Below are 288358 nucleotides of genomic sequence, written 5' to 3'. Positions count from 1 at the left end.
GTGATAAAACAGCATCGGTAGAAAAAAAAATCCTCATACCAAAGCAAGACTAGCTTAAAGCTTGCAGTCACAATTTGCAGTCGGCAGTACTTGAAACCATGAGAGCGTTCATAAATTTGCAACCGTAATAAATTATTACCAGTGCAAAGGAATGAAAATTGCTTTCCACCTGCTGCGAATAAAGCACAAGAACCGACTGAAGCGCCTCAAACTTGATATTGAAAGATCAGACGATGAGGGATTTGGAGCTGCGCCTACTCGCGAGTTCTTTCATGCTGCTCTTTGGGCTTCGACTTCGTCAGCGAATAACAGAACTGCGGCGCTTCCCAAGAAAGGAAAATTGGTTAAAAATGCTCTCCCTAAACTGGCGTCCATTGTGCGTGCTCTGCTACTAGTTAGTCCTAACGCGGTGAAGTTGCACCAGAACAGCGAGCGTGTGTAAACGTGGCTGACAGGGTGTTATATCGTCAAGTCAAAGTCTGGGAAAGAGAATATAGCGGCACAAATTGCTTCCACTATCGCGTTGCACGTTAAAAAGTTACCGAAAAGTTAACAACCTCTAATAAACATTTGAACATCGTTTACACTTGCTTTAAGATGTCGATTTTGTAATCTCTTGTCAAGTGCCTGTTGACGAGAGTATACATGTCGCGCTTCCATGAGTTCAGTGAACACACTCAACGAGTGAATGTCATTAAGTGTGAATGTCATTTACTATGCCCATGTAGAATTAAGGAAAATGACATTAACGCCTAATGTCATTCATAGCGAATGATAGAGATACCGTGTGATAGGGGTATAATACAAATTTCTTCCTTGCTAAGTCTGAGCCTCCATTTTGGTCAATTCATTGGCAGTCTGCTAAAATCCCTTCAAGGTGGTGATGCAGGCCATCTGGTTTGAGTCGCTTGTAATCATATTTGCAACTCAAAAAACCAGATGCCGACACAAGTAAGAAACATTTGGGACGTTAAACTTAACATATTAAACACAAGTACGTGTTTCTTAACAAGTACACTGGACGGGCGCTAGCATCCTGTGTATGTGTTCATTACTTGGGTTTGCATCTGGTTTTTTTCACTACAAATATAACAAGATAAATTTTTTTATTGGGTTTCTTGTGATGATATAACTGCACAAAATGGTTGAATAACCCACTGGTGTTGTCACACTGGAGGAAAAACTTGTCGCTAATGTGTGATGTGATGGTGTGACAATCGTCGCAGAACTGTGAGTACTTTCACTGAACTGAAAGAAAATTGCCTAACACAATGGACATCGCACCGTGGCTGGCAGTTATGCAGACCTCACGATACAGCAGCTAGAGAAAGCTTCACCATGCAAAACTTGCCTGTCAAAACTCATAACTTGAGTCTTGTAAAATATGCCTCATACCCTATATAGTCTAATAGCATTGTCAGTGCTCGCTGTTCATAAACATGCAGCTTAGTGACCATTCTGTCTGACCTCTGCAGGATCACATGGTGTATTTTCCCAAGTGCTGATGGGAGACAAGAATGTCGTCGAATTCTACTCGAAGCTGGGCTTCCTCGAGATAAATTTACCAGACTTCCTGCACGATGACACTTCCTTCCTTGGCCGTACCTTCTAGCCCGAAAGATGTTCCTACAGTGACACATACTGTATAGACATCGCAACTGGGGCAAGGGCTGTTCCAAGGAGACTCAACCCATTCGGGCTTTTAGATATACACCATGTAAATAAAATTTTTAATTTCTTTCTTTACTTTCTCTTGTTCGGACTACAGGCTTAAAGAATGAAAAAAAAAAAAAAAAACCTGCATCTCTTATCACTTGGTGCTGCTTTCACATGCTGGCAACCTACATGGGAAAAACTACAGTACACTTAAATGTAGGTTTTCAGCCTTGTCACAATTGAGCAGCCATGGCTGGGAATTAAAGGGGTACCGACACCATTTTTTGAAGGCAATTTTATCTAGCCGAACAAATCTCCTGTATAAAGACTTCTGTGAGCAAGTGTAAAGCTCGGCAAAAGTCAAGTTCACCATAACACACCTACAGACATGGACACTAGATTGATGTCTGGCTACATTACTAATTCCGGTGACTTCAAGCAGCAGTCTGGCTAATTGTAATGACAATAGGTACAAAAATGTTCAAAAATATCACCAAAACATTCACAATGGCAGTTTGTATGGCGGAAGATGAGCCATGGTGTGGAGCGGTGGCAGAACCATCTTGGTGAGCATGTGACAAGGCCATACAGTGTTGTTACATCAGTGTACAGTAGTAACTGAAAGTAGCTTTTAAAAACTGCCGCGCCTATGCAAAACATATTAAAAGAGCGGCCTTTCTGAAGCCTTTTATTTTAAATGCTCTTTCGGCAACTACCTTAAGTACACTTGCAGGGTACCCATTACTTTGTAAATCTTAATTTTTATGTAGTAGGGAGGCATCCACTATGTCATCCTGCAAAGAAGCAGCTATACACTTGCAAGGAATGCTGTGCATTTTGTTGATGTAAGGCTGATGATGAAGCATAATGCCAGAGGCTTTTGTAATGGGTTGGGGCATTTTACAACCCACTTGTTATGCAATTTGCATTGTGTGACACCTGGTTGTGTCTTTGCTGTTCTAAAAGGTTTTGTTATCTGACGTAGGGTCAGTTTGCAACGGAAGCACGGGCGTAGCTCAACGGTAGAATACTGGCCTGGCATGCAGGGGAAGCAGGTTCGACTTTATTCTGTCCTTGGCATTTTTTAAAATGTGATGCATTTCTTAGTGAACTTTGGCAACTTTGAGCGTATCTATCATCTAGCCACTTACGTTTGGGTGCTCTCCTGATCACCCCCTTAACTTGGTGTGAACCAAAATCAGCATGGCAGAGTAAGATGGTTTGCCAAATATGACGTGTTGGTCAAGACGTGAATAATGTCACAATCTCATCACTTACGTCGTCAAATGATTTCCACCAGACAGTGGCACATACCCACGGGCAGGTGTGTGCAGCTGGTATGCGGGTATGTGCCACAGGTGATCGACACTTAAGGTCTGTTTGATTCACCTGCACCACATGAACCAGTTTGCGAGATGCTGCACCTTTTCATTCGTTTCAACGGTGCAGCATGGAGGACCTCTGAACCCTGACATTTGTTTTGAGAGGTGCAGCGCTGGTTCACGATTTTCCTGCACCTCCTACGCTACGGTCCTGCATAGTGCTGCTGAGCAAACGAAGCAGCACTTTGGCGTAAGCCGTGCCCACCTCGACTAACGTGATGTGTTTTGCCAAGTTGTTTGCACCTCATAAACTGTACGCATGTGCGGTTCGCCATCAGTCAGTGTTAGCTGAACGGTGTAAATTAAGTGAACAGAAATGAGGCTTGCACCTTGTTAGCACATCGTCATTCGTTCCGGGTGTCGCATTGTGCCTTCACCACCGAACTCGCGCTGCACAATTTCTGAACTTCTCGTGCACAGCCGTGAACCGGTTCAGATTGGTGCAGGTGAATCGAACAGACCTTTAGTATCTACTCGGGAACAACAAGAACACACATGGGCAAATTTAACACGCGAGCATTAACAAATACCCAACATCAGTAGCACCAACCCGACGAATGCAAAGAGTAAATGTCAGGGTCCCAGATGGAATCGAACCCAAGCATTCTGCGTGGCAATGAAGCATTTTACCACAGAGCTGCACCACGTCTTGGAAATACTTTTCAAATAGACGCTAATATTCGTGAAAAATCAATAGTGGTTGCAGTGCTGCCTACCCAATTTTATAAACATTACATATGTACTCCTTTGAAACAGCCGTCATGCGGGGTTAATGTCAATTGTGGTTAGTTGCCATGCGCTGAAGTTTATTTATGTTGCAGTGTCCAGAGCCAGCATCCTCGCGAGCATCAGCGCTTCACGTCTGCTTCTGGTGTTGTTAATACGCATGTTCCAGGGGCATCATTGCACAAATGCAAACAACTGGTTATATAAACATATCCAACTCTTCAACATATGTCTGTGCGTACAACATTTGTACATATATTTAGTGTCATTTCATGAAGTGTCGCTTAATAAAAAAAATTATGCGTGCTTCGCATAACGTCAATTTCCAGGTACGTGGGATCTGCCTAATCTTTCATTCATTTAGTTTTTTTTCTTATTTCGCGCAATAGTGGTTACGGACCCAGGCAGCGGACAACTACGGTGCCAAAAATTATGCTTGTGACTTCTCAACAGCTTTCACTGTAAAACATAGTAATTACTTTTTCAGGGTGCACTCGCTCGTAGCAGCACATTTCCAGGTGGCTGACGGCTTGTCCTCATGTTTGATACAAGAAAATTACAATGAGAATTTTCGTGCAAGTATCCCTTTAAATCCATGCCCTCCTTCTTAGCAAGCGAACCACCACACTAGGGCAAAGACAGAAGTGTAATTGGGTTGCTGACACCATGGTAGTGAACCATGTATCGGTAGGCTATTGTTTGAACTGCAGTCCAAGTAGACATTTTATTTAGTCCACAGCACACATACTTCCATAAAGGTGTTTAAACTTTGCCTTTGCAGCAGTTGAAAGTACGACATCTACAATAGAATAATTGCTGTCGTGGGCATCCACAATTGATGAAATGAAAGTGCCCTCCCTATACAGCCAGCTGTACTCTGAACCTCCTGTAGAAACCCGAAACCTTGCCACTGACCGGCCAGTGTTTTCGATAAGCCTCTGCTCGATGACGACCCGCAGCTCGGCGAGCCCTGTGCCGTCCATGCACGAAACAGGTATGCACTCCCATCCGTTCTCGGGCACTGACGACGGCAATAAGTCGACCTTGTTTCCCACTTGAATCATGCTGTCGAGGAGCTTCTGTGGCACACCTATCTTGTCCAATGTCTCGAGAACGTTACTGCGCTGAGCTTCGCGGTCGGGGTGGCTCAGGTTGAGTACGTGCACGATGACATCTGCGAGAACGACATCATCGAGTGTCGACGCGAAGGATGCCACTAGAGTCGTTGGTATGTCCGAGATAAAGCCGACGGTGTCCATGTAAAGAACACATTTCAGCATGTTAAGTCGACCCGCATGCGCAGTGACGTCAAGCGTGGCAAAGAGCTGGTCACGCGGCTGTAGACGATCGTCGTCCGTTAGTCGTTTAATGAGCGCAGTCTTTCCAGCATTTGTGTATCCAACGACAGCCACAGTTGGGAACTCCAGCTGACGTCGTTTCTTTCGCAAAAGGCTACGTTCGTCCTTTATTTGCGCCAGTTGCCTGCGTAGTGCAGCTTCGCGGGTCTGCAGCTGCTGCTGCTGTCGCTCGTAGTAGGTCTGGCCAGTGCCAAACGTATTGCGGCCGGTACCCTTGTGCAGATGCCAGATACGGGCGCGGTAGTACGGGATCTCGGCAAGAGCTATCTGCAGCTTGGCTTCTTTCGTGCGAGCGTGGTTGCGAAATATATTCAACACCACCGTGTACCGATCGTAAATTGGCAGGCGAAAAAACTCTTGAAGTGCTGCGTGCTGGACGCCCGTAAGAATATCGAAATTGATAAAAATGGCAGTGGCTGACTTTTCCTTGACACTGTCCTGAATTCTTTCCAAGTTTCCCGACTTGAATATTAGCTTTCTCATGTCGTTGTCAGTCTTAAGAGTCAGCCTGCCAGCAGCTTTCCATCCCGGTAACGTTTCCAATAAGGTGACTGCTTCAGCAAGCTGCAAAGCGGTAGTAGTATCTGTCCTCAACCGTTTCCCCTTTTTAATTTGAGGCTGCACTACGAGAAAATCATGACCAACACGTGGCAAATTAAGTAAGGCAAACTTGGGCTGCTGCTCTACATAGGCGTTACTCTGCACATAGTTTTCGAACTCTGTGAAGTCGGTTTCGGTAAAAGTTCGTAATGTAATTAGTGGGTTATTTGTTCGGTGAGCACACAACTTGGATCCAAGCACCGGAGAAAAAAACTGGTGGCGAGAACAGGGATGCAGCATAATGAAACAAGCGCGTCTTGAAATAAACGAGACATTAGGAAATATCACCATTGTGAGATGTTAAAGGCACTAGTCGGACCAGAGTAAAGGTGTTCGCATGGTACACTTACATCAACATGAGCACAATTCACATTCCTCTCGCAACTAGCGCTGCGGTAGTACCAGAAACACGTAGTAGTACCAAGGTAGTACCTCCAATGGTACCTCACCAACACTATTTCACATCACGTGGGAGTGTGCAGAACACAAGGCGTTGGCAGAGCACGACGAAGAACACGACACCATTGGCACATGAGACGAATGGGAGGCGCTGCTGTCTTGCTCAGCCTAAGGTTCCTAGATCAAGCCTTATGTTACTCAATGGATGAGGGACCTTAGCCCAGCCCTAATGGAACAAGCTGAACGGAGGCTCGTGCCAGTGGGGCCAGAGAACACCGTGGGGCCACCCTGCCGGACAGACTACGCTCTTCACCCTGTATATTCCTCACGGCACTGAAGTTCTAGCCTGTCTGGTTTATGTATACAATAAAGTTTTGTGCTACTACTACTACTACTACTACTACCTCTCCACGCCGTAAACACCATGGTACAGTCGTGGTACAGTCACAGAACACCTATACTAAAACCTATACTAAAGTGTACTAAAAGTGTTGAGTGGCGTGACCGCGCCTCGCGAAAAGCCTCGCCGTCTGATCCCTTCCGCGTTGCCCGCAGTAGCGGCGCTGCAATCGAATAGTACTGAAGAGAGCCGCGCGCCGCGTGCAGGAACTGCTATGCGCTTCGGCTCCTCAGTCGCGCTTTCTTGATGCAGATTTCTTCGCACCTGCCCATCATTCATGTCTAGCACACGATGACATAGCCCTTGAAATATTACACGCCAATCTACTGAATTTGAGCTCCATAAAAGCTCTTGTGAGAGATCGAAAATAATTCAGAAAGGGTGTGTCTTATACCGATTTCTTTTCTCTTAACTCTTTCTTCGTTGGTTAGGTGTCTACAATATTCAAAATAACTGGGCCGATTTATTGGAAGTTAGCTGTGTTCAGAAAGCTGCGAGATTAAAAAACAAATACTGTCACACGCACGCAGAACCAGAAATCCATAAGAGGGGAGAGGATGGTAATCTGAACCCCCTACACCACGAAATGTTTTCATAATTTAACTTTTTAGGGTATACTAAAATATTTAAACGCATTCACAGCGACCACTAATTGCCAAAGTTAGGCGTTCTGCTGGACACCTGAACCCCTCAAAAAAAAAAAAAATCCTGGGTCGCCCTGCTCCAATAGTTTACAGTTGGCGAAGATGAATATAGCGTGTATATACAAATGCGCACTGTAGATTTCACATTTTCGACAGTATGAGGTCTCAAAACTAGTTCAAATCTAACGAAGTCGGACGATAAGTGCACCGCCTAAAAATAGTAGCTGTGCTAAGGGGCATATCATATATATATATATATATATATATATAAAATAAGGGAAAGAAGTGTATACCTAAGGGCTCGTTTTTCCGTGTTTTTAACACAATAATAATGAGATATAACAGACAGTAATTCCTTGGCATTACTGTCTGTTATATCTCATATATATATATATATATATATATATATATATATATATATATATATATATATGTATGGGATATGGCACAACGGGAGCGTTGTCAACAAGGATAAATATATTTATTTCCCAACAGTTTCGGGAGGGGTCCTCCCTTCATCAGGGGATGAGTTATCCCCTGATGAGTTCATCAGGAAAGGAGGACCCCTCCCGAAACTGTTGGGAAATAAATATATTTATCCTTGTTGACAACGCTCCCGTTGTGCCATATCCCATACCTTCACAAAGACTAACTGGCCCATTGAATTATTACTCCCACTATATATATATATATATATATATATATATATATATATATATATATATATATATATATATATATATATATATATATATATATATATATATATATATATATATATATATATATATGTGTGTGTGTGTGTGTGTGTGTGTGTGTGTGTGTAGAATAATGTGTGCGTGTGTGTACATATATAAGGAAGGTAAATTTCTCAATACAAGGTGCACCATTGCCTGCCTACACTTTTTACAGTTAATAGAACTAAACTTATAATACGAAACATCATCATGAATTTGCTGGCTTTCAATGGTGTTATGCCCATAGAGTATTTGGAAAACAGCACAATTTAAGCTGTAGATACAAAATGAGAATTGGTTACAATGAATTTACGGAGATGAACAGACGGGCTATATATACAATTGGCACTTTTGTATATGTTTGTATGAGTATATGTTTGTGTGCTGTTTTTAATATGAATATGTTATAAGCCTTTTAGAAAGCAATAATTATTATCTTCTGCAAAACCGGCATGATAAAACTGAGTCGTCACCACTATAAATGTAACAACGTTACCTTAATATATACTTGGGTTTCTCGTGAAACAATCAAGCACAACTAGGCTCATATGAGGAACACTGTACTCTGGATATCGCAGAGACTGCGGACAAAACGAGCGTATGATTTAAACGCGGTTTTGATACTTCTTCTTTTTGTGTAGTTCGCCAGTAGCCACTTATGATGTAACGCAGCTCAAAGCGCTGATTGAGTAAGAAGCTAGCCGGATGCGTGCGAATTCCTATTGGCATTTTTTTTTTTTCTTTGGGTCGGCAGGCTCTTGAAACAGTGATTGTATCGACGCAATTTTGGCGTGCCTACATATTCACTCGTGCACCATGGCGCATAGCAAGGGCGTCCACTGATAAAGGCTCAGAAACGCGCTAAAACGAGCAACTACACGCTTTCGCAGGCTCGGGCACGCGTGCTCACAATGCAGGCGCTTTTGAGATCTTCAGTACCATGAGACTACAGCGTCGCTGCTGCTGTCAACCGCCGGAGAACCAGCCGAGATGCGGTTCGGCCACCTCGTTCACTCCATTGCTAGGGTACCATTTCCCCCACTTTCCTTCCTCTGTGATTTCCCCTAGTCTATAGTTAGCCAGCATACTATAGTAGTGCAGAACCAAAGTCGTGAAACAGAGTATAGTGTAGGTGTTCTGCAATGTATTTACTGCACGATTGCAGCGCCAAAAATCCCTCTAGGTAATTAAAAAAAAACTTTATAGTCGCAGTATTATCTGAAAACTGACCACAACTGACAACACACTTTTTATAAAAAATGTTAAAAAAAGTTTTAAACATTATTTAGACTGACATGTTGTTCAATTTATTGCCATAAAAATTTTGGCATTGAGTGTGAAACTACAGCTAGATTTTTGCTGCTACTTGAGAACACGTCATTGCTTTACACGTTGGGCATTCGGATGAAAACGATGATGAAGTCAGCTGCACGTTCTGTCTCCGCGCCTCCCTGACTGTGGTGCTCATGTGATGCTATGGACCGTATGTTTTTGGACTGTCATGCTTAGACAGTAGGATATGATGCATTTCTATGCGTTTGCTATCATTCTATGCGTCGTCGTTGTTGGAAGCGCGAGCGAATCGCCTACGAACGAACTGCCAGATTGCTCCCAAGCTCCGAAACCAAGCGACGAGAGAAAGACGTTCCGGTGAGAGCATGACTCATACATAGCGCTCAGTGTAGTGCGCGCCTTTTTGTACAAGTTAGCGTGGTTCCGTAATGTACTGTGCATGGGATTGCTTATTTGTTGCCATCAACATTATGTCGTTGTCGATTATCTTGTCGATGTGTCTTGCATCCTACGCACACTTTTCCTGTTCGCTCGCGCGGCTACATTGAGTGCCGGTGAGACACTTGTTAGATCGCGTGATGAAAAAAAAAAAAAAAATGAGTGTGTTGTTTCTCTGCATCATGAAAGGTTGCTTCCAAGGCAATGCTTGTTTTGTCATCGTCAGAATGTCAGTCGAAATTTTCTTCCTGGCGTGTTGGCTTGCAGCTGACATTAGGCATTTTTCTTTTGAAATGGAGTTTGAGAACGAAGCGCCCTTACCGCGGTTGCATTTGTAAAGCAGAGAGAGGGCTAATTTTCTAGTGCAAGAACTAATGGCCCCTATTTTTGCTTGCTTACAGCGAATTATTTATTGTGAGCACACTCGATGGTAAAATATCGGCGCTTGATCCCAAGGCTCACGGAAACCTGGTATGGTCGCATGAAACGGGCCCAGGGGGCCTTCTGTCTTCAAGCCTTAGTAAACTGGAAGTAAGATAACATTATTATTATTATTATTATTATTATTATTATTATTATTATTATTATTATTATTATTATTATTGTTGTTGTTGTTGCTGTTGTTCCATAAAGATCTGAACTATGAATACTATTCAGATACAATTTAATATAGTCAGCTAATGCACATTTTAATACATCTGTTTAAGTAGTTATTTCTACATAGTTGCAAGTATTCGGATGTATTACCTGTCTTCTGCTGAAATGGACGCTTGGGTGTGTTGGTGTGACATTCTTGTCTACAGTTTCCTCTGATTTATTAGTAAATGTGCCTGACTTAGTATGTGAATTGAATATGAAAGCTACCAACATTGTAGTAGTGGTCATTAGTTTCGTACAAAAATTAGCTTGCCTAATGTCCAAAACTGTAGTGTCCTTATAAAAATCACTGTCAAAAGCTTCATTTTTAAATATTCCACCGAAATCGCAAATGAGGACGTCACGGATTTCAAAGTGTTTTTCACATTTTGGCCACATTGTTTCAACTACACTCCCGAAAATTGGTATGTTATATGTCTGCCTCGCTGAAAAACGATGCACTTCATTTTAAATAATTAGGAACTTTGTAGACCCTTGTAAATGACGTCAAAATCTATGACGTCATGACAACTAATGTGAGAACTTCATAGTGCCGTTGCCACGTACACTTTCTTTTTGTGCATTTTCTCGCTTATCAAGCGATATCTAGCAGCAAGTTTTCGTGTCTGGTATCATGAGAGAGCAATTTGAATTTACTAATATGACAATGATTATTTTTTCCTGTAGCGTTCCTTTGAGTGAATGATTATTTAAAGGGGTGGTGCCACCAACTTTGTGGCATGCGTGTTCTTTGCTGTAAGCGTTTCCTTCAGCTCCAGGAAGCATGATACACGCACCAAGGTTCGTGTGTTTTCGCTAAATAATTTGAATATTGCTCTTGTTATATGGACCATTTTCGGTTTTGGTTTCGTGGCCCCGAGTTGGGCAGTGACGTCGATGGATAGGTGGCTTGGTCACGTGATCACACATGGCTGTGACGCACATTGTGCTGAGTTTCGTCTGCTCTCACACACACACGTGCCACAGAAGCGCCAGCAAAACAAGCGCGCTGGAAGTCGCCATGGCCAGCTGCAACAGTGTCCAGGCAGTTGCAAGGCAAAAGGCAGCCAGAAGGAAACAAATCGTTTATATTTACAACATATGTACTCTGGAGGAGGAGGAGGAGGCAGCCCCGCTGTTGGACGCGCGCAGCGTCTCTGACGGACGTCTTTGTTGTCCGTGAAGGACGTGTTGAGTGTCTCTTCGAAAGTACCCAGTGTCCTTGACAGACGCACACAGTGTCTCTGCAAGGGACGCCAGCACAGTTGTAACAGCAGCCTCATTTCGGAGATGGGGGAGGTCACTGATGTCACTAAAAATCTGGTTTGACGTCACGACAATAGCCGTTTCTTCTCCTATTCTGAAACGTCAGTGTTGCTGCGCAAGCGATGGGACTAGATCGTGAGAGTGAGCATTCAGCTACACTTTTAGAAGTAAATAAATTAATTCTACGCATTTGTTGTGCCCGACCCTTTGGGTGGAGAGTCCTTGCATACAGAGGAAACCCTCAACAGGCTTGGGATAGCCTTGAAGTTTGGTGGCACCACCCCTTTAAAAGAAAAATAAAGCAACAATTTCTTTGTCGCAATTGTGTTCCAAAATATTTTTTGCAGGTAACATGCATCATTTATTCTTGAGTCATAAAACTACACTGTATATCTTGTGAATAATATTATGCATAATTGCCTGTTTTTATGTGCATTCGACGAAGGTCTCTTTCAGCGATCTCTCATTACCTAGGTCTTGCCTAACCTGTCCTCATCCTATTTAGAAAAATTTGCTCATTACATCACACCACTTAATTTCTTGTAGTCCACAGACTCTGCTCAATTTTAATTTTTTTTGGTGGCCATTACGCTGCTTGAACGCTTGTCAAAAGATGTTATTCATTGTAGAATACTCTGTGCTGAAGCCAGCGCATTTTTTGGTCCTGGTTTGACCAAAGCGTTGCGCTGATTTCATTGGAAATTGGTTGCAATAATGAATATTTTGGACCATATCAGACGTAATGAAATGGGCTTACAATATCTCGAGCAGTGTCTTCTTCCTTATGTTCTAGTATGACCGAATTTTTCAAACTTTGTAGACCTGAGACACTGTGAAGTTTGAGGATTTCTTGCCTAATATTTGTAGCAAGAACAGATTGTGTGGCATTGTGCATGAAATATGACAGTGCAGGTAAACTGCTTTGAAGGTATTGCAATCCATCTCTGATGTTGTTTTGGTTGCGAAAGTCGGCTTCTGGCAGAGTTGCCATATGCTACCGAGCTAACAAGCAAATAATCATCTCAAAAGAAGTGAAAATAAAATGAAATTATTAACTTTTTATTTTTTAAAATATTTATTATAAAAAGAGATGTCACTCAAATATGAAGGAGCGCTTAAAAACACTTTATTTATTTTGTACATTGAAAATATGCGCTACTATGAATGAAAGCTCATATTTTCTTCTTAAACCTTGTCTCCATTTGGTTGAATGCACATATGCGTGTGCAAGATTAGCGTTACTTGTTGATTGCCACTATGTATGTTTGGCTTCAGTGCTGAACTGCACAACATTATTGACAAATGCGCTATTAGTGAACGACAACAGCGCTATTGGTGCACGTGATGATTTCCAAAACAACTATGTTCGCTGGAAAAAGGCATATAAACTCAAACAGTGGGACAAGCAACTGGAAAGCTTCCTGGAAACTCCGCGAAAAAAGAAGCCCGAATCCGCTTACTATAAGTGGAGCTGGCAACTCTGGTTTCTGGTAATGCTGTTCTTTTATAGTGTGGTGATCTCATTTTAGGCAGTTTTGTAGATCATTCTCAGAATGATTTGGCTCTGGCATTGCTGGCCTGTAGCTGCTGTCATGGTAATATGTGTCTTGGCTTTCTTCAGATGCGGAACCGAGGTCAGCGAGTGCGTCTTGTTCCATCATTGGATGGCTCCCTGTACAAATTCGATGGCGATACAGTGGAACCACTGCCTATGTCCGCAGACTTTTTGCTGAAGAGCTCGTATCGTTTAGGTGATGATCTTGTGATCACAGGTGGCAAGGAGGCTCGCACTTATGGAATCAATGTTCACACTGGCCAGGTATGGTGGCTTGCTTATTTATTCAATTATTTTGCTTGTATACCATTGCTAACTTTGCAAAATTTTTCTTGCTCAGATACAGGATACTTCATAAGTGATGACTTTGTGATAAAAAAGAGGCACTCATCACGTGCATTTTTGCGTCTCTTTCACAGAGTTTGGTCTTACTTTCTTTTGCCTTGGAAAGCTCAAATTTTATTATATTGCATGCAGCTACAGTGCTTCATGGAAGCATGCAGTTTTAGCATATTTTCGGGTTATTTATAGGATGCCTGAAATGGTATACTGAATTTGCGGTCGCGTTTATGTTATAGCATTATGAAATCATTCACACGATAAAATTGAGCAGCATACCTTGTATGAGGGCGGCTGCAGGCATATGGTCTTTACCCTCCTCCTCAGATCTGCTTTTTATTTTTTTTATAGTCCTTCCAGCGCCTCCTCTATTTTATCAATGCCAATCAGATGTGCCCGATCGAGCTGTTCACCCTCTCCTCTAGCCATTTCCTGCTCTCGCCCAACGCCTAGACTTCACGGGTGCATTGCAGTCGTGGGGGAGAGAGATCATCATGTAGTGCCTCACGACGTAAATCATATAAAGTAATTTTTTATTCAGTTGCATACAGATTCGCAGGGTGGCGCCTTGCATTCCTCGTGTTCATTATATTGGCTGTCACGCTGGCTCTGTAAAAGATAGGTGTTTTGAGATAGTGTGCCGTCGTTCTAGGCGCTATGTGGGCAACCGATGGAGAAGCATTACTGGAACACAACTGGATGCGCCGAATCGGAGAGCGCTGTGATGCAACGGCGGCGTCGCTTCGAGCCACAAAGAAGGAGCTCGAAAGTACAAATCTGACAGACGTGTGATATTGGAGTGAGAAACAGGTCTGTCACATCTCCGGGGAAAAGCGTTTGGAAACATGTGTGATGCTAGCAGCGCGACCCTTCAAACAGTGCCCCTCAAATAGCGATCCCTCAAATAGCACCCGTTGAGAAGCTTGCATTTGCACTAGCATTGAAAGAAATAGAGGAGGTATTGGTCCTACTTTTGGTGCACATTTCTGGTGAACAATAAAGGGCATAATAGTCATCCCTGTGTTTGTCGTATAAAGCCACAAGAAGGTCCCCATGGATTCCCTTGTAGCTTTTTGACAACATGGTCACCACTGCATGATCTACTCATGTTTGTTTGCCATGCCCAAATTTGGTGAGTGCCCCTTTGAGGTGTAACATTCTTGATAGCTTACCACTCATTGTGTTCACAGTTGTATTTAGTGCGATTGGAAGTGGTCACATTCAAACAGACTATCTGATATGTGTGCCTCAGCTAGTGCCCAGATCTATTGTTTCTTAGTTGGGGCATGAGAATTACTATTGTGGTTTCTGTGAATCTACAGCTATCATGCAATTTTAATAATTTTTTGTTTGTGTTCTGCTAATTATCATTATTAGTCACAACTAACAGACAATAATACTAAGGAATGTATAGGGGATGTTTTAATAGTAATAAATATAATGCCAAGGAAAGTATAAGGGGTGCTTTATTAGTAGTAAATGTAATGTAATATTGAAGAAAAAAAGTTGGCGAAAAGATAACTGGGCTAGGACCAAACCTGCGACCTTTGAATAATGTGTCGGATGCTCTAGCAACTGAGCCACCGTGGCAGCCATCCCTCTTTTTACTTTATGGGGTACGTATGAACATTTAAACGTGCCAGTGGCAGTCAGCGCTGCAAGTAGCAATGACAGTGATTGTGGAACACTCTCTTTCAGCCTGTTGTTGTCACATAGCACGTGATCTCAAACCCTTGTCACATGGCAAATCTAATGTCATTTACAGCGAATGTCATCTGTTTGCTGCCACATGGGGAAAGTAATGTCATTAGATGAAAATGACATTTCCTGTTGAGTGAGTTCACAGAGCACATTCGTAAGCAATTTCGAACTAAATGCGTAGTCTCGATGCCAGGCACCTTTCAGGGAGATGGCTGTTAACCTACGTATTTGTAAGTTTTGTAATTCATAAATATTATATTTATTACTGTGTTAACTTAGTAGTGATATGATGACGTAACAGCACGTGCGATAGTGTCTAAAAGAAAAGCTACTCTCAACCACAGCGGCTGTAGCTGGCCATGTTTCATTTGTGCTCTGTAGTCGTTTTGTCATCGTGTCCTGTATTACGGATATTGATCATCTGATTGCTCCTGTTGGGGTGATCGAGGCGGTGACTACATAAAATTGCTGTTGCTCTTTCATATCTAAAGCCGGGGAGGAGTCGGTTGGGCTCCCATGCTTCAGTTCCGGTCATATCGTCGGCCATGTTGGTTTTTGACTGGCTCTTGGTCTGACTTCGTTTTTGTCAAGCAGCTAGGGCAAGTTGTGTTGAATGGCTGCATTTATGTTCTAGCACCTTTTTAGCAAGAAAAAATATTTTTGAGGCTACGCACCTGCACTAGCAAGTTTTTTATAATAGGTCTTGATTTCTTTTAATGTCACGACTCAAGAGTGCTAAGGTCAGGGTCAATAATTTAAAGTTACATTTGTTTTCGTCGTGTGACAGGTAAAATGATATTATGTTCACCTAATGTAATTTGTTGCAAATGACTATAAATATGCCATGTAACATGGGTATTATTATGACCTAACAGTTGACCAATAATCCCTCTCATACTATCTGAAAGCATCAAGTCTGTCAGAACGAGACTCTCACTATGAGTGAAGGAAAAAAGAGGAAATGTTAAGGGCTTGTTTGCTTCATTATACACAATATTAATGACAACTAACAGACAGTAATGCCAAGGAAAATATACGGAATGTTATTAGTAGTCAATGTAATGTTAATCTGAAAGAAAGAAAATTGGACAAAAAGATAATTGCCGTGGGTTCATTTTGCTCATGTGGCACTGTATTCGTGTGCAAGTTTAGTTGGCAATGAAGGGAAAGGTGCGGTGGCGAAGCCGCACATGTACTCGTCTACAAAGTAGTCCGGTACGGCTCGCGTTTTGAACGACGGCTATGTTCGAATAATAACATTCTATACTATTTGCTTTGTTTCCTTAGACAGTCATTTGTGAGTGAAAAAATATATCGCAAGCTCCTTCGGCGAGTCGACAAAATAGCTGGAGGGCGAAGAGTGCTCACAAAAAGGTTTAGACACCATTTCGATCGTGACGTACGTACATGTGAAATGTGTTACGTTTTCATACGTGCAAAAAATGTGAAATGGCACTGCATAAATCGAAACCAATATGAATATCTCCTTGGTGCATACTGCGTCTGTTTATAAACAGCGTTCCGTAGAAAATAATGTTTTTTATTGTTTTCACGGGAAAATCACGGATGCTAATTGGGACTACACTCAAACCTTGTTATAATGAAGTTAAAGGGGAGCCACAAATATTTAATTATTTCATTATATCCTTTATTTCGTTAATTGATTATAACAGTTTGTGGCAATGTGTGCTCAGATGGGCGCACACCTATAAGCATGCAAAGAAGGAAACCGCCTCGCGGCCCGGTGTACCGCTACGCGACCACGCGTGTGACGGAAAATAAACACAGTTGAATCTCATCAATTCAAACACGCTTAATTCGAACTTCCAGTTAATTCAAACTCGCGCTGTGGTCCCGTCAAAGCTATGTGTATTTTACTGGGCGAGAGTGCCCTATAATTCAAATGCGCAAGCACTTGGGACTGTTAATTCGATTATACCGCGCTTCGAAAATGCTGTCAGCACCATGCCCAATCTCGCGGTGGCACCTCTCAACGCTGCGCGCGAAGAAGGAAAAAAAGAAAAGGAAAGAAAAGACTGTGGTGGATTGTTTGCTCTCTCAAATGCCGATCTGCAAGGCGTCTGTGCCACACTTCTCCCTTTTCTGTCCCTGCACGTAAGAGACCCTTCTTCTTTCAAGGCCGTGTGCGAACAGAGAGGAAGAAAAAAAAAGAAAGAAAGCTGTAGCAAAGAGCTGGCTCTCTCTCTCTAATGTCGTTCTGTTTCTCTCCGCGTGGAGATGCTCCTCCTTTCTCGGTGCAGAGGATAGCAGCATAGACGCAGTCATTGTCGTCGTCTTTAGTGAGTGTTGGCGCTGGACTTGGCCACGTGCTACTATGCTTTGCAAACTGCGTATGAAATTTATTGACTCGCTGCAAGGCAAATGTGTGCAGACGCACATCACCGGTTACTTCAAATAATGACGGATATCCTCTGATTTGTGAACAAATGTAAGTCCTCTGAAGCTTCCCCATCGTGTGTTTTCAAGTGAAAGGAAAATTGCTTTGCGCCGCGGCGCCGCTTCTCGGTCATATGACCCACTGAGCACTTCCTCAATCCTCTGTGCTGGCTGTGTGAGGAGGACGGCTCTGTCGGCCCCGCGTGGCGTGGCTATAAGGTCCGCGCGTGAGTTCTGCTAGAGCTGCGCCGAGTGAGCATTAAACTTCGCAGAAAACGTTATACTTTACACACTACAGTCGTTTTTTTTTTCTGATAGACTATTTGATAGACTAATTTAATTCGTTATACCCGTTTACCAGTTAATTTTACTTTTTTACAATGAGGTTTAAAATGCATGGTTCTCAATGGAGCTTTTAAGGGGAATTTTATTTATTTCGTTATATGTTACGTTATAACGAGGTTTGAGTGTCTGTTCTTCAGTGGCGGTACAAGTGCAGTTTGGCTCCATAACATTCCCTTTATTGCAATAAAAGTTGTCCACGACCATAATGGCATGCACTCCTTGTCACATCATGCAAGGCATCTCTAATATCTTTACCGTAACAGCACTACATCAATATGCATTCTTATACATTGCTGTGGTATTTGCGTACAGGTGCGGTACATCTGCACCATGAGCGGCTGTGACAACACCAAGGAAGACTTCAGCACAGAGGATGTCCTAGTAGTGAAGCGCAACACTCAAACAGTCAGGGCTGTTGAGCCGCGCTCTGGGCGAGAAAAGTGGGTTGGATTTGTTGCTTTTCTCATTTCTTTTCTTTCTTTCGTTTCTTTTCCACTTCTCTATATGGCATGGAATGTGCAGCTGATCACTGTGATTATGTGTAACCCTCTGTGCCCGGTACATTGAACGTTTTCTCGCAGTAATACATAGGACCTGTTGTCATAGGCTGCAATGGTAGAACTCCTTTCCACTGAAGAAGTGAAGGAAAGCAAATGGAAAGATATTTGCATGTAGAATTCCTAAGCATATTTTTATGATATAGCAACATGAAAGTGTTTCTTTTGGCTAGGTGGATCAAGTACTGGTGAGTGGTGTTTCATAGCTGTCTTAACGAAAACGAGGCAATTCAACCAAAGTGTTGCCAACAACACTTTACATGTGAGAGGCAAAGATGCTATTTTTTCACCTTCTTCTCGTCTTCCAACTTCTGTGGAAGCTCAACGGATGTGGTGGAGAAGGATGTGCTTTCTCTCAAGTCTGCAGTTTCAAATCTGCTTCGTATACATTAACATATAAGAACATCTGAAATTTTGGATGTTAAAAATCTGGTGTAGATTTTTTTAACTTCCTATCCATATTTCAAGTCCAAAATGCCATTAATTGAGCCACCACTTCTGCCACATCTATCATCATGTTGGAACTAGTGTTTTCATGAGTGAATACATTTGCAACCGTAAAGGTATGAACAACCTGGCAGCGCGGCATTGACCTACACTCAACTCACCGCTCGCGAGATGCCACTTTCCTCTGTTTCTCCCGCGTAGTGTCGGTGAATTTCGGCTGCTGGCCATATGGCTCTTCACACTATTTTTGCCGCTGGAGATGGCTGCCGCTCAAGCAAACCACCAATCAACGCCTGATTTTCCCCTCTTCCTATTCGCATATGGGTGTCACCTCCTCATCTGCGCCACGTATTTCTATCTGTCGGAGAGAAGCAGTGAGTCGGTAGGTGCGCCCCTTGACATGTTCACTCTTGCGCTGCCGACAATGTGGACAGCGTGCTTCTGGTTATCGTGCTGAGGCGCCGATGGGCCTGAAAGTAGCTTTATCGCAATACGAGACTGTAGTGGGGGGAAGAATATTGAAAATTCGAAGGGACCATTGCTACTCAGATGTCGATTATATTTGTCTTCGGGAAGTTTCAATAATAAAAATTTAAGTGATTTATATTCGACTGTTCGAATATCTGCGCAGCCCTACCTTTTTTTAGTATTTAGCAGATCTTGAAGCTGGAAACATTTGTGATTATAAATATTTTGCTTTCTTATTGCACAAAATCCCATTTATAGAACCTTTAAATGCTTCTCAAAGATGGACTATTGGGCAAGTTCATTAGTCATTTTAAATGATGGTGCATGAAACAGACAGTAGCGTACACACACATACAAAAAAGAGGCATGAATGCAATATAAACAGTTTGTGTTGTGTTCATGTTTCGTCTTTCTTTTGCTACTAACCCTTTCTTGCATTCCTGCTTGACATTTCAGATGCATCTTATTTTCACTGCTTAGCAAGCGAAAGGCTGCTTTCAGTCGCCTTTGAGATTGTAACAGCCATTTGCGCTATCAGATACTTTGACTCAAATCACTGGGTAACTGTGTGGCCAGTGCTGATCCCTTTTAAACTTTATTATAATTATGTGAATGTTTATAGCCATTGTATGTGTTCAAGAAATGTCTGTCAGTGAAAACCTAATACAGTAGGTTCTCTGTAGATGGAATTTTTGCCTGAATGGAACAACTGCCTCTAATACTATTGGTTGATACTCAAATTCTACACCACTGTTCATCTTTTGCCTAATGGAACTCCTGCTATACAGAGTATATTTTACTGGCCCCTCCAGTTTCTATTTAATGAGAGTCTACTCTATGGCATCTTGTACAGCTTCTTTAAAGTACCTTTCATGTTTCCGTTCTTGTCACTCAGCAGTGTAACACTATGCTGCTGACATTCGCGGTGTGATGTTTGTGAAATCTTACTTATTTTTATTGCGATAGCAATTAGATGGACACTCTCGGCTGGATTTTGCCGTCGGTGTCGCCGTCACTCAACGTATGTGTATACGTATCTATATATTTGAAAATGCAAGAAAGAATACAAAACCCAGAAAAAGACTCAGGCGTGCGGAATCGAACTTTGGTGCACTGAATCGTGAGTGCGAAGCGTTATCCACTGCGCCTCCGAGGAGCACGTCCTCTAATGTTCAAACGGCAAGCTATTTATATCTGCCACTTGCTGCTGGTGATGGGCATGTCGGGGGGGGGGGGAGGACGACACTATTGTGTTTTCAGCCTTATCAGCAAGATGGCGCAATGAGCGCGCGGCTGCGCGCGTCTCGGGGGGTGGGGGGAACTATTGCGTTTTCAGCATTACCAGCAAGATGGCACAATGAGCGTGCAGTGGCGCGCGGCCTCAACTTCTACGCGTAATTTGCTGCTCAGAGTGGAGAAGGTGGGCGCTCGCGCACCCTTATCTCGTGGTGGGGACGATCACACGTCTTGGCTGGCGTTGGGCTTTCACTAGAACATTTATGTTGTAGTTACTGGGTGCACAAAGGTTGCTGCAATCATTGTAGTCTCCATTTATAAAAAGCGTCTGCTTTTCAGACACAGTGAAGTAACAACTGAGACGCTTATTTGCGTGCATGTATACCTGTCGGTACGTTTCGTGCGTCATTGTGCGTGATAAACGCGGGGCACGTTTCGATCTGCTTTCCACTCTAAGCATGACCTTCCGATTTGTTGCTATCGCATTCATTGCTTCGCCTTTGCGGCAAAGCTGTGACTTTTAAAAAAAATTTTTTGTCAGGTGGAACTTCAGTGTTGGTGAGAACCAGCTTACCGTGTTAAAGGGCTTAATGGCCAGTTGCAGTGGAAGCAGCAGCAGTGACAGTAGCGACACAGACTCCTATGTGGTGGAAGAGCCATCAAATTGCTCCAGTGGGGAAAGCTGCTCTAAAGAAAGCCTTATTCAAGTGGTGGTGCCAGAGGGCCTAGTTGCTTCCACTAGTAAAAGCAAGGGATCACTGGAATGGTCAGTCAAGGTGGGCAAGCTTCTTTAATCCACAGACTTGAAAAGGTGGCAATTCTCTGCTATTTTTTTGTTTTTTAAAATATTAAGATGTTGATTTGATTTCTTTTTCTTCTAGCTTCCTAGCCCAGTTGTTGGAGCATGGCATCTACGAAACGGAGAGTTGGAAGTAGTTGACCTTTTTGAGCATAGTCGCATCCTTGGCTTGGACGGCCCTAACCAAAGCAAACAAAACAACCCTGTACTTTATCTTGGTAAGTAACGTGGGACACTGATTTGCAATATTGAACCACCTGCTATGGTGGCTTGGTAAATATTACATTACAATATTACACTGTTAAACACAAGGTTGCAAGTAATAATTCCTAATCACGGGGGCAGAATTTTGATTAGAGCAAAGTGCAAAAACACTTGTGTGCTTAGATGCATTAAATGCATGAGTGAAGTTTTATTTAGGTGTGCATTAAAGACTCGACTGGTCAAAATTAATGTAGAGTCCCTAACTATTGGCATACCTTATAATCATATTGTGGTGTTAGTGTCACAATGCAGAAACAGCAGCAGTCGAATACAGGAAACTCACTTTAATTGTACCAGAACACTGGCAAACTGATCAGAAGAGAACCGCATCTTCTCCTCTCACTGCGCGTGTTCTTCGTTGTTCTCTTGGTGCTGCATATTCAATGTGGCATTTGCCCCCCTCCAGAGAGCAGCGTCCCGATGCTCTTCTACAAAACACGTAGTAGATGTATGGTGTAAATCGGTCCGAAAAGTAGGGCTTCATTCGCACAACTTGCACGATTTCTGGTTTTTGCTGGCGAGTTGTCGAGGGGCTGTCAGGAACGACCATGTAATTAACGTCGCTCAGGCGTTGTAAGACTGTGTAGGGGCCAAAATACTTCTTCAGCAATTTTTCAGACAGTCCCCGGCGGTGGATAGGACTCCATACCCAGACTTTGTCGCCAGCCCGATAGACGACATGTCGGTGTCGAATATTATAACGTTGGGCGTCGTAATTTTGCTGCTGGGTGATTCGGACGCGCGCAAGCTGCCTCGCTTCTTTTGCTCGTTGGGTAAAAGATACAGCGTCCAAATCGATGTCATTGCAGTCGTGCAGTAACATGGCGTCAAGCATCGTCGTCACTTCACGGCCATGAAGAAGACTGAACGGCGTTCTTCATGTAGTTTCTTGCTGCACTGTATTATAGGCGAACGTGATGTACGGTAGAATGTCGTCCCAGTCCTTGTGATCCACGTCAACGTACATACTCAACATGTCGGCAATAGTCTTGTTGAGGCGTTCTGTCAAGCCGTTGGTTTGTGGATGATAGGAAGTGGTTTTCCGATGGGCTGTTCCACTGAGCTCAAGCACTGTCTTCAGGAGCGCGGCCGTGAAAGTGGCACCTCGATCCGTTATTACGATTGTTGGAGCACCGTGCCTCAGGACGATATTTTCTACGAAGAATCGTGCGGTTTCAACGGCGGTGCCACTTGACAAAGCCTTTGTTTCCGCGTAGCGCGTAAGATAATCAGTGGCGACTATTACCCACTTGTTGCCAGCATGGGAAGTCGGATGTGGTCCAAGGAGATCCATTCCAATTTGGGCAAAAGGTACCATGGGCACTTGAATTGGTTGTATTAGTGCAGCTGGTTTTAACGGTGGCGATTTTCATTGTTGGCAATCGAGGCACGTGCGCACGTAATGCTTCACAATAGCTGGAAGTCTTGGCCAGTAGTATTTCTGTTGGATTCTGGCCAATGTGCTTGTGTATCCGAGATGACCAGACGTTGGCTCATCGTGGCAAGCACAACGTATGTCCTCACGGAGTGACGTCAGAACGACAAGTAGGTGGGTGCTTCTTCTTGGAGAAAAGTTCTTCTTGTAGAGAACACCACTACGTAAGCAGTATGACGGCAGGCTCCTTGCAAATCTTTTAGGGACGGTTGTTGTCCGGCCATTCAAAAATTCAATAAGGGGAAGCAACTCACTGTCTTCTTTATGCTTGCACGAATTCGTAGTGGTGTCAACGACTCCTACAAACGCCATGCTGTCATCTTCTGTGTCATCGTCGTGCTTTATCGGTGACCTTGATAGGCAAGTTCACACTTCTGAAAATATGTTATAAAGGTTTATTCCGAACACTGTATCTATTGCAAGACTGTTTTTCATTTACTTCATTATGGCTGGTATTTCGTTATATCCAGGTTTGTTATATCGAAGTTTGAGTGTATATTACAATTACTTCTATTAAGATCCCCTATAATTTCTTTGGCATCGTTTTCTGTTCTCAATAATATTGTGTATAACACAGAAAACGAGCCTTTTTAAGTTAACACTTTTTTTCCTCCAGTCAGAGTCCATAGTTATTCATTTTGCAAGGTGCCGGTGTTGCATGTGATGGTAGATATTGGTATGGGATAACACTTTCCATGATTTTAGTAAGCCGTTTGGCAGCAGCTACACTTGGCAGCAATTCGTAACACTCTTGTGTCCCAAATTGCTGCTGCCATGCGCAATTGTCTGCAAGCAGCGGCACACAATATATATTCACACTGCTGGTGTTCTCCAGATTTTTCCTAGTAGCATACTGTTGCACAGGTATGCATGAGAGGCAGCTGTACGTGCAACATAGTGGCAACATACGCTCTGAAGTTTCCGGAGGATACTCGCAGCTGATTGATCCTCACCGGAGCAACTTGCCTCAAGTTGAATGGAAGCCCTATCTCGCCTCAGGTATGAAACATATAAAAATATACTGCAGGGCCTAGACCCTGCGGGAGGCCTTTCGAATTGTTTCTTCGTAAAACTTAAATGACACTACATTTGTACTTCAGAGCTAATTCAAGAAAATGCGGGAACTGTTCCTGTTCCTTTAGTAATTTTACTATTGAACTGCTTGCGAATTTGTGAGTGGTGCAAAATTAACTGCTTTTGTGATGTGTCTTGGGAGGAAAACTTGCCAGTTCGCATAGTAAATACAACTTTCTAGAGGAACAATGTACATGCAAGGGCTTGATTTTGGAAGCAGGGGCAGAAATACATGATACTTCCACAGATACTAATAAAGCAAATAATTAAACTGAGATATTGCTATTGTGTATATATCTATATATCTGTTATTGTTTATTTATGAAACTGTGCTAACATGATGCTCAAGGTCCAGATGCTTTCCATGCATTTGCATGATTTTCATATCTTTTAGGCGAATTCAAAATGCTGCATGCTCAGTACCTCCTGGTAGTATGGGCATTATGAGCACGATGTGCCATTCTTGACAAGAATGCACCAATGCAGTGTTTTCAAGGGAGGAATTGCAGACAAGACAGATGAATACTGTATTGTTGTTGTCGGGCAAGATTGCTTCAAAGTGGGCGACATTTACTGTAGCGTGATGATCAACACATCATTGCAAGGCTATAAAAAAAGTGAAATAATTCAGAAGTACGCTGTAGTGGTCTTAAAGAGGCTCTGAGATAAAATTTCATGGCCGAGATAGCCTGTGGGGTCAATTCCCAGGAACGTTCATATATGATCTGCAAAATATCAACAGCAGACATAGCTTGGAAGTTATTTTGAATATAGTTCTGAAGTTAGCCTGAGCCCTCGAATCCGTTGTGTCATTGACATTCTAGAAGGGGACCCTTAGGAGACCCCCTACTTCCCTCCCGTCACCATATTGCAGTCAATAAAACAAGTTAGGATGACGTCATAGCGGCCATTTTTATTTTGCTGCATTTGTTTCCGCAGTCTATATTTTTTGGCGGCTGGTTGTGAGTGCGTGGCCATGGTGCTCGCTTAAAAGTTTACTATTCGAAGGTAATTTTTGGTGCAGGCTGTGCGGAAGTGTTATAGTTTTGTGTGCTGACGTGGTCAAGAGCTGCGCACGCTAGCTGACCGTAGTTTCACCCAGTTTTTGGAGCTCTCTCAAACCGAAACTGAAACTGATCGATAAAGAGGGGCCTGTAATTAATTATCTTGTGCGTGTTGCAGCAAATTATGTGTCGTGTCATGATTAACAAGCCCCCAGCAACGCATTATAGCAGAAAAACCTGAGGCCAAAGTTTTTGTGTCAGTACCCCCTTTAAATTTGTGTTTTTTCCTAGGTTTCCGTTAACACAGCTACTAATCTGAAAGAGTGTGAGGGAACTCTCATTGACATCACAAGAACTTTATTTAGGTCTTAAGGAACAGATATTTAGGGGAGCCATAGGCCTCCCGCCATATCAAGTTGGTGGCTCCGCCCCGCCCACGATGGGACCGGAAGTCGAAGTTCTGTCGCGATGTCGCGGGCCCTCTGGACGGCCTGGAGTTGTGTATGAAGGCTGCTACTCTTTAGAGATGCATCCTATTGCTCCGTGATGGGAGCCTATTGCTCGCCTGAGGCTTAGTCAAATAGGGGTTGGGGGCTGGAAATTTTTTTTTGGCCAGACGGTAGTGGGAAACAATGAGTTAGTGGGAAACAATTTCATGAAAAGTACACAACAGAGATTTATAAATGCCAACCCCATTTCGAGCATGGCTATTCGCGACAGCGTGGCATGGGAAATTGTGCGCTATCTGGTGAGCCTGCTCGTTATGGTTACATCCGAGTGGGTTAGCTGAGCCGTCTAGATGGGCTGGAAACCACGCGATGTGGTGCCCTCCTTCGCTGCGCTCCTGGGTTCTTTGAAGTGCTTTCACCACAATACTGTTGGCCTGTTCAGACACAAGGGCGTTTGAGAAAGATCTGACTGCCGTACACGAGTCCAAGAAGACAACAGTGGTGGCTTTTGCTCTGTGAAAAGCCAGAGTGATCGCTGCTTCGTCTGCCACATGGGCAATCTTTGTATAAACAGAGGCTGCATTGACCAGCAGGTTGCCTTGCGTGTCCACGGCCAAAATAGCGAACTTATCCCCACAGTGATATCTGGCAGCATCGACAAAGAGAGCCTTTAGTTTGTGCTGATTTATCTTTTTAAGTATGGCCTTGGCTCTCGTGACTCTTCTATTCTCGTTATGCACTGGGTGGATATTATGGGGGATGGGGTCAACCATGATTCCAGTGCGGATTTCCCTGGACAAGCGAACTTTCGTCACCTGTTGATGGCGAGGCTGAATACCCGCATCTTTAAAATCTTTATCCCTGGCTTAGTGGATGAAAGTCTGGTTATTTAAGCAGCTGTGTGAGCTTCTATTAGCTCGTCGATAGTGTTGTGGAGTCCTACCTGCAATAGCTTCTCGGTGCTGGTGGACTGCGGAAGGCCGAGCATGCGCTTGAGGCCTGTTCTGATTAGAGAATCGAGTTTGGCCTTCTCCGCTTTAGCCTAATTGAGGTAGGGTGCGATGTAAGTAACATGGCTTAGAAAGAATGACTGGTAAGCTCTGATCAAATTGTCCTCTTTTGAGGCCACCTCTGCGATTTGAGATGCGGGCTACAAGTCTTAGTACATTACTAGCCTGCCCCTTGAGCCTGTTGAGCGGCTTTGAGTTACAGCCCCTGGCATCATTGAGAAGACCTAGAATCTTTACGGAATCCCTCCTTGCTATGGGCTGCCCATATTTAGCTCGAATTTCTATCGGCAAAGTTTACAGAGGCGTAAGGTTATAAACCCCTTATCTAGACAGTCGGTATAACAGAAGGTCTGATTTATCAGCGGCGAGTTCAAGGCCTGTGTTTGAAAAAAAGTCTTCCATAGCCTCCAACGCGCTTTCTAAGGAGTGTTCGAGCTCAGCCAGAGAGCCACCCAGTGCTCAGATCTTGATGTCGCTCGTATAAATGGGGTGACTTACGTTCGGGATTGCAGCGAGGTGTGTGGAGAGCCTGTGCATGGCGATATCAAATAAGAGAGGGGAGAGCACAGAACTCTACGGGTTGCGGCAGTTGCCGAGCTCGAAGGGCCCTCCTGAGACCGTGCCTAGCCGAAGATATGTCTTGCGATCTGCGAGAAATTACTTCGTGTAGTCATGAAAACACTGGTCCCGGTTAAGAGAGGAAATCTCGGTGAGGATGTATTTATGCGCCACCCTGTGGAAGGCCTTGTAGAGGTCTAGTGCTTGGATTCCCCTCATGTCGCGAGTCGTGTTATCAAGGATAGCTCTCTTAAGCAGAAGCATAGCGTCCTGTGTGGATAATGCCTCTTGAAAGCCAATTAGGTCGTGTCTAAAGAGCTCCTTGTTTCCTATATGTTCTGTAAGCCTGTTATGTACCGCTTGACCTGCAACTTTGCCAATGCATGATGTAGGGCATATGGGCCTTAGGTTCAACAAATTTTTCTTTGCAGCACCAAGCAGAACACCAATCATCAACACTGGTAATAAAGCAGCACCTCCAATGCTGGAACAATCCAGTTCTTCTAGGAAGGCACTCATGATTAAAGATGACATTTTAGACTACCCTTTTGGTAAGATAATGCTTATCTACTGTTCATTAAATCTACAGTATTTTTGTAGTTTTACTGCTTCCTTGCAATGTATATGCTGGGAATCATTGTCAACAAAGTAGACAAGAACTGTCATTACGCTTTCTGATATGTACTACAGTAAAAGCTTGCTAATTTGAACTTTGTTAATTTGAACTGGTAACCTGGTCCCAGCACAGCCCTCAGTATTTCCATCGGAGAAAAATCCTGATAATTATAATGAATCGGTATCTACAATACTTAATTCAAACTGGGAGCCTTTTGTTTTGATCGTTCCTCACACGAGTCTGCTGAGAGTGATCACAATTAGTTGCAAAACCAAACCAAACCAAACCAAATTTACTAGAGAGGCTAAACAATGAATGAGCAGCATTTCTCAGTAGATGAGAATTTGGATGCTGCCTCAGAGCTATTGAGCAAGTTTCAAACGATGGTCATGGAGCAGCGATAAAAGAAACAAGTAAATAAAAGTTATTGATTACTTATAATTTGATTGCATTAACTCTGCCATTTAAATTGATGTGTTTTGGAGCATAAATGAGGTGATATGTTTCGAATTTAATGTTCGCTGTGCGCATGAATGCATGCTGGTGCTTTCAACTCCACAAACTTAATTTATAAAATCACCTGCCACGAATGTGTAGATGTGCCTAATTCACGATAATGAGTCCTGAGGTGGTTTGTTTGGGTTCTTTCCGCGCAGTGTGACGTGATTTATCCATTCATTCTGGTGCCCACCTGATAATTCAAACTTGGCTTAATTTGAACAATTTGATAGTCCTCGAGGAGTTTAAACTAATAAACTTATACTGTACTATGTGAAAAGTAGGGGAAAAACTTATAAAGTTGCCGTGGCAGATTTTTATATCTTTTTTTATCTTTAGTATGGCATGCCAAATTTTTTGTTTTCTTTGCTGGTCGCTGTCGGTCTTAGAATGAATCGATTTGCTTTTCATAAATGTAACAACTTTTTGACTCGATGGCTTCAACTGTTGTGGCTTGTTTTTTCATCCAGATACTGGCTACTACCTCTACAGGGGTGTGGATTTAGACAACGATTCAGTGCTGTTGTGTGAGAAAGAGGAAGTGGCTGAAACATTGAATGAACACATTGTCAAGTCTTTACGCTTTTGGTGGTAAGTTCATATCATCTTGATTTTGAGGTGAAAGTGTTACTCTTTGCTATTATGCATGTGTCGTCTGTTTCATCTTTCTGTCCCATTTATTGGGCTTACCAAGTACAGCACATCTGTTGTCTGATGAAATATCTGCTGTATGACATCCCCTGAAAAGTGTGAATATGGGCATCTGTGTCAAAAGAGGGTGCTTGAGAAAGTGTGGCAACTTCAAGTTCTGCTTGTGTACTCTCCTTGCCGTGCATGACTGCAAGATTTGGCTGAGTTGCTCACAGCAGTGTTTTTTCATCATGTGCAAAGGGTGGTTCAGGGCCCCTTTAAATGCATTTCCTATTTTTGTGCAAATTCCACATCCCCACTTTCAGCTCGCTGATAAAGAAAAAGAAAATCCTCGCGTATTGCTCGCACATTTGATATACAGGAAAGGCTGTATAAAAGCTACTGCTCAAGCAACATAGCACATATGTAGCCAGAAAAAGCTTTATTTAGCAAGAAGAATATGCTGTCGGCAAGGCCAGTCACAATTCACCCATTGTCACTGCTCTCGCTAGAGCTATCACCTGAGCCGCAGTCCTCACTGTCTTGCACAATGTCATCTTTGGTGCCATCCATGTTGTTTGTGATGCAGCACTTTTTGAAACTTTTCCGTATCATCTCACCAGGAATAGCCTTCCATGCCTCGAGAATTCGCTTGCAGAATATGGTCATAGTATCAGGCTGTCGGACGTGTCCTGTCAACATCAAGCCATAGAGGCCTTCGTCCATCCACTTGGTGTAATTGCGCTTGACATGCGCTTTGAAGGGCTTGTTAAGCGACACATCTAGAGGCTGTAACATTTACATTATTTTACCCGGTATAAAAACTAAGTCAGTGCCATTGCGTGAAAAGCGGTCTTCACTTCCTCGATTGTGTGGCCGCGGAATGAGTCAGGAACGAGCATAGACCTCTTTGTGAGCATCGCACTGGGCCTCTTCTCCCATACTGTCTTGACCCAATCCACGTACAAGTCACTGTTCATCCACGCATTCTTGTGTGCGTGAACCAACACACCGGCAGGCAAAGGAACTTTCAGACGAGTTTTTCTTTTCAGGGTGACGTATGGTCTCAGTTTCGTGCTTGGCGAGGGCATAAAGCAAGACTGTGCAGCGCAGTTTCATGTTCCCGGCAGTCAGCACGCTCACTAAACTGCTGCCCGTCTTCTCAATCTTCGTGTCCCACGGCATTTCAAAATAAACAGAAGTTTAATCTGCATTGCCAATTTATGAGAAAATGTAATTGTGCTGCTTTCTCAGGCCAATTACATATCTGTGGTACTTGAGAAGCTTCGCCTTGTAAGAAGCCGGCAAGGGACGACATATTGTAGTCCACTGTCTGATAGACTCTGGAGTTTTGCAGACATGTAGCGCCGCCTGTCAATGCAGTTTTAAGTCATTCAAAGTCCGACTACCCAGCACTGTTGCTGCGCAACCATGTGCAACTAGTGCATGTGAAACAACAATTGAGTGTAATATTAGGTGTGTTTGCCCACAGGATGCTCGTAAAAAAAGCTACGAATTTCTCTCCACTAGTCGGATGTGTCACTGAAGTGCTTGCTGGCTCTCTTGCCAGAACGACGGCGAAAACAAAAGCAGACGCAACAGCTCCGCGCTCTACCAAGAAAGATCTCAGTCGTTTGCTACTGTAGCGCTGTGAATTGCCACGAATGTAAAGGACTTCAGTTTTACCCATTTCCGTAACTTTCCCGAAACTGACCGGCGAGAGTGCTGGATACGTGGGCCGTTGCGAATGTGTTGGGTAAGCGAATTACTCGCGTTTTTCATAGGCGTTCGCATGAGAAAGTGTGATAATGCAGGTCTCCAATTATTGTTTGGAGTAGCCTTAACGGAGAACCACAGCAACATTGATTATGAAGCTCAACAGCGCCTCTGACAGCGGTGAGCACCGTGCAATAGTAAACTGCAGTGACGAGAGCGATAAACATCGCACACACTGCGACCACCGATTATTAGAAGTGATCACCACCACACAGCATTGTGCACGTAGGAGGCTCTAAGTACTGGTTTTAATTGGCAAATGCGAACACATACGTCATACAGGTGAATTGCAAAATGTTGGTCGTGACCACCATCAGGTTTTTGTTGTCTCCGCGACTGCTGTAGCTCTCTCAGACCTCGGTTATGCCTTTCATTGTGCGCTGTGAAAATTGCATGCATGTATCCTCATTTTCAGTGTATACAATAGAAAGACAACCGTCAGCAGAACCGTGTAGGTTGCGTAATAAAACAGTTTAATGCACTGCAAGCGATAGGTGGATTGGGAGTGCGATTGTAGAGGCGAAAATTGCTGTGAACTTATCCGTTCCAGAGAAAGTGAGCTTCGTACCACTGATCGCAAGATACTTCATCGCTTTGTCATCATGTGTAGGCCCAAATTTAACGCATTTAGGCATTTCAGAACGCATTCTGTAGTGCTTGCCTCGAACTCGATGTTATGCAATGCTCGCTTGCCCTTAAATTGCGAGTTGCAGCACACCAAAATAACTTAAACATCTCTTGCATTGTACCCCCAGTTCGCTTTGATGAGCTTACTATTTTTCTGAAGCGAGGTTAGATTGACGGAAGAAGCTTGCCAGGTCTATGACTTTCAGGAGACCGCGCCTCAACATCAATGGAAGAGAAGCGCCTATGCACCCTCGCTTGCAGACGGCTCTCTTCGCACTTCCCATTTATGGCCAGTGTGGTGATGAGAGTGCTGGTGGCGGCGTTTTTCACAGCGCCGCCTGGGCAGAGTCTGACGTCTACTGAGAGCCCTTGTCGCTTCACAAAGCAGTGCAGCCATCCGCGGCTCGCATGGAATCTGTGAGGTAGGCGGGCCATCTCGGTCGATATAGCATGACCCCTGGTTCTCACATCTTCGATGAACTTTACTAGGTGCACTTCCAGCTCAGGGTTGGCACCGGTAGTGAGGCCACGAAAGGACGTACGGTCGCGGTTCACAGCTTATAGGCTCTTTGTTCTCCACAGTCGCACGCAGGACTCTTCCACATCGTGCTGTTTTTCCGCTTCGCGATAGACAAATTCCTCGGTGACAGTGATGATCTTGAGCTCTTGCTGTGCTGTGAAGGACTGCCACCGGATGCTGCTTATGGTGACAAAACAGATCAAGTTAGGCCTGGCGAATGGGTCGAGATGTGGAGAACTAGTGGTAGCAGTGAGGTAAACAGAGCTCACACTCAGTGACAACTTTTCTTGACAGCACCGTGGAAGCAACAGAATTGAAATGTAATCCTGCTACTGCGGCCAAAAGTATTACCTAAATTTAGTGATAATATCTCATATATATACCTTGCTGAAATAAATACTGCTTTATTTATCATTATTTGCGGGAAAAGTTGCAAATACTGGTATCGTTCACATTGCAAAAATGCCTTTCTTTTACAGTAAAAGCTCGTTAATTCGGATTTCACGGGACCGGAAAAACTGTCCGAATTAACCGAATGCCGAATTAATGAATGAACAGGGAAAACAACATTTAAAATGTAGCTGCAGAAGCATACCTTTATTTGTTGAAGTATTTTGTAATTGTCGTCTGTGTTTTCGCGCAGATGCCGGCTGACATCACAATTTTTCTTAACTGTTCTAAATGGCCAACAGCACGCAAGCTGTCGGGAGTGTCTAGGCAAGCGTCCTCTAATATTAACAGCGCCTCCGAGACTTCCCGTGAGGCGCGATGAGGTCGCGGCTGTATCTCCTCGCATGATTCTTCGTCGGAATCGTGGTCTTCATGGGCGCCCGTGACATCATTAATAATCTCTTGATCGGTCAGGAGACCACTCGTGGCGACACCATGATCAATCGCGATGTAGTCCTTCGCGTCGTAGTTCTTCACGTCGTAGTTCTGCCGCTTTTTCGGCGTTGCCATCACTGTAGCGTACGATGGTGGTGGCATGCAAATACAGTATCAATGGAAGAAAAAGAGAACTACGCAAGAAGAGATGGTTCCGACACGACAACACAAAAGAAAATGGCGTCGGAGGCGCTGAGTGGAGAAGAAAGAAGACGCCGACGTTCGGTGACGCTGCGATCGCCCCCACTAGTTGATGATGACGGCGATGCCACTCAGGTTTCGGTTTCACTCTAGTGGTGCCAGCGCTGCTTTATCACACTATTGTGTAGCAGCAGCCGTCAGCATTTGTCCGAATTAAGCGGTGCGGAGCCGAATTCCGACGAAATAACGAAGGTTTGGTCCCATAGATTAACATGCACTTTGGCCGGGACCAATAGAGCCGTCCGAATTATCCGAATTTCCGAATTAACGGGTGTCGAATTAAGGAGCTTTTGCTGTATTTCTATTTCTTAGACAGCACCACTTTTTCGGCAAGCCCTTTTCCAAAGTAAACATGGGGTCTGTGTCGTAGGGGCATGTGGAGGGTGGTGGAGGATCTTTGTGCGGCCGCAAACGTCCAAAAAAACATACTTGTAATGCAACAGTGAGGTTCACACTCAACAATCAAATTGTCTCTCGCCAAATGTTTCTCTAATTGCTTCAATGATGCAAGCAAGCAAAACTGAAATTGGCCGTAAGATGCCGTACTACTTGTGGAGCAAGACGACTTTGATGCGGAAACAGTCTCCGTAGCGTTTGCTACACTGTTGAGAGGCTTCACGGCACAACACATATTGCGGTGAAGCAGCACTATAGAAAAACCTCTGCGTATTATCTGCACCCCCACTTGGCCGCTGAAATTTAAGTTTTTAGTGCGGGTTATATGCGTGAAAATATGCTACGTTCACATTATTCCCTTACATTGAACCTGCATTATTCTTTCTAACTTGTGGTCATAAAGCTCCGCAAATTATGATGATTTGAATCCGCATCACATTTCTTCAACACAACTATTGATCTGTATCAGGTCAACCAGAAATGTAAAGAATAGAAGCATGAAGAAAAAAAGAATGTTCTCTTAACTTTTGGTATATTTATAAAAGAATGTGAAGTACGCAGTGGCCTGCATGATGTGTGAGATATCTGTTAGCGCATTAAAGCATGTAGTATTCAGAAGCTAAGAGCATGCAAACACTTCTGTAACATTCAAGATATACAATATATGTATGCTTAATTTATGGAATAAAGTACCTGGTGTAGTGGAGCATACGCACTAACGTGTATGCGCCTTCCAAAGAGAAGGAAAAACCCCGTGCTCTGATTGCACGAGAACCTGGGCCGCCTTTGCCAGACTTGTCGTACGGCCATTTTTCGTTGCGACATCGCTGCGACTTCTCCGGTTAAATACACGTCATCACACTGGTTAACATTACATGTCTTCTGTAGAGGCAGCATCTAATAAACAAGGGTAACCTCTGCATTTTTGTTATTTTCTTGAAGAGAATTCAATTCAGTTTGTCAGAGATGCTTAAAAGAGCAGTTGATCTACTGACATTCATGTATTCATGTATAATATGTGGTGTATTCAATACTGGACCAGTATGTTTTTTTTTTTTTTTTGGGTGCAGGAAGGAAATATCGTTGATTGTTCTAGCTACTTTCATGATCAACATTTTCATAACGAAGCATGTGCTGCGACGTTTCAAGCTAAAGCATCTACAAGAACTGTCTTCCAAGGTATAATGACTTCTTTTTTAACTTTACTATTCACTTTTATGAATAATGGTGAAAAAAATTGAATTTATTGTTGAATTATATTGTATTTTGCTTGTATGCCAAATGCATTGCCATTTGTTTGAACACTAAATTTATGTCCCACCCTGCTAAAATAATCTAATTGCGATTGAGGGAAGTGTAAATAAATAAATAAATAAATAAATAAATAAATAAATTAAATAAATAAATAAAAAGTAAACAAAAACATTGTGTTGTGCACATAGGCGAAGACTGCTTTTCATTTGTTGTCTGTTTGTTTAGGAAACAAAAAGTAATTCAGGATCAGAGTCTGCAGTTATACCTGTATCTGAGCAACCAGTTGGGCAACCTTCTGTGGATGTTGGCTCTACTCTGGGAGACTTGCCCAAATACACTTCCAGGTGACTACTGCGATTTTGTTTGGATTGCTTGTGGCACAAAGCTTAGCAGTAGCCTTTACAGTCTGAGCATCTGCTAGCTAAAATTTGTATGCAAAAACACATTTTCATGTGTTGTTTTGTTCATTTCTTTTCTATTTTTCTCAATTTTATAGTTTTAGAGAGACAGCGGCTTATTAAATAAATTAACATTTATCTGCTGTAAGTTTTGTAGATGTTGTGGTTCTTCCTTTGTGTGATGAATTCCTAGCATTTCTGTGATCCCTGTTAGGAAAGGATGCGATTATTTTTCATGCAACAATGGGGAAAGGGCACTACTGCTGGGTTTGTTGACTTTAGGACAGTGTACAGAGAAGTGACCACCAGGAGTTTCTCAAACACTGGTTTAATCAATGAGGAAACAGTACAGTTAAAATGAAGACGAAGCAAGAAATAAGCAACACACCACACAAAGCGCTGACTATCAACTGAAATTGATTCTGGTGAAAAAACATGAACAAGTACATGCATAGAAACACCTCATCACAACATAAAAAAGTAAAGATTAAAATATGGCACACTGCGATAAATGTTGTGGGGTCTCGATATGGCGAGCGAGCACCACGCCACGCTCTTGGAATGAACGGACGCAGAAGACGCGGTCGGTTCAAACCAAATAACATACGTACATTTATTTAACTAATTTATAACGACGATATCGTCCGCCGAATCGATACATAACTCATTATGCAATACGCTAGGACGTCGTTACACAATAACACGACAAACACACTAACACACCCAATGCGGCGTCGCCAACGTTTGACTTACCACGCGGGCCCCCGGCGTCGCAACCCGCGGTGCCACGCACCGAGGACCTACGCCAGAGACAACCGTTCGCGGTAACCGCCACGCGCAGAAGAGGCTCGCTCAACTCTCGCTCGCCACCAAGACCTGCCTTCCGCCAGGGGTCACCACCGGCACTACCACTCTACCAACAGTGGTACTCAAAGCGAACACAACCTGAAGGGACCAGGAAAATGTATTCCATTTAACAGAAGTTTTGTTAACTGAGAGATAAACAGGGGCACAGAATACAAGTACTAAACCTATTATATCAGAAACAGATGTTCCATTTGAGCAGCAATTTCGTTTAACAGATTTCCGTTTGCTGAGAGTCTACTGTGTTTTCTATTCTACTCAAACACTTTTTTTGGTGCTATGTTCAGTGGATCACCGTAAATGCATTTTGAAGGATCTTGAACAAGTCGGAAGTTTTCATCAGAAGTGGTGTGGGTTCATTTACCAAGGGAGCAGCATGCATTACTGTTTACTACACTGGCTGCTGTGGATGAGGGTGCACAGTAATAAAAGTAATTCATTACAGCACCTGCCTCATCCTGCCAGCTGTTTTGAAAGCAATTCTGATAAGATGAGATTATAAGTTATGTAAGGAACTTTTGCTAAACACGTTCTATGAAACATTTAATTTTATTTGATTTCAGTCAGCAGTAGCTGTGCTGAAAGCAATTCGGATAAGATGAGATTATAAGTTATGTAAGGAACTTTTGCTAAACACATTCTATGAAACATTTAATTTTATTTGATTTATGTCAGCAGTAGTAGTATTAGTAGTCCTGTTAATTTTTCTGTAACACTCCTATTCAAAGTGGAACTAAAATAATGCTCTTCATCCAAATAACTTACTGACATGCTTTGGCCGCAAAATAACACACACAAAGTAAAAAAAACACTAAACGACAAGCACAAGCGGCTTGTGCTTGTCGTTTAGTGTTTCTTTACTTTGTGTGTGTTATTTTGCAGCCAAAGCATGTCAGTAAGCAAGTACCAACTAGGCCAACAATCAGTATTGTCATCTAAATAAATTGGCACTGTTTCACCTGTTTGCAGTATGATTAGCTGCAGAAATAAATGTGGGAATGGAAGAGCTCAGGGGCGTATTCACTGAAAGGCAGCACATGCTTGCTGTGTACCACAGTGCTGACAAGATGGCTGTGTTTTTTGAGTATGCCTGCTGTACTATTTTCACTAAATGCCACTGATATTTATGTAAAACATTGATCACTGTTTCCAATTTGCCAATGGGGAGATTTCTTCCTGCTGCTAGCGAACCTTCTGAATATGCCCCGCATTCATTGTGACAGAATTGAAATGAAAAAGAAATTAACTGAGATATTAAAGAAAAAGGCTTGGTTAGCTTGCTAGTGCATTCACTTGAACGCTGCTGCTTAGAGTGTTTCAGCTTTGTATATTCAACTTTACTGTGCAACGAGTCGAGGATAAAGTTTACTGTGCGTCTGAACCAGTTTGCAAACTGGTTCAGCCAAGTAAATATTAGTACAAGTTTTTCAAGTTATCCAGATGTAAAATTGTAAGTACAGCTGCTGTTAATGTGGCATTGCCGTGAGTTAATATTTCACGAAATTGGGTAAATAAAAACATTTAGCAATGTTCATGAATGGTGTCCTTCAAGGGCCCCTCATTAGGTCTTACCTGTTTGAGCTGACAAGTGCAGTGCTTACATTACATCCTCACAATCATGTCTGTCAAAGAGTTGCATTGCTACGTGCTACACAAAGAGCTAAAATTTCATACTGAGCATCATTTGCCTTTCTTTCGGATGTCGTTTTCAGGAATTTGGGGACAATGTATGATACCGAGTGTGTCTATGTAGGTGTTGGTGCTGCGAGATGTTCAATTGAGAGCCTCCATGTCTTCCCCACCTGTTGCATGGAGTAGTACACACACACATCATGATGTACTAATGTGTGTGTGTCTTATGATCCTCCCAACTCCAGCAGGAGAGAAATTAAGGAAGGTGTTAAGCTCGTGAAGGCTAGACAGGGCAAGTGGCAAGTGTGTGAAGCTTGCCTCCTAATGTCAGGTTTTCACACCACTTCAAAATATTTTTATGCCTGCTTGTAATGAACCATTTTGTAAGGAAAAATTTTTGTAGTACGGCCTGCTGCCAGAATATGAAAGATTGAGTGCCGCTGGGGTAATGGTGCCCACTGTTACACATCTAGACAGGTGCGTAATGGTCACAGTTTATTCTACTTGGGTTTTGTGACATGCAGGTATCTTGCAGACTTTGAGCCTGTTCGGTGCCTTGGCAAAGGTGGTTTCGGACTTGTTCTTGAGTCGCGCAACAAACTGGATGACTGCACGTATGCTGTGAAACGTATCTGCCTCCCAAACAAGTATGTAGTTCTGTATGCTAGCCTCCTTTCTCTTTCTCTGTTTTCGTGCCAGTACCACATCAGCGTACAAAATTCTGTTAAGTGTTTGCCTATCGCTGGTAAGTGACTATGACAATGTTTTGTTGAGCTTAGGTTTCGGCTTCAGTCCTTATTGTGGCAGATGCATTTTGGCGAGGTAAAATGTGAAACTGCTGGTGTTTTGAGATTTAGGTGCACATTGTAAAGGGACATGGATTTTAACTCGTTCACTGCCCCGTGGGTCATGGGCTGGGCTTCTCTTAGGTGGCCGCAATGTTACGATTATGCATCTGCTTGCTGATGCGATAACTTTGTGAAAACTAACACAGAGGTACAGTTCTTGTTGCATTCCGATGGAGGCGGAAATGTTGTAGGCCCGTGTGCTCAGATTTGGGTGCACGTTAAAGAACCCCAGGTGGTCGAAATTTCTGGAGCCCTCCACTACGGCTTTTCTATTAATCATATGGTGGTTTTGGGACCTTAAACCCCACATATCAATCATCAGTTCTTGTTGCAAGAGGCTATAAATAATCAGAAGAAAATTTTTTCTGGTGTTAGATGCCATGACCCACCGGTGACCCTCTGGTGAGTCAGGGCACACTTGGAAGACATGCCGAGTGACCCACTAGTCACTCCACACATAAAACGAGACCTCAAGAAAGCTTGCCACAGTGGACGTTCTAAATTAAAGAGGCCCTGCAATAATTATTTAGCGCAGTTAGAAAATGCTGCCTTTTGGTAGTAGAGGCTCCCGAGAACACATAAGTAAAATAAAAAAATATAGCGCAGCACTCGACCTGGAATTCGCAATCACTTCTCAAAGTCAGCTGAAAATCGCTTTCTCTTTTATCGACAAAAAACAGAATCTCTAAAATCAGTCATCACAGCCGTTCTATCAGCTATTAGCTGTTCTGAACATGGCGCGCTCGTTCGTTACAAGGATCGCCGCAAAAGGCCACGACATCTCCGCACGTGCACGCACGATCGTACTAAAAAGCTGCATATTCGAAAAAAAATATTGAAAAAAGTGCTCCAGGTCATGAGTGACATATTTTCTTTGCCTGTGCCATCCCTCCCTGCTTAGCTTCCAGTGCTTTTGTCGAGACAAAAGAAAGGAGAATGCGATTGCAGTGTTCGACAAATCTTTGTAACTCTGCTCATACTGGACGGATTCTCAAAATTTTCGCGGCAGTGAATTCGTGAATAAGCTCATTTAGTGAATCTATTCCATGACTACTTGAAAAAGTGTTGCAGGGCCCCCTAAAGGACTGAGAAAGTCCGAAAATAAATTAATATATTGAAAATGGTATATTCAGAATTTTTAAACATTATTCTGCCACTCCACCACACTTCGTGCAGGTCATGATTGATTTGTGGGGTTTAACGTCCCAAAACCACCATATGATTATGAGAGACGCCGTAGTGGAGGGCTCCGGAGATTTTGACCACCTGGGGTTCTTTAACGTGCACCCAAATCTGAGTACACGGGCCTACAACATTTCCGCCTCCATCGGAAATGCAGCCGCCACAGCCGGGATTCGAACCCGCGACCTGCGGGTCAGCAGCCGAGTACCTTAGCCACTAGACCACCATGGCGGGGCTTCGTGCAGGTCAAATGAATATTTTAGCTGTAATGCAGTTTCCAGTACTAGTGTTGGTAAATATGAAGCAAAGTCAGTAAATGAAGCGTCTTTTTTATTGCTTCACGGCTGTAACCGGAGTGGTTCTAGTTCATGGTGTAAGATATATACACTTCATGTGGGGACACTTCTCAAGTTGCTTGCGAGGCACATTTGACCAGATGAAGTAACAACAGTGTGCGTCCATTGGTATGTTCACTGCAGCGGATATCTCTTGGCAGGACGATGCAACTTCAAGAGATGAGATAAGCGCACAGCATTGTTACTTTATCTGGTCAGTTGTGGGCTGTGAGTGTCCTCACCTAAAGAGTATAGATCTTGCACCATGCGCTTGCCCAAATATGTTCCTAGAGGCTACTGCTAATTCAATTGCATTTGTGAATACAGTAGACTCCTAAGACGAAATCCAAGAGACCACGATCATTTGTTCGTCCAGCTGGGGAACTGAGGAACGTGAGGAGAATACAAGAAGACGAATGCTTTTTGCTGTTTTCTTTGCTGATAAAGCCGGCCCTTTCTCCACCTACAGGCTAGGAGTCTTATCAGACGTGCCCCCAAAAACCAAATGCTAACATGCCAAGCATGCTCAAATATGTTGCTTGAAAACACTGAGTGAGCTATTTATGATGGGTAGGAAAGGAACAAGAAAAAGCATTTATTTGGCTCAGCTTGATAAAAACGATGCTCTCAAGTAGAGTATTTAGGCTAATCTAACGAGTACAGTAAAACCTCATTAAGGGGGCAGACTGGTCTTAGACATTTCTTGTTTATTTCTTCAGTGACCTTGATCAAACTGCACAGGATTATGCAGTTTTTTCTGCTGATTTCAAATATTTAATTAATTTTCCTGTAACTGATCTTGTTCCTGAGATAACTGAAGTTCACTTCCTATTGTTTAAGGCCGCCATAGAAAAAAAAGTGCTGAATTAAAAGTGATATTTAGGGTATGCCAACGTAGTCTAATGACTATAGAATGAAAGTAGTAAGAGATTTTTGTTTTTAGGCCTTTCTTGGTTATTTTACAGCAAAATAAACTATCAATTTGCAAAAGCAGTTGGAATTGTATTACAATTTTGATGAGTAATAATTAAACTTGTGCTCTAAATTTTGTTCCCATACTTGCATTCTACACACATATAGGTTTTCATTGCAAAAAAGAATTTTTGTTGTACCTGCCTGAGCTGCAGAGATATTGAGGCCTCAAAATTGAACAGTTGTAAATTTACTTTTTTGAGAAAAATGGAAAAAACTGAAAACACACAGCTTCTTCAAAAAGCAACAATCATGGTGCGCATGTTTTGCAATCCTCATAAAGGTGCTCATAAGTTCATAGCACAGCTTCTAACACAGGTGCCAGCCAATTATAAAGAAGCCTCGAAGTTAGTTCCCCCACTTTTTTGCAGGTTCTGCATGTTAACAGCACGGAGAATCTGGACAGTTAGAATGACATTACAAAAAAAATTAACATTTCCTGGTGTAGGAAAGTTTGCACAGAGATAGAAAAATACTTGCAGATACTTGCAGAAACCAAATATGTCAATTTTAAGAAATGAATTTTTGTCACTTTTTGGTCCCAAAGACCGGTCTGCCTCCTTAATTTGAACTCTGTTATTTTGAAATCATGCTTAACCCTTTAATGCCTGAATTATAAAACTGCTGAAGAAAATAAAAATTGTTTTCATTTTCTGGCATTAAATAGCAACCTTTAATGCATTCTTTTGTGTATGTTACAAATTCTCCACATGTCACAGAAGCGAGGACCTTGTAATGAAAAACGTGCTTCAGACGTGCTACACAACATGTCATGTGCCACGTCTTGAGCGTGTACACACAAAATAAACAAAATTACCAAAGATGGAACTTGCGTCAGCCAGGCGAGAAAGAATGAAGAAGTGAACGCTCTTGGATGCGCTTCACGCTCTCCGCCATCAGCTCCAAAACAATTGGTTCTAGTAAAAACATATTTTACACATGATAGCGCTAGATTTTTCATACTGAAAGCTACGTTCCCCGTCAGTACTTGACAGCCGGCATTAAAGGCGGCATGCATTCTGTAATTTGCTTGCTCGAAGTTTTTCGGTATGTCGCGAATTTGTGACATTAGGCAGTAATGGGTGAATTCTAAGTATTTCCGTGGTCCCGCATTTTGCCATGAAAGTCTGAGCAGATAATTTGAAGCGGCGGTCAGCACCAGTCCGGTTACTTCAATAACTTTGGGTGCCGTGTGCCTATTCCCATTCCCGATTTCGCCGCACATCTGCGGAAACGAGGGCCTTTAAGTGCCAAAATGTTACGCAAACAAAGCGATACTAATGAGTGGCACCTTACGCACCCCAGTTTAGTGGCTTCTAGAGCAAAAAAGGAAAAAAAAAAAAAACTGGTTTCGTGGTCAATCAAACGTGTGCCTGCAGAAAACAAGACATGCTTGACTGCAATACAGTGGTGATGCGCGGGCAGCATATTACATGTTTCTCACTTCGTCAGTGCGTCATGATTTACCCATTCTTTCTGGGATCGTGAAGAATTTTATGGCATCTTCGACTGGCGGCACCAATGGCGTTTTTTTGTGCACTCGGTGTGCGTTGCAGCATGTTCGGCTGGGCTGGCCACAACACGAGTGCACGCCACCACGGCACCGTGGTGGTCGACGGTGGAGCATGGTGCAATCTTGGAGCCAACGCGCGCTGGCAGACGAAGCGCTGCACTCTAAAAAATAGCGAGTAAAAAGTGTGTCTTTTTGTCCCACAACAATAATCGTCATCTATATTGCGTTCCATCCTTGCGCTGTCGCCCCGCGCCCGGTACATTCCGGTCACGATCGACATGCCCATTATCAGGGTTACATTGCATTCTCGAGTTTTCCGAAAGGAAAACTCGAGAATGCAATGTAACCCTGATAATGGGCATGTTCTTGAAAACTCGCGCAGAGTTTTCAAGAAAGGAAGCGCACGCAAGCCTGATGACGATTATTGTTGTGGGACAAAACGACACCCTTTTTACTCGATATTTTTTTAGAGTGTGGTCTTCCATCATAGAAGGTGTAATTTACAGCTGGCACTGGCACAGAACACATCCGGGCGGGACAGAAAACATGCGTGAGGTTACATCGTTCGATCGTACTCGCACAAGGCTACCTCTGTTGCCAGGATTGCACTGGACACCGAAGGGGATGTGAAAAGTACCGAAACCCTCGTTGAGTTGGTACAGAACTGATGCAGCACAACTGCCTGGAGAATGGACGCGCACCCATTGGACAAGTAGCGTCTCGCAAGTGTCTCTCATTGTTTGGTTTTCTGTTGTTTTTGTGCTCTTATTCAAAGTACGAACAAGACGCTGGAACTTGTCGTCTGCTGAATGGCGTCTGTTGCGGACGGCGCTGCTGTTGTGAATTCGAGTTTTGTGGTTCACGCGTTCACCTGGCCCATAGTTGGGTGTGAAACTCAGACTGTGTTTGACGTAACTTCTTTTCCACCGTCACGGTGCCAGTGCACCTCAGCCGGAGATGCTATTAATCGCGAATTTCGCTATGTATGCGAACCTCCGATTGCCGGTGGCTCCAGTAATTTGCACACTTGCACTGCTGGCGAAGTTCTTGCCTGCAATGTCTACTTCGAAAACTAAGTTTGAAAGCTTCAATGAACATGTTTTCCAGCCAAAACATATTGCAAATTTTGTCACACTGGCCATTATGAAAATTTTTATTTTACCAAAAACAATCGCCGAATGGTCACATCATGACGTGCTGATGCAGCGAGGAGCAGGCGACATGCTGCCCGCGTGTAATTACTGTGCTCCAGTGAAGCGCATCTCGTTTTCCACAGGCACACATTTCAGTTGATCACGTCAGCGCTATCTCTTTCTTTTTTCTTTTTCTGGTGGCAGCAGTGAGGCCCGCCATTCCTCCATGTTTGTGGCAAAAATTGAGACCAGGTATTGTGGGAAAACGAAACCGTTGGAGCCGCAAGCTAGCTGGCACAGCAAATGATCAGACCTGATTACTTAGAATAATTGCAAGTTCCTTGAATCCCATTTTTGTATGCTCTGTTAATCAAAAGCCTCCTTAATTTGAAGATTTCTCACGGCCCCAGTGACTTCGAATTAGTGAGGTTTTACTGTACTTGATTTTGCTAGTTCATAATAAGTATGATCATGAATAAATTCCTACCACATTTTAACAATAGAACTAGCACGACCCTATTTTGACGATTAGAAATAGATAAATAGAGAGAGACAAGCACAGTTTGCCTTCAAAAGAATGAAAAATTTATTCTTCTGGCTCTTGACCTTCTAAGAGGCTGTTTTACTGGCTTTGCTATCACTTTTGGACACGCCTTCATTGCATACCACTACCTTGACAAAGCCAATATACGCCAAGTTGCTTATGAAAGTGTGCAAGCTTTTCTTTGAGGTTGGGATATTTTCTTATTTTCAGCCATCAGTAAATTTTTCTGAAAGACATGCAGCTGAAGATCTTCGTTTACGCTACGCACGGTCACAAGCCTCAGGCACGCAAAAAAGACACACCGCAGCTATATTTAGTGTGCAAAATGACCTTCCTTTGTCGTGCACTTTCATAATGAAAGTGGCGCATCACAATTTGCTGCATTTCACTGGGAACAGACACAACACACACAGGCCCTATGCAAAGTAACGCAAACTGACCACAAGATGTGCTCAGGTGCCATTGTGTGATGGCAACGACAATGCATCTGACTTTTCTGATGGGAGTGCTAGTGCCACATATGTGGTTTTGGTTTCATGTGGTTATAAAGCACAGGCAATCTTTGCTCCCGTTTTCACTTTGATTTAGCTTTTTTTCACTCACTTTCCTGCATTTTCCCCTCTAGCTAAGCGCTTGTGTTCTTCTGTTCTTCACTGTACTCCAGCTGAGGAACGTGAGGAGAATGCAAGAAGACAAAAGCTTTTTGCTGTTTTCTTTGCTGATAAATCCAGCCTTTTCTCCACCTACAGGCTAGGAGTCAGGGAGATACTAGCTTTATGTGCTGACCTTTCTTTTCCACTTACTGGCTTTCTCCCTCCATGTCACAATTCACTTTCGATTTGCTTTGTGTCTTTGCGCTAGGAAGGTGTTTGTGTTCTTTCCTTCTTTCCCATTTTGCTTTCTCCTGTTCACCTGAATGCCCCCATAAAGACTATAACGTTACTATTACGAAAATGAATTCGACAAGAATAGAACTAACCCCAAAAGGCAGTGGCAGCTGCTCAACTCCTTCCTTAACAAGTCATCTGCTAATGTCCCTCTAACCAAAATCGACTACATTGGATCCACCTTCTCTGAGCCCAAAGAAATTGCCACTGTTTTTCGGAATACTTTTCTTCCGTCTATACTAACCACCGCCCCCATGCGCATTCGTATACTTCTCTGGGACGTACCACGCAGTCATTCTTTATTTTCCCAACAACACCACACGAAGTCTTTTCCACTATTGCTAATCTAAAAAATACAGGGCCTGGGTTAGATGACATTTGTGTAAGGCATTTAAAACTGGTTGTACATTTAGTTTCTGATAATTAGTGTCATATTATCAACCTTATGTTTAAACAGGTTTATTTCCTTCATTCTTAAAAAATGCTAAAGTAATTCCAGTTTTTAAAAAAGGCAATAAACAAACAGCTTCCAACTACCGTCCAATTTCAATTCTTTCCTGCCTCAGCAAACTAGTAAAAAAATTGTTTGTTAAACGTCTGACTATTATTATAAAGACAGCCAATTTGGTTTCCGTCCAGGTAGGTCAACAAATCTAGCTGTGCTGTCTCTAACTGATTACATAAAGAAAAGTATCGATTTGGGAAATTTAGTGGGTTCGATTTTTTTAGATGTCATTAAAGCCTTTGACACTGTAAATCATCAAGTCTTATTGCATAAACTTCAGTCCTATGGAATAACTGGCCCTGCGCTTACATTTTTAAAAAATTACCTACTTGACCGACAGTACACAGTACACGCCGCATATACCTTCTCTACAATGAAATATGTTAACCAAGGAGTATCGCAGGGCTCACTATCGGGTCCTTTGCTATTTATTTTGAATGATCTTCCTGATGTTCTTAGCTCTTTTGACAGTGGTCACTGTGTTCCATATGCTGATGACACAACAATATCTTCATCTGATAAAAACATTGATGCTCTTGTTTCAAAGTTAAATCTTTCATTAAGTGCCCTCATGAATTGGTGCAGCAGTAATCACTTAGTTATCAACCCCACAAAAACTAAATTTATGGTGTTTAAAAGTGCTCAGAGGTCATTATCTACTATTCCCTTAATACAACTTGGTATTCATTCCATTTCTGCTTGTTCTGATGTCGTCTTTCTTGGCATACATCTTGACCCATGCCTTTCGCAGTCACTTTAACCATCCTAAGCAGAAGACGGCGTTTGGTATCCGCGCATTAATCAAAGCTCGTCCTTTCTTTTCCCGTGAAGCCCTGCTGGCGCTGTATTTTGCGTTAATTCATAGTCATATTACTTACGGTGTAGTCTCATGGGGCAACACTTATGCTTGTCATTTATCATCAATACAGCACATTCAAAATCAGTCAATCCGCATTGTCACTTCTAGTTCTGCGCAATCGAACGCCTACACATTACTACGCTCTTACAATATCTTGCCAGTAAATCTTTTGTTCCGGTTGAATCTTGTGACCTTATTCCACAAATTGCTGTATAATCAACTGGCATTCCTATTTATTGCATCTGATCTTTTGCAGAATAATAATGTGACCAGGTTTGTGGCTGATAAAAATTTCCTGTTACCCCCCCCGCTCATACTAATTATGGGCAAAAAACTTCCGCTTTCAGTGCGATATCCTTTTGGAATGCGTTACCTTCTAGCATTAGGTGTTGCACTTCATTTCCTTTATTCAAAAAGTCCCTCAAAAATCATTTCCTCGAATAACCATACTTGTGATCGTTTACCTGTTTGACTCGTTTGTTCTTCAGTTCTTTTTATGCCATGTTGCGTGTTTTGGCTTGATTTGTGATGTAAAAGTGTATTTTGATGTCCGTATATTGTAAGAATTTTCTGTTGCTCCGTATAAATTTTACCGTCATTTTGTATCGACAAACTGAGGGTCCCACTAAAGTCTCTGGCTCGGGGACCCTCATCTGTATATCCTAGATTTTGTAACTTGTTTTTGGAAATAATAAAACTTGAAGCTTGAAACTTAAACTTGAAACGTTCGTTGCGCAGAATCTCGTGGCATCTTCGGCTGAGGTGCACTGGTAACATGACGGTGAAAAGGAAGTTACATCAAACACTGCCCAAGTTTCACGCCTCGCTATGGGCCAGCCGAACGTGTGAACCACAAAACTCGAATCTGTTACAGCAGTGCTGTATGCGAGAGACGTCATTTAGCAGACGACAATTTCCAGCATCGTGTTTGTGCTGGTTATAAGAGGGCAAACAACAGAAAATCAAACAATGAGAGACACTTGCGAGACGCTACATGTCCTGTGGGTAAGCATCTGTTCTCTAGGCGGTTGTGCTGCATCGATTCTGTACCAACTTGACGAGGGTTACGATAATTTTCGCATCCCTTTCAATGTCCAATGAAATCCTGGCAGCAAAAGTAGCCTTGTGTGAGTACGGTCGCACGATGTAAGCTCACGCACGTTTCCCATGCCGTCCAGCCGTGTTGTGCGGCAGCGCCAGCTCTAAATTACGCCTGCAATGATGGAACGTCACCGCGTCGTCTGCCAGCGCGCGCGGGCTGATGGGATCGCACCACGCTTTACCGTCGACCTCTGCGGTGCTGCCGTGGCGTGCACTCATGTTGTGGCCGGCCCAGTCGAACATGCGGCATTGCACGCGTGGTGCCCAGATGAACAAACGACACGGCACGAGTGCACAGAAAACGCCACCAGTGCCGCCAGGCGAAGATATCATCAGTCATTGTCGGTCACTGCGATAGTTCGTCTTAACAGAAGAAGCCTGTTATGCAGTTCTCCTTAATTAAGCAGATTTTTTTTTGCATTGGATCTATGGGAAATCAAACAAACCCTATTATTCGTCTTAAGAGAGTTCGTCTTAAAGGTAGTTTACTGTATTCTGATACTTTGTGGGGCTCTATGTGGTGCTCTGTTGTTGTTGCAGCCCTGAAGCTCGCGACAAGGTGATGAGGGAGGCAAAAGCACTGGCTAAGTTGGATCATTCCGGCATTGTGCGATACTATAACGCCTGGCTGGAAAGCCCACCTCCTGGGTGGCAAGAACACCAGGATGATGTGTGGCAAGGAAGGTGGGTATGAGTTGCACTGTCTATGCCATCTTACCCAACTGCCCACGTATGTGGAGCAGTTTCGTGTTAGTTTCTTGCCTACAGACAGGTTGGGGGAGCCCCCCTCCTCCCCCACTACTCCCAATCATCTAAGGGGGCCCCATATCTTTACTTAGCAGGGCCTGACCTATAATTGTTTAATGTGCAGGTTATGGTCATGTAAGTTCTTGCTGATAGGGGCAGCTAAGGATATGCTGAATTTCCCCTGAAAAGCTAGGTACCAAAGGCATCATCTTCATTTGTGCATCCATTGTGAAGCAGCTCTTCTTTTGCATTTGACCAATTGGAGGTAAGGGAGGGGGGGGGGGGGGGGCTGTGATGAAACTTGGCCTTCCATTAGTGGAGGACCCTGTATGATTCTATGTCACCTGGTCACACAGTGCTTTTTTAAAATTTAGCCCACTTTTATTGCTGACTGAGAAAATTAAAGCCACAGTAGGTACTATTAGGGAAAGAAAACAGTCATACACTTAAAATAGGCTGTTAAATGTCATCATTTTATATTTTGTCGTGAAAAGAAAAGCAGTTATTAGTTGCGTATTGTTAAGGAATTTTCTAAGCCCTTGGTAAAAAGTACTCAGAGTTGCTCAAGAGGATAGTGAACATCAAGTTGGTCGCAGTTTTGTAAAAGGCATGTCAAGTTGTTTAAGCTTAGCACAAGTTTGCAAAAACACTCTGTACAGGCCTTTTCGTCAGGGCTCAAGATGCTACCTGTTTGGGCTGTCGCACGTAAATAAAAGGCATGTGTACAGTAAAAGCTCGCTGATTCGGAAAATCGGATAATTCTGACATGTCATCTAGTCCCTGTAAATATACTGTCGTGTACTAGTGACAGCATGGAAGACGGGAGACTGGGAGGCTCGTAAGAATGGGAGAGAGCACGTTGATTGAGCAGACTTGCGCCATCAAGGAAAAAGCAGCACACTTCGGTTTCGGTGGCAGGGAACTATGTGTTAGGCGGCCGACGGGGGATAGATAGCACGCGAAATTTTTAGGCAGCGTCTACCACTCGAGACACGCCCCTCGAAACAGCTTCGTGCGCGTGACCGCGATCATGTCAGATAAATTAGCGACATGTGTCATATCACCAAAAGATTTAAAGCTGCTGGCCGGCATGCACAAAGCAAGCAAAAAAATGCTTCGTGGCATTACTCTCCCCTAAAGAAGAGCATCGCCCCTATGCTAAAAGGATTGCATGCACAAAGGTAAACACGGACGTAAACACGAATCGCACACCACACACAAAAAAGGTAACTAGAAGTGCAAATACAAAGTCTCTTTTAGCGCTCTTGGTACGGCTTTAGACGGACGATGTGCACAACTTCTGGTCGTGCACGACGTCCCTGAGATGCGCTAACATCATCAGTAACCACTTTGTAGTCCAGTTGACCGACTCGATGGACTACTTTGTATGGGTCGAAATAATAGTGCAAGAGTTTTTTGTTTAATCTACGGCGGCAAATAGGTGCCTAAATTCATACTCTGTCACCTGACTTGTATGTCACTTCGCATCTTTGGAGGGTGTAGCGTCGGGGGTCGGTGCGCTGCTGGTCTTATATGCATAGCCACGCAAGCTGCCGGGCTTCTTCTGTACGTTGGAGGTAGGCGGCGACACCTAGGTCGTCCTGATCAGTTGCTTTAGGGAGTGGCGTCCCTTCTGTGGACAAGTTTGAAGGACGTCATTTTGGTGGTCTCCTGCACTGCGATATTGTAGGCAAAGACCACATCAGGTAGAATCAAATCCCAGGTTTTGTGCTGTGGGTTCATAGATGGCGAGCATAGCGGCAATGATCTTGTTCAGGCATTCCGTGAGACCATTTGTTTGCGGATGATGCGCAGTTGTTTGGTGATTTGTGCGAGTGTAATGTAGGATGGCCTGAGTTAGCTTTGCTGTAAACGCTGTTCCCCTGTTTGTGATGAGCACCTCAGGGGCTCCGTGTCACAGAAGAACTGATTCCATGAAAAATTTGGCAACTTCCACCGCTGTTCCGTTTGGTAAGGGCTTCGATATGGCGTAATGTGTGAAGTAATCTGTCGCTGCTATAATCCACTTGTTACCTGATGTTGACTGGGAAAAGGGGCCCAGCAGGTTGTGGGGGTCTCGGAAATGGAGAGAGCGCCACGCTCTTGGAGTGAACGGACACAGTTAACATGGTCGGGTCAAACCAAATCAACACATTTATTTAACTACTTTTAGCTCGACGATATCGCCAGCCAAATTAATGTACATCAATTGTGATCAACACGCTCAGAAAACCTTACACAATATTACACAACACTTAACAACATGACAAACACATTGCCAATGCTTGACTCACCACGAGGGCCCTGGCAGACGACCCACGATGTAGTCCTCCGTGGACCGCCACAAGAGCCAACTGCTCGCTCTAACCGCCACACGCAAAACAGGCCTGCTTCTTTCTCATGTGCCACCACGCAGGCTTGCTGCCAGGCGTCACTGCCGCCAGGCGTCACTGCCGGTGCTACCTTTCTAATCATGATGATGATAATGGTGGTGATACAAACGCTCGCGAGCACCTCGCCACCTTCCGCTTGGTAGTTGTAAGCTTTTAATGTGGCCTATACACGAGACACATGCGCCACGAGGCGCAAACAACTTTACAGGGGGTTTTAACACACCCACAAGGTTCATAACGATCTGTTGAAATGGTTGAATTGGCTGTAGGAATCCAGCTGGTCTTGTTGGTGGTGGTGTTTTGTGGCACTGACATTCCCGGCAACTCTTTACATAACGCGCAACATCTGCAGTGAGACGAAGTCAGTAGTACCTCTGTTGGATTCTGTGGAGGGTACAAGCAAAACTAAGATGGCCAGCGGTGGGTTCATCGTGTATGGCTTGTAGAATTTCCGCTCGGAGGCTGCTTAGGACGACTAGAAGGTAGGTGGTCTTATTGGGTTCAAACGTCCTTTTCACGACCACTTCGTTTCGCACTCTGAAGGACGGTAAGCCACGCCTGAATGTTGCAGAAGGATTGGAGGATTCACCGTCCAGGTACTTGATGAGTTCTTACAGGTTGGGGTCTGAGCGCTGCTGTTGTGTGAAAGTGCTGGTGCTGATAGGCCCAACAAAAGCATCTTCATCGTCGTGCTTTGGAGGTTTGCCGACAGGAGCTTGTAACAGGCAGTCTGCAGAGTCAGAGTGCTTACGGCCAGACGTATAGACCATCCTCACGTCGAACTCGTGAAGCTGTAGGCTCTATCAAACTAGGCGGCTGGATGGGTGTTTCAGATTAGCAAGCGAGCACAACGCGTGATAATTAGTCACAACCTTGAAGGGCCTGCCTTACAAGTACGGTTGGAATTTTGACGTGGCCCAAACTATCGCCAGACACTCCTTCTCTGTCGTAGAATAGTTAGCCTCTGAATTCAACTGAAAACAGCTAGTGTATGCTATGACAGTCTTGTAGCCTTCTTTATTCTGGACAAGAACAGCGCTGAAGTCGATGCCGCTCGTGTCCGTATGAATTTCAGTTTCGGCGTTTTCGTCGAAGTGTCCAAGCATAGGCAAGGACTGTAAAGTGCGCTTAAGTTCTTTGTTCGAATATGTCCCGTTGTGCATCTGCCCATATGAAAGACACGTCTAACTTGGTCAGCTCAGTCAGAGGCGCAGCAATGTGCGAAAACTTCCTGATGAACCGTCGGTAATATGTGCATAGCCCTAAAAACCTGTGCACCGCTCTCTTGTCTGCTGGCTGAGGAAACTGTGCGATAGCATCTGTTTTTCTGCGAATCTGGGTGTACCCCGTCTTTGCTTATGTGACCAAGAAACTAACTCCTCGTAGGCGAAGTGGAATTTTTCTGACTTCAGACTTAGCCCTAATGTTGTGATTGCATCCAATACTGTTCGAAGTCTTTTCAAGTGATCACTAAAGTTGGATGAGAACATGGTAACATCATCCAAGTATACCAGACAGATTTGCCACTTCAGACCTGAGAGTACCGTGTCCATTACCCGCTGGAAGGTTGCTGGGGCAAAACAAAGTCCGAATGGCATCGCCTTGAACTCGTACAGCCCATCCGGTGTGATGAAGGCGGTCTCTTTCCAATCTCTTTCGTTGATTCTGATTTGCCAATACCCGGTCTTCAGATCCATGGACAAAAAGTACTTTGCATTGCTGAGGCAATCCAATGTATCATCTATCTGGAATAAGGGGTATACGTTCTTCTTGGTCACGCTATTAAACCGGCGATAATTGACGCAATATCGAAGACTTCCATCCTTCTTTTCGACAAGGACGACCAGCACTTCCCAAGGGCTCTTAGATGGTTGAATCACATCGTCATGCGATATTTAGTCTATTTGCTCTCGGATGGCTTGGCATTCACACGCTGACATACAATAAGGGCTTTGGCGGAGGGGGTGGATATATTCTTGTGTTATAATTTGGTGTTTTGCAATCAACGTTAGTTGGACCTTTGAAGAAGTAGGGAAGCAGTTGCCGTAACTTCGAATAAGGTTCTGGAGCAGTTCTTGCCTGTGCTGGGGCAGTGAAGGGTTAATGTTGAATGTCGGCTCCGAGCTTTGGGGCTGTGTGGTCACTGCTGTCAGGTCTGATGGGGCGAGGGCGGTGCTCACTTTGGCAATTTCTTTCACTCCTCGCATTTCGATTCTTTCACTCCTCGCATTAGGTACCCAACCTTTTTGTCTTCTGTCATGTTTTGGTCTGCTCACAGAAAAATACGTTTCAGTTCTTTGACATACAGGTTTACAGTCTTATTGGGTTGTTTGGTCCTTGATTCAAGGAGCAGCTGAGTCCTTTCTTTTCGCATGATGCTGGTGAAAGTCCTGAGCACCTCATTAATTAAAATATTCCATGGGGTCAGTTAAGTCTTGTGGTTTTTGTACAATGTTTTGGAAGGCCCGTCTAGCGAAAAGTACACGTATTGCAGCTTTATTTCTTCATCCATCCCACCTGTTGATTGTAGCCACCTGTTCAAATAGGTCCAGCCATTCTTCTGGGTCTTCAGCGGGCATAACCATGGAAAGTTGGGGGCATGCGGGACTGTTGCAAAATAATGGGGGTGGATGTCGGCGGTCACTCATGGTGTATGCGGAAGCTCTTTTTCGTGGTCGCGTGGGATCTGGTAGCAGTCCCAGCTCAGGTGGTAAGTTTCGGAGACGCCAACTGCTTCGAGTAGGTACCTTCAGCGTCCTTGTTCTCTGTGGTGGCCATTGCAGGATTACTCTTGTGCATACCACGCACCTCAACTAGATGTCACGTACTAGTGATGGCACAGAAGACAGGGAGGCTTGTAACAATGGAAGAGAAAACGTTTATTAGGCGGGCTTGCGCCACTAAGAAAAAAACTGCACAGCTCGGTTTTGGTGGTGGGGAACGATGTGTTCAGCAGCCGTCGGGCGATAGCACGCTGAATTTCCAGGCAGCGTCAATCACTTGAGACACGCCCCCTGGAACAGCGTCAAGCACCTGACCGCGATCATGCCAGATAAATTGCGACATGTGTTGGTATTATCAAAAGAGATAAAGCTGCTGGCTGGCATGCACAAAACAAGCAACAAAATGCTTCGCGGCACTTTGATACCGGGTGCTTGTTATTTTGGACAGATTTGACCGCGAATTGGAAAATTTTGCAACTTTCGGGCCCCTGGTGAGGCTCGAGAACAAAACGAAACAGAGAGACCCATTCGGAACAAAAGTGAACCTCAAATGCAGCACTGCCATGAACATCAATTATTGACTTGGCTTGACTCGAGACTGGTCAAACATCTTTTCTTTGCGTATGGGTTTGGCGGTGTTATTTTGTTGCTTTGTTCTCGTTGGTGTGCGACATCGTTGAGCAGTTGATTATCATTTTGTTGAGGAACGATTCAGTCTGGTTCTTTAGCTTGATGTTACAGGTGCTTTCTGTGCCGAGTTCCTGTGTGACCGCACTCTCCGCTGATGGCAATGCTGGCGAAGCAGCCCAAGTACGAGGCCAAGGACTTATTTTGCGTGTCCTGAAAAATGGGCTCTCCAACAAGAGGTGAAGAAGTTCAATGTTAAAAGAAGTACTCCTAATCGTCGACCTCGGCAGGCAAGAGAATCCTTGACAAGGTCGGCATGTCTTCTAGGCTTACAGAGGAATGGCGAACAACACTGAGTCGGGAAACAAGGGCGACCTACATGGTGGGGCCCTTCCCGCTAAACGTACGTCCACAACCTAACGAGGGTAGGAGCAAAGCCCGTGCACGAGCCATCCTGAATAGAGTTTCGGATGATATTGACTCTGCCGTGTTTGTCGACGCAGCGCAGTACGGTAACAGTAGAATGTTCGTGCTGTCGGTTATAGACAGGAGGGGAGTGCTTCGCTCCTCCGCCTCGGTAAAGGCGGCCACCCCGGTTATAGCATAGCAAATCGCGGTTGCGCGGGCCTTGTCCGACCCAGAGCGTTCCTATATTTACACTGCCTCAAGAGACGCAATTAGAGCTTACCAATCGGGCAACCTCGCTCGAGAGGCGGCCTCCATTCTAGAATAGAGGGCTTGTCCAGGTTATCATGTTATCACTTGGTTTCCTGCACACATGGGGAAGAACGTTCTCGAAGATTTCCCAAACCTCAACAAGCTGGCCCATGATCGTGCGCGAGTACATGATGAACTGTGTGCACTCCTCCTACATACAGACAGAGAGAGATGAACTCTTGAATTCATTGGTTTCGGAAGCCGCCTGAAGCAGGAAAGCCCACCTAACCACGGCCATGGCGGGGTCTCCCCGATTCTCGAAGAAAACTCGCGCATCAAACTAAACCCACGTTCGTTCTGTTCTAGGGGGGCGGGGGAAAGGCCTGGGTGGCGGCGTCGCCGCCGCCACTCGTGTTGGGGGCTAGGGAAGCACTGCCATAATGCACTACCACACAGGCTCCTGTGTCCAGCGGTTCAAGCTTGAGCAGTTCATGTTTGTGAAGCGCAACACATAGTTAGGTAGACGGTGATAGCCTTACCTCTCTCTTTTTTTTTTTTTAAAGCCACCCGTTCAAGGAGCGGTTCAGTCATAATTCAAGTTTGAAATATAAATGACAAATCGATCATTTAACTCGTGAAATTTTGTTGTAAAATTTCGATGAATGAAACCAAAATAAAGTTTTTAGCTCCTTGCAGTGCTTGCAAGCTTTATTGAAGCACTTAAAAACCTCGAGAACGCTCAGGCACTTTTTATGAAGTAAACCTAGTGACAAAAGAACTAGCGACCGATTGCCAAACGTGTTAGGAAAATCAGGCAATCGGGAGATCAAGCCCAGGAAATCAGACATTCCTGAATCTCGTGTTGAGAACTGGCCATCTCGCACTCCCAGTGCTCCGGGGTGGGATTATTTCATTATTATCGTTATCTTTTTTTTTGTAACTTCGCTTCGTTCCTACGACTCGGCACGTATCTGTGTTCGCAGCGCCAAGCAATGAGGACATTGAGAGTATTTTTCTACACCTTTAATAGCTACTACTGTAATATAATGCTGAAGTTAGTCATGTAGGCCTGAGTACATGCTCTATCGAAGTTGAAGGCCAGAACGCTTTCTGTAGAGGCACCTTTAGTTAGCCAAAGCCAAGGGTAGGCATGATGTGGAAGTGTGAACAATCTTCCAATTTCAGAAGAGAAACTGCGGCATAAGTTGGCATACAAACAAAGGCATTATCTCAGCAGATACTGAAGGGAGAAACAAATTATCCTCGCACGTTGGTTCTGATTGATACCCCATAAGATAGGGGCGAACACTTTATGCACGGTCTGATCTTTATCTCACGAGCAGTTTAGTACCTGACAAACCTGAATAGCCTTTGCGACAAGAAAGACATGGCATATCTGCGTACAGGTGAACACAAACTTCTCCTCACCCCATCCGTGCTTGCAAGGCGTGCTTAACAAGCGTGAGTGCTAATGAGCAGTGTGGCCCTGCAGGTATTCCATATTGGATGCAAAGGCACTAGGTGCCCGAGCGGTGGTGGACTGTTTCATGTAATACCAGCAGATCTAGAGCATTTTGTTCCTCATCAAACAAATTTTATTTTTCTTCATATTCACGACCGCTCGAGACGAGGGGCAAAACTGCAGAGTCTTCTTGAATACTACTTTTGTCAACATGAAAATACACTATGTCATCAGTTTATCATTAACAAATTTAAGCTTAAACAATTAAAATATCACCATTCCTTCAAACATGCTGACCATGCAAATACTATACGTAGCGGGAGAACTGCTCCTATAGGAATTTATTTAGAGTGGTTTTACTGCACGAGATATGCCACCAAAATACTGACCCTCAACATGTTTTACATACTTTTGCAGTTCTTAATGCATCTCATGACACTGTATTTATGATTTCGTTCATTCTTGACCGAATAAAGCCATCATTATGGATTTCATACATTGAGGAATTGAAGGAATGGAATTGGACGGTCACGTCATTCCTGGAGTGGGAAAGGGTCAATTTTTTCATTTCGAAGAATGAAAAGGAATGGAATTGCAGCAAGTCTTAATTCCTCTGAATGAGATCGGAATGGAATGGAGGCACTCATTCCGCAACACTGCATTGCACTGCTAAGCAACCTTGGGAAAAAGATTTGTTTATATGAACCAATGTTTTAAGGGAATTTTTTACTCTTTAATTTTTTTTTGCTCTAGAAGGCCCAATTTCTGAACAGATGAAATTACAGTTACTGAATATTTTTGAATATCACTGCTCAACCTTTTTAGCATCAGTCTCGGAATCCTGCCTGCTTAACATCCTCAGGTGCTTGTCCATTCAGTCAGTATGGTGTACAAATAGTGCTAAATTAATGATAGTGTGATGCCATTTCATCTTGAGCGTGAAGTTCGAATTGCTTGTTGCATTTGCAAGAGGAACCAGCGCGCTGCTAGATAGAACCTGGGAAGTGGCAAAAGAGAATATTACTGCATTGACCATCAGGTTTCTTATGTCATGCGTCATGATACTATATCTGTTAATGATATGGCCTTCCAGCCTTCTGCTTTATATAAAAAAAAACGCTAACATATCAGGAATGTGTCACCGTTTTGTAAACTTTTTATTTATTTTGCAGCTTTGACACATGCACAACCTCCTCGTCCTTTGATAAGACCACCACATCGGCTGCAAAGGACTCTTCTTGGGGGAATGCCACACGTCCTTTCAATCCGTTGCGGCCTTTTGAGGACCAATTTTCATTTGGAGACATTGGGCACGGCAGTGCAGTGCTGTCTTCCATGAACTCTTCATCAAGTGGCATCACCACTGATCGCCACACATCGGATGATCGTTCCTTGTGCGTGCCTTTTTCTGCATATGCAGCTACTGACGAAGATGACTCAATGATTCAGTTTGAGCACTCTGGCAAGGATGTCAAGGAGCAGTCCATTTCAAAATCTTCAGCGAAACCCAAGGAAAATGGGGAGCGGCCAAAGAGTTTGTCGCTGCCTGAGCAAACACCCATGAAAGTGTACTTATACATTCAGGTATGTATAAGTGAATGATGGGGGGTGTTCTCTGTTTAAAATTTTATGTGAGTGTAATATATATAAGGGACCTAAATGTAAGAGTAATTGCTCAGTAGTATAAAACAATTTGTCTGAACCTTTCATGTACTTCAAAAGTCAGTCAATCACATACAGGGTATTTTTTTATCGCTTCAAATTTGCAAATATTGGTGAAATATAGTCTGACTATTTCTGACTATTTCTGACTATTTATATGTCTGACTATTTCAATCTAGGATAAATGGAATTTTCTTTTATATCGAGCTATCTTTAAACAGAAGATGCTTTAATGTCAATTGATAGGAAGATCTATGGACGCATTGATCAAAAATAGCCGGAGCACTTCAGACAGTGGCTGACTGTAAAGTAATAAGACTGGGTCTGGTAATAAGCATTTGTCAATCCGATGAGTACATACAGTATACTCATAGTAAATGTAAATCTTCGTAAATGGAAGAAGTGCACCTTGCAAGATTGGTTTTGTTCTTGCATTCTGCACCCCTGGTCATCTTTCAGTAAATAGAACTCCTGGTAAATAGAACATATTTTTCTGGTTCTTTCATGTTCTGTTTAAAGAGAGTCTGCTGTATTCCATTTCTTCAAAATAATTTATTTGGAAATTGGGACACCAATTTTAATGCAATTCCCACGCTTTAAAGGCACCCTTAAAATCAGCTGCCATAAGTTCTGTCAAGAGGCTCATTGACAGCCCGTTGAGTGGTGGTAACATCGCCGAAACAGTGACCATTCTGGCTTGTCTTGCACTTAAATATTAGGAAGAAGTCTCTGCCGGACTGGCATCAGAGCTGATGCAGCCTTGATACAGCCGCTTCGTTGGCACTCTTGGTTTTGTGTACTATGAGCAAAGCACCGAAAAAATTGTTATAGAGACTTAGCATGCTCGAAAAGACTTACTGGGATGTTCTGAGAAGCAGTAACAGCTTTCCCATTGCAAGGCTCTCCTTTAACTCAAAATTGAACTTGTTTAATTCATATTCTCTGATATTCCTCTTGAAGCAAATTTTCCCATTTGCGAAAAGGCTTCAACAACCGAAAATTGTGGTACTTCTAAGCATACAATGTCCCACTGCAGTCTTCTTTTCGCAGCTTAGCTAACATTAAACTGGACATGTAGTCTTTTATTACTCCTGGCTGATTTTTCATATAATGAACCATTTGAAGTGGTTAGCTATCCAATAAAGGTTAGATTGAAGTTTGCTATCAGCAGCAGAAACATTCTTTGAGCATGTACCTGAAATTTCAACTTTTATGGCAACCTCTCCGAGAAAGATATGGGGAATTAAGGAAAAGCAGGCAGGTTAACCCTTTGTAGGTTTGCCTACATTTTTGACATGATGGTATTTAAACTGGTTGTCGTGTGTAGTGAATGTAAGCGACAAAGAAATAGTATAAAACTAATTGCATCAGAAGCAAGCCAGTACTTACTGTAAAAATTTGGACACATGTTCCTCTGACTAAAATTATATATTGTCCCACTGACTCATGAAAGCAACATCTTGTGATCACATTTCCTGGTATTTGGCATGAAGTGGCCAGAATAAATATGCAGAAGGGCACTTTTCCAAGTTGTTTTAAGTAACATTGTGCATACATCATTTACAGCAGCAGAACACCACCTGCTGTGTTGCCTCTTATAAGCCTTCGTAGAGGGCTGTGGTCTCTTCTTGTGAAGCTCACTTCCCTGCATACTCAAACCATTTTTTTGCCAATTCTGTTGTCATTTTTTTCACTTTCAAAATGTTAGTGTTGATATCTAATAGTGCTTAACAAAGAATGTGCCAATTTTGCTGAGGATTATGTTTCGATGCAATTGTCGATCGACTTGCGACACAATTTTACAGAAATGCATGGTTAGTAGGAGCTAAAATTGCTTCTCTAGAAATTCAGAATATTATATGGTAAGTTCTATAGCTAAGTTCAGAAGTTTTTGTAAAAAGTGGAACAAATTTCAGCAACATTGTAGTACTACCACATATTTTTAAAGTGCGCTAAAGCAATTTTTCTTTAGCACACAAAGACTCCAGTAACAGCCACTTAGCACAGCGCTAATTACAACAGATGACGTGGGAGAAAAACTTATCTGCAAATGGAAAAGTGGGGTGCGTGTGTCTCGATGGCACATGAAGGGTTAACTAGAGTTTGCCTAGTTTGCTATTTTACATTTGGCAATAAGAGTAATAATATGAGAGAGAAGGTATTAGTCTTTTTCTTTCAGCTCATCAGCCCAGAAAGCTGCATGTGCACCTCTGTAATACTTGCACGCTACTCAAGTGCCTGTCTATAGATAAGCTGCACTGCTTGTGAATTGTCTAGACCAGTGTTTCTCAGCCATGAATTTTCGGCGACCCTTGTGGACCATTAGAATAGATGAGAGACTCCTTGTAAGAGAAAGAAGGGGGCCGGGTAGTCGCAAGACAGCAGTGCAGCATGAAGTACGTTGCTTTAATTTCAATGGGTCATTGTTAACCCCTCTGGGTTCCACGGAACTCCATTAGAGGATCACTGGACTATACACATACAACTTCTCACTTTACTGAGAAAGTGCCCGTCATAAGCTAGCCAGCTTATCGTCAGCTTTTGCAATTGCAAACAGAAGAATGAAAAGCAATGGAAGATGGCAACTAGCATCCAGTGGCATTTAGCAGCCATTGTTGACTACTTGCTATCATGTCAACACAATATATGCACAAGATAAAACTACAAAAGTAAGGATGTTTCTTCAGCCGATGCATATGTCACAGTTGTTCTTCAAAGTAAATATTGCGGGTGTGCCAGTAACGTTTTTGACTTCTCAAAACATAAGCTACTCACACTGAAACAGTATTCTTCTGACTATTCTACAAAGATAAACTTGATTGCATTTCAACGTCTGATCTTCTGTGCAGCATCCCTTGTGAACAGAGTCTATGAATCATGCAGTGCTCTCTGAATTTTTTTCCATGTGCCTTACAGATGCAGCTATGCAAGAAAGAAAGCTTGAAAGAATGGCTGCACGCTCATTCTACTGATCGTGACTATGAGTCTGTTCTTGACATATTCTACCAGATTGTCAGTGCAGTTGAATATGTCCATGACAATGGCTTGATTCACCGAGATCTTAAGGTGTGTTGGCATTTCTATAATTTTACTTATTTGTTTATGAGTAATCTTTATTATATAAATAATAAAATGCTTAAATTGTTCATTCCAAATTGAAAAAGTAAACATTATTTTTCAATTTAACAACTTTTTAAAAGTTTCAGTCTTCTCAATATAAAACTTGCTAAAAAGGTTAAGGCGTAGGCAAGTTAGTTCATTAGGCAATGAAGGGAAAACTGCGCTGAAATTTAGATGAACACAAAGAAGACGGAAGACGACAGACGCTGTCTTTACTATAAAGCTCGAAGTTGCTTGGTTATGAGCTAAAAATGTGTGATGAAGTGTCACTGTTGTTTCTGCTTACGTACTCTATATTTTCATGTCTGACTTTTGTGAGTGATGTTTTATTTAGTGACATGAGCTCTTCTTTTTCTTCTCATCGTCCTTTGCTTTGATTTACTGAGATTGGTAAGCAGTTTTTTTTATCTTTTTGTTGCTACATACTTTTGCTTACTCTGTACTAAATTATTGTTCAGTGCATGAAAAATTGTGGGCCTTAGAAATAGCTAAACACTGATGACTTGCCTTAACGAAAATTCTAGCCCAGGTTTTCTGCAACGTTTTTTTTTTGCTGGCATTCATAACACTGGAGTGTGTGCGGTATTGGATACCGAGAACACAGAAAGCATTGTAAAAATCGGTGCGCTTCACTTTGCCATCAATGTCACTGGTTGCTTCTTATCACCATGCACTTTTTATAGAGATTATACCGGACTTCTCATCTTGCATTGACATTTGCAAGCCTATGCATAGTGTACCTAGCACCATTTTGCAATTGCTTTCAAAAGTTGATATTAAAGAACAGGAATCCTTTTGTACCTGCTAATGTAGAGATCGTTTTCATAATTTTTAGCACACAATTGTGCGGCCTAGCTGTGACCATAAGAATCTGAGATGCGACTTGGCTTGTCAAGCCAATCAGAATGCACAGCCACTGGTGTGTGACGTTGGGTGTACCAGCCACTGGTTTGTGGTGGATTGTTGCGTCATACGACCAAATTTCACTTTCCATGCCAAAAATTTCCATTGTATGTATAGGCGTATCAGGCGGGGGTCAAGGGGGCACGAGTCCCCCCACTGCGAGAAGTAGGGGGGGGGGGGGGGGGCTCAGCCCCACCCTCCCACTTTCCACAGTGGTCACTCTTGGCTGCACGCTGGGGAAACCAATAAGTAGGGGGTAGTTTTCCATCAAAACAGTAATCACTCAATTATGTTTTTACGGGATAATGAAATTGTCACGAGGCTATGTTGCAACATAGTGAAATTTTGCCAGCATTGCCGCTTTGATGACTTTCCTTGTAGCTTGTTTATATATATATATATATATATATATATATATATATATATATAACTGCTTTGTTTTCGATCTTCCTACTTGCATTACCACACCCCTGCTTGGGACGTTAAACCCCACATATCATTACCACACCCCTGCATCCTAAAGTACCAAAAAAGTGGTGAAAATGACATGCCTAATTTGTGTAACAGGGCCCCTTTATGGTTGCAAAATTCTCTGTTGTGTCAATGGCATTTGTCAGGATTTGTACCATTTTCACCTGTAGTATTTTTGCTATTGAAATAAATGAATAAAGAGCGATCTTGTGCACATAGGCAAGTGAGAGAAGTGGGTCCTATTCTGTATACTTTTCAACTTGAAGGGCCCCTGCAACACTTTTGTAACTGCCTTATTTAGCATTAGAACGCATATACTAATCAATGATGAGACGAATACAACAAGAATGTTGTGAATTGGTGCATGAAAAGTGAAGTCATGAGACCTCAGACTTCTAAACTCGAGCAGATGAGGAGAAATGTTTCCTTTTGCATTTTACTCATCCACTGACATAAAAGCCCTTTCCTATCACCTTATGCATCTCATAAAGACATACAGGAAGGGTTGCTTCATAATGGCCTTCCCTAAGTACCACAGTACTGTTCTTTTTGACGGCATCATTATTGTGGTTACCTACGTCGAATCACGGGCATTGGATAGCAGACGCTCCCATCATCTCACTGTGTTATATACATACTGTATAAGACACATGCTTGTTAGGCGGGGACACCTCTCTGCTTGCATGCAAGACGCATTCTACGGCAATGCCAATGTCTGCCACGTGTCGCATTTTGGCTCGCTGAAAACTATGCATGCATTTTCACCTTTAGTTGCTTGCATGCCATAGCCGTGTTTGCCGACTTAGTGTCTTGTTCGTTCTGAAAATTGTTCGCTTTGAAACAAAGTAGCCAAACCTGGCAAGCCTGCTGCTAATCCAAAAGATGTGGGATCAGCTTTGGCTGCAGTAGTTGCATTTTGGTGGAAGTGAAATGCTACAGATGCTCGCGTATTGTACAATTTCAGTGCATATTGTAGAACATCACGTGGTCAAAATTATCCATAGTATTCCAGTAAGGTGTCTCTCATAGCCTTTGTCACTTCGAAGTGTTGAACCATATAAACAAATCAAATCATCATGTTGTAAAGCAGTTCGCTTGCATGGTGGGAAAGGTGAGAGGGCGCATCACGAAGCCTTTTAATTTGCGGAAAAGCGTGACGCGCGATGTTGCACTCTATGGCGTCGCAACTATTTTCTGACGTGGATGCCGACGGTCAACACCCGGCAAGCATCCAGAGCATAGACTTTTTTGACGCCTAGACAACTGTCTTCACGCTGCGTGTTCTTGACGCATTCTATTTAACAGAGAAGCTAGGCAAAATGTGTGTCCGGCCAAAATAAAAAGAAACTTTTGCACTGGTGCTCATGACTGCCATGGCGGCTAAAGGGGGCCATATCATGGCTGCGCTGGCTGCTCACCACCTGGGTTTACTTCCACACAGCCATGAATATGACGAGGAGCAGCTGCCGCCGCCAATCTATGCCGACCAACGGAGATAGTTCACGCAGTCACCGCGCCAAGTTTACCTGCTGTGGCGCGAACAGAGTACTGGCGATGATAGGCCTACGCCAGATTTGCACAGTAGTTCTGGTACTTGAGTTTGGACATTCTCGCGTGGTCTGTGACGGGCTGTCGTTCGACTCTGTTGTCTATGCCAAAGAAAGACCTAGCATAAACCAAGAGGCCACGTAAGCACCTAAAGTAGACCATCTTCACTGTTACTTAAACTTTTCATAGCTAACCTCCTTCCTTTTAATTTTTTTCTCTTTTTCGCACTCCACTCCTTGTTAGTTTTGCATCCCCTCCTTCTTCGTAGCGCCTTCATCGCTGTCCCTCCCCTGCCGGCGTACCTCTGTTGAGAAGCGCGGTCATTACCTCACTTATCTGAGCCGCATTACAACCGGTCTTTTATCTTGGTGGCTGCGCAATAAGTGATAGTACGTGTGTACATGCAGTTTATGGGATTATAAAGGGTAGTGAGAAACGTCTGCTTTATAGCCGGTCCTGCACTATTCGGGGTTTCGCGCTGAGTAGTCCGAGCTGTACGTGCATGGAATGTTGTGGAATGCCTCTTAGTTGCACTTTATTCAGCTGTTTTAGTTGTCACATATCCGGCTTTTCCAGTCGGTGGTGACCCTTTAGCATCTCCTACAGCCTTATTCTCTGCTTTAATTTACGGTCTTGGTTGGTCGTAAACATTTTTTTTTTCCTGCTCCGAAATGCACTTTTCGTGGCTGCAAAAACCTTTTTCTCCTATCTAAAATACACTTTTGGCTGGTCCAAAATCCCTTTTTTCCCGCTCCAAAAGGTACCTTTTTTTCATTGCTACAGAAACCTGCTCCAAAATGACCTCAGCCAATCATCATTGAACATGACAAAGGGAAAACCTTAAGCCTTTTGCCCCCCCCCCCCCTCCTCTTTTTCCGTCACTAAACTTCCGTAATTTTTTTATCATTGATAGTTTATAATGAATCAAATAAAGTGTAGAATGCAAGAAACCAATTAGAAAGTGTATACGAAATATGTAATAGACGTGAAAAATTCTAATACGGGAAGTCTACATTTCTCCTACCCTAGTAAAGGTTTACAGATAATTTTTTTGTTAAATAAGAAATATTGAAATTCAAAAAAGATAGTTGCATTTCTCATGCTCTGTAAAAAATTTGGGCGAAATTTCATGGTCATCAGAGCACCAGAAATACCCGAAAAATGAGGGAAACATTGAAAAAAAAAAAGCCAAAATTTGTGTTTTGAGAAAAATGAGTTTTAAAGTGAAAATTGAATGTTATTTATGAAAGATGTCAGTAAATGCAATGAAATTTACACACAAAAAAGAACAATTTTTCGTTTTGTGGCCAGTGCCACTAAAATGCACTAACACCAAAAATTTGTTTCGTTGTGATTGCTCAAACCAGTAATTGTATATAAATTATTTAGCTTGACACGGTTCCCCTTTTGGACCGAAGTATGAAGTGCTCTCTAGGCAACGCAAATTTTTTTCCAGAAAATTGACACCTCAATAACTACTTTCGGAAATTTACCTGGTACACTTAATATAGAATGACACACACACACACATGCACACACATACACACACATATAATTTAGCTGTATATTTGTATCTGACAAAAAGATTATTTTCATATCATACTTATTACTAACCGTTGCTGTGAATTTTGATGTGTAACCGATTACGTTTACCAGTTTATCAGCTTGGACTTCATCTTTCGCACAAGAACTGGCATTTTAGCTGTGTAGCCAATGCCTTCTTTATTTTTGTCGATGCCAGTGCAAACATGCACTTTTCAATGAGAGCTGCTAGTCCGTCTTAGTTTAGGGAGTGGTCATGATAAAATGCCCCATGTAGAGTAGGGCTGCTTGTGTGACACTCACAGGTCGACAAAACTTGTGGAGCTCACTCAAACTTGCTCGTGAAATATATTTGGAGCTTTGGGCTCGCTCAGACTTCTCAGACTTGCGAAAATTTTCCTGAGCCGGACTTTCTTCCACCGGACTCACTCGGTTTCAAAGTCACCAAAACATTACTCACCCGGACTCACTCAGACTCACGACTCGATCCGAGTCTGAGTGAGCCCGAGTGAGTTGACTCATAAGTTTGTCAGCCTAGAATTAGATTCTTCAACTGTGCCGTCAGTGCTGTTTAATATCTCATGTAATCGGTGCTCTTCTTGGTGCCATTTGACATACTGTCTTTGAAAACTAGTTCTGACTGCTTCCAAACCAGTAAAGTCGTTTTTCTTGGAAGAGTTGGTAGAGGGAGGTAAAGGCACCCCCCCACATACCTTACACCTCTAATTAATAAATATTAAAATGGTGTATGAACGACACTGCTTTGGAATACCTGTGAGTAGATGTCAGTATAAACATCAATCCAAGTAAGGCTGTTAGCAAGCTGAAGATGGCAAGATATGACCTATAGTCGGCAAAAATGATTGGGACTCAGACTCACTAAAGAAATATATTTTGCACTTTGGACCGCACTTGGACTCGGACTCACCAAAATTTTCCTGAGCCAAACTCACTCGAACTTCTGCTCACAAAATTTTTCTTCAACCGGACTCACTCAGGCTCGGAGAGAATATTACTCACCTGAACTCACTCCGACTCAAGGCTCGATCTGATTCTAAGCGAGTCCGAGTGAGTCGACCCATGAGTGAGTTCGCCAACCTACGTGTGTCCGAGCACTTTCCCACAGAGTTGTGATAGATGTGTTTCGCTCTTCATTGTCACACTTCTATCAAATTTGTTCCTTCTTGCTCCGTGTTCGTGGCTTGAAGCACTGTCAATACTGCCTCACAGCGTTCGTGAATTCAGCGCATGCAGCAGCGTCGCAGTGACTGTTGCCTATTAGTTGCTCGCATAGCACCACGAACAGCAACAGACTATCTCAAAACGTTGTATCTCTTGAAGAGCCAACGTGACCGCCAACATTGTGAGCACGAGGAATGCAAACACCGCCCCCTGTATCTGTTCACAACTGAACAAAAAATTACTTCATATGATTTCCGTCATGAGGCATGCATGAAGGCTAGGCGATATGCGAGAGCAGGAAAGGGCTATAGCAGAGGTTCGTGATTGGCTCAATTGGGTGCATCTGGCTGGCATTAAGAAGAATAGAGGCGGCACTGGTATAGCTTATCTAGCTTAGTTTAGTTTTGAAATCCTCAATGCTGGCTATTTTGGTGACATATGAAAATAGCATATTGGACTCATGCTGATTGTAAACTGCTACTTTGTTAATGGTTGCATGTAATTTGGGCTACTTTAATTAATAATTTGGTCTCGGCTTTATCGTTTTTATATCATTTCTTCCACAAGCACTGGCCTTTTAAATATATGTTGTGCATCTTACTTTGTGTTCAATGACCAACCATCTGCTTAATTAATTGTTTCTTGAACTGTGAGGTATAATACTTATGAGATGTTTAAATGCTGGTGTAAACCCCATTATTGATCCTGAATATTCGGCCATCTGCTCCCAAAATGCTTTTGGCCAGTCCAAAGCACCATTTTGCTGCTACGGACTATGCTCCTAAAATCAAGATGTCGCTTCCATAACTACTGTTGACCTGTTTAATAATCAAAGGAAGCATTGTGTCAGTTATTTAGAAAAAAACGGAGACCTTCAGAACGTTTTAGTGTATAAGAATGAACTGGGCTTCGACCTTTAGAGCCCTTCATGCAGCACATTGCATTGAACTTGAGGTTGTTTTATTGTATAAAATTTGACTTGAATACCCATTAAAGAATCCCAGCTGTTCCACTATGACATCATGTCTTGTAGTCATATCCTGGTTTTGGCATGCAAAACTGCATAACTTAATTAAAATTGCATAAGATCATGTGCTTGGAGACTGAATACTACCGTAAGCTCTGTTCAGTGTCACGCTAATGTCATGTCATATTCCATTACTTTTATTATGCAAGAACTACATTTTGTGATCAGTGCTCTGCCTTCCTCTTCTGTTACAGCCGTCCAACATCTTTTTTGCCATGGATGATGCCATCAAGGTGGGAGACTTCGGCCTGGTGACAGCTCTGACAGGTGGCTCAGTAGTTGCAACCCCTTTGGAAGCACCCTCTGGAGATATTTTCTCCAGCAAGTCAGGACGCCTGACTGATCAAGTGGGCACCCAGTTGTACATGAGTCCGGAGCAGGTAAGGCTATTGGGCTTAATATTTTTCTGCCAGCATAAGGTCAATAATAGAAGGCCATCTTTTCATTGGAGTATTCAGTGTATGTTTGTGGCACATCATTCTAGTACCTATAGTTATGAACATATTGCAGTTCATTACACTTTTCTGTTACTAGTGGGGCTGTGAAAATGTTTGAACTTTCAAATATTTTTTTAATGGTGCTTGCTATTTGATTTGATTTGCACTGGAATTTCACAATTAGAAGTGTTGGAACTTCATGAAGATTAAGCACAGTCAATGTACGAGTGGCAGTGATACCTTCAAAGTTCTGATGTGCTTCACTCCTATTGCAGTGAAGCTGCCTTTCAGACTCTGCTACGGCCACAAATTTTTTACTCAGGGAAACGCTGGTTCCAACATAGAGATGATAGATGAAACAGATCAGGGGGTTCAATTAATGACATTTTAATGTAACAGTGTTAAGGAGCTCATTTTGTAGAAATTTCGATGCCGGTGCCGGCGTCATTAGTTTTGAGTGAAAAATCATCATATTGTCTGTGACAAAATCAAGAAAGATGCAAATACAATAGGTAATAAAAATTTCCTGGCCTGAGTGAGGATCGAACCCATGCCGTTTGCTTGGAAAGCAGATGCTCTGCTACAAATCCACGCGTATGCTTGGAGATACAGTGAAAATAACTTTCTGTGCTTGTAAATGCTGTGAAAATAACTTTCATGCTTTACAAACGCATGCAACTTGTATACAGGCGTGAAAATACGTGTGATACCGCAGGACTATTACGTGGTACAAGTGTATATTGCCATCGGGCATTGGAACGTGTGATTACCATAAAGACTTCGTTGTTTAAAGCTGGCCACCCATTACAAAAAGACTTTACCTTACTACGGGTATTCCATTCAAGGCCCCTAAACCACCCAAAATATTTTTTAAAACATTTCAAGTATCGTGTTCACAATGTTGTCTCAATCAGCGATTCCACGTGTGGCAGCGCTATGAGCTGCCGGAACGCCACAAATTCTAAGAAACCATCCCTCCTCCTCTCCAGGCCCTTTGTGCGAGGGCGAGGAGTTGAATCTCTGACGCGTAGCAGATATATGGTGCGATTGGTCGAGCAAGAATCTACGATTTCTGGTTAGCCTGTGAGCAGCTGTCTGTTCTCTCTCCCCTCTTTATTTTGAAATGATAAAATAGGAGAGATTGGTGCCATGGTGACACCGGCTACTCCTTCTCACTTAGGAGACAAAGTATGTTGTAAGAAAATGATAAGTGCACAAAGCGCAATGCAGTAGATGTGAAAGTACTACGCAGCCGAACATCACATGGCAGTTCAAATACGCTAATAGGTTAATATGTACACAAGTGTTGTATCACGACTTCCACACACAAAGTCATTTCGCTCTGAGAGTACTCCTTTATGTTCGTCGTGTTGCCCGCATGCGCGCGCCTACGAATCGGCTACTACGGCTTGTCAGGTCTATACGCGCGAACGGTCTATACGAGCACGATTCCTATGAGCACGGGCTGGCACGGCAGCAGTGGTTTGCCAACAAGCACACAGTTGACGAAGTCAAAGGAGAGACAGAGTCACGGCAACCGGAAGTGGGCGGTGTTTTCAGCAGCGCGTCTGCGATGAGGTATGCCAGTGGTTTGGGGACCCCTTGTGGACTGGTGGAAGTGATGGGGGACCTTTGCAGCGGAGGGGAGGGAGGTACGTAGATAAATTAACACAACTGGAGCGTGAAACAAGTGCCTTTTATTGCTACCAAAAATACCAAACAAACGTGCCTCATTACTTCATTTTGGACAGTTCATTAATACGTGGCACAATCACACTTAAAGAAAAATGCGGGTGAGAGTGTCATGGATCATAGAAATGGCTTCACTGAGCCCCTAGAATCCGCGGACACCCATTTGAGAACCACTGACGTATGCCATGCGAGATTGGGAGGAGCACTCAGGGAGAGGGCAAATCGTCTTTGAGAGAGGCAAAGCATCTTTGGGAGCCAAAAGGAACATCTAAGAATGTGTTCAGAGATTCTCTGCAACCTTTTTTCTGTAATTTCACTTCAAAGTATTTTAAAAATATGAAATAAAGATTCGACAACTATCGGAAAAATATTGGACTCCCACTCAAACATTAATATTCAAACTCGTTTTGCCCCCCAAATTTTGCTATTCACACAGCTCTGTTTACTATTACAGCCAAAGCTCGGTACGTGTAACAACCTAATATAATAGATTCCTTGATATGATGTATTCTTGCTTTTTATATTGTGACCTTGAAGTAAGTATCCTTATTAAGCCACAATCTCACTGAAGTGCTGTGGGCTTGCATGCTTGCATCATTTGAACGCAGCACGGGAACTGATCGCAACTGCTCAAAAGGTGTGGCTCACCTCGGTCCGTAACTGACAGTATCCTAAATGAGTGGGGGAAAAAAAAAAAAAAAAAAACCCCGCAGGGGCGCCTGCACAAGTAGGCGTTTGGTGTGTAGCGACACCACGGACCCGAGCTAACGGGGGAGTTTCTACTCCCTCCCACGCCTAGCCGTGCGTGGCTTTGCCGTGTCCGGGGAAAAGGGGATCCTGGGGGTTGAGCCGACGCTGGGTGATTGGACCTTTAAGGCCCCCCGACAGAGGCAACACACCCCTTTGGCCCCGGCTTCACGTAGACGGCACCCCTGGGCTGACCCACCCAGGGGAAATCGGCAGTCGCCTTTTCCTATCCCTCTCTCCGCATCTCCGTCTTTATCTCTTACTATTTATATGTCCTGTCTTCTACTCTCTTCCGTTTACTTCCAAACTTCCTGGCGGCTAGGGTTAACCCTGTGCAAATAGCCTACCTTGGTCTAGGCGCATTGGGTTATAGTGGCGTTGTACGGCTGGCGTCTGCAGTTTTCAGCATCTGTAAACTTGTAGCGTCCCCTCGTTGGGCTCCGTGGTGGGTGGCCGCCAACGCTGCTGAACAAAAATAAGAAAGGCATGCATGGAGCATTCCCCTTACTGTCTGATCGTACCGGCTTAAAGCGGGTACGCACCAATGATATAAACTTTTTTAACCAGCCCAAAGAAACATATCCTCACTATCATGTTATCCACTGTGAAAAAACTGAAAAGCAAGCCAGAACCGTCTTTCCTTTCCTGGTTTCTAGATGTCTTACTGAAACTCTTGGCACAGGATACAAGGTAACCAAAATGGCTAGTGGAGACCTTCTCCTCGAAATCCGTGACAAAGAACAATTTGAAAAGCTAGACCGTCTGTCAGATTTCGGTGGCATACCAATAACCATAACACCACATAGATCAATGAACACAACTCGCGGAGTGGTATCTGACATGGACTTACTTGACTTGACTGAGACTGAACTTTTGGAGGGGTGGAAGAGCCAAAATGTCACTAATGTACAGAGAATCATCATTAGAAGAGATAACAAGGAAACACCGACGAAACACTTGATACTCACATTTGCATCCAGTAAACTACCGGAATCTATTCAAACAGGGTACACAAAGACATCTATCAGGACGTACATACCAAACCCTCGTCGTTGCTTCCAATGCCAGAGGTATGGCCATGGCTCTAAAACCTGTCGTGGTCGCCAGACTTGTGCACAATGTGGAGTTCTAGGCCACGTGTCTGAGAACTGCAAACAACCGCCACACTGTGTAAACTGCGAAGGAAACCATGCCGCATATTCACGCTCCTGCACATACTGGAAAAAAGAAAAAGAAATAATTACGTTGAAGGTGAAGGAGAACATTACATTTAAGGAAGCACGGCGAAGAGTCGCTTCATTCTATGGACCTACATACGCTGATGCGGCGCGTCAGGGGGCACCGCCGCACAAGCCCTCGCCACTCCTTCGACCCGCGCATACCGAGCCGGTGGTTGTGGCACCTGCCCCCAAGGCGGCTGTAGCCCAAGCTACACCGCCTACTCCCAAACAGAGACCGGAGACTCCAGAGTCCTCCGGTCTCAAGGCCTCACCTCACCAGGCGAGGCCCGAAATTCGAATTAACAGCCCGCACGTGCGGGCATCCAGTGCCTCCGAGGAGGCAATGGATACGTCGGCACCCTTGGTGCCGAAAGAGCGGCGTGGCTCCCTGGAGCGCGTCAAGAAAACAAAAAAGCAGATAACAGTGCCTGGTGATGGCCCTGTTAAGTGAACTCAAACTCCCTGTCTAAACAGCCACTCGCTTTTCGTACACACAGCACTATTTCACATTCACCATGAACACTCAAATTATACAATGGAACGTCAGGGGCCTTCTCAGAAACCTTGACGACATCCAAGAACTCTTACATGAACACTCGCCAAAAGTGCTGTGTGTACAAGAAACACACCTTAATTTAAAACACACAAATTTTCTTCGTAAATACGTTATTTTCAGAAAAGACCGTGTTGATGCTATGACATCATCAGGAGGTGTTGCCATCATAGTGAATCAAGGAATTGCATGCACACACTTACAACTCCAAACATCCCTTGAGGCAGTGGCTGTTCGAGCGGTTCTTTTTGATAAACTGATCACAATCTGCACTATTTACATTCCTCCTAGCTATAAGCTGCAAAAACGCGATTTACACTCTCTAATTGATGAACTTCCGGAGCCTTATGTTCTCCTTGGAGACTTTAATGCGCATAGCAGGCTATGGGGTGACTCTCGGTATGACGCGCGAGGTCGACTGATCGAACAATTCCTTATCTCGTCGAGCGCGTGTCTCCTAAATCGAAAAGAACCAACCTATTATAACCTCGCTAATAACACCTACTCCTCCATAGACCTGAGCATAGTATCTCCATCTCTTGTGCCTCTACTCCAGTGGAAAGTCGTCAGTAATCTGTACGGAAGTGACCACTTCCCCGTAGTTCTGAGCACAACGACAGTAACTGAGTGTCCACCACGTGTTCCCAAGTGGCTCATAAACAGAGCCGACTGGGAACAGTTTTATGCTATCGCTTGTCTAGGTTGGAATGACATCTGTACTTTGAACATTGATGTTGCTGTGAACTACTTCACAGCGTTTTTGATTGATGCTGCAACAAAATGCATCCCACAAACAAATGGACACCCTGGAAAACGATGTGTGCCATGGTGGAACTCTGAATGCCGAAACGCGCGCAAACAGCAAAACAGAGCTTGGAGGCTGCTTCGGAACTCACCGACAGCCGAAAATCTTGAAACCTTCAAGAAAATAAAGTCTCAAGGCAGAAGAACGCGTCGGCAGGCCAGAAGAGAAAGCTGGCAGAAGTTTTTATCGGAGGTTAATTCATACACACAGGAGGCTAAAGTCTGGAACATGGTCGGTAGGATAGCAGGAAAACAAGTACACACACTTCCACTCGTAAACACTCAGGGTGATACCTTGGAAGATCAGGCAAACTTCCTCGGTGCACACTTCGAACAGGTATCCAGCTCGTCCCACTATACTGACACTTTCCAAGAATACAGAACAAGAATAGAAAAACAGAAACTCGAACACAAATCCACTAGATACGAGGCATATAACCAAGCTTTCAGTCTAGCTGAGCTCCGAACATCTCTAAACTCCTGCAGTACTTCTGCCCCAGGTTCTGACCGTGTGATGTATGAAATGTTAAAAAACCTACCAAACGAAACCCGAAAAACCTTACTTTGTTTGTACAATGCTATTTGGTCTTCTGGCACTATTCCTACCTCCTGGAAAGAGGCTATTGTTATTCCCATTTTGAAAGAGGGCAAGGACCCTTCTTTACCCTCGAGTTATAGGCCTATAGCACTTACAAGCTGCCTGTGCAATGTCTTCGAAAAAATGATAAACTGCCGACTTGTACATTTTCTTGAAACAAATAATTTGCTCGACCCATTTCAGTGCGGGTTTCGAGAAAGTAGATCCACCACAGACCACCTTGTTCGTATCGAGGCACAGATCAGAGACGCCTTCGTCCATAAACAATATTTTCTCTCTGTGTTCCTCGATATAGAAAAGGCTTATGATACAACATGGCGTTTCGGAATTCTAAGAGACCTGTCCCACCTTGGTGTGCGCGGAAGAATGTTTCATATAATCGAAAGTTACCTGTCAAACCGGACATTCCGTGTCCGTCTGGGCAGTGTGCTCTCCCAAACATTTGTCCAGGAAACAGGCGTGCCACAAGGTGGTGTGCTTAGTTGCACACTTTTTATTATTAAAATGAATTCTTTGCACTTGTCCATCCCCCACAGTATGTTCTATTGTACATATGTCGACGACGTTCAGCTTGGCTTCAAGTCATGCAACTTGGCCATGTGTGAGCGGCAGGTTCAGCTGGGTTTAAATAAGGTCTCCAAATGGGCAGATGAAAACGGATTTCAACTTAACCCACAAAAAAGCACGTGTGTCTTGTTCTCTCGAAAGAGAGGCATGCACTCGGAACCTGACATTCGACTGAACGGGCAACGTCTGTCCGTCAAAGCCGAGCATAAATTCTTAGGCTTAATCTTGGACAACAAGTTGACCTTCGTACCCCACATAAAGTGTTTAAAAACAAAATGTTTAAAAGCCATGAATGTTATAAAAGTGTTGTCACGTACTACGTGGGGTAGTGACAGGAAATGCCTCATAAATCTGTATCGAAGCCTCATTCGCACCCGCTTAGATTACGGGGCCGTTGTTTATCAGTCTGCAAATCAAAGTGCTTTGAAGATGCTGGACCCCGTGCACCATTTGGGCATCCGCCTTTCTACGGGTGCTTTTCACACCAGCCCCGTAGAAAGCCTTTATGTTGAATCAAATGAGTGGTCGCTTCATCTGCAGAGAACTTATATGTCCTTTGTTTATTTCCTTAAGGTGAAAGCAGATAAGAAGCACCCCTCATACTCTACTATAAATGATTTGTCGAGCTCATTTCTGTTTCAAAACAGGCCTTCGATGAGGCAGCCCTTCTCAGTTCGCCTGAAAAGTCTAGCTGAGGAAACTGGAGTCTCACTAGAACACAGTTTAATGGCTCCTGTAGCATATTCGCCACCGTGGCAATGGCAGACTATAGACTGCGATGTGTCCTTTCTAGAAGTTACAAAACATGCGCCCATTACCCATATCCGATCATACTTCCTGGAACTTCAACACAAATACACACGTCCTGAGTTCTTTACAGATGCTTCCAAGTCCAACTCCTCTGTGTCCTACGCTGCTGTCGGCCCATCCTTTTCGGATGCTGGCCCTCTACATCCAGGCACAAGTATCTGCACAGCAGAAGCTTACGCGATACTTGTGGCAGCTAAACACATCAAACAATTACAAATACAAAAAGCAGTAATTTATACAGACTCCCTCAGTGTGGTAACGGCTCTGCACAGTCTTAAAAAACAAAAAAAACCCGGTCCTTGTCTCACTTTACTCCATTTTGTGCACACTCTACACACTGAAACAACATGTTGTAGTGTGCTGGGTGCCAGGGCACCGTGAGATCCAAGGCAATGTGAGGGCGGATCAGCTCGCTGCATCTGTCCACAAAAGCACTGGTCCTATACCCATATTAATCCCGGCCCTTGATCTTAAGCCGTCTCTCAAACGAAACCTCAGGGACTACTGGCAGAGCAAGTGGGATACACACACACAAAACAAACTACACATTATTAAGCCACACCTTGGTCATTGGCTGCCAGTATCAAAATCGCGTCATACAGAGGTAATACTAACGAGGCTCAGGATAGGACACACATACACGACACACACTCATCTTTTGTCCGGTGGTGATCCACCATTGTGTGAAAAATGTGGTGAAACATTAACAGTCCTTCACGTTTTAATCCAATGTAAACAATTAGAAACTATAAGAAAACAGCATTTTCCATTACCCTACCGACAACATATACCTTTACACCCTGCAATGTTCGTTGGTAGGGAACCGCTTTTTAGTCATAAATCATTGTTAGCGTTTTTAAAAGACATTCATAATTTTCATATCATATACCGGGTCATCCCGTAGCACCACCTCTCCAGGGAGGTTTTTGCTGCGATGGCTACACAACAAAGCAATTGCCTCACGGCCCTTGGACGCAAGGGTACGAACGAGTGAGGCACTTGTGCTAATGCCATTCATGTCCGCCATCGTTTTTATTATCACCAACTTTCGTAATCCATTCGCACCACACACACCTTTCACGGCATGGTCATGATTTTATTACTTGTATGTTTTTACCCGCCTTACCGCGAGGAATTTTATGGCCCTTATACAGCCGCTAATCACAATCATTGACCACATTCCTTATCCCATGAACTGGCGCTCTTTGGCCATCAAATGGCCCTTGCGCCAAAAAACACCATATATCATGGGGAAAAAAAAATAGACAGTATTCAAAGCTCGTCGCTGCTGCATGAGGCTGCACTGAGTTGATGTGCATGTTTGATATGTGCAGATAATTGATGGGTATAGTTCAACAGTTCCTTACTTAAATTTAAGTGAGAAAAGACAGAAGCGGACACCCAATCACATTGTGTGCTTGGCCAACAATGAAATGGAATGGCAACTACATTAACTAATTGTAGACAGTAGAAGTTGCGCCTGTCCTAAAAGTGTAGTAGCTGGTTGTTTTTTTTTATGTTCTAGGTGTTCATATAATATTAAGCTGATAAAAACAGTGACCTTCAGTAAAAGCTGTAATTATACCTTTGTTAATGCAAAAAATGGGATAATTAATTCAGACTTGTTCCCTCTTCCCAGCCATCATGTGCATTTTTTAATGGCATCGAACTTTCATTATTCCAATCAAATTTGGCCACAATTCCATAAATTTGGATGATTCCCGAAGTACGTAGAGCGTAAAACTACACAAATGAGTGAAAATGGCGTTCGCAGACAACCAGAACGATGCAGCGCTGTCTGTCTTGCTATCCTTATCAGTTAGTGACAGTGGTTTTGTCCTGGTGGATCCAGCTCTGTACATTTTCATTTCGACTTGATGCAACAAATGAGTGAAAATGGCGTTCACAGACAACCAGAACGTTGCAGCGCTCTCTGTATTGCTATCCTTATCAGTTAGTGACAGTGGTTTTGCCCTCGTGGATCCAGCACTGTGCATCTTCATTCGACTTGATGCAACAAATGAGTGAAAATGCCGTTCACAGACAACCAGAACGATGCAGCGCTGTCTGTCTTGCTATCCTTATCAGTTAGTGACAGTGGTTTTGCCCTCGTGGATCCAGCACTGTGCATCTTCATTTCGATTTGATGCAACAAATGAGTGAAAATGGCGTTCACAGACAACCAGAACGATGCAGCGCTGTCTGTCTTGCTATCCTTATCAGTTAGTGACAGTGGTTTTGCCCTCGTGGATCCAGCACTGTACATTTTCATTTCAACTTGATGCAACAAATGAGTGAAAATGGCATTCACAGACAACCAGAACAATGCAGCGCTGTCTGTATTGCTATCCTTATCAGTAAGTGACAGTGGTTTTGCCATCGTGGATCCAGCACTGTGCATTTTCATTTCAACTTGATGCAATGAGCACGCAATATCACAAAACTCAAACATCACGGAAGCTGTTGAAGATCAAGAGTGTTGAGTTCCAGTTGCTATGCTGGCATAAAACTCATTTGCTACATTGTGATGAAGGAACAATCAGTTGCTGGGCCCTTTACCTGTAAATGAACTATTGTCATGTGCAAAAGAGACGAGAGCAGAGCATGTTCAGTCTAATTAGGCAAGCCAGTTTGTCACTATGGTCGCATTGAAAACGAAGTTGCAGGATGATGAAAATTGCCGTTTTTACACTGCACTTATGCAAAAAAGTACAGGATTTATGTGTTCATCAAGAAAATGAAAGTGTATTGATTTAACAGATATTTGTTCATAGTTTTTCTGATACTTTTGATAATTTGGACATTTCTTTTATCGCATAAGACCGGCCCCACGTTGGGCGCCAGTGTGGTGTACACGTATCCCGAAGGAGTACGGCCACCAGCGTGGGTCCGGTCTTAGCGAGCCGCAGGGCACGCGTTAACCGTCGCCGTGGCGAGAACACGATACTGCTCAAAGTCGCAACACTTTACTGTGGCAACACCAAACGCAGTACAGCCCGTTGCAAAGGCGCGGCGGGAAAGCAAATGGGCTTATCCACGCCACGGGCACAAAAGTACTACACAGGGTGCCACGAGCACGCCTCCGCGGTAAAGGTGATCCACGGAGACACCGGGACCAAGGCCCGGTTGCTCGAGCGAGGGCAAAGGCGCTTGCGTTGGCTTCGGAGGGAAACGGGTCAGCGTAGCCAGGCCACGCACTAGCAGCGTACCGCCCTTCGGCCGTGCATACGCAGCGGGGCAACAAAAGGTGATCGTTCGCCTCGGGCGCGAGGCGCCGTCAGCGAAGTTCGACGAGCCCCGAGCGCCGGGAGTTGACGAACGGAAAAGATTGCGTGGCTCACCGTTTGCAGTCCCGGAGAGTATCTGTCTGCCCGCTCCCGACGCAGCGCGCGAAAACCTCTCGGGAGGCTCCGCGCGCAGCGCCACAGTCAACATCCGCTACCGGGTGAGGGAGTTAAACGTCACTCCTCTCCCCCAGCGCGGCAGGCAGCAAAGGAGGGGAGACGACATGTCGGGACATGAGAACGGCAGAAAAGGCGGCAAAGCCCGCGCAAAGGCAGCGGGCTAGCCTCAATTCCCACATCCTTCAACACAAATACACACGTCCTGAGTTCTTTACAGAAGCCTCCAAGTCTAACTCCTCTGTGTCCTACGCTGCTGTTGGCCCATCCTTTTCAAATGCTGGCCCTCTACATCCAGGCACAAGTATCTTCACAGCGGAAGCTTATGCGATACTTGTGGGGCCTAAACACATCAAGCAATTACAAATACAAAAAGCAGTAATTTATACGGACTCCCTCAGTGTGGTAACGGCTCTGCACACTCTTAAAAAACAAAAAAACCCAGTCCTTGTCTCACTTTACTCCATTTTATGCACACACTACACACTCAAACAACATGTTGTAGTGTGCTGGGTGCCAGGGCACCGTGAGATCCCAGGCAACATGAAGGCGGATCAGCTCGCTGCATCCGTCCACAAAAGCACTGCCCCTACACCCATATCAATCCCGGCCCTTGAGCTTAAGCCGTCCCTCAAACGAAACCTCAGGGACTACTGGCAGAGCAAGTGGGATAGACACACACAAAACAAACTACACATTATTAAGCCACACCTTGGTCATTGGCTGCCAGTATCAAAACAGCGTCATACAGAGGTAATACTAACGAGGCTCAGGATAGGACACACATACACGACACACACATATCTTTTGTCCGGTGGCAATCCATCATTGTGTGACAGATGTGGTGAAGCATTAACGGTCCTTCACATGTTAATCCAGTGCAAACAGTTCGAAACTCTAAGAAAACAACATTTTTCATTACCCTACCGACAACATATACCTTTACACCGTGCAATGTTCGTTGGTAGGGAACTGCTTTTTAGTCATAAATCATTGTTAGCATTTTTAAAAGAAACTCATAGTTTTCATATCATATACCCGGGCATTCCGTAGCACGACCCCTGCAGAGAGGTTTTTGCTGCGGTGGCTACACAATAAAGCACTTGCCTCACGGCCCTTGGACGCAAGGGTATGAACGAGTGAGGCACTTGTGCTAATGCCATACATGTCCACCATCGTTTTTTATTATCACCAACTTTTGTCATCTATTCACACCACACACACCTTTCATGGCATGGTCATGATTTTATTACTTGTATGTTTTTACCCGCCTTACCGCGAGGAATTTTATAGCCCTTATACAGCCGCTTATCACAATCATTGTCCATATTTTTAGTAAGATTAACTGGCGCTCTTTGGCCGTGAAATGGCCCTTGCGCCACAAAACATCAAACATCATCATCATGTCAGACTCTACGTCGATACCTGCCGCACAACACAACTTGACAGAGTCTACCGCCTCCCTGCCAGAGATGTTGATGACGCAAGCTGGAAGCCCATCACCACCTTGGAACGTGGAGACACCTACTCCTCTAATTGTGAACACGCTACACGCTCAGAAGCTTGGGGAGCCCGTGCCAACGATCAACATTATTATGCCCGGAGACGTGCGGGAGCTGCATATGCGAAGTTCAGTGCAGTCATTGGCCGAATGTGCCAGTGGTCACCTTGCGCTCAGCGAAGATCAAACTTTTGATACAGGGGGCCTGGCATTCGTGTCTGTGCGGGCCGATTTCATTTCATTTTTATTTCCTTAAAGACCTTCGAGAGGGTATTACTTAAGGGGTGGGTAACATACAATCGATAGTTTTGTATGTGTTTGTAAGTGTTTACTGATTCGACTGGGACGTTAGCTATGTTATAAGGAAAGCGAAGAGGGTTTAGACAGTGAGTGAATGAGATTAGTTTGCATTTAGTAGGGTTTAAGGTCATAAGCCAGTCATCACACCATTGTAGGATATGGTTGAGGTCTTTTTGTAATAACATTTGGTCAGAAGGGTCAGTGACAGTACGATAAATGACACAGTCGTCAGCAAACATGCAGCAATTTGAAGATGTGTGCATCGGAAGGTCGTTAATGTAAATTATAAATAAAAGAGGACCAAGGACAGAGCCCTGCGGTACACCCGATGTTACCAGATGGCCAGACTGTGGGCTCCCAAAACAAAGTTGCCACATCTATGACTCCGATTTTGACGGATTCGGTGTATCCCAGACACACACCAGCGAGCACTTGTACTCGCAGAGGCATTTTCATCCGATTCAGCGATGCCTCTCCAATCAAGGCGTGAGAGACCGACACGGCTGCAGACATCGAAAACATGCCGCTATGGTTAAAGCATTGCTCTCTTACGACCAAAGCATGACCAAAGTCGTCACAGCGCTACCAAGGCCATCAGCGACCAATCCGACACAGCCAGTGTCGGCCCCCAGAATGTCTGTCAGCTGGGTCAGACAACCTACTCTCACCGCAACCCCACTTCGTACTAGAACGACCACCGCGGAAGAGCCAGTGCAGACCACCAGAGATGATTTTTACAGGTGACGGTGAAGTAAGTGAGACAAGATATTGCGGGCAGAATGCCATATACTTGCTGCGTGGCCGAATGTAATGATTACAAAAGCAGTGCTCAGGCACAGGCGCATACATGGCTAGAAGAGAATAGAACAGCCGGCCCGTAACAAGGGTGCCGTCTCTGTGTCGCTTTCTTTACAATAGTTAATTGCTGTTTGTCAGTTGCCCCTAGTTTGACTTTTTAGTTGCTTACAATTGACTGCTGTATAGCCACATTGTAGTTTCATTAGCATGTTACATCAATAGTATTGGCATTTGTCTTTTCTATAGATTGATGGCCTCAAGTACAACCAGTCAGTGGATATCTTTTCTCTGGGGCTTATTTTTTTCGAGCTTCTATGGCCTTTTTCAACTCAAATGGAGAGAATACAGGTAAGTTCGCATGCTGTTGCTATTAGCATAAGACTTCCTTTATGTGGTCGTGAAGCGTGCAATTACGAGTATAGTCGGGGGCAAGCAGAAATGTATGTACTATTATATTCCTGTCACCTATCAAAGGTGAGTAAAGGTATACCAGCCAGCTAACCTTAATTTTGTGCTTGAGCTAGAATCCTTTGAAGTTTCTGAACTTTTGCTTTTTCAGAAATGCAGCTTCACATAGTGTATCTTGAAGATGCTGTAAACATTCTGGTAGAAAGAAAAAAAATAGTGAATTGATAATGCATGAAAGCATAGGCTGGCGAAAATTGTGGAGCTCACTCAGGTTCACTCATGAAATATATTTTGTGTTTAGGACTCGTTCGGACTCAGACTCTCCAAAATCTTCCTGAGCCGCACTCTTTCGAACTCACTCTATGGAAATTTTCTTCAACCGGACTGACTTGGACTCAAGCTCGCCAAAATACGAACTCACTCAGACTCAAGGCTTGATCTGAGTCCGAGTGAGTTGACTCATGAGTCCGTTAGCCTAGAATTAGCTTCTTCGACCATGGTGATAACGTTGTTTAATCCAAGTATCTCACGTAATCGGGGGTTCTTTTAAGCGCCTTCTGATATAGTAGCTCTGAGTAAGAGTTCCAACTGGTTTTAAACCAGTGGAGACATTTTTTTTAAATAGATAACAAAATATATTCATCAAGAACTTTCCTGAAAAAGTGGGCAGCAGGAAGATAAATGCACCTTTTATGTAGAATAACATAAGAGCTGAGCTAGTTGGTACGTATTCATACTAAAAAAGACAGGGCGTGCAAACACACACATAAGAAGGAAGTCAAGACACCACGAATGCTTACTAAAAACTGAAAGTGCACACAGCAACTCACCTTCGTAATTGACACCTCTGATCAATAAATATTAAAATGGTGTATGAACGATACCACTACTTTGAAATACGTGTCAGTAGACATGAGTGTAAATGTGAATACAGGTAAAGCTGATAGTAATGCTGAAGATGAGCAGACAGGGACAATAGGTTGGAAAAAAAAAAAAAGAACTCGCTCAGACTTGCTTAAGAAATGTATCGTATGCTTTGGACTCACTTTGACTCATCAAAATTTTCCTGAGCCGGACTCATTTGGACTCAGACTCACCCTGGGCTCTCTGAGACTCTTAACTCATGGCTCGATCCAAGTCTGAGCGATTCAGTGTAAGTCGACTCACGAGTGAGTTTGCCGATCTATGCATACAAGAAGTAGGCCAGAATTAGGCTTATGCGAATAATAAATTTGACGTTCGAAGTGAATATAGAGTTTTCGTGAAATAATTTTTAATAGTATACGTACATCATCACATATTACATTCAAACCTCATTATAGCAAAGTGGCATCTTATACAATAGTAAGTGTGTTGTATGCAAAAATTCGTAATAAAGGTGTATTCCTAACACTATATATATTACATTTACAAGACTGGTCTACATTTACTTCGTTATAACTGATATTTTGTTATACCTGGGTTTATTATGTTGAGGTTCGAGTGTATAAAGAAAAATGAGCATATTTGTCATGACCCAACTAACCTGCACAATTTTTTTTTATGGGATTAAGGCATGCGCAGATGTCATTCTGTTTGGTTCAAAAAAAGTGGAAGCAACTTTGAATGGTAGCAGGATTTTACTGTCAGTAGAATGCAAGTCATAACCTGTAATTATAAATTACTATACGTAGATCATATAAGCCGGTGTAACAATAAAAAAACTCTTAAAGTCATAGTTTCGCTGCATGGGTGAAGCAATCAATGCAATATCAACAAATTGAAATGTCACGCAAAGAACGACAAGCAGATTGTTGAAAAAAGAAGCACGCTTCTCAGGCACAAAGAATGCACGAAAAGAAGACACACAGGACGAGTGCAAACTAATACCTGTGTTACGCGGGCCCTTTTGAAAGGCCACCCGGTCAATGGTCGTCAAAACGCCACAACTATGGCGACATGATGCAGTTTTTGCGCAGCTACACAGCAGCTGTAAATGATCGCTGAGTGGTTCAGGTGTTTCTCGCAAAAGTTGTGTGGCACTACGGATCGTTATTTTTGCATTCATGTTACCTCAATTAAAATATACAAGTTCGCTTAAAAACTCAAACATGTTTGTGGATAATGTTTAAATATTTCAATTAATTATTAATTCATAGTTGTGAATGCAGTGTTGGACGCGCTAGCGATGGGTCTTCATTGGAAGAATAAGCATTTAGGTACACTTTGGCAATGAATAAAAATATATTCCAAACGTTTGCTGTGTCTGACACTTCATGTGGAGTTGCATACTGAAGAAAACCACAAACAGGTTTGTTATAGCCTCGAAATTTGATAGAACTACCCTGTTATCCTTGAAGTGGGGCTTCAAGACAGTGTGGATTTCTCATAGATAAAAGTTTTCACGGTACAGCACCCTTCTACCGCAGTGAAACCACATGTACAGGGGAGTTACAGCTGGACTATTATGCACCTATTTGTTTCTGTTGAATACTGTAATAGTTTATATTTGAAGTGCTCGGATATTTGCACAAGCCTAGCTAGAATACATTCAGAGTATTATTTTCATAAGTCTTATAAAGATATTGCCCAGTCACTTGACAGTGAGGAAAACACTGCATGCAAGCCTTGATGGGGCCTTTCGACACTTTTATTAACATAATTAGGAAACGCTGCAGATAAGTAGTCAAATGCTCCTGTGAACTTGTAAGTCGAATGTTTTCTCTTACCTGCAAGAGGAAATTCGCAGTTTCATATTAAAAAAAAACACAAAGATCACTCGTCCTTCTTGCCAAGCTACATTGTCGAACGGAATTATACCGATGATTAAGGAAGAAACATTGTCATCATAGTTGTTTCCAATACCAGTCATAAACTTGCCATTGCATGCTTTTTCTCTTTTACAAGCTTACAAATGGCAGAGAGAGTGTGTTGTTTAGCTTATTCAATAGGCTTCGAGATGCACTATCTTGATTTAGCTACTATTTATCAGCCAAGCTGACATAGGACAAAGCTGGTGCACACCAGGTACTTGGTCAGACTTTTGCTCTAAAAATAACATTTTATACACCATTTATGCATATTTTTTTTCACTAGTTTCAGGCTTCGTAAGTTAATGCATTAAGGTACATAATTTTGAACTGTTTAATACATCTTTTTTTCCATGAAGCATGATATACTTTTTTTCATGAAGTGTTTTCATGATATCTTTTCATTTTACATAAAGTGTTTTTATTGTATCAATTTATGAAGTGTTTGTATACCTTTTTGTTGTCTGGAGGTACTTGTATAATGTGAAACTGTATTTGCTCTATTTGCATTTAGTTATGTACACTGTCGTCCTTTATGAAAGGGAACCCACGAATGCATGGCCTGCGTTCTGCGAATGTTGCCTACAGCACCATCAACCGACAGCAAAAGAAAACACGTTCGCTTCCAGCGTCATCTGTTGCAAAAAAATCATAACGAGTTATGGCCGGTAGACAAGCGCTGCTAGATAGCACTCCATCTCTGCTCACGTCTGCTGTGCGTAGTCCGCTGCCAACACATCAAACACTGTGCGCGACCACGGCGCAAGCTGCAGTAATTGCTCGAGATAACTCGCCGAGCGAGCAGTGAGGAAACTCAATCTAGCAGCGCTTGTCTACAGGCCATGACTCGTTATCTTGCTTGGCCATAGATGGCGCCAAAAGCAAGCGCTTTTTCTTTACTTGTCGGTTGATGGGGCTGTAAGCTGCTGCCGCAGAGCGCAGGCCATGCGTTCGCGTTTTCCCTTTCATAAAGAACGACAGTGTGCATGCTGATGCTTTATTGTTGTACATGCATCAAAACCATCTGTATGCATGCCGAATGTGCAAACAAGTAAGAGCCTCTGTCAGGCATCATGGCCTTTAGCTCTTGCTCCTCTTCCTGTAATATTAAGGAAATAATAAATTAAAAAAAAAAAACAATTGCACTTGTTGTGTTGCTTAGTTACTTTAGCCAGCATGCGGTGCAGCCACACACCAGCAATGTGCTCATCATCTAACTGAAAGTGAGTGGAGATGTATAAAGGGGAAAAAAGGAGGGGAGGGGGAGAAAGAAGATGCTCAAAGTTGTGATGTGCAGTGACATAGCTTCTTACTGCTTTGTCATTCCCCTGGTGTAGCTTTCAGTGCACTCGTCAAGACGAAAGTGAAAAAGCTTTTTTTTCCAAGTGATTCGTGAGACAATAAACTTCGATAGCGAAGTTATTCAATCATAGCTTGGAAGAGTGCTGCGAGCCCCGTCAAGTAAACTATCTTGGAATGGCAAAGAAATATGGAGAAGTTTACTGGAGCGTGTTCTTGGGCTAGTTGGCTCATTCTGAAGAAATATTAAGGACACAACTCACATAGACAAAAAAAAAAAAAAAAAAAGAGGACAGGATAGGAAATCAACTTGCAACTGACTTTATTAAAAAAAGCTTCTTTTTGTTTGCATGCAGGCATGTACAGAGTTATAGTTGCAGGACATGCGCGAATGATTCCACGCTTAGGACATCATGTAGCAAAACATCAAAAAATTGCGCTTCAGATTCACATAGGGTGACAGACCCGTGACTGTGGTTTGTTTTTATTTGTTCGTTTTGAATACTTGAAAATTACCTATTAAGTTTGAATTGAGGCAAGTTCAAGCCCCGCCGCGGTGGTCTAGTGGCTAAGGTACTCGGCTGCCGACCCGCAGGTCGCGGGTTCAAATCCCGGCTGCGGCGGCTGCATTTCCGATGGAGGCGAAAATGTCGTAGGCCCGTGTGCTCAGATTTGGGTGCACGTTAAAGAACCCCAGGTGGTCAAAATTTCAGGAGTCCTCCACTACGGCGTCTCTCATAATCATATGGTGGTTTTGGGACGTTAAACCACACAAATCAATCAATCAATGAGGCAAGTTCAAGTACTGTAACAGTCGTTTGAATATTCGAAATGTTCGAATATTGGCTCAAGCCTACTCGTTTGCCCTCTGAACTTCGCAAGTGGAGTTTACACTTAAATGACAAGCATTCATGTTATGTGAGCGCCCTCCTCCATGAGCAGCCTCCACCAGGGATCGTCTGCTCAAGATTGCCAAGCCATGAATCACAAGACAAAGATTGCTGAACCATGCAGTCCAGCAATGTAGTTGTTTGTTTTTAACAACTTCATATTGATTATGTCAAGTACAGAAATCTGCATTCAACTTGCAGGTAGAATTAGAGGATGGCCACTAGGCTGAGTCAGTCACATTTGAAGCATTGTGATTTCTTAGGAACTCAAATAATGCAATGTTCTTGCCCCCTCCTTTTTTTTTGAATGGTGGATAACATTTTTTACTTTAACCAGACTATAAAAAAAAAACTAAAGATGTTTGTTTTTAGAATTATTTGAAAACTTTGGAATTTTGGTAAACCACACACATAACGGCAGAAGTTTAAAGCATAGCGCTGAATAGCAAAGCTAAAGAAGTTATCTCAAAATAAAGCACAGATATCATCGCCATTATCCACAGAGTAAAAAAATGATCTCAAAATAAAGCACAGATACCGTTGTCATTATCTGCTGAGTTTTATTGTCATTTCTACTTGTCTACAGCAATAAATTCCTAAATTACAGGTATTTTTGGCTGCTAATTATTTTCATGACTTTTCGCCCAAAAACTTTTTCTTCAGCAAAGTGAAATAAAATACTCAAATAGTTGTATTTCACTTTTTTTGGGAAAAAAAATGTGATCAAGAAGTCAATTATTTTTTTTTTCACTTATTGCACTCAAAGTTCGGAAATGGCAAAATCAGTGAAGTGTTTTCAGGAATCGGCATAGCTTTTTTTTTTGGTGAACAATATTTTTTTGTAAACAATTTCGATTTTCAACAATACTTTTTTCAGAATCATTGTTGTGGGTACAAAACTTGCCACTAAGATGAATATGATCAAAATTAGAAATGGTGACTAGGACCACCTGTTCATTTTTATCTGGATTCATTTCATGCTACCACTTGTGATACGAGCTTCACTGAAACGTTATGAAAAACTTTCACATTGGTTTTAATAACTTCTGTACTGGTGTAGTATGTGAATTCACGGGCAGTAGCTGTTTGAGCAAGCTTTGTATATGTTTTGCATAGCGGCACTCTTAAGGCAAACTGCTTGGCAAACAGACCTATTTAAATATTTAACAGGGTTGGCTCTAGTATGACGGGTTTTTGTTTTGTGTTTTAATTAGGACAGAAGAGGGAGTTGTGTCCCAATTGTCTTTTTTGTCTTGTGACTCGGCCCATGTGGGCACTTTCATTGCTTACAGCTGTATTCTGTTTTATTTATTTAGGTCCTTATGAATGTCAAGAGGCTTATTTTTCCACCGAAGTTTGTGAAGACATATGCTAATGAGGTAATTACCATTTTTTGGGTGTTACATAAGGTTGTTACCTGACAGAAAAGGTGTCTCTTTCCCTCACACATGCGCGCTTGCATGGTGTGCGTCAATTTTCACTGCTGTATTTCATTTAAGAAAAGGTATGTTGTCATTAGCAAGCACAGTAATATTGATAAAGCTAAGAATATGGTTAATTTGTTTTTAATTTTGCTGCATTGTACTGAATCATGTGTACAGTTATGGGCATAGTGTTGAAGCATATTTATGCTTTCTTAAGCGCCAATAGAGAAACACTAAATTTTTTTCAAGTAGTTATACACATGTTCAGCATAAAAGAGAACTTGTTGTTGGGCTAGTTGGTAGAGCATTTCGAAAAGTTAATTAGAGCGCGAAAACTTGACACGATCACTCACACACGCACACACCCATGCATCAAACACACAGCATAAAAGTGTTGTAATGTGACAAACTTTTAATAAAAAAGCTTTACATGTTCAATGTCAGATTCAAATGATACATCGCAGGTGATCATTGCACTCTCTGCTGTTGCTCGCGACTTTTCTATCGCATTATAATTTATTAACAAAACTGATGAACTACCTATAGGGCAATATTTCATTCCATGTTTGCTATTGGAGTGGTTCATTCCCAGAGGCTTCGTGTTTAATGCCAGAAGTGTGTGTAGCGTTGACTTCAGAGCACTTGTAGGGGGCTAGGCAGTGCAGTGAGCACACACCTGTACTTTTAAAGGGCCCCTAAACCGCCCAGAGGTCGAAATTTAGTTGTGGTGTTGCAGTTGCGAATGATTTTACGACGAACGCATAGCCTTGAAAATTTTTTGGAACAATGCTGTGGTAGCGGAGTTAGATGCATTTGATGATACAAGAGAGGCCCTCATTGGCTTCGCTCTTTCCTTCTCTATGCTTCTGGCCGAGTGCTCTTCCTCACCATGTGAGGAGGAAGAGCGGCGAGCACACATACATTTGTGCTCACAGACAGGTTGCATGTATGATGAGCAAATGAAAATGTTGACGCCACAACAAACACTGAGGGGCTGAACACCGCTGAAAAGCTCCGACAGAAAAATGGATTGTTTCTCGGAACTTGCGTCATACCCACAGATCGCAGCGCTGCCGTATGGGATTGTGGATTGTGACAGCATGCGTTTACTTGAAATGTTAAAAAAATTATATGAGGGGGTTAGTAATCCGGCATATGCTTTTTCTTTTTTCAAAAATTTTAGTACATATAGACAATTACTTGTCCTCCGCAGCCCAAGAATATCGGTTACAGGTCCTTAGCTGTGAAACGGAATGCGTGTATATGTAGCTGCACAGTAATACAGGGCCTAACCTGGCACAATGCATTATGACACCCTCGCAGTACGACAAATGAAAAATTGCAGATACAATGACGGAGTTAAGAATTGCATTATTGGTAGCTTATTAAATTGAAAAGTTTTTAGTTAAAGAAAACTGGCCCTACATTTTGAGACCTGTTTGGTCTCTTTGGGGTGACTCTGTGGTTGTCGCCCACTCGCTGTCATTCTCCTTGCCACTTATTCGAATGCGCTGTCTTCTTCATTGGTTCTCGAGACAGTTTACATACACCAGGCATGCAACAACTGTGCGTGCCTATTGCGCCAATTTGATACAATTCCCCATTTCTGCACCGAGCAGCCCCAAAACCATGAAATTTGCTGAAACTGCACCACGCTATGCCAAAATGCCTGACCAGCCTCAAAGTTTCTCGATCGTGCTAATTTCAGCGAGATATGGCGGCCACATTGGCTATCTGCATGTAATTTGCGTCATCAGTCAATCCAAGCGCGCTGACCCTAACCCTATACCACGGTGTAAGATGTATCCCCAATTAGGTCAGGGCACTCATGACACGCAATCAATCTGATAAAGTTACAAAGCCGCGCACCATCGGTCCGCCGACTGCTGCGGATGCCTATCGATGGGATGACGCAACTTGAAGACAAAACAGCGTTGCCGTAGCCACCAACGCCTCGCGGGAAATGCGAACTTCCTTGTTAGCGAACGTGGCTATGGCATGTTAGCAGCTAGAGCTGGAAGCGTATGCCGCGTTTCCTGCATGCAAACAGACTCAACGTGCTGCGAAAATCGGCGTTGCCGGCGACCACGTCGGTTGCCATATCAACGGCACTTAAAACATTTTTCTGTTTTGAAGTTGCGTGATCCCGGCAATAGACACCCGGTGCTGTCGCCGAGCCAACAAGCGCGCACTGTTGTTACTTTATCTGGTCGAACGCACCTTGTAAGTGAGCCAAGAAGTTGTGCTGTAAAGCTAATCCTATTGCAAAAAAAAAAGGAAAAAGAAAGGGGGGGGGGGGGCATAGCGGCATTTCACGATTTGTTCAACTCATGCAGAACGTTGCTTAATCCTCCTTTGCCTTACTACACTGGTGCCTTGTGGAAAAGCATGTTGTGATTTTGAAGGGGCTGTTAGCACTCATCACGGGACGCAGCACATTTTATTCAATTACTCAGCAAGTATGCAGCGCATGTTTGTGATTACTAGAAGGATCAGTGACGTCTGAAAAAGTTACTGCCAATCATTTGGAGCAGTTTACGACATTTCTGGCGCCCTAAAAAAAAAAAATCTGTATGCCAGTTTTTTTTTTTTCTGCCACTCCTACAAATACCCTGAATTTCAAGGTTGCCAGCTTGGCAGATCCACATTTTAATTTGCAGAGTCAAAGGTGGCAAATGTGGACACTATCATTATTTGCTCAGTGAGGTGGTTCAAAACATTAATTTTATTGAAATAGCAGTGCTCTTACACTGCATGATTTAGCACATGTTGAATGGTCTGTACATTTTTTTTTCTAAATATAAGACTACTTTTTCATACCACTCCAAATTTGGTCTTTTGGGATAAAAAATTTATGTTTTGTTCCCCGTAACCTGCTCCAAATTTGGATTTTTGTGCTCCAAAAGTAACATTTTACTGCTCTAAAAATTGCTCAAAATTTGATTTTGGCTGTTGCACCCTTATACACGCTTAGCAGGGGTGCCACCCCTGCTAAGCAATGTTTATTGGTGTCGTTTGTATCAATGTTTACTGGTGTCGTTTGTATATGTCAAGATTCCAAGTATTGTTTTTTGGTGCAGCTACCTTCAATTTTGATGACCCGGGCAATGTGGAAGTTGATGCAATGCTCTAGCTTCTCACTGTGTTTTGCAGGAGCATTTCACGCTGCGTTGAATCTGCGTACGTTGTTTCGGTGTTGACGTATCTTTAAAGTTGCTTTCACTTGAAATTCTGGCAGTTTTGATCTCCTTTCTCACTGTCCGTTCATACTAAACGTAGGTTAATGTCCATTATTTTATTTCATACTAAAAGAGAACTGTTGCTTGCAAATTAAAATTCAAGCTGATAGTAAGATGTAATATGCAAACCACTATGCCATCTCTGGCACCACAGTAAAGGGACAATGAGAAAAATTTGTTCGTTTTTAAGGTATCACAGAATTATCACAGAAGTTACTGAGGCACCACAGTAAAGAGTCAATGAAAAAAGTTTGTTCGTTCCTAAGGTATCACAGAATTATCACAGAAGATACTGTTTTCTCAAACACTACATTGAAAGGGATAGAGATCTACATATTAGAAACTGCTCTTTTCAAGCACCACTGAGAAGGGACAGAGATGTACATTTTTACATGTTATATTCAGTAATAGTTTAATGCAGTCCATTTACACATTAAATAGCTAAGTGATGTTCCATCGCTCGGTCCACTTCTTCAACAGTGGGGCCACTGTGGTGAGGTGTTGACCCGTGCTTCAGCCCTTGATATTGGTGCATCTTGCTCATGATTGGCATGCAAGCCTGCTGAAGCTCCTTGAGACGATGCTCATACTCCTTCTTCTCTGCCAGGCTGTTTCCGTCGACCACTATGCCATCTCTGGCAATATAATTGCCAGAGATGGCATAGTGGTTTTTCTGCCCATTCAATTTCTCTGTCTTTCTCTCTAGTTTATTATAGGTTTATTATATTGCAATGAGTTGAGAGATATCAAATGGCAGAGAACTAGGAAGAAAAAATTGAGACAAATAATCTGAGTTCCGCTCATTCTTCATTGAGTTTTTGCACAGAGTTCCATCATCTGGAAGTGGCAAGCATTTCATAATTAGGCTAACAGGCAAAAAAAAATTAATGAAACTGATAGACAGGTAAAGGAGCACTAACATCAAATTTACTCATGTCAAGATTTTTGTGTAAACGAGTAGCTGTTGACCCCTAGTAGCAATTTGCGACCTAAAATGCATCTGAGGTACGAATTAATATCTGTAATATTTATTTATATATTCTCTATCAAACGTGGTTCAAAATGGGTCCAAAGCCCGCTAAATTCTAGTGCTGTCAGCGCTACCTCACGGCCACATCGAGGCCACTGCACAGCTGGTGCTACTTTCACAAAAAATGGTGACATCACGCACACTGGCATTTCGTCTGCTAGGAGTGCACGTGCAGCCAGTCCAGCTGTGTCTCTGATGATGTAGACTAAAGCTCCTCCATGCGTTTTCCGCCGGCTAGGTTAAGTAGCGCCAACTCGTTCTTCCCCTCTCCCTTTAGCCCCGGCCTCATGAAGGGGCCTTGTACTGCCAGTGAAACCCAGCTCATTCGCCAACACAGGATTTACCCTGGGGCAGTTCGGTGCCAAGTGAAGGGAGCAAATGCGGCTGTTCTTCTTAGGTGTCCAGTTCCTCTGTCCATCGGCGCGTACGAAGTCAACCCACTGGCTGCATTGAGGTTCGTGGCTTGGAAAGGCATGAAACGCCACGCGACTTCCGCTTTTTCTGTGCCTCGACGTGCAGGTTCTCTCTGCGCAGCGGTTCCCTGACATTCTGGCACGTATTGTCACTCTGAATGATCATACTCACGCTGTGGAGCACATGTCAAATCAGTCGATGCGACACGAATCACATGCACGCTTCAACACAGCATAGAGAGCCACTAGGGAGAGCATGGCCGGGAGTCGGCTCCAAACACACTTAGATCGTTTAAGTCATTGTTGCTAGCGAATCGTCACTCAGGATGGTACTTGTGGAACATATCACACCGAACACGTGTGTAACACTGGTGTCGATGTCGCAGGGCAGTCTATTTTCCGTTTTTTCTCCTTAGCTTTTCTATGCTGTTTGACATAGAATTAAAATAACTTCCACGCGAGGGATGCCATTCAAATTTGGCCAAGAGGACCAATGCATACCAAGCAATCGAATGATGGGCACATCTCGATCTTGAAATTTGATGCCGGTGCTCCTTTAAGCCAAGGAAAGCATAAGGGACATTATTTGTGATTTCTTAACTGCATTGTAATGATTCTCACCTAGAGTTGAAAGAAATTAATACAGACGAAAAAATTGCCCATTTCGTCGTTGGGATCTGAACCCACAACCTTCAAATTACGCTTCTGATGCTCCATCATTTGAGCTTAAACGGAGGGTGCTCCCCCATCCTTTTTTTTGAGTAATGTGTGTTTAATACCTGGGAGTGTTAGCACCGCCTGTAGTCCAGGCGATGAGTGTGGAACGCTCTTTTTTGCTGCAGGTAGTCATGGGGCATATGGTCATCGCACAAAGTGGTGGCTGAACATAAACCCTAGCTACGAAAGTACAAAAATAAGGAAATTGTCTGAGCGGCCTGTTTTCTTTATGTTATGGGCAGCTGATGAAACTGACAGACAATAAAGAAAAAAAAAAGTTTCCGTTTTTTAACAGTTTTAACAGTTTCCGTTTTTTACGAAACGGAAACTGTTAGGTGTCCTATGGTAGACTGACAGTTTGGGAGGGGCACTTGTCTGGTTGCACTGCACCACCATTTGTCATATTACTGTGGCCATATTGTTTCATTGTCTGTTATGCACGGAGCCCAGTTCAAGAAGTCCACACTCACGTCACAGAAGCTTGAACGAACGTGGTCCTATGGTATGACCACATGTGGTGGGGTGTTGTACACTGAAATTATGCATGACATTAGAGCACTTTGAATCAGAAGACATAGGTATACTCATTTAAATAGGGTAAAAGTTCAGGGGAAGATGGAACCTCGAAAAAATGTAAAATCTCTAAAACATGGCGGGTCACTGGAGCCAATGTTCTGACAAGTGGACTTGTCTGCCTGTGGTCTTAGGTTTTTTCAGACCTACTCATCACAATATATGTCAGAAACAAATATTTGTCTGTCTATAATAATTGAGTGACTGGAAACGCGTGTCTGGCTATGACTTGGTCGTCTATATTTTATTGATACATTATGCTTTGCTTTTCTTTTACTGTGAAGCTGCCTTACTTGAGGGCAGTCAATAATATACATAGGAGCACTGATTCAGGCATCTGTAAGTGCATTAATCACTATGAATTATGTGTAGCCCTTCTTGCTTCCTCCATGCAGTTCCCTGCTCCGTGTAGTGCATTAATATTTAACTCGCATGTTCATAGGAGCCTAGATTTCAGATCCACTTTGCTTTCTATGTTCAAAATTGTTACATGGCCTTTAAAGGCTTGAGCTTGCCAACAAATCTTTGGTTAAATTGCAGGCCACAGACAGAAACACCGTTTGTGGTAATTGAATTTCACTAGCTCTGAGGAATAATCTACATTTAATAAATGACAGTGTGGTGTGGTTCCAACCTGTGTGCTTTGTGTCATAAAATTACTATCACACACAGCTTTTATGCCCCCTCTCATCAATTTTTTTCATAAGTTTTTACTGTAGACAATGTTAACTTTGAGTGTGTTAGCAGTGACAGGATTAGAGATGGACACTTGGGTGCTGGAGCCCTCCAAAACTTTCACCCTTCCCCCCCTTCTCCTATTCCCTCAAAGAGGCGATATGTTCAAAACACAACGCATATGTTCCCTGCCTCTCTGCCCCCCAGAAGAAATTCTTTTGTCGTGGGCGCAACCGCAGTTAGAAATCTTGGTGCTGCCTCTGTCTGTTTTGTGTGTTTCTATACCACTTCATTGCTAGGTCTAGCAGTGAATACCACATGAAATTTGGCTTAGCAGTGCTTTCGTCTGGGCCAGTTGGTGTGACATTTGAACCTCACGAAAAATTTATTAAAAGACCCGACACCAAAATTGAGACATTGGCTTGTTAGTGTTGTTTGATTGTCCTGTGTACCTGGACGCTTCTAGCTCATTCTTAGGGGCCCATGTTGCCTCTAAGGCATTTAATATGGTTTTTAAGTAAGCGTGAGTGCTTATTTGAGTTGGCAGTTTGTCACGACATCACCACTGGTATGATGCTGACGAAGGCCCTGTGGGATGTTTTACAAGAAAAGCGAGTATTGTTGACGTCCCAGAACATTCGCAGGGTGCACTCAAAACCATGACTGGCACCTAATGAGGGCTAGTATTCTTTGCCTTTCACACTTCACACTTTTTTGCCGGGCTGTTTTCATGGAGGTTGTAGCTGCTTATGCCAGGAATGCTTTTCTTTTTCCTGCTGGAGGGGACGTGCTCTTAACAAGCTGAACACATATTCAAGCACCCACATTGTGTCATTCTTTACTGCACACAGAGCCCCAATTTCAAAACTGCGCTGCCAGCATCACCAAGGTGTCAGGTGTTCCCCAGCTGCAGGGCGCTAGTTTCCTAGTTTCTTGACGATTTTAGGCAGGTGTCATGAAATGGGTCATAATTAACGACCCTAGAAATTATACCGTATGATAAAGCATTCATAATTCAATTTAATCATTTCCAGAATTATGGCTACAGATAACAGTAAAAAAGTTACAAATAAAAATTTCACTATGTAGGGAACACTAAAGTCAAATGATAAATTGGTTTAGATGGAAAAGTTTTACTCTGAGATCTCCAGTGTAAGTGCCTAAGATCAAAGATGCATTTCTGAATTTCACACTAAGATCTTTTCGCAATACGTTGCAGAATGAAAAATGAATTTTTGGTATTTTAGCAACATTGACTCAACTAAATTTTCTGAAACATGGTATGTGTCTGGCCCTATCAAAGGACAATGTGTTTCAATTTACCAAACAGGAACGGCGTCTCTATTATGCGCTGTCTTAATTTATGATGCTATGGCAATTAGTGGGATAATTTCAACATGGCATTGCCACCCGTGCTTTTTCTCTGTGCATTGTGTCTCTTAACAAGCATCTTCTCAGGGCAGGTGTGGTGATCTTGGTATTGTGGAATAGCAGTTTACTACTAGTACGAGAAAGATTGGTTTTGACTTTAGTGTCCTCCTAATTAAATTTTTTGCAACAGCAATATTCAAACTGAAAAATCAAACTGACCATGATTAGGTTTATCTAGATGTCTGCTTGCTTTAAGATAAATGGAAGTGCAAGAACCCAACTAGTTGCTTTGTAATTGTTCATGGCATGTACTAAAATATTTATTCTGTAAAATGTGTCTTATTGCATTGACGTTGATCTAATCAATCATTATAAACTGTTGTGTTCATAGTAAACCAGTAATTTATTTCTGCGTGATTTTTTTCGTACTGTCGTTGTTAATTTATGTTACTGTTTTTTTTCTAGTGCAAGCTCATTGAAAAGCTCCTCAGCCATGACAGTGAGAAGCGGCCTTCTGCTAAAGACATTCGTCAGCACCCACTCTTTCGAGCATTCCAGCCAAGCGATGAAATCGCCCATTTGGCCAGGCTTCGACGCCGTAACCTTTCTCATCGTCAGTCGTCATCTCTATCTGAGTGATGAGCCTCTTCTTTTCGCCTCACTCAGTCATTTCTCTACATAATCACTTGATACTTTGCATCTATTCATCCAAATACATGGTCTAGTTTTTTTATGTTTGCAAGAAAAAAAGGTTTCTCAAATGTTTTCAAGCACAGTGACACACATCTCATATGTCTTGCCATTTGTACATTTTTTATTGTTCGATACCAGCACAAGACAGGTAAGTAATTCTGTCTCAGACACAGCATTCCTCTTGTAGCAATAGCAATTTATTGTCAGCGTATCATTAGAACGGACCAGAACTGAAAGCATTCACAGCCTTATGATGTTAATGTTGGATTTATTGAAATGCCACGGCAGTGTGATATGCCTTAGCATTACTTTTGGCCACAGTAAATGTATTGGTGAGTCAATATATTTGATATGTAAATGTCATGAGATTACCTCATCATTGTATAAATACCATGTTTGTTTTGTTCATACAGTGATGATGGCTGTGCTTTGTTAATTATATATTTATAGTTCTGTACAGGTCTGTACATATGTAAATAAACAATGGAATTGAAACACTGCAGAATTATTGCACTGGTCATTCTATTCTTCAAATGAAAATGGTATTGCCTGCAGTACAGCAAGAGTGTAGTGTCAGATTTTATTGTGGCTCTGTTATTGTTGGAGAGGTATTGAAACACCTGTTGAAGGTCGTACAGAAAAGAAGTTTAGCAAAACATGGCTACAATAGTGAGAAAAAACAGCGCAAATGCCAGAAATGGTGGGAAAATATATTCTTGATCTGTAATATTGTGGACATGAAATGTAAATATTATTACTGTAGTGTATGCAAGCCAGAAACCCACAATATACTATTGCTTGCTTATTCCGCTAACTTTTGAGGCCCCTCACTTTCCTTCCCCCATATGTTATTTTAGCAACTGCATTACAACCAGCATGATGGCCACAGGTGATAGCTGTTTGGATATTGTTCACAACCATAAATTATCAAAAGCTTGTGCATGCATGCCGACAGACTCTTACAGATGTTATATGAGACTCGTACAGATGTTATATGAAATGGTGGAGGGGTCCTTAATGCATCTATGCTGTTCCCCAAGTGCCTATATTTACTCTTGGGCACCACTGTCAGGTGCTAAACTTCAGAAGGCTTGATAAAGTGCATTGCAGACTGAAGAACAACATGGCACTGCTTTTACTGCTACCCTAGCCTAGATAACTTATAGCGAGTTAAAAGGACAAATCGGAAGGGAACACTGCGCTCATCAATATTTACAGTACACTCCACTCAAATGGTACACGAAGGTACAGACGAATGTTTAACTTTTCTGACATTCTACTTACTAAGCAAAGAACAAAAAAACACTAATTTTTCACTGAAGCAAAGGACCCAGAAATTGCTAATTGTTCAAACATAAAAACTGTCAAATATTGTAGAGTAGTGAAACAAGAGGGTTTACATGCACCCAACTTTGGTGGTGTAGGTTTTTTTGCAAAAGGTTGCGTTCAAGTGGAAGAGACTTTGCAAGTATCAGTGCAGTTCTTGCATTTGATTAGTGCTGCAGGCTTTATCAGTCACAGAATTTGCTGCTTTGTTATTGTCTGTAATGAGGCACATGAAAATGCCATCAGTGAACTTGATAACAAAGCTACAATTGGTGTTTATGGAGAGGGAAATATAACAGTTGCATTGTGTGTGATCCGATGTCCCTTATTTGTGGTATAATTGAAGCCGTAGTGGCAACCTGACTGCAAGATCTAACCGAGAGTGCTCTCCCAGGAGCACAGGCAGATTTTTTTTTTTTTTGAGAAGGAAGGGGGGCTGGGCAGATGTGGTTCTTCGATCTAAAGTTGGGGCTGGGCAGATGTGGTTGAGTGTCAATTTGGAATCTGTAACTATGGCAAAAAAATATCAGAAAGGAGGGGCTCGGGCCTGCTGTGTGACCCCGTGGCTGCGCCACTATGCTCTCTTCTTTCTTAAGGACCATTGTTTGCCTATTGAAGTGCTCGTAATGAAGATAACATTGTGACTTTATAGCCTTCATTTGTATTAATGCCATGGATTTATGGATATATTGAATATTCTTAATTTTATGGCACCTTATTCAACATGTTGTTCAAAACACTCTGAGCGTAGCCATGATTTTTATGCAAGGGAGGGGGGTCTGACCTGACTGCACTTTGTGGATTTGTATGTGCATATAACATATGCATACTAATTGTAACAATATTCAGGGGGGTCTGTCAAGTCTTCGCACATTTTCCAACCTTAAGTTTCTATAGTAGTAGTATTGTGTACTTATGAGGTAGATGTCAGTTTCAGTTGAAATTTCTTTAACCAAAAAAAAGGAAGGGGGGGGGGGGGGGTATTTTTGATTGATTGATTGATTGATTTGTGGGGTTTAACGTCCCAAAACCACTATATGATTATGAGAGACGCCGTAGTGGAGGGCTCCGGAAATTTTGACCACCTGGGGTTCTTTAACGTGCGCCCAAATCTGAGCACACGGGCCTACAACATTTCCGCCTCCATCGGAAATGCAGCCGCCGCAGCCGGGAATCGAACCCGCGACCTGCGGGTCAGCAGCCGAGTACCTTAGCCACTAGACCACCGCGGCGGGGCAGGGGGGGGGGGGGTATTTTTTTTTTTTTTTTTTTTTTACCAGAGTTTACTGATGTGTGTATGGCTTTCCAAAAGAAGCTGATATTATTATAGTGAAGAAGACATTATAGTAAAGAAGACACAAAAGTTCATGTACATTACTTTCGTTTTCTGCAGATTCATTTTTCTGCGCACAGGTAGGTCTTAAAATTAATCTACAGGGAATAAAAGTATTGTGCAACAACCTTCGAATGGAACAGTGCTTCGAGATGGGTAGCAGTGCACTTGAAGTTGTAAAAGAGAGAGTACGTCTATTCAAGACAGTAACTGTGAAGTCGAACCACGAGATTGAAATAACTACAAGAATAATAATGGGGTGGAGCACAATCGGCAAGCGTTCTCAAATAATGAATGGTAGATTGCTACTATCCTTAAAGAGGAAAGTATATAACACTTGCAACTTACTGGTACTTATCTACGGAGCAGAAACCTGGGGGATTACAAAAAAGGTTTAACTTAAGTTGAGAGCAACTTAGCGAGCAACGGAAAGGAAAATGATAGCTGTAACCCTAAGGGACAAGAAAGGAGCGGAGTGTATCAGGGAACAAACGGCGGGTGTCAAGGACATCATAGTCGAAATCAAAAAGAAATTGTCATGGGCAGGGCGAAGGCAATATAACTACTGGTCATCGAGGATCACAGGCAAGATTCCAAGAGAAAACAAGTAGGTAAAGGGGAGACAGAAAGTTAGGTGGGCAGATGAAATTGGGAAGTGTGAGGGCATAAAGTGGCAGCAGCAAGCACAGACCCGAGTGACAGAACATGCGAGAGGCCTTTGCCCTGCAGTGGGTGTAGTCAGGCTGATGTTGATGATGAGAAGTTCATGTGTAGAGCTTGTTCATAATTTATTTGAGATCTGGGACCACCAGCAATAAAAAACCAAATAGCTAAAAAATAATTTTATGGTTTATGGCTATTTACATTTTAAACTTTTTGGATACATAACAGCCTTAAACACATTTTCCATGATGTACTTATCTTTCAAGAATGGACTGACTCACTGAGATAACTGTTGGCCTTGAATAAAGCAAGGTAAAGTACCCTAGATAATGGATTATGTAGCATTGACAGGGCGCACAGTAGAGAGACTCTCCCACCGAAAAAGCCCTGTTTTCAGCCATCTTCAAACACACTTTGGGCAACTTCGAACCCAGTAAGATAAAGTGGATTAATAACAAGGTCTGCCATCCTTGAATGCAGGGGTTGCATTTGGTGTGGCATTCATCTTCCATTGCATTCAGCTATGCAGCTCGGGGATAGCTGGGGGTAGACAGGTGATGGGAGGGTGTCGCGTTAATATTGCATCATTTTTTAGGGGCCTTCACAACCTTCGTGAAAACTTTGGACCCACTTGAAGATAGTCATTTCCTTTAATACATCTTTTTTGTGAGCCTTTTACAACATTGTGAATTTCAGCACTATTCATGTCCACTTTCACTGTCACAAACTTGATATTGATCATTGGTTTTTTATCTGTTTGCCAGTCCCAATATTTTAACATAAATGTATTAGAAGGTAAAATAATGCCTCATAATGTACATCAGTCTGCCTGGTACCATAGGTCAACCAGGTCCTTTAAATTCATTTTCCATTCTTTTCCCCTACTTCCATCACTGTCCTGCTGAGTAGTGCTCTATTAGGGGCTTCGAAAGATGACTTCTAAAAATATTCACACTTTCCTCTCCCATTTTATATGTAGCAAAGCATGTTGCTAGATGAACCAAATTATTCCAGATCATATAGCTAATGGCAAATGCACTCAAACCTTGATGTAACAAATTATTGGTTATAACGAAGTAAATTGAGAATAGCTCTTTCATAGATACAGTGCTGCAAATATACCTTTACAACGAATTTTCAGATGTAACGAAGTATTTTTGTGGCAGGTGCTACTTTGTTATAATGAGGTTCGAGTGTCAAAAAACTGATTCATAACTGATTAATTGAAAAGTCCACAGAGCCATTGTTGCCGAACTTTCTAATTTTTTATGCAGCTACAAGTTTGTAAACAATTTTTATCATTCAACATCTAACTGCTCGTTTCTGTGTCACTTCATGTGGCATATATAATTATAACGAAGTGTTGATCAAATTGTTGAATGTTATTTTTTTAATTGCTTCAAATGAGACAACTATCCTATTTTTTTCATTTTCGTATGCACTAATATTACATGTGTTATGTTATACAATTCAGCTTAACAGGTTTACTATTGCAGAAGTTTGCCTTGGAACAACTTGCACTTTCTCGCTATCCTTTTATGCCTAGTAAGACGTCTTTTTGGGCAAGTTCACACTTGATATGAGCATTAAAGAAACTGGGACGTGAACAAAAGGCACACAGAACAGGCACTCTTGTGCGTCTCGTTTGCGTCCTAGTTTTGTAGGCGCCCCTTTGTTTCATAATTTTTATGCTCCTCGTTTCACAGAAAACTGTGAAGCTCATTGTTTATTTTCTGGTTTAGCTGACCATAATTCGCTGTCTCATCATGCGCTGCATGGCTGGTCTATTCTGGTAATAGTTGGTGAAAACAGAAGAGGTCAATTATTCATAAATAATTGTGCCCATGCTACTCTGACTGGCCTGTTGTTTACCAACGAATAATGTGTCATCCTGCACAAAAAAAGAACAGCACAAATGCATCAGGTTGTGTCCTCTTAGTATCATTAAAAGGAGCTTGAAGCAGCATTTCCCAAAGCACCTACTCCTATTCTAGTTTGCTGAATTTATGCTCACAAACTTAATCGAAGTTATTGCTGTGGGACAAGATGAACTTTGAGGACAGAGGTTCAATTTCACCTTCCGATAATTACTGAAAAAGAAGAGGAACAGCTATTTCGGCTAGTTGCTTTGATTCCATTGTAATAAGGGTTGCAGCACATACACGAAAGTGCTGAAAGAAAGACAAACAGAAGGCGAGGAATGGAACTTCTGTTTGCCTTTCTTCCAGCATTTCTGTGCTTGCGCTGCGACCCTTTTTACAAAGTAATTACTGTAAATCTCATCTGCATTGCCTAATATTTTATCAAAAATAATATACCAGCTGCTTGCATTGCTTTCCCCCTACCCTTGCGTCTAGTGAAAAAAAGGAAAAGAAAGATAAGCACCACCTAGTTACCCCATAGATTACAGGTGAGCATGTTCATTACATTACACACGAATTCTTGTAGGGTTCATACAGGTTTCAAAGGTGGAAATTGAAGGTTTTTCAAGAACTTTCAAATCCTTGTCAATGCTTTTTTTAAGGCTGAAAAGCAGCGTCCCAAGAAGCAATTTTTTCCTAAACAATTTTCTAAAATCAGCCATAGTTTTATTGTATCAGAAGTAATAAAATTAGATCAGAAATTAACAGTCTTGATCACATTGTTCCCAATGTTCATAAAACCCACAATAATGCAGCTACTGGGACACCTACTCTGTTAGGCAAGGTTCTTCAGTTCTCTCCTAATTTTTTCAGTCTTTAGCAAACTCCTTGGCTCCGCTGTGAATATTCATTTGCTGGTTTCACTTTTTCCAAGTAGTGATCGCCTGAAAGCATTGAAAACAGCTACTAATACTAGAACATAGCCTGTTGCAAATGAGTTTTGCGGAATTCTCGCAAGGTAGAGGAAAGGTTAGGAAAGGGATAATCGACAACCAGCTGTCTTCAGCACTAAACCACAAGGAAATCCACATGGATTTCTCAATAAGGTCCTTGAACACTTATCTGATTGCCAAGTGATCAAGCCTTTCCTATTCAGGAGCTTTGATATAGAGTGAATTGGATTTGTGCCAGTATGGCCTGTCATTTAGCAAATATTCAGTTTCGTACGCAGTCATCTTCACACCCGAAAAATATCAATGAGAAGCACCGTGCAGGAACCAGTCACCAAGCATCAGCAGCACTATCAGCAGCTGTAATTAAAACTTCTTACTTTTGGTATATAACTCACACAGCAAACATGTTTGATTACATGACCGTTTGCTCGTGCAGCATTTTCATTCATTATTTACGATTTGATATTTGAAACTTAATTTTCATTGGAAGTTTTTAGATTCATCATCATCATCATCAGCCTGACTACGTCCACTGCAGGACAAAGACCTCTCCCATGTTCTGCCAGTCAACTCGGTTCTGTGTTTGCTGCTGCCAATTTATACCCACAAACTTCCCGATCTCACCTGCCCACCTAACCGTCTGTCTCCTCCTAACCCGCTTCCCTTCTCTAGGAATCCAGCTAGTTACCCTTAATGACCAGCGGTTATCCTGTCTACGTGGTACATGCCCAGTCCATGTCCATTTCCTCTTCTTGATTTCAACTATGATATCCTTAACCCCGGTTTGTTCCCTAATCCAATCTGCTCTCTTCTTGTCTTTTAAGGTTACAACTACCATTTTCCTTTCCATTGCTTGCTGCGTCGTCCTCAATTTAAGCTAAACCCTTTTTGTAAGTCTCTAGGTTTCTGCTCCGTACCCAAGTACCGGCAAGATGCAGCTGTTATATACCTTCCTCTTGAGGGTATAGTGGCAATCTACCTGTCATGATATGAGAGTGCTTTCCAAATGTGCTCCACCCTATTTTTATTCTTCTAGTTACTTCAGTCTCGTGGTTCGGCTCCGCGGTTATTACTTGTCCTAAGTATACATAGTCGTTTACAACTTCAAGTGCACTGGTACCTATCTCGAAGCGCTGTTCTCTTCCGAGTTTGTTGTACATTACTTTCGTTTTCTGCAGTCTAAGTTTAAGACCTACCTTTCTGCTCCCCTTGTCTAACTCTGTAATCATGAGTTGCAATTCGTCCCCTGAGTCACTCCGCAATGCAATGTCATCGGCGAAGCGCAGGTTACTGAGGTACTCTCCATTAACTCTTATGCGTAACTGTTCCCATTATATGCCTCTGAAAACCTCCTGTAAGCACACGGTAAATAGCATTGAGGAGATTGTATCAGGGGCGAATCCAGCCACCCATTTTAGGGGAGGGGGGGGTCACTTGAATTAACACCAGAAAGGGGGGTGTGCTGGTTACTTTTTTTTACTAGCACGAAAATCCTGTAATGGCATAAATACTGTTAATGTGTGCTCACAGTGGTCCCACTCATTTGTCCTAAGTGGTGATAGCAGGTGGATGGCAAGCACTGAAGGGAGGGGGAGAGGGTGCTGACAGGCTTTGGGGGGGGGGGGGGGGGCGATCGCCCCTATTGCCCTCCCCCCCTGGATTGTATCCCCCTGCCTTACACCCTTCTTAGTTGGTATTTTGTCGCTTTCTTTATGAAGCACTATGGTAGCAGTTGATCCCCTGTAGATTTCTTCCAAGATGTTTCTATATGCTTCGTCGACGCCCTGATTCCGCCGTGTCTGCATGACTGCTGATATTTCTACTGAATCAGACGCCTTCTCGTCATCTATGAAGGCTATGTATAGTGGTTGGCTATACTCTGAGCATTTCTCTATTACCTGATTGATTCTATGAATGTGATCAATTGTTGAGTAGCTTGTTTGAAATCCTGCTTGTTTCTTTGGTTGATTGAATTCTAATGTCTTAATTCTGTTAGCAATTATCTTTGTAAATGGCTTGTATACTGCGGAGAGCAAACAAATCGGCCTGTAATTCTTCAAGTCCTTGTCATCTGCTTTCATATGTATTAGGATGAGGTTAGCATTCTTCCAAGATTCTGGTACTCTTCCCGTCAGGAGACACCTCGTAAACAGGGTCGCTAGTTTTTCTAACACAATCTGTCCTCTATCTTTCAGCAGATCTGATGTTACCTAATCCTCACCAGCAGCTTTGCCTCTTTGCATGCTCTCCAAAGCTTTTCTGACTTCTATCATTACTGGTGGGGTGTCATCTGGGTTACTGCTAGTTCTTATAGTATTAAAGTCGTGGTTGTCCCGGCTACTGTACAGATCTCTGTAAAACTCCTCCGCTATTTTAACTATCCTATCCATATCGGTAGTTATTTTGCCTTTTTTGTCCCTTAGTGCATACATCCGATTTTTGCCTATCCCAAGTTTCCTCTTCACTGCTTTGACGCTTCCTCGGTTTTTCAGAGCGTGTTCGATTCTCTCCATGTTATACTTTCTTACATCGGATACCTTACGCTAATTAATCAACTTCAAAAGCTCTGCCAGTTCTATTTTGTCTGTTGCACTTGAGACTTTCATGATTTGATGCTTCTTAATGAGATTCTTCGTTTCCTGGGTAAGCTTGCCAGTGTCCTGTCTAACTACCCTGCCTCCAACTTCCACTGCACACTCCGTAATGATACTCGTCAGATTCTCATTCATTGTATCTATGCTAAGGTTGGTTTCCTCACTAAGAGCCGAGTACCTGTTCTGAAGCGAGACTGAATTCCTGCACTTTCCCTCTCAGTGCTAGCTCATTGATTGGCTTCTTGCGTATCAGTTTCTGTCGTTCCTTCTTCAAGTCTAGGCGAATTCGGGACCATACCATTCTATGGTCACTACATCGTACCTTGCCTAGCACTTCCACATCCTGCAGGATGCTTGGGTGCGCACTCACTATAAAGTTTACTTCGTTCTAATTTTTGCCATAACTTAGTGCTCCTCCATGTCCACTTACGGTTCCTTCGCTTTCAGTAGAAGGTATTCAGAATCCGTAAATTATTGCGTTCTGCAAATTCTACTAGTAGCTCCCCTCTGGGATTTCTAGAACCGATGCCATAATCTCCTACTGCCTGGTCTCCAGCCTGTTTTTTTCCCACTTTTGCACTGAAGTCTCCCATCAGTATAGTGTACCGTGTTTTTACCTTACTCATTGCCAATTCCACGTCTTCATAGAAGCTGTCAACTAACGCGTCATCATGGCTGGACGCAGGCACATAAGCCTGTACCACCTTCATCTTGTATCTCTAATAGAGTTTATTTACAATATCTACCACCCCTTCATTAATGCTATATATACCTCTATGCTGCCAGCCATGTTTCTGTGGACAAGGAGCTCCACTCCCAGTTTCCTTCTGTCAGCCAGGCTCAATAGCAAAGAACATGCCCGTTCTGTAGCACTGTATAGGCATCATCTGTCCTCCTAACCTCGCTGAGCCTTATTACACCCCATTTAATGCCCTCTAGCTCCTCTAATAGTACAGCTAGACTTGCCACACTAGATAAGGTTCTAGGGTTAAGCATCGACAAGTTCAGGTGCCAATGGCAGCTTGTCCCAATCCAGAGATTCTTGGCACTTTCTGCTACATTGCAGATCTGACCGCCACCATGGTCAGTTACTTTGTGGTCGCTGGGGAATGAGGGCCGCGAGTCAATTGACGTATGCATGTGGGAGGTAGTGGCCAGATACTGCACCAGGGTGGTCAATCCTTCTCTGGTGAGGGAGTGCGTTACCAGCGGTGGCCACCGGTGAGGCCGCACCCCAGGCCTCTTAATGCAGTTCCATCACCACGTGGATTTTTTTTATCCGGTTGGGAACTGTGCGGCAACGGGATTCAAACCACGGACCTCTTGCATGCGAGGCTGATGTTCTAACCACTACGCCATCGCTGCCTTAGATATCCACTAACTCAAAGATCCTACCGAACGATTCTTCGCCGATCCCCCTTTGTGGGCGAGTGCCAGAAATGTGAGGATCATCATCATCATCAATTTCATGAAGGTCATACAAACTGCCATCACTTAGTTTCCACGACTCCAGCCACATTCTTCAAAAATTCAAAGGGAATTCCAGGTTTATACAGAGGACCCTGCTGATTGACAACAGGTCACATAGTCTCCATAAGATGAAATTCAAGAAATTTCAGGGGTTTTCAAGGAATTGAAAAAATTTCAGGGTTTTCACCTGTACACCCCTCTTGTTACTGTTTTGACTTGCTTGAACAGCGAGTTTTAAACTGATGTGAACATGCCATCAGAGTAAAAAAGAACGAAGCCCAGCACAAGAACGTTTTATTAGATAATGGCAGAAAACAGAATATGTTGGCCTAAAACAACAAGTGAAACGACAAATCACTAGGCATAAAAGCAAGCTGCCATCCAGCTGGAATGCTGGTCTGCAGTTAAACTAACATGCACCAACCTTTTTTTTAATACATAACAAAGCAAAATTTGCATAACATGCTCATGGTTGACAATAGCTGCATGTATGTGAAAAACGGCCTGCTTTTGCCTTAGCGGTGAGCAAACGCTGCTTGTACATTTGTACTGTCTTCACAATTACCCACAAAAGAGATACATTTGCTCTTTAGCCCTTTCACTTTCCATTGTAGAAGTTTGTTGAATGCAACAATGATACATTTGCTCTTTAGCCCATTCATTCCCCATTGTAGAAGTTTGTTGAATGCAACATCATCAGTTGAACTCTCACAGTAGTCCTTAGTAGCATCCCAGCAGTATAATGTGCAACAGTTTTGGCATGCCTCATATTTTATCAACTAGATAACACAACACAGTGTAGTTGTGAATACTGGATGTGAAGTAATTTGCCAACAAGACACACAAGATATCACTGGTACTAATGAGGGCGGAACTGCTGATCGTGTCGCGTCGACCGCACGCTACGATGGGGGAAGTTTTCAGCCAAGAAGTGCACCGCGGATAGCACCAAACTCTTACGAAGAAGCCACAACTACAGGAGAAAAATTTTCTGCCAAATTTAGCGGCAGTCTGGCAACAACCACCCCAAAGTCTGGCAACAGACTTATGCAACGCCAAATAGAACCTTGCCGTGTGAACATGCAAGTAATCAAGGAAAAAAAAAAAGGAGTTACAGACCAGCAAAGCTGTTTTATTGAGAACATGCTAAAGACCAGTGGCATGTTTGGCCCGAACATGAAGGCTCAGCAACAGAATGGGAACAAAAAAAAAAAAAGAAAAACAGGGAGAGTGCTTTGAACTCAGTTGCCACTGAGCTGCTCATACAGCTTAGGCACATAGTCATCCCATTCTGCCTGGTAGAAGTTGGCAGCAACCGGCTCGCCCAGCTGATACTTCTTGGCAAATTCGCGAACTTTGAAGCAACCTCGGTGGTCACCAGAGCGGTTCGTGAGGCGCTTTTCATCACAGCTGAGCTTTCCAGGCTGCTTGTAAACCAGGAACACATATCGGTGCAGACCTGTGTTTGTAGACAACTGTTACCTACCATTCGCGGGAATGACGTTCAACCCCCCACGCATTTTTGCCTGCTGCACTGGATTGTCACTTTGCAAACCCACAATGAGGGCGAGGCGCAAGCTCACCTGTTCCTTTTGGTGGACCAGAACCGACATACTCCGACAGTGTCTCTCCCTCGGAGACATTGCAGCCGGGAATGTTCACCACAAGCCAATGATGCCACTCTCGGTACTTTGGACTTTGCCTACTCGGTGCGTCGGGGTCTGCATTAGCACAGTAACCACCTTAGCTTAGCAGCGACTCTAATGTAACACAACCTACCAGTCATGCAGAGGGTGTAAAGAGCGCCGTCTTCTGTTGGGTACGAGACTTTCGGAGGACACTGGACTTGCGTCGGCGTCAAAACATTCCCCATGTTAACCTTCTGTCCATTGTAAGTCACCTACAAAGGAACACAAAACGCAAACGAGCATTGACGATAGGAGGAAGGTCGATTTCTTCCGAGTAAAAAACAACACAAAACAAGCCTGAATTGCATTAAACTGACAGAATTCGCAAAAGGCTTGTCACCTCAACGTTGTTCTGCGGGACCGTGTCGATCACATCAGGAACTACTTGGTTTGACTCCATCTGAGAAGTTCCGGTGCTCTTCTCGAGACACACACTATGAAGAAAGGAAAGGAAAAAAAGAGGGGGGACAAGATAACGACAGGCAGGAGCTTCTATATCAGTGATCTTTGACCTCTCATTGCAGGGCGCTACAACCTTCGAGACAAGAAAATCACGTTCCAAAATTGGTCGTCTCTTTTCACGCTAGCCACTTCCTAACAAGCCAATACAATATAAAAATAATAATGACTAATACAATGCTGACATAATGTTTACAATGCGCTTAGTTACTTGCCTCGGTCCGCAACGCGCTTCAAACTTCCCTGAACACTTATTCTAAGCGATTACAAGGAACACCAAGCACAAGTGCCCGAACGTTTTTCTGCATAGACTTGCATGAAACTCTGTTTTTAAGACAGGAAAATAACTTGTGGTTGACGGTCTACCGTGGTACCACTTGTGCATAGCAAAAGCTGTAGCAAAAGCAATCATCCCTGCCTATCAGTGGGCTTAGGCTTGGCTTCCCAAACACGAAGCAGAATCGGCGGATGCGCGATAGGTACCACGCTTTCTAAATAAGAAAAAGAAAAAAAAAAGGACTAAGACTTGCGGCTCTTATAATGTTATCTACGCCGACACAGTATAGCCTGTCATAATTTATTAGAGCCGGCGTGCGCCGGCATGGGCCATAGGCATCACCAACCCAAAGCAATTTATGTCAGACAAATCTTTCATCAATACGCCACTATTACAGATCGCCACATGAATATGTTGAAAACCTATTAAGCCCTGATTGAGCAACAATTACATAGTCTTTTCACCTGATTACAAACGTAGCGCTGGTGGAATGCACAGTACCTGCTCTGCTGTAGCAAACGCCGAAACAACGAAATCCCGGATGCAGATGCTGCTCTCTGGGAAGAGGTCAAAGAAGTATTCACAGGCGCGAACTCAAAGATTGCTCGCGAACATACAGCTCGGATCATTGCCAATTTTTTCGTTTTTTGCGCGAAATAAGCGAACAGTCACCGAAAGTAGCGCGAACAAGACGTTCTGGGCTGTTTGAAACTTCGAAACAAGGTCAGCAGCAGCGATGTGACGCCATCTGTTGTGGTTACTCGCGTCGACCGCTTCGGCGCTTGCGTCCAGTCTCCAGTCATGGGTATGGGTGCTGTTCCTTTGCAGAAATTAAACTTAAAAAGTTTCGTAGCCGCTGAACAGACGTTGTGTTGAACTATGTCTCGATACGTTGCCATTAAAAGTTACTCGCGCCGTTGGTAGCGCTGCTACCATAAAGGCGACAGGAGTGATCTACTAATTAGAGATCGTATGCTGATCGGCGCGATATTCGTTAGCGCCGAAGGTGAAGAAGATAACATAGTAGGCCTAATCATTTTTCTGTGACGGATGAAAACAACACTCTGCAGCATCGGCTTTTACCGAAGTGAAGTGCTTGAAGTGTGGTGAGTACAGCGTCTAATATTAATAATTTACGATTATAAGAATTAGTTTGTTGGTAGCTGAGCGTGAGTGCTACTGTGGTTTTCCTTCGAAATTTCTGTGTTCTCGTTCCCGCCCGCGGATTACTTTTGGTAATGTTGTTAGTAGTATCAGGTGGTGTTTGATAGTAATACTGGCAATACCTTTCGAAATGTTTTGGTGCGGGGTTTTCGAACTCGGCCGAACCGATTAAATTCACCTTTGATACATGTGTTTAGTGCGCTTTCGTGGGGTCTCATAACGTCTGCTCCCGACTCAAATTGTTCTCCATTGCAATTAGTTCGTGCCCCTTGAAATATTTCCATTTCAACCTTGAACAACTTTTATTTTCACCGTGATTGCACTGCAGTTTCGGGCGCCGAGTCGAAAGAACTAGTTGTGTAAAGATTTTCGATCACGCTTATTTGCATGTTCACTTTTTCTGGCTGGTGCCCGGAACCTAGCGAAGGCTGCAGCCGCTAGGTGCGGCTTAATTATTTGGTTTGTGAAGTGCTAATCCTCGCAGAGTCATGAGTCGTCAGTGCTGCAAGTGGAGTTGCCCGCACTGTACGTACGAGAACTGGCCTAAGGCGCAGCGTTGTGTCATCTGCCAGAATCCTCGGCCCACTCTAATAGAAGAGGAAGCGTCCAGCGAAGAACGCGACATTTACAAGGTATGTCAGACCACTTCACATTATCTTGTAGCATCTAGTTTTTTTTTTTAAATTTTCTAACGCTTTCTCAATTTGTTTGTTCGTTTCACATGTTACCTTTAAACAGCGTGGCATATAAGAGGAGGAGATGTAAACACAATTTGGGGAAAAGAAACAGGCTAAGAAAAAAAGGAAAATAAGCATATAAATCAGTTTCTCTTTAAAGTTGCATTCAATAGTTCGCAAGTGGTATATTTCTAGTTCTAGAGAGCGGTGAAAAGCAAAAACTTAGTAGATAGTAATGACGTGTTTGCATTACTCACCGCATAGCGTCAGCTTGAATTGATAGACCGCAACGACTCTCGGGACGACACACATACACAACAAATAGTGCAGGGGGCACCTCCAAAGGTATCCTTTTTTCAAATGCCACTGGCCAGTGATGCATTTATATATATATATGCATATAAAAACATACACACGTGAACATGCATAAAAGGTAGTAAACCCTCCCCCCCTTTAAAAAAAATTCTGGCTATGCTTCTGATGCAAGCTACCAGTTTTGTGTTCCACTAGCGGATGGTTATCTGGGACATCAGTACTGTGTGGTACTGCATAACGACAAAACAAGCTTTGCCAAATAGTCATTGGGGAAACTACGGTCATGTGGGGGTGTTTTTGAGAGGCTGTGCCTTTTGTTGAAGGGACAGACGTTGTGGTTCCAGACATTCCCATCTAAACGTCTTCATGGGCCAGTCCTGAAGAAAGTATAGTAACAGTGGTATAAGCTGCACGGTGGTGCCACCGTGCATGAGCACCGGCGGTTTTGTATGCTGGTGGTATCAACTAGTGATGTTGTTTGATGCTGCATGATTTTTGTTGCATGGTATCTCATAACTGCGGCCGTACAAACTTCAGAATTTCTTTCATTGTAGGAGCAGTGCAGCAACGGTTGCAACTAATATGCTGCACAAAATTAAGGTATGCTTTCTATTCTTAGTAGCCATTGACACTACGAGACATGAAGCTTACTTTTCCTGCATTGTGGGAGTTTTTGTATATCCTTCAGAGGCTGACAAATCCAACACACACCCAAACGCACTACATTGCCTCCGCTAGCAGAACCTTGTTTTCTTGTGTTTGCGCGGGAGAACATCTTGAACAAAGATAGACTCAAAGGAGTGAGAATAAACTGGTGAAGTGTCGCTATTTTTGTACATGTATTCGAACTGTGCCTAATCTGTTGACTACCATTTATTTTTTATTCTTCATGTTACTATATTCTCGCGGTAGTTTAAAAACGATAAAACTACACCAACCAGCCAAGTTTTATCCTTTGCTAGCAGGGGTGACTGCCTTAATAGTTGAGTGCCAAGCATTTGTAAGTTATTTATGATAGTTACCCTGATTGGCATTTCAGATGTCACCCCTGCTATCCCCCGATCCGGGCGACTCGTACCAAAAATGGTCATGCAGTCGGTGCACGTATCTCAACTGGCCACGGTCAAGCAAGTGCACTCAGTGTCTGCAACCACGGAGCCTGCCAGGCGCTGCACCAGCCAGCCCGCCATCGGGCCAGCCGCAGCAGGCCACGACTTCTAGTGAAGATTCTGACAGCAGTACTGACCTATGCTGCAAGTGGACTTGCCATGCCTGCACCTATGAGAACTGGCCAAAGTCACGAAAGGTCAGTTATAGTAGTGCCATTTGAGTTTGGTTAGGTGGAAGGGCAAGTGGTTGTGGTACTCTCAGTAGGAATGAGAGTTGGCATCCACCTAAAACTAGATAGAGGAAGTGTGACCCTCTAAAGGAAGGCTTAGGAGCTGAAGAACCATTCACATTGATAATAACTTTTTTCTAACAGTATTGTTTTAGTTATGTTAGCTTTGTTCCCCTTTCTCTTATACAGGGTGTCCCAGCTATCTCTACCCATTGTTTAGTTATAAGCCGACACAATCTATGACAATGTGACCAAACGCATGTTGATGGCTATTGCTTGGAGTAAGCTACACTTTTTTTTGTTTTACTCCTAATTTTCTTATTGAACATTTTTATTGTGGCAAAAACAGTGCAGACAATGGGACGAAGAACATACAGGACACAGCGCTGACACTGTATTCTGTATGTTCTACGTCCCTCCCTTGTGTGTCTTGTATGTTCAACTCCTTTGTATTTTATTTTATTTTTTATTTATTACATACTGCAGTCCGTAGACCAAGCAGGAGGGGCACAAAAAGGGAGCATAGCGAAAAAAGCGAACAAGTTATACAGCAAGTTAGAATACACAAAGCTACTGAAAAACAAGTCATACTAAATAGGATGCTTAGTTATACATATCTAGAAAAAAAGCGAACAAACTTCTAGAAACAGTTTCAAGCACAAAAAGTAAAGCTACACAGTTGAAATAATAAGATGAGCTAATCTAGCATTGAAATATCAACAGTGTTGATTACACAAAAGATGCATGTAGTTTTCAAAGTCGGGAATGCCACGTTCAGGAAAAACATTTGAAGGCAGTGCATTCCATTCGCTAATGGTTCTAGGAAAGAAGGAATGTTTGAAAAGGTTAGTACGTGCAAAGTAAGGTGTCAGATCATGATTGTGAGCATGCCTGGTTTTCCTGGAAGAAGAGGGAGAGATGTATTTACTGGGATCGATATTAAACTGATGATTACGAAGCAGGAAAAGAAACTTGAGTCTGGCGATAGTTCTACGCTGTTTCAAGAGCGGAATGTTGTTAGTAGTCATAAGTGATGAAGGAGAATCAAGATTGTGATAGGCATTATAGATGAATCTTACCGCTCTCCTCTGGACCATTTCAAGTTTATAAACGTCCTTTTTAAAGTACGGGTCCCAGGCTACGCATGCGTACTCTAGACGGGGTCGAATAAATGTATTATATGCAAGAAGTTTGATCTGAGTTGGCGCGTTTTTTAGTTTGTGTCCAAGAAACCCTAGTTTTCTAGAGGCGGAGGAACAAGCGTCGTCAATGTGGTTACTCCACGACAGTCGATTGGTAATATTGACTCCCAAGTATTTAAAATTACTCACTTCGATCAACGGATTATTATTTAAGGTGTAGCGTGATGCAAAAGGGGTAATTTTATTTGAGATACGCATATAGACCAATTTACTAATGTTTAACTCCATCGACCAGGCATGGCACCAATCGCAGAGAGAATTTAGGTTGTTCTGCAAGCATTCTTGGTCTCTTTCACTTTTAATTGGCTTGTAAAGAATGCAGTCATCTGCAAAAAGCTTTAAGCTTATGGCGGAGGTGTCAACTGATGAAACGATGTCATTGATAAAGATGAGAAACAAGACAGGGCCAAGGACACTGCCTTGTGGAACTCCCGAGGTTACAGGTAGAACCCCAGAGCAGCAGCCCTCGACCTGGACAAACTGTTTGCGGCTGGTAAGGTAGGAGCGGATCCAATTAATTACAGTAATGGGTAGGCCAATGTTTGAAAGTTTGGGGAGTAATTTACTGTGGCAAACACAGTCGAAAGCTTTTCTAAAATCTAAGAAGATGGCGTCTATTTGGTCGCCCTTATCAATTGCCATAGCGAAGTCGTGAATTGTGGTGACAAGTTGAGTGTTAGTCGAGAGGCCCTTCCTAAAACCATGCTGGAAAGGAGTCAAAATACTGTTTTCTTCAAGGAATGACATTATGTAATGCGCGATGATATGCTCAAGAAGTTTACAAGGACAGGAAGTTAATGAAATTGGCCGGTAGTTTTCAACATTTAGGCGATCACCTTTTTTAAATACCGGAATAACGCGTGCCGTTCGCCAATCATCGGGAAGAATTGAATTATGAAGCGAAAGACGAAAAATATGGGTGAAGACATGCGCGATAGGTTCGGCGTAACGTTGCAAAAATGCATTAGGTATGCCGTCGGGACCATCGGAAGATTTAGTCTTAACATTCAGTAACAGTGAAAGGACACCTTCGACAGTTATGAAATCGGCAGATATAGTAGACAGAGAAATAATGTTTGTGTTAGCATGATCTCCCTGAGTGAATACTGAGTGAAAATACTGATTGAATTGGTTTGCAATTTTGACTGGATCGTTAACAATACAACCATTTACTGATATCTCGGTTGGTGTTTTGTGCGCATCGCTCAAGTACCGCCAGAATCTATCCGGGTTAGTTTTCAAAAAGTTAGGAAGCGAGTGGTTGAAGTATCTTGCCTTAGCTTCGCTTAGCCGAGTTGCAAGCTGGGCCTTCAACGAGATAAGTCTGCAGGGTATTTTTTTCTTTTTTCTAGCTCGTTTTAGCTTGCGGTGCAAATGTATAATATCTCTAGTAATCCATGGGTTATTTCGGTTTTTCCTAACCCGTTTGCTTGGCACAAACTTATCAGTGCAGTAATGTATCGCAGTTTTTATTTGGTTCCAGGCTATCGACACATCATCAGAAAGATTATCACATAAGAACCACAGATAATCCAAAATGGCCTGGTAATCCGCCTTCGAGTAATCCTTAATGACATGTCTGGTCTCTTGTCGGTGTGCTTTGCTTTCACCAATACCGAAGGATAAAAATACTGCTTTATGGTCGGAAATGCCATCTTCAATAGAGACCGTGTATTTGCATACATTAGAATTCAAAAAGACTAGGTCGAGTGTAGAACGGGTGTTTCCAGCCTCTCTGGTGCACTCATTAACAATCTGCACAAGATCGCACATCAAGGCAATGTCAGCGAGAGGGTTTAACGTCGTTACATCAGAGCCAGAGTATGGAACGCGCCAGTCAACATTGGGCAAGTTAAAATCACCTGCGAGAATCAGACGATCATTTTTAAACGTGAACATGTGGTCATATAGTTTAGACAGATATTCGTGTGTTGAAGAGGGTGGTCTGTAGATGGCACATACGGTGAAGTAATGGCCCCAGCAGCTTACCTTAAGGAATAAACTTTCGTGCTCATGAATTTGTTGAAGGGGCCGAGCACTAATACAATCTTTGAGAACTATTGCTACACCACCACCTCTTGATGGCCGGTCACGTCTGAAGATTTGATATCTCGGAGGAATTAGTACTGAATCATTTATACCTTCGTGCAGCCAGGTTTCTGTGATTATTGTAATGTGAGGGTCGTAGGTGAGTAGAAGGTACTCGAGCTTGTCAACTTTATTTGATAGGCTTTGCGCGTTTACGTTAAGCACTCTCAAACTTTTGGACGCACACTGTCGAGCGGGTCAATCAGAACCTGTAGCTTGCGGGTTAAGGGCTACACGCACATTTTTGGCTTCATCCCAGACAAAAAGTTTGCCATCAATTTTGATTTTGTCGTGAATAAGTGTAACCCGTTTCCTGCTATTGCGTTCAGCTTTTGCACTTTCCCAAAGCAGGCGGCGCTTGCGCAGCGTGCACTGGCTATAATCATTTTGCACATAAATATTGGAGCCCTTTAATTTATTTGAATTCTTTAAGACTTCTTGTTTCTCCTGATAATCTTGAAAGTAAGCTATGACAGGCCTACGACTACCTTGGCGGCCAAGACGGTGAATGCGGGCTATGGACTTGCACTTCACTCCCAATGTTTTCTCGAATATATCGGTTACAACAGCAGTTCGAAGAGAGGTGTCATTTTCATTTGTGTTTTCGAGAACACCATGAATGACAAGGTTTGCCCGACGGCTTCGGTCTTCGAGATCAGTTAACTTAGAGCTCTGCCATGACAGCACAGTTTTAAAGGAAGCTGCAGTGGATTCAAGAGCTGCAACTTCCGGTGATTTATCTTTAAATTCCTGTAGTTTGGCTTCAATTGCTTGAAATCGCAAGTCCATGTCGCACATCATTTGTTCGTTCATCGATTTTAAGAGCAGTATTTCAGCCTTCATATCTGCTTGGCCCTGAAGAATACTGTGTAATAAATCAGCGTTCGTGGGTCCAGGGTTTGTCTCAACGTCACCACAGAGTAACATTTTGCATGCACAATAGCACTCATATGCAATACTTAAACAGGTGCTTGGGCACGGCACAACTACTAACATGACTTCATCACTAGTTTTTATGTTGGAAGCAGAGTAGCTAACCTGTACAACGAAGAAGAACTTCGTGGTCAGCAACATGGTCGCTGTCGTCTCGCCGTGCCCACTGTCGAAGAAATGCTGCAGTGGATGCTTTATAGCCTCGGTCGCTGATGTCACGGACATGCGCAACTGTCGCTGCGTCGGAGCGTCCATACAGAAGGTCAGTATCGGCGTCCGCACATGCAGATCTGCCACGGAAAGGTAGATGGTGTCATCCGGCGGCGCGCACGTGTCATTCGTGCTCGGCAATCCGGTGACCGTCAGCAGCGAAACCTGTACAACGAAGAAGAACTTCGTGGTCAGCAACATGGTCGCTGTCGTCTCGCCGTGCCCACTGTCGAAGAAATGCTGCAGTGGATGCTTTATAGCCTCGGTCGCTGATGTCACGGACATGCGCAACTGTCGCTGCGTCGGAGCGTCCATACAGAAGGTCAGTATCGGCGTCCGCACATGCAGATCTGCCACGGAAAGGTAGATGGTGTCATCCGGCGGCGCGCACGTGTCATTCGTGCTCGGCAATCCGGTGACCGTCAGCAGCGAAACCTGTACAACGAAGAAGAACTTCGTGGTCAGCAACATGGTCGCTGTCGTCTCGCCGTGCCCACTGTTCTTGTATGCTTTTTGTTTCATTGTCTCCACTGTTTTTGCCAATAGTCACCGCTGCATTTTGTATGTTCTTCGTTTTGTTGTCAGTGCTGTTTTTGCCACAATGTTCATGAACCAACTAGCCCATCTAAAAACTTTTAAGCATAATTATCTAACTTTTGAGGCAGTGAAGCTGGGCGAAAAAATTTCAGTGAGAAAGAAAGCTGTAGATCAGTTTGTAAAACGTCTGATTACAGAGTTTATAACATTATATCTACACTCATACCTCGATGTAACAATGCCGAATATAGTGAAATATTGGTTATAACTAAGTAAATGACATGTCTCCGAACCTGTCGTAAAAAAACTTCTGACATTCAACCAAGTGTGGATATCCGGGAAATTGTCTGAAGCCTGGAAGAAGGCCATTATCACCACTTTTTTGAAACAGGGAAAGCCACCAACTGATGCTAGTAGCTACAGATCGATAGCTCTCACCAGCTGTCTTGCAAAGTCCTTCGAAAGTGTTATTAATGTTAGGCTGTCCTTCGTGTTTGAATCATGCAAAGTCCTCGATATTCATCAGTGGGGTTTTAAAAAATCATGCTGCACAACCGACCACCACTACGACTCGAACATACCGTCCGTGAGGTGTTCGGATGCAAACAAAATTGTCTGGCCGTCTTTTTGACTTGCATACGACACCACCTGGAGGTTCGGAATCCTCCAGGACCTGGCTGAGCTAGGGGTCCGCGGAAGGATGTTGAACTGTCTTAAAGACTTCCTATCTAACTGTTCATTCCAGGTGCGCCTAGGTTCAACACTATTGAAAAATTTCACTTAGGAAAATGGAGTGCCACAAAGATGCATTCTGAGCACAACTCTATTTGTCATAAAAATGAACTCGATCAACAAAATAATACTAAACTGAATCGTGTACCCACTCTATGTCGACGACCGCCAAATAGCTAGCAAATCCTGCAACACATCAGCATGCGAAAAACAAGTGCAGTTAGCGATTAACAAATTAACATGGGCAGATAGAAATGGTTTCCACTTTTGCACACAACAAACTGTGGCCATTCTCTTTTCTCTCAAACGAGGCATACAGACGGACCCTACCTTACACCTAAATCAAACCGAATTACCAGTAAAGAAAAAACACAAGTTCTTGGATATAGTATTTCATAAGAAGCTTACATTCCTTCCACACATAAAATGATGAAAGAAAAAAAGCATCCCAATCTCTCAACATACTGAAAGTCCTGTCACGCAAATGCTGGGCTTCAGATAGGACAGGCCTATAACAAATTTTCCGTTTTGTTGTAAGATCCTGCCCAGATTATAGTACAGTCGAACCCGGTAATATCGAACTCGCCAAAAAACGTTTACCGTATTTACTCGATTCTACCTCGCCCTCGTTTGTAACGCGCACCCGGTTTCCACGACGAAAAAAAAAAAAGTAAGACATGGATTGCAACGCGCACCTATTTTTCTCGTTGGGCCGCACGATCACACCACTCGGGAAAACGACTCCTTTCGGGAGCGTCTTCCGTTTAAATATGAGGTATGGGGGAAGCTTGTGCCTATCTGACGTGCAACGGAGCATTGCAGTCACTCTAATTTTACCGTGGCCCGATGTCAGCACGCGAACTTGCTTCGCCTCCTTCTTCTTGACGGTTGGTGGGACAGGCATGTCGAAGTAAAGAGGCGTCTGATCGGCATTCCCGATTCGCCCAAGCAGGTAGCCGTTGTTGTGCCGCAAGTTTAGGACGAACCTCTGAAAACCGTGAAGCTTATCTTTGTACTCCTCTGGCAACTTTTCGCATATGCCCGTTCGCCTTCGGAGGGAAAAGCCTTTCCTCTTCATAAAGTTAGTTAGCCAGCACCTGCTCGCTTTAAACTGGCTCCGCATTAGCCCTTTTTCTAAGGCTATAACTGCATAGCCTGCACTTGGAGCAGTTCTGTCGTCACGGGCCGCTGTGCCGCTCACTGCTCGATCACATACTCGCCGAGCAGCTCTTCAACTTGCAAAAACCGACCTTGCTGTGGTCCGCTGAAGCCTTTGCATGAATCTTTGCTGTTGACAATCTTCTGCTTTTGTTTCCGCCAGTCCCGCACGCACGTTTCGGAAACTCCGAACGACCGCGATGCGGCCCGATTTCCAAGTCTGTTTCGGCACACGCGATGACTTTTCTTTTAAAAGCGGCATCGTGGTGCACTCGTCGAGTTTTTAAAGTCGGCCCTTCCATGCCGTCGATGCTAATGCACTACAAGATGACGAACTCCTCAGCACACGTACGAACTGCCGCTCATGGGAAACACATAGGCAGAAATGGCCGATGCACGTAGGGGCGGCTATTTTGAAAATGCCGATGGCAATAGAATGACCGTATTCATTTTTTTTTCGTACTCGACTCTAACGCGCATGCGTTTATGAACTCGCTTAACTGGAAAAAAGGTGCACGTTAGATTCGAGTAATTGCGGTATTAGTTTGATATATGGCATAGTTCGATATAGGCCCGGTATAGGATTTGACACAAAGGCACATAATAAATTATAAGAAAAGTAGTTTATTAATATGGCGGATTACTTACGACACCTACTGTGGTACAAAATAGTCGCGGATTTTTTTCTGGGTCAACGACTTCGCTGCCGGCGACAGCACGCACGCATCCACGTTGTCCAACGAGTCGAAGTAGCTGAGGCCACAACTTTCCACATTCACGCAATTGCGCCGGACCAACGCAAGTGCACTAATCACCTCGGAGGATGTAGGCAATGGGCCATCGTCAATTTCCTTATTGCTGTCCCTTTGGCTTGTGGTCAGCACGACGTCTGCAATGTAGTCCTCATCTTGCAGCTGACCCGTGATGGCGACATCGTCCGCACTGATGAACTCGTCGAATGTCGATCCGTCGACAGCACCCGGGAACACTTGTAAACGGCCGTTTCAACATCGTACACAGCAGTGCGCACACGTCGGTCGCCACGGGCACCTGGCCTTTTGTCCGACTTGGCTCTGATGTCTGCCTTGTTCTTCAGGATAGTACTCAAGGTGCTTCTAGGAATTTTGTACATGGGGGCGACGTCAGACTTTTTTTCACCGCGCTTGACCCGATTTATGATTTCGAGTTTCGTGGCGAACGGCTTATTCTCCTTCTTTGCGCAAGCCATGACGACAGTGCGCCAACACAGTTCACAGAGCAACAGGGAACACCACCAGCACAGACCACATTGGATGAGGACTCGAGCAAAACAGGTAGCTGCAGGCACTCAAGTGTAAAGACAGAAAAATTGGCGCTCACTTCTACCGCCTCCGCGCCTCGAAGAAAGCACGATGGCCTCTGACTGGCTGTGAGCGCTGCGAGTGGGCCAGGATTATTTCTTGCAGGGTGGTGTTCGCCCATGCACAACCAGGTCTAACCAACTTTTTCTAGGGTGGCGTTGGCAGTTTTCCCCACCACCGCGAGGGAAAGCCAACTTGCTGGGGCACTTTTGAGGCACATGGAGTTCGATATATCAGTTGTTGTTGCTATTTTCGTTCAATAAAACAGTAACTTTTGCTATATATTCTCAATGTAAATATACCTTGTTTAGGAATTGTTTGATATACGGGATAATTTGATATAAACGGGTCGATATAGTCGGGCTCGACTGTAGTATAGTGTATCAGCGAGACAAACGTATCTGGTACAGCTGGATCCGATACACCATCGAGGTCTGCGCCTCCAGGTGCATATAGGACGTCACCTATAAAAAGTCTGTATGTTGAAGCAAATGAGCCACCACTGGTAGACAGAATAATCATGCTCACATGCTCATATGTTCTGAAGATTCGGTCAATGTCCAACCACCTTTGTCACCCTATAGTAACTCAATGCCCATCCAGAAAACCATTTACTAACAAACCCAAAGCAATAGGGCGCTCCTTCTTCGATTTCAAGAGAAGTGTCAAGATTTAAATATAAGGGACGCATTGCTAAAGATTTCTCAGAGACCTAATGCACTCCTGACTTGGTACTATACTACCTTATCGTCTGTGTGCGACCTAACGCTGACTCAATTAAAAAAAAAAGCAGACACCCTGGGAGCATATAATACAGGGATTCCTAGACCTTCAGGAAAATATGAGAGAGACGCAGCATTTTACACTGACGGTTTGGAAGTGCGGTAATACACAATCATTGGGAACATACAGTTAGGCTACCGCAATGTGCATCCGTCTTTGCCGCAAAATGCTATGCAATCTCAGTAGTTGTAGAAAAAATAACAAATCGAGCCACCGAGAACAGTATAATATACACAGACTCATTAAGTGAACTAACAGCCCTTCATCTGAGAAACGCGCGTGTACCAATAATAGGCGACATCCTACACAACATAATAACGGTTATAGAACAGGGAAGCAACATAAAGCTTTGCTGGGTGCCGAGCCATGTTGGAATCTGTAGAAACGAGAAGGCAGATGAATGTGCAGCAAAAGCATGACGTAAAGAAATGAACGTCAGCGTTCTCTACAAAGACATCCTAAAATCAGTACATCACAAACTCAGAAATGCATGGCAGGCTAGGTGGGAGTCGGAAACAAAGAATAAGCTCCACATGGTAAAACCTACCTTAGAAAAATGGAATTCCTGCTCACACCAAGAAGGGTTCATAGAAGTAGTTTGTCGTTTGCGCATTGGACACACACCTCACACACAGTTACTTACTACCAGTGAAGACAAACCTCTGTGTCTGAAATGTGGAGGCGAGCTCTCAGTAAATCATATTTTACTGTCATGCACTAAACTAAAAGAAGTAAGAAAAAAAAACATTTTACCATATTTTACAGTGAGCATGTACCATTTCATCCTGCTTTGCTTTTAAGTGAAGACGCGCTTGTTGATAACTCATATGTTTTTAGCTTCCTAAAAGAAGCAGGTTTTTTTAGAAAAACTATAAATTCATGCCCTGTGCTGTCTAAATACACGGGAACACCTCGTTGGGCTTCTCACTTTTGAGTAAAAGATCAAGGTCGTTTATACCTGTTGGTACCCACGAGGCCCTTGCCCAGACAAGGTCTCGGCGAGGTATCCCAGCATTTTAAGGGAACTATACCACACGTTTGGTGCATGATGGCCCAAGTTGCTTATGCACCATAAAAACCAAACCAAACCGAAGTAAATGAACAGTCTTGCAATAGATGTCTAGCATTGGGAATATACCTTTATAACGAATTTTCGGTTATAGCAAAACTTATTTGCATGTAAGGTACAACTTTATTATAACAAGGTTTTAGTGTATTATTTACTAGTTCTTTTCAGCTTACTAAAGATGCCTGAGGGGGGGGGGACATGTGACAAGTTTGCTTGCGTGCCTACTCATGCTATGATTGCAGTGCTTCCTAAGGTTTCTTGTGCAAAAAGACATAGAAATTGGCCGGGTGTGTTGCCTCAACAGGACGGCGACAATGGTGATGGCTGTGCGAGGACGCAAGTTTTACAAGCGGCAACGGCGTACCTAGGCATGTCATGTGGTAGTTTTTTTTTTTGACTTTCGCACGCATATGTAAAACTAATAGTTTACAGATATGTAGTTAAAACAGTCTAATGAAATATTTTGCAAACTGATCTACAATTTTTCCTTATAAAACTTTATTTTGTCTTTCTTGCTTCAAAATTTAGTTAAACATGCCTAACTAGGCAATTAAACACTAAAAAAAATAGTGTAACTTACTCCATGCAATAGTAACATGCATTGGGTCGTCTTGTCATAAAGCATGTCGCCATAATAAACTCTGGGTAGAGATAATTGTGGCACTCTGTAATCATGCTCCTCCTGCTTAGTCTGGCCACATCGGGGGCTTCATCATTCATCATCATTTTGCTTGGTGTCTCTCTCAATGTTTGCTTAGGTCATGCACTTAATTTAATGTAATTGGGATGCCATCGTAACCTGTTGATGGGCTAGTAGGAATCCTCTTCCCTTTCCCACTTATGTTATAAACAACCAATGCAAAGCTAAGCCAAGGAAAGCATAGGTGACATTGTTTTTGGTTTTTTAACTGTATTGTAATGATTCCCCTATTGAAAAAAATTGAAGTGGACAAAAAATCGCCTTTTTTAGTGGGTGGGACCCAAGCCCACAAGATTCAAATTAATTCGATTCTAGAGCTGTGTGAATAGCAAAATTTTAGATGCAAAAGTGAATTCGAATATTAAAGCTTTAGTGCAAATCGAATCACACGATTTCAGAATATTTCTCAAACATTTTCTGCAAAGTGAAATTGAAAAACAGTTGCAGAGGGCCCCTAAGCAAATTCTTATGAGATAGCAACGCAAGACTGTTTCTTAGAGGGCCCCTAAGCAAATTCTTATGAGATAGCAACGCAAGACTGTTTCTTTTGACTAGGTTGGTCAAGTGCTGGAAGGGTGGTGCTTTCTAGTTGTCTTATCCAGAATGAGGCAATGCAGAGGATGTGCTGTTATTAAAGTTTTAGTGCAAATCGAAACACATGATTTCAGAATATTTCTCAAACATTTTTCGCAAAGTGAAATTGAAAAACAAAGTTGCTGAGGGTCCCTAAGCAAATTCTTATGAGATAGCACCGTAAGACTGTTTCTTTTGACTAGGTTGGTGAAGTGCTGGGGTGGTGCTTTCTAGTTGTCTTATCCAGAATGAGGCAATGCAGAGGATGTGCTGTATTGATTTACATGCTTTGGGGCAACTAATGTGGTGCTGACAACACTTAAGACATGAAAGGAAAAGGCTGTATTTTCTCAGCCTCTCCTCCAATTTCATTGGAGGCCGAACTAATGTGACAAACAAGGGCCTGCTCTCTTCGAGTCCAGCATTCCTACTAGTGGATAAAAACTTCTAAAGTTTAGCCTGCAAAAAATCCTCATGTGGTTATGCAGAATTGTTGTTCCAAAGCAGCAATAAATACAGCTGCCACCGCTGCTGTAGCAGAGCCCAAAAGGCAGCTTTGCTGCGATTCTAGAGTGTGATGCAGTGCTGCATATAAAAAAGAAATGATGAAGAGGCTATTGTAATGGCACAGTGCGGCAATGTCTTTATGGATAAGCACCAGAAATGCATGGACGCGTGATAGCAGCAGATGGCGAATGCGCCAGGGCAGCTTAATCGCCAACAACCGTTCTTATAAGCATCTTCAGCTAACTGCTCAATAGTGCATATGGCCTAGCGCTGCCAGTGGCATGTGTATGTCACAAACGCGCCACGCTACCGTTCATGCTGCCTCATGCTGCCTCTTAGTACGAGACTGCCAAGTGCGCCACTCAGTCACGCTGCTTTGATGAACTTAAAGGGACACTAAAGGCAACCATTAAGGCACCGTTGATTGTTGAATTAGCGGTCCAGAAACCTCATAGTTTTACTTTTGTGCCAAGGAAGGGCCTATTTTGAAATAAAATCACGTTTTAGTGGTCCGCATTGGGTTAGCGCACTTGAAATTACTTGCCTCAAGAAGCGGACCGCCCGGATCGACTCACGTCACTGTTGCCGTGCACAACGTTGCTTGGCTTTACTGCGCTAGTAGCAGCAGACCGAAAGCAGCGGGAGCCACACGACCATTGATCAATTTCCCGCCATTGGCTTCGAGATTGCAGATGTTTTTTGGTTCAACTGCACCCCGATAGATGGCACCACTTGTCCCGTGTAACCACGCGAAAATTGAACTTTTGAACCACTGGCGCCATTCTCCATAGTAACGTCCAGTGGTTCTTTTTTTCATTTATTTATTTATTCACGTTACCTTACAGGTTCCTGTAGGGACATTGAGTAAGGGGGGTGAGAAAAGAAAACACAAAATATAACAGAAGCAACAGAGTACAAAACATTACAATGTGTGAATCTAACAGAAACGAACAAGCAGCATTTTATTGTGTCTCTTGATAAACGGAAGGTTCTTTATTTAGTGCAGCTAGATTGATTACTAGTAGTTAATTGTAGGCGGCCCGTCTGATGTCATCTGGATCATTTTGAAAATATCCCACTGCGGCGCATGGGCTCTTGTGCATTTACTTTAATTTCTCGGTAAGTAGGGCACTGTTGTTGATAATGTTGATGTTTTATATGTTGTCATAAATTGAACTTTCACTCTGACGTAAGTTATTTGACTAAAGAAAAAAAAAAATTGACTTATTGTCCCTTTAGGCAGCTTTGCATCGCGCATGGCCATGTGCAGTTAGGAATATAGTGGACATCATGAACACTTTCATGAAAATGCGTGTGTTCAGTTGCAACAAGCTCGTAGGCATGCAGTGACATGTTCAGCTTAGTTGGTGATGTGCTGCATAGAGCTAGGAATGATGGGGCTTTTGCGCTTTTGCGGTAGCAAATGCTGCGTTTTGGCAGAAATTCGGCCATAATTTACAGGGGCACATGCATCGGCCAAAGCCTGATGAGTAATCTGCTCTTCTGCCGTAGTCAACGTTTTCAAATGCTGCATGCGAGACAGCTGTAATCTGTTCCGTGTGTTGCTGGCATCATGCTGTGTTTTCCTTGTCCTTCTTTGTTGTTTTTACTGTTATAGCAAAAACCTTACATGCCTCCTCAAACGTGAAAATTGACTGACTGTGTCCCACACCGGCAGCATAAACCTGTGATGCAAAATGGTGCTCATACACAGTGTTGATGCAGTCTCGGCAGTCTCCAGCTCAGCTGATGGTTCTAGGTGACGCTTGGTAGGCAGCCGAGCTTTGCACCTTTTTTGCACTAGACAAATACATCGGGAGGCTGTGGAATATTCTCGGCATCGCTTCCGGAAAAAGTTTCGGAATGTTGTGCGGCGTCTTCTTAAGAACACCTCCCATTAGCCACTGGTTCACGCAAGAAATCTCAGTTTAATCGAAGTGCTTTTCACACACATGCACTTGCCTGGGATTGAATGTCAAACCACCCGTTTCTTTTCGTGGTATATCACGCTTCCACTTTTCTTGCCGTTCGCTTTCTAGGCAGCCAGAACATAGACACCTTGTCGTCATTTCTGTTGTAACCAGACAGACACCCATACACACTGCATGTATGCGGTGGCCTTTTTGACCTTCAGGCACAATGTGCACAACACCAAACATACGATGAAAAATGTGCGGTGAAATGCCACGTTATGCGGCCGCTGTCTGCCTGACACTTCCGGCAAGGACGCAGTGGCGCCCCGCGACTTCCACTTGCAGTGCACAAAGCTCTTCCATGGAGTCATGGCGCAGCTTCCTGACCAGTGAAAGTATTTAAGGACTGTGATGTAACCTGCCCTTTCATGGTTCAAGGGGGAAGATATTGTTCCATGAAACACTACTGCCCCATTTTTATATTGTAAACAGCCGTCCAATTGAGAGGGTTCTATTACCAGCTCCAGACTCGAACAACAGTTTTGTGTAGCCCATAGGGCCCGTAATGTAGCTGAGAGACTTGGTCTTTCGATTCTGATGTGGGAGCGGTCCGCAACATGCTAAAGCATGTTCCGAAAGATCTATTCATAGAGCAGTGTTACTGAAACAAGCGACAGGGAATTGCATGACATGCATTATTCGCTGTCGAAAAGTCCCCACTGGAACCTCGCGCTGACATGCTATGCAGTGAAGGCGAGGCAAAGGTGAGCTTCTTACTGCCTTGTGGTTGTTCAGTTGGAAATTTTTTTCCCCCTTAAGGGGGGTCACGGCTCTTGTATCGCGAAAACTGGCGAGAAAAATCGATTTTTTGAAAATCAAGTTTTCAGTTTTTGGAACACTTTTTCTGTCCGATTTCAAAATATCTACACTGTAAACCGTTCTGAAAAGAAGTGCTTCAGAAAATTCGTTTCACCCTCATAGGTAGCGAGAATATTTCTGGAAATCACGAGAAAACAGCGATTTTCAAAAAATTATAGCCTTGCGATGACACAGCCGGGAGCTGGCTTCTTGGGCTCATCGGAAATAGCATTTCTCTGTGCTCAAATTTCCCGCCTCAGTGGCTCCTCCCTTTAAAAACAAGCGCACAAAAAGCAAATGTTTGAAGGCCGTTTCGAGGCCCTGATTGGCTGTAGCTGCCATGTTGCTCCAGCTCTCCTCGCCATTGGCTCGATGCTCGCTCCGGGAGATCGTCGTCTACTGCTTGTGCGTCGAGAGGACAAGGCTGTTGAAAATTCTTACTTCGTGATGTGTTCACGGTTCGACGATCACTTAGAATATGATTACATCTCAGTTAGGAGCCGTAAGCAGATGCTTGATCAAACTACGAGCGGGCGCGCGGCCTACGAGCGCGGCACGTCATAGGAGTCGTCTTTAGGCCTAACTCCGCTGACTGCAAGACGAACTTTGCAAGCAAGAACGACGCGCTAGCACACTCGTGGCAACGTGCTTCTTTGCAAGCAATGAACCACATCACTCGCAAGCTCCTCGGAACCGTGGACGGGCATTTTACGCATTGGCAGCAGACTCCCCTCTCCACTGCCAAGGGTTGCTCAGAACAGTGGCTAGCAGTTCCGCGTGTCGGCACTCGAAAATGCGATACCAAGTGCAGTGCATGCTGATTTTTGTCACTACAGCTACACATTTTTGCGCATCGTCACCGAACGCTGCCGCCAAATGGAACGGTATGGAAAAATGTTTATTACAGAGAAAAAAAAATGAAATAAAGGTTAGAAGCAGGTGGGTAGGGCTCCTGGTTCAGGGCTCTACTGGACTCTGCAGCCCGCCGCACCTAGTTCAAGAGTGCCACTTGGGCCTCCTTTTCCTCTCTGGCAAGCAAGATCTCCCACTGCTTCATTGTGATTTTTTAGATGAAATCTGAGTCGTAATAATTATGGCTGGCCTTAACTCGCATTCCCATGTAATGTGGGCAAGTGTTGGCTGTCCTCCACACCACGATCAAGAACTAGCGTATGCGGTTGGGTGCATCACATGTTTTAAATGCAGGTGCGGATATGTATTTGTCTGCATATGGCGCCACTTATGCGCTTCTTTTACACTCAGCTGAGCATGTGGCGGGGAGTATCGGCTGTCGTTGTCGACGCTGGTGTTCTAAGATATCTCGAGGAGTGTGGGGAGCCTGGAGTAGCAGACTGGTATCTGGACGAGGGACAGTCGTTCGGTGAGTAATAGCTCAAGCTGCACTGTTTGCTCTTTCGTTACCCGTTTCTGCTACAGTAAAAGCACGTTAATTTGGATTTCTTGAGACAGGAAAAAATGTTTGAATTAACCGTATGTCCAAATTATCCAATCGTTGAAATTAGCACAATAATTTCAAGATTTTTGTCAACATATCTTTACTTCACCAAGTAATCGCAGATGCTCGTCTGTTTGCAAGCGGAAATTCGCACGGACACAGTTTTCTGAGCCCTTCAAGGTACTCAGCAGCTCACATGCTGTCTGCAGTGTCAAAACAAAATTCATCAAGGACAGTGAGGGCCTCTGCGGCTTCCTTCACAGTACAAGGGGGCCTGTGTGGCTCATGGTGTGGCGGCTCCTCTACAGGCTCTTCGTTGGATTCGTCGCCATGCATCACTTCCTTGACGATTGGCTCATCAGTCAGCGAGCCAGCAGTAGCAACACCCTTATCAAGGGCGATATCATCGTCGAGTGTCACTACATCAGGCATAACACTTTCGAAACTCTGACAGTCATCGGCACCGTTGTCCGGCGACACCGGCTACGGCGTCGTCGCTGGAGTCGGTACAACAAATCCACAATGCCTGAAACAGTTTGCAATGACATGCGCAGGCATGTTCTTCCACGCATACGCAAGAATTCTAACTGGGCTCGGGAGACTCTCATCGTATTGCTTGCTGACGTCATGGCACAGGAACATCCGTTCCCAACACTAACCTACGGTACATTGTTTTCACGTATTGGATTATGCCCCGGTCCATGGGTTGTAGCGCTGATGTCGTAATCAGTGGCAAAAAAGCAACTTCAATATTGTTCAGTACGGTGACATTGTTATGTGCAGTGCAGTTGTCAAGCACGATTAACACTTTGCTATTTTTGGCACAGAACTGTCGATCCAACTTTTGGATCCAGGTTGCAAATATTTCACCCGTCATCATTGCTTTTCGGTTGGCACAGTAAAGAGGAAGATTCTTAATATTCTTAAAACAGTGCGGCTTTTGAACCTTCCCGATAACGAGCAGCGGCAAGCGCTCTGTCCTCGTCATGTTGGCAGCTAAAAGTACAGTCACTCATTCCTTGCTTCTCTTGCTGCTTATACACTATCATGGTCACAGTTTTGTCCGGGAACGCTTTAAAAAACAGTGCTGTCTCATCAGCGTTAAATATGTCGTTCGGATCGTAGGTGGCAAGGTGCTCTAGTAGCTGAGCGCTTTTACAATTGTTGACCGTGCCTTCGCTCACGGCATCTCTTTCGCTGCAAACTCTCTTGAAAACAAGGTCGTGCCTTTCCCGGAACCATGCACACCATCCTTCTGATGCTCGGAAGGAATCGATGTGCATCATCGCTGCAAGCTTTCAGCTTGCACCATAATGAGGGGTCCACACACTGGCAGGTTTGAATTACGCGAGCTGACCACCCACCGAAGAAGGGCTTCTTCCAACTCTGGATGAGCTGCTGTTCACAGCCACTTTCTCGATGCGCTGAATGTTTCACCTTCAAACGGCTGTAGAATCTGCTCTTCATTTTTAAAATATGTACTAAGAGTACTTCTTTTAACATTGAACTTCTTCATCACTTCTTGTGAGCCCATTTTTCCGGGCATGCAAATTTCTACTTTGGTGGTTAAGGGAGGACATGGGTTTGAAAGATAACATGGGTTGTTTCTTCATCAAATGAGGTGAAACCGCACAGCCTTGTTCAGCTTCTTGAGCCTATTTTAACTATCCAGGTATATTTTATGCAGGTTAATTATTTTTTAAGATAATTAGTAATTACATTGTATATCTCGCTTAAACGATGAAAATGTATGTACATAAAACTACATAGTGCCACCTACTTCTAGTAGTGGGTCGTATGCCAAGGTGAAGGCACACACCACAGAGAAGAAAGAAGTGCACGTGGGCCCTGTTCTTGCGCATTTTGACGATGATGCTGACACAGAGGTGCACACTGACGCCAGTAACATCGGCCTTGGCGCAGTGCTCGTCCAGCATCAACACGGCAAAGAACGAGTCATAGCCTATGCCAGCCGCTCACTGTCTCGTACCGAGGTGAATTACACGACCACAGAGAAAGAGTGTCTCGCAGTAGTGTGGGCGATCACCAAGTTTCGCCCGTATCTCTATGGTCGTCCATTTAAAGTGGTGACGGACCACCATGCCCTCTGCTGGTTGGTAAACATTCGTGATCCCTCTGGACGACTGGCCCGATGGAGCTTGCGTCTACAGGAATTTGATGTTACCATCGTATATAAGTCTGGACGGAAGCATGAAGACGCTGATATGCTGTCGCGTGCACCCATACCTTTAGTCAATCAAGAAGAAGAGGACGATGACGGTTTCCTGGGCGCCCTTAGCTCATCTGACTTGAGCAGACGCCAGCGAGAGGATGAACAGATTCGACCGCTCATCGACTATCTGGAGGGTCATAGCGCCGTTATACCTCGCCATCTATCTCGCGTCGTGACGTCTTTCTGCCTCTGAGATAATGTCCTGTACAAAAAAAACGCCCGTCCTACGAGCCGCGCTTACCTCCTCGTCGTTCCGAAGGACATCCGGGATGAAGTCCTCTCTGCGTGTCATGACGAGCCCACATCTGGTCATCTAGGTTACTCGCGAACGCTCACCAGAGTAAGTGAGGCGTACTACTGGCCCGGACTTTCGGCAAGCGTGAAGCAGTAGGTTAAAAGCTGTCGTGAATGCCAGCGTCGAAAGTCGCCACCAAGCAAGCCGGCTGGATTACTTCAGCCAATTGATCCACCCCACAAGCCATTTGACCAAGTCGGCATGGACATTCTCGGCCCATTTCTTTTATCGTCCGACGGCAACAAATGGGTCATCGTTGCAACTGACTATTTGACCCGCTATGCTGAGACACAGGCGATACCACGAGCCACGGCTTCTGAGGTAGCACAGTTCTTCATGTGCCACATTGTTCTGCGCCACGGTGCTCCATCTACAGTGATAACCGACAGAGGAACAGCGTTCACTGCACAGCTTATTGATGAAGTTTTTCGACTAAGTAACACTAGGCATCGAACGACGACTGCTTACCATCCGCAGAGCAATGGCTTAACCGAGCGACTAAATAAGACAGTCACAAACATGATCTCCATGTACATCGACGTCCAACACAAAACATGGGATCGCATTTTGCCTTATGTGACGTTCGCTTATAACACCGCCGTTCAAGAAACAACCTGATTTACACCGTTTCGCCTTCTGTACGGCCGCGAAGTTCAGACGATGCTGGATGCGATGCTTCCTTGTGAAGGCGCCGATCAATTAACAACTGACGCAGAAGAATTTGCAGAGCGTGCCGAGGAAACTCGCCAGCTCGCCCGGCTACACATTGGTCAGCAGCAACAGGTCGATGCACGACGTTACAATATGCGTCATAATGACTTATCTTACAGACCGGGAGACCAAGTTTGGATTTGGACCCCTGTTCGACGCCGTGGCCTCTCCGAAAAGTTGCTCAGCAGATACTTCGGCCCGTATAAAGTATTACGCCGCGTGAGTGACGTAAACTACGAAGTGGTTCCGGACGCTACGTTGTCACGATGGGTACAACGAAAACAACCGACCTCTGACATAGTTCACGTGGTGCGCATGAAGCCTTATTTTGCGCGTTCCTAAAAGACCACTTTTCCTGTGTTTTTTTTTTATTTGTGCTCTGACAATTGCCTCATCATTGGTGAACTTATCGCGTCTAACATTTGATTATTGGTGCCCTTTTTCATTGTTTAACCTACTTTGTTTTGGTTTTTTTTTTTCAATAACTTTACAGCATCGGGACGATGCTCTTTCTTTTTTTGTTGTTGAGGAGGAATATTGCCACCTACTTCTAGTAGTGGGTCGTATGCCAAGGTGAAGGCACACACCACAGAGAAGAAAGAAGTGCACGTGGGCCTCCGCTCTGGCAAACAAGCCCAACCGACGCGCTTGGTTAGAGCCCTGTTGCTCAGACGTCAGTAAACCTCGTCGACACCCCCTGGAGTGACGTGACAATAGTCATTAACACATTTATGGATACTAGAAAGCTTAGGAGTGCAATGCTGCAAGCTGATCGAAAATTGAACAAGTACTTCTCAAATTACTGCACAATAAAGTTGTCTGTATGTTACAAAAAACAAAGAAATTTTAAATGAAAACAAAAAAAAAATGGAACTACACATAAAAAATTAGATTTCAGCGCTGGTATTTGTGCACATTTAACTACATTGTCCAAAAATAATTATAGCTCTGGCTGTCCTAGGTCCGTTTTTTTAGAAGAAGCAAACAAGGAAAGTAGTCAAAATCTGTGTTTTGAGAAAATTAGAAAAAAAAAATGGTTAGAACTTTATTTCGCCAGTTGAGAAAATGAGAAAAAAAAAAAACGTTTAAAACTTTATTTCGCCAGTTCTGAGAAAATGAGAGAAAAAAAAACGGTTAAAATTTTATTTTATCATTTCGAGTGAAAAATATGGCACACCTACTTTTAGTCAGTTAATATGCACCGGGCATGTAATCGGACTGATTGTTTGCATGAGTGTGTCGTTTCTTCAAGTCCTGCTGCAAGTTGTTGGCGTGTACTCATCTGCCGACAAGGCCGCTTATCAATTCGGTGACGGTACTCATGCTGATGTGCGACAAATGTGCGCGCGTCATCCATGAACTGTCATGTGACACAGCGATGTTTTCCGGCTTGTCCAGATTGAGTTACAAGTAGATGTCGCACACCGAACTGGTGCATTCGCTGATAATTTTGGAGGCTGCAAGGGCAGCGAGGTGTTAGTTTCTTTTTCACGTAAGGTTGCCACATTTTTAGTGGAGACTGTGGTGCAATATGTTCATTGCTGCAGACACGTCATTCATAGCACTCTACCTGTTTCCAGTAGCCTCCATTGCGTGGGTGGCGGGCACGTTTACAGTTAACGAATTGATTTTTCGTTGTCTGTCTACGCGCGGCAAACTACACTCCGACGACCTGTCGCGCAGTTCACACTCTAACAAGGTCATTTTGTCAGACGGGGGGAATCGTGGCATTGGATCGTTTAGCGATAAGACTGGGCTTCCGTTCCGTCGCTGCAAAGATTGATAGCTGTCGTAGCTTCACTTCTGCTTTTTTACTTGCCGTCCTCTAATTGTTGAGGGTCCGAAACACGGCCGCTTTCAGCGACGTTGTCGACAAAAGTTAGGCCTACACCGGTGACATGGTGACCGCCGTTGACTGCTGCGAGTTGGTTATCCTTGATGTCCTGAGCCATAGCGGGGCTCTTTCTGAAGTTCCCGGCGAACGAACCATCGCCACACCTGCTTCACAAATTTGTGTGACGTGGAACTTCTTTACTGCAGCACGCCGTCAACAGCACCATGACAAAATGGCTCATACTCTTGCGTGTCACGATGGTGAAGCAGACGCCGGAAATGCCACTTGGCCAATCGTATGCCTAGGTTTTGTCACGTGCTTCATGCAATCAATAGAATCGCGTGCTGGTACTTCTTGATGAGGCGCTAATGCTGAAAAACCAATGAGCAAGGCGAGGCAGCAGTGGCAGAAAATTGAAGATGAACCACCCTTCCAAATGAGACCAAGATAGTCACGATAGCTCGTGTGTAACGGCAACGGTACGGCGCGAAAAAAGTGAGATTTTAGCGTCTCTTCGTGCTCACATTCATCTCACAGAGGTGTTATAAATTAATTTTGCATCAGAAATAATGACGCGAGAAGTTCGAAAGCTCTCAAATAAGTGCGAAAATAGTTGCAGGTTCCGAAAATCTTAGCTTCAAAAAGTCTATTTTTTTTGCGATTTTAGGCCTTCAAAGACCCGTGTCCTTGCTTAAGTCCTTGGCCTCGTACTTGGGCCGCTTCGCAGTCGTTGCCATCGGCGGAGAGAGCGGTCACACGGGAACTTGGCACAAAAGCACCTTGTAACGGTCAAGCTAAAGAAGCTGTACGGAACCGTTCTTCGACAAAATGGGGTTCAACTGCTCAACGATGCCATACACCAACGGGAACAAAGCATCAAAAATGGCACCGCCAAACCCACACGCGAAGAAAAGGCATTTAACCAGTCTCAAGTCAAGCCAAGTTGATAAATAATGTCCATGGTGGTGCTGCGCCCGAGCTTCGCTTTTGTTCCAAATGGTTCTTTTTTCGTTTTCGAGACTTGCCAGCGGCACAAAAGTCGCTGAATTATTCGATTTGGGGTCAAAACTGTCCGAAATAACGAGCGCTGAGCCTCATAGAGTGATGCATATATTTATAGGGACCAGATGACGTGTCCAAATTGTCCAAAATTAAGAAGAGTCAAATTAACTAGCTTTTACTGTATATGTCCAGGGCACCATATGATTCAGTGTTCCTGGTCTATTGTTGCTCTTAAGAAGCAGGCAACGCATGCAGGTACATGGGCATTAGTGAAATAATGACAGGATTTTTTAGAGTTCGTGAGGATATAAAATCGTTCCATAACTTCTTTGGTTTTGATTGCGAGTGCTACTGAGAGGGCTTCCTCCGTGTTCATCGAGTTCGTCTTGGCTGAAGCACAGGGAAATAAACCCGGGCTTTGTACTGAACCAACAGTGGCCAATGAAAATCCATGCGTACCGCAGCGGTCTGCGTCCGTACAAAGCATGTCTGGGCCTGTTCCGAACTGTTTAGTGACTTGCCGAGCTCTGGCCTTGTGATGCGCCTGGTGATACAAGGAATTCATGTTTTCCGGTATAGGAGCGATATGGATTTGGGCTTGCATACGAGCGTAAATGGGCACTAGTTCCTTGTCACTGTATTGAGGCCATGCAGGATATTCTAAGCCACGTAAGATTTCTCTACTAGTGGGTGAGAGGCTGTGTTTTTCACTGCGAGATGAGGACCGCGGCCCTAAACTTCTCAAACGCATTGTAGATCCCTAAGGCAATAAGCCGATCTGTGAATGTTCCCATTGGTAGGCCGAGGGCAGCCTTATAGGTGGTATGAATGAGGGTATCCACTTGTTCGATCTCAAGTCTTACTGAGCTCTTGGTAAGGGAGACCATAAGTTATTGTGTTAATTACGAAGTCTTGTATTGTACAAATAATGTCTGCCTTCCAAAGCCTTTACGATGATGCATCACTCTGTGTATCATGCACGCAATTTGTTTAACATAACAGTAGTGAGAAGAGTTTTGAGGGTGTGGTCCGCGTGCATTTTTCCTGTACCCAGAGACCAAATATACGTGTACGCGCTACCTCTCGTATGGAATGGTCACCTACTTTTAGCTACTTTCAGTGCGAAGGGTGGTTTACTTTGTCAACCCCTACCATGCACCCGAACAAATTAGGATTTTTCTGGGGAGCAACTCGTACCACAGCTCTCTGCCATGAGATGCACTCTCTGAGCTGCTTCTTGGAGAGTAGTTTCCTTGTGGCCAAGAGAGCCTCGGGTCGCCCAAAGGGTTATATCATCTGAATACAAGGCGTAGCCCAAGTCCGGTATAGACTGGAGCTATCGGGCAAGGGGCGCCATCTTAATATAAACGAGTAAAGGAGATAATATGGCTCCTTGAGGCGTTCCTCTATCGGGCGTGTGAAAAGCCATGATCTAATGTCTCCTAAGCCTGTTAGTGCAGTCTAATCGGTGAGAAAAGGCTGGATATAGCTTTATATTCTTTCCCCACAGTTGGAGGAAAAATAACATTGTGGCCCATGGTATCGAATACAGTATTTAGGTCGAGAGCAACCAAGTTGTATTCGATGCCCAAGGGAATGCAGAGTAATACTTGATTCTACTTGATCTCGAAACCGAAGGAAAATGTCTCGTGTTGAGAGGTTGTGGCGGAAACCATACATGTGGGTAGAGGAAAAACCCCATTCCTCGAGATGGTGTGATAGGCTCGTGTGAATGACTTTCTCGAAGAGCTTGCTGAGGCAGGATGTGAGCGAAATTGGACGGAGATTCTGTAAGGTGGGGTTTTTCTCATGCTTGGGGATTAGTACGATCGAGGCCTCTTTCCATTCTGGTGGAACGATTCCAGGATCCCAAATGTGCTATTTAAAATAGCAGACTAGTTCATCCAGGAAGTCGTAAAGATTTTGTAACATGGCATTAGTAACGGGATCAGGTCCCGGTGCCGTGTTAGATTTCGCAGATTGTGCTGCGGCAAAAAGTTCAGCCCTAGTGATAAGCTCATTCAGTGCTGCATTTGGCGTGCCCTCCTATCCAAGCGTGCATGGCAGGCCGCCAGCGTCACCCACGAATGTCGAATGGAGAATTTTCAAGAGCTGTTCCTCTGTGCCTGCGAAAACACCCACCAAGCTCTGGATCGTCCTGGACATCGTAGATTTAGTGCTACAAGGGTCAAGCAAGCTTCGCAAAATAGCCCATGTCTTCGCCATGCATAGGGTATTCTTCATCGAGTCACAGAACTGCACCCAGCAGCTGCAAGTTTACGAGCATATTCGTTGGCGCGCTCCGAAACTTCTGCGTTTTTTAGACGCAGTTTACGATTGAGGCGTCAACGCTTAGTTAGGCTGCGTCTACTTTCCCACATATGAAGGAGATGCCGGTCCATAACCGAGGCTTCCGTTGTAAGAGCTATGCATTTCAAAACAGAACCATGCGCATCATGCAAATGACTTGCCCATGCTTTGGCATCCTCAAGGGTGTTCTGTGGGTGAGGGATTTTTTTTGTATTTAGACCAGTCCATTATCTTCACCTGGCCGATAGTACGACGAACCTCCGGAGAGGCTATGGACACACTAATGATGTAGTGGTTGCTGCCTAAGGTTTCCTTAAGATTAGTCCAGGTGGCGACAGATGAGTTTAACCTAAATGCTAAGTTGGGAGAAGTGCCGACACTTACACTGTTTCCCAACCGCATAGGTACTGTGGGGAGTGTGACGAGATGGAGCCCGTGATTTTCTACAGCTTTTTCTAAGAAATTCCCTTTTGGAGAGTCCCGTCGATATCTCCAGCTTGTGTGAGGGGCGTTGAAATCACCTCGGAAAAACGAGGTGGTCCGGCCTGTGCAAAAGTATGAGTGCCCCAGCAACCAGGGGTTCGAAGTCTGTGCCCTTTTCTTTGGGCAGGCTATACTTATTTACAATAAACGTACTGGCCTTGCTCCACTTACGTTCATAAATCTCAATAATTTGGTGAGAAGTTTAACATCCTGTGATGTAATGTACATTCGATGAGATATCCTTAGCCACCAGGATCGCAATTTTTGGAAGTCTTTATTAGATAAGGTATAATTGCCCTGTGGTGTGACTGGCTTTGCATCTGTTTCCTGCAGACAAATAATATTTGGCTTAACTGGAGTTGTTTGTAGTTTGTATTGTTGCATGACATCGGCAACGAGAGAGCATCAAGTAGACGATGAAGACGATGAATGCGATTGCTCTCGTGTTGTTGCTGCTGTTGTACCTCCATCTTGGCCACAGCTGTCTCCGACTCCCCTTGAATATTTTGTAAATATATTTATTACGTAGTACGTAGTTTTATCGGCCTCTGTTCTTACTTTCGGCGTTTTGTGAAGAATTTCGCTGACATTGCCCGACCGCTTACGGAACTACTGAAGAAGGACCTGCCTTTTTATTGGGGTACTGACCAAGCGACTGCCTTCAGCACCCTTACAACATTACTTACTTCCCCACCCATCTTGGCCCATTTCGACCCGTCAGCCCATGCTGAAGTTTGTATCGATGCCAGCGGACATAGAATCGGTGCTGTTCTTGCCCAGCGGCAACAAGGACAGGATCGCATCATCGCTTATGTCAGTCGCCTGCTTTCCCCTTCCGAGAGCACGTTTTCCATCACAGAGCGTGAATGCCTCGCACTAGTCTGGGCAGTCGGAAAATTTTGACCATACTTGTTTGGCTGCACCTTTTCGGTAATTACGGATCACCATGCCTTGTGCTGGCTGTCGTCCCTTAAAGATCCAACTGGACGACGTGGCCATTGGGCCTTAAAACTCCAAGAATACAGCTTTGACCTGGCATACAAATCTGGCCTAATGCACCAGGATGCCGACCCTCTATTCCGTCACCCCTTGGACCCACCCGACCTTTCAGCACGATTCTGAACCTTGTGTCTTCGCCATGTCTGCTTTCACCGATATACGCAAGGAACAGCTCAGCGATGTCCACTTGCACAGCTCAGCGATGTCCACTTGCAGTCTATCATGCAGAGTCTACGTTTGCCCCACGTAGACCCGTTGCTACACTTGTTCGTTCTACGCGATGGCATTCTTTATCGACGCAACACCAGCGCCGAGGGACCAGAGCTACTACTCGTAGTTCCTGCGACACTCCGTTTTGCTGTTCTTGAATAGCTTCACGACGTTCCAACCGCTTGACATCTCGGGGTCACACGCACGCAGGATCGCGTGCGGCGTAGATTCTTCTGGCCAGGCTTTTACTGTTCTGTGCGCCGATACGTTGCTGCTGTGAGTCCTGCCAGCGCTCCAAACATTCCACCTAGCAACCAGCTGGTCCGCTCCAACCAATAGACATACCCACCGTCCCCTTCTACCGCGTCGGTCTTGATCTTGTTGGATTATTTCCTACTTCTCTCACTGGAAACAAGTGGATAGCTGTGGCCACTGACTACGCCACAAGATATGCTATCACACGAGCGCTACCGACAAGCTGTGCCACTGACATCGCGGACTTCTTGCTTCATGATGTAATTCTTCACCATGGCGCTCCTCGACAGCTACTGACCGATTGTGGTCGCTCATTTCTTTCAAAAGTAGTAGATGACATCCTGCGCTCGTGTTTGACGTGTGACCAGCTCACTGTGGCCTACCACCCGCAAACAAATGGTCTTACCGAGCTCCTAAATCGAACCTTGACAACAATGCTCTCCATGTATGTTTCCAAAGATCACCTTGATTGGGATAGTACTTTGTCTTATGTGACATTCGCGTACAATTTGTCACACCACGACACCGCTGGCTTCTCCCTCTTCTATTTATTGTTTGGCCGCCATCCAGCGTTACCCTTCGAGACTCTACTCCCATCGACTACGCAGACGGTTACTGAGTACGCCCGGGATGCCACTGCTCAGGCTCAAGTGGCCCGCCAAATCGCATGGGAACGTCTTCTTGGCTCGCAGCTCTCTCAAAAGGCCCGCTACGATAGCCATCACTGAGTAGTTTCCTACTCTCCAAGTTCATTGGTCCTCCTCTGGACACCATGCCGCCCCGTTTGCCTCTTTTCGAAGCCCCTATCTGGCTACTCGGAGCCTTACAAGGTTTTATGCCGGTTTACTGAGGTCACATATGAGATTGCTGCGTTGGACAGTCGGTCATCGTCGTCCGCACCTGCCACTGACATCCACGTGTCCCGTCTGAAACCATACATCTCCGCATGATACTACTCTCCTTTAGGCGCCGAGACGGCGCTACCGGCGGCGGGGGGTTATATGTTACACGACATCGGCAACCAGAGAGCATTAGGTAGACGACGAAGACGATGAATGCGATTGCGCTCGTGTTGTTGCTGCTGTTGTACCTCCATGTTGGCCGCAGCTGCCTCCGCCTCTCCCTGTATGTTTGTAAATATATTTATTTCAATCATTCTCTCACCCCCGTGACAGTATGAACTGGTGAACAGCTCCCGCATGCTTACGAAAAGTGCAGCAGTTCCAATGCCAGATGTGCGCATATTAGGTGGTAGATTTGCCATGATGGATAGTGGCGATTTTCATGACGTCTGTCTATTTCAACCACCGGCATGCTGGCGAACCGGGGCTATCAAGCGTGCGTTTCCTCACATTACTTATAACTTTAGAGACACATCCATCGACATAAGCTTCAAGATTCTGAAATTCGGAATATATCTGCTGCTGAAAAGCTTGCATGCTTTCAAGTTGCTGCATAATTTGTGGGAGGGCACATTCAGGAGACCCTGAAGACATCTCATTTTGGCCCGAAACGCGGCCAGCCAAGTGACGAGAGACCACGTGTAGGGTTTGTTTGTGGTGAGCTTGGAGGGACGTCATCTTAATCTCAGCCAGACTCTCGCGATAAGAGTTTGTTCTCGGCTGCAATTCATTGGGATTCTGGATTGTTATTAATAGGAGCACAGGGAGACTTGACCTTTGCTCGCCTTACCTCCTTTGGACAAGGCAACGTGAGTCGGCCTGGAGCCCTGGCTTTACGACTTCGGGAAGAGGGGTATCTGGCGTGTGTCTTAGGCTTACAATTACATTTCTTCTGGGACCTCGACTGGGATCTTCACCGTAACTCTACCGAGACCTCGACCTTGACCGAAACCTCGACTGGGACCTTGACCAGGACAATGACCAGGAAATCGACTGAGACTTTTTCCGGGATGTTGTCTGGGAATGAACCTTGGAGTAGGGCCTATCGGTGGCAGGTGGCAGACAGGGCCGGTCCATGTCCAGTTCTTCGGCGTCTTAGCGTTCCCGTGTGGTGAGTTCGATGTTACCTTGTTCGAAGTGTTGTAGCGAGTGTGGCGCAGAGGTTTGAGCCTCTTCTTGCAAGTGCGATCTCCCCAAAAAGGGTTTCTCCACAGGTTGCACATTTGGGCGAGCATTTGTGACTGGGAACAGGGTCTCGCACGCCACAAATGAGACACACTGGAGTGTCATGTTGAAGGCATACATTAGATCTATAGCCAACGTGGTAACACATTTTGCACACTTGCATAGTGTTCTTGTAGGGGTATCAAGGGAGTTCACCGTCATGGTAATAGACGCAGCGTGGCACACGTCCACCGTAAAAGGTGATTACCGCAGTTGTGTCACCGAGCATCCGTGCATGTAGGACTTCCATGCTCCATGCCTTGTGTGTGCACTTAGAGATTTTCCTTGTTCTTCAAATAGGATGTGTGGCTGAGGTTCATGTATCACGGCTTGGGTGGCTCCCTTGCCGGTTGCCACATAGGCATTGACTGCATGCAGCCGTCCAATGACCATCAAACTAGCGATGCGACTGACTTTCTCAGCAACCTCTTAATAGGGCGTAGAGGCTATGAAGATGTTGGAGCCAGGCTTGATGCAAAGTGAAAATTGCTCACCTGTAATGAAGCCTTTACATGCAGCTATCACTGCGTTGGCGAGCGTCGGGCTTGTGAGACTTCTTACGGGAAGTTCCTGGTGCGGCCTCACTATGACCTTGAAATCGTCTCTGGGAAGAGGTGGAAGTCTGCGATACTTCGGCTTCTTGCGCGATCGTTCCTGGGTCCGCCCATTAGAGGTTGGCGGCTGGCTAGCAATGCTGCCCTGGTCCAGCGTCTTTTACTTGCGCTCGCGAGCCTGTGCCTTTCGCTGATGCAGTGTCAGCGCTACCTGCCAGTCTCCATTCAGCTCCTCCTGCCTGGGACGGCGGGTGTCTGTTGTATTCATGTTTCGCAATGTTGCAAGATCATGCGCATCTGTCTCTCGGAAGTCCATGCTATCATTGTCATCGCAGCCTTCGTCTAGAGCCGCAGGAGTAGAGGCGGCCATCGATTGCTCGAGCCCCGTCGAGACTCTAGAAGCGTTGCTGCTGCCTACTCGCCGTTAGGCTTCACACTTGACCTGGTACGTCCAGGGTCGTAATGATGAGAGAAAGCGTGTTCTCACCGACAAGAATGGTATCTAAAGGTGTCTAAAAAGTTTGGGATTTATGTCACAGCCAAGAAAAGTCTGCTGCACGCAGAACACTGACCAAAAAACTAAGTTCCAGAGCTCCATGGGAGCGCGTCGGCACTCTTCGGCGCCCCTAGCAGCATTTCGGCCGGACAATACATCAACGCACTGGCTGCACTGTCCACATGGCCGTGCACTTCACGGTCATATGGAGTGCTGTTAATAAGTTTTAGTGATACGATTTAGACATGCTTGGAGCTGTGCTTGGTATCGCCGCAAGCGTCTATGAATGGTCTGAGACAATGAAAACCTCGTAGATTAGCATTTTTACGACCGACCGTATCATGATGCGTTTCATGGCTAAAAGGGCAAAAAAGCATGTATAAAAAAAAAAAAAAACGCAGGGGTGCGAATTTTTATATGTCCAACTTGCGTCATTAAATAAACTGCTACAAACTGCTACAACTGCTATAAACTGTCACTCCTTCATTCAGAGAACGTGGTTTGAAATTCATGCTTGTTCTTTGTAGACAAAAAAAGGAGGTTACAAAAAAAAAAGGCAACAAAGGCACACTGGGCAGAGTCCACATGTCTGAGAAGTCAAATATCGTAAGACAAACATAAGATCACAATTTTTAGGCATTTTATAGACGTAAAGAGAAGGCGGAACTTCAAATGCAGTTTTCTCAATACTTTTTTTTTTTGGCATTATGCTCAGCTCGTGGAGCAGATATCTTGGCAACCGCATCACAGATTTTGATTCAGTTTGTTTTGTAACGCTACTTGAACTGTGCTTCGGGGGGGTGGCAATTCTAGTTTTTCATTTTATTCTCTAAAGAATTTTTCGTAGGGCTTCTTGTTTGTGATGCAGGTGTGCCCATTGCAGTGTTGAGAAAATGTCAACTACAAGTTTTAGTGCTGCAAGAAAATTATAAAAAATTATTTTTGAAAATGTTGCCCCTTCAGTATACATTTGGCTATGCATAGAGCAATTGCCATTTTTTGTCATTTTATAAATCCTCGAGCCCCTCCATGAGGTTCACGGAAGAAATCATTTGTCTTTTTTTAAGTTTCTGTGCTATCGCCCAAAATTTTTATGGAAGCCTTGGGAGGCCATTCTTAGTGTCTTGTGCCAATTTTCATTAATATCCAGCCAGAAACAAGAACGTTCGTTTCCAAAGGCACGTCCCCCCTTAAAACAAAAAGTACTCTTTCGAAACTTTCTGCTTGTCTTACTGACAAACAATATGTGCAACAATATAAAAGCCATATCTTTACTTTGACCACTATATTGCGAAAATTAAGCCACAATCTTGAGTCAAAATGCTGTTTTTCCCAACTTTGCCACATTATTTTGGCAATATTTCAGCTTCATTTGCTCCCGAAGTACTTTAACGATTCAATATAGGAACATATAAAGTAGGAAACATAAATATATAGCAAAAAAATTTGTGCTTTTTTATAAAAAACTAAACATGCAGCATATTAGAATTTTTTCCAAAGCGAGAAAGAAATTTAAACAATAATGAATAAACTATCATAGACATGAAAGAGTAGCACCTTTAGATTATTATAAAAATTGTTTCGTATTAATTACTCAAACCAGTTATATTATACAAATCATTTAGAGGGACACTGTTTCACATGGGTGCTCTAAGTTTGAAGCATCCTCTAGCCAACACAAATTTTTTTTTGCGAATTAGAATGCCTCAATAAGTGCTGTTCACATTCACATATACCTGCTGTTTTTTTTAGCATGATTGGAGATGGTCGAAAATTGACCGGGTACACTTGATATGGAATACCCCCCCCCCCCCACCCACTCATATGTATTATATATATAAAGAAGGGTTATCTTGAGGGCTCATTTTCTTTGTTAGACACAGAAATATTAAGAACTAATGATGAATATGCCGAGTAAATCTAAGGAAAAGTATAGGAGATGGTATTAGAAATAGTTGATATAATTGTGTGTGTGTGTGTGTGTGTGGGTATATATATGTGTGTGTGTGTGTGTGTGTGTGTGTGTGTGTGTGTGTGTGTGTGTGTTGGGTTAGCCTAATAGTTTAAAGAACTTGAAAAGCAAAAATATCCCTCTTTGGCACACTCATTCCTCTGTGTTGATGAGGCACTTGCCCTCGGCAGGCTTGCTTTGTTCGGTGCCAATCCGATGAATCTAAATGCGAGCAAAAGCTCCTATGTCCTTCTGGGGAGCAGTGCATGAACCGATGTGTGAAACACTCTTAAGCATCATTTAAAATGCACCTCAGGTGCTCTCCATCGAGTGGTGGAAGAAAGTAAGACAGTTGGAGAAATCCAGGCCCCATGCTTTGAAGGCAAGCGTCTTGACGACTAGGCTACAAGCCCATGCTTGCAAATTATAAATATACCTGAGCAATAAAAATCATAGAGTTTCCTAAAATTAACTAGAGTAGACTCTGGCGCTGCGATCATTTAGTGACCCTGGAAATGATGGGTAGTACGGGAATTTGCCTAGTCTTCATACTTGCGGATGGCAAATCGTACTTGTGGCTTCATTTATTGCTGTGTTTCAGTTTTGTTCCAAGGAAAAAACGAACTCTTTTGAACTTCGTGACCCGATATGAAATGGTAAGCCTAAAAGGATAAGGTGGTGAACTGCAACCGCCTAAAATCTGCAGATTTTTGTTTTGTTAGAAAAAGCTCTAACACAAACACACACGGAGCCACAAGTACGAAGATTAGACAAATCCGTGTTCTACCCATCATTCCCATGCTCGCTGAAATGCCGTGCATTGACACTAGTGCCTGAGTTCCCTCCAATGTGTATTTAGGAAACTCTATGATATAAATGAATACCTTACATTTTTGAACAGCTATGTGCCTAAAGAAAATTGGCCCCGTATCTGCATTTAATCTGCAAATGGTGTCGAAAGACGATACTTGCGTTTGGAGAGAGTGAACAAAACATTTATTTGATGTTATGCTCGAGAAAATCGGTGAATGGTATTCTGGAGGCGCTCCGTTGGAGTGCCTCGAGCGTGCAGCGGAGACGAACGAGCGCATCAAGTCGTGCCACACGTGAGACATGAGCGCCATCTGGCAGTTTCTTTCAAAAACAAAGCGCGTGGCTCTGAGACGGGTGTTCGCGCCCGTCTCTGAGGTGATAATGTGTAGAACGCAAGGCAACGGGTAGGTGCCACCACCGTCTCGTTTCAGCAAAGCGTTGGAAACGCCTTTCCGTGCAAGCGTTGCATGGTCAGCGCAGCGGGATAAGCGCTATGGTCCTTAAAATTACTTATGTATGCCTTTTCCAGTAAAAGACGCACATGCAGAATATATACGTATTATGGTGCCCCAGACATGCGCAATAATTGCTTTTTAATCGAAAATAGCACGAGTATGAACGCTGAATCTTGAGCAACATAGGTGGGCGCTGCGGATGGGGTCGGCAGTTTCGAATACCAGATGTTGTTAAGAGTGGACAGACAAATGTACAGACAGAGAGACAGACAGACCAAAATTTTTGCGTCGAAGGTCCCCAAGAAAGGCTATTATCTTTAAAAAAGGCAAAGGGAAAGGCAACAAGAATTTTAGCAGCACCAGTGGGGTGCCTTGAAGCAACAGCGATCAGTTCATCAAATGAAACGTCTGTGGGCTGTTATACTTTATATAGGGTGGCTATATTGCCCCTGGAAAAATATTTTCTCAGCAATGTATTTGTGTTTAGAAAATAAGCTGGCCTTTCAACATTACGTCTTACAGTGATTCATAACCTTGATAACATCATCTTCTTTGGTTCGAACGTTGATAGGCACGTTCACAATCTGTCCTTTTATACGAACGAGACTGGCCTCTACCATACCAACTCTGTGCCTTGTGTGAACAGCTTTCTGGCCGTCAACCTTCATACAGTGGAATGGCTCATAAGATTTTTGTCCAATGATTATACATGCATGCATGTGCAGTATGATTATACAAGCACTGGAATGTGCTGATGTCTAAAAACTACTGGCAGTCATTTAGAGCGGCCTGTGACATCTCTGCGAACCGTGGCCTCATAAGGTTCGTATCATCGAAATGTTAGTGTAGTGGTCAGTGTCTAAGAGCCATCATCATTATCATCATCGGCCAACTTCATGTTCACTTCAGGGCAAAGGCTATCCCCCAATGTTTTGCAATTTGTCCCTGTTCTGTGTGAGCAGATTTCATTTTATGCCTGCAAAATTGATTAATTTCATCACCCCATCCAGCACTTTCATCCTAAGGTATGTTAATTGGCAGCGATATTTTTAAAGCATAATTTCAAATTCTGGCCTATCAGTGGCTGAGTTGGACAACTGAGTTGAGGGAAGTGCAGTAGAATCTCAACGATATGAATTCGCAGAGAGCATGCAAGATGTTTGTATCATCCAGAATTTTTATGAACCAAAACAAGTTAAAGCTGATCATGAAGATTAACAAGAAATTTATCTGCGTCAACTACTCCTTGCTGAATAAGTCTATGATGTTCTTTTGAACTTTTCTGCCTTTGTTGTTTTCCAAGAAAGCTGTCTGGAAAGAATAAAACTTGGCCATGGTTCCCTCACTCATGCTGCTGGCACTTAACGCGCTATCACTTTTGGCCTCAAAGGAAGCGAAGGCGGCGAAACTCGCCAGAAATTTACTCAGTTTTCTGCCTAAGCGACCAGAAAACTGGGCCGGGACGTAAAAAAAAAAATATGCTTCCTGGAGCACTCACACTTCAGAAGCGAAGCGAAAATGCCAGAGCAACCGGAAAACCACGTCTGTGCGCGCCGATAGCGTCGACATTTGTTTTGCCCCTCATACATGCCACCGCCGCTGCCTTCGCCACTTTGAGAATTCATTACATTTTGCCCATTTCCTGAACATTAAAATTCGTATTGAGTTCCAGATATGTATTCAAAACACTGAAAAGAAACAGTTTGCAGCTTTTCAAACGTTGTTTTGGGAGATAAGCCACCAGAAACGGCACCGAGCGGACGCTCCGGCAGCGGCGGATTCAGCTGGCTGGGCAAAAGCGAGACACACTGACTTGCTGCTGCTGCACCTGCTACTTCCAGTGTTATCAGTGATCATAATCTAAACCAGGCTCTCAATGAAAACGTCCCTGTCGAGGCCGTGAGCTTCATCAGGCTGCGCGGATTTGAAATTGCATTGATGGGAGCCACGGCCGACGCCTTCTCCACCATGTTGAATATGCGTCCAGTCGTTTACATTATGTGGTTTGAGTCGTGCCGTTGCATTGGTTGTGTGCCATAAAGAAGAAAGGCGATATGCTACCACTTGGCGGAAAAATTTGTCTGATTTTGTCGTTGTGGAAAAGTACGACTTGGCGGCAAAATGCGGGAAGTTCCAGTGAGTTTTGCTGCATTTGCTTTCTTCGAGGCGATTGCACGTTCATATTACCTGTGGTGGCTGGGTGAACCGTTCGTATAATTCCGAATCGCGGTGCATTTCATATAACGTGGTCCATTCAAAACAACCTCAAGATTCGTATAGCGAAATCCGTATCAACCGTTATCATATCATCGAGATTTGACTGTATGAACTTCAAGCCTAGGCTTGTTTCAGAATGGGACCTCAGGCATTCTCGCCTTCACGAAAAATTCGCCCACTGCGGCTGGGTTTCGATCCTGGGGCTTAGTGGTATAGCACCTAATCACTATATCCCCGGGGTGGGTGACGAACACAGGTTAGACAGGTCACATTATATGGATGACATACCTCTTTTTTGCTCTTGACAGTTCCTTAAAGGGAGCCCCTCGTCATGTTTGGTCATTTTGAGCTGTCAAGCACAATGCATATACTGGGTACTCATTATCACGTCTGCCAAGATTCGCAATGCTACGCATCACAGAAGGAGGTGGAATTTCAAACTGAAAGCTGCTTGCCCTTCTAGCTGGCATGCGCTCTAAGGTAGAGAAGATGACGTACAACAAGGAATGGCCCTTCGTAGTTATCAGTGCTCAGACTCTTCTACATAGGCATGTGTGATCCGACATGTGCAAGAAATGCCTCCTTAGCGCATGTCTTCATGCTCTCACCGTTCAAGACACGACAATGAAACCGTAATTTTCTACCATGTTGTAGTGTTTGATTACGCTCTTTTATCATTTCGCGTCTATTTCAATGCTCATGCGGCACTGGCTTATGATACCACTATACCTGACAACTTTCAGTGGCCGCTTAGCTAAAGTTATGTGAGTAAAGCTTCTGCACGTGTGTGAAAGTACTGTATCTTCCGGTGTATAAGACACTTCTTTTTTTTTTTTTCTGATATTTTTGCTGGTGCATCTAATGCCAATAAATGCCAAGAGTAGAGATGGACGAACACCAAGTTTGAAGTTTGTAGCGAATAGTGCTTTGGTGGGATAATTTCGAATTAAATAGTTAGAATAATCTATATCACATAAGAAAATTTAGCATTTCTACCGTTACGTAATTTGCACAATATTTTTAAGAAATGGAACTAGGCATTTGTGAATGTCATTGCTTCTAAGTGGATGCAACTTTGAATAGTAGTAAGGCTTGTATAGTGGTACAGTGACAGTTATAACTGGTACAATGCGTTATATTTAAAAAAAAAATGTATATAAACCTGTATGACACGCTTAAATTATACTATACTTAAAAAATAAAGGTGTAAGTAATATGATTTAAGGGGATATGCTACTCGAAAACACTTTTTGTTTTTTCACTCTAGAGCAATGTAACTTCAGCTGTTTATAGGACCTTTTGTGCTGATTTTAAAGATACAATTATTTTCTTGCGAGTTGCATACTTTTAGTTCTGTAACATGACAAAGTGAAAACCATAAGCCTTTTGCCCCCCTCTTCATACTATTATAACTTCCATAAGTTCTTACCATTGATTGTTCATAATGTTTTAAATAAAATGTGGAATGCAAAAAATTAATTAAGAATTGTGTACAAAATATGTAGTGAAAAATAATAAATGAAGTCCATATTTCTCCTATCCTAGTAAAGATTTACATAGAAATTTTATCATGTAATAAATATATTGAAATATAAACAAGATAATTGCATTTCTCATACTTTAGAAAAATGAAGGTAAAATTTCATGCAGATTTGAGCACCAAAAGTACCTGAAAAAGAAGGGGCAGATTGAAAATTATGGCAGAATCTGTGTTTTGAGAAAAACGACTTTTAAAGTTAAAATTGAATTTTTATTCATGAAAAATGTCATTAAATGTTGTGAAATTTGCACACAAAAAAAGAACAATCCTTCTTGTAGTGACCGCTGCCACTAAAATGCGCCAGCATAAGTTTGTCCCCCACGGCTCTTTCGAGCTGACAGACAGAGGCAGGAAACGCTTGCCAATCTTCTGCTCCATCTGGAGGAGCCTTGTGCCAACTGCAAGCTAGGGAGAAGTGCGACAGAACTTCGAAATCTGAACAAGGTCCAGTATCGAGGGACACAACAGTGCCGATGCCATTTTGTGGCCGCGTTTATGACATGTACAGTCGTACCAAGGGCAATGTTGTCCCCACTAACTTTCCTCACTGTGAGCTCTTTCGACTTCGCAAGATTGGCGCAGATGGCACCCATTTCCGCATCATGAGCTTTTCGGCTGATGGCTGCGAATGACTTTTGATGTATTGGCTTTAACAAGCCAACAACTGCTGCAAATCGGACCAGCTGTTCATGGCCGATTCCTACAGAGCGCGCCGTCACAATAGCTTTCAAGTTGACAGTGTAGCTACGGATTTCTTCATCCATGACAGACATAAATGCACGAGAAAAGCATTGTTCAGCTGCGCTGCTTGACAAGACATGGACCCCGCAAGTAAGTTTCACAGCACAGTACAGGCGCGCAGTGGCCAGTGTCGTTCCCCGATTGGTATCACGTAATTTAAAAGCCAGTCGCGGCGCTCGGAAAACTTGTCCAGAAGCGTGCTTCTTTTTATCATTTCTTGTGCCACAGCAGCAGGGGAAACCGTTGTTATATGGAGAGTGAGGCTTGACTTTTCGCCCCGTGCGATCGACAATGGCGCGCCGCGCCGTATTATCGGCGGAAAGGTGCTCGAAGACTGCGCACTTTCGGCCTTTGAACAGCCTTGTGCTTTTTGAATACAATTTTAAAGCATTTCCACTTGAGTCTCGACATAGATCTTTTTTTGTTTTTCAGAATAGTAGATGTGCTAATCTTATCAAAATAGGTGAAAACAAAAAATGAGTAATTTTTAAGAAAACTCATTTTTCGACCCGCATCTCTCCTTAACCTTAAGTGCGGCTTTGTGGCAGTCTGGATTTCCCCTGTATGGGTGGTTTCACAGCATATGGCCCTCAAGCTGCTGTGAAAGCTCCCTTACAGGTTATATGTGTATATACTTGCTCTAATATGTATATATTGTCAATTTTGAATACTTTGAAATTTAAAAGATCTAAATTCATATTGAAGTGAACTAAAGTACCGTAATGTTTGTTTGAATGTTCAAAGTGTCCAAATATCTACCCATGGGGCCTTGCAAAAAGTCGTATGATTCTGTAAGACCGATACGTTCATATTTAATTTGTGTGTGATAAAACTGAGTGTGAGAGCATTCGTAAATAAATATATCTAATATTCATAGTTAAGAACGGTGCAAAAAACACGGGACACAAATGAAGAACTTTCAGACACAGACACATTTGTGTCCAGTGTTTCTTACACCGTTCATAACTATGAGCCCACACCAACTCTCTCAATTGACTGTGATATCTAATCTTGTTTTAACAATAAAGTGGGTGTTGTGTTTGATGTTGTTCAAGCAGTGTGGCTATAGTATCACTTTATTTAGTAATACCTCGCAGGCCCCTGAAGGGACAGTTGGTGTTAGCTTCAGAACCTCCCATGAGCATAGTCATCGACTGTGGTTACAGAATTGACATATGTGCCGTAATCTAACTGAATAACTCAATAGTGATACTTCCTTAATAAAATATTCATATTGATTTCTCGTGGAAATAATGTCTGTCTTCTCAGAGCAGTATATGATTTTCTGAGAAGTATATGATTTTTCTACGTGTCATGAGTGATCCTTGAAAGGTGGTGCGGGATTGAAATGTCCTGCTTCACCCCTCATCTTTCACTTCCCACATTGCTGGCTCAAGCCGACTTAATTGCTGATGACTGCTGTGGTGAATGCATGTGGGCAGACTTTCTTTTTTGCGCATAGTGGGCTTCTCTCTGTTGGTGTTAGATTACCGTTGTTGCACATGTTATTGGGATGCACCTTGATTGAGCTCGTAATGGCCCTTAGACAGCCTTTCCACCTGAGCTTGCTTCTTGGTGGCACTCTTTTGCCATGGTGAAGGGCTCGCTAGCCTGTAACAAGTTGGTTAAGGAACGCTTGCGTTTTGCAACTTTTCATTCGGGCCCTTGGTAGACCCTTCCTTCCTTTCGTAAGCTGTTCTAGGCCCACGTATTTAGCTGGTTCTATGGTGAGCTTTAATTTGCCTGCAGTCTGGGACTATTGTATTGTGCCGCATTATGGGTTAGTAATAGTAAACCTGCATTTGTTAATGATCTCCATGGTATGCCTTTGCCGTGCCATGTTGGATAGTTGATGAACCTCACCGTAGCACCTTTTTTGTTCACAGTGTGCAAGAGCCTTGTTTTCTTTCCTGACTGCACTCGTAGAGTAAGCCTGGCACATTATGTTTCTACAAGTTCAGTAAATGAAAAAAATACGAGCATTTTGTGAAGGCACACGTGCAATGTTTTGCCTAAGAGGAGCTCGCCTATGCATTCTTGGCTTTTGTCTGTCGTATTTATCACGGGTTTCGGTTTTACCACTGAATGACGTATTATGCCATAGGTGCCGCTCAAAGAACCATTCCCATTAAAAAATGAATCAGCAGTGTACTGTTCTTGCACTACAGTGGTGGTAGAGCATTTACCTCCAATATGTGAGGTACTGTGTTCAGTCCTCAGTACCATGGAGCACCAACTGGTTTTTTCGTAGGGGGGGGGACTTACACCATTCTTGTGTTTGGCAATGTACGGTTACTCATGTTGAAACACAGCCTCTTTTTTAATCTTTTTCTTTCACTCACGCTTCCCTGCCACCTCGCCCCCCCCCCCCCCCAAATGCTCATTTATATGGATTTCAGAAATCAGTTTTTCCTCGCCTCAAATCATTATCTTAAATGAAAAATTGTAACTTCAACATTGTAATCTTTATAGTTCTTTGTATATTCTGTTTGCACTTGTGTTAGCTCTTAAAACCTGTTCTTCACATGTATGTTGCATACCTTTTTTTTTTCCTTTTCTTCCCCAGTGTGTCATGTGTAATGTGGCTCGTCTGAAGGGTGACTCGGGAGATGGCGATTGCACTGCTGATCCAGATGACCAGCAAAATAACTCTGCAGTTGTGTCAGTCTGTACTGGCGATAGCAACTGTCTCACAGAAACAACTGAAATTGAGGTAAGGATACATCTTAGATTGAACCGTGTGGCCATTGTGTAAGTGAACCCAACCAATACAGTTTGAGTCATGTGCAGGATTCTGCATTGTTGGTCTGTCTGACATATTTAGAATGACAGAGAGTTCAGCTGCCGTATATTGCCTTGTATAAGTCGACTCCGAATATAAGATGATCCTTCACTTTTGACCTCGAAATCAGGAAAAAAATCTGCAAGTAAATTATTTTAAGAAATTGACTGCATTGACAAAACAAAAAATTTATTGCCAGCAAACTACAACTTTAAGCCTTCATGTGGCAGTTGTGATCGTGCACTTCACAAAAGCTACGCGCACCATGCTGTCCGGCAGCTTGTACCAAGCGTCGACACCCACTGTGTTCAAAAAAACCCGTCTCACACGCTCCGTCGGCGACTGGGGCTTGTCGTCCTGGTGCATCCAGTCTTTGTAAAGTGCCGTCATCCGGTCCCTAAATGGTTTTTGAGTGCCACGTCGAGCAGCTGTAGCACAGGGGTAAGCCACCTGGGATTATCGCCAACTGGTAATCCACGTTGGCCACGGTTCACCTCAACGCAGGTCGCATACCGATCCAAAGCTCGTGCCAAAGTCCACGCCAAAGCTGAAGTTCTTCGTCCGGTCTCCGAGAATCGTGCATGCAAGAGGATCTCCGGAGGCTGCATTCGCCGCGTTGATCCATCATACCGTCAAAGCACTTGTTACCGTACTTAGAAATTGGGTAAAATATATTAATTTTAATTGCTTTTGCTACATTATAAGTATAAAATAGGCGCACAGTAATAGTAATAACCTTGGTAAACATTGGTTGCCTTATGTTTCATTTTTACCACCCCCCCCCCCCTCATGTAAACATCCGCGGATAAGCCTGCCACCCTAAACTGGGCCCTCCGATTTAAAAAAAAAATTCGACTTATATGTGGCAATATACAGTTATTTGTAGCTATTCACCTCAAAAGAAATTCACCTCAGAAATTCACCTCTGTTTTCGTGGGCACGAAAACAGATGTAGACAACACATTTAGGTTCTCTGCTTCTCCTGTGCTCATGTTTGCAGATCCATCCACTGATAATTAAAGGTGTGTGAGTATTCGAGATTTTATGAATAGAATAATTCGATAGGGTGAATATCTAAAATGCTACAAAAGCCAATGAAGCAACTTGGTTATGGTGTAGTGGCTAAAACAAATGATAATGATGCTATATAGTAAATATTTCATTAAACATTTCCGAGATATTTCAGTTCAAAAGCGAGCGTACATTTATATTAAAGGATATTATGTCATTTCGGTTTGTAAAACGTAACACATGAGAAAACAGTCTAACCCTTCACAACTTTGCTTCTAAAATAAAGGCACAGACTTTTTACGCAGTTCGGTCACTTATTCTGGAAGTGCTGAAAAATGTCCCAACTTTAGCTCGTGAAATCCTCGGTGATTGACTTCACATGTTCGAGCGGTGCAGTCACCACTGCCACATCTCATCAGTCATTCAGAAACTCGTATCATTGCAGCACACAGTTAAAAAAAAAAAAAAAACGCTCAAAACGGGCTTCAGAAGACTTTTATGTTGATGGAGTACAATATTACCATTGTCGGATGAGCCATACTGTGCGACCATAGCCAGGGGGAAAAAAACTGACTACAAGCTAGCTGCCTTAGCTACATCTATTAGCCATTAGGAGTGCCACTGCTGACTTGATAGTGGCTCTTCTATTATAACGTGCCTGGGCATATGACACTTTGTAATATCTCTGTAGCAATCACTGACTGTGTTATGTGCTTGAGGACGTGAGCAGATTTCACTTTGTTCTTTTCTTTAATTAATAATAACATATTTTGTATACCAATTCAAATTCGAGATGAAATTTTACTATTCTCAAATTTCTGCTGATGATGTCTAGCATACAGCTTGCCTGGATAAGGTTCTAATGAAATTAAGGGTGTGTTGGGAGCTGAAGACGTGTGTGGAAGCTGGAGCTTCTTTTTTCTGTTTTTTATGATTTAATTTTCTTGTTGGTGTCTGCTTTTGTTTTACTACAAATACTATTTAGTGTATCATTCATCAGTTTTAATTCTTGTTAGTGAAGCCATTGTCAGCAATCGAGGGCAGTATTTAAGGTTTTGATGCACTGCAGTTAACTATGATACTGAGCCTCCCAAGTCCAGGTGACATGGGAAGCTCCTTGTCCAGGCCGCATTTGCTGACTTTTCACACGTGCTGCAGGTCTGGGTTAGTGACAAATAAAGTGTCCTGGTTACTTGTGTCACTAAATTACAATTTTAGATTTCAAAGGACTAAAAACCATTTTTCTCTATTTTACAGACTTCCAGATTTAATTAAATAATTTGAGCATTGTCATCGCTTTGTTAAATCTAGTTTCAAGTGTGCACGGTGTTCGATGGGCATGAAGTAATGAAAAGTACAGAGTCTTCCAATGCTTTTCTAGGCATAAAAATCCACCCGCAGTTTTATACAAAAACAAGAGCTGCCGCTAGGTTCTCTTCAATCAGCACGGGGGCATCCTTGCATGCTTGCTGCGCTCTGCTGAATGCTATGCCAGTTTGAGGCAATGGTTTATCGTCCACCAAACCTCAATAGTTCAACTCGTACTTCACCTGACATATTACATCATTGTAGCATACACATGTGGAAAACTGAGTGCTGCATTTTAAACACCAAGGCTATGGTATACTCGGGGACAACTTTTTGTGGCAATAAAGGGAAAGCTACGGGGGCAGAGCTACTGCATATGTACCGCTCTGTAAAGTAGTCCAGCTAGACTGGCTATTCGAACGACAGCCGTGTTCGAATGATACCACAGCATAGAACTTGCTACATCTGCTTACACAGTCATTTGTGAGTGAAGTTCGACACAAGCTCCTTCGGTGAGTTGTCGGAATAGCTGGAGGGCGATGCACGCTCACCTAAAGGCGAAGATGCTATTTTGCCTACGAGGCGCACCCAAAACATGTACTGTTTTCAATCGTGCAAAACGTAAAGTTACACTTCATAAGGCGAAGCAAATATTTTCTTGGTTCGTTCAGCATCGCTTTATGCCATAGAAAATAATGTTTTTTATGCTTTTCGCGTGCAAAAGGTAGACACATTTGTGGACTATATTTTTCAGCGGTGGCACACACCCACTTCCGCGCAGGGGCGTCTGCGCAAGCAGGCGTTTGGTGCGTAGCGACATCACTGATCCGAGCTAACGGGAGGGGGGGGTTCGACTCCCTCCCACGCCTAGCCGTGCGTGGCTGAACCGTGTCCGGGGAAAAGGGGATCCTGGGGGTTGAGCTGACGACGGGTGATTGGACCTTTAAGGCCCCCCGGCAGAGGCAACACACCTCTTTGGCCCCGGCTTCACGTAGACGGCACCCCTGGGCTGACCCTCCCAGGGGAAATTGGCAATCGCCTTTTCCTATCTCTCTCTACCTACATCTTCGTCTTTATCTCTCACTTTTTATCTGTCCTGTCATCTTCTCTTTTCAGTTTACTTCCAAATTTTCTGGCGGCGAGGGTTAACCCTGTGTAGTTGCCCAACCTTGGGTAGTTATATTCGGTTATAGCGGCGATGCATGGCTGGTGTCTCCAAGTGTTCACTAATCAACCTTGTAGTGTCTCCTTGTTGAGCTCAGTGGTGGGTGGCCACCATCGCCGCCGAACTCTATTCAACCTTGTGGCGTCCCCTTGTTGGTCTCAGTGGTGGGTGGCCACCATCGCCGCCGAACTGTACACAATCTGTATGGCCAACTTTTCCCCCCCTCTCCCTGATCGCAACCCCAAAAGGTGGTTCACCGAAGAACCGTTTCTTTTTTCCAAACCGAAGCAGTCCTTTCCCAAGTTTCATGTCGTTCATAGCCAAAAAGAGAACAAAACAGTCCGAGCAATTTCACTTTTTCTTGTCTCGAAAACACTCAATCGGCCCAGGATATCGTGTAACGAAGTTGGGAAGCGGCGACCTCCTTTTGGAGGTTCGCGACAAGCTCCAATACGACAATTTACTTAAACTGGTAGTGTTTGGGGATGTCCCAGTCTTAGTGGGCCCACACAGGTCAATGAAAACAGTGCGCGGCGTGGTCTCTGATGACGACCTGCTTGGACTGTCCGTAGGTGAATTATTAGAAGGCTGGCAAAACCAGAATGTAGTCAAGGTCCAAAGAATAATTATACGATGAGACAAAAAGGAAACACCCACGAAACACATAATCATCACCTTTGGTACCAGTGACTTACCTGATTCTATTGAAACTGGCTACTGCAAGCTCCGTGTCAGGCCCTATGTGCCAAACCCTCGCAGATGTTTCAAGTGCCAGCGCTTTGGACATAGTCACAAAGTTGCAGAGGGCGCAATACTGTGCAAAATATGCATCTAATGAGCACGCATCAGATACGTGTAATTCAAACACATCATGTTGTGCAAACTGTGAAGGAGGCCATGCTGCCTACTCGAAATCGTGTCCAATCTGGAAAAAATAAAAACAAATCCTTGAGATTAAAGTGAAGTTCAATCTGTCCTTTGAAGAAGAACGTAAATGGTTTTCCATCTATCAGTCCAGTCCCTTCTTCGTCCATGTGATGCGCCGGGGTGCCCGGCCGCATCTTTTCGTGCCCGCAAAAGTCACACAGAGTGAGACTGTGGGTGCGCCACAAGCGCCCCCGGCTGGAGCAGCCAGTACTGCTCCGCCACCTAACAAACGGAGCCAGCAGACTCCCCAGTCTGCTGGACCTCGGACCACTGCAAACGCAGTTAGGTCCGAATGTTCTGTGAATGTGCCTGCCGAGCAGACACCATCCACCACCTCACAAGAGGTGATGGATACAAGTACGACTCTCCCGGCGCCCGAGACGCCGAAGGAGAGGCGAAGCTCTTTGGAGCGCGCCAAAAAAGAAAAAAACCCCAATTACAGGGCTTTCAAAATGCCCCGTAACCTAAGGCAACACTTTTGTACACACAGCACCACACAAGACTAAAATGACACAAATACTACAATGGAACGTCAGAGGACTGCTGAGAAACCTCGACGATATCCAGGAGCTCTTACACGAACATACACCAAAAGTGCTGTGTGGGCAAGAGACACACTTGAAACCAAAACACACTAACTTTCTACGCAGATACGTTATCTTTCGAAAGGATCAAAATGATGCCATTGTGCCAGCCGGTGGTGTTGCCATTATAGCCAATCAAGGGATTGCATGCACACACCTACCACTACAAACATCCCTTGAGGTGGTGGCTGTTCGAGCAGTTCTTTTAAATAAGCTCGTCTCCATCTGCTCTCTATACATACCTCCACAACACCGTCTTGAAAAGCATGAATACCAGTCCCCCATTGACGAACTTCCAGAACCTTATATTCTTTTTGGAGATTTCAATGCGCATAGCAATCTATGAGGTGACTCTCGCTGCGATGCTCGAGGTCGCCTGATTGAACGGTTCCTTTTTACTTGTGGCGCATGTCTTCTAACTCAGAAAGAGCCCACATACTACTGCCTTGCCAACAATACCTACTCGTCAATGGACCTCAGTATTGTCTCTCCATCCCTCCTTCCTTTACTGATATGGAACGTCATCAATAATCCTTACGGAAGTGACCACTTTCCGGTAATGCTAGGCACACCCATATCAAATGAATATCTCCCACAGGTCCCCAGGTGGATCACTGACAAAGCTGATTGGGAACAGTTCTCGCAGATTACTCACTTAAGTTGGACTGACCTATCTAGTTTAATTATAGATGTAGCTGTACAATACTTTTCAGCTTTTCTGACTGACGCTGTGATGAAATGCATCCCGCAAACTTCTGGACTGCCTGGCAAGCGACGTCTCCCATGGTGGAACTCTGAATGTCGCAATGCACGCAAACAAAACAAAGCGTGAAGGTTGCTACGGGACTTGCCGACAGCAGAGACTCTTGAAAGCTTTAAGAAAATTAAGTCTCAAGGAAGGAGAACGCGCCGGCAGGCTAGGAGAGAAAATTGGCATAAGTTTTTATCAGGCATCACTTCATATACACAAGAAACTAAAGTCTGGAACATGGTTCGCAAGGTAGCAGGACAACACGCATCTTCACTACCTCTCGTAGACACACAAGGGGACACCTTGGAAGACCAGGCAAACTTCCTCGGTGCCCACTTCGGAGAGGTGTCCAGCTCGTCGCATTATACTGCAGCTTTTCAACGACACAAAAGAAAAATCGAAAAAGAGAAACTACAGCAAAAATCCTCTAAACATGAGTCGTACAACAACCCTTTCTGTTTGGCCGAGTTACAAGCATCGCTATATATCTGCAATAAATCAGCTCCAGGTTCGGATCGTATAGTATACGAAATATAAAAACAACTGCCTCCTCAAACGCAAAGAACCCTGCTTTCCCTGTATAACGCTATTTGGTTTTCCGGTGAAATCTCTTCTGCCTGGAAAGAAACCATTATTATTCCGATTTTAAAGCAAAGCAAGGATCCATTTTCTGTAAGTAGTTACAGGTCAATCGCACTTACAAGTTGCATGTATAAACTTTTTGAAAAAATGATAAATCGCCGACTTGTACATTACCTTGAAACAAACAGTCTGCTCGACCCATTCCAATGCGGCTTCCGAGAGGGTAGATCCACCACCGACCACCTGGTACGTATCGAGGCACAGATACGAGACGCCTTCGTCCACAGACAATACTTTCTTTCTGTGTTCCTCAATATCGAAAAAGCCTAGGATACAACATGGAGATTCGGAATATTAAGAGACCTGTCCAATCTTGGTGTTCATGGCAGGATGTTTACTATTATCGAAAGCTACTTGTCCAATCGTACATTCCGTGTCAGAGTGGGCAGTGTTCTTTCCCGAACATTTGTCCAAGAAACAGGAGTACCGCAAGGTGGTGTACTTTATTGTCAAAATGCATTCTTCGAGTCTTTCTATCCCACAAAATATGTTTTACTGTACATATATTGATGACGTACAGCTTAGATTTAAGTTTTGTAACCTGGCAATTTGTGAGTGGCAAGTTCAGCTTGGCTTGAACGAGGTTTCCAAATGGGCTGAGGAAAACGGATTCCGATTAGACCCCCCAAAAGCACGTGTGTCTTGTTCTCTAGAAAGAGAGGCACTCACCCCGACCCTGACATTCAATTGCATGGTCAACGCATGTCTGTTAATGCCCAATACAAATTCTTAGGCCTAGTTCTGGACACCAAGCTAACCTTCGTACCACACATTAGGTATCTAAAAAACAAGTGCATCAGAACCATGAATGTTCTAAATGTGCTGTCACGCACTACGTGGGGGAGTGACAACAAGTGTCTCATGAACTTGTACAGGAGCCTCATACGCACTCGCTTGGATTATGGAGCAATAATCTATCAGTCTGGGACACCCACCGCCCGAAAGATACTTGACCCTATTCACAACCTAGGCCTCTCTACAGGTGCCTTTCGCACTAGCCCCGTTGAAAGCCTGTACGTGGAATCGAACGAATGGTCACTCCACCTACAGAGATGGTACATGTCTTTTCTATACTATCTCAAAGTGAAGGCAGACAAGGACCACCCTTCAAATTTCATAATTGGTGACGCGTCTACTTCTGTTCTGTTTGAAAACCATCCGTCTTTGAGACAACCCTATTCACTACGTGTGAGGGGCCTTTCTGAGGAAACCGGTGTGTCGCTCGAATATCGTCTGATGGCTCCCGCAGCATGCCCACCACCATGGCGGTGGCAATTGATAGATTGTGATTTGTCTTTTATAAAGATTGAAAAGCATGCACCCATTGCACATATACGCACATGCTTCCTGGAACTACAACAAAAGTACACATGCCCCGAGTTCTTTCCAGATGCCTCAAAGTCCAACACTTCTGTTTTGATACGCAGCCATTGGCCCATCCTTCTCAGATACTGGCGTCTTGCATCCTGATGCAAGCATTTTTACAGGAGAAGCCTATGCAATACTTGCAGCTGTTAAACACAATGCACATATAAAACTACAAAAAAACGGTAATTTACATGGATTTTCTGAGTGTGGTGATAGCCTTGAAAACACTTAAAAAACACAAAAACTCAGTTCTTGAGTCCCTTTGTTCACTCTTATGCACAGTCTACTCATAGAAACAGCATGTTGTAGTCTGCTGGGTGCCGGGGCACCGTGAAATACAGGGAAACGTTTTGGCAGATCAGCTGGCTGCATCCACCAGCAACGATGCCGCTAATGCATCAATACCAATCCCTGCACTTGACATGAAACCTTTCCTGAAACGAAAGCTCAGAGGTTATTGGCAAAACATGTGGGATTGACACACAAGTAATAAACTACATGTTATTAAGCCAGAACTTGGTCATTGGCCGCCACTATCAAAATCGCGACACACAGAAATAACACTTGCAAGGCTAAGAACAGGGCATACATACTCTACACATTCATATATTCTGTCTGTCGGTGATCCACCATTGTGTGCGAGATGTGGAGAACCATTTACGGTTCTTCACATTCTCGTCTAGTGTAATGAGTTGGACGCTCTAAGAAAAAAGCACTTTTTACTGCCCTACCGACAGCAGCTCCGAATACATCCTGGGATGCTTAGCGGTAGGGATTGGCTTTTTAAAATTCACTCATTGTTTACGTTTTTAAATGATGTACATAGTTTTCACTGCATATTTCAAGGTGACCTGTGGTGACTACATCTCCGCCATAGTCTTATTATCATGACCTTTTGACATTCACTTTCACTGCACATATTTCACGCCACTGTCATGATTTTACTACTTACGTTTTTACCCGCGTTAGCGCTAGGAATTTTAAGGCCCCTTTACAGCCACGCATCATATCATTGTTCATATCTCTAGTCTATCGAAATGGTGCTCTTTGGCCATCAATTGGCCCTTGCGCCATTAAAAAACCACCCATCATCATCATCATCATCATCACCACACCCACTTTGGTTCAATAGCCTTCCCTTCAATGCTATAGAAGGTTGTCCCCGAGTATAGTAGCTGCATTACCTGTACATGTTAAAACTGTTGCTTGGGCAAGTTGTTTCATGATTATTTAGACGGATTTATCAGTGCAAAAAAGATGGAGCATTTAGAAAAGACACACACACAGCGCTGATAAATCAGGCGGTACATGTTGTCCAGCGTGGTTCCTTGCAAATATCAGGTGAGCATGAGGGCATTTATTTAGACATAGGATATTTTTTTACTTGGACTTGTGACACTGCAAAATGCAGTTAAACCTGGATATAATGAAATTGACAATTTGCTGAAAAACATTCGTTATAAAGAGGATTACATTATATACAGCTTCAGTAGAGAAATCCAAAAAATAAATGCACAAATTACACAAAGGGAGAAATGAAGGTAGAGCTCTCTCAAAACACATTAGCTATAAAAAACTGTGTTATTATTGTGATACTACTTATATGGATACTCTCAACTGGTTTTTGCTGCCACTACCATGTTCCATAACAACTCCCATCTTTATCGCCTAGAGAGCGCATACGGTAACATACTCCGTATGCTCAAACAGACCGAAAACTGCCCGTCTTCAACGAGGACGGAAGAATGGGGGGGGGGGGGGAGTTGTTAGAGTAGCAACTGTGAACTTAGATTATAACCCATTCACTGCTTTCGATAACAAAGCTCGTCCTGCCCAAACCGTCACCAGACTGCTTTGGATGAGCAGAACTTGTCCCTAGTGGAATAGGTACTCCCTCCTAACTTTCAAACGGAAAAGCCGGGTTACATTATGTGTCATCCACTAGAGTGCAGCATTCGCTGGAGGATTTAGCTTTCTCCTGTGACAGGAGTGCGGTGGCGGGGACCCATGCATAGCTTGCCTATCAGCATGAAGAAAAATGCTATTTGTTTTCGTGGTCTTCTTTGAGTGATGATGATTCAAGTACAGATATTTTGTGCCCTGAATTGAAGACAGCGATCACGGTGAATTGAGTAGCTACTCTAGTGATGGTGAAGACAGGTCGAACTCGAACAATGCAAGTGCCTGCCCGTGAAGCTGCCTTGCGTTATTCCACGTTTTGAAATTTTCCACGCAGCCCCGAAGCTTCCAGAGTGAAAAACTTCAAGGGTGCTTAGCTTACGCAAGCAAAAAAGGATGTGCCATTTATAACTGTTTGGTTTATAAGGTTTTCAACTTTTATTAGCAGCAGTTAGCTGTTTTTCTATGTATTGTTCAGAAATAAATTTTATTTCGTTGCTTTGACTAAGTATGTGGTGGAATTACTTTTTCAACATCGACTAGCTACTTTTTATTACAGTAAGAATCGAAATCGGCAATAAAAAAATGGGCATTTTTTGACCGGAAATTAAAAAAAAGTGAGCTGTTAAGGGTGTGGTCGCAATTGCTGTGAAAAAGTGCTTCTTTCTAGAGCTTCCATATTTGCTTACACCAGCGTTTTGTAGGAGTTCCGGGATATTGGATCCAAAAGAGTTGGCTGTTAGCCTTACTTGGTATTATATTACAATTTGTTGCTATCCCATTCATTGTATTGCCTGCAACGTGCTACTGTGTTGCCAGAGCTAATCCGCAAATCGCAAAGGCTTTGGTCCCACAAACTCATGGCGCGGTGCAAGACTGCAAAGTGAATGGTGAGTTGACCTCTGAACAGGGTTCGTACAGGTCCTTGAAATCCTTGAAAACCCTTGAATTTGAAAAATGCATTTTCAAGGTCCTTGAAAGTTCTGGAATTTTTTGTCATCCTTGAAAATCCTTGGAATGTTCTGAGCAGTGCAAACATATATATTGACATCGCGGCCTCCTAAATGTACATCGGTGTGTGATACTGTCAAACTCCCAACATGTGAAGCAGTAATGCGGCGGCGTGGTGCACATGATGTCATTTTGCAGAAGTGCATGTGAAAAAGTTAGTTTCTGGCGAGGGTGAAGCAGTGAATGTGATAGTAAGAAATTAGAATGTCACACAAAGAAGGGCAAGCAACACCATACGTGCATTGTGCGCCGCTCAAGTACGAAGGACGCACGAAAAGAAAGCGCACAGGACGAGTGCCGATGAACGACTGTTATAGCTCGACACTGGAAGCATGCTGCTTAAACAAACCAAGAACGGTGCTAGAAAAAAACGCACATGTATCCACAGGATGAGCATAAATTAACCACTGTCACAGTTGTTACTTTTTGGTTGTTCAGCAATGTGCTGCGAGTGTCAACTGTGCACAAGCCGACACTCTCGATGGGGTGGTGCCATCAAATTTCAAGGCTATAGCAAGCACCGTGTGGGTTTAAGAATATATATTAAGTTGCTTCCCAAGTGTACCTAAATGCTTATTCTCCTTATCGAGCCCCATCGCGAGCGCGTCCAACACTGATGTAGCTAACACAGGAAGGGCAACAAAAGTTTTAGTGACGTCACGCCAGATCTGTAGTCAGCTGAGTGACCTCCGGACTTCCGCCCCGTACATACCGGCAAAGCATCGCGACTGCTGCACGTAGCGGCGAGTTTGTTTTGCAGGTGCTTGTGTGGCACATGTGTGCAAGAGCTGACAATACTCTGCATGACGCGTGCAAAGCTTTGTGATCATGTTATGAAGTCAGCTACACTGCTATGTACCTGCACAACACTGTCCCCACAAACATGAACTGAAAATTGTTCATATCAAAAAGGCGGCAGATTATATAGCGAGAATAAATGAATCTTGGTGCGTGTATCGTGCTTATTGGAGCTTTAATTAAAGCTTGCAGCAAGGAGCGCGCAAGCCACAAATATTGTGGCACGACCCCTTTAAGGCCTGACTACACATGTACGTTTAGGCCCATCAGTGCTAACTTTCCGACATGACATCGTGCTCTCTCCCTATGGAGAAGGTGCGAGAATTTGTTAAGACTACGCTCTTTTTTTAAATAGTGATATCCATATATTGTAAGTGCAATAAAATTGTTCATTTTTGAAATTTTTACAGTGAAAAATTCTACCTTAGCATGCCCCTTTGAGTCCTTGAAAAACTTGCAACAGGTCCTGGAAAGTCCTTGAATATCCTTGAATTTTCGCTTTGGAAACCTGTACGAACCCTGTCTGAAGATCCGTCGTCGTCGCCGTGGTCTCTGAAAGTTTTCATCAGTGCTGTCATGAACATGTCACTTGGTGGTAGAAGAGGGAGAAGATGAGGAAGAGAAAAGGAGAGAAAAGAACAATATCGATTCTAGAAATAAAGAAAGAAGATCATACATTGAAGCAGGCCAGGTGAAAAAAAGAAAGAACATATAAAAAAGGGGGTGAGGGGGTCTTGGAACGTTAAAAGGCAGACGTGCGGCGACAGCGGCACGGCATTCGACAGAAGTCTGCCAGCAGAGCCCATAACCAGGTGCCCCTGCCTTCTCATCAACACCCTGTGAGCCATGAGGTACGACCCGGAGAGGAGCTCGGCCGAGCGATGTCATCCTTGTGAAGACGCGAAAGATGTCCTGCGGCTTCGCTCCGTAGAATGTGCATCACAAGGATAAGCGGTACAGCCGCTGCGAAGGCTCGACACTACAGTCGCGTGATACTGCAGAGACCCGACGGTGTAGCCGATGGCCGTGCACCTGTGGCGCGACGGACTTCTTAGACGTAACAAGCCTCGAGGATTCAACTCTGGAGCCGCCACCACGTCAGGCCTTGCACCTGTACTGTAAATATATTTTTCTAGGCTGTGTATATAGTGTGCAAGGGACCTCTAAAGCTTAGCTTTCATGTATTCTGCTACTTGAGGTTTTTTCATAATTGTTTGTTTATCTCACAAAAATTTTTCATACTCCTTTCGTTCTTGTGTGTAGAAGCTACGGCAAGCTCCTAATCTGAAATCTCCTCCCAGTCAAAAAGTTGAAGTGGTTAGGGGTGGAAGTGCTGCGCTAATTGGTCCGTTCTGCGCCAGTCTGACCTGCTGCGCCAGGCTGTGCATAAAAATGGCAATTTCCACGATAATTGTTGATTGGAAGCGTAAACTGCCAATTTTGTTGAATATTATCGTCGACCGAACAACACTGAACGTTGGCCGCACAAAGGACGCGGCCGCATCCATATCCAATGTAGTTCGATCACATGTTCAATCATGATCACGTAATTCGCTTCATTCATTGAGCTTGTTCTTGTCTCATCGCTGTTATCGCCGTGGTTTCCGCTCAGAAATGGTGGCACCAACATGAGTAACTGGGAATTGTCTAGTAATGCAGTAAAACCTCGATAATTTGTACATGCCAGGCATGATCCTGTTGCCCAAAGTACCCATCAAAAAGTCTTTTTTTTTTTTTTCGTCGAAGTGCGGAAAAGATACTGGGCTTACACTCGCACACGATTGTTTGATAGCGCGCAGTGGCGAAATAGCATTTCGAAATTATTACAGGGTCCTGGATACGCAGCGACTGAGATAGCGACAAAATCGATCGGCTTACTGTGATACATATGTGCGCTTCTCTACCGCGATTTCATATTAATTAAGCGACAACTGAGTTTCATTGAAACACATAGTGGTTGCGTGGGCTCGATCATCTCTTAGATAGTTGCATGCAGCGCGGCGCCTATGCTGCTCGCGCCGTCGCTGCCGGGTGGCTTGCTGTAGTGTGCGCGCAGATTTGCCCTGTGAATTGTTCATTCCCACTTCGCTCCAGACCGAGCATAGATGAGCAGAGTAGCTTGTTTAATTAGGGTGGGGATAACAAACTTTCATCAAATGAAGTGCACCATGAATATCTAGTCGCTGCCGGGTGGCTTGCTGTAGTGTGCGCGCAGATTTGCCCTGTGAATTGTTCATTCCCACATCGTTCCAGACCGAGCATAGATGAGCAGAGTAGCTTGTTTAATTAGGGTGGGGATAACAAACTTCCACCAAATGAAGTGCACTATGAATATCTAGTCGTCATGAAAACGAGTTATTTCTCTGTCAGCTGTGATGTTTAATGATGGGAGCACAAATGCGTGCTTACCCACACGTAAACACACCTACACACACACACTATTTGTGGGTAGTAAGTCTGGTCAGATCATTAGTACTGAATGTTTAGTGAAAGCCATTGGAATTTTTTTACCAGAAATAGTTTCAATTGACAGTAATGTGTTGTGACCCTAGAAAGAAGCTTCAAAATTAACTTGCATTGCTCTGAAACACACCTTTTGGTGCTCCGAACCTGTTCCAGTACTCCCATTTTGTAGCGCCAAAGCTGCTCCAAAACAGCATTATTTCTGCTCCCTGAGCTGCTCCAAAACACGAAAGTCTGCTTCCACCCCAGAGTGCTCAAATTGGAAAAATACCAATCGGCCACAATTGATTTGCAACCCATTGTAATTTTGCCACCATTTGGAAACGTACCAATTACTTCCGTTTGGTAAATCAGTTCAGATCCAATTAATTATAACCATTTGGATAAAACTGGTGGTTAATTGGTTGACCAACTGATGGAGTCCAAGTGGTCATCCAATTGAAGCTAACAGGTGCCCAAATGGCTAACTAATGAAAGGGAACCGTTGTGCAACTGGTAATCCAGTTAATTGTAAATGGTCTGAAACTAGGTGGTGTTCAATTGTTCAACCAATTGAATGGATCTAGTCATCTATTTGAGGCCAGCTGGTGTTCAAATGATTGGCCACTTGAAGAGAACTGGTGTCCAATTAGACGGGCACTCAAAGGTACGTGGTGTTCAATTGTTTAACCAATTGAATAGATGTGGTCATTCCTCTCATTGCTGTCTCTTGTCAAACTTACCGCCGTTTTCATGAACCGGCCTTAACTTATTGCGGTAAGGCTACTTACCAAAGCACAAGAAAAGTATAAGTGTATGAAAAGTACAAGGTGTGTTTCAGAAACTTTCCTTATCTTGTCATAAGTGCGCCTTATGAAAGGTGTCCTAAACTCGTCTAGTATTAGTCCTGGGTGCGGGTGTACATAAATTTGTGCTACAAAATCATTACCTAGGACAGCAATAAATTAGCTTTACTGTAAGAAACCAATGACAGAATTCACGGAAGCAGTCAAACGCAAATAGCAGAAATGTTTGTTTAGGCTCCGGCAGTTTTTGGTGAAATACTTGTCTTTCGTCTGGCCACTTTTTTGCAACTCCCGTCGACGCAGCGAGGTTGTCGTATCATTTTTGTTATTTCGACGTCTTGCATGTTTTTGCTGTGTTTGGCATTACTGTTGTGCTGCTTTCAGCGTTTGCCTTTTTTTCTCCCTGTTTTTAAAATTTCACAGATTTATTTAATAGTTTCAGCAGTATTACAGCATTTTTTATGAAGTTGCGTTTATTGTAGAACAGTGCACTCACATGAACCTCACTGATGAAGTGGATATGTTCCGACGAATTTTGTCAATAAGTACTAAGATGCGCGCTCTATGCCTTCAGATACAGTGCTTCAGAGAAAACAAGAAACGTGGAAAGCAGCTCCTGATAGAATTCAACAGCCGACACAATGTGCATCCCTGTACGGGCAACCAAACTATTTGAAATGTGTTTTTGTCACTTCAAGAAGTTTTACTGGTGCTGGAAAAAGTTTTTTTGCAACCAAAGCAGGTTATCTGCTGGACTGTATACTCGTGATACGGTCAGCTATGAGACATTGAAAAGGCCATCACTCTCAATTTGAAACGGGCGAACACCATAAAAGCGCAATGTGATGAACAGCTGCATCAGACGCGGCACATAAAACCCAATCGTGGATAGTTTCCTGCATAAACTGTACAGCGAGCAGATTCTTCACGGCACTTTTTGGGAAGCAAGGGCAGCACGAAAATTCTTGCTTGTCGTAGGTTTCCACAGGGTTCCTTGAATCGTCGAGGACTCGTCGTGGCAGTGACAACTATGCATATGCTGTGCCGTTCAATATTTATTCTTTGCGGTCCACATAATCGACAGAATACGCAAAGTTGTCATCCCCCACCATGTTGTTTAAAGCCTTAAGGTTGGTCATAGACTACCTTCACTGGGCCTTACTCAAACGATAAGTACAGGGTAGGCTTTTGAAATGTGTTTAGGGCGGACTTATGGCTAAGGTTGACTTAAGTCATAAAGATAAGCTTAAGTTAGGTTTGTGAATATGGGGGGTTAGACACCTTTTGGCTCGTACTTTTGTTGTTGAAGCGACAACCTGGTACACAGCAAATCTTGGGCATCATCGCTCATGGACACCATCCGTGGTTTTGCGCACAATTCTTGCAGCTGTCGGTCACTCAAATTTATAATACAAGGAAAACTGAACGCCGATTCCAGTAAATTTCTTGGACTCCCAGTGTCTCTACTCAGCAAAGCTCTCTTCAAAGTCGTTACAGAAGAGCTTCGTGGTCAGAAAAGCATTGAAGGACTAAGTTGTATTCAGTTTTGACTTATGTGTCTTTTTTACTGCTATATTGATAAAAAATTAAGTTATGTAAGCTAGGTGTTTTAATTTTCTGTGAGATTACATTTCTGTCATTCGAAATGCAATAGTCATATACTGCCCCACTTTCTTTACTAGGACCATTCAATATATAGGGCAAGTGGTTGGAGTGAGTTATTGTGACAGCAATTGTATGGACGGACACTCTCTAAGGGCTTTTGCCGTAGTCGTTGCCGTCATTTTCTGTATAAAGTCCAAATCAATAGCATCCCCCCAGGCATGGTATGTTTAACCTAGACTAAAAGTGTGCAAGTGTAGCGACTAACACGGCTGAAGCAAAGATCAGACGAGCTAGCTCATCTTCGTTGCTTGAAGGGTGCATGCGATGACATCACCCAGAGTGCTGTGAGGCTTGCCATTTAATGGTGCTCAAGCAGAAGACATCACCCAGAGTGCTGTGAGGCTTGCCATTTAATGCTGCTCAAGCAGAAAGGGAATGTCCCGCCTTTCTCGAAGGAGCATGAAAGGACATGGGGAGAAAATCGTTTGAGCAGAATTTGTCAACTTTGCATCAAGGGCACACGTGCTGTCTGGGCAGGTATTGGCACACGGTTCGTATACACTTCTATGTGCTGCGCTTTCAATCAGGAGAGACTGTGCAAGAACCGCTTCTCTCCCTGAAGCATCCGCATTTTGTTTTTCCAGTATTTTGTACAGTTACGTGAAACCTGATCTAGAAGAGTTAGCTGGCAGCTTCACTTTGTATAACATTACCATTTGTTGTTATTACATTTATTGCTTTGGCCTTGTGTGAAACTGGGAATTTTTTTATTGAAGAAATTGTAAGAATCGCATAAAATAATTGATTGAGAAAGCCACCCATGGTATTTTTGTTTTTTTTTCCTTTCTCAGGTGCAAGTTTCAGGAGATGAAACCCCACCTAGCAACAACTACCTGTGCAGTTTGCGGCGACAGGTGCGGGAAGTGGATAGGCTATGGCTGAATGCCTGTCGCGCTGTTGTGAACGGAGATCCTGAACCGATCAGCCGTTATCTAAGCTCAGGTGGAGACCCTGCACGACAGCTGACTCATGTCGAGGCAGGGCTGCTGGCTCGTTCTGCCAACTTCGATCCAGGCTTCACCCTTGCACACATGGCCATTCGCCAAGAGGTACAGTAATTGTGGCTGCTACTCTAGAATGCTAGTCTTTGGGCACATGCCTCTAGTGAGCTTACAAGCTATTGGCTGCGACATCAAGTGGAGTTGCATCCTGGCGTCAACTGGTAGAAGCGCGCAAGTGTGGATGGCTCCATGCGTTGTCTGCTAGTCACGTCATGTTTCTATGTGAGTGTATGTGATGCACGTTTTCAAAGGGTGGTTTGTCCGGTTATGTCAGCGCGAGTATAACTGCTTGTACGTATGCCTGAAACGACATACGAAATCATTTGTCCCTTCTCCGCTGCTAATGCATTGTAATAAGATAGGCGAGTGCAACTTTCCAGAGTGCTGTTTATTGTCGTCGTACCCTCCATTCACCAAAATAATTTCATAGTGGGTGCCACTTTCTGCTTCGCACATATAAAATGTTCTTGGCGTCCCTCAAACATGAGGACTATGAAATGGTGTGTGAATGCAACATTTTAGCGACTCGGTTGTAAGCAAAAACGAGGCTCTAGGCCATGCCCTTCTGCACATTCGTGGGTGTACACTATGACACAGTAGTTTATCGACTGTGTGAGAATCCTTGGTTGTTTTTATCTGGCCGTGGTACCACCACATAGAATTATTACTATTGTATAAACTGTGACACAACGGTACTTGCACTATGCTTAAAACGGAGTTGCTGTGCCCAACCGTGTGCTTAGATTCAAGAACGCTTTAAAGAGCCCAGGCATTGAAAATGATTCAGACGGTGTGCCTTATATTTAATGTTTTATAATTTCACTGAAAATCTCATCTTTTTTACAGGTTTCAGCGTTTGCGGGGCATTGATGAAAAATGGCCGACAGAAGGCAGCGGTCATTTTTCATCTGAAAAGAAAAAAACATGCTTTTTCATAAAATAACCAGACCTTTGTTGTAGCACTGTCATGGATGTAATTCATCGATGAAAGCTTTCTGCTGAACGCTTACAGAGTTTTTATACTTCTACTGGTGCAAGAACATGTGCGTATACGTGTAAACGCAATGCAGCACAAATTGCTGTCAGCGTCAAGCTTTCTTGACTAGACTTATCGACTGTCCCACATTTCATGGTGAACAGAATGAGAAAAGTGGATGTATTATGCATATAAGGTGCGAACGTTGGTACTGAACTCATCGCATAGATATGCGGGCTTTCCGCAGTCTTTCTCTTTTTTGTGTTTTGTATGCAGATGAGAAAGAAGTAAATAAGTAGTTCCGTCACGCTGCAGCAGTGTGTAGCAGGTGGAACTTGAGCTAAACATGCACAAAAAGCACAGCAACAGTGCGATTCCGTGCGAAAGCACGCAGACAGTCACACAGGGCGAGCATTCCTTTCAAAGGGACAATGCGCTTTACTCGCTCGTAATAGTAACGTTGCAAAGGCTTCTACACTGATTCAGTAGAGAGGAGCATAGATATTACCAGTGAACTGCACTTAACGCATTTTATTCGCCAACTATATGAAGCGCCACTGTGTGTATTTGTGTGCACGCTGCCGACCGCCCAATTTCGCCGCGAATAGTATTTACATTTGGGTACACTGAAGTGTTTGTTTTGCAAAACATTTATTGTGACAGCATAGGTTCTCAAACTGCCAGGGGTTCGCTGAAGGAGATTTGGGGTTCCGCAGGTGGCCAGAACGAGTCCAACCCGCTTCTGTTTTACCCTATAAGCAACTAATTTATTTATTCAGACAAGTAATTTTTCAATGCATTTTGTACTTAATGAAGTCGTTATTGACATATTATAAAAGAGCAGAAATGTTCACAAGACTCATATAGGGTCATTCCAAGTGAAACGTCCCAGCCCAAAATTTGACCACCAGCGATTCTGCTGAACAAAAAATTTAGCTGAGAAGTAACTATGTGAGAGTGATTTTAGGGAAGTATTTTTGTTAAAAAAAAACTGTGCGGTCACGTGACCGCCCTTTAAATGTGCTGGCAAAAAGGAAAACTATGTATTTATTTATTTCAAGCTACCTTACAGGCCCCTGGGGGGGGGGGGGGGAAGCATTGAGTAAGGGGGGTGATACACTAGATACATGTACATATACATATGGAGTTGGCAAAAATACATGAGGAAAGATACAATTGCAATATAATACAGTGGAACTTTGATTATACGTCCCCCGGTCCTGCGACGACCCGCGTTTTACGACGAATTGGCTTGGTCCCGGCAAAACCCCCATAGAACTAATGTATTGAAAACCTCAATTCTACAACGCAATTTTACGCCGGCCCCGTCTCGTACGACGCTTTGCTGGACTGTCCAAGAAAAAAAAGAAAAATCTACGATGACGCACGCAGGCACACTGCGACCGAGTTCGTTCCTCCGCACGTTCTAGCGCACTATCCGCGCTGCCACCACAGGGCCTCTTCAATTTTTCGATACGCTGTCGACCATAGCTAGCCAGAGCAAACGTTGTCCAGAGCCAGCCTGAGCGCATTCGTTTTGCTTAGTCGCATTGCACTGCGCACTTCCATTGGGGCCTTTTTTTGTTTTGCTTTCTGCCTTCTTTTGGGTGGTTTTGTAGTGACAGCTGTGAGCAGGTAACATGGCAGATAATTTCGAGCTCGCTTTCTAGTATGCGATAACTTTCACTAGATTTCGCGTAGTTGTACCGCACGTGTTGAACGGCGATTGTTGAGCCTGTCTACGTTTGGGATAGCCGCGGGAACCGGAACTAGCTGCTGTCTAGCTACCAGAGGGCTGGGGAGTTTTAGCCCCTCGCGATTGGTCGAAGCTTGCGCAGACGTACGCCCTTGCAAAAATTGAATGGGCCCACTGCCTTGTTGCCTTCGAGCCATTCCTTCATGTGTTTGCCTCATCGGTGGGTTGTGCGCCGCAGCTGCTGCGTCTACGTGCAAAATTTTCAGTATTCGGACATTGGTGTGCGAGGAAGCTTTCGAATTCTTGGTTGCGAGTGCTGCGTCTCGCAATGTCGCAGAACCGAAAACCGCTGACGCTTGGAGAAAAGCATCGCATAATTGAGGAGGCGGAGAAGCGGAGCGGAGCAACAAAGGCCAGCATTGCCTGCGACCTGAACATTCCTGAGTCGTCGCTGAAAACGATCCTCACAAAGAAGGACAGCATCCTACTAAATGCGGCAAAGTTTGGCCTGAACAGGAAGGCCGCGAAAGATGGCAAACATGCTGCCATGGAGACGGCCCTCGTTGAGTGTTTGCGTCAGGCCCGCAGTTCAGGAATTGTCATGTATGGCGCAATGTTGAAGGAGAAGGCGGAGACAGTTGCATTGCGCTGCGGCATTGATGACTTTAAAGCCTCCAATGGCTGGTTGGATCGCTTTAAAAAACGCAGTGGAGTTGTGTACAGCCGCTGCTGTGGAGAGAGCTCGTCAGTCAGCTCTGACACTGTCGAAAAGTGGACTGCATTGCTGCCGGAATTGATATGGCAATACAAGCAGTCTGATGAGGATGAAACTGGATTATTTTATAATATGCAGCCAGAGCAGACATTAACATTCAAAGGAGAGAGCTGTCACGGGGGTAAGCGAAGCAAAGAGCGTTTTGCTGTATTGCTTTGCACTAATGAAGACGGCTCAGAAAAGCTTCCTGCCCTCGTGATCGGCAAGTTTGCGAAGCCACGATGCTTCAAGAATTTGAAAAGGCTGCCGTGCCAGTACATGTTCAACCGGAAAGCCTGGATGACGGCTGCTATGTTTTCAACATATCTGCAGCAGCTGGACTCAAAAATGGGGGGCTAAAAACAGATTCTTCTTCTGCTTGACAATGCGCCATGCGATTCATTAGATACGTCGCATTTGAGAAATGTGAAAGTTACATTTCTGCCCCCCAACTGCACTAGCAAGCTGCAGCCACTTGACGCCAGCGTCATCAAGTGCATGAAGCAGAAATATCGGAAGTTTCTGGTGCAGCGTCGGCTGGCGGGCATGGAACGCAAGCAGTTGGATAACAAGTTTTCTGTGCTTGATGCAATGCACTACATTGCTAGTGCATGGGACACAATCACGCCAGAAACCATTGTCAACTGCTTCAGGCACTGTGGCTTTAATAGAAGTGGTGCTTGTTCTACCAGTGAAGCTGCAGTGCCTGTTGATGACGAACCAGGGTTCGGCAACCTTCAGCTGCCTGGATCCTTCGCTGACTATGTTGGTGCCGACGACGACATTGCAGTGTGCAGTGCAGTGTCGCTGGATGACATTATCGAAACTGTGCGTTCTTACACTGCGGGAACTTCTGACGAGGAAGAGATGGATGACACTGCAGAGGCTAGTGCGTCCGTTACGACGTACGTGGATGTGTTGTGCTACGTCGATAACATTCGGCGGTTTGCTTGCGCACGCGACGAGATCGGCGACTTGCTGCCAGATGTCGCAGCTCTCGAAAGAAAGCTGATGCATCGTGGCTGGGCAAAATCACAGAAAAAAAATCACAGATTTTTTTAAAAGGTGAGAATAAAGATTTGTTCACACCTCCGATAAAATGCGTGGTTGTCATTTTTTCAAGTAATTTAATCTACCTTCATCGGAGCAGCGTAGATTTGTGCCGCGGACTTTCTTACGCATTATGTGACAACTTTTGTGGCAACAACGACCATCAGTGCCTATATTCTTGGTTTTTCGATTATACGACGCCCGGATTATACGACGATTTTGCGTGGTCCCCTGAAAGTCGTATAATCGAAGTTCCACTGTAAATGGAAAGCATTATAGATAAGTATATACATGTAAAGATGACGCACGCATGCAAACAGTAAGCGAAAATGTGCGTTTATTAAGCACAAGAAGGGAACGCTTACATGTCACAGCTGCAACAATCTTAAAGCGAGTTCATGTTTTACAAAATCAAAACTAATACCATGTGCGATGAAGATAAAAAAAAACGATACATTTCATAGCGCCAATACAGCGGGGTGAATTCACTTAGCGAGGAAAAAAAAAGCCGATAGGTGGGATAACTGCCAGTCAGAAATAGCTGATCTGATGTAGCATACGAGCGATTTGCTTTGATGATGGTGTAGGGTGGAAAAGTTCCGAAAATTCATCCTTGCACTGCAGAAAAGCATCTACTCGGTGAAGTTTGTGAAGTGGCTCGATAACATATGACGGAATGTTTTATGATTTGTCTCGGCAGCAATGTAATCAGGCAAACTATTCCAGAGAATAATGGCACGTGGGAGTGCCGACTTGTTGAGTGCGTTTTTAGAGCCGTATACATGGGCAACACATTGTATGGCAACACATTTGGTTTTAAAGCATTATGTTGTCATTGTTATTTCAGTTGATGTCACAGCTAAAACCATGTATTACTTCTACAGCCTAAACAGACTTATCAAAGAAGCAAGACATCACGCGAATGCAAGCAGTTTTTGTAGAAACTGCGGCAATGTTGCAGCAGAAAAACATTTTTTTGCTTTTTTATTAGGTGACGTATATCTGCTAAAAATATTGTAAGCGTCTATAAATAAACATTTATAGAGAAAGAACCTTGTGAAATTGACAAAAAGTGACTTTTTGGGGAGATTCAATCGTAAATTAAGCATAACGATCGTCGTGCTAAAATACATGGATAGTTCATTAGGTGATCTAATGCCTTTTCTTTTGACATGGAAAATTTTGTCCCTGTAAATTTTGTTGAAACCGAAAAATAATTGTTAATGTGCACAAACAACGTCATCAGTGGTGTGCATTGGCAAAGTGTGTACATATGGGCTGCTGTCAGTCTCCTTGTCGTTTGCTCGTCTGCTACTTTTCTCCTCGTCTGCTTTGCAGCAGACCGTAGCAATTATACAAGTACAATGCGACAATTTGAGGCCACTTTTAATTCGGGTTTTGTGTTGTAGGAGGAAAAAAAACGCTTTATCCTCATTTGGGCGGTTTTTGTTTTGTTCTGCATTCACGTCTGTTTTCGCATTTGGCAGTGCAGCGAAGTTTTTGTAACGGGTGAGTCTACACTCACATGGGACAGTAGGCGAGGTAATCGTCGGGTTGCTAATAATATTTTGAGCAGAGATCGAGCTCACATGTGTCTGATATGTTGTAGTAGCCGACAGGAGCCTCCACCTTTGGAATTTAAAGGTGAGAAAATGAGGCTAGAATGAATTGGTAATTTATGGAGGCACTGCATATCGGCAAGGTTACTTTTATGAATTCTAATTCATTGTTTTTTTATGCTTGGATCCTGAAAAGTGCACCCATATGTAGAGTATGCAGAATTAGCAAAATTGCTGATGCTTGCTTACATATTCATTTAGAGTGCAGTATATGACCTCGAGAAATTTTTGAACTTTTGGTATATATGAGCACTTTTTGATACTTTGCTACCACGAGCAGGACCAGAACTTGTCGGCTTCTTTGGCACTTCACGTGCCGAAAGTGCATGCGATGGTATAAAACGTCTGGCAGAAAAAGCAAGCCTACCGAGGGCTATTGTGGTCAGATTCAGACACCACACGATTTATTTCTGTGGGGTTAAAGCAATATAAAGAGAATCACAGTAATTTGGGTGCCTCATAGAACAATTCAAGAAAGAAGAATGCTCACTTCGAGATTCGCCATGGTGCTAGCTGTAAAAGGGACCCGACGACACTATTGCAGACCGTTTACTCTTTCTGCCCTTCATGTTGGCCTTACATTGTTCTCTAAAACTCGAGAAATGCAACTTAAAAAGCCAGTCTGATTGGCAATGTAGTGTATATTAATGTTAATGATTAGGGTGTCAATAGAGAATGAGAAATGCAACTTAAAAAGCCAGTCTGATTGGCAATGTAGTGTATATTAATGTTAATGATTAGGGTGTCAATAGAGAATGACACATCACAAAGAAGAAACGTGAACAGCAAAACGTTTGCGTCACGGAAGCCATAATTTTCTTTTTTTTATTATTAATAAAACTTGAACCACTGTTTATCTGCGATTATCAAGTATCTGAGAACAAGAAACCATTTGATTCGTGCATCAGTCAAACATAAAATGAAGCATGCTGTTGCCCAAGTATTGTTCGCTGGCATTACTTTCCTTAGTGCCAAGAAAGGCAGTTATGAAGAGAAGCAAGAGAGAGAGAGAGAGAAAACATTATTATATCTATATACAGGGAGTATGTGGGTGGTGGCTCGGTGCGAGCCACCCCTCAAAAATACTAGGTGGGCTCCTCATTGCAGAAGCCCATTGGCGTCTAATGCCACTCGGGCTCGGTTGACCAGGGCCTTCTGGCTCGCCAGTTCGGAACAGCCGAGTAGGGCCACCTCCCAGTTCTTCCGGGTGGGGTTCGGTTTTGGGATGAGGCGAGCGGTTGACTGGCATGCCCACACCATGTGGAAGACATCCGAAGACTTCTCCGCACAGTGCGGGCATTTTACCATACAGGCAGGATCGAGATATTTAAAAACTGTCGGGCACAGCAGTGTTTTGGTGCAAAGGCGGAGGTGTAAACGCTCCTCTGCCTTTGTAAGGCCCTTACAAAGTTTAGGATAAATTAAATGGCCGAATCGGTAGAATTCAGTAATTTCTTGAAATTTTCGAGATCCATTTCGGAAGTGTCTGAAGGCGTTACCGGGAGAGTGAGTGTGCGGGCGGCGGCGTCAGGCGTTTTATTGCCTTCAAGGCCCATGTGAGCTGGAGCCCATATGGTCCTTCGGAACGCAGGGGCCCTGACGTAATTGCTGTTTTGTAAGATGCGGTGCGCCAGGTGTGGCACATACCCGCACGCTGGTGCAAGCGAAGCGACCTAGCCAGAACTTGCTTGAACAACTGATGTGGTCTTGATGCAAGCCGAAAAATCACCAAGAACGAGCACGTGTTCTACAGGGAAGACAGACATCGCTACTTCCTACCACTGATGTTGGTTGCGCACATCGAAATTATTTTTTCGTTTTAAACAAAATTTACAGAGGTAAAATTTTCAAGGCATTGGATCACAATGAACTGTCTCGTGTATTTTTAGCATGACGGTCTTGACGCGTAATTTAAGATTGAATCTCCCCCCAAAATGTCACTTTTTGTCAATTTCACAAGGTTTTTTTCTCCATAAATGTTTGTTGATAGACGTTGAAAATATTTTTAGCGGATCGTACGTCAACTGGTAAAAAAAGCAAAAAAAAGCGTTGCAGCTCCAACGTTGCCGCAGTTTTTACAAAAATTGCCTGAATTCACGTGTTTTTTGCTTCCTTGCTAAACCAATTTAGGCCGTAAAAATAATATATGGCTTTAGTTGTTTTGTCATGTGAAAGAACGAAAGAACAGTGACTAAATAATGCTTTAAAAACCAAATGTGTTGCCCCGCCACGGTGGTCTAGTGGCTAAGGTACTCTGCTGCTGATCCCGCAGGTCGCGGGATCGAGTCCCGGCTTGCGGTGGCTGCATTTTCAATAAAGGCGAAAATGCTGTAGGCCCGTGTGCTTAGATTTGGGTGCACATTGAAAAACACAAAGTGGTCCAAATTTCTGGAGTCCTCCTCCACGGCATCTCTCATAATTATACGGTGGTTTTGGGATGTTAAACTCCACATATCAATCAATCAATCAATCTAAATGTGTCACCATACCTAGTTTGAAGGTTGCATACGCATAATTTATTCCCGCCTAACTTTTCCTTTTTGCCGGCATATTTAAAGGGTGGTCACATGACCACACAATTTTTTTTGACCAAAAATACTTCACCAGCATCACTCTCACATAGTTACCTTTCAGCTCAATTTGTTTCAGCAGAATCTCTGCTGGTCGAATTTTGGGCTGGGACGTTTCACTTGGAATTACCTTATAATCCTCATTTTTTTAATGCCCTTTGTCATTAGGTGCCCACACCCCCGTAACTGCTCCCACGGAGGTACCATGGTTACGCACATGCTCCATGCCACCTATGTGAGGGATTTTCAATTTTGCATAGGCTTCTTATTCGCAAGCATGGTCGTGCACTGCTCGGCTAAGAAAAGTGTGTTTCATTCATGGCGCAAGTCCACGTTACGGCTTGCCTTTCAACCCTTTCGTTACCAAGCACATTTACATATATCACCGGTGAGCGATGCTTTGAATCATCATTTTTGGTATGTTGAAGTTGTTTTGTGTGCTCTAACACTTTCTAGTAGTTAGTTCAGCCACTCACCTTCCAGAGTCAGTTTTAATTTGCCCAATTGGGCAACATGGTTATTTTCGGCAGACATTTCCAAGAGCCAATGTGCATGAGTGTGGTTGGGAAATTTGCTTGGCTGACGATCTTGGCAGAAATGCATGCCACTTTTGGTTGTGCTAGTAACATCTAAATTTTGTTATCAAAAGAACCTCAGGAAGTTGGCATCAGCTTCGTAATCTGACAATGTTTTTAGCCGGAACAATTGCCTGAAATTTATGCCAGTCATTCACTTGAGCTTTTGTTTGGAGTCTGCGAAAACTTATTCTACAAAAAATTATTCCCGAAGGTCTGCCACATGTACAACGTGTGGAGGTGGTTTCTAGCAGCTTCAGTTTCAGTTCTGTTGTTGCATCAGGCACAAGGCTGCATCCAGTGTTGCTAGTCACTCTTATGTGGTTGTTATGCGCATGGGTGTGCACCTGCGCCGCGAGAAATGCGTGCTGCGTGAAACTATTTTGCAACCCCACCTGAATAAAGTGACGATGAGCTCTGAGTCTGAAGATGACAGCACCTATGCTTGGATGTTTATTTACTAGAACACCAACCAATGCAGAGAGGTGGCTCACGGAAAGAGGTGATGCCAGATGAACTAGTGAAGTTAACTGGACATTTGATGTATATGTATAGGCATTATTCACATCACATATGTCAATCTATACCGGAACACCAGCGGGTTCTTTTCGTAAAAAAACTAACAAAAGTTTTATGTGAAAAGTGCACAATTGCACCGTTGTCTCACGAAAAACCAGGAATGGTTCACTGCATGGCATGTTCAATGAAGCAGTTCAGATTTATCAGTGTTTATAGGAACATTGTGTATAACTTTTGTTATTTTTCATGCTATTCCTGTGTCATTTATCATCAAAATGTATATACTGAGTTTTTGTTTTCATTGTTCTTGCATATATAATATTTTTTATCGCTTTGTTTATCAGCTGGCAGCCAAAATTACACACTTTCAAATTTTTATACATTCTACAATAGTTTTGTTGCGCTAAAACTTTCATTTTTTTTTTTTCGAAAGAGCTTTTCATTGTCCATAATTTGGTATGCTGTATTTCGTGCTGGAGTACTTTGCTAACTGGCGAAAATTTTGTTCTTCAGACATGAAAAATTGCCAGTTTCTCGCAGTAATGAAAGAGTTGACCGTATTGTGGTTTCAGTTGCTTAAAATCGCATGCAGGGACCTTCTTGAGAAAAAGAAAATTGGAGGACGTTTGAGCTTCATCATAAAGAGGAGGTTGCAATAGCTTAGTCAGGCCTCGTGCACATTGCCTACTGAACTGCTAGCCTGCTTCGGTACATGTCTCAACCATGCCGTTAGGAAACGAACAACTGTGTACTTAAAATTAGCTGTTTCGAAGTATCATTGAATGCCTATTGCAAGCACAGTTATTAATTGCCCACTGTGCCGCTGTAGGGCAACACGCGAACCTCCGTAGCTGTTCACTTTTTTGATGGTTCTGCTGCTGCTGATGGCTAATTATGACTCTGTGCTTTGTAATGGATGCGCCTTTCGAACGCTTACACGTTGCTCAGTTCACATTTTTCGATGCCTGCTGTGATGCTACGCTTCTTTCGTGCCATATATGAGGCATGAGGGAGAGCGCTTCTACTACATGATATTCATAAGGAGTTTTTTGGGCGACCCTTAAGATTCTTCTTCTTTACGAGTTGAATGCAATAGCAATACCCTGTCCCTAGTGCATATTTCAACAACTCGGTGCATACTTCTTTGTGATGTTACTCGAGAAATTTAAGCGGTGGATTACTGCAATGTGGTCGATAAAATTGAAAGTGGCTTGTGTCTGAAGCTTTTGCACATGGTCGCATTCTGTGTAGTGGGTAGCATGCTTTAAACGACCGCAATTATGCTCTTCATACCTTTTCGAACGTGCTATGCATCCACTACGTGGTCTTCAGGGAATACACACAGGAACGCGTGTGCCTTTTGTAATGGGTGGCGGGCTTTCAACTACGAAGTCGTTAGGATAAACACATATATTTATGCCCGATGGCAATTTACTTGTACCACGCAATATTACTGTGATATTACATGTTGTATTGTAAAGCCTGTATATAGGATGCGTGTGTTTGTAAAGCATGAACATTATTGTCACTGTATTTCTATGCAGAGGAGTTAATTTAACTGTATTTCTTAGTAGACATGTGGCTGTGTGGAAACACACCTACTTGCCTCGCAAACGGCCTGGGTTCGAATCTCACTTGAACCTGAAAGTTTTTATTATTTATTTTATTTTCATCTTTCTCGATTTTTCGATCACGCACAAGATGATGACTTTTCATTCAAAGCCTAGGCTGCTCACACCAACACGGAAATTTCTGCGAAACTTTGTGCTCGTGCCTTCGCGCATGCAGGAGGAGAGGAGGGGGTTTCAAAGTGTTCAGAAGTTGTCGACGCGGTAACCATGGGGCATGATCCATCCTTGCCAATGTAAAATCTTGCCGGCTCTATGACCTTTGTTGCATCAACGTGGGACTGAGTTGTTTCAAGATAGTGGACAGTACAAAGCAGACAATGTGGTTTTGCCTGTGTATCAATGGGGACCACTCCTCCACCGCTGAGCCTGAGCGTCCACGTCACTGTGCAGCACTACTGTAGGATGTCGCAAAAATGACTTTCAGATGCACATGCAGAACCACCTAGACGCGGCAGCCTAATATTGGTGTATGACCAGTCATCATGTCGCTGGCGTGGCTCGGCCTTTACAAGTAGGGCAGCTGCGGTGGTTAAGCTATGGCCCTTGAATCAAAGCTGACACATAGTTTTTTTGAAAAAGACATCTACCGAGATTCAAGTAAATGCAGTACCAATGCGCTCTTGTTTTGTCAGTGAGATCGGCCCTGTGTTTAAGTTTGCTAATAACCGGCGCTCGCAAAAGGGCTCTATAAAACCTAAGTTCTTATTCTCTGTGAAATTTGTTCGACTTCAACATAGCTAGACTTCCGAACAATATATTTCGATATATGCATTTTAAAACAGACTACCGATGTCGCACACGGGTGAAGGAGCATGACTGTTTGACAGTAGCTTGTCAGTGTTGCAGATCGACTAAAGCATGGACTTGCTTATCTACATGTGTACATTCAAATCTTGTTCTAGCGAACCTCAGATTAATAATTTTTTCAGATTAATGACTTCTTCGAAAGCCGTCCTCTAAATGTTCATTGGTTTATTGTGAAAATATTTCACTACTACAAATTTCAGAATACTGAATGTTTCAGAATAACGTATAGGATTTATGCCTTTTATATGTACGCAACACTTCGAAATAATGAATAGCGATTGTAAAAAGTTCCTCGTGGCTGTAAAAATATTGCCCAGCTTCGCACATGCAGAACGTCCGCACATTTCGCTATCTGCCCATCCTATTGAAATGTGCGAGCTTTATTGCCACCATCATCACCTAGTTCAATAGAATCTCGATGATACAATTTCGAAGGGAGCGCGCAAAATATTCATATCATCCCGAATTCGTATGAACCAGTTAAAGCTGATCATGAAGATGAACTATTGGGGTCAACTATTTCTTGGTGAAAAAAGTCCATGATGTTCTTTTGAACTTTATTGCTTTCACCGCCTCTCAGTAAAGTGCCATGGTTTCCTCACTCATACTGCTGGCGCTATAAGGCACGTTCACACTTGGCATCAAAGAAAGCGAAAGCGGCAAAACTTATTGAAAATTGTCGCTTCGCCCCTTAAGCGGCCGGAAAAACACGCCGCGAAGTCGGAAAATATAGTCTAAGAAAATTCACAATCGAGAATTCAGTCGAAAATGCCAAAGCGGGCACAAGACATGTTTGTGATCACTTTGCTGTTGCGATCGCTTTTCGCTTCACTCAACTTCAGATGAATGACGCAAGCAGCATTAATAATGCTCCTAGTAAAACGATGGAAAGAATACCTTTGTTCAGTGCAATCGCCAATGGTTACGGCGCTCTACTGTACTCACTTTGATCAAGTTTGTTAATGTCGCGCTGCAACTCGGGGATGGCATCGATTCTCGGCCGCGGCAGCCGTATTCTGATGGTAGTGATGAGCAAGAACATGCCAGGCGATCACAATTATACTACAGTGCGTCCTGTATTCAAGTCGTGGTTTTTACACGTAAGACAGCACATTTACATTATTATATAATTGCTTTCTTCACAGGCTATTTCTTTCAGAATTATGTTCTCACTTCGCCAAGATTTGTTCCGACACGTGCGCCTATCTGGCCACGGACAGCTTTTTTTCCCCGTGTGTGCCAAGTTCCACGCGCAGTTGCAAAAGCCGATGCAGTATCGAGGCTTGCAACGTATCTTCAATGCGCTTGGCGGAGAACACCGTAACAACTGTTATATTTGTTTTTTCTTATGTATATACTCTTTCAAAACTGTTATATTTGTTTTTTCTTATGTGTATACTCTTTCACTCCCCGTGTATTTTCATTCACGCTTTCCTAGAAGTAATGTCGGGGTTTCATCTCACTAAAAACTAGTAGAGGTTAATTGCACCAACTTCATGCAGCATTACAGCAACGGCACTGGTTCACTAGCAAGTGCTGGTTTGAATAGCCCATTTTTCAATTAATTTACGTTGCAGTTGATTATCTCCCAAGTTTCATCAACCTGTACGTGGATATGGCGTGGGAGACTAGAGACTGACTTATTGAAGCGAAGAACGCTTAGTTATCACGCAGGCTACGTCGGTGCGAGCGCCATGGAAACTGTTCACAATGCTCATTGCGACTTTCGGGCATTCGCTTTGTGAACAATCGCTATCAATATTACTCTCATGCAATTAGAAATTACCGCTTGTGACGCGGCGTTTGATCGGACCAGCAGTTCCTGCGAATCGGACTATGCGGCCACATATAATCGCAGGTGACTAGCTGTTTAGAATAAATATTTACGTAATTAAAGTACAGATAACATGTCAGCATTTTTTATGGGATAGTAATATTTTGTTCAACATTTTGGATATATTGAAAGATTTTTTTGTTAATTCTTCTAACGTCTCTTTTATCAGAAAGCACTACATTGTCGAATCACCCGAATAATCTGCGTAAAAACCGCGATGTATGTAGTGATTTGAAAACACCATAACTTTATTTGTAATTCTTCGGGATACATGTTCTAACTCCTAATGTACGCCAAGCTCTAAAGAAAGTTAGGACCATCAGCATCCTAAATCAGTACTTTAAGGACCGATTTCTCAGCATTACCGGTAAAAGCAACAAATGTCTTGCTGTCATGCACCACCATTTTTGCAGTGACTCTTCTGTTTGGAGGAAAGTTTGCCCGTCAGACTATCGCAACTTTCTACAGCTCGCTTAACTTTCGGTAGCAGTGTAAACAGCCGCCTTCTACCTTGGTAGACTTGCATCACAACAATGAGCAATTATCACCACCATATCGCGTAAGAGTGGGCGCGCAGTGGGCGCAGAAAAAGGCGATACTTGACCGCAGGGCAAATGAGTTCTTGCTATGACGTCATTTCGCCGCGACTGCCACGCCGCCAGTGTTTGTTCTCAGGACTGATAGATAGAGCTCCATGTTCGATAGATCAGTGGTATAAAACAGGGGTCTGTGGACTATAGAGGGTCCGCGAAGCCATTTTTAAGATCCACGATGCCCTCACCTGCTTTTTTTACATCTTTTTATTCTTTTACATATGCAACTCTGTTTAAGAGCGACTGCGCCACGTATTAATGAACTGTCCAAAATGAAGGGGCACATTTGTTTGATGTCTTTGGTAGCAATAAAAGGCACCTGTTTCACGCTCCAGTTGTGTTAATTTACCTACGCACACCACTTCCCCCCCCCCCCCCCCTCCAAGGGGTCCCATCACTTCAACCAGTCCACAACGGGTCCCCGACATATCCACGGCTAAGAACCACTGCGATAGATCATCGTACTCATTTTTTCGCAGATCGCGAGCACTTGTGTGCTTGTATGCTGTTTGCAGTAGTGCGGGGCGTGCAATCATGCACACTTCCATGGCATGTAAAAGCAAAGAGCACGATGTTTTAAAAAGATAAGTCAATGAATGTGCACGTATAGTGTTCAAGAAAACCAGAATGAGAAAATCAAATCCGCTCAATAAATTACGGTTGCAAGGCATTTCGAAAATGGACTAAAGAGGAAAATTATATTTTGTGTATTAGTAAAGTACAGTTTCTCAACTTTAAAAACACCACTCTTACCATGACGCGACACTTAATAAGTAAGGAAACTCACGAAAAGAAAATGCTGGTAGTGACGCCACCTTGTCATTCCAACACCAAAAACCGTGACACAAAAAATTTTGGAAGCACCTACTGGGTCCTACGCAGCTTTAAATCGATAAAATTGAAGTACATTGTAATCTGTGGGTGGCATAAATTTTGCATGCAAAGTTTCAGAAAATTTTATTGAGCCAGTGCAACGTAGATACTGAAAATACATTTAAAAATTTCTTATGTCACAAGTGGAGATTTTAGTGCGAGTGTAATGACTGGTGTGTACAATTGTTCGAGATAATCATGTCACATCGCTATGAACCTGGTCTTCTAAAGGTTATGTTGACTTTGATCTGGGTGTTCTAGTCGAAATTACGCTGATATTACCCAAACTGAATGTGATAGAAATGAAAGAATGCTATGTGTGTTACTTAACCTTGAATTGTCTCGTTTATGTCCGTGAGTACTGTACATTCACGCGTGCGACATGCTGTTGCACAGAGCCAATGTTCCACACGCACCTGTTGCGTGTTATGTATGGTGATGCAGCTTGTGGCAGAGCACACCTATTTGGGCACCTATTTGGGCTGTTTCTGCAATCTTGCAATAATACACTGCACCTACGATCGGTGTGCTCACAGCTGCTGCTTCCATAAACTAAAATGGGGCTCTTTTTTTTTTTTTTGCCTAAAATGGTGTGTTTTATAAGATCTGCAGTGATTATAGCATTAAAAAAACTTTTTCCCCTACTTCGCCTCTTACCTACCATCGCAGTCATCTACCAACAGTTTGTCTACTGCAGGAGCACATTAACCGCATTGTTTCAGTTCATTGAATTGTCTACGAATTCTTTACCATAGTCAAGTAAAAGATTTATTGTCACTCATATTTTTTTAGGGAAGAATTCATAGTTTAGAATGAATGCAAGCTTATTCATTACTGCTGTTTTGGTTTTGTAAGCAGATTTTAGGCCACTGTTGTTTTTTACAGCGTGAAGATATCTTGACTATGCTGCTATCAGATTCCGGTGTGACTCACCCTGTTGCCAAGCGTGTTCCATCAGATGTTGGACGAGATGCAGCTGCTGACATTCGACGCCACATTACTGCCTCTTTTAAACAGAAGAAAGGACCTTTTTCTTGCTACTTTGTGACTGAATTTGTCACTTTTGCATTACCCACAGGTGAGAGACTTTTGAAGTTTATTTAAATTGTGTGTAACCTCATCAGGTTGAACTCATGGAGTTCTGAACGATGCCTTGGAAAATCAAAGTGGAGAGAGAAAGGGTTATATTCAGCAGTAGTAGTAAACATTTTTATTAAAGCAACTAATGGTTTCCTAAGTGGTGAGGGCTGTCAGTCCATGCCTGATTGCCAGGAACTAAGACCACAGTTTGAATATCCTGGTAGGCTCATACCTCCTGGCCCAGCACATTTTCAAAATGCAGCAGAAGCAGCCGCCATATTTTAAGCTTTTGTGTGTGTGTGTCCAGTCCTCCCAGCTTCTGGGATGTTGGCTGTGTGGTAGTTGAGAAAAGATTGTCTTTCAAGGAAATGGAGCTTGTACAAAATGTAGAATTCCGTGGAAAGTGACGCTTGGTAATGTGCACAGTATAGCATACTATTCAGTTGCCACCTGACAAAAGAAAATTGGCAAGGACTATTCAAAATCTAAAATGAGTTGAGCTGGATGTGTCAAATACACCAGGAAAAGCCTATTCCACAAAGGGCTAGACAAGGTTATCATGCTGCTGCTGCTGCATGCATGCCTGCATGCTTGCATATTACCTGTTCATTATTTGTTTTGACCAGCTTCAATGCTGTTGATGCAGAAATGAAAGCGTGCTGTAGTCTCCAAATGCACGATAATTACCAGCCCCTGAATCTTTACGGTAGTCATATTACTGCAGTACTCTTTGCAACATCTTCGATTAGCGGGCAGTAACCAACGTAGGAAGTTAGGAAGTGGGTGAAGGGACAGCTTGTTTACAGTTTTTATTGTGTACACAGCCTAGGCTCATTTATACCGCACCATGGCACAGTGGAAAAGGCAGGAGGGTTACATGTCCAAATCTTCATTTCCAGCCAACAATGTACAGACTATAATAAGTGTTGCAATTTTTCGGCAGAAGATGATAGGGTAGGGACTTTTACATAGTGCCCTGCAAATTCGTACCAGTCAAACCCACTTATAATGATCCCAGATTAACAACAGATTGGTTATAACGTCCATATTTTGGTGCACTTAAGATTTTCAATGCTACCCTTCGAAACTGCGTCCACATAGAGCAAACATTTTTCAATGCCACCTACTTTTACACCAAACACTTTTGACATGGCTGCAGCAAAAATATGGCTCATACGAAGGAAAAAAAAAAGTTCAAACAGGCATTCCAAAGCATATGATAGGCGCACACTCACGGTGTCTTGCTGAAGTTAACTTGAGACAAGTTAACTGGTCACACCATAAAAGTGAGCAGTTATCCCTTCATTGCGAAATTTGGACTAAGTGATTGTTTACTTGTAATTTAACCTATTCAGTTATAGTATATGAATAAAAGTGAAATGTGTGGATGATAGTTCTAATGCCTGTTTAAAAGGAAGTTTGTGGTTTTGTTTCGACTGAAACAAGCATAATGTAATCGCAGTTGTACTTGTTTTTAATGGCAAATGAAGTTTTTTAGTACAAAATAACAAAATTGAGAATTTCGTTTCCCCTTGAAGAGGCTGTTTTATTTAAAAAAAAAGGTGTTTATTGGAAGAAGGTTCTTCCATTAAACAGATGAAGTGAAAATCGACCCCCAGAATGGGAAAAAACGTGAAGTTATGTCAAATGAATGTTTATTGCAATTTTGATGTGGAAGTTTAAGTGTTTTTCTGACATTTACAATAAGAAATACGTAGATAGGGGTCGTGTGCTGGAGCTGATGTTTGAACTAGTGTACTTGTCTTTTTTCAAGGCTGCAGTTGGTTTCCTTAGCACTGGTGTGTGTATGCCTCATGTCCTCTCCACCAGTCCAAACGAAGGAGAAGAGAGGGCAGCCACAAAAAAGAGGAGGAGGAGGAACCCCATAATGAGAGGGTGCTGTGGCAAATTGGGCGAGTGAGAAGGAAGAAAGTAATTCGTAAAAATTTTTTTAAAAAATGCGGCTAGTGGTGGTGGTTGCACGTGTCTATGAATTATGGTTGTAAGGAGGAAGCACCAGTTTGCAATGGAACTTGAAAATTTTTAAGTCTTCAAACATATCAGTTTCCACTGTTTGTGTACCATAATGCATGGACTCAAGAGCACCTTTTGAATTGAGTGAATGAGGTATGACTCTTTATATGATGTCTCTTGGGAACCTGAAGTTCTACTGAAGAATGTAAAGCTTGAGGTCGCTATACTTGTGACCTGCTACACTGCTTTCGGCACTTTCTTCGCCGTCTCCGTGCAATGCCCATTCAATCTAATATTAACAGGCTGTTTTTCTTCGTCAATGTGCCGTTTGTGATAATATGAACGTTCAATCATGTAGACAACGTTTGAACTAGTGCAGGTCTCAACGGCCTCAAACTTTGAATCTTTCAGTTTCATACAATCCAGCCAGCCGGTATAAACATTTCAAAAGCCGCTTTTGAGTCCATGCTACATGGTACATACACAACGAAAACTGATAAGTGTTGAGTCCTCCTGGCAATTTTTCACTTGCCATTGTTTAAGTTGTGCTTTCTTCCAACAACCATTATTCAGCAACACATGCACCCTCGCCACCCACTCTTCTTTTTTCACGAAGTACCTTCTTCCTTCTAACTCGCCCAGTTCTCCACAGTGGCCTCTCACTGTCCCCCCTTCCTCCTTTTGCAGCTGCACTCTCCTCCTTTTGTGTGGATTGAAGTAGAGGATTCGAAGCGTACACATACCAGTACTAAGGAAATTGGTTGTTGCCGTGAGCAAGTCCACTTGTCAAAATGTTGGCTCCAGCACCCACCTGCAGTTCAAGAATTTGTCATTGCAAGCTTCCATTTTCCCCTTCTTGTTGTTCTTTTGGATTTCTGTCATTTACAGCATTACTTACTTTTTGTTACTTTCTCATGCCTATTATTTTTTCTTAGAAATCAGAGAGTTTCATCCATCTGTGCAGAAGGTTCTGTTTGATGAACTACTGGATCAGGATGTTCAAAAAGGTGAGCTAGGATGCTTGATTTATCGTAGTTACTGAACATCACTGTGCATCAAACTCCAACCATATTGTCCCTTTCTCAGCAAGGCAGTCAGAGGTGCGCTGGAAATGTAAGCTTCTGTTTATGAAATTGGTCGCAAAATGCACTATTTCATTTTTTTCAGCTTTGTAGACAACTTTAATTCTCACTATTGCTTGTAGCCGCAGCTCTAAATGGGAAATGTGAAGGGGAGGCCCTGCTTCACGCACATATATATATATTTTTTTATGTATAGTTGGTTTTGATGAAGCTTTTCGCAGCTTGTGCATTTCTTTTAATGATTTGAAATATGCAATTATTTTTAGTATAATTTTCTGTTTTTAAAATATCAGATTTTTATGTATTATTAGGAGCAAATTTTATAAATAAATAAATTGTGAGAGTTATAAAGCGAATCAGCATATCACAATAACCTGAAATAAATATTGCATGCAGTAAAAAAAAAAAATGAAGATTCTAGGCCCATTTGAATAAAAGCTATGGTATATTAAACATTCCCAGCTGAATTACAGTTTGACCCAGCTTGACATCACTCACACTAGCAAATGTTAAATGTGCCATAACTTTTGTGATGTTAGCATCCATTCGTGTTTTACTGCATATAGTATTCATTTCATGTTATCAAGATATGATAATTTGCTTTCTCACACTCACAGTTATGAATAAATCTTGCTCCTAAATATACAGAAACTATTCAGTGCTTTCAGAACTACCTATTGTATTATAAGTTTTTATAACTACATTTGCAAGTTTGAAATCAGCACATGAAAATACATAGCCTGTAAAAGTTTCCTAACTATATTGTAACACACAGTTCAATGAACACATTTAATAATAGACTAATGTAGGCAGGGCGAACTTGTGCCTGAGAATAATAACACAGCTAGAACCAAATCTCCTTGCTGTCCTGAGGATTCACTTCTGCCTATTCCTCCACGTTCTTCTTTTTTTCCCAACACGGGTCGCGCAGCTGAGCCCCGCTGGCTCGTGCGCCGCAAACCATCGGGAAGGCATAAGTATTGGCTAGCGCGCGTAACTTGAAGTCACATTGTGTCATTGCTCCCCTTTCTAGAGTGCATCTTTCCGATGCTTCAAGACATTGAAGCTAACGACCCTTCCTCCATCCCAAGTGTAGGGTAGCTAACCGAGCCAAGCTTGGTTAACCTCCTTGCCTTTCCTCTCTATTTATCTCTCTTTCTCTCTCTCTCTCTCTTCCGATGCTTGTGCTGAATCGGTCGCATGGCGGTCAATCATAACAGCTCGTCGTGGATGCAGTTAACGTCGAACAACGTTGTCCTCGTCGTTTCATTGTCTGTCGTGATACGGTTTTATCCTGACGACATACACAGTTTTTGTGCGATGCCGCTGTCGTGATGAAATATCCTGTCCCTCTGGCATAACTTCGTAGTTGAGCGAGCCGACACGGCGGAGCACTCTGTACGGACGGAAATAGCCGCGACACAGTTTTTCCGATATGCCACATATTCGTACAGGAATCCACACCTATACTCTTTCTCCTGGTGCGTACTGGACGTCTCTTCTTCGCAGATTGTATCAATGCGTGTCGGTTTTCTGCTGTTGGAGAATGCGTTAATATGCCAGCTGTCTGGCTTCTTCTGCTCTTTGTATGTAGTCGTGAATGTCATGGTCATTCTCGGACGTCTCGTCAATAGGTAACATTTCATCTAAAGGTGTCGTTACCGTCCGGCCAAAAACAAGTTGGAATGGCGCCATCCGTGTTGTCTCTTGCATCGCAGTGTTATAGGGAAATGTTGCATAGGGTAATATTTTATCCCAAGTACGGTGTTCTATATCCACGTACATTGACAACATATCAGCCAGCGTTCTGCTCAGTCGTTTGGTAAGACCATTCGCTTCAGGATGATATGCCATTGTTTTCCTATGGTTTGTGTGCATCAATTTTATATTACTTTTCATCAGGTCCGCCGTAAATGCAGTTCCGCGGTCCGTGATCAACACTCTTGGAGCTCCGTGCCGCAGTACGGTGTTGGAGACGAAGAATTCGGCCACTTCAGTGGCTGATCCTTTAACAAGAGTCGCTGTCTCGACATATCCAGCTAAATAGTCAGTCACAACTATTATCCATCGTTTTCCCGATGACAACATAGGAAATGGGCCCAGTAAGTCCGTTCCCTTTCTGTGAATGGGGCCTCTGGTGGTTCTATCGGTTGAAGGAGACCTGCTGGTTTTAGCGGTGGGGTTTTACGTCTTTGGGGGTCCCGGCAAGTTCTGACTCAGTGTCGTACAGAGCTAAGCAACTTCGGCCAGTAGTATTTAGTGCGGATGCGGGCTAACGTTCTGTTCACTCCTAAATGTCCAGCTGATGGATCGTCGTGGCAAGCCTCCAAAAATCTCTGGTCGCAGAAGGGAAGGGACGACAAGCGGGAATGTCGCCTGTTTATTCCTAGATGTCTAGCTGATGGATCGTCGTGGCAAGCCTCCAAAATCTCTGGTCGCAGAAGTGAAAGGACGACAAGCAGGAATGTCACTGAATTGTTGTCAAAGGTACTTTTATACAGGGTGTTGTTTCGTAGGACAAACGCTGACAAGCCACGGACAAAAGGTCATGGAACATCTACAGACTGTCCTTGTAGGTACTTGATCAAGAGGAGTAGCTCAGGGTTAGATCGCTGATGTTGTGACATCTTTGACAGTGTCACGGCTCCCAAAGAAACAAAATCGTCACCTTGGTCGAAGCAGAAGCAGCAGGTTAAATCTGAGCACGTGACAAATAATCCGCATCACTGTGCTTGCGACCTGACTTATACACAAGCGTGATATTGTACTCCTGTAATCGCAGGCTCCATCGTACAAGCCGTCCACATGGGTCCTTGAGATTAGCCAGCCAGCATAGCGAATGATAGTCGCTTATAGCTCCAAAAGGCCTACCATATAAATATGGTCAAAACTTGCTGATAGCCCACACCACGGCAAGGCATTCTTTCTCAGTCGCTGAGTAGTTCATCTCAGCTTTCGAAAGAGTGCGACTGGCATACGCAATGACTCGTTCTTGCCCGTTTTTTCATTAGATGAGTGCAGCCCCAAGACGTAAATTGCTTGCATCCGTGTGGATATCAGTTTCCGCTTCCTCTTCGAAAATGCATATAAGCACAAATTTTGTTTCCAAGTGCAGTTTGAGACGTAAATTGCTTGCATCCGTGTGGATATCAGTTTCCGCTTCCTCTTCGAAAATGCGTCTGAACAGGATGGCTTTGAAGGCACTTCCGTAGTTCATTGAAGGCATCCTCTTGTTCGGCAAGCCATACGAAAGGCATTTTCTCTCTCGTCAGCCGCGTCAGAAGTTCAGCGATTCGTGAAAATTTTTAATGAACCGTCTATAATAGGCGCAGAGACCTAAAAATTGCCTAACAGCCTTTTTGTCTGTTGGCTTCGGAAATTTCGCTACGGCCTCGGTTTTTGCATGGTCTGGGCAGACGCCTTCTGCACTGATGACATGGCCGAGAAAAAGGAGCTTACGGAAGCCGAAATGACATTTCTGTGGTTTTATCGTCAAGTCCGCTGACAGCCTTTCCAAATGTTGCTCGAAGGTAGTGGAAGAGACTACAACATTGTTCAGATAAACCATGCATGACTGCCATTTCAGACCACAAAGCACTGTGTCCACCATCCGTTGGAATGTGGTGGGTGCTGAACAAAGGCCAAAAGGGAGTACCTTGAACTCGTATAAACTGTCCGGTGTTACAAACGCTGTCTTTTCGAGATCTCTTTCGTCAACTTCCATCTGCCGGTATCTACTTTTAAAATTCAGTGAGGAAAAATACCTGGCATTTCGCAGCCTATTCAGAGTGTCATCATTTCTTAAAAGAGGATAAACATCCCGTTTGGTGACGGCATCGAGCTTTCGGTAATCAATACAGAAACGTAAGGTTTGGTCTTTTTTCTTCATAAGAACAACAGGTGACGCTCATGGACTTGATGAAGGCTGGATTACGTCGTCCTTGAGCATTTCCTTTAACCTGATTACCAATAGCTTCTCTTTCTTTTGGTGACTCTCGGTAGGGATGCTGGTATATTGGTCTCTGTAACGTTGTGGTTCTAGTTTTTGTTTCGCACAACGTGCAGGTTCGATTTGGGAAGTCCGAGTAGCCACCTCAGGACACTTCCCGGAGGACGAGTTTGTTTGGCGCAATTATTTAATGGCAACAGCTTCAGACCACTTAACCCAAAATATAATTAGTCCTATTTCTCGGATACAGTTACAAATAAATCTTCATGCTATAAGTTAGTCACTCATCATCAAGTTCTACCACTCAGTCCCTAAACAAAAAGTCCTAAGCACGCAGTTCCTATACACAAAGTGTATTGCGGAACTTCAAAGGAGCGGCATCTCACCGACGTCGTTGCGTAGGCGCTTCGGCGCGAAGCACGGAGTCAATGCAGTTGTCATCGTAGTTGGCATTGGGGCTGGGCAGCCACCCGAGCTGTGGGAGAAGCCTTCCTAGGCTGCCGATGGACGCTGCACTAGGTGACGCCGCACCAGTTGGCGCTGCATTTGCCGCACTGGCCCTGAGGCAGAATCCCGGCCGGACAGCCCCGCCTGAGCTCGAGCCCGAAGATCGACAGCACAGACCTGTCCTCGGGCACGGGAACGTCAGCGCAGCCAGGTAGTCCTGGAGCCCCTCAGGTCACCGGACGATGGAGGTAGGAGCCTTGGCTCGGGTCCGAAACCCAACCGCCTTGATGCGGGGCTCGTTTTCCTCTGGCCACCACTGCGACTCCTCTTTTTCCTCTCTGTCATGTGCGTGCTTCAAACAATCGCTGCGTTAAACTGGCGCTTCAGTCATTTATCGTTTGTCGGTACACATCCGTGCCAGCTCCTTCCTCGTTGCCGAGTGCCAACTAGGGTCACGGCGGGCACTTAAAATTCCTCTCACTCAAATGTTCCAAGTTCCGCGCACTCCAAACACTTTCAATTTCGCGCACTCCGTCACAGCCTCACGGACTCCGTGACAATGATGTGATGTTTGACAATAGGAGTGCAAACTTTAGATGACAACGAGAAACATTCGGTGAATTCCCTTGCAAGACCCTCTGTTAGCTCTTTTTGGCTTGGTAGTAGCCCTGGCTCGATGAGGATGGCTGCAAGGACAGACTCCGTGTCTTGCAAATCAGACTCATTGGTTTCGAAAGTGCGTAGCTCCATAACCTGAACGAAATCATTCAGACTGGCGATGGCGGTTCCCTTTGCAACGTGCTGCACCTCATTTCCAAAGTTTGTAGGTAAAGCATTCGTACATCCTTCACGTAACTTAACAAGGCCTCGTGCCATGCAGATCCCTTTTTGAAGTATGAAGGCAGTAGTGTTGTCAGCAATTTTTTTTCCAATTCACAGAATGCTTTATTGTTTCTGTGACAGATATAATCGAACTTGGCAGCACCATGACGTCATCATCATCTGCAATACCAAAGTCATATACATTTTCTTCTGTTTCAAACGTAGCATTAGTGTGCCTAGTCGAGAATGAGACACAAGATTCTCACAAGCCTATTACAGCGCCGTTAGTTCATAAGAAATCCATGCTGATAATCAAGTCTCTTGAGCATTCTGGTAGCACAATTAAGCTGGAGACGTACGTGACACCCCGTATTCCAATTCTTGCTGTGCATATTCCAGTAGGGTCGATGAGGTGCCCTCCTGCTCTGCGAACTTTTGGTTCTTTCGAGTCAGCACTTTCTTCAGTATTTTAGAAAGTCCGCTACTTATCACTGAATAATCTGCGCCTGTATCTACCAGTTCAAAGACTTCGTAGCCGTCAACGAACACAAGTAAATCCCAAGCAACGTCACTATCAAAGCACCGGTTTCTGAGTCTGTCTTTGTTGAGAGTCAGCAATGGAGGTTTTTCTGCATTAGCGTCGACAGCGACCTTGCCTCCACAGGTCGCTGACTCTAGTTTTCCCGATGAGACATTGGGGAACAATACCTTGGGGACCTTGCTGAAGGTTGGGGGCTAGGCGACCTATACCTCCCTGTGGTCGTTTTGGTGTCATTGGAAGCCACTTCAGCTTTGACGACTCGACAGGTATTCTTTAATTTTGAAGGGACACTCACCGTTTTGTGGTTGAGGTGCATTGACAGGACAACCACGTAGTCTTGCCTGGCGGTAGTGGCATGTTCGGTAGAGGTGACCAGCCTCCCCACAGTGGTAACAAAGCGGTATCCTGTCAGGAGTGCGCCAAACATCGTTCTTCCCGAGTCTCCTCTTGGGCGTTGGCTGCAGGGTGCTCGGCGGCATCGGGTGCTGCATAGGTGTAGCCGCCGCGATATCTGCACATCCTGGAGATCCTCGCAGTAGCACATCGGCATACATCATTCTCGTCTGCTGTTGTAGTGGCAGTTCTGGCTGTGCATTGCTCGAAGGTTCGCGTACCACCTGCCTGACCTCCTCACGGATCACGTCGGCCAGAGACGAAAGCATTTGAGCGTTCTGGTCAAGGTGCTGCTTCTGGAGCTCTTCTCGCACAGCATACCGCACCAGCTCGTGTAGTGCTTCCAGGCCGTTACTGAAGACTGGTGGCAACATGTCCAAGGAAGTGATGATCGCATCCCGGTTGTATAACCTTGCTTACTGTTGTAGCGTCCTTTCCATCGTAGTCGCCTCGGAATGAAACTCGGCGACAGTGTGCGGCGAGCTCTGAATTAGTCCGGCAAAGGTTCTTGCTTCACGCCTCGCATCAAATGACGCAGCTTCCTGTCTTCGCTCATATTTGGATCCGCTCAGCAGAATAGGCGAGACATGTCTTCCACACACATGGCGTCTTCCACATACATGGCGACACTTTCGTTATTTCACTGATTTCTTGTCTGGAGCACAGCTTCAGCTCTCTCTTTGCAGTCTGTGTTTGGGAAAGCAGCGAGCAGCTCCCGTCTAAAGTCATCCCACGACCGGAAGGCAGCTTCTTGGTTTTCATACCACGTTCGTGCGCTATCTTCCAGCACGAAGTAAACACTTCCAAGCTTGCGCTCTTCCCCATATCCGTTAGCCTTTGCGACGCGTTCAAAGTGTTCAGGCCAGTCCTCTGCGTCCTCGTAGCTTTTGGCGGCTTTGGTAGCATTGGCTGGTTCACTAGAATGTTGGCTGGAGTGATCTGAGCTGTCATGTCAGTTGCATACCTGTTCACAGCCGTTGAGGTTCTAAGAGAAGTTGATAAATGTGAAAATTCAGGACCCTCACCACGTAGGCGCCGACTGCAGCGCTGATGAACAGGTGTCAGCTCGTTGGGCCCAAATCGCTGTGGTTCTGGACTGTGCTCCGTCACTCGAGAGGGGTTTGGCAGTGCACTCAGCACTTTCACCAAATTTGTAACGCACAGTTCAATGAACACTTTTAATAGACTAACGTAGCCAGGGCGAACTTGTGCCCGAGAATAATAACACAGCTAGAACAAAATCTCCTGGTTGTCCCAAAGATTCACTTCTGCCTCTTCCTCCACGTTCTTCTTTTTTTCCAACACAGGCCGCGCGCAGCTGGGCCCCGCAGGCTCGTGCGCCGCAAACCATCCGGTGGGCATAAGTATTGACTAGCGCGCGTAACTTAAAGTCACATTCTGTCAGTATGCTCAAAAACAGAAAAAGTACATATTTCTGAAGCAAGGTCTACCACTAAGTGAAGAAGTGGCAAAGAGCTGAATTACTTTCAGTATTTTGGCACGTTCTTGTCAAGGGGAGATGCTGCTGCAAAAGAAAAAAGTTTCATATAGTACTGTAAAAATGGGCCTTGAAACTTTTTGGGCCTTGGGAAATCCATCAGCTTTTCCAGAATTCCATGGAACTCCTAGATTTTTTAGGTAAATTTAATGTGAACAAAATACAACGAGTGTGGAAAGGAAGGAGAGAAGGTAGATGAGTAGTGGCGCTTCATGAGGTGCGCAACCTCAGTAATGCTACTACACTGTCCTGTTATCTTTTATCTCAAAAGTGTGGAACTCGTGATAACAGACATAGAAGGACGCAGGTTCTCTACACTTCCTTCCATTTCTACCTCGAGCCACTCTATGAGTCCGTTAAAGGTGCCGAAAACGTTTTCGAAAAATTTTCAACTACGTGCATATTCAGAATCCTGGCCGTCCATTCAATACTATACTTCGACCTGTGTCATTATCTGGGTTCATGTAGTAGCTATAAAAGCACAATATCGATTCCCTGTGCACGTTCCCCTCAACTGTACAGCTGAGGTCACTTAAGTTAGCCAATGAAAAGTCTCTGTCGTTGACAAAACATGGCGACGCAGCAATGTTTGTCAAGTCATAATTGACTCAAGTTCATAGCATCATACTGTTTCGATTGTGGTGCTGTAAAGCTGGTACAAACACTCTTTTCACTTTGATAACTTCTGCAGCACTGTCTGTTGATGCCTACGGTAGACATAGCAAGGACTAAGCCACCCAAAACACGCCGTAAAAGACAACCTGACGCAACCAGTAAGAAAAACACATGCTGCAGCTGATTTAGACAACTGTGAATTCCAGATCGCGTGCTGCGCTGTGATACTTGGCTCGCATGTTCTCAGGAGCCTCTACTACCGATAGGCAGCGTTTTCTGACCATGCTCAAAAAGTGTTGCAGGGCCTCTTTAAGAAATTTTGTGTGGAGTGTCGCAAGTACACGACTAATTTGCATGATAATCATAATCCTATTTTGGGAATTTTAAAGTTTTCAGAAGTACCTCGCTTTCTTCTACTAGTGTATTATTGTGTGATTACTAGAGACCGGATTTCAGGCAAATGTCTGTTTTGTCCTTTGCATTCCTGTCATGCCACTTTGATATGTGAGCATGAATTAAAAATCAAGAAGGGCGTCTGTAATGTTTTTATAGAACCTATAAATGCTTCATTTTAGTGTTTATGCCTAAATGGCAATAGGTGTCTATAAATACCTATCTATAAATTTGGGGGCTATATGAACACCATATAAGCACAAATTTTGTTTCCAAGTGCAGTTTGAGAACTTTATTCGTGTTATTGGACCATGTTGCCCTTTCGGAACTCTATGAGGTTCAACCTATGCTCTAGTCCAACCATCGTCTCAAAACACCCGCTAGCAGCACTAAAATGGAATGCATCGGCCACCATACACCACTGTGCCAACCTGACGCGGAAAGTTGGCAGATCAGTGGTTGTGGAGAAGAAATGGCATTATTTATGCAACTCTAATTAAGAGCACGTCTGGGCATCTGCAGGGGAATGGGGAGAGGAAAACTAGGGTAGGAAGGAGAGAGAAGAGTGGGGTGTCCACCACGTCAGAGGATGTGGTAGTAATTCGATGGTGGACACTTTGTAGCGTATACTACCTGGTGTATTCAAGAAATTAACCACCCTGAAGACCTGAATGTGGTGGTGGGAAGGAAACAAGAGGTCACTCTGTGCAGCCGCAGCAAGATGGAGAACGAATGCGACACTGTGAAGTGGCATCACGGGAGAGTCTAGATGAAACAAAAGACAAATGTGATGTATAGGTGGCTTTTTTTGTGTTCATAATTTTTTTTTTCTTAAAAGGCTTCTAACCAGGTCACGGAAGGTATTGCAGTAGACACTGGGAAGTGTGGCGTCCGAATGAAGAGAGTTGTACCACGATAATTTTTTAAGTTGGTTCATTACGAGGTTTGGAGCCATGATGTGCTGAGGCGATCTTGAAGCCTTTGCCATTCAACTCGTGTAGTCTTCGCAAGCTAAATTTCTTCCCAGCCCCATTCAGTGACATGACGCAGCCGCATCAACATGTCATGCACACTCATGGCCATGTGCACATGACGTGCCTGAGCCAGCTCCTGCACGCCATTGGTGGTGTGTAGTTTCGGCGTTCTTTGTAGCATATTCTGCCTGTTCCTGGGGATTGGATCCCTCAGTGCGCATACGCTTGGAGAGGCTGAGCCTGATGATGTATCCTTATCACAGTGATCCCACTCCTGCGCCAACTGTGCCAAAGTGCGCCAAATCAGATTTGCGGCACCATCCAGATAATATCAACGGAAATTGTGCCAAGCTGTGCCAAAGTAGGATTTGGGAGTATCTATCATCAGCAATAGCCACGCCAGGGCGTCAGTACATGTGCACCTTGTTCTTGGGGCCACCAAATTCGCAATCACGTACTTGCTTATATTGGCTGAATAAACTGCGGTTGTACGTGCATTCTAAAATTCATGGTGCTATGCTTAGTGCTGACGCAACTTTGTTGTGCAAGTCCGCTTAGCGGCGAAACACCTTCACTGCAGGGGTTCGTGGCATCTAGTCTAATCGGTAGCGTGAAACTGTGGTGGTGATTCATTGGCGGATGTCGTCCACTGCAGAAACGCTGCTTATAGTTCGTTTGAAGAGTTGCGCGACATCCAATAAACCAATTGTCACCAATAACTACACGTGTGCCGCCAGAATGTCAATCATGTCTATGCCTGGACATCGTGATCTAATTTTTCGTGCTTCGCGTCCTTAGATGAACACGTAAATTATGGTAACGCGTTGACACCTTTCCTCTAATATACTTTATGCGTAGATCATCATACAGAAGAACTTTTTCGTAATTCCTTCCACCAGCAGATCTGCGTTTATAATCGCTGTGGCGGTGAAAGCCCCTAAAAGAACTTGCCTTTTCTGACTCGAGGCTGCTAGGGTCTGAATCGATAGTTCTTGCGTGCTTTCTTTTTAAATGTCATCTGAACTTGAACTTGAACTTTATTTCGCATCTATACATTGTACAGATAACAGGGACACAGACAAAAAGCCACATTACGGCTTGACGAGGTCTGTGCCCCCTTTTTTTTTTCGCAACAAACAGTTGGCGGGCAAGATCAAAAATGCAATGCAAGAACAGATTCATGTACACACACGCACAGTAAGAAATAGAGATAATTTAAAACACTTGCATCCGAAAACAATGAACTAATTTATATACAAAGTTTGAAACGCGTCGCTATACACCGTCAACACAAAAATACAGAAAAATACATAGTAAACATACGAGCATAAGAAGTATTCACTAATGAATATACAAAAGTTCAAAAACGCTTCGCCTTGTACTTTTAACATAAAATGCATGTTCATTTAAAACACAATAGCGAATAAGATGTATGATCGGCACATCCAGATTCTTCGGGAGGGGAAATATGGCAGTTAATGAAGAGAGTTTAGCAAAGATGGTAAGGCATGACTTAGCATTTGTTTTCCATAATTTGTTCTACAATGTGGAACATGCCAGGTTTCTTTGTGACGTGTACTGAACGTGCTTGAATTTAATGGGAGCCTTGACAATTGCTCTAGAAAACCCATGCTATTCTTTCTTTCTATTAAAAACCGTTTTTGCAAAATTGTATTGTACACTGCCTTTAATGGTATGATATTTGACTGGTCAAAAATAGGGTCCGTGTGTGCATCGAATGGAGCATTTAAAATCGTTCGAACGGCTTTCTTTTGCAAAAGGAATAAAATGTTGATGTTTGAGCTGGTTGTGTTGCCCCATACGAGATGACAATAATTGATATGTGATAGAAAAAGAGAATTATAAAGTAAGAGCTTCACTTTCAATGGCAGCAAGAGGCGTAATCTTATTAGTATACCTGTGACTCGAGCAAGCTTATTGGCAATAGTGTTGACATGTTCATTCCATAACATGTTTTCCTGAAAAATGACGCCTAAACTTTTGACTGAAGGTACTACTTCTATCCCGGAAGTTCCTATCTGGAGACATCCATGGACTACTTGTTTTTTATTCTTTGGTTGAAAAAGCACGCTTTTTGTTTTGGCAGCATTAATAGTTAGCGAGTTTGATAAACTCCATTTGTTTATTTGTTCTAGAGTATCATTGGCAGTGCTGATGAGTTCGGCAACGTTTCTAGAAGTGATAAATAAACTAGTGTCGTCCGCATAGATAACAAATCGCGCCGTAGTCTTAATATTCGTTAAATCATTTATATAAATGTTGAACAATAGTGGTCCAAGTATGCTCCCTTGCGGGACCCCAGCACGTATCGGTAAATTTTTTGAATAGTGATTGCCTATAACAACAGTTTGATACCTATACTGCAGATAACTTCTAATTAATTTCAGAAATGTTCCTCTAAAGCCGTAAATATCAAGTTTTGTTAGTAAAGTGTTGTGATTGATGGTATCGAAGGCCTTTGAAAAATCAATGAATATGCCAAGGGTAACCAAATTTTCTTCAAAGCCTTGCAGAATTATTTCTTTTTGGGTCAATAATGCTAATTCAGTTGAGCGACCTTTTCTAAATCCAAATTGAAAATCTGTAAGAAGATTGTGCTTGTTACAGAATGAGGTTATTCTTACATTTATCAGCTTCTCGAGACATTTAGAAAAAATAGGCAGAATTGATATTGGTCTATAGTTCGAGAACTTGTTTTTGTCGCCAGATTTGAAAAGTGCTGTTACCTTCGCGATTTGCATGCGTCTTGGAAATGTGCCGTTCGCCAGCGAAAGATTGTACACGTGCTCCAAGACAGGACCGATTAGATCTAGTACATGCTTTGCTGGGCGAATCTGCAGGTCATCGATATCGCAGCTTTTACTATTCCGAATACTGCGAAACATGCTTTGTATCTCTTGATTGTCTGTCGGGTTTAGGAATGCACTGTGAACGATTTTGGGTTTTAAATATTTTATGCATTGGGGATCATAGGAGCTATTAACAAGCGACACAAAATAGTTGTTAAAAGCGTCAGCTAAGGCCGTGCCTGAAATGAGCTCACTGTCTACTGTTAATTCCTCTAGATTATCTGCCTGTTGGTTTCCATGCAGTAAACTATTTAGCTTTCTCAATGTGACATCGGTTCGCATTATCGTTTCGGCAGGGAACAATTTCTCGAAGTACTGTGTCTTTGCTGCCCTTAGGATCTCATTTATAAAAGCATGCCTCCTGGTTGGAGCAGCCGCAATTTGGTTTTAATATGCACAGCTATAGTGAGGCCATTGCTGGTGGCTCTGGTGTCGGAAGGTTTGTGGAGCGGCTACGTCTTGTTACACGCTCGCCTCTCGCTATTCAAATAGCTGACAGTTAAAAAAAAAAATTAACATGACGGCATCGCATTTATTGCTTCGTTTTGAAGGGAGGAGTAAAGGGCAGACTGCTGCGTTGCTTGAAGTAGCTGGTGCGCGCTATCTCGAGGCATAATGAGACTGCCCGTTGACTTTCTGTGCTACTAGCATCTGCTTCGCATTTAGATAACTGACAGCACGAAAGCTTCGACAACTAGAGTGATCATTGTCCCTTCAGCCAGCAATTTTTCGAGTTACGCAATGTAGGATCTAAATTAAGATACAATTTGTTAGTTTCACTTATGCTTTTAGGATTGAATGCAATACCAACAAATTGTATTGTTATAACAAATAATAAGGCTTGACGTCATTCATGAGAAGCGCTAGCAGCAGGGTTGTCATTTCTAAGGTCCGTTCACTCACAAAAACTTGTACGCTCGGTCTTCGATATCCGTGACTTGGGTGACTAGAGATCTCCGAAACATCTCTTGCACGCCGATGCCTGTACAGATAAAATCAGACTTGTCTAGAGTGCACCAGCTCCTGCTGGTGTTTTCTTCAGAAATATGTAAAGATAGACGACGTAATACTACTAAACATGGTCGTACTGCGTGTTAGGCCCTTGTGCTGTATTGTAAGCATCAATGGTAGCTTGTAGCTAATGTGAAATAGAAGCCGCATACCAGTGTGATTCCATCTGTACAGCACGAACGGCACGTACGAGTGGACCTCCGAAATGGCGCGACGATGGTGTGGCCGCCTTGCGATCAAGGCTCAGTGCATACTCTTATATGGTCGCTCTAGAAAGCGAAGCACTTTTTGCACAGTCTCTTCGCGCGTTGAGAGTACAGGGTAGAAGGGTATACCAGTCGTAAATAGCGCGTGTGCCAGTGATCACACCCTTGAAGTCAAAGCTCATAACAACCCCCTCCCCCCCCCCCCCCCCCTCCTCGTGTTCTTAGTTCGATTATTCTTGTCCCTTGGACAGAGGAGGTGCATTTTTTTTTTGCTTGTAACAATTGATGGGAGGCCTGTCACGTGGGTTGATGTTATCGCATCCGTCCTCAGTACAAAGGAGATAGGTCGGCTCTTATCTCTTCTTCAGACAGTTCGTCGCCCCCACTCCCGCGCTTTTACCCGCTTGTAAAACATGATGCGCCGGAGGATGTTATCGATTGGGACATAACACAAAACATGACGGTTAGTGGCGTAAAAAACAAAATGGATCTTACCTTCGAGTTGTCATAGGCATATGCATAAAGTACCCTGTGAGATATTTTAAAGACGATAGCCTTTCTTGGGGACCTTCGTCGCAAAAACTTTGGTATGTCTGTCTGTACGTTTGTCTGTTTGTCCACCATTACCGCAAACCGGGTACTCTAAACGGCAACAGCCGATATCCCGAACGGCTGACCCTATCAGTAGCGCCCACCAATGTTGCTCAATAATTGGCGTTCATACGTGTGCGATTGTCAATTAAAAAGCAATTATTGCGCATATCTGTGGTATCATAACAACACGTATATATTCTGCATGTTCGTCTTTTACTAGAAAAGGCATACATAAGCAATACTAAGGACCGTAGCGCTTATTACGCTGCGCTGACCATGTAACGCTTGCACAAAGAAGCGAGTGTTTCAAACGTTTTGCTAAGACGACACGGTGTTGGCACCTACTCATCGCCTTGCGTTCTAAACCTTATCACCTCTGAGGTGGGCGCGCACGTCTCAGGGCCACGCGCTTTGTTTTCCAAAAAACTGCCAGATGGCGCTCATGTCTCACGTGCGACATGACTTGATGCGCTCGTTCGCCTCCACTGCACGCTCGAGGCACTCTAACGCAGCCCCTCCGAAATATCATTCATCGATTTTCTTGTGCAAAACATCAAATAAATGTTTTGTTCACTCTCTCCACACGCAAGACTATCGTCTTTCGATGACATTTGCAGATTACATGCAGATACGGGGCCAATTTTTTATGCACTGCTTTCTAGAGGACACGGTAGGGGGTGTTTGGAGTATTAACTGAATGCCCTAGCGACATAAAATATTGCTGCAAAAGAAAAATGTAGTTTTTTAAATTGTGTAGTTTCAGCACAGAGATAGAGCCAGAGGAGGTTGGCTTTCTGAGACTAGCGGAATGACGTCATATTACGCCCAGCAGTCTAATCAGTTGTTAAGAAAAAGAACCTTTTTTTTTAAATTCTTCAATTCATCTTAGGGAAATGTGCTTGGGACTGTGTGAGTCTCTAGCATTGTACGGCACAGTGTTTATCTATCATATCTGCTGATAACCACATAGGTGTATCTATATTGTTGTTTTATGAAGTAAAATTTTATTCAACCAGTATTCTGTTTATTTGCTACAGAAATAATCACTGAACAAGTTTCTCCAGAATGCTCAACAACATGACACTATTATTTTTGCATCATCAACTGAAATAGGGAGTGCTTCTAAGATGATTGACTCCATGAAATGCAATGAATCTAAATATTTCTAGCTCTTGACAAGAGCCTCAGAATAATTTTTCTTGTTTTTGAATGTAAATGAAACTTGCTTCTCCTCCAGGATTTAAAGTTAGCTGTTCCAGATTGCTCCAAAATAGAAAATTTCGCTGCTCCAAAATGCTCCAAAATGGAAAATTTTGCTGCTTCAAAGTGCTACAAATAAAAATTTTAGTGCTGTAAAGTGCTTCAAAATGAAAATTTTGCTGCTGCGAAAATTGCTCCAAATTGGAAGACCTCGGTTGGCATCACTGTTATCATGATACATCGCGTCGCATCACGGGAACTGCTGTTAGAGATGATGCCCCAAAATACGCCGAGTGTTGCAAGTATTGGTGCTGGTACAATGTGGGAATGGCGTGAAGACGAACACATGCAAATGGAGGCCAATCAGTCTGGTATCTCACTGCGATCCGAAGTAAGAAAAAAAAAGTATGCACATTTTGTCTGTGTTTCATTATTTCCCTTAGCTTTATATTCATTTATTCAAGCAAAAGATTACACAAATCACACATGTCGCTTTTGATGTTTCTCTCAGTGTCACATGCTACTGTGAGCGACGCCAGAGCACCAATGCCTATGTAGAGGAGTGTTGTAAGCGCCTTGTAGTATGTCGCCCTCTTCATTTTGGGGCACTCTACCGCGAGAAGGGGAAATGGCCTTCAGTTGCACTTGTTGTACCGTGGCATGTGGCGTTGAAAATCTTGGCAGACGGGATTGTGAGCGCCCAGTTCATGCATACACTTATCCACCCGAAATACTCAGTCCTGCTTAGGGGCCTTTGATATTTTCCACCGGTAAGAGAGAAATACCTGGCTAATACGAGGCATCCCTCCCTTTTGGTCTTTTAGTGGTTTCACTATCTCGTTCTGTGTGGCCTTTTTCATACATGCTGGTTAAAGAGGGACCCAGTAGTGTGTTGATTTTATGGTGGACGCTTGACTTGCCATAAAAGGAGAGACCATATTTTGAGAACCGTGTGGGAAAAACTGCTATTGAATAGGAATGTTCAATTGTTAACGCCTTTGTGCTATAATAAACAATGACATTTCTGCTTTGCTGTCGTAGGTATATGCTGTGAACATCTTTGTGTGAAATATTTTAAACTAAGGTGAAGATTTATTGTGCCTATATTTTCATTTTTTGAGGCCTAAATGGAGTTTTATTTGCCTATTTTTTATGTCTAAAATGCATTCTTTTAATGCCTAGAAGAAAAGTTTAATATCCAGGATGTAAATAAAACTCTTTTGTGAAATAACCATATATTTATTGAGATGTCTTTTGATTTATCAATAAGGTGGAGAAGAAGGAATAAACTTAATTTTTTTTATCACACCCTTGTTGCTGTAAATAAAATGCAATGTATATGCAACCGTGACTAAAATTATGCAGACTATTGCTGTCCGTATACTTTTGCCGTCTGCACAGTCTAGTGGCAAACTGTCTAGTGAAAAAAGCATTTCTCTGGCGAATTCCATCAAAGAAGTGCAATCAACAGCAGACAGCTCGCCACTAAACGGCACAGACAGTGATTGATTGCAACACATGCTCCCGTGATCCGTTTGCTTTTGTTCACTGGTATATGTGTTGACACTGATCTGAGTTTTCGCCTCTTTTTTGTTATATTTATTCTTTCATTGGTAGGAAACAGTCAATTTATTTTTCAGGGAATACATGTTGGGTCATAATGGACAAACAGTTCTAGCGTAAGGATATGTACCCTATGCATAGATGATCCTTTGTGCAGCACCTGCATGGAGAGCCCCGTAACGTTGCAAACTCTATTGATTTTTTTTATGCAAAATATTTTCGCCATTTTTTTTTGCTTGGGTGGAAATTAATACGTTTTCTTTTTTCTTGCCCAGAACTTGAAGAAGATTCAGCCATCATCAACTGGAGCCTGGAGCTTACCGAGACGTTGGGCTCCAGGCTGTACGCCCTCTGGAATCGCAGTGCTGGCAACTGTCTTCTAGACTCCGCACTACAAGCCACCTGGGGTGTGTTTGATCGGGACAACTCGCTGCGGCGAGTTCTTGGAGACAGCTTGTGCGAGGCTGCCTCTGTGTGAGTACTGGTCCATCCTCTTTTTGTGGTTGAATATTATATACAGTCGAAACCCGCAATAATGAAATCGCCAGGAAAACCGAACAATTTCGTTTTTGCGAGAATTTCGTTGCCATGAGTGTGAGACATAAAAACAGTGATACAGCCAGCAGAACGTAAGTTTATTGCCAGAAGTCGGTCAACTTACTTTGGTGACCCTTGCCATGCAACAACTTCAAAGCTCTCTCTTCACACTGAAAAAAGGGGTCCATTGCTACGTCGTCGTCATGTGCACCAAAGAAGGAGCGAAGGGTGTCCAGTGCATCCAAAACAGCCCGCAGGTTGGGTTTCTCTGCGTGCGTCTCTTCTTGGTCCCCGGTGTCGTCGGCTTCGTGCACGCTTTCGATAATGGCCTCGTCCGTCACTTCCTCGTAAATGACTACGTCGTCATCGGCGCGAACGAACGCATCAACAGTGAGTTCATCTAGGGTGTCGATGTCGATGGCTCGAAGTTCCCCCCAGGCGTTGGTTAGGGATAGAGGCACTGCACTGCCACCATTCGCGCCGTCGAGTGCGCCTTCGTCCAAATCTTTGTCTGGTGAGGCCGAAGCGCAATCCGTGCATGATGCTTGCACGGTCGTGGTGAAGCTTGCGTGCTTGAAGCAGTTCTAAATCGGCAACGGAGATGTTGCAACCCATGCGGCGGCCACTGCCACCATCTCGAAAGCCATGCACAAGTTGACGTCGGTGGGACGCTTGTGCTGGAGGTTGAGTAGCAGACGCTGGATCAACCTCTCCCTGTAAGCACACTTGACGCTTCGAATCACGCCTTGGTCGAGCGGCTGCAGAGCGGAAGGGCAGTTCAGTGGAAAAAAAGCCAAGCGCATGTTCGTGAGCTCCGTCTCGTCGATGTGGTGGGCGTTACAGTTGTCTAAAAAAAGGGCCACTGACCTGCCTGCCTTGTGCATGTCAGCATCGAACGCCTTGACCCAGCTGGAAAAAAGAGCCCGAGACATCCACGCCTTCTTGTTTGCGATGTACTGAACGGGCAGTGAGCGGTGGTTGCCTTAGAAGCAGCGGGGCAAAATGCTAGCACCGGTGCAAAAATGCTAGCACCGTAAATGACATAATAGGGGTGGCGAGAGGGAGGCATACATAGACATGATAGGGAGGGGGGCTCTGCGACTAACCCTCGCCCCCCCCCCCCCCCCCCTCCCTGAATGGGAACCCTGTACACGCTTGTGTACGTGATTAATGCACACTACATTTAGTGTGCAGTTAGTCGCGTTCCTGGCAGGTTCTCGGCATGTGTACGTATTAACGAGGTTTTACTGAAGATCTTTGTGTGTGCCTGTGTGGGCTGCTATGAACTTCATGTTGCAGCTATAGCTAGTTAGTACAATATCCTTCACTATCTTATGTCACCGCTTCTGTACACAATCCTATTTTGTTTATTCGTGCTTATTTGTAGACTTGCTGCTACTGTATAAATGAATACGTAAACTGGGGGAAGATTGCACTAATTAAAGCTAAATTTTCTTTCTCTGTGTGTGTCATGGAAAGCTCGTGCGTGCTCCGAACACCAAGATAGTTCCTCCAAAAGCAGATTTTGCCTGCTCCAATGACTGCTCAAAATGCTGTAAGGCATTCCCACCACTGACAAGCACTCTGTACACTTCAGGCTTCATAATGCAACATGTAGTGTATAGCATGGTAAAAGCGTACATTGCCATCGGGCATCAGATCTTGTGATTATCATAAGGACTTTGTGACTTTAAGCGGGCCACCCATTACAAAAGGCACACTCATTACTGTGCGTGTTTCCTTAAGTACACGTAATGGGTGCACAGCAAGTTCGAACGAAGAATACAGTATTAGAACAAAGAATACAATATTTGAATTTGCTATGAATCGAATTTGAAATATTGAAAATTTTGAAGTATTCGCAATGAATGAATAGGTGTATACAGTCCAATCTCGATAATTCGAACTCGAAGGGGCCCTAAAATTTGTTCGAATTAAAAGAAGTTCAAATTAATGAAGGCTAAATAAACCAAGGGCTCTCCATGCAGTAGCGCATGTGCATTGAGCTAACACACGAGGGGGAAGTTTCAGAAGACTTAAATTTATTCACAAATCACAGGACATGTGTTATTAATTGAAGTAATCGGTGATGCGCGTCTGTACTCATTTGCCTTGTAGCGAGTCAATGAATTTTGCACGCAGCTTGCAAAGAATTTCTGCTTCGGCTCCAGCATTCTCTCATTCTCCTGGCAAGAGAAGTTGCGCGCGGAAATGTCCAGCGCCGACACTTTCTAAAGACGGTGACAGCAACGACTGCGTAGTCTCTACGCTAAGCAGTCGCAGTATTCCAGTACGTGACGAGAAAGAAGGAGCGTCTTCACGCGGAGAGAGGCAGATCGGCCTTTGAGAGAAAACCAGCACTCCATGGCAGCTTTTTTTTTTTTGCTCTCTTCGCGCGCATCGTTGAAAGGAGAACGGTTACGTGGCAGGGACGGGAAAGAAGGGGGAAGCGTGGCACGGGTGCGTGAGAGACCCCTTCCCTCAACGCGCAGAGCCGTGCTGCCGCAAGGGGCAAAGGCTGCAGAAGATAGTGCCTTTTTCGTTTCCTTCAACCACACATTCATTCAACCCAGCGACAGCTTGTTTTTTTTTTTCCTCCCTCTCTTCGCATGTTGGAAGAAGGGTCTTTACGTGGCAGGGCCGAAAAAAAAAAAGGGAGAAGCGTGACACAGGCACGTCGCAAATTGGCATTTGAGAGAGAGCAATCATTCCATTGTTTAGACGATGGCGTTCCAGACACTGTGATCAGACTCAACTCCGTCTTTAAGGTATAAGGCAAAAAACACTTGTTTATTTAACTGCGTTCGGAAGCGCTCTGCTGTCACTTGAGCGTCCCCGCGTCCCTCGCTCGCGCTCTTCTTCTTCTTCGTTTCCTTGTCCCAGCCCAGAACGTGAAAAATAATCAACATTCCCGGCCGCGCAAAGTTAAACACATAGTTCAAGTGGGTACAGTCTTTGTATCGGCCTGATCGCAAGGTGACCGCCTTGCAACTTGATCTTGCAAGAACGAATGACACCGTCTGCACTGCGGTACACTTCCGTGACCCTTGCAAGCTTCTATAGCTGGCGTGGAGTGTTGTCCGCATGCACGAGAACGATGTCCCCTTGCTTCAATGCTGTATTTGATTTCGTGTCGGCAAAGTGTGCAGATCGTAATTGCAACAGGTATTCTTTTTGCCAACGCTTCCAAAAACTTTCAACCAGCAGCTTCCTGTAGTTGCGTCTGCGTATGGCGTCTGATCGTTTGGAATTACTGTTGACTTCGTCAGCGGTCGCATACGGTATGGAAGTCAATCTTCGTCCAAGGAGAAGTTCGGCTGGCGTCAAAGTGCAAGGTTCTCCTGCATCTGTCTCGATGAAAGTCAGAGGCCTAGAGTTTACGACTGCTTCTACCTCCGCCAGCACTGTCGATATTTCTTCGTAGTTCAGACGAGCTTTGCCGATAATTTTTCGCAGCGGAAGCTTCACTGATCGTACAAGGCGCTCCCACCATCCACCCCACCAAGGAGCATTTGGTGCTATAAACTTCCACGAAATGCCGTTGGTGCTGAGGTGACCAGCGACGTCCTCTTCAGAGAACATTCGGTTTAGCCGCTTTATGTCTGCCGATGTCTTGTGAAAGCTTCGTGCGTTGTCAGAATAGATCACCCTAGGTAATCCTCTCCGAGCTGCAAATCGTCGTAGGCACAGCAGGAAAGCCTCGGATGTCATTTCCGAGACAAGCTCGAGATGCACGGCTCTAGATACGGCGCACGTAAAAAGTGCAACGTAGCACTTCGTGTCCCCTTTCTCCGTGCGTGCATACAGAGGGCCCGCGAAGTCGACTCCTACAACTTCGAACGGGTTCGTTGGTGTCACTCGATGACTTGTTCACGGAGCAGTCTCAGCAGTTCCTGGGCCCGCACTGAAACGCTTGCATATATTGCAGCCATGCAGCACTCTTTTTACCAAAGAGCGAGCTCGACAAATCCAGTAGCGTTCCCGAGCCTGCGTAAGTGTATCTCTAACTCCTCCATGTAAGACTTGAAGATGGGCTCTGTTTGCCAAAAGTGTCGAAAAGTGGTGACTTGACGGCATTATGATTGGGTGCTTGACATCTTGTGTGGAATGTATGAGGGATAAACGGCCTCCAACCCGAAGAATTCCGTCTTTGTCTATGTAAGGGCGTAGTTCAGCGATTCGAGATGTAGACTCGACTGGTTGGCCGTTGGTCAAAGTGGTGAGTTCTTCAAGAAAGCCTTGCTCTTGTGTACATTTTATCCAATACTGTTCAGCGTTCAGGATTTCTGTTGCCACGAGATGTCCTGTATGATTACTTCTTTTTCTGCATCGGTCAGTAAATCTGAAAATCCACGCAGCGACTCTGAGTAGCTGTTGAAGCCTGCTGTACCGTTGAATATCAATCATCGGAACTGAGAAGCGTGTCATTAGTGCGACGTGGACTGTTGTAACTTCACCTTGGGTGGCTTCCGCTATGTCTAGTTCACAGAACTGTAGGGGCCATTCAGACATCGGTTTAGTTAGCCACTCGGGACCATGCCACCATTTCGAGCTGCACAGCAGTCTTTCAAGCGTCGCGCCACGTGTGAGTAGTTCAGCCGGGTTGTCCGTTCCAGGACAGTATTTCCACTTCGATGGATCTGTAGTGCACCTAATTTCATTGACTCTGTTGGCTATGAACTGTTTCCACTTTTTGACGTCACCTTTTATCCATGACAACACACTGGCGGAATCTGTCCACATCGTGTAGTCAACTTGAACATTCCTCAAAGCCCTTTTCACGTATGCCAACATTCTTGAGCCGATTAAGGCAGCCAGCAGCTCCAATCGCGGCAGCGTTGTCTCCTTAATGGGTGCTACACGGGACTTCGCAATCAACAGTATCGGCTTCTCAGGACTTGATACGACGTATATCGCTGTTCCGTATGCCGCTGGACTGGCATCGCAGAAAACATGTTCTTGAAGCACATTGGTCTTCCTTGCTCCGCCGCCCAGATAGCGAGGAACGACGACGTCTTGCAGTTGCGGCAGCTGGATGACCCAATCATTCCATTCTTTTTGCAGGTCATTGGGTAGGACTTTATCCCAGCCAATTCCTCGTATCCACAGTCTCTGAAACAATATTCGTATGGCAATAGTATATGGTCCTACAAATCCCAACGGGTCAAATATTCTTGATGCTGACTGCAAGACAAATCGTTTTGTACCCGTCTGTGCTGTCAAAAACCAGAGTAGGTTTTCAACCGAAAAGTTGAATTCATCCTTTGCAGGATTCCAAACCAAACCCAGGACCTTGACCGACGTCTCGTGAAGAACGGCCATCTCATTACTAGTAGATTCCACTTAATTTTCAAGCGTGCGCATCAAATTTGCTGAATTTGTTGTCCATTTTCGCAATGTCATGCCGGCCGATTTCATTATTGTGCGCGCTTCTCGGCATAGTTTAGCGGCTTCCTCTTCTGTGTCGGCACCAGTGACTAAGTCATCCACGTAAAACGACTCGGCAAGAGTTTGCGCTGTTTGTGCCATGACAGCCGGTGCTCTTTTCACGTGTTAGAGAATAGTAGCTGCGAGCAAAAATGGGCTACATGTAGCTCCAAAAGGCACTCGTGTCATCCTCCACTCTTGCAGCTTTCCCTTGGATAAATCTCCTTCTGCAAACCAGATAAAGCGGAAAGCGTCTCTGTCGTCCTCCCGAATCGCAATTTAAAGGAATGCCTTTCTATGTCTGCGATAACTGCCACCGGGTGCGCTCTGAAGCGTAGCAGAATTTGCACGAGGTCTTGGTATAAGTTGTCTCCCTTTTGAAGGCAGTCATTAAGGGACTTGAATCCCTTGGCATGTGACGAAGCGTCAAACACCACTCTCATTTTCGTCGTCAGTGCTTGTTCACGCATGACTTCCTTGTGCGGCATGTAATATAATTTCGTCACCTCTGCAGGTACGTCACTGACTACTTCGGCGTGTCCTGCCCTCAAGTACTCCCTTATGGTATGGTCATACGTTTCGAGCAGTCCTTTTCTGGAGTTGAGACGGTTGACAAGCTTGTCCAGTCGAGTAACGGCTACTTGCCTGTTGCTTGCAAGCTCGAAATTATCCTTCCAAGGGAGGGTCACTTCATATCTTCCGTTTTTGAAGCTAATCGTTTGCTCAAAATGCCTCATGGTGTTGCTCATTTCAGGTGGCTTGTTTATCGTGTCCGTAATTCCTATGTTTTCAAGTTCCCAAAAGGAGCGCAGTATCTCGTCGGAATCGGTAGCTTGGGCTTTTAGCACGCACACCATCATTTGTGAAGTAGTTGGGTGGGACACCAAGTGCGATGTGCTTCCCTGGAAGGTCCATCCAAGCTTGGAGTTCAGTGTGATCAATGATTCGTTGCCTTCGCACCGTGAAACTTCGCCGGTCAACACTTTCGACATCTGATCGGACCCGATAAGTACGCTGATGCCACCCTTAGTTATGATAGATGGATGTTGGAGCTCATCGGCAACATCGTTTCCCAGCTTCTTGAAAGACGCAACGAAGGCTACGTCCATTGCAGTCTCTGCGATGTCTTGGCAGATGCTTGGGATCTCTATTGCAGTTAAGACTATTTCCGCGTCGGAAAACTGGCTTCGCAGTCGTAGTTCTACTATGCGACGCTTCTTAGCCTCTTGGTCCGATGTATTTGCGAAAGTATTGAAGGCTATTCGAGTTGCTCCCACGCTTTTCAGCTTGAGGTGCTTGGACAGATCTTCAGTTACGAAAGTCCTCTGACTGCCACCATCGAAAACGCCTCGTATGTAGCGGCAGGTGTCATCATTCATGGCCCATGCTCTGAAAGTCTGAAGAAAAACGGAAGTGGTAGAGTCTTCCTTGACGGGTCTTCTTCCAAGTGATGCACAGACTGTCGTAGTTTTTTCGTAGTTCTTGTTAGCATAGTCTGACTTTCGCGAACACCTATCGGGATCGCACATGCTTGTAGCGTGTCGAGCTTGGCATTTGGAGCAGAAAATTCTTTTTGCAGTCCCGTGCCCGATGTCCTTTGGTGGTGCAGCGGAAACACCTTTTGTCGTTGGAAAGCAGTTCCTTCTTCTGCGTCAGTGACAAGTCAGCTGTGCAGGCTTCCGATCCGTGATGGCTGGACGAGCAGAATACGCAGTTGTCCGTTTTTTCTCGTACTGAGTTGCTGTGAAGCACAGATGACGTCGGTTTCCCACGCCGAGAGTACGTCGACTGACTGGCCACGGGGAGTGTTCCATGTTCTCGTCCTTTGGCATCCTTAAAATCACTCTTCTCCAGGCTTTCCAGCTCGATACACAGGAAGTTGAGCACACGGTCCAGTCCCACGGGTGTAGCTTCAGCTCTCAAGTCATATGCCAACTGGACGGCACATGATCGATGATACTGCACGACTATATCCCGTGGAAGAGCACGCAGTAGGATGTCGCAGAGCATTGACGAAAATGGCGACTTGTGCACACCCAAAGTCTCTAAGCCTCGGATATTCACGAGAACTTGGTCGTACAAGCTGCGTAGCGCTTTGGTGTCAGTCGATGAACGGACAGGGCTTAACATCCGTAGCTTGGCAAAATATTCTTGCTCCAGGCGCGTCTTGTCTCCAAATCGCTTCTGTAGCATTTTGATGGCGTCACTGTAGCAACTTTCAGTCGTCGGAAGGCCCGCAATTGCTGATGCAGCGTCTCCTTTAAGATACAGTCGCAGGTAATGAAGCTTCTCTGTGGCAGTGATGCGATTGTTACTATGAACAATTTGGTAAAATTGTTCCCAAAATTCGGTCCACTTGCATATATCTCCAAAAAAAGGAGCTATTGTCAGCTTAGGCAATTTAACTCCAGTTCCATCTGATGGTGCTACGACTGTCTGGGAAACTGTTTCTTGAGTTCCGGTCGATGTCCTTAGCATGCGATCTTTCTTGCTGAGAATCTCGGCGAGAATGCGCGTAGCAACGTCCTCGTATTGTAAGACAGCGTTATACTCGACCTCGAACTCCTCGTCGGGTATATGCGGCTCAATCTCGTTGTTCAGGTTTTTAAGCTCTTCGTTATTAGCCTTCAGCCTCTCATATATGGAGTTGAGCTGGTCATAGGAGGCAGAGTCGTTAGCGAGGAGCTCACTTGCCTCGTTTATAATCCTCGTGTTCCGTGCTCGCCGCGACGTCCGCTTCGACTTCAGTCGCTCCATGCCGCTGCAGTTGACTGGTAGCCGTCCGTAGGGTCCTGGTTTTCAATCCCGGTTCTCAATCCCGGTTCTTCGGCACCAATGTTTAGACGATGGCGTTCCAGACACTGCGATCAGACTCAACTCCGTCTTTAAGGTATAAGGCAAAAAACACTTGTTTATTTAACTGCGTTCGGAAGCGCTCTGCTGTCACTTGAGCGTCCCCGCGTCCCTCGCTCGTGCTCTTCTTCTTCTTCGTTTCCTTGTCCCAGCCCAGAACGTGAAAAATAATCAACACCATCGCAGCCTTTTCTTTCCTTTTCATTTCCTTCGCGCTCAGCATTGAGGTGTCGCAGCTGCTGCCGCGGGATTGGGCCGGCGGCTGAGAGCATTTTCGGAGCACGGTGTGTTCGAATTAACCGTCGCAAGTGCTTGCGTATTCGAATTACCAGGCATTTTCGCCCATTGGAATACACATAGTTTTGACGGGACCTTATCATGAGTTCGAATTAACTGGAAGTTCAAATTAAGCGTGTTCAAATTAATGAGATTCGACTGTATAAGGTGGTCTCACTGCTATAGAGGGGTGATAAGCTTTGAAAACGCCTAATAAAATGTATGTTTGTAACTACCTGTAAAGGTGGTTTCACTGTACTGATGTAATGCTAAGCCTGGAAAACACATACTCAGGGGAATTTTACGCTGTTGCGAAGCCACACATTAAGGTGAAACGGTCTAATTTTAGTAAATTTTAAAACAGGTTATCACTTGAAATTTGCCGAAAGTCAAATCCTGCTACTATTCAAAGTTGTTTTCACTTCTTTTGAAATAATGTGCAGGTAAGTTGGGTTGTGACAGACATGCTCAGTTTTCTTTATTATATGTGATATGTACCTTTAGAACCAAGTCGCTATTTGCACAAGGCTAGCTTCTAGATTTAGAGATACTCTTTTTTACATGACAGACATGTATGTTGGAAGTATGCCTTCATGTCTGAAAATGTGCTTTTGCCTTTGGAATCTGTTCACTCAAAGTTCGTGAAATGGAGCATTGGGAATCTGTTTTATTAATGCCCCTAGTAAAAGTTGTCAGTGTGTTATGAAGCAAAGTCTGGCGGAGCACATAGATCAGCTGAAAGCATTCATGTTCCGTCGCCTTTATTACTGCCGGTTGGAGAAAAGCTCAGAAAAAAGAAAACCACATGCCCGGCCACTGGACAAGAAACATCGAGGTGATGCCGTCTCACGGGACAGCTCACAGGCTAAAACAAGTGTCGCAAAAGTTTCGTGTGAACTCTCTGTTTTCAGCCCCTGCAAGCTTTCTGGTCTTAGTGCCTTTATCTCAGATAGTGAGCGCAATTCAGCCTGCCATACCAGTCACTGAATGGTTTTCACTAAGTGCAGCTTGGTGGCAGTTTATTCAATCTCCACAACCTGCGGAAACGTTAGTATCACCCAGACAGGTCAGTGTTTGAATGAACGCCTCAATGTTCATGCTTACAATGTGCAATTGGGCAGAGACAGTATGAAATGCTTGGAGTATACCTCATAAAAAAAGATAAGCATGTGTGCATAAGTGAGCCTTTTGTGCGTACCACAAAAAAAGTGTCTGTTTCTTTCAGGGAAGGACTGATTATCGGGCAGATGACAGGCCATGAGTTGTTGGTATGCGAATGCGTGAGGTAAAGTGTTTAAATAAGCACGGATGTATTAATAAAGTGGTCGTAAATCCGACGAGGGTGTATCATTGAATCTGCCTTTTTCTGTGTCTTGTCCCGAGTTTTTACTGGTTTTTCTCACCACTACGAATTTGTTTTCATTGTATGGCTATGCCACATCTTCGTATTTCAAATTGAAATTAAGTAGATATATATACGATCATTCAAATGTGGTAATTTGCCCTTGTGCTTCCTATTGGTAGCCTTCTAGTTAGCTCAGCAGGTAGCTGGACCGTAGGCATTGGTCGTCGTTTTAGTCCCCATACCTGAATGCATTTACGTGAACTAAGAAACTCTTTTCTGACAGACCCATATGGATTTCCTTGTAGCGTTGCGCTACAAAGCAGCTGAATGGCAGTTTTTCTATTGACACTTTATCTGTATACTGTACTAATATGGCACATCACAAAAAAAAATTCAAGAAATAGCTGAAGCGGCCAAACAAAAGGACAGCACTCGCTTCTATTGTTGACTAGCGTGGTGATTTCTTGATTTTCTGTGATGCGCTATAGCAGCTCAAATATGACATACCAACTCATCAAATTATTAACAATGATTCATATGCCTCAAACTTGCAGCATGTGAGCAGAATATCGTAAAATCTCGTTGAAAGGAATTTGCGAGGTCTCCAAAAATGTTTGTATCACCAGAAAACATGCAAGATTAATATGCAACAAGACAATGAGAAAAAGCTGGCATACATCCTTATTTGTTGTTTCTCAGGGCTGCAGCAGCGTCACAAAACAGCTCCGAATGATTGCCAGTGAAGTCTCTAGATATTCATGTACTCGTAAATATACGGAGATAATTAATGAACTAGATGTATTGTGACCCATGACAGCTTGTAGCTCCTCCCTAATGTCGGAGTGCTTTGCTCTCAGTAGGCGAAAGCCAAAAACTTTTGGTACCGCTGACCTTTTTTTTTATGTTGCGATAGTGTGGAGTGTTTTTGGGGAAGTTCGCTCAAAATTCAGGGGTCTCCCATGCAAATCTAACAGTTTGCGGGTGCATGCATCCCCAATGATCGTGCATGTTGTTGTAGTGAAGCCTAGCTCCCTCGCCAAGACTGTCCACATCCTCTTTTGATCTTTGTCCACCGTCCATAGGATAGCTGATTGTGTTAGAGGATATTGCTTGTATCGACGCAGCAGGCAGATGTAAACACAGTACAGCGACGCGTCGAAGAAAAAACATTATACCAATGCCATCTCTAATTTAAACGCAAAGGCACAAGACTGTGTGTTAAGGCCTACAAGATTCGTGCACTCAATCTTGGAGGCTACAACACGCCTCTGTGCCCGCACTTATGTTCCCACATTCACGTGTGACTGCTGCGTCTTTGCGCAGTATCGCACATTTGTGTCAAACGTTGTGGGGTTTTAATCAATTCGAAACAACAGTCTTCATTACATTTCAGGGTAATGGACCTTGGCCAGGACCGTGTATCACCCCACAATTTGTTAGGGCCGTGATCGCATCAACGAGGTTCTACTGTAGTGTGTAATGTCAGCATGAAATACGGTGAGGGACACAGGGGTAACCTCCGTTGTTAAACCGCAGATTGCCGGGGCCTTTGGTTGCCCTTCACCATTGACACTAATTGTCTCTGTCACGGTTATTATTAGCCATGCATGATTCTTTGGGTTGCTAGCCTAGTTCCTGCAGGTGTTCTGACAAAGGAAAAAAAAAAAACAATACAATAGAACCTTGATTATACGACTTTCAGGGGACCATGCGAAACCGTCGTATAATCCTGGCATAGTATAATAAAAAAACTTAGATTATAGTCAGTGACACTCAGCATTGCTCCCCCCCTCCCCCCCCCCCCCCCCCAAAAAAGAAAACGGGTACAGACCTACTTGAATAAGCCCATGGCATGAGTTTGTGCCTCTGCAAAGTAGGTAGATTATTCTTGCCAGTGGCAGCTAACGGCAGCTATTCCTGCCAGTGACAGCTAATGGCAGCATTGTTTAGTTGGAGGAGGTGCGAGCGAATCTTTATTCTAAACTTTAAAAAAATCAAATCCAATGCCTCTTTGTACTGATAAACGGAGTCCGGAAATTGCCTACGTGTGAAAATAAAGCCAAAACCTCATTGCCAACAGCTTCGCGTCAGAAGAGTCGGACAACAGTCATCGCTATCATATAATAGTGACGGACCACGAGTTCGCATAGAATACGTTTATGTGTAACTGAGGTGTGCGCTTTGTAATTTGTTGGCTTGTGAAGTGCAAATTGTGATGTCCTGCTGTTATTATGAACATTGACATCAAGTGAAAGTAATTTTGCAAAATAAAAACAGCTGCGCCCCGCAACCTCGTGACTGCGAGTATGGCCGAGGCAGGAGATCAGCTGTATGTTGACCAGGAAAAGTTTCCATGGGCGAAAACATGAAAATATGAACTCTTCAGCTGGCTGAAGCTGCTCTGTGTGAATAGAGCTTGCCTAGGATGTGACCCCTGGGTACGCATGTGATCAAGGCATATGTAGAAGCGCATCAACTTCCAGGAGAATAAATCTTTCATTCTAAGAATACATCCTGTCTCTCTACTTTTCTAATCATTGACCTTGGGGAACGCAAGTTTATATTTTACAGTCGTGAACATTTGATTCTAGTAAATGTGGCTTTTTCTTTAAAATGGAATCTGGTAGTCATCGTAAGATCCGGGGTCGGCTTAAAACCGAGTCGTATAACAAAGGTTTTTAATAACTTCTATGGGGATTTTGCCAGGGACAAATCGATTCGTCGTAAAATGCGGGTTGTTGTGAAAATGGGGGTTGTAAAATCAAAGTTCCACTGTAGTTATAAAGAAAAAGCCAAAAAAGTTTCTGCATAAAACAGTGAGCATTTTGGATAAGCCTATTCCTTTGTCTCCTATAAGAGACCATACTTGTAACTTGTGGTATTGTAAAATTAATTATAATTTCTAGCAGAAACAAAATAGTGTCATCATCTGCTATTGTCAAGGTAAAGCCAGTCTTGCTGCACACTTCATGTGGTGTTGTTTGTTTTGTGGTTCAAGGTTTAATCACATTAGCTGGAAAGCATATTTAGTCTCCTATTCAGTTTGCAGACATGTATTGCATTATATTTTCATCCAATTATCACAGCTGAGTACCACGTGCTGCATTGTAATGATGCCACCTAGGCTACCTAAGCAGCCTGTGGTTTGAGTCAATGCCCTTTTGCTTTGCACACACTGATTGCCTGCCACAAACACACAGGCTCTATCCACGGTGGCGAGAAGCAGAGGCCCTCCAGGCTCGGTTGCTGCATTTCTCACTGGACGAGGCACAGTGGCAGGAAGACTGGGCAACTCTTGTTTCCCTAGCTGCACAACCTGGATCAGCACTGGAGCAGATGCATGTGTTCACTCTGGCTCATGTGTTGCGGCGCCCCATTGTTGTGTATGGCGTCAAGTATGTCAAGAGCTTTCGTGGCGAGGCCCTTGGCTATGCCCGTTTTGAAGGCAAGCTACTACTTTTCCTCTTTAATGATTCCTTGTTGTGGTGTGCTTGAAAAATAATACAGTGTTTGGTTTGTTCTGTGGACATCATCATTTTTCATCCTTAAGTGTGTGTTTCTGTGCGTGCTAATCAACCAAGAGATTTAAACATGTGTTGCAAGTGCCTTTTTTCTGCTGTATTTTAGCTGCTTTGCATGGGACAAACAACTGGATGCAAAAGCTGGGAATTATGAAACAGCACCTAGCCACGCTATTGGTGTGCCGCTCTAAAGGTTTAGCACCTACATGCTGAAATGCGAGATTTTCCAAGTTTTCTGGAAGCCTGCCTCCTCTTTTTCTTGTTTTAGTGCCTAGAAATAAGCTTAATTTTTTTTTACACTGAGTTCAGTGATAATTTTGTCTCGGTCATCACCAAGAGAATACATTGTGGGAGCGGAGGGCCCGAAGAAATAAAGTTCTAGTTGCTGAGGGACTATTTGTTAATGCTGTGGCTGCAGTGCCCAAGCGTGTCCGTTTTCTGATGCTGATGGAAGGAACTTCTTTGCCAATGGGGTACTCATAGCTCACAACCCACTACACGATCCCCCCCCCTCTTAGTGATGAAGGCAGAGCTATTGAGCTATTTGCAGGTGGGCCCAACTGTGTCATAGCGAGATCTTGTTACAATTCTACTTCTCCGGGTTTTACTCCAGCCTAGTATAGTTCGTGCCAACTACGTAGTTTGTGCCAACTCGCTATTTTCACTTTTGAAGAGCAACGGAGTATGTTTTGGCTTAGGTATCCTCGATCTAGCTTGAAAAACTTGTACAAATTTGAATAGACTGTCATTGAATGCCTCCTCACTCCAGCTGTTGACCTATCTACTTTTCGTCATTTAAGCATTCAGCAACACTGGGTTGGACTGTTTAAGGTACAGTCGAACACGGATATATTGAATTCAAAGGGGATCGCGAATTAGTTCAATATATGAAAAATTTGATATAAAAAATAGAGGCCCTGAGAGCTTACCTCTAGCGGATTATCACCTACAATAGGCGCATTCAAGAACGGCAACTAATTCTGCACACACGTCGCAACAGAATGATTTATTTGCATGAAAAAAATCGGTTATCTTGGCCTACTTCGTTTTTGAAATGAAGTTGAAGACTCTAGTCTAGATCTTATCAAGGTTGTCCAGGTGCGACAGTCCGGTTCTCTCCATGTCACCGATACAACGGCAAATGACGTCGAACGCTGCCACTACTTCAGCGGCGGAGTACGCATGTGTAGCCAGCACCTTGTCCGGACGATCCTCCATATCACTTGAGCTGTCGGCCTGGGCATCCTGGGTCCCTGCGACTGCAGCTACTATGTTCTCGTCAGCGAGGCTTGCTACGGCCTGGACATTATAGTCCGCTTCCACGAAGTCATCCGCAGACACTTCGTGTGAAACTGCTGCCGGAAAGCGGAACGACAACTCGCTAAACACGTCTTCTATGCGCTCGTTGTCGTCGTCTTCACCGGTTTCCTCAAGTTACGCCTTCTCGAAGCCTGCCTTGCGGAAGCAATTGACCACTGTGTCCGCCTTCATGTCTTGCCAGGAATTGCAGATCTCGGCGGGAGAAAACTTTGCGGAGACTTCTAGCCATTCCTTCGTCATTCACAGTTGGACGTCCTGGCTGCTGACAGCTTCGCTTTCACCAGTATTGGTTTTGCCAACGATGTCGTAGTGCTGCTTCAATCAGTGAAGCCACCCGGTGTTGTCGGCGAAGTTTTTCACCGAGTGCAGCGGCAAACCATTTCGCCTTGGCGATCAGCATCGGGCCATCCACCGGAATTTTCTTTTAAAAACCAGGCATAGAGTGCCTTTTCTTCATTCCCGTGGGCAGAAGCGCGCATGACAGGCTCCCGACGTTCGCTGCTTCGCTGTCTTTCAGCAGTGGCAGTGCTTCGCTGTTCGCTGCTCCGCCGACGTTCGCTGCTCCGCTGTCTAACAAAGTACTCGGAGTGCTTTGTGGTATCTCGAGGTCGTCCGTGACGGTCGAGCATTTTTCACCCGTCTCAACACGCTGAATAGCCTTCAACTTCATCACAAAGTCAAGGGTCTTGCACTTCTTGACGCTGGCCATAACTACACGAGAAGTTGACAATTTGAGGAGTCCGCAGCAATTTTGCGCACCACGCACGCAAAAGAGAACTGCTGCCCATGCGATGGTACGTAGGTGACGCGACAAATGAAACAAAGCCTGGCAACGCGCTCGCGAGGAGATGGCCACCTGTGAGGGCAACAGCTAAAGGCGCAAGCTGTGGTTGGCTGATCAAACCTCGCAAAACAGCAACAAAAAATAAGAATCGAAAAGAGGAGGACGTCGGCTTCTTCGTTCCTGCTTTGCGAGCCGACGGTTACGCGGAGAAAGCATGTAAGAGAAAAAGATACGAAAAATTGTGCAGTCCGAGCCCTCTCGTCCTTACCTTTTTTCGAGCTTTTCGGGTTTTGATGGAGGCGTGGTGCCGCACGGAGGTCGCCGGGTGTGCGAGTGCCAGAACGCGCCTTCCAGCTCGCGCGGCCTTCAATATATCCAAAGGCGGGTAAGAATACCGTTCGATGTAAACGTGCGAATTTCTATACTTTTACAAAGGAGCTTCAACGGGATAAATTAAAGTTCGATGTACCCGAAAATTCAATATATGTGGGTTCGATATAACCGTGTTTGACTGTATAAGCATCACTGTTCTGCCTGTAACCTCCAATATTTACTATCTTGCAGGTTGTCTTGCCTCCAAAATCATCACATCGCTCTTGATGAGAAAGTTTTGATAACACATAAAGATAGGTTTGTGAAAGGCTTACCCGAAGGAGCATCTGGGAAGAAACCCGGCATTCTCCACTGCTGTCGCGCACCAAGACGCAATGGCCGGGTTCATCGACTCTCCGACACGGCGCAGAAATGGCCCTTGAGGCAGTTTGTCAACAAACATGGGTTTATTAACTTAAGATGCAGCACCATGCGATAATCGCGGAATAGCGGGTCATTAGGGTAACTCCGCAAGATTGATGAAGTACACTAGCCTGTGGCACGATGGTTGCCACACAAAGGAGGAACCACCTAAGTGTGCGAACAAAAAGTCGCCCTCAAAGGTAGAGCATCACTTCCTTGTTGCAGGTGTGCAAGCATCTCTCTCAGCCAGTGAGCATCAGGCGGAAACGAGCTGAAAGGAGGGGGGGGGGGGGGGGGCTGCCACAAGCCAATGAGGATCAGCAAAACACAGTGATGTGCGTTAATGTTACGAGAGGGGAAGGCATTGTCTGGGCCTGTTCAGACATATGTTTTGATGTAGGGAAAATGAACGCTTAGCTTGCACCTGATAAAAAGCCTGGTGGTGACAATGTTGCCGATTCATGGTGGTTCCCAGTGCGCGAAGACTATGGGGTCAGCACTCCTGATAGCTGGGGAATAAGGCGTTGGATCGCAGCCATGTTGGCTTGTTCTACTGCTTCGATGTGGTGTAATCTGGTCTTTCTCCAGTCGTGAAGTTGCGTTGCCCATGCTTCGTTTGGCTTGTGGCATGTTGTTGAACTTTCGTGGATGTGGCCGCAGCAGAGGATCTTTGGTATTTTGTCGAGAGCATCCACACCTCCATCGATGGCTGCCCTTGGTATTCTGAATAAGAGCTTGGCGAGCGGTCCTGAGTAGGGCCGGCTTATTGCCTGCGGTGCGGTGAAATGGAGCATCCCAGCAAACACAATCTGGAAGATCCTCAGCAACCACTGTGCTCCTGCAAGGTAGTGATGCTGCGTAGTCTTTCACCCTGCTGTGAATGCGATGTGCCATTGCCGAAACCACCCGATCCCATCTGTCGGTACTGGCAGGCGGTGGTAGGTTTTACCAGCTTTTCCCCAATAGAAGCAGAGTTGGCAGTGGCTGGGGGCACACCCAACATTAATCGTCCTCGGGGCGTAGCGCTAGCCTACAGGTGGGCGGTGTATTGGCAGTAACTGGCGGCAAAACTGCGGTGGTGCGATGCCTTCTTGTGGGCACGGCACCTTCACGAGGGGGAGCATGTTCGATGTGCTGCAGCAGCATAGCTTGTCGTTTGTGGCTCACGCTGCACTGCTTCAGGTGCTGCCAGATCTTGCTGGACTTCCCGGTGCACGATGTTAGTGATTGGGTCCAGCTGAGGTTGTGAGGATGGCAACAATTTGCGCCCTCTTGAACGGTTGCTCTGATGGTCTCACACAGGTAGTTTGAATGCAGTGCTTGAATCTCACCGTAGTATGTCGAGGAAATTTGGCAGTTGTACACAATTCAAGCGCCCTTTTGATTGTCATGGCCTTCCTGGTAAAATTGATTAAAGTTTTTTGTGAATTGCTTACAAGCCCGGCAAACAGGTCTTGCATACATACGCAAACCCCATGCATACATACGCAAACCTTCTTTTTCTCGGCCATGGCGGGGTTAGCATGGTGGAAGAGTCAGGTCATTTCCTCTGCGAAGGTGGTTACGCTTTCATTTGGAAGTTGCACCCATGTTCCCAACAAGGTCACAGTCCTTTCCTTTCAGATGACACTTGTGAATGTTTCCGAGAAAGTGCTGCGAAAGATGTCCCAGGTTCGAAGAGTGGACTCCTGATTCTCAAACTAGATCCTTGCTGCGTCATCCAGTAAAAGTTCATGTGGCGTAGCTTGTTGTCAGTGTTCCAGTTATTGAATGTTGAGACCCTTTTCAACGTCTCAATCCAGGTTTCACGGTCTTCACTTGGCGATTCATGAAACTAGACGCTCTCTGGATGGCGTCATGATGATCACCGCAGGGACACTGCAGTTGTAATCATGCCTGTAGTCTTCGTCGCCATGGCTTTTGCGTGGTCAGGTAGAGGTCCAAACTTCGGTTGAAAACATTGCAGCCTGCGGCTAGCTTACTGCTGCTGTAGGGTTGGTGCCATAATTTTTTTACATTGATAGTTCATAATTAGAGACCGGAACATTAGGCACGAAAAAAGAATGTTTTAGGCACCTATAAAAGGTCCTGAAAACAGCCATTTAGGCATAGATAGGCGTTAAAAACTACATTCAAACCCCGCTACAACGAAACTGACAGGACACGGAAAAAATTTCGTTGAAGCGAAAATTTCGTTGTAGTGAAATCTAAAAAAAATATAGCTGATCTGAGCTAGCAAAGCAAAGGAACGTTTATTCTCAAAACTCAAAAAATGTTCGCTGCTTTCTATTTTTTCCCAGCAACGTCGCCACGTGATTTTACCCATTCATAGCGACACCATGGTGAAAAGCACACTGAAACAATGCCTAAAACCGTTTTCGTGAACGAACCAAACAGACGCATTAAGGGGGGAGGTGGCATTGAAAAAAAACTTTTTTATTTGTTGACCTACAGCAATGAAATTTGGCATGCATACTCGAAAGTGTCTAAAATAGGGAAATATGCAGTTTCATCATGATAGCTTCAGTAGTTCTCAAGTTACATAATGCTACACGATCCAATTACATGGTCTGCTCGTGGAAAGCTTAGCGCTGCAACAAAACATGCCAGGAAGCTGCTAATGGTGTTGATCTTTACTCAAAAGAAAGCTACAGGGTATGGCACTCTAAGAATTTTTTAATAAGTTCTTTTTTTTAGAGATCATCATGGCTGCCGACACACATTGTCAGAAACAATGGCACGGACAAATCATCGTCTAGAAAAATAACAGGGCCACAAAACAGAAATTGAAGATTGCTGTACCCACAAGCAGTGTTCAGGGATTCAGGAAAAAAAAAAAGAAAACAGAATCAGAATCGGTCCAGTGATTCTCGTGCTACTCTTTCCACGAGCAATGCACAATGTCCAAAACACACTTGTGAGAAAAAGCCTGTCGAAGTTTTCGACAGGCTTTTTTCAATGCACTTTTTTGTTTCTCATTGGATATTGCTGAAAATTGGCACAGACACTAAGAATAACCTCACAGTGTTTCCATAAAAATTTTGAAGCGATACCACAAATACTTTATGAGAAACAAATGATTTCTTCATTGAACCATGTGGAGGGGCTGAGCATAATGTCAAAAAAAAAAAAAAGTATTGAGAAAGCTGCGTTTAAAGTTTCAACTTTTCTTTACGTCTCTAAGACACCTAAAAATTGTGATCTCAGGTTTGTCTTGGGATATTTGACTTCTTTTCATGATTTACAAAGGACAAGTATGGATTTCAAACCAAGTTCTTTGTATGAAGGAGTGGTGTGATTGGTATGACAGAAAAGATTGTAATTGAATAAAACCATATACTGAAATTATAACACATACTTTTTTTGTGCTGAAGTTGTAATTAGCGTAATTAAGTACTTGATTACAAATATTCACTGAACTTTTTTTTATTTGGAGAGAGGTTTATTGCATCAGAAAAATGGATCACACCATGACGGCTTATGCCTTCTTTCTAAATAACAAAGTTATGGCCAGAAGTCTGGTGGCACGGGAATTTCTAGCAGTATAATTAATGACACGAAACGGGCATATAAAAATTCGTGCCCCTGATTCACACATGCTCTTTCGCCACTCAAGCCGTGAAACGCATCATCGTACAGCCGGTCGCGGAAACTCTAATCTACAGCAATTCATTAACCTCGGAACATTCATAGACGTTCGTGGCGATATCAAGCACGGCTCCAAGCACGTCTGAATCGCATCACAAAAGCACAGCACTCCATATGACCGTGGGGTGCGCGGCCGCGTGGACAGTGCAGCCGGCGCGTAATGCACTTGCCGGTGGTGTTCGATGACGATGCGCGAAATGTGTAACTACGAAGACAAAAAATCGGCACGCACTGCACTTGGCATCGCTATTTCGAATGACGACGCGCGAAACTGCTAGCCGCTGTTCCGAGCGATCCTTGGCAGTGAGAGGGGGGGGGGGGGGGTGACGAGCTTGACTGTGTTGTCCGCTGCCGATGCGTAAAATACCCGTACGAGATTCAGAGGAGCTAGCGAGTAATGTGGTACATTCCTTGGGAAGGAGCACGTCGCCAAGAGTGCGCTTGCGCATCGTTCATGCCCGCAGTCTCGCTGTCAGCGGAGTTAGGCCTAAAGTCGACTCCGTTGACGCGCCGCACTCGTAGACCGCCGCGCGCCCGCTCGTAGTAATCTGATCGTGCATCCGGTGCGGCCACTCGTAGTAATCAGATCGTGCCGCCGCTTACAGCTTCGTTGCTTGCGAAGAAGCACGTCACCACGAATGCGCTAGCGCGTCGTTCCTGCCCGCAGTCTCGTTGTCGGCGGAGTTATGGCTAAAGACGACTCCGATGACGTGCGGCGCTCGTAGATCGCGCTCCCGCTCGTAGTAACCTGATCGCGCATCCGCTTAATGCTCATAACTATAGCGTAGTTATATCTTAAGTGATTATAAAGCCGTGAACACGTCACGAAGTGGGGATTTTCGAGACCCATGTCCTCGCGACGCACGAGCAGCAGACGACAATCTCCCGGAGCGAGCATCGGGCCAATGGCGAGGCGAGCTGAGGCAACATGGCGGCCACGGCCAATCAAGGGCCTCAAAACGACCTTCAAACATTTGCTTTTTGCTTTCTTGTTGTTATACGGAGGAGCCAGCTGAGGCGGGAAAGTTAAACATGGAGAAATGATCTTTCCGTTGAGCCCAAGAAGCCGGCTCCCGGCCCAAGCATCGCGAAGCTATAATTTTTTGAAAATCGCCGTTTTCTCACCATTTCCAGAAAAATTTTTGCTACCTAGGTGGGTGAAACGAATTTTCCGAAGCACTTCTGCGCGGTTTTCAGTGTAGATATTTTGGAACCAGATAGAAAAAGGGTTCCAGAAACAGAAAACTTGAGTTTCAAAAAATCGATTTTTTTGCCATTTTTCGCGATCCCAAAGCCACGTCCCCCCTTAATACATTAATACCACCAGTTGTACGCCGTCAAAATTACCGTATTTACTCGATTCTACCGCGTCCTCAATTGTAACGCGCACCCGGTTTCCACGACGAAAAAAAAAAGATTGCAACACGCACCCATTTTTCTCGTTGGTCCGCACGATCACACCCACTCGGGAAAACGACTCCTTTCGGGAGCATCTTCCGTTTAAATATGAGGTACGGGGGAAGCTTGTGCCTATCTGACGTGTAACGGAGCATTGCCATCACTGTAGTTTTACCGTGGCCCGATGTCAGCACACGAACTTGCTTCGCCCCCTTCTTCTTGTCAGTTGTGGTGCCAGGCACGTCGAAGTAAAGAGGCGTTTCATCGGCATTCCCGATTTGCCCAAGCAGGTAGCCGTTGTTGTGCCGCAAGTTTAGGACGAACCTCTGAAAACTGTGAAGCTTTTCTTCGTACTCCTCCAACAACTTTTGCAATATGCCTGTTCGCCTTCCGAGGGAAAAGCCTTTCCTCTTCATAAAGTTGGTTAGCCGCTGTGCTGCTCACTGCTCAATCTCATTCTTGCCGAGCAGCTCTTCAATTTGCGGAAACCGATCCTGCTGTGGTCCACTGAAGCCTTTACGTGAATCTTTGCTGTCGACAATATTCTGCTTTTGTTTCCGCCAGTCCCGCACGCACATTTCGGGAACTCCGAACGACCGCGATGCGGCCCGACTTCCGTCCGTTTCGGCACACGCGATGACTTTTCTTTTAAAAGCGGCATCGTGGTGCACTCGTCGAATTTTTGGAGTCGGCCTTTCCATGCCGTCGATGCTAATGCACTACCAGATGACGAACTCCTCAGCACACGTACGATGTGCAGCACATGGGAAACTTGTAGGCAAAAATGGCCGACGCGCCATGCCGACGCACATAAGGGGTGGCCATTTTGGAAATGCCGATGGCAATAGAATGACCGTATTCGTTTTTTTTTCGTACTCGATTCTAACCCACATGCGATTTATGAACTCGCTTAACCGGAAAAAAGGTGCGCGTTAGATTCGAGTCTTTACGGTATCTGACAATGCTGAGATGGAGGCAGGGTATCGTGGAGCGGCGACTTTTGCATTATGCTTTGCCATTCTTATCATCCATCACTCGCGGTTAGCTGATTTTGTTGATAATGCGAATGAATAGCCACTCTGATTAGTTACCACACTGGCCAAGCGCCAACATACTGATAAGCATCGGAATCGGAAAAGGCATCATTCCACAGTTGGACCCAGCAGCTGCGTGACGGAAACCATGAACTGAGCGACTGGGCTTCAGCTTCGGATCGTCTGCGGCTCAAAGCAAGCTAGTAGCAAAAGCAAGGCAGTCTCATTGCCATCGCTATTGAGCAATGGCGGTGCCCATGCTTGCTGAACAGCGGCGATATAGCGGTGGTTTCTGGTGGTGCCAGCGCATGTTCTAGACTTCTTTGACGCATTTTCAGGCTCTGAAAATGCATTGAAATGTTAAAGATTGGGTTTACTGCATAAAAATAAGTGTGAGCCTGGAATCGCATCGTGAAATTTCGTTGAAGCGGGACGATCGAAGAAAAAGTGTTCATTGTGGCGACAATATTTATGCATCGACTCCCTACTTTGAAAATGTTACACATCATGTGCCCTGACCTATACCCAAGTAATCTTTGTCCACATTGTGGGGAAATAGCTTCATTAGAACACATGCTCTGGCAGTGAACCAAATTCGCTCATTTATCGCACATCACCTCTGCCAGATGGGAGGCGGCAATCCGCAGCTCGTCTTTGGCAGACCAGCTCTGGGCTGTCCACCAAGCCCGCGAGGCGGCTGAGGAGCTTGGCATCTCAGTCCCCACGTGGGAGCTGCCCGCAACACAGTGATCTGTGTTTTGGAGGACCAAATAAAAGTTTATCCAATCCAATCCAATCCTATGGACTGTTGACGGGGAATCGTGAATTTTTCGTTTAAGTGGTGTTTGTTGTAGCGCAGTTTGACCGTATCATTTAGACATATGTAGGCACCGTTCATAATTACTTCAATAGCATGATCAGGCCAATTATATAACTTTTAACAAATACAGCTGGCAAAATCTGTGTTTGGGAAAGCTAAATTTATTTTTTCTATGAAAGGAATGAACAAGGAGCATAATCATTTGAACAGACTGAGGTGAAAGCTGAGGTAATTTGACATTGTGAGAAAGGCCATCAAGACCGCCAGAAAACAGCATCATTTAAAGGTTTTTGGGCTTAAATTGTGCTTGCTTTCAATCAGTAGAGTAAAAGCTCGTTAACTCGGATCTCGTGGGACTGGAGAAAATGTCCGAGTTAACCTAATTATTGAATGGACCACGAAAACAAAAGGAAAACGTACACGGCACAGACAAACTTTTATTTCTTTAAAAAGTGCATTATTTTTGCCTGCCTCACCGTCGGAATTTCTGACAGAACGATCTTATTCAATCTCATCAGGTGGTGGTGCGCACGTTCACTGTTGCGAGAACAAATGCAGAACTCCTCGAGGACAGTGAGGGCTTTGGCAGCCTCCTGCACGGTGCAGCGACGTCGCGTCGGCTCATCCTAGCCGTCATCATCGGAACAGTGATTGTGGTCCTCCTTGAAGCACTGCCGATAATATATCATCGTCAGTCAGCGGACCAGCAACGGCAACATGATAATCTATAGTGACGTAGTCTAAAATCTGGACGCCACTAGGAAGGAGAGTCAAAATGCGTGTCATTCACCTTGCCGTCCACATTTCCAGTGGGCTCGCGGGTGTGCTCTGGAGTGGCCTCTGGAGGAATATCCAAGTCGTCAGGGCGGACAAAGCCGCTGTGCCGGAAAGAATTTGCAATGACCGTGGGCGGCGTGTCGCTCCAGACATGCACTAAAATGTGAATTGCGGTCAGGAGACTCGGTTCATATTCTCGCCCTGCTTCCTTGCTCAGCAGGATCCGTTCCAGCACATGCTTTCTGTACCTGCTTTTTACGTGATGAATTATTCCTTTATCCAGCGGTTGCAGAGCAGTCGTCATGTTTGCAGGTAGAAAGACAAGTTCGATGCACTCCAGCCCCGTCAATCTGGTATGAGCACTGCAGTTGTCAACTAGAAGTAAAACCTTGCGCTTGTTAGCGGAGAAGCGGCGGTCGAGTTGGCGCAGCCAAGCTTGGAAAATATCCGAAGTCATCCAGGCCTTTCTGTTGGCGCGATATTGCACAGGAAAGTGGTGTATGTTCTTAAAACACCTTGGGTTACGTGCCTTCCCAATGACTAGCAGTGGCAGGCGCTCGGTGCCCAACACATTTGAAGTGAGAAGCACAGTGATCCTTTCTTTGCTCCTCTTCCCTCCAACGCACGGGTCACCTTTTAACGTGATCGTTTTGTCTGGCAAGGCTTTAAAAAAAGAGAGATCGGCATTGAAGACGTTGGCAGGCTCATAACGAGCCAGGTACTGGGGAAGCTCAGTTGTCTTCCAGTCGGCAATACGCCGTTCATCCACTGCTGCTTTTTCCCCGCACACGTTTTGAAAGACCAACCCGTGCCTTTCTCTAAAGCGGGCAAACCAGCCTTCAGACACATTGAAAGCTTTGATGTTCATTCTCAGTGCATACATTTTAGCTTGCTGACAGATCAACGGTCCCCTCAAGGGAAGCTGGCTGTTCCGCATGTCTGTTATCCACCGCAGCAGTGCGTCTTCCAGCTTCGGGTGTGCTGCCGTTTCAGTCGTTTTCGTTTTCCGGTGAACTTGCCGCTGTCAAACGGCTCGAAAATTTTTTCTTTGTTCTTCACGTAGTCGCTTAAGGTGCTTCTCTTATCATCGTACTTTTTCATTATCTCCTGTCGAGAAACACCTGCGTTCACGTCTTTCAATATTATAACCTTTCTTTCAAGACCATTTGCTGGCTGCTGTGGCCGCTTAACTCCTGTGACGATAGCCATGAAGCGTGACGGCGGCGGCAACGCGCACAAACACAGCCGCAACACGCGAATTCACAACACAAAGAACCAAGACACGAAGTACAGTCGAACCTCGATATATCAAATGGCGCGGCGATCGTGAAATAGTTCGATATATCCAGAATTCGATATAAAAAAATCACGAAAAAAATGCGTCAACAGCTTGCTGAAAACGACCAACGAATTGTTCAAGCGTGGTGCAGTAAATACTCACTTGAAGATTCAAACATAGTATTTATTGTGTTGGTTTAAAACATTGAAAAATAGTAGCCTGTTTTTTGTTGGCCATGGCGTGTTTGACGACTGCGTCCTCAATATAGTCCAGGCGATCCATAAGTGATAGGCTGGTGCCTTCAATCGCGCCGCAGTGGCGGCGCACAAGGGCCAAAGCAGCTATGATCTCAACTGATGTTGGGAGCGGGGCACCATCAGCGCTTGCGGGATCCACCTCGGCAGAGTCTTCATTTGGCTGCTCAGCAGTAGCTTCGGTGACAATCTTCACATCCGTGAGCTCCGCCGTTGTGAGCTCCGCTGTGAGCTCCACCATTCGGAGTTAGGCCTGTCGCGCACCACAGCGCGCGACAGGCCCAACTCCGAACAGTGCGCGACAGGCCTAACTCCGAACGCACGAACACTGTGAGCACAACGACCGATGCCTGCCGATGCTACGGGGGAGGAGCTTGCAACAAGTGCGCAGTGTTGCCGTTGACACCATAGAGACTGCAACACAGAACACCTGACTGCAACGACTGCAAGCTGCAAGGCTGCGGCGTGAGTCCGGGTGTAAAGCGCGCACATGGCGTGCCCATGCCGGCTCGCCTGACTGCTTTCCCTTTCCCGGCGGCAGCGCGGGCCGCGTCCGAGACAGTCGTCTGCGTCCTTTCCCTCCTATACTTTCCTCCTCAATCTTTACCTCCCACTCCCCCTTCCCCCGCGCGAAGCCGTGTCGGTGCCTTCGTATTGAAAGAAAATAACAGCTCCGCGCTTTTCTTTTCACTTTCCTCATTCAAGAACCTCTACCGCAAGGCTGCGGCGCGCGTATGCCGCTACGTTAAAGTGGCGCTCTCGGCGCCATCGATGTGTGCAGCATTCGTAAACGCCCGCTGCTCTACCGCTACTTTCGAGAGTTGCGGGAAAGCTCGCCGCCTGTCAATGGAGCGCGGGCGGTTTGGGGTGGCTGAATTCGATATATCCATTATATGTCAAACTTTGTTCGAATTAAAAAATCTATAATGCATGTGATTTCCCGCGTGATATAGGAACCGTTGGATATAGGCAATAATTCGATATATCCGTGTTCGATATATTGAGGTTTGACTGTACACCAGTAGGCGTAGCATGGGCAAAGCGAGTAGCTGTTAGTAGGCACTGGATGCGCCGGTGGCCCATGCGCTTCTGCCGGGTGGTGACTAGCGTCACCTAGCCACTTCCTCCTCATTCACTATCGTCATGGTAGTATTCTGCTGAAGTTCATTGGGTTTCGGTTTCTCCAAAACTTCGGTTCTGCCGTTGGTTACGGCAAGTGGTGCTTGAGCCTCCAAGCCGCCGATGTCGCCCGACTCTGGAATCCCGATAGCCCTCTCCAGAGTTGTCAGAGATAACCGGTGCGTGGCTAAATCCCTCCGAATTGATGAGCATTTGACCTCATTCAAATATACACAGTTTTGCCGGGACCGCGCCGCGAGTCCGAGTTAATCGAAGTTCCGAGTTAACGATGTCCAAATAAACAAGCTTTTACTGTATTTGCTTTTAAGCGAAAAAGAACGCTCAACGTCCACTGAAGTTAGTGAAGCATACTTGTGGCGTAGCACTTTCAATGCTTTACTTGCACCCGGAATATTTAAAGACGCACTGCTCGAAACTTTGGACATTTGCTTTAGCACATACAATCCAGGATTCTTTCCAAGGCAGATTTAAGCTTTGAGAAGACCCTGTCAGCGACCACTCTATTGGGAACGAGGCGAACCTTTTCTGCACGTCCGAAAAAACTGGGTATCCTTAGGCTTTGCCTTTAAGCGTTGAACGCGATAGCGATATCCTCTCCCTAGTGTGTACTTCATCCACTTATGTGCATACCTTCTATAGCATGATGTTACTCAAGAAGTTTAAATTGTGGTATACTATACAGTGGAAACAATAAAGTTGAAAGTGGCTTGTGTCAGTGAAGCTTTCGCGTATGGCTGCATCCTGTGTAATGGGTGCATGCGAGTTCACAGATGGGGATATAAAAATAACAAAATGAATCCGTGTGCTTGTGGAATGACCACAAAATACATGATATTTACGCAGATTCAGGGGCTATTTAAACAAATTAGCAGTTGCATATCAATGTTGGGAGTTTTATGCCTATGTGTGCTTCAGTGTGGAGGTCAAACTCAATATATTGTTGACCTTTCCAATGTCTTTTCGATTGACGGAGTAGCGCTGTGATTCACTGGTCCACTGCCTGACAAGTACACTTTACGGTTTCTTTTTATTCGTCATTGTTCGGCAGACTTCCGACAGCTGCCGTTATAAAGAACATAAAGGCTAACGAAATTTAGGTGTAGGCTGTGGGCGGCAGCGCTAGCCTAGCTTAGTTTCAGCCGATTACAGTACGTTCTAGCAACACTGCACTCTAGCCTCCCAAATGCAACCGCCATGCTGGACTACTCTCGAACTTTGAAGAGGCACGGGGTAGACTAGCTTTAGCCTCTTCTCGCTTCGCTACAGTACACTCTAGCCACGCTCACGCGACCGCCATGCTGCACTACTCTCAAACCAAGGGGCGGAAGTCTTTTAGGAGGGCCCGCTAGCGCTATAGATGCTGGACTCGCTGGGGTACAAAACGATTGTTATAGTGCAAGCTCATAACGACCACACAGGGACGAGAGGATGAGCCAAGCTTGGTTACAAGCCCCATTCGCGTAAAGACGCGTTTATAGTGCGACATTATCGGAGCGTTGGCAAATGTCACATGCGTCGTAGCGCATTGGTCGACTCTAGTTGCACGTTGGCTGTAGCAGTGCGTTGACTTATGATCTGTTTTTCGCCGATATGACACAGAGTATGCATGCGTCGACCCTATGTCGAACCATAATCATATATTACCAGGAGCTAAAATTGTAAATGAAAAAAAAAAACTGTTAGTGCTATGCACGTGTTGTCGTTAATATGGTTACACCAAGTGCTTTTTGTTTTCCTCCATACGAACAGCTCATTTAAAGCAAAACGTTTACTCAACGAACGCAAAAAGGCATTTTTAGGAGCTGAAAAGCTGATATAAGCACGAACCTCAAAATAGGCGCCTATAGGCACAATAAATGTGTTGTTAAAATGTTTCCTATCCCTTAGTTCGTGTTTTAGTGCTAAATAGGCTCGAAACGGACTCCAGAAAAAAATAGGCATTTTGCTTAAAGTTCCAGTCTTTATTCATAATGTTTCAAATAAAGCGTAGAATGAAGAAAACTAATTAGGAAGTGCATACAAGATAATAATAGACGTGAAAAATAATAATGTGAAGAAATATATATTTCTCCTGCCCTAGTAAAGGTTTACATATAATGTTTTATTATACACTGAAATCTCGTTATAACAAAGTTGAAAGGGAGCCACAATTATTTCGTTATATCGACTATAACTGTTTTTGGCAATATATGCTCAGGTGGGCGCGCACCTATAAACATGCAAAGAAGAAAACCGCCTCGTGACCCGATGTACCGCTACATGACCACGCATGCCACAAAAAATAAACTCTCTCGAATCTCAATAATTCGAACTTTCGGGTAATTCAAACTCACGCTGAGGTCTGAGGTCCCGTCAAAGCCATGCGTGTTCCAATGGGTGAAAACGCCCTGTAATTCGAACGGGCAAGCACTTGCGATGGTTAATTCGAGCATACTGACTCCGAAAATGCTCTCAGCACCATGCCCAATCCCGCGGCGGCACCTCTCAACGCTGCGCGCGAAAAAGGAAAAGAAAAAAAAAAAGAAAGAAAAGACTGTGGTGGATTGTTTGCTGTCTCTCAAATGCCGATCTGTGACGCGCCTGTGCCACACTTATCCCTTTTCTGTCTCTGCACTGTAGAGACCCTTCTACTGTCAAGGCCGCGTGTGGAGAGAGAGGGAAAAAAGAAAGCTGTCGTGAGAGTCCTCCTTTCTCGGTGCAGAGGGTAGCAGTCATGGAAGCAGCAGCGACGCAGTTGTTGCCATCGTTAGAGGGAAATCGCTTTGCACAGCGGTGCCGCTTCTTGCTCATGTGACCCGCTGAGCGCTTCCTCAATCCTTTCCGCTGGCTGTGTGAGGAGGACGGCTCTCTCAGCCGCGCGGGGCGTGGCTGTAAGGTTGGCGCGGGAGTTTTGTAAGAGCCACGCCGAACGAGCGTCAAACACCGCAGAAAACGATATACTTAACACACTACGGTCGTTTTTTTTATAGACTAATTGATAGACTAGTTTAGTTTGTTATATCCATTTACTGGTCAATTTTACTTCGTTACAACGAGGTTTAAAATGCATGGTTCTCAATGGAGCTTTCAAGGGGAATTTCATTTACTCCGTTATGTTCATTATTTCGTTATATCCTGTTACATTATAATGAGGTTTGAGTGTATAATAAAAGTATTGAAACACAAACAAGGTAATTGCATTTATAATACATTGGAAAAAAATTGGGAATGTTTTTTATATAATAAAAATATTGAAACTTTAACAAGGTAATTACATTTCTGTTACTTTGGAAAAAATTCGGGCAAAATTTCATGCAGATCAGAGCCCCTGAAGTACCGGAAAAAGGTGGGGCACAGGCATTTCTCTCGCTCGCAGACAGGGCCATGAAACGCTTGCCAAACTTCTTCCGCTCTATCGTGCAAAGCCTTGTGCTGACCGCAAGCTAGGGAGAAGTTCGACAGGACTTCGAAATCTAAACTAAGTCCAGTGTCGAGGAAAACAACAGTGCCGATGCCATTGTATGGCTGTGTTTGTGCCACATACCTTTCTACATAATGCCGATGTCGTTCCGCTATTTTCTGTTACTGTGAGCTCCCTCGATTTCACAAGATAGGCGCTGATGGCATTCATTGCCCATCACGGACTTTCCAGCTGATGACTGTGAATGATTTAAAATGAATTGGCTTTTGCAAGCTAAGAATCGTGCAAATTAGACCAGCTGTTTGTAGCCCATTCCTACAGAGCGCACTGCCACAACAGCTTTCATGTTGCCAGCGTAGCTACTGCGTGTGCTTCAGCTTTTTTCATCAATAATGGAGATAAACTTGCAAGAAAAGCGTTGTTCAGCTGCGCTGCTCGATGAGACACGGACCCTGCAAATACGCTTCACAGCACACACAGGCGCGCAGCGGCCAGTCCGTACCATGTGATTTAAAACCAGTCGTGGTGCTCGAAAAACGCGACAGAAGCGTGCTTCTTTTTATAATTTCTTGTACTGCAGCAGCGCGAGAAAACGTCGTTATATGAAGAGTGAGGCTTGGCTCTTCAACTCCTGCGTAGAAATGCGAAGTGCGGGAAAAAAAAAACTGAAAACTTCCAGGAAGAAAACTTTTTTTTTATTTTTATGAACGAAGTTGGAATAATTGGCCAAAATTTCTGTTGGGTAAAATGTACAGAAATAAAGCTTAGGCAATACCCAGCATTGAACTTGAAAACAAAATATCGCAAATGATACCAGAACACCAAACGACAGCTGTCCACTTGCAAGTGATATCACATGAAGTCGGCTTTTCCAGCATCCAGCATCAGCTTAGTTTGAGTCTGTAGCGTAGTTTTGTCGTTCAGGTGTGGTCATGTTGAGGGCAGTTTGTGATGTTTTGGTACCCGCTATTGTTCAGTTTTGACTTTCTGTCGTGGACTTCTGCAACCTGAGGCAAAAGACCGCTTATAAAGCCGTGTGGAAGCAGATTCTGCAATTGTTGGATTAATTCATGGCGTGTTCATGTACTTCACGATCGAGGAGACTGGTGGTGGGAAACGGGGACTTGCTGTTCATAAGCACTGCAGTAGCAGCTATGCTTTTCCCAATGTGACATCTTAACAGGATGAAGAAAGCTGCAGACGAAGCCAGTTATACCAACTTTAAATATGAGTTTGAACTATCTTTTTAACATCTTGATGAATGTTTCCATAGTCCAAGCCACTATAAAATAGACATATTTGAGTTCTTTGTTCTAACTGCCGTAACAATTTTAGGAAGCCGCGCTTATTTAAAGAGAGATACATGAATTCGCGGTGATGCTTCTGGCTGCCTTCGATCTGTTAAATGCCACATTCGTTTGTGAAAAGAGAGATAGCATTTCATTTTTGTTATTTACATAACAAAGGTTATTGTTTTGACACTTAGCAATAAACATTGCCATATGCTAAAGAAAATTTATTTTCTATTTTTTCCAAAATTTTAGAAGAAAACGTGAAAAAAACAGGTTTTTTCCATGGCGCATTATCAGCGACAAGGTGCTCGAAGACTGCACATTTTCGGCCTCTCGGCAGCCACCTTGTGCTCTTTAGACGCAATTTTAAAGCATTTCCAGCTGAGTCTTGACATAGATTTCTTTTTCGTTCTTTCAAAACAGTAGAGGTACTAATCTTATCAAGCAAAAAAATCGGTAATTTATTTAAAAACTTGTGTTTTTCGACCCGCATCTCCTCTTAATGCATAGTACTGTTTAGTGCATACAGTAAACTTTCCTGATTCAAACTCTATTTCGAAATCCTGCCTAATTTGAAGTATTTTCTGTGGTCCCGTTTTTTTCAATGTAAGTCTGAGTGGATAATTTGAAGTGGTGGGCAGCACTATTCCAGTTAATTGGAAAACCATGGGTGCCATGTGGTAATTCTTGATGCCGATTTTGGCACTAATCTGTGGAATTGATAGCCCTTGAGAGCCACTAGGCAATGCAACATTGCGATACTAATGAGTGGCACCGCAGCATCACTACTTCCAGCACAAAAAAAAAAAAAAATGTTCAGCTGAATTGTGCATCTGCGGAAAACAAGACATGCTTCACTGCAACACAGTGGTGACGCGCAGCCATTATTAAGCATGTTTCTCACAACGTCAGTACGTCATGATTCACCCATTCTTTAAGAAATAAAAAAGAAATTGAAATTACTAAAGGACAGTTTGGCGAAATTCATGATGCATGCAAACCTCCGCTTGCCAGTTGCTCCAGCAATTTGCGCACTTTGCACTGCTGACGGAGTTCTTGCCTTCAACCGCTACTTCTGAAACTAAGTTCGAAAGCGTCCCTCGCGTCGGAGGGCGCGCTTATAATTTCAGCCGCGACGGGGCGTTGGCGTTCCGAGTCCTTCAAGGTTCGAGAGAACTGGACTACCTCTATATAAAAAGTGATACCGTATGGTACCTTCGAAAGCCTCAATGGTCATGTTTTCCAGCCCAAACACATTGCAAATTTCGTCACATTGACCAATATTAAATTCTTTGTTTACCAGAAAGAATTGGTGAATGGTCGCATCATGACGTGCTGACGCAGAGCGAGGAGCACTCTACATGCTGCTTGTGTGTCTCTGCGGTGCTGCAGTGAAGGTGTCTTTTTTTTTTTTGCAGGTGTGCATTTCAGTTTAAGGACAACTGCGGTGATTTTTTTACTGTTAGCGTAATAGTGTTTTTACGTTCCTGAGACACTCTTGTCACGCGCCTGATAGCTGAAATGCTCAGCAATTTTGATGATAATAATAATAACCGAAAAGGCGTAATACTGAAACCCAACCAAGCGCACTGTCTGTGTATGATGTACTATTTGGTAAGAGCCGGAAATCGTATAATGCTTGCTGCTCCCCCTAGCATGGAGTATGAAAAAAACTATGAAAGCCAGGATGATCGGGTACTCTGAGCAGAGGTAAACGCACAGAGCATCAGCTGACATTTCTGAGACTGACTGTCTCAGAGCTATCGGACAGCGGTGACTCAGGCATGCATGACTTTGGTGAGAAAAGACCTAAACACACGCGAGCTGTCTTCCTCAGTAGCTAATACACCTTTTTCAAGCACACTAGCGCCACCAATGGGCGCGCAAGCGCTTATGGGAAAAGTTCTTATGCCACAGCAGCCGCCGCGACAAGCGCGCAGGCCTCGCGCTTCAACTTTCCGTTTGCACCGTGCCAGTTCTTCTCAGATCAAGTGAACTCAACTAGGTGCGAAATATTACTGCGTGACTCACTCACAAGCTTCAGTGTTTAGGTGCGATCGTCTACGATTTGCACTTGTCCCCCTGTTCAACCAGCTGAGCGGCTCAGAAGCGTCACTTAATTATTATTAAGTGACGCTTATGGGAAAAGTTCGTGTGCTGCAGCAGTCACCGCCACAAGTGCGCGGGCCTCACGCTTCAACTTTCCGTTTGCAACGTGCCAGCGCTTCTCAGATCAAGTGAACTCGGCTAGGCGTGATATACAGTCGAGCCCACATATAACGGCCTCACTTAAAACGAACTTTCACTTAAAATTAACAATATCCGCGTGACCGTGAAAATATAAATTGGTTCAATGGCACAAAATCGCACTTACAACGAACATCTCAGATTGCCGCTGATCGGTTACAGCGAACTTAGTCGGCGCTCTGCCGACATTTAGGGAAACCACTTTCAACCACGGATCAGGCATTGGCGAGGTGCCCATACTTTCTTATTGTTAAACGCCGACCCTGCCTCCGCGCCCCTCTAGTTGCCGCTCTCCCCGACCGCTTTTCCTCACGCACCCCTCCATCCTTTTTCCCCTTTCCCCCGCTACTCTGAGCACCCCGCATCGCCACACGAGGCCCGCGTTTTCACACTGCTTTCGAAGACCGGCCGTCCATCTACCCTGTTTTTGATCGCTATACTGTCGTTGGTGTCGCCGGCCTGGAGTGACCAGACCATTTGCCAACATCGTTGGCCACTGTATCCGATCGTCTCAGTCTAGTGCACGTGCGTATGTAACCCCACCGACTCTGATAATTTGCGATTCGTTCCGTGTTTTTGCTCACTTCGCACTCGGCTCAGTATGCCTTCCGCACGCGTGCGGAAGCGCGAAAACGGCTGTACATTTGCGCGAAACGTATTGCGAAATATCGAAGTTGGTGAGGCCACGCCAACCCGCCAGCATCGGTTTCTAGTTCGAAAACTCTTCCTCAAGTTATTCTACGTGCGAGTTGCGTGTTTCGCGGACCTTTCATGCTAGCTACCCAACCTGCCTACTTCCCGTGTGTTTTTGTTTTCAAGGTCGCTCTCCCGCCGCATCCTGCCCTCTCTATCTCAACTCCTTGCCCTTCTCTCCCAAATCTGCTTCCCTCTCTTGATCACAACCCCTTTGCCCGTCTCCACCGCTCCGCGACGCCAGCCACGCTGGCTCAAATTGGTGTCGTTTTCCAACTATAAACGGGCCCAGAGCTGGTCCATGCGTTCTGGCATGCGTGTCGCGTCTGCGTGTCTTGCTCGCTCTTGGTGTGCGTGTGTGGTCAGGATGGCAAACAGGAGGACTTGCACGCTTTGTCCTGCTGCTCAACAAAACGTCGAAAGTGTGACCGCTTGGCTTGAGCGTAAGCCGCGCTTTAGGTGCCGTGTTGCGGAGCGCTTGCTCATAGCTGTTGACTGCCTGGCAGCCAACTTGCCGCTTTGGGCGTCCCAGTATTCAGTGGTGAATATTTCGTGGGTTGTGGTGACCGCTACATGCGCGCGAAACTGTTTTTGCGAGGCCGTCTTCATCGACGTCGGGCCCGATGCCGAGCCCGAAGCTTCCGAACAGGATCACTCTGGCAGCGATTTGTGGCAGCGCCTCGTTGACTTTGTCCCGGGAGAGCGAGTGGGACATCTGTTGCGATGGTTATATATTACGGCCGATGATGATGCTGACACTGCAGAACCGTGCACGGATTGGGGCATTGTGAATGAAGTACGTGGCGAGAGGGATTTGGAGGAATCGGATTGCGAGAACGACGATACTTTTGGAGCAAGTGCCTCGTGCAGCTTATGCGACAGGCCTCAGCGAACGAGCGCCCTGCTGTTTTAAGTTAACTCGAGACCATCCTTGTGGCTCCTGCTTTTCGAAACATGTGCATCACGAACTTTTTGGGCAAAAAAAGTTTGTGTTTTCACTCGCAACTTTTTTAAACATTCTGTTTAATTTCTTGCGATCTTCGGAATACAGCGAACGGATGCCGCTTCAAGCTCAGGTTCGTTATAAGCTGGCTCGACTGTATTATTCGGTGACTCACTCACAAGCTTCAGTGTTTAGGTGTGATGGCCTGTTTACGATTTGCACTTGTCCCCCTGTTCAACCAGCTGGGCGGCTCAGAAGCGTCAATTATTATTATCATTTAGCATCAGTCCGCCTTCGGCATAAATACAAAGCAGCTCAACTTGGTTGCCTAAAAGGTGCAAGTGCTGTCCATAAATTCAAGAATGCATTAGGAATCAATGTCCTTTGACGCTGTTTACGAATAAATTGTACGGTTCTGATATATTTAAAGAGTGCTTTAGAAATATCCGATATTTGTAAAATAAAATACATTCACTAAATCGTGAGCGCATCGCTTGCACGATATGTTATACAAACTTTCCTTGACACTGTAAGTACAGGTAGGAATAAAACTTACAAGGTGAAAAGAAAGAACTAGGACCAGGAAAGAAATATTCACACCTGAAACGCTCACTCACGACTGAAAGGTTATCTATCGCACGTGTTAAAAAAACATATGTAAGAAAATGGGGGTGCATGGCGCATGTCACAAAGAGGTACAAAAAAGCAAACAACCAAGACATGTGTTTACAGTGGATTAATAAATTCAAGTTTCTTGTGTTGTTACTATAGTGAACGTTAATTGACTTAAACAAGGGGCGGCGGTCTTTATGATATATCTCCGATATTTCTGGCTTGCTCTGGTTATGGTGATTGTGCAAGATCACCAGGCCTTCAAAAATGAAATCACGTTTGCATGACTGAAGATATGAGGTGAGATAAGATGGCTTCATTCAAAGAATTTTGATGCTCTCTGAGGCACCTATTGGTACATCAACCAGTCTAACCGATTCATATAGTGGTTTTGGGACGTTAAACCCCACATATCAATCAATCAGTCTAACCGATGTAGTATATATGTGAACACAATAGGAATTCAATTAACAACTCTTGCACAACAATTAAAAGAACAATTGGCATGCCTCTCGTAGTACGTTTCTTGGCCCACTGCAGACCCCTGCGACCTTTTTACGCTCTACGGAAAAAATGTTTCTAAGCTTATATACGGTGCTGAAAACACAACCCTCACCTTGTATCGCTTCCCAATTTCTTTTCTGACTGTGCAGAACGTATGCAAGAAATAACTGCAATATTTCTAGTTTCTTCGCAGGTGAAGGTCATCCGAATTAATGTTTGTTTGCAGTGCGAATGAGCTGTTCACTAACTGATGCAATATATAGGCAGAACAACTCGCATTTTTGCAGCTAGAAACTATTGCTCATATAATGTGCCCAAGTGTTTTTTTTTCTTCTCCGAGCACAACTACGACATCATTATTCCTCATTGAACAATATTGGAATGTGCCAATGTGAAATTCAACAGTGGCTTCACTCAATGCGGAGTATACTGCCAGGAAACATTCTCCGCAGAGACATTTAAGCATCTTATAAAAAGCCGCAAATTAACAAAGCAAGGTATCTCGCACGTAAATTCTAGTTCCATCCCTTCATCTTTAAACACATTTAGAATTTGTTTACCTTTTTTATTTACAGTGCGTGACTTCTCCGTAAACATTTAAAAAATTTTTTTGTAACACATCTCTGCAGTCTTGTGTTACCAGCCCAATCAAACTGCAATGGTATTAAAATTCATTGTGCTTTACGAGCAGTTTATCATCGAATAACTATGAATTCAGCATTCCTGCTCACATTCCTCATGATAGCATTTTTTGGCACATGTATCGGTACGCAACAACTCGCATGTCGATCATCTAGAGTTCGATGGGCACCTGCTCAGTGATACGTCGTGCAGGTGTGTTCGGACCCTTTTTTCAATAAGCGGCGGCACGTTCTTTTCGTCTTGCACGGCACCAACGAGCAGGGGCGGAGGATAAGCCGGTTCGCTCGATGTTCCAACTTCTTGTGGAATCGCTTGGAAGTGGTCTATTGTCCCACCTGATTGCACTGAGGCACTTCTCACGGAGAGCACTGTCACTTCGAAAGCCCGGATAGCAAACTCTGCATATTGAGTAAGAGGTTTGCACAACCCACAATGCAAGGCCAACTACCACCCTTCGCACATTAATCCACAGGGAGCAGAAAATTGCGTGTCAAACTAGCAAAGTGTTGGCTAAGCACCATGGAGGAAGGGAGGAAGCTTTTGCATACCAAACACTACTGCTGTCACATTGTAGTTAGCATAGTAAACGCTGTAGCGGCCTAAGTTAGCAATGCCATCAGCTGCATCACTTGCGTTGACTTGCGGAACATGACATTACCCAGACAATGTCGCCAATAATTCTGGCAAGCCAGGTGAGTGTTTCTGGTAAATCTTTAAATTTTATTTGCAAACAATCAGCTTTTCTCTCAATTGTGTAATTTGGCATGCACGACAGAAACATGCAAAGCAACATACCCAGCGAATTTCGTTGAGATCTATTGGCCTCAAAAAATCGCCAGAGTTGGCCTTTAATCACCACATGGGGTGTTTTTTTCCCACTGGTAGCTGCGAGGCCTTCCATTCTCCTGTGCTTGTGGCAAAACTGGGACCTGGTATTGCTGGAAAACATGAGCCCTATGAGCCACAAACCAGGCAGCACAGCAAACCACCAGCCTTGATTACTTCGAATAATTCCAAGTTTCTTGCATCCCACTTTTTGTATGTTCCGTTGATTCAAAAACCCGTTTAATTCCGATTTCATATGGTCTCAGTGATTTCGAATTAAAGAGGTTTTACTGTATTTATGCTTCATTCCCGGTAATCAGCAATGTTTTACTGTAATAACCGAGAAGTGTTTATGAAGCAGGCATTAGCGGCATGTTCCGTTTCAGCCTTATCTCCCATACACCCATAGCGACAGGAGCAGGTTTTTCACCAAGCTTCATTCTGCTGCTCTTAAGCAGCATGTGCTGTATTTTTACATTTAGTAAAGAGGTACAATGAAATAACCGTCAACAATGTTACCTAAACATTGTTTAAATGTATGGAAGTTTGAAAAGCTATCTGTGAGTATTAAATTGCATCCTGCCCCCTCACTTCCAAGGGAGAGGGTCTTTCCCATGCTCAGACGAGTCATTATAGCACGAATAGAGTGCTTACCTGGTTGTCATATTAAGCAGTGGATCTTTCTGGATAATTTCTGTTGCGTGCATTAGCAGAAGTACCTTTGATGTGCTCCAGCCTAACGAAATAGTTTTGTTAACTTATTTTAAGAGAGGTAAAAGCTATTGGAAATAAATGGCTTGCTGAACCACTAGCAGAAGAAGGAAGAGACAGAAAAAAGCACTTTTTCAGTTTCTTCTGTCTCATCCTTCTTCTGGTGGTGGTTCGGCATCTGATTTTTTCAAAGTAATCAACCAACTTTCCCAGCAATGAGTTCTGCTATGGTTATTTCCTATTTTGCAGCTTTTTAGCGATACACACATATCCACAATTAGAAAACCTCAGTATTCACACTCTGCTTATTTTTCACACGGCTTCTCACCACGCCATCTATTGTCCTTTTTGCTTGCTTCTTCGGCTTTGCCAACAAAAAGTTGTTATTTTTCCTTCACCCGTCAGGTATCTACATCCCACTCCTTTGGGAGCCAAGTTTCTGCTGGAAGTCCCCCATCGCACTTGGCTACACACGTGGTCATTTCTCAGCCCTGGTGCCGATGGAACCAGAACCCGAAGTGATTAGTGGTGCTGGAGCTGACTCGCGGAATGACCTGCAGGTGGCCTTCCTTCCTCTGATGACAGCTGACCGACAGCTATTGCCGCTGCACTTCCTCACTCAGGGAGAGGTCAGTCAGTGTGAATTAAGGGGAGCAGTGTGCGTCTTGTGAAAAACTTGGAATATATAGTTACCAGGCTTGTGCATGTAGAAGAGGAGATAATGGGCATATCAGCAATACATCTGGCCTCTAGGTGACATGCTTCTTTGTCAAAATATAGTAATTTTAGCATTGGCAAGGATTTCAAAAATGAAAATAAGGTCTTTATAGAAATTTAAAGGCGGGGATCACAAGCTGAATGCCATCATGGTCTTGTTGGGGCATATTCGTAATAATATTTTGATACAAAGAAAATTCCAAGAGAAAGTACAAATATGGCAAGGGCATTTGCTTTTTTTTGTGTCCTCTTGTTTGGGCTAAAAAAAGTTACAACTGTTTGCAGACCCATAATTGGGCATAGCATGCTGGGTTGAACGTAAAAAAAATATGTATTCGTTGGACTTTTTTTCTCCTGCGACTTACATATTTATATGCACTTCATGGCGTTTTTACGTAAACTTTGCCATTTAAAACTGGTTTACCCGATTCCATCACGGTTTCTTGCAGTCTGACCTGTTCTCAATAACAGATTATTTGAAGGGTTGCTTTGGAAGAGGCATATTCTTGGTGGCTCTATTTCAACTGTGTCAAAAGTGCAGTGGCTTTTTGTAAAAGCCCATAACAGATGGTGTAGTTGAGAATGGCTTTTGCTTTCAGTGTCTTTGTAGATGTTGCAATAGGTTAATAATACCAGATGAGTAGTAGCCAGCGTGTAATCTTGAAATGTACATCGGTTTTCCACTTGTTGTAGCTTCAGTTTACATCTGCACTTCCCTTTCAAATGAGTCTGGTCATCATGTTTCTCCCCATTAATATTTCGTAATACTGGGTACAACAAAAAACTCTACAAAGTAAGAAGACCATTGGATTATCTCTCAGTGCGGTGAACTGTCATAATCCACTCGTGATGGCTCTGCTCCTTACACTGCTTGCATCGGAAACGGTAGAACTTGACGGGCAGTTTTCAGCTCTTCATCGTTTTTAAACTTTTGTAGCAGCTTACAATGCCTCAAGAGTGAGTGCCTGCTTTTCAGGATGACGAAGGAGCGGTGCCTATTAGCCCCGAGAACGAACACTGGCGTCGCTGCGGTCACGGCAATGTGACGTCACGGCAAGGTCGCTCCTTCTCCACTGCTGCTTGTCTCTTTTTCCTGCGACAACCCCGAATCGTGCTAGAATCAAGTACGCACGCGTAAATGCACGCTAGAATCAAGTACGAAAAAAACAAAACAAATGAATACGGTCATTATATTGCCATCGGCATTTCCAAAATGGTCGCCCCCTACGTGCGTCGGCATGGCGCGTTGGCCATTTCTGCCTATGTGTTTCCTATGCGCGGCACTTCGTACGTGTGCTGAGGAGTTCATCATCTTGTAATGCATTAGCATCGATGGCATGGAAGGTCCGACTCTAAAAACTCGACGAGTGCACCACGATGCCGCTTTTAAAAGAAAAGTCATCGCATGTGCAGAAACGGACGAAAATCGGGCCGCATCTCGGTCGTTTGGAATTCCCGAAACGTGCGTGTGGGACTGGGGGAAACAAAAGCAGAAGTTAACCTTAGAAAAAGGGGTAATGCGGAGCCAGTTTAAAGCGAGTAGGTGCTGGCTAACTAACTTCATGAAGAGGAAAGGCTTTTCCCTCCGAAGGCAAACGAGCATATGCAAAAAGATTCCGTAGGAGTACGATGAAAAGCTTCACAGTTTTCAGAGGTTCCTCCTTAACTTGCGGCACAACGACGGCTACCTGCTAGGGCAAATCGGGAATGCCGATCAGACGCCTCTTTACTTCGACATGACTGGCACCACAACCGTCGAGAAGAAGGGGGCGAAGCAAGTTCGCGTGCTGACATCAGGCCACGGTAAAACTAGAGTGACGGCAATGCTCTGTTGCACGTCAGATGGGCACACGCTTCCCCCGTACCTCATATTTAAACGGAAGACGCTTCCGAAAGGAGTAGTTTTCCCGAGTAGTGTGATCGTGCGTTAACGAGAAAAATAAGTGCAACTTGCAATCGATGTCTCAATTTTTTTTTTTTTTTTTGTCGTGGAAATCGGGTGCGCGTTACAATCGAGGGTGCGGTAGAATCGAGTAAATACGGTAGTTTTTCTTTCTATCTGTGCGTGGCACATACCTAGTCCTTTTTAAATATCTATTCGCCACAGCAGCGAGGTTAACGAACGGTGTGAGTGTTGAGACATCGCAGCTGCCAAGCACACAGCGACCGAAGGTCACGAAACTTCCTGCGCCAACTGACGGTTGCTTCCTGCTAATAAGAAACATTAAGGCCCAATCGCATGCATGCAATTTCAGAGCGATGACAACAAAATTAGCTGTCGCTGTGACTGTCGCGAAGGGCCAGTCATCGGTATCACATCGCATGTTTCTCGAAAACCAGAAACAAATCGCATGTCACCCAGAAAAGACTGTGACTATTTCCGCAACATGCTTCCCAGTTTTCGCTTCGGTTGCAAGCGAGGCGGCCGCCGTATTTTTTCGTTAATCTTGTTATCAGCGGTTTGTTTTGATGCTTCGGCGGTAGCTTGCTGCAATGTTGGTTGCTTGCTACAATGTAAATGGCGTCGTCGTGGTCGCCCTGCGAAGTTGCCATGAAGTTGGCTAAGTGGGTCATAGCGCACGCTTCTGGGCACCCCTCGAGATTAGAGCAGATACTACTGTTGCGGTTAAACGATTGCAAAAGGAAATAAGCGCGAAATGTTTTTATGACGTGCACGGGCGGCGTGGGAACAGCTTGCAGAAGATAGTGCTTTCAACCACCTAAGATGAGTGAAGTGCTGATGATGATGTGTGGGGTTTAATGTACGTCCCAAAACCACCATATGATTATGAAAAACACCACAGTGGTCGGCTCCAGAAATTTCGACCACCTGGGTTTCTTGAACGTGCACCCAAATCTTAGCACAAGGGCCTAAAGCATTTTCGCTTCTATAGAAAATGCAGCCGCCGCAGCCGACATTCGATCGCGCGGATGAGTGAAGTGCAAGAAAAAAGCTGAGCGACCAAATTTTTTTTCTTTGCAATACCGCTTTTTTTTTTGCTTGTGCCGGAAAAGTTTTCATAGAGTCTGACTGTCATAATCACAAACTTCACATATTTGGGAAATAAATAAAATAGTATTGCCGTGCACACAATGATTTCGGAAATGTTTGGATATGTCCGTTTTGTCGTATCATATGTACATGTTTCTTCTCAACCGTCACTGAGGATTGCGTAGTCGCATACCCTGATTTGCGTCAAATGCTGGGGTTATTTACCGCCACATCACAATCAGTTATGTTCACTTCACATGGGAGCATCGCTGATAGTAATGATTCTAACACAAGCACCAGAAAGTCGAAATGAACTCTTTCGATGCGCTGTCAGCGAAGTGGCCCAAGCAATAATTGAATAAGCTTCGCCTCGATAAGGCGACGACTGGTCTCTTACGTCATGACCATTTCATCATCATCATCAGTCTGACTGTGTCCACTGCAGGGCAAATGCCTCTCCCATGTTCCGCCAGTCGACTCGGTCTTGTGCTTGCTGCTGCTACTTTATACCCACAATCTTCTTAATCTCATCTCCCCACCTAACTTTCTGTCTCCCACCAACCCCATGTACAGGTAATGAACTGCAAGGAAAATTAATTTACGAGGTGGCTATTTAAACTGTTCGTAGTTGCAAGTAGGACAATACTGTTGCTACGATTCTGCATGGAGACAGAATCTGACAGCTGTGAGAATTTCTGCACATAACCTCAATAAATTCTGTGAAATGAAGCTCTAAAATTATTGTCAGAGAAACATGAAAGTGAACATGTTGAGTTAGCAGCAACACGAGGGAAACAGACAAAACTCTGGGTGGTATTCTAGGGCAAGCAATTTCGGGATACTTTCCGAGACTTGATAATGCACGGGGGCATGGGGCTTGGCACATCAGATGAAGCACTGTCCGTAGATACGTGGATTTCCCCGATACAAATAAATAACCCTAGAGAAGGGGAAACCCTCATATTTTCTATAGGAATCGCCCATGAACAATTCAACCTAATAATGTAAATACAGTCGATCCTGGATGTATCAAACTCTGATATATAGAATCATTGGCTATATCGAACTGTTGAAAAATCCCTTTGAATTTCCCATGTAAAAGCATGGGATCGGTGCACCCGTATATTGAACTCTCGCACAGCGGGACATCCACTATATCAAACGCTGCGCCGCGCCTAAACGCAGAAAGTGCATTTTTCTTAGCAAATATTGATCAATTTTAGGCCACGTTCTAACAAGTTCCGATCCTTTTTCGTGCGCAGGCAACGACAAAACAGTGTCATTTTATTGGGCTGATCTGGTTCGTTGCGCAGCACTTGCGTGTACGTCGGTGCGTTTGATGCGCGATCTGCACGTCTTACCGCACAGGCATAGTGTTTTCCAAAATACCGATTGTTGAGGGCATTGAAAGAAAATGCGAACTGACTCGGTGATCTCAGTGCAATGTTCGTATGTGGTTCGCATTCCTTTCCTTGTTTGTTAGCACACAATGGCATGCGAGCCTGAAAAGCATGGCCTTTGAGATGTGCAACCTTGTGACATATTTTTTTAAGTGTTTTCGGTTTCAAAACGCATGTCTTGGAGACTACGCCATACCTGCCAAGTCTCCCGGATTGGCCGGGAGGCTCCCGGATTTGGACCGTTTTTTCTGTTTGTACGGTTGTCATGAAAATCTCCCGGTAATCTATATATTTTTTTTTTTGCGTGATCCAGCCGCCTTGATAAAAAAGCAGCTAAATCCACTCCAGGCTTTTCCAACCTACCCCATTTTATTATGAATGAGTTTAAGAGGCGTTCATCTAAACGAACAGTGGAATCTCAGCGATGGGAAACCGCGGCAGATACGAATTCGTAAAATTCCTCAGCGAAATTTCATTATGTCAATTGGGCCTAAATTCGATTGTTCCGAAGACATTTCCTAATCGCGGCGGATGATACGAACTTTCGTACGGAAAATCGTCGAACGAAGGCCGAGAGCAGCGTACTCGAAGCTTCGGAAATACGCGTGCAACCGGCGCACGAACTTTCTTCTACAGCGTGCGTAATTGTCGTTGCCACAACCGCTGTCGACAAAACCATGGTCGCTTTTGACGCGATCATGTATGGCGACGACGTAACTGTCCCGTAAGTGTGCGTGCGTCCAACACTCAACCAGTCAAAGCAACGCTGCTTTCTGCAAACCCTGCGGACAAAACGGCGGCAGATGCGATCGTATACAGTGCAGTCCACTTATAACGATATCGAGAAAACCTAAAAATATGATCGTTATAACCGGTGATCGTTATATCTGGACTGCCGCCAAAAATTCGTCGCCGGACGTACCTTTTGTAGCTCCAGGCTTCATTTTGCTATTTTCACCAATTAATAAATATTGTAGATAGTAGGATGTCAAAAACAAGACTTTATTTCTTACTCCGAAGAACGCATCACGGGTTCGCTGAGGAAGAGAGACTGACCGACGGCGGGGTCGGAGCAGTGGGAGGAAGAAAGCACAGCCAGAGGTACACAGCCGGAATGCCAACGAGGCCCCGCCCCCATGCCGCCGCGCCGCTTTGCTTTTCGCTTTTTTTTATTTTCTCTCTCTTTCCCGCTTTTGTTCGGCAAGCTACGAGTAGCTTGCCGGCTTGCCGTTGTAGAAGGCGGGGAGCCGCGGAGCGCGGCGCTTTGCTTGTCGCATTTTTTTTTTAAATTCTCTCAGCCTCTCCGCGGTCGACGCGCGGCGAGGCGCAAAACGTGACACAGCTGGCGCCATCTGTAGCGCGTCGCGCCAACTCGCGATGCTCTCCTCGGCTTTTTGAACGGCCGGGACGCGCTGCCGGCGCTGTCCTGCAGTGGCGGCAGATACGTACTCGCCTACGCTAACTTTTCGTCTTGTCTCGGCATAGTTCGTTTCAGAAGAACTTATCAATCTAAATGTTACGATTATTCTGAATGACACATGCCGTCCACGGCAAACTTTTCATCGTTGTATCCGATATGCGGTGGATAACATATCGTTATATATGGTTTTTTTCCCCATAGCCCCAATGCATAAAATGAGACTGTTAAGTCGACCCATCGTTATAACCGATATATCGTTATATGTGGTATCGTTATAAGTGGACTGCACTGTACGGCATAAAACGACTTTGTTTCGAAGGCGCGTGTGCAGTCAAGGGCACGGGGATTGAAAAAGGAACTATCATTTGCCGGAACCGCCGCGAACAATATCGTGGTCGCGGCGGCGCGATAGCGATCCACGAGCTCCGAGGGCACGCAGCGGTAGACTAAAGGCAGTAATCCGCGCATGGCGACGAGCTGGGCACCGAGCGCGGGCGGCTTTTTTTTTTCCTTTCTAGAGTGTTAATACATATAGATAAGTACACATATACGGTTAATGACGACGGCGGCGGCAGAACACCAGCCTAGACTGTCAATAACTAAGGGGCCAGATGCATTTTGGCGTTATCGTCAAAAGAATCTAGTAGAGAGCAAAGCTTTGACTCGCTCTTTTGCGGCAGCCAGCTGCGCCTTCCCGTCCATTCACGTGTGTCCCAGTAAGACATACACGAGCTGTATTGAAGGAAATAAATTCTGCTAGTTGTGTCGATCCTTCGAGACTCTCACCTTAGTGGGAAACCTTACCTTCGCGTGTTCGGCCACTCCAAGCCGACCGCAACGCTGTTGTTTGCGCTTGCGATTGAAAGTCCCCTACCCCTCTTGTTTTTCGCCATGTTTGTTTGTTTGTCCTTGGGGTTTTTATTTTTGATGCCGAAAAAAAATAGGAGCAAATAATTCAGTCCCCCCCCCCCGCTGCGGAAATCTCCCAGATTCATTATCCTTGAACTTGGCAGGTATGCTACGCTTTTTTTATTGTTTTGCATTAGAGCCGCTGAAAGCAGTGACTGCCAGCTACAAAGCCGCAGTGACATCGATATCGCCAATATGTCGACAGTGAGAACTCCGACGAACTCGGTGTTGCGTCTTTTGCGCCTTGTGGCCTTCTCGCCTCGTTCCTGATAAATCCTCATGCGGGAGTTGAAGGGAACGTTGACCCGCACGTAGCGATAAAAATTATGATTGGCGCTTGGAGTGACGTTTCTTGCGGGCCAGGTGACGACTTGGGGTGCGTCATGACCGCTGACAACGGCGTATGATGCCTCAGTGGATTCTGCGACTTATCAGCGTTTCTGGGCACCATCTCGGACAGTAGCGACTTCATCGGTACAGATGACGCTGTTTCTGATGGCATCGATGCTGAGATTCTAGCTGCTGTTGCCGTGGAAGTGTTGTGCGGTTATGAATGTGCCAACGCCTTTGCTTCCGCCACTAACCAAGCTTTTGTCGCGCTACAAAGCTTGCATCCGCATTCTGTGTCAATCAACGTTGTGGCCGAAGAAGCTAAGTTGGCTTAATTGAAAAGCTTCAATGATATTAAGGATGTCTGGAACTTGACGGCGTGCAAGAAGCAAGACAAGTTTACGGTCTAAATAAAGTGGTGGTAACCTGCAGTTTGCACCTTGTTTTTGAGTGAATCATTATGTTAGCTGCTCTTGTAACGATTTTTGAGGCCTGAAATTCTTCAATTTAGGCCTTAAATACGCATTTTGTATTTCGAACTCTCTTTATATCAAACTATTTCGTGATCCCCTTCTAGTTCGATATATGCGGGGTCGACTGTATTGTGTCTTGTGTCTCAAAATCACATGATTATGCGCCAATGAGTATGTTGTATCCAAGCAAAAATGTGTTCTTGCTCTTACTCTCGTCAGAACGTGGCTGCCGGGGCCAGGAATGGGATCAATCATCGGGGTTAGCAGCGCGACACAGACTTTTTCACCCCTTTCACATTGCCTACGACCGAGCACGCGATTATGTAGAAGCAAAACTAAATATTCATTGTTTTACCAGGAACATTACCGATCCAGTTTTCATCATTCATCTGGAGCTTGAGACGAGCAGACAGCAAACGCAAACAGAGGAACAGCACAAAGCGAACGCATCACTAAGTAGGCGCGCGGCGGCGGTCGTCGAGGAGTCCATTTCGTGACGTAACCTAGGCCTCCCACCAGGAGGCGCCTCTCCAACTTCTCGGGGCTAATAGCTTGAGAAATGCGAAATAAAAGCCCCAAAGAACATGTTTTTCGTGTGCAACCAAGCAAATGCAGCCCATCCGAGCTACTGGAGATTTGCTCTCTCTCTGTTAGGGTGGCATATGGCACTTCGAAAACTTGAGCCTAGGTGGCCTATGGGTTTGTCGCGTGCTGTTACAAATGGACGCGTGCACGCACACCTGCCAACTTTCTGTTTTGCACGAGACACTCCAAAATTTCGAGCGAACCTGCTGATTGTGCAGGCATGGCTGTAAGTCTCCCACGAAGCACCCCAGCACCACCGCAATGAGAATAACAGCTACAAAGGACATGGGTTGAAGGGGTACTGACACAAAAACTTTGCCCTCACGTTTTCCTGCTGCAGTGTGTTGCTGGGCCTGTTAGTCATAAAACGACACATCGTTTGCTGCAGCATGTGACAGATAATTAATTACAGGCCCCTCATTATGGACCAGTTTTGGTTTGAGAGAGAGCTACGAAAATGAGAAGCTGCCGGGTGCAACTATCACTGCCTAGCGTGTGCAGCTTTCAACTACGTTAGCACACAGAATTGTGACACACTTCCGCACAGTGCACATCAAGAATTACCTTTGAATAGGAAACGGAACTAGTGTGCCCAAACACAAAACTTTCAAAGCATGCGCCACGGCCACACACTTGAGACCAGCCGCCAAGAAGTTTAGACTGCGAGAACAAATGCTGCAAAAGAAAAATGCCAGTTGTGATGTCATGATAACTTGCAGTGTGGTGACATGAGGGAAGTAGAGGGTCCCCAAAAGGTCCCCTTTGAGGGTGTCAATGGCACGATGGAGTCGAGCTCGTGCAAGCTCCGAAATTAATTTAAAATACCTCCGAAGCTATATTTATTATTGATATTTTGCAGATGATATACCAATGTTCAGGGGATTCGACCCCGCAGAATATCTCGGCCACGAAAGTTTGTGTCAATACTCTTTAAGTATTTTTGTGGCATCCTTCTATTGCACACGAAGCGCTTCTGAAGTCACTTTCGCTGCAGTATTCTGGTATCGGGTAGAAAAGCGTACAGTCGACGACCAATAATTCGGACTCCACGGGGAATGCAAATAAGTCCGAATTATCGAAAGTCCAAAAAAACGAATGCGTCAGAAAAAAAATACATTTATTGACACTTCAGTCTACCGGTGGCCGAAAAAAGTCGTTAATGTGTTGCTGCACGCACTTCCGCTTACGTGCAATCAAGTCCGCCTGTATCTTCGCCAGTGTGATACGCTCGCTGTACGACGACGAAAGAACAGCGAGGGCTCGAGACAGGTCTGCATGCGACGGCTCCGGTGCACACAGTGCATCATCATCGTCAGAGTCAGAACCGCTGTTTGACGGTTGCAGAACCTGCTCAATTATGTCTTCGTCATTCAATTCGGCACACGACGACACTGCACTGTCGACGTTTGCAAAGTCTTCAAAGGTAACAGTGTCGGGAATCGGCACACCGCAGCCTCGCAGGTCGTCGATAACGTTCGCACCTGAGCTCGATGCGCTGGGCGGCAGGTTCGGATCTTCAGTTGCATTGTCGGGTTCTTCGGCTGCAGTGTCGGCGGTGTCGGGCTCACTACGCAACGTAAATCCTGCGTGCCGGAAACAGTTGCTGATCGTGCCTACTGACACTGCCTTCCAGGCATCAGCAAGCATGCTCACGGCTGACATCAAATCAACGTTGTATTTTATCTGGCTCCCTAAGCAGAGCAACACGTGCTGCAGCATGCGCGAACGATACAGCACCTTCAAATTCTTGATGATGCCTTGGTCTATAGGTTGCAGAATACTGGTCGTATTCGGCGGTAGGTATTCTAGCTCGATGGCTTTCAGACAGCTGATCGGCACATGGGCAGTACAGTTATCTACGAACAAAAGGACCTTGCGCTTTTGCAATTCAAACTTTCGGTCCAATTTTCTGACATACTCTTCGAACAGCTTCTGCGTGACCCACGCCTTCGTATTTGCTTCGTACCAGACAGGCAAATTTTTTTCCCCCTTAAAACATCGAGGGTTTTTCGATTTCCCGATTACCAGCAGCGGTAGCTTTTCCGTGCCAGAAGCGTTGCAGCCGACAACGACAGTGACTCGTTCCTTGCTGAGTTTACCTCCGTGGCAAGGTTCTCCAGAACGGGCGCGTGTCTTCTCCGGTATTAGCTTATAGAAAAGCCCGGTTTCATCGAGGTTGAAGGTGTCGTCAGCCGAGTAGCGCCGAAGCATCTCCACCAACTTTCCACCGCGGTAGTTCGCTACCAGTGTGCTATCCACGGCACCGCTCTCGCCGCACATTTTTTTGAAAGCGAGGTCGTACTGCTTTTTAAAGTTCCGGAGCCAGCTATCGCTGAACTTAAATCTATCAATGCCAAGGTGAAGTGCCCATGCTCGGCCTTTTGCTTCAAGAAGTGGCCGGAAGCGGGAACCCGTTGAGCGACTGTAGCATTAAGCCAAATGCTCAACGCTTCTTCCAACTGCGGATGAACATCTTGGCGCCCCTTCTTTTGTTCACTTCCGAATGATGTCTTCGTCGCGCCTAAAATCTTATGCTTATTCTTTATGTAGTTCGTTATGGTTTGCTTCGAAATGTTGAACTCTCGAGCAACTTCGACTTGCGGACGACCACTGAGCACTTGCTGAATGATGGCTGCTTTCTTTGCCATGGTTAGCGTTGTATATCTGCCGTGTTTCGTCGGCGCGGCCTTCGGTGCTGGCTGTGACGGCACCGTTGGTGCCATTTAACTTCAGATCTTATGAGACAGCTGGACGTAAAATAAAGCAAGTCTCAAAATAAATATGAACGCGCACAGAATTCAGCAAAACTCTGTACCGTACACACATGTGACAGAATAACGGCAATAGCCGCACAGCGAGGGTATAAAGGAACCGGAATGTGAGATGATCGCGATGTCGATACAATCCCCCACAGTTGAGCCGTGCCTCCAAGATCGGCATTTTCAAGTACAAATCTCTGAGGCATAAAGTTGCGATCGAAATAAAGCCTCATAGATTACCAATTACTATTAGCTTTCGTTCTGATCTCCGAGGCCATACTTTGTATGGTATGAGTGCCGGAGGAGATAATGGCTGCCGATTCGGCGTGCGCGACAGTCGGGCAGGGTCCGAATTATCGAATGTAGATCTGACAGCTGTCCGAAATATCGGTCGTCTTTACACATTACTTCTATTGGACCATCGGCGGTGCCGCGCGACTGTCCGAATTACCGAGCATGTCCGAATTATTGGTGTCCGATTTATCGGTCGGCGACTGTAGTAAGTTTTGGTAGAGGTTAGTAGCGGTCACTAGCGCTTTTGGTAGAGGCTACTAGCAGTCATATTTACGAACGCAAGTATGATTGCAGACGTCTAAAAATTTCACTGGCAATCATTTATACCTGTCTATGTATACCTACTTTCTTTTGTTGTATACGAATATTCAATGTTTTTTGATGATACAAATATGTATTTTTGGTGACCCCGTGGGATTTATATCACTTAAGGTTTTACTGTAGTAGTTTTTTTCTCTCTAGTTTTATGGGTTTTTGTAGTATCAGGTTCGTTTGCGACAGTAATAATCGGCATTTATTATAGAATAACATTATTTGTTAACGATACAACGAACAATTAAATATTTCCCAAGTTTATAATGTGATACTAGCATATAAGGTTCCCACTGTTCGTATGTTGCACTGAAACTCCTATGGTGCCCTTGATTGATTCACTGAAGTTACAGCGGTTTTAGTATTTTTGTACACAAATAATGTGGGCTGTGTGGCATTTGTTTGTGTGTGAATTACTGTTCTCTTCAGTTTTTCTATTGATACCACTATTTATTGGTTAGTTGTTAATGCAAGGTAACATGGATACTTGCGTATGTGAGAAGTGGTGTGCTTGACAACTAATAGCTAGATTTTCTATCATTTCCACACTCCATACTATGCGTTACTGTTAAGATGCAGCCACAGTGATACCTAATTAAAAGAGCACTGACACAAAAATTTTGCGTCTTGTTTTTTTCTGTTGCAATTAGTAGCAAACGACCAACTTATCACTGTTGTAAAGCTTGTTGGCTGTTAACAATTGCATGATTGTTAATTATCGGTAAGGGTCTTGGTCTTTGATACCAGGCACAGTTTCGGTTTCAGAGAGCACCGAGTGCACTGTGACCCATAACTATTTTCATGCAAACATAGCTGGCTATGTGAGCTCAAAAATAATTGCGGGCTTGTGAGCATCGCATTGACAGCTCGTTTAAATAAAGGCTTCCTTCATGATGCTGTACATATGCGTCAATGTTTTTAGATATTGTCAGTTGGGTAAGCGCATGCGGTTGCAGCGGCGAGGAGCAGCCCTCTACCATATCCCATGCAGCGACGGCACTGCTGTCGCTTTGAGATTGGTGAAGGAGTGTCGTCTGCTACCTATGCATGCGTAACAGCGTGATTTTAGCTAAAGCAGCTAGGTGAGGGCCGAATGAATACTACTTAATGATAAATGAGGGCCGCGCCTGTACCTAGAAACTGTATGATTAATTCTGTGCCTACAATGAATTGGAGGTGTGGTCAGGTGGTAGCACACCGGGCCTGTGCCGTTCTTCTACTCTCCCCCCCCCCTCCCCCCAAATCTTTCTTGCTAATATTTACAGAGCCAAAAGTGACACTCGACCACACTTGCCTACCTGGCACCCACTTCAGATTAAGGTGGGGCCCTCGGCCCCCGAAAAAAGTTCTGCCTGTGCCTCAGCAATAAATAGCGTTCATCTGCGTCATCAGGTTGTGAATGATTTTAATCGAACTAGCCTGTTACAATTATAAATCATATAAATTCTGTGTAAGAATATATTTAGAAACGGTTGTGCTTCTTTTTGAACAGCTATGGGAAAATAGACAGGCCACACTGGCAGTCTTGCGTGAATTAGCGGGACAACCCTGTTATGTTTTATATCGGTGAGCTAGCAGGGCTCGCAGCTGGCACAGCTCACATAAATGGTATAATTCTTATGCAAAGATGCCTTTCATACACAAACTCTTTGGACTGTAGCCAAATTTATCCGAGTGCTTACGAGAAAGGCATCAAAAGTTAAGGAAGAAAAATTTAAGAAAAAATAGAATGCAGTGCAATAGATAACACATGGAGAGTACTTAAATCACTTTTATTTGGAAAAGCTTGTTGGCAAATTGTATTTCGCATGTGACACGAAGATCAAGCATGCATGAGTGAATTAGCAGTTCAACATAGTAAACATGCCGACCTGCAGCACGCCGGGCTGTCAAAATTGCTATGCCTCTGATGAAAACACTTGCAATTGGCGACACTTCTTGAAAGCCCCAAATGACGCTGCAGTTCTGAAGGCCTGGACAGCTGCTATTCCACGAAAAACCTTCCAGGTGACAGTCAAGACCTACATTGGCGATCTAAATTTCGACTCTGAGGATCTAATCACTTGCTACGAGCACATTGTAGGCGGAAACGTTGTCGAAATTCCACATAGTAGGTGGACGCCCGGTTCTGTTCCTCAAATTTTTCCAAATCTGCATACTTGTTTAAATCAGCAGAATTAAAGTGCAAAAGGAAACCGCCGAAACTTAGAGAAACTGCGAATTTTGAGGGCAGTGTGTCGGCAAGTGGTGGCGATGAGTTTGACGTTAACACACGAAAAACAGCGATGTTCACGAAACTACTGTTGTCCCCTCCAATCCAGAGTTGTGTACAGAGATAGCAGCTTGATTCCTTGCATTATAAGGCCAAAGTTCCAATTCTGGAATGTCGAGCTTATCCAGGAATGTTTTTTTTTTTCAATGTTGTTAGAAACAAAGATATTGTTGAAATCAACAAGGCAGGGGTGGTAACAAAAAACTTCACCATTGTCCTCAGCTCTAGGGGGAAGCTTGTTCTCCCGTGGCACGTGCGCATATAGCGAACATGGTATGGGAAGCTAGCTGAAACTCACGAGCTTGCAGATGGTATCAGCTTTTCTCAGTTATGTTGATCACCTGAAAATATGCGCGGGCTGTCAAAGCAGCTTATTCCCTTCCGTTTCGACCACAACATCAGCCCTCAAGATTCGCGATGTGTGGAGGTGCACTAAGTGTTTTGGGCTATCCCGGGAAGACTTATGCTCACCATGTAAAAGCACAAGAAAGAATCGGCAAGCATGGTAGAAAACAAAGAAAAAGAGAAATCTACGAAACCAACGAGGCTTCACCAAAAATTGCTCTTGACTACTAAAAACCCACAAAAGACAGTTATTAATGATTGATGACTAATATGTGGGGTTTAACGTCCCAAAACCACCATATGATTATGACAGACGCCTAGTGGAGGGCTCCGGAAATTATGACCACCTGGGGTTCTTTAACGCGCACCCAAATCTAAGCACATGGGCCTACAACATTTCCGCCTTCATCGGAAATGCAGCCGCCGCAGCCGATATTCGATCCTGCGACCTGCGGGTCACCAGCTGAGTACCTTAACCACTAGACCACCAAGGCGGGGTCTAGTGGCTAAAGGTAGCTAAAGACGGTTATTAGGGCCACAGGTTTTCGAGAAAAAGCGAAAAACAACATTTGGAAAATGAAAACAGCTTTGAAAAGTGTCTATCAATCATGCAGTGGACTAACTCATGACCGGCCTTCCTCCAGCAGAAAAGCCAATGCTGCTGAGTGAAGACTTATTGAACCGAAATTTCGAAGGAATTCCTTTTTAATGTAAGGCGTGAGGATGTAGGCAGAGGCAGTATGTTCACCTTTGACATCAACCCAATAGCAGCCATGCTCAATATTTTAACGAGCAGACAAGTAATCAGCCACTCCGTTTCGTAGCGCTACCCTCTCGCTGACTTCGCTTTGGAAGCTTTCAACGCAAGACGAACAACGAGTTTGAAAACAAGAACAAAAAAAAATTTCTTTTTGCATAAGCTCGACATAACTGGATTAAAATTTGTTTGGTCTTATAATGCAGAGAACCAAATTACCACCCTTGGGCACAACTCTGGATCGCAAGGGATGCCAGTAGCTTCGTCAACATCGCTGTTCTTAAGGTTAATGTTGGGCACATTGCCACCACTTGCCAGCACACGACCCTCGAAATTCGCGGTTTCTCTAAGTTGGGGCCTTTCTTTTGTGATTTAATGCCGCTGGGTTAGACAAGTGTGCAGGAATGTTCGGGAAAATTCGAGGAACAGTACCGAGCTTAAGTGTTCACCTACCACGTGGAATTTTGACAACAGTTCTGCCTGCGTTGTGGTCGTAGCAATTGATTAGGTTCTGGAATTCCAATAGGTCGGGAATGTAGGTCTTACTTGTCACCTGGAAGGCTTTGAAGAAGTGCCGCCGATCCAAGTGTTTGCATTAGAAGCCCAGCCATTTTGACTGCCCGGCACGCTGCAGGTCGGCGTGTTTAATATGTTGAACTGCTAATTCAATCAAGCCTGCTTAATCGTCGTGTCACATGTGAAATACCATTTGCGATAAGCGAAATCTAACCTTCAAGCTCCTGCCACTGTGATATGAGCAAGCGAACAAAACAAAAAGCTTTCAACACTGTCGCAGGAAGTGGCGGGTAGCCGGCAGCGGCGGTGGCTTGATCTCAACACTATGCAAGCGCTACCCTCGGAGCGGATACGAGTTGGTGCCGCCTCTGGAGCGGGCTTTTCCAACTGACAGTATCTAAAAATGTTGATACGTGTGACCCCCTCAAAAAATGCACTGCCAAGGCTAGGACATCTTCTCCTGTACAGGCCTCTTTCCATGAAAAAAGTCTGCTAACAGAGAGCACTCACAAATATTGCGGCTGCCAACATAAACTCATGATGGCACAGGTGGCGGTTAGTTGTTTACAATGAAATCAGAGGTGTGTTTCGCATGCGATGCGACGATACGCATTTTGAAATTGATTTTAAATACAGTGGAACCCTGATTATACGACTTTCAGCGGACCACGCAAAACAGTCGTATAATCCGGGCGTCGGTATAATCGGAAAACTAAGAATATAGCAATGACACTCAGCCTTGCCCCCAAAAATAGGTATAGACCGCCTAAATAAGCCCACAACATGACCTTGTGCCTCTGCTAGAAAGGTAGATTAAATTATTCTTGCCAGCGACAGCTAATGGCAGCATAACTTAGTTGAAAGAGGTGCGAGCGAATGTCTATTCTCAAGTTTAAAAAGAATTGAATCCAACGCGCATATTTCTACCGATAAACAGAGTCCGAAAATTGCCTGCATGTGAAAATGAAACTGAAACCATGTTGCCAATAGCCTCCCGTCAGAAAAGTCAAATACAGTGTCATTGCTATCACATAATAAGCGACTGACCACGAGTGTGCATAGGATGCCTTCGCGAGCGACTGAGCAATGCACGTTGTAATTTGTGGCCTTGTGAAATGCAACTAGTGATGTCCCGCTGTTAGTGCGAACGTCGACGTCAAGTGAAAGTAATCTTTCACAGTGAGAACAGCTGCGTCGCGCCCTTATGTGTCCGCTAGCCTGTGACTGGAAGTGCGACAAAGGCGGGAGATCAGCTGTATGTCGACCAGAAAGTGTTTCCATGGACCGAAAACGTGAAAGTATCGGCTTTTAGGCCGGCTGCAGCTACTTTGTGTGGATAAAGCTTGACTAGGTAACGACCCCAGATACGTGCACAAAGGATTGCGGCATGTGTAGAAGCGCATCAACTTCCAGCAGAATAAATTTTCCATTTTAAGAAGACGTCTGTCTCGCTCTCTACTTTTCTAATCGTCAACCTAGGGGAACGCAAGTTTATATTTTGCCCTCGTGAATATTTGGTCCACGCTTGATTCGAGTAAAGGCGTTCTTTTTTCTTTTGGACGAAATCTGAATGTCGTCGTAAGATGCGGGGTCGGCGTAAAACTGCGTTGTATAACCAAGGTGTTTAATACATTATTCCTAAGGGGATTTTGCCAGGACCTAACCGATTCGTCGTAAAATTCGGGTTGTCGCGAAACTGGGGGATGTATAATCGAAGTTCCACTGTATGTTCTAGGCTATATTATTCATTGATATTTCATAGCAATGTGTGTGTCCACACAAATCTATCCCACAGGTTATCTCGCCTTCTACATTTTGTGTCAGTACTCCCTTAATGCGTCATTATTATATTGCCATGCGTGTTATTTTGATGTGCTTTGTTAAACCACAAAGACTATGAGCAGTATTCGGCACAGATTATGCCTCAGTGTTCGACAAGCTTCTCGTTTGTTGTAGATCATTTTTGTTAAGAGTGCGCACAGGATATCAACACTCAAGTTTATTCCAGAGCCAGCTGCGCAAGCAAAGTGCACAGTGATACCACTCGTGCGCTAACCACGCCTAATCAGATTTACTGCGCCATCCTGATAATATCAATGGAAACTGCGCCAAACTCTTATTTTGCATGGTCTATCACCGGCAATAACCACGCTGGCGTGTCAATACATGTGCACCTTGTTCTCGGGGCCACCAAAGTCACAATCACATACCTATTTTATTACGCTAAATAAGCAGCGGTCTTGCATGCATCCTAAAATCCACATTGGTAAGTTTGGTGCAACTCTGAGTGCTTTTCTGAATGAATGTTTTCCCACCACCATCAACTCTGTTGTGCAAGTCCGCTTAACGGCGAAACCGAGTCTCCGCAGGGGCTTCTGACGTCTGGTTCAATCGGCAGTGTGAAACTGGGGCGGCGATTTATCGGCAGACGTGATCTGTTCATGGAATGCTGCTGCTGATAGCTCACTTGAAGAGTTGCACGGCATGTAATTAAGCAATTTTCACTAATAACTGCACGCATTCTGCAAGAATGCCTGTCATGTGTATTTCTGGACATCGAGATCCAATTTTCCAAGTTTCACATCCATGGTGAAATTTTTCAAGTTCACACTTAAATGGTGTGAACGTGTTGACACTTTTTCTCTAATATACTTTATCCATGGATCAACATACAGAAGAGCTGTTTTGTAATTCCTTCCACCAGCACACATCCTTGTTTATGATCGCTGTGGCGATAAGAGCCCCCAAAAACCCTGCCCTTTCAAACTCGTGGTTGCTAGGGTTCGAATTGAAAACTCTCGCATGCTTTGTTTTTGAATATCATGTCCTTTATAAAAGCATGCCTACTGGTTGGAGCCGCCGCAGTCTGCTTAATACACACAGCTATAGTGAGGCCATCGCTGGCGGCTCTGGTGTCGGAAGGCCTGCGATCGGAAGGCCTGACCCTGAAATGCCTCTCGCTTTCCAGGGTCAATAGCTGACGGTAAAAAAAGAACATCACGGCAACGCATTTATTGCTTCGTTTTGAAGGGAGGGGTGGAGGGGAGGCTGCTGCGTCGCTCGAAGTAGCTGGCGCGCCCTATCTCAAGGCATAGTAAGACTGCTCGTGAAGTTTCTGTGTTTTTAACCTCTGCTTTGCATTTAGGTAACTGACAGCCCGAAAGCTTTGACAAGTAGAGTGATCATTGTTCCTTTAGCTAGAGTTTTTTTGATTTGCGCGATATCGGCAATATCAGATCTAAGAGATACAATTTGTTTGTTTCACTTAAGCTCTTAGCAATGAATGCAATACCAATAAATTGTATTGTTATACCAAATAATAAGGCTTGATGTCATCCGTTAGAAACGCTAGTGGTAGCGTTACAATTTCCAAGGTGTTCGATATCTGCGACTTGGGTGACTAGAGACTCCCGAGACATCTCTTGCACGCCGATGCACGTAGAGATGGAATAAGAATTGTCTAAAGCGCTCAGCCAGTCGCTTCAGGTGGTGTTTTCTTCAGAAGTATGTAAATAGAGACGCCGTAATCCTTCCAAACATGGTCGTGCTTATGTTAGACTCTTGTGCGTACTGCATGTTAGACCCATGTGCTGTAATGTAAGCAGTAACGGTAGCTTGTAGCTAACGTGAGATAGAAGCCACGGCCAACAACAGTGTGGGCAGGCACGCGCTCTGCTGCTTTAGACCAGTGTGATTGCATCTGTACAGCACAAACGGCACGTACGAAGGGACCCCCTAAATGGCACGACGGTGTGGCCGCCTTGCGATCAAGGCTCAGCGCTGCTCTCGAAAGCAAAGCACATTTCACACAGTCTGTTTGCGTTGAGAGTACAAAGTAGAAGGGTATACCAGTCATAAATAGCGCGTGCACCAGCGATCACACCCTTAAAGTCAACGTTCATAACAACGCCCCCTCACCCTCGCATTTCTAGCTCCTCCCCTGTGCTTAAGCATACCTGCCAACTCTTCCGATTTTTCCGTAAAATGTACGAATTTCAACTGCGCTTACGATTTTATGAATTTTCCTGAAGTTTCACTAAAGATATTTCATTTCCAATGAAAAAAATAGATCTAGTAAAATAGCATGGCCTCTGCAATTGGCTACGGCACATTACCGTAGCTGGTCACGGAGACCGTGAAAACTGCATTGTGTTATATTCTGCCACCAGAAAACAACAATATGTATTGGGTGTTTTCATCACATACAAGCGAAGTCTCCCACATTGTCCGGGAGGCTCCCGGATTTCGACCGTTTCTTTCGTTTGTACTGCAGTGGAAAAACCTTTCCAGCCACTATATTTGTACGGTTGCAATCAAAACCTCCCGGAAATCGAAATTTGTGTGTGAGATCTGGCTGCATTGACAACAATGCAGATCAGTCTGTTCCAAGCTTTTTGCGAGGTCACCGCATTTTATTATAAACGAATTTGAGAGGCCTTGATCTGAACGTACAGTAGAGTCTCAATGATGCGAAACAGCGGCAGATACAAATTCGTGAAATTCTCCAGCCAAATTTATGTCTCCATTGGGCCAAAATTCGAATGTTCTGAACACTTTTCCTAATCGTGGCGTGCGATATGAACTTTAATACGGAAACTGTTCAACAAAGGCCGATTGGAAGCAGCGTGCTCGAAGCTTCGGAAGTACGCATGGGACCAGCGCATGCACTGTCTTCTACAGTGCATGTGGTTGTCGTTGCCACAACCACTGGGGACGAAACAGCAGCCGTTCGACACCATCATGTATGGCGACGAGACAGAATTCCGAAAGTGTGCGTGCGTCCAAGCTCGACCAGTCAAAACAACGATGCTTTCTGCAAACTCTGTGGACAAAATCGTGGCAGTTGTGACCATAGATACATAAAACGACTTAGTTTTGAAGGAACGTGGATTGAAAACAAAACTACCGTTTGCCGCCACTGCCGCGCACGAAACGGCAGTCGCAGCGATGCGACAGCAATCTACAAGCTCCGAGGGCACGTGGCTGATGCAGCAGTAGGATTAAATGTGGTAAATACGTCAGAAAGACTAGAAGCATTGTGGCATCCCCGTCCAAAAAATGTAGTAGCGAGCATAGCCAAAGCTTTGACCCGCACTTTCGCGGCAGCCAGCTGTGCTGTCCCGTCCGTTCACGTGTGAATACATACGTGAGTTGTTTTGATGGAAACCGATTTTACAGTGAAAGCTATTATGAGATCACAACTCGGTCTCGCAAAGCGCCGTAGTTGTCCGCCGCCGCCGGTGGCCATAACCACCTAGGGCAAAATTGGCAAACAAAACCTAGTACCAACGACACAGTGGGGCTCGAAACCACGTTCTCTGGGTGCCAGCCCAGTATTCTACCACTGAGTTACACCAGCGCTTGGGACTTGTTGGCAAACTTGCCCTAGGCAGACTTGATGTCGGGAAAGGAATGGCGCTATTATGAGTAACAAAGCATTTTAAAACAGCAAACGAACAACAAGGTATCACACAATGCGAATAGTGTAACGAGTGGGTCGCCCAGTGCTCCAGCCCACTACAAAAGCTTGTTCTCGATTACCTATTAACTGTGGCATATACCCACTTGAGGAATAATTCCCCATTGTCGTCAGGCACTGCCTGGACAATTGGCACAAAATTTCTCGCAATAGTTTAGCCAATACCACGCTTCTCAGAAGAATGACGAAAAATAGCATAGAGAATGTCGATCTACTACCCTAAATTTTTATTAATAATGCCGTTGTGGGTATCCAGTAAGTGGGCTTGCAGGAGTTACCCAACGAGTGTTTAGAAAAAGCTCTGAAAGGCCGCTCTTCTAGCTTTCGCTGTGACTGTGCTGCGCCCTCCATGCAGGCCTGGCATTTTTTAGCTAGTCGTTATGTTGAGACGAAGTTTCAGGAGCATTTGTGCACCCCCTTTGAGAGTCTCACCTTAGTGGGAAACCTTACTCTCGTGTGTTCGGCCTCTCCAAGCCATTATGAGACCGCAATGCCGATGTTTGCGCTTGTGTTTGGGACTCTCCCCCCCCCCCTTGTTTTTCATGGCTTTTTTTGTTTTTTTATTTTGGTGCCAAATAATTCAGCACTATAATTTGACTTATGGTGGCAAAACATGATTATGCTTGTCGCTAGAGGCAAATCCATCACAGCTACCACAGCTACAAATGAAAAAAAAAGTCTGTAACTCCCCCCCCCCCCCCCTTGCCCCTCTTCCCCACTCGGGTGTTCTACAAATTTCACTGTTGTCAGGTTGGCAGGTATGGCTTGAGTAACAATCGACGTCAGGAACGTGTCCCCACCCCGCCTCCGAATTTTTTTTTTTTTTTTCCTTGGCATGTATAGCGTAAAATTATTTTTTGCCTGCCCCCGTCCATTCCTTATATCAAGGTGCACCCCCCCCCCCCCCCCAGTTTTAAGCTTTGCTAATTTTTTTTGGCTACACCCCTGGCAATGGCAAAAACCAGTCGAGAATGTCCATATAATTGCTATCCTTATAAAAACAATTATCATCTTGCCTTCGAGTCGTCTTAGGCATATGCATGAGGTGTCCTGTCAGTTTTTTTTATGCACTGCTTTCTACAGGACACGGTAGGGGGTTTTCGGAGTGTAGACAGAATGACTTAGCCTCATAAAATATTGCTGCAAAGGGAAAATGAAGTTTTTAAATTGTGTAGTTATACAGCACAGAGATGAGAGCCGGAGGAAATTGGCTTTCTGAGACTAGCTGAATGATGTCATATTACGCCCAGCAGTCCAATCAGTTGTGAAGAAGAAGAACCTTTTTTTATTTTTGAAGTCATCTCACGGAAATGCACTTGGGACTGTGGGAGTCTCTAGAGTTGTACGTCACAGCGTTTATCTACCATATTTGTTAACCACATAAGTGTATCTATATTGTTATTTGATGAAGTACCCTTTTATTCAACCAGTATTCTGTTTATTTGCTACGAACATCATAACTGAAGAAGTCTTATCAGAATGCTCAACAGCATGACGCTATTATCCTTGCGTCATCAACTGAAATAGAGAGTGCTTCAAAGATGGCTGACTCCATAAAATTTACAATGAATCTAAATATATCTAGCTCTTCACAAGAGCCTCAGAGTAAGTTTTCATGTCCTTGAATGTAAATGCAACTTGCTTCTCCTCCAAGATTTGAAGTTAGCTTCTCCAGATTGCTCTAAAAATGGGAAATTTTGCTGCTCCAGTGTGCTCCAAATGAAAAATTTTTCTTTTCCAAAGTGCTTCAAAATGAAAATTTTGCTGCTCCGAAAATTGCTCCAAATTTGAAGACCTCGGTGGCATCGCTGAGTGCACCTTCTATAAAAAATGGTGCACTTTTCAAACATGCAGAACCATGACTTACATGTACGTCATTGACCCTGAAAAGATTAATGAGATTTAAGTACCCCTGAAACTTTCCTATATGCAGGTTGGTCGTGAGGAAGAAATTATCAAACAGTGGTTTGACTGCTGTGTCACGGATGGTGGCCTCCTTGTGGCCCAGCAGAAGGTACCCAGGAGTTCCCACTTGGTGCTACAAATGGTGGACCAGTGGCTGGAGGCCTACCGCAAACTGTCGCCCCGCCATCGGCTCACCGATTCTCAGAGTGGCTACTCGAGTGATGGTGATTCTGATCAAGAGTAACGCATATATGTCCTGGTTGGGTTGTCACCTAGAGAATTGCACAATATTTGAACTGCTAGCTTCCTCTGTTGCGTGGCATGATAACAGTAAGGGGCTGGCCATGTCAAAGATGTGTAAACTTGTTGCAAGATATTTGAAGCCAGCGACCAGCCATTCTGTGCGAGTTCTACACTGTGCGACTGTCATCTTCTCATTAAAAGTGCCAATTCCTTGGCCTTCGGCACATTTGTGTGTTTCTTTGTTATTGTTGTTTTCGTTGTGGGGTTTTTGTATTAGTGTGTGCCCACACTTGTTTTGCTGTGTGCACTTAGCCAAATATAGTGGGGTACGAAGTTCATGTTCAATAAAAACCTCTTGTGCAGAACAGCATGTGCACACGTCACCTATGCATACATGTCACCTATGCTCATTAGCGTTCAACCTGCCGGTATGGCCCTGCCACAAGTTTTCCTTTTATGCATGACTAGTTATATGACTAGTTATATGACCAGCAGGATGTAAATAGAGAGAAGTAGGCTGTTTGGAAGCATTCAGAAATTAGTCCGTGTAGTTTTGAAAAGGAGAAAGCATGTCCTCTTTGGTAGACCTGTTGATGTACAACTCGTGGGGGGTAGTGATGAACCACTATTTCCAATTGAAGCATGTTCTCTGCATCTCGTGTACTAACTTGTTTTCAGTAAGTAGCGATTACAGTTTTTGTGTATTCTGTAAAAGCCTGCACAAAAGCATCATTTCGTGGGATACTTAAGAATACAGCAGTAACAATGCCGAAACATAGAAGCAGAGTACGTACATAAAAAATGCTGCTTAGCAGCTTCTAAATAAGTGAAATCTGTAAATGCATGAAATGCATCATTTTGTGTAAATGTTCTAATACCATCCCTTCAATGAGCTGATGCACATTAGTTTATATCATTGGCTTATCCTTGTGACAGATCAGCAGTTTCATGTTAGATGTGCCATTATAATTGTATAATGCTTGTCTCATTGAGCCTTTCCTGCCCATATCTGTGTGGAAGCATATGTACAGCTGCCAGGATGGTTAACATTAACATTCTGCAGCCTGGCCTGGATTGGCTTGTATGGATGCCAGTGCCACCACGAAATGGTGGTGTGTGTGTTTGTGGTAGCTGGCAATAGCTTGAGTTGTCGATAGCAGGTGCTCTCTCCCCATTGGTCGCACACAAGCGAAAGATAAGTTGACTAGTCAAATCAAGCTGGCCATCGCCAACTGCTGTGAAACATGCCGAGAAACACATAGTGGCACTGGGGTCAGTCTAAGCTGTTCCAGGCCAGGCTGTGAGCATTCGTATTGAGCATGCTGACAATTGTACATTGGTCTCTCTATTTGTTCAACAATTTTTGTGCTTACCCCCGTATTCTAAAGCATCCCTTCTCTCAATGCTCCACCTGGACACGGGAAAGTCTTAAGCAGCACTGCTCCTCAGCAGTAATGGTCCCTGCATAAAGCGATTATCAACAAAAACGTTTTGGAAGCGTGGCAGTGTGTCCATTTGAGCAGTGGCGTTTTGCTCATCTTGGTCGAGGAAAAGATGAATTTGAAGGGAGGCTCTTTTAAGAATATGGGGGTTAGTTGAGCACTGGGTGCGTTAGTGTTGCAGACTACCGTAAAATGCCCAGCAAGCACCCCCTCCCCTCCCAACAGTGAAAGATAATCTGTCCAGATTTGGAAGGGGGGCACTTGCTTTGTCCCGGACCGGTCATTGGTGCTTATTTGGCGTTTACATTTAATCCTCATTATAACAAAGCAGCATCTTACAAGAAAATAAGTTCGTTATATTCAAAAATGTGTTACAAAGCTTCTTCTAAACACTGCATCTATTGCAAAACCATTTTTCATAAACTGCGTTATGACCAATATTTTGTTATATCCGTGTTCGTTATATTGAAACCTGAGTGTATTTCAGATCTCTCGAAAAAGGGAAGGGGGTGTGGGGGTGCTTGCTTGAAGGTGGAGGGGGAGGGTGCTCGCTCGGCATTTTACGGTATACTGTGCAGCTCAATAATATCTAAGTTGTTTCAACTATGTCAGCATTGTCTCCAGCAATTAGAATAACTGCACCTGCTTTTCCACTTAAGTGGCTCGTTTCGCGAACTACTGTGCACACAGGCTGTGTTTCTTTCGTTTTTGAAAACCTTGGTTGATAGATATTTCTAAACCATGTTACATTGTGTACATCACGGAGTAATTGGAGTACAGAGCACTTATACCAGTCTCTGGGCTTCTCTGAAGAGGGCACATTGCTCTGAGCTCTAACCATGTTGAAGTACTGTAACAGGCTGTAGCACTTAGGCCCACAGACTGCACATGACCTTTTGGCACTTTTGAAGCAATCAAATGTGTGCCTTCTATACCAGCTGGACCAGTTATTGCACCGGCCTTCTGAGTGGTCAGGGTCCTTGCCGTCCCATTTCCACCCTGCTCTGACCTCCCACCCCCACCTCTCACCCTTTCAACATATGAGTGTGCAGTCGAATAATACAGGCTCCATCAGCACTGCAGTCAGTGCAGTTATGTTTTCGCCGCTTTAGAGTATACATTTATTTGCGAAGTTGACTGACCTAGTGGACAGTGTCAGCTAATGTGCAATGCATTAGGCAAGTAATATATTTACGTATACATGTATCGGTATGTGTATATGTACATATATACTGACACAATGTAACTGCTTTACTTTACAAATTTGTGTGATAATTTTTTTCAAGAGTGAGAAAAAGAATAAGTATGTGTGCTTGTGGTGCTCATGTGGGTTGTGTGCATGTGTACAGTGTAATAAATGCAATCTAGATTTATATCATAGTTGTAATATATTGCACAGCTTTACATATATTATAAATATATTGCACATACTGAATTGTTTTAATGATGACTGTCTCCAGTCATAAAAAAATTAAGGATTTGAGACAAAATTACAAGTTCTACACAGCATAGCTTTGATGGACATTGTTTGCTGTGTGACAATTGCCCTTGGTGTGTTTATTTAACTAAATATTAGTGTGTGAGATAAACATGTTAATGTACTTGTGCTAATTGCAGAATTGAAGCTGGTCAGTGCTTCTAGGCATGTTAACCTCATTGAAATTATGAGAAAGCAGTGCAGCTCTTAGAATCGCCACCTCGATCTCTGGCCACCTTAAATTTTGCAAATGCGACATGTTTCAGAAATTCGTTTGTGAACTCTAGCTTATTGGCCTTTGTCACACATTTTCTGGGGTCCACCACCATTAATCTTGGCCAGCATAAAATTTCTGAGCTCTCCACTTTTTAGTAATTGGGGATGGCTGTCATGGAAACACCCAGTTCGTGAATTAAATATAAACGTAGCTGGAGCACCCAATTTTAGTACTTCCCTCAATGTGTATTGTTTGAAAACGGCATTGATCTGGTTTTTGTTTTTGTTAAGTATTGTGTGTTGTAGTCATTACATGCGCAGAGGTTCCTGCGCTGGGTGTCTGATGTGATTCAGTTTTTGTTTGAAGTTTTGTTTTTGTAGTTGTTTCAGAGTGGTTGCTGTGTTTTAGGCTGTGAATTACCATTTTCTTATTTGTGCAAATAACATAAAGCTGTTTGTTCAGCACTCCGAGTACAAGTTCCATTTTTTAGAAGCACAACAGTTTGAATTGCATAGGTAGCAGTGTTCATATATATGCAGCATAGATATTAGTCTAGCTGTATATTGACAGGAATCTAGGTTTTCACTGGCCAAATAAAATGTTTAACATATTTATTATGTTTCTTTTAATGTTTTTATTGGCTTATGCCAGTAGTTAGTTTCTAGTTTCTGGAATCTCTGTTATTGGATAACAGATTGTTTTTTAGAACGGCTACACCCCGGGTAACGAATGATTTCTGAATATAGATTTTGAAACTATGCTGTGTAGCATTTTTAATGCCTAAGGAATTCGTTCAGCCTTGTACTGAGAGTGTGCAAAGATGTGCATATAATGCATGCAGCTCGATCACACTATGAACAAATCGGTATTTACCAGCTGTATAAAAGGGTCTAGCGAAGTCTGAGCACCAGGGCAGCCAACTGTAATGCCAACTGAAGATACCATACTTTCATACCATCTTCAAAATTTTTCGGGCAGCATGGGTTAGTATGAAGATAATAGGATTTTAGATGCTTCATATCTAAAATCATATTGTCTTCATACTAACCCATGCTGCCTTAAAATGCGATTTTTCGTACACCAATTGGCAATAATACGATTTTAGAGGCATCTAAAATCGTGTTATCAATCGTTGTGTGGCGTGACCATCCTTACGGCGCATGTGCTAAGCTGGCCCAAGCACTGCCAGAATGCGCTAGTGCATTTTGCCCTGTGTAAGGGATTGGGTAAGGTGCTATGGCCTCTCCGTCATTGCACTCTCTCAGCAATCATTTACACTCTTCTCGTCATCGACACGCCATGCGGGAGCACGTGAACCCACATGCTCCCGCATGGCATGGTGATGAACATGCGGGCCTTGCTCCAACAAGAGTTTGGGACGGTAACAGAAAGAGAAACTATTGTAATATGGCGTGCTCCACTTGCAAGGACACGTTAACATTGGGCGAGGTGCCCGTGATGAACGGAACTTTAGGCCGACACATGTGCTGCTTCGCATGCTACTGATGATTCCCTTTAGTGGGATATGGTGTAATGTTTTTTATCAGGCGTTGAGTAATTCCGACTTTTCACTCGCCATCGAACACCAAAACACAAGAACGATTGAGGCGACAATCTTGAGGATTACATATCTAAATGCATACGATATCTATATCTATCTTTGAATAAAACTGAAAATGTCACCAGGATAGGGCCAACGCAAAAGATATATCAATTGATTGATTGATTGATTTGTGGGGTTTAACGTCCCAAAACGACGATATGATGAGAGACGCCGCAGTGAAGGGCTCTGGAAATCTCGACCACCTGGGGTTCTTTAACGTGCACCCAAACCTGAGCACAAGGGCTTACAACATTTCCGCCTCCAGTGGATATGCAGCCGCCACAGCCGATATTCGATCCCGGGACCTGCGGGTCAACAGCCTTAGCCACTAGACCACTGCGGTGGGGCAAAGATATTTTTTATTTCCTTGAAGTGGTCTTGGGTGGGTGTTCAAGGGACCAATGACCATGCGAGTTTTTTTGATGACTGGATGAAAAAGCACCCCCTTTGTGAAAAAGTGGTGACCTGTACTTCAATTTGAAGATTTTGTTGTTATTATTATTATTATTATTATAGCCTTGCACCATCGCTCCCAGCTGGGACACGTGCTTGCTATGCTCCTTCCCATTTTTTTTTTTCTGTTGTTAAAGTTGCTCTAAGCATGTTCACTCAAAGTGTGTAACCTGGCCTGATGAAGAACTGCAACTTCTGAAGTCTGGATCACGTTTCTTGCAAAGTGAGCTGTAATTTACGTGATCTGAGCCATGCTGATGGTAGGCCTGGCGAAGACGACTCGGCGGCCTGCTGCTGTGAGCAATGCAGCTGTCTCAAACCTGTTCCCTCCCCACGTGCACCCCTGTGAGTGGCGATCTCGCTGGTCTGTGCCACCTCGTGCTTGATGCGCTAGAGAGAATCTCATTCCTCAGCGACGAGGTATCCCAACCTTGCAAAAAAAATGAGTTCGTCCATAAGGATCAGTTCCGTGATGCTGAACAACAAACCTGTGTGATCGCCTTCCTTCGGGGAGAGGTCCGCTTCCTGCATGAGAAGCTGACAAACTGCATGGCCACTGTGCCAGTGAAAGCAGCTGTGCCCCCCCCCCCCCCCCTCCAGGTCGTGAGAACCCTGTCGAGTTCACCACCAGCTGAGGACAAGTCTGAGTGACGCAGCGCCATTCCTGTGACAGCCTCTTCTTCAGCTCTTCTTCCACTTGAAAATGAAAGGAGAAACCTGCCTCGTTTGAAGCTATGGCAACATCGATTATATCTGTTACCCAACAGGCACATCGGCTGCAATGGCCAGAGGCCATTTTTGTTACAAAGCTGACGCCCGGACGCCACTGCCGCTGACATCAAAAAGACATAATACTTCAATGGATCTGTCTCCCTTCTCTTTCTGTTGCCTTGAAACTAAATTTCAGTCAAATTCTTCTTTCTACATTGAGGTTGATGTGGAAAGACTACAGCACCTGAATGACAGTGCGATGGTTGTCTCATGCTTCAAGTTTTTCGTGGTGCGCTGCGCGATGACATGCTTCATCGTACTGAGCTTGTGCCTAGCGTAGTAAGTGCCGTGTAACGTAGACATATTCTACCAGAATGCTTCTGGTCTGTGTACAAAGACAAACAATTTTTTCACTATTGTTTTTTTGTCTTCTTTTCCTAATGTTACTATTTCTGAAAGTTGGCTGAGCCTTAAAATTTCCTCATCTGAATTTTCCCCTGATTCCACAATCTTCTGCGGGGACTGAGATTTCAGGGAAACCAAACGAAAAGAAAGTAATGTGCTGATTTTTGTCGACAACTCACTGAAATTTGTTAGCTGGAAAGATCTGGAATCTTTCAAAGAATCGATCTGGTGATAAATCAGCCTTGAGCGCTGCGAAAAAAATGCTGATTGGATGTTTTTATTTGCCACCCAGCATTTCCCCTGCCTCGTTTTATGATGTCATGTTTTTCATTGAATTCAGGACATCTCATTGCAGGCACAGAATTATGTTTCTTGGCAGTTTCCATGCACATGGAATTGACTAGAGCACGCTCACCTTTTCTCATTATAATCGTTTTATCGAGAAAAAATTACGGCATATTCACCGGGTGAATGATGATGAATGGGCGAAGCTCCGGAGGGATTCATCGGTAAACTGTGAATCTTCCGTGTAATTCGCCCAGTCGATCATCATGTAAAGACGTGAGAGACGCTGTGTGTGTATATACACAAATCAACTTTTATTTGTTCTTAGACGATGGATGGCTTGCGATGTCCCTTCATTATGACGGCTTTATGGTCTGTGAAATGAAGGGAGAGCGGTTCCTGTATAAGATCTCACGTCTTTCATCAACTACAAGTACCGCTTTCTAGTTTATAACATCTTGCATCTTTTCATCATCAGCTACAAGTACTACCATCTAGTAAACACTACAAGAACTAAACGAGAGGTGGCTACATACAGGAGACGGTACCGCCATCTAGTGAACACTGCAAGAACTAAACTAGAGGTGGCTACATACAGGGGACGGTACCGCCATCTAGTGAACACTGCAAGAACTAAACTAGAGGTGGCTACATACAGGCTACAGGGGACGCACAGCCCACGCCCTAAGGAGCTTCGCCCCTAAAAGTGCAGCCTGCTCTTGTTATTTGTGGCACCTAATTCCCTACTGCAACATAAAACATTTGTCAATTGCAGAGCCAACATCTTAGACCTCCGTCTGTCAAATGATCAACCCATTAAAGGTTTCACACTTCACTCTTGGTCATTCTGGCAAATTTTACCCACCACCTAACGTAAGGTTGTCTGTATGCGCCGCAACAACAAGCTACAGCAGTCACATTAACGAATGACCAGGATTTTCTCTCAAGAGAGGTCATTACTTGTCAGTCGTTGATTGGTCACAGGTTAATGCCAAACTAAATGTAGATGAACAAGGTGAGCAGCTTGTATTAAACTCAAACTCCGGTGATTTTTTTACCATGTTATGGTAATTGTGCTTTTATGTTCCTGAGACACTCGTGTCATGTGCCCAATAGCTGAAATTCTCAATGAATTAGGAAATATTTTTTAATTAGCAAAAAGCTGTCATACGTAAACACAACCGAGTGCGCTTCTGCCTATGACGTAATACTATGCCAGAATCAGGAAAACCTGCAAGGTATGCCAATCTTGCCAGCACGGAGTATGAAAACTAAAAGCTCCGAAGAGCAGACGCTCAGCGGATAGGTCATCATGCCAACAACGCCGCACCACGTCTGTGACTGATCGTGCTTCATGCACAAGCTCCTCTGAGCTCTCACACAATGACAGCTACGATTCGGACGCATTTTAGTTCAACAAGCATCGCCGTTCCTATCGGTGATCTGGTTACTTCAGAATTTCCTGGTGGTGAGGGTTAACCTGGTGTAGCTCTCCAACCTTGGATAATTATAGCAAGTTACAGCCGCGATGCATGGCTGGCGTCTCCAAGTGTTTGTTGTTCAACCTTGTAGTGTCCCCTTGTTGGGCTCAATGGTGGGTGGCCACCATCGCTGCCGAACTTTATCGTTTTTTTATGGCAAATAATTTCCCCCCTTTTCCTGATCACTCCCTGGAAAGGTTGCGCACCAAAAAACCATTCATGCTCAACACACCAAAGCCGACCTTCCTAAAGTACCACATTATCCACAGTCAAAACGAAAAGAAGACAGTCCGAGCCATTTCGCCTTTCCTCATTTCCAAAACTCTCACAGAAGCAACGGGCCCAGGTTATAAAGTGACAAATATGGGAAGTGGCGGTCTTCTTCTGGCGGTTCGTGACAAAGCTCAGTATGAGAACCTGTCTAAACTTGTAGCGTTTGGGGAAACCCCTGTTGCGATGGGCCCACACAGGTCAATGAACACCGTCCGTGGTGTGATTTCCGATAATGATCTCATTCAACTTTCTGAAAGTGAACTGCTCGAAGGTTGGCAGGACCAGAACGTTGTGAAAGCCCAACGAATAACAATTAGGCGCAACAGCAAACAGACCCCTTCAAAACATTCGGAACCAGCGACCGACCAGAATCGATCGAAACCAGCTATTGTAAGCTCCGTGCAATACCATGCATTCCCAATCCTCGTCGATGTTTGAAGTGTCAGGGTTTCGGACATGGATAGCAGAGTTACAGAGGCCACGCCACTTGCGCAGAGTGTAAGCCCCCCTACGGTGGTCTAGTGGCTAAGGTACTCGGCTGCTGACCCGCAGGTCGCGGGTTCGAATCCCGGCTGCGGCGGCTACATTTCTGATGGAGGCGGAAATGTTGTAAGCCCGTGTGCTTAGATTTGGGTGCACGTTAAAGAACACCAGGTGGTCGAAATTTCCGGAGCCTTTCACTACGGCGTCTCACATAATCATATGGTGCTTTTGGGACTTAAAACCTCACATATCAATCAATCAACTTGCGCAGAGTGTGCATCCGTTCAACACATATCCAACACTTGCACCGAAAAAGCAACTCATTGTTCGAACTGTGGAGGCGATCACCCTGCTTCCTCACGATCATGCACAACATGGAAACGAATAGTAGAACCTAAGGTCAAATTCAATCTGTCATTCCAAAAAGCACGTCAACGTTTCGCACTACACAACCCGTCTTTTTTCTCCTTCGCCGATGTGACATGCCGGTGCGCCGTGCCACACATTTCTGCACCCGCGATAGTCGCACAGAGTGTGGCCGAGGTAGTGCCACCAGTGCCTCCAGCTGGAGCTGCCTGTACTCAAACAGGGTCAGCAGACCCTTGTGTCTGCTGGACCTCAGACCACTGCAAGCACAGTTAGGTTCGAAAGTTTTGTGAACGTGCCTGTCGGGCAGGCACCATCCACCACGTCGCAATAGGTGATGGATACAAGTACCACTCCTCCGGCGCCTCAGACGCCGAAAAATAGGCGCAACTTTTTGGAGCGTGCCAAGAAAGAAAAACCTCGAACTGCAGGGCCCCCAAAAGGCCCTGTAACCTAAAGCAACACTTTTGTACACACAGCACCACACAACATTAAAATGACACAAATACTACAGTGGAACGACGGAGGACTGCTGAGAAACCTCGACGATATCCAGGAACTCTTACACATACACCAAAAGTGCTGTGTGTGCAAGAAACACACTGAAAATCAAAAGACTTTCTACGCAATTACGTTATCATAATAGTTAGTCGAGGAACAGCCTGCATGCATTTACCATTTCAAACATCTCTTGAAGCACTAGCTGTTCGAGCTGTTATTTCCAATAAGATGGTAAGAATTTGCAGTATTTACATACCTCCACAACATCAACTGAACACACATGATTGTCAGTCACTAATCGATGAACTTCCAGAAACGTATCTCGTCCTATAGTACTTTAATGCTCATAGTAGCCTATGGGGTGACTCTCCTTGTGATGCAAGAGGCCGCCTAATTGAACAGCTCCTTTTCTCTTCTGGTGCATGTCTCCTAAATCGAAAGGACCCAACATACTATAGCCTCGCTAACAACACCTACTCATCGATAGACCTCAGCATTGTCTCTCTATCGCTCCTACCTTTACTCACACGGAAAGTCATAAATAATCCATATGGAAGTGACCATTTTCCTTTAATTTTGAGTAGAACAATAGATAAAACAAATCCTCCACAGGCTCCCAGATTGACAAGGCAGACTGGGAAAAGTTTGGTATCCTAGCAACTTATGTTGGTCTGATATGTGTGGCTCAAGCATAGATGCAGCTGTAGACTACCTTACAGCTTTTCTAATTGATGCTGCAACAAAGTGTATCCCACAAATAGGACTTGACACAGAACGGTGCGTCCCTTGGTGAAATAATGAATTTCGAGATGCACGTAAAAGACAAAATAAAGCACGGAAGCTACTTCGAGACTCGCCAACTGCCGAAAATCTCGATAGTTTCAAGACGATTAAGTCTCAAGGTAGAAGAGTGCGCTGACAGGCTAAGTGGGAGGGCTGGCAGAAATTTTAACTGCATTAATTCTTATCCAGATGATCCTAAAGTTTGGAGCATGGTTGGTGAAGTAGCAGGAAGACAAGCACATTCACTCCCACTTCTAAACACGCAGGGCGACAGTTTGGAAGACAAGGTGAACTCCATAGCCGCACACTTCGAGGTGGTCTCTAGCTCGTCTCACTATACCGCAAGGTTTCAACGATACAAAGGCAGAATCTACAAAGAGAAACTACAGCGCAAATCCACACGAGGCATAAAATTCACCTTTCTGTTTATCTGAGCTACAGGCCTCACTAAACTGCTGCAACAAGTCTGCTCCAGGCTCCAACCGTGTGTTATATGAAATGCTGAAACACCTGCCCATGGAAACCCAAAAAGTCCTTTTTTGCCTGTATAATGCTGTATGGTTTTTCGGCGAAATGCCCTCGACCTGGAAAGACGCCATAGTTATTCCTATTTTAAAACAATACAAGGACCCATGCTCAGCTTCAAGTTATAGGCCGATAGCATTAACCAGTTGTCTTTGCAAGGTCTTTGAAAAAATTATAAACAGGCGACTTATGCACTTCCTTGAGACTATTGGCACACTTGACCCATACCAGTGTGGGTTTCGAGAGGCTAGGTCCACCACTGATCACCTTGTCCGTATCGAGGCTCGAGGCTGAAATTCGTGATGCCTTCATTCATAATCAGTTTTTTCTCTCTGTGTTCCTCGATATGGAAAAGGCCTATGATACTACGTGGCAAATTGGCATACTGAGAGACCTCTCACACTTCGGTGTATGGGGCAGAATGTTGAACATAATCGAAAGCTACTTAACCAATCGCACATTCCAAGTTCGATTGGGCACTGTTTTGTCGCAAACATTTGTGCAGGAAACAGGAGTGCCGCAAGGAGGTGTGTTGAGTTGCACACTGTTCATAGTCAAAATGAACTTTTTGCGCCTCGCTATCCCTCACAATATGTTTTACTGCACATATGTTGATGATGTACAGGTTGGTTTTAAATCGTGCAACTTCTCAATATGTGAATGACAGGTTCAAGTAGGTTTGAACAAGGTTTCTCAATGGGCATATCAAAATGGTTTTAAACTGAACGTGCAAAAGAGCACATGTGTCTTGTTCTGTCGGAAGAGGGGCATTCATCCCGATCCCGAGATTGACCTGCATGGTCCACGTCTGTCTGTACAGTCTGAGCATAGGTTTCTGGGTAACATTAGACACAAAACTAACATTCATACCCCACATCACGTATTTAAAGAACAGGTGCTTAAAAACAATGAGTATTTTGAAAGTGTCGTAACGCACTATGTGGGGTAGTGACAGGAAATGCCTGATGAATCTGTATAGAAGCCTTGTGCGCACGCGCCTCGATTACGGTGCTATAACCTACCAGTCTGTGACACCATCAGCTTTAAAGGTGCTTGACCCTGTCCACCATCTAGGTATTCGCCTTTCCACGGGTGCTTTTCGAACTAGCTCCATACAAAGCTTGTATGCAGAGTCAAGCGAATGGTCGCTCCATATGCAGAGATGCTATACATCTTTTACATACTACCTCAGGGTGAACGCAGACGAGGAACATCCCACTCATTTCACAATGAAAGATCTGCCCAAGTCTATTTTATTCCAAAACCGTCCTTCTCCGAGACGGTCCTATCCACTCCGTGTCAGGGGGCTCGCTGAAGAAACAGCCGTGCCGCTTGTAAACACTGTTTGATGGCTCCAGCAGTATATCCGCCACCGTGGCAATGGCAGGTTATAGACTGTGATCTATCTTTTGTGGATGCCACTAAACATGCACCTACTGCACATATACGCATGCACTTCTTCGAACTTCAACACAAGTATACTTTCCCAGAATTTCTTACAAGTGCTTCGAAGTCTCACACTGTCCTATGCAAGTCCTATGCAGCTGTTGGCCCATCTTTTTCAAATTTTGGGATGCTGCACCCCCAAACAAGCATTTTCACCACAGAAGCCCATGTGATATCTGTGGCTTTCAGGCATATTAAGGAATTACAACTACAACACAAGGTTGTATACACAGATTCGCTGAGAATCGTGACAGCTTTGAAAACACTAAAAAAAATAAAAATCCTGTACTTGTGTCACTTTACTATCTTTTATTCAATATCTATGCCCTCAAACAACATGTTGTGTACTGGGTGCCAGGGCACTGTGATATCGCTGAAAACGGGGCAGTAGACCAGCTAGCCGCGTCTCTCACTACCATGCACTCGCAAATACACCCATGGCTGTCCCTTCACTTTACATCAAACCTTTCTTATGATTGGAGCACAGAGCATGCTGGCAGCACCCATGGGATAGGCAAACAGACAACAAATTACATGGTATTAAACTGATATTTGGAAATTGGCCACCAGTGTCCAGATCACGCTACACACAAGTTACATTTACAAGGCTGCAGATAGGACACACACTCTACACATTCATACCTTTTGTCAGGCGATGACCAACCCATCTGTGAGAGGTGTGGAGATCTACTTACGGTACTCCACATCCTAGTTCAGTATAGTGATTTAGATTATTTAAGAAAAAAACACTTTTTATTGCCCTACCAAAAGCAGACCACTACATCCTGTCATGCTCATCGGTAGTGATCGGATTTTTAAACTTCAGTCACTTTTTACATTTTTAAAAGATGTGCATAGTTTTCACCCCATATACCGAGGTGATCCGTAGCTCGACTCCTGTACAGAGGTCGCACCTGTGGCGCCCCTCACCACCAACACTGCCATTTATTTCAGCACCACGCGTTTCATGCCACCATCATGATTTTAATATTTTTGAGTTTAAACTCGCCTTCAAGCATGGAATTTCAGGTCGCTTTACAGCCGCGCAACACTATCATTGTTCGTATCCTCTTGCTTTTCGGTCATCATAGTTCATGGTGCTCTTTGGCCATCACATGGTCCTTGCGCCAATAAACACCATATATCATCATCATCTTCTTTGGTGAAGCACAAAGATTTTTGTATTTGTCTGCCTGGTTGTGCACAACGGCACCCGATGGCGCTACTTGTCCAGGCCATTTGTGCATGCGGCAATCGGCTAAAATGTTTACACTGTTATGGTGAATATACGGCGAATCATGTGCAACCCGCAATGCAACACCACTTGCCACCGATCGCACGCCCTCCAACATGAAAAACAAAGTCACATGCTCAACCAAGGAAACACTGGCCAATCCCACACAATCTATACCAGACAAGCAGACACTGCAGTGGAATATCAGTTCCGTCACTTCTGCCTTGCAAAAATCTATGTCACACACAAAATACTGTCATTAATTCTGGCAAGTGAGGTGAGCGTTCAGAGGCAAGCTATCAAATTTATTTAAAAAGAATCTGCAATACTTTCAAGCCTGCAATTTGGCATGAATGGTGCAAATGTGCAAATAAACGTACCCAGTGAGTTTCATTGAGATCTATTGACCTAGAAAAATTGCCGGAGCTGGCCTTTAAGCAGCATGTGTAATTTTATTCCGCAATATGCACCTAAACCATGTAAATATCCCCACTGGTTCTCCTCTGAACACTGAAGCATAAATATTGTGCACAAGAAGGCTAAATGTTCTCTATTCAGCCAGTAAAATCATCTTTTTCTGAACTATCTCTAAATCTTATATAAACGGGGCCACAGTTCACATACTGAATTATTAGAAGAAAACGCTGCTGACAGATCAGTTGAAGTTTGGAAGTATGTAGGCAAATGGTCTGGCGAAAATGGGGAGTCCTTCAGACTATTGGGCTCGGACGGTGAAGTACACGACTTCACTGGCTGTTATGCCACACATTTTTCTTCCGTTTACAGGGCCCTAGACTCTAGCATTGAAATTGGACAACAGCGCGAGGTACTTAGCACATCAAGTGGTTTGTAGCTGGATGGAAAGCTCATCTGCTCATACATAATCGCTTAAAACTATCCTTATTGTGTGGCCCAGATGGTATCCCTTCTGCCATACTAGAGGCATATGGTAGTACACTAAAACTTCATTATAACAAAGTTGCATCTTGCACGAAAATAAGTTCGTTATAAAGGTATAAACTTTGTGATAAAGGTATATTTCTGACACTGTACCTATTGCAAAACTATTTTTCATTTACTTCGATAAAACTGATATATATTTATAACTATGTTTCATTATATTGAGGTTTTAGTTTATATTTAGCCCAGTACTTACTACGCTATTTAATAACTGCCTAAACACTTCTCTATTTTTCAGCATTTAAGTCGGGTTCCGAAACAGGTGTATCTAGTGATTTCTTGATTCCTCTACTGTGTGCCACATCAAAGATCTTTGAGCTGGCTCTTCACAAGATATTGTACTTCAGCATAAAAAATTCATTTATTTCTAATCAACACGGTTTTCTCCCTGGCCGCTCAACTACCACAAATCTTGCTAGTCTGGCAATGCTAATCTTCCCACCTGTTTCTCGGAGAGGACAGGTTGACGTAGCAGTGATGCTCCAAACTGCTCCAGAAAATAAATGCAATTACATACTACTCCAAAGTGTAATATTTGTTAATGACTGCTCCAAACCTACTCCAACATGGCATTGGTAAAACTAGTAAAAAGCAACGAAGTGAAAGCAAAAACGAGCTGTATACAGTTGAACCCTTTTATAAGAGGCAGCAATTCTTGTCTTTTATATGAGACGTCTGTTATAAGCAGTGTCCAAGTATGCATCTTCATGTCAAACCATATTATAGGCTCACTGGTTTCTCGTGTATTATTGTCTGTTATAAAGAAGTTCGACTGTACTGTCATCTAGTATACAGCTTGTATAGTAGCTGTATACTAAAATATTGACAATGCTACACATCACTGGCATTTTTTATATACGTATATTTCATGTAGCTACATATTTGTACCTTACAAGCAGACAATTTTGGTGAAATGTGTGCAACAGTTTTTATTCATACTAGCCGCTGCTGTGATGACATTGATATGTGGCTGATTACATTTAGTGCTTTCATTAGCTTTGACCGCATTTATGTCACAAGAACAAGCGTTTTAGGCGTGGGTTAAATAAGTTGATTAGGTTTTTGAAAATTTCAATGATAGGTACTTTTGCCAAATTATGAAAATAACATTTGTGCTCAAAGCTCATCCATCTGCCTAATTATGTTTCTTGCAATTCGCAGTGATTATTGTATGTGCAGTATGTTTATTAATGAGCAATACTTATAACAGGCTTAAATGATGCATTAAACTCCAGGAATCATTTGGAATATTTAGCTATCTACTCCAAAAACATCAATAGCTGCTACAGGCTGGCATTTTTTTTTGCTCCAAGAACAATCCAGGCTGCTACAAAGTTCCATTTTTCCTGCTCGAGAATCTGCTTCAAAAATTAAAATGTCGCTTCTATCCCTGATTTAGTCTTCTGTGACCTCAGCAAGGCTTTTCACATAGCCAGCGACTCGCTCGTTCTGGTTTTAAACTTGCACACTTTGATGTTGGCTCGTCCTCTGCTGTGAATCTCTTGCATAGGATTCTGCTTAATGGATGTTATGTTGCCGTATATGGCCAAATGTCTTTCTTGTACAAAGTAACTAGAGGGGTACCTCAAGAGTTGGTATTAGGCCCACTTTTATTGTCAATTTATGTTAATTTTAGGCTTGTGCGAATAGTGAATTTCAGGTTTGAAGCGAATTCGAAGGAAATAGAAATTTTGGCTAAATACTTTCGAATCGGATTCGAATAGTATATATGACATGAAGAAAAGGGCATATTTGTCATGACCTAACTAACCTGCACAATATTTTAAAAAATTGAAACAAGGCCTCTGTGCAAATGCAATTTTTTTTTGGTTCATAGGAAGTCAAAACAAATTTGAATAGTAGCAGTATTTTACTTTTGATAGAAGGCAAGTGATAACCTGTAAAATGTGTAAAATTTAAAAACTTATAATACTTACAGCACATAAGCCGGCATAACAAGCTTTTAATCTTAAATAAAAAGAAAATGATGAATCAATTTCAGAGTAATGTGTTCATTTAACCTTAAAGGAGACTCCACGGCAGTGGGGATTTTTCTTGGAGAGGTCTTTTTACGTTTGGGCATTCCTTTACTGCAGTGAAACTACCTTTGCAGGGTATTACATGCAGACTAATAAACACTTATTACAGATACTTCAAAATTTTTAATATATTAAATTCGAATCGAAGCGAACTTGAATATACTGTACTATTTGTCCAAATATTTACACAAGCCTAGTTAATTCTGTTTATTTTGCAATTCATTATTCTTCTTTGCTCTTGTACGCCGATGCCCCGCCACGGTGGTCTAGTGGCTAAGGTACTCAGCGGCTGACCCGCAGGTCATGGGATTGAATCCTGACTGCGGCGGCTGCATTTTCGATGGAGGCAAAACTACTGTAGGCCTGTGTGCTCACATTTGTGTGCACGTTAAAGAACCCCATATTGTCAAAAATTCTGGAGCCCTAGAGCACCACTATGGCATCTTTCATAATCATATGGTAATTTTGGGACATTAAACCCCACATATCTATCTATCTTGTATGCCAATGAAATCAAGATATTTCCAATAAACAATTTCCAAGAAGGAAATTCATTCAGTTGATGACTGTTGCTTGCTGCAGTCATATTTGTGTTCGTTCTCCAAATAGTGTAGCAACAATAACCTTTCCCTGAATACCTCAAAGACCAAGTTCATGAGTATATCTTCCAAAACCTCCATTGTGTGATTTTCATATTCGGTCAATACTGTGTAATTATGTAAGATTTATGAGATCTGTGATCTTTGTGTTCTTCTTGATCGCATGCTAAGTTTTTCTGCTCACATGAAACATGCTGCCATGCGAGGCCTTCGTTCTTGCACTGTGTTTGCAAAGTCTCCTGAGAATTCACTTCTACAGCGTTCCACAAACTGTAAATCACAATATGTGTTCCTCAACTTGAGTATAGATCTGTGATCTAGAATGGCATTGCTCAATCCAGCACTTCGGCGAGTCCAAAAAAAAATTGTTAGCATTTACAACTATTGTTTCTCTAGAAATGACTCTGGATTTTGTTCTAACACAGCTGATTATTATCATTGCCATAACTTTACTGTCAACTAAATTGTGCTGACCTGGTATTTCTTTACAAGCTTTTTCAGATGATATGCTGCCCTTCTCAGTCGTATTTATTTTCAAACTCCGCTTAAGTTAAGCAAAAAGAATCTACCATTTCATGTACCTGCCAACTTCCTCCAACACACTACCGCTCACAGAATAAAGTCTCTCTAATGATAACTTTCTTGATCTTGATGTTTTTCATAGTCCACAGTCAATGTTTTTATCCAAGATTTACTCTGTCTTAACATAGTTGTGCACAATGTACAGATTATTCCCTTTTCCGTCTTTCAGGAAACCTTCCACATAGTTGTGTATATTCCCCTTTATTTTTCACTCCAATTCCATGAATCTCGTCTTGTCTTTTTATTGTTGCCATTTTGCATTTTCTTTTTGTCTGTGCATTTTCACTATTTTTATATGACTTTTTTTTCTGAAAGCTGTATTTTATTGTTTATTTCTATTGTTTTATTTTTGCATAAGTGTGCACAAAGACCTTATGGTTGCTTCTGGACATGCTGAATAAATGATTGACTATTACTATTGTTATTATGTCATAATTTTATACAGCCAAATTAAGTTTCTCATTCTACAAAATAACCTTAGACCTTATCAATTGACAGCCCAGCTTTCTGAGCCTTGGCACAGATTTACATAAATATTACTAGTTAACCTGCTCTTTTTTCTCGCTACCTACCCACTTTTTGGCCACCAATCTTAGTTATCTTTTACTTATTCCTTTCGCCGACCAGTTTACCTTTCCAATGCTGTCCCTAAAATCCAAAGGTGTCTGTTGGCTAGTAACCTAACACCCACCCGGGTAGACGTCTGCACGTTTAATTATAATAGATTCTTTGCTGCTTTTTTATCGTCCCCGCACATGTGCATTTCTCGTCCCTAAACGGACCCTGAAACAGTTTTGACAATTTTGTACAAACACATTAATTGGGCTATTAGACCAAGTCCCAAGGATCATTTGCAGGTCGTTTTGAGCTGTCTGTGTAAGCTATGTAATTTATTACAGTTCTTTGAAGCTGTGGATCGCTGCAGATCGCTGTGGCTCAGCCAATTGTGTTTTCAACCGTCCATTCACAGAACGACATGCTCTAGTAACATGACGTCACTGAGGCTGCTGATCTGATTGGTTGTAGAATACGCGGGGAAAAGATAGGCTGGTAGGGTGGCGGCACCAGTTGGAGCAGATATAAACCACTCTGCAATCTTCGTCTCTGTGGCCAGACAGCATGCGTGCTTTGTG

The 288358-nt window shown here is 44.0% G+C and overlaps 5 protein-coding genes across 14 annotated transcripts in view; 3 read left to right on the top strand and 2 right to left on the bottom strand.

Annotated features, from left to right (window-relative positions):
• The window catches only part of Oga (O-GlcNAcase), a 55386-nt gene extending 53640 nt beyond the window's left edge, over positions 1-1746 (top strand). For 2 of the 3 annotated variants that reach the window (XM_037426850.2, XM_037426849.2), the window contains one exon: positions 1476-1746. In XM_037426850.2, coding sequence (XP_037282747.1) covers positions 1476-1612 — 137 coding nt within the window. In that variant the 3' untranslated portion in view covers positions 1613-1746. The remainder of the gene's footprint in view (positions 1-1475) is intronic. The other variant, XM_037426851.2, reaches the window with a different exon arrangement.
• A 2723-nt stretch (positions 1747-4469) lies between these two features.
• On the bottom strand, positions 4470-6257 carry LOC119175845 (putative GTP-binding protein 6). Its single transcript, XM_037426848.2, has one exon. It carries the CDS (start codon positions 6011-6013, stop codon positions 4493-4495), a length of 1521 nt encoding a protein of 506 aa, XP_037282745.2. The 5' UTR covers positions 6014-6257; the 3' UTR covers positions 4470-4492.
• A 3025-nt stretch (positions 6258-9282) lies between these two features.
• On the top strand, positions 9283-96867 carry LOC119175844 (eukaryotic translation initiation factor 2-alpha kinase 3). Of its 4 annotated transcripts, none has more exons than XR_012886639.1 (19): positions 9283-9552; positions 10035-10164; positions 13157-13354; positions 18185-18312; positions 21122-21356; positions 21462-21597; positions 23943-24077; positions 27605-27724; positions 28758-28878; positions 34393-34501; positions 34802-34920; positions 37995-38117; positions 47890-48033; positions 57131-57542; positions 60537-60686; positions 67608-67793; positions 81088-81189; positions 81551-81698; positions 87544-87586. XR_012886639.1 is itself a non-coding variant. In XM_037426846.2 (19 exons), exons 1-19 carry the CDS (start codon positions 9422-9424, stop codon positions 96306-96308), a joined length of 2916 nt encoding a protein of 971 aa, XP_037282743.2. In that variant the 5' UTR covers positions 9284-9421; the 3' UTR covers positions 96309-96867. The 4 variants fall into 4 exon arrangements, 3 of the variants coding, with proteins under 3 accessions (XP_075732397.1, XP_037282743.2, XP_075732398.1); XM_037426846.2 differs by lacking the exon at positions 81551-81698 and adding an exon at positions 96135-96867 and having other exon boundaries at positions 9284-9552; positions 87544-87606; XM_075876282.1 differs by lacking the exons at positions 23943-24077; positions 81551-81698 and adding an exon at positions 96135-96867 and having other exon boundaries at positions 87544-87606.
• A 10807-nt stretch (positions 96868-107674) lies between these two features.
• LOC119175843 (protein D2) lies at positions 107675-109717 on the bottom strand. 3 transcript variants are annotated; one of them, XM_037426843.2, is made up of 5 exons: positions 109489-109717; positions 108592-108685; positions 108343-108463; positions 108147-108284; positions 107675-108022 (listed from the first exon to the last, which is right to left on the bottom strand). In XM_037426843.2, the coding sequence occupies exons 1-5, from the start codon at positions 109614-109616 to the stop codon at positions 107805-107807; spliced, it is 699 nt and encodes a 232-aa protein (XP_037282740.1). In that variant the 5' UTR covers positions 109617-109717; the 3' UTR covers positions 107675-107804. The 3 variants fall into 3 exon arrangements, with proteins under 3 accessions (XP_037282740.1, XP_037282741.1, XP_075732396.1); XM_037426844.2 differs by having other exon boundaries at positions 109452-109582; XM_075876281.1 differs by lacking the exon at positions 109489-109717 and adding an exon at positions 108926-109114.
• Positions 109718-109829: 112 nt separating this feature from the next.
• trbd (ubiquitin thioesterase trabid) lies at positions 109830-269586 on the top strand. Of its 3 annotated transcripts, none has more exons than XM_037426842.2 (11): positions 109830-110093; positions 110636-110783; positions 112183-112449; positions 152333-152479; positions 169717-169974; positions 186309-186501; positions 189413-189484; positions 206911-207109; positions 220274-220518; positions 246058-246281; positions 269146-269586. In XM_037426842.2, the coding sequence occupies exons 2-11, from the start codon at positions 110640-110642 to the stop codon at positions 269359-269361; spliced, it is 1965 nt and encodes a 654-aa protein (XP_037282739.2). In that variant the 5' UTR covers positions 109830-110093; positions 110636-110639; the 3' UTR covers positions 269362-269586. The 3 variants fall into 3 exon arrangements, with proteins under 3 accessions (XP_037282739.2, XP_075732393.1, XP_075732394.1); XM_075876278.1 differs by having other exon boundaries at positions 109892-110093; positions 110621-110783; XM_075876279.1 differs by lacking the exon at positions 109830-110093 and adding an exon at positions 111698-111743 and having other exon boundaries at positions 110646-110783.
• The last annotated feature ends 18772 nt before the right edge of the window (positions 269587-288358 follow it).

This window comes from Rhipicephalus microplus, chromosome X (genome assembly GCF_043290135.1).
Source record: "Rhipicephalus microplus isolate Deutch F79 chromosome X, USDA_Rmic, whole genome shotgun sequence".
Classification (NCBI taxonomy): Eukaryota; Metazoa; Arthropoda; class Arachnida; order Ixodida; family Ixodidae; genus Rhipicephalus; species Rhipicephalus microplus.
Note: the sequence above shows the minus strand (reverse complement) of the source record. Positions and strands in the feature narration are given on the sequence as shown.

Bases quoted from the DNA above. Each gene is read 5' to 3' on its own strand.
- LOC119175845 (XM_037426848.2), bottom strand. From the start codon at position 6,013: ATGGTGATATTTCCTAATGTCTCGTTTATTTCAAGACGCGCTTGTTTC.
- LOC119175844 (XM_037426846.2), top strand. From the start codon at position 9,422: ATGATGCATTTCTATGCGTTTGCTATCATTCTATGCGTCGTCGTTGTT. The intron at 27,725-28,757 runs GTAAGATAATGC...TTTTTCATCCAG, and splicing joins CATTTTAGACTACCCTTTTG to ATACTGGCTACTACCTCTAC. The intron at 57,543-60,536 runs GTATGTATAAGT...TGTGCCTTACAG, and splicing joins AAGTGTACTTATACATTCAG to ATGCAGCTATGCAAGAAAGA.
- LOC119175843 (XM_037426843.2), bottom strand. From the start codon at position 109,616: ATGATCCGAGCTGTATGTTCGCGAGCAATCTTTGAGTTCGCGCCTGTG. The intron at 108,686-109,488 runs GTACTGTGCATT...CTTTCTTCATAG, and splicing joins CGTTTGCTACAGCAGAGCAG to TGTGTGTCTCGAGAAGAGCA. The intron at 108,285-108,342 runs GTAGGTTGTGTT...GTGCTAATGCAG, and splicing joins TTACACCCTCTGCATGACTG to ACCCCGACGCACCGAGTAGG.
- trbd (XM_075876278.1), top strand. From the start codon at position 110,038: ATGAAAACAACACTCTGCAGCATCGGCTTTTACCGAAGTGAAGTGCTT. The intron at 110,094-110,620 runs GTGAGTACAGCG...TGGTTTGTGAAG, and splicing joins AGTGAAGTGCTTGAAGTGTG to TGCTAATCCTCGCAGAGTCA. The intron at 186,502-189,412 runs GTGAGAGACTTT...ATTTTTTCTTAG, and splicing joins CACTTTTGCATTACCCACAG to AAATCAGAGAGTTTCATCCA.